A 288,358-nucleotide genomic window follows, 5' to 3' on the forward strand; every position below is an offset into this window, starting at 1 on the left:
GAATGTGTTAGTTGCCTGTTCCGTTCTTCGTGCTCCTCCTCTTCCTTCTCCCTTCTTTTCTCCTCCTCCTCCTCCTCATCTGCTTGCTGTATACCTGGTGGCAAGGCCTGTGCCCTCGTGGTGGTATGGTTGTGAAGGATACAGCAGACCATGATGAATTGTGACACACACTCTGGTGATTACTGCAGGGCTCCTCCAGACTGGTCCAGGCAGCAGAAGTGTTGCTTGAGCACCCAATGGTTTACTTGATGATGCTTTGTGTGGCAGTGTGGCTCTCATTATATGCATGCTGCCCATGTGGTTGGGTTACCAGAATCATAAGCCAGGTGGTCAGTGGATAGCCCTTGTTGCTCAGCAGCCAATGCCTGATTTTACACAATAATAAGGCTGCCTACTAATATTCATTATAAGCCCACCAACTCCCACAGCTACCTCGACTACATGTCCTCATACCCTGCCACCTGTAAGGACTCCATTCCATTCTCCCAGTTTCTTCTTCTCCATCACATCTGTTCTGATGATGCAACCTTCCACAACATCACTTCTGATATATCTTCCTTTCTCCTCAACCAAGGATTCCCCGCACCACCACCACCTCCCCCCACCCCACCCCCCCAGCTCCCACCCACTGCGGTTGACAGGGCCCTTGACCGTGTCTGACCCATTTCCTGCACTTCTGCTCTCACCCCTTCCCCTCTCTCTCAGAACTGTGATAGGGTTCCCCTCATCCTCACTTCCCGCCCTCCCAGCCTTCACATCCAAAAGATCATCCTCCGCCATTTCCTCCAGTATGATGCCACCACCAAACACATCTTCCCCTCCCCTGTCAGCATTCCAAAGGGACCGTTCCTTCCACGACACTCTGGTGTACTCCTCCATTACCCCCGATATCCCATCCCCTTCCCACAGCACCTTCCCATGTAATCGCAGGAGGTGTAATACCTGCCCTTTTACCTCCTCTCTCCTTACCATCTAAGGCCCCAAATACTCCTTCCAGGTGTAGCAATGATTTACTTGTACTTCTTTCAATTTAGTATACTGTATTCCCTGCTCACAATGCAGTCTCTTCTACAAAACCGAACGCAGATCGGGTGACCACTTTGCGGCAAGCATGACGTTGAGATTCCAGTTGCTTGCCATTTTAATTCACCACCTTGCTCCCACACCCACATTTCTATTATCGGCCTGCTGTAGTGTTCCTGTGAAGCTCAACACAAGCTCAGGGTCCAGCACCTCACCTTCTGATTAGGTACTTTACAGACTTCTGGACTCAACATTGAGTTCAACAATTTCAGACCATGACCCCCATTTTGATAGTTTTTTTTAAGCCTGCGCCAGTCTTAAACTTGTTTTTCATGTTTCTGCTTTCGTCCAGAGCTGTTCATTACTCTGCCGTTAACACGCTCTCTGGCAAATGCTTTGTCTTTTACTACAATCATTACCACTCCCTTTGCTTTTTGTTCCATGACATCCTTATCATTTAATCACTCCCACCCTCTGTCGTATCACAGGCCTTTCCTTTTGTTATTCTTCCCTCCCCCTCCCCCCTTCACTTGCTCAAACCTCTTACATTTCTAACCTTTGCCAGCTCTGATGAAAGGTCCTCGACCTGAAACGTTAACTCTGTTTCTCTCTCCACATACGCTGCCAGACCTGCTGAGTATTTCCATCACTCTCTGTTTTTATGTCTGATTTTACATGGTGGGTCAAATACTGAAGGTACAGCAGACTGGCACAGAATAAAGGCATCATTCCAGCTGCCAGGATACAGGGCATTAGCTTGCATGATGTGCTGAACATGGTTGCACGTCAACTACAGATTCAGGGAGTGGAGCCCTTTGCAGTTGCAATACATCTCTGAATTTAAAGGTATGCAAAGCCACATGTGTGCAGTAGTTGACATTCTGCATCATGGGGAAGGCCCCTATCCTGACGAAGCCACATGCACGCTCCGTTTGCTTCTCTCTGCAAGGACTAAACTAAATTAGCAGAAGGATAGGCACCAGCGTATAGAAGTAGAAAAGAGGAATAAGGTGCATAAGGTGAGAGTGTTAGACAGTACTACCAAGGTGCACAGAATACTGGGAGAGATAGATAGCACTAGAGTAGGGATAGTAAGTTATTAGGTGAGAGCTGAGTAGGGGAGGAAGTAATAAAGTCTAAATCAGTGTTAATGTGCATGTATGTGAATGCACGAAGTGTAGTTAATAAGATTGAGTTACAGGCACAGATTGACGTGTAGGAATATGATGTTGTGGCTATAACAGAGACCTGGCTCAAAGAAGCACAGGACTGCAAGTTAAATATTCCTGGGTACAAGGTGTTTAGGAAAGGAAGAAAAGGGGGAGGAGTGGCAATATTGATTAAGAAGCACATTCCAGTGCTTGAGAGAAAGGATTTCCCAGAAGGGTCAAGGACAGAATCTATTTGGCTAGAGCTAAGGAACAAAAAAGGTGCAATTACATTGCTCAGGTGTAGTCTGGAGGCCACCAATTAGTGGAAAGGATGCAGAGGAACAAATGTGCAAGGAAATTACAGAGAAGTGCAAGAATTATAAAATAGTTATAATGGGGGACTCTAATTATCTAAACAAGGAAAAGCTGTTTCCATTAACAAATGGTACAAGGACTAGTGGACACAGATTAAAAGCTTTGGACAAAAAATGCAGGGAGAATATGAGGAAGCACTTTTTTACGCAGCAGTTGGTAATGACCTGAAGCTCACTGCCCACAAGGGTGGTGGAAGCGGAGATGATTAGTAACTTCAAGAGAAAGTTGGATGGCCGCCTGAGAAAAATAAGACTTGAGGACTATGGAGATCAAGCCGGGGAGTGAGACTGACAGCATAGCTCTGTGGGGAGCTGGCATGGATTCCTTCTGTGCCGTAAGTGACTCTATGACTTTGTGAGAGAATATAATGCATTCCCCTGTTCTGGCGTAAAAAACAGTAGACACCTCCCTTATACATCAGTGGGTGGCGAACTGGGAGATGTTAGAGATATTGCCTGCTCCTGCCTGGAGGATCCCAATGCCAAGAAGTTCATGGCCACAGTCACCCTCACAGCTACAAAAGCAAAATACTGTGGATGCTGGGAATCTGAAATAACAACAGAAAATGCTGGAAATACTCAGCAGCTCAGGCAGCCCCATTTCACCTGCTTAAAACCTATCATATTTCTATTTTCTCCCAGTTCCGATATAGTCTGCCATTCACACCTCCTCTGGACACATGATTTGTTTCTTTACTTGACCATTACCAGTCCCTTTGGCTCTGCACCACCAACCCTTTTGTTATTTAATGTCTCCCATCTTCCGTGCAATCACAGACCTTCCCTTTTGTTCTTTTTTCACCCTCCCCCATTTCACCTGCTTAAAACCTATTACATTTCTAAATTTTCCCAGTTCTGATGAAGGGTTGTTGACCTGAAATGTTACCTTTGTTTGTCTCTTCACAGATACTGCCTGACCCGCTGAATACTTCCAGCATTTTCTTGTTTTTATTTCACCTTCACAGCTACAGGAAACACCTTCCTTACCCTGCTCTGAGCCTACAGGTCGACCTGCAAGAGATGGCAGATTTCAGTCAGCGCTTCTTTTTAATGGAGAAGTCACACACTCTATTCCTCAGTGAGATTGAGGTAAGAGAAATGCTTCCTGAAGACCCTGGTGGATAAGACCTTCTGCTGAGAGCCCCTCTCCCCCTCTTCCTTTTCCCTCTACCAGCAACTTGTGCTCCTCTGTGTTGCCTCTGGTCAACCTCCCTGTCGTGTTGCAGGCCAAGGGGGATGGTAGCTGCAGCACCTATGACTGCACATAAGTGTTCTGATCAGAACCCTTGAATTCAGCACCAAGGTGTTTGCCACATGCAACAACACTACCTGTCAGCTTCACCAACTTTACATAGCAGTGGAGAACTCACAGCATTTCTACAAACTCAGACAGAAATCAATCAGCCACTGACCTAAAAGTAGTTGATGATCCCTTTAAATAGTGTTGGCGTGGGAGGGGGGATATCTTCCTGCTGCTGAATGCAAGCTCGGCTGTACGAGGATAAGAGCTGGCGTTATCGGGAGCAGGAAGGTCAAAAACGGCAGTGCTGGCATCAAATCAGCATTGCTCACTGACTGACATCACAGTCTGCCTACTCTGCATACTTCTGGCACACATTCCCAACACCAGCGCAAATGCCATAATCAAAATGGCACCCATCGCAGGCCACGCTGGAAAATATGTGCATGAAGTGCAGACGCCATTTTGCAGCCATAACACAAGTGGTATTGTCGAAAATACAGGCACTACAGAACTGAACTTTGCATCTGGATTTTCTTCCAATGGTTCAAGTTGTTGGCTGCTTCTACTGCAGTACTGTCCTGAAATGAGTAAGGTTGCTGTCTATACCCTTCAAGCTGCTGCAGGATTTAAAATTCTGCAAGAGCAAAGGTTCCTCCCCCACAACCCCAACCTCAATCATTTCAGCAGACAAATCGTGGTCCTAGGTACCATGTTAGGTTGGAAATGGTTGGAGCTCAATAGAGATAAATGTTGGACTGAAGAAGCCCAGCTGAAGTAAGTATAGTATTATTTGTGTGGAGCACACAAGAATAATCTGGGTCAACTTGGCAGAAAGCAGCAAGATAGTTCATTTTTTTCTGTTTCATTGTGGGCTATGAGAAGCAGGAGTTGTTCCTTCAGACACCCACAAGAAAAACTTGGGCCTCCCCCCACTTTCCCTCCTCACCACTTACCTGACTGCTGGTGACCATTCCGTTTCAGGTAAGCACCAGCATCTAGCAGTTGAAAATTGTCATCCCCTCACACACACAAGAATCCATAAGTAAACCAAACATGACATTTTACCCTCCTGATTCTACCAAACATTAGGTTCCACCTGCTGGTGTTGTGATGCCAGACCATAAAAATCCACCATGCTGCCAAATTCCAGCACCCCAACACCAGTTCTATCAAACCAAAGGACCGTTGCCCAAAATACTACCAATATCTGACACTATAGCTCGAGTGCTATCAAAATCTGCCAGGGCAGCTGAGCATCTAGCCACTCCTCTACTGCAAAATACCAAGTACTTATCTCAAACTGGTACATCTTCCATACCATTTTGCCATGTGTGTTCTCATGTTTAAAAAACACAGCAAAAGAGAAACTTAAATGCATTGGTAGAGGAATATATAGAAAATAATGGCACTCATATATGATATCACCTAATAATAGAATTTGATCCCAGAGTACTGGTAAAAATCCCAGATTAGCATGTAATAAAAACAGACTTATTCAATCACTGTGAATCAGTAGCCCTGATACTACATTGTCCATTACATGATATAACAGCCATAATGTTATAAAGGTAACAGATCCACTGACTCACAATGAGCAACACCACAGGAGATCTCATAATATTGTAGAACACTTAGCCATTTTTCTCTGGCTGGTTTCCTGTTCTCACAGAATTCTATCAGAGGCCTAATGCACTTTTAAAGTATAAATGAACCCTGTTGTGCACAGTCCACTGAGCACCTAGATCATTAAAGCAGAAAAAAATAATTGAAAAATCAGTTTTCAAAAAATAAAGTAGCCCTCAAATGGCCTTTTATACTACATTCCAGGCACTGTGCACACTGACAATGCACACATGGACATTCAGGAAATGAGGAACATCAGGCACAGTATGTGCCAATGGAGACTTTAGCTCAGTGGTAGCACTCTTTCCTCTGAGTTAGATAGGCATGGTTTCAAGCTCCACTCCAGAGGCTCAAGCACATTATACAGGCTGACACTTTAGTACAGTACTGAGGGAGTGTTGCCCTGTTAGGGGTGTGTCTTTCAAATGAGACATTAAACCAAGGTCCTGTCTGTATTGTCAGGTGAACGTAAACGATCCCATGGCAATATTTTGAAGGAAAGCACTGGAGTTCTCCTTGGTGTCCTGTCCATTATTTATCCCTCAACCATCATCAATAAAAAATAAACAGATGATCTGATCATTGTTGCATTGCTGTTTGTGGAACCTTGCTGTGCACAAACTGACTGTCACATTTCCTCCAGAACAGCAGCGACTGCAATTCAAAAAGTGCTTCATTGGCTGTGCAGTGGTTTGGGACATTCTGAGGTCGTGAAAGGCGTTACATAAATCCAAATCTTTCTTTCCATTAGGGCTGCGCATAAGTTAATGATGCCAAAATGACATTAAGTGCATGTGCTCATGTGATGCTGCCCAATTACAATAAAAAAATAAAAATTTAGCATAAAGAGGACATCTCCTGCCCATGAATATGTAGCCTGTATATATCTGCAATGAAGTCTGAAGCTTGGTCAAAGTCAAAGTCTGCCTGAATTGTTTCCAGTTTAATATACAATCATATTCTGTCTTTATGAGCATGGAGAATTTACACATGTAGAAACACATTGTCTTTTCCCAATGAGACTTTAACTACATTGAGCTTATGTGTATTATTAAAATTCAGAGGCACATCTGTTGTACAGATAAACACTTTGATATGCTACCAACAGTTCGCATGTATAGATATAGGAAACAAGCTGGATGTCTGACTTATGCTAGCTAATATAATATTGATCATTTAAAATGGAACATTGTAAAAATGCTGATTTGTAGAGAAAATCAAAGTAATGCTGAGGTACTCCGCATATGTACATGTAAAAAAGCACCCATTTATTTTACAACTTAAAATGTAAATAAATGCATAATATTTCATGATATCTTAGCTCCAATTATTTCTATTCTTTCTTCATTTATGTAAATTGGCTAAATCGGCTCTCACAAAAGCTCTTTTGTATCTCTCTCTCCCCCATATTGTGCTTTCACCTCTAGTGAAGAAATCGTGCAGGTTTATTCAGTGGGCTGGGATGCTTGGGACAGAACCTCCATCAAGATATATGAAGGCTCACGCAGGAAATTTGTATGCAAAGCAAAAGCAGCTGGTTCCACCCTCCAGGTAAGAGTGGCCAAGTTTTCACCTTCACATTTACTCGCAGCGCGTCTCCCCAAATGATCAACCTAAGGAGCCGAAGAAAATAGGAGTCAGGAGCGGTGCAGTGGTGCATGCCTGCTCAGCTTATTAAAACAGGGAAAGGAGGTAATATTTCACCCCAAGAAATAAAAAAAAAAGATGGACAAGTAAGGGAAGCTAATCCATCTGATGAAATTAGCAGGCAGAGTATGTAGCTGTTTGAAATGATAAACGAGGTTGAAATAGCTACACAGGGTAACATCCACTGGGATAATTACTCCTAGCTCTCGGGCTAAAATCTGTCTTGAAGAACTTGCAGCTTTGATGACTCAATTTCAATGGGCACGCTTATGAAATACATAGTAAAAGCTATTAAAATTAAAATTGTTCTTGGGTGGTATCTGCTGCTTGCTGCTGACCTTATCAGCACTCTCTTAATAAGGTGCAAACTATTTTGGCTCTCTCACTGGCCCATGGACATGAGTTGCCCACTCAAATAGCTTATAGTTTGGTGGCTTGGGTTACAGCTTTAGGGGATTTTGGACACAGATACTAAGACAAAAAAGCAAATGAGCAAGAACGAGAAATAAAGACAGAGAGAGAACACGCATGCACAAAATATAGTTAACTCCATTCCCGTACAATCAAATGGAAAACTTCATACCCCCACTCTATTTATGACAGCACAAAGTAGCAGTGTTCCCTTGTCAATTATTGCTATAAGACAGCTTTGGTTCTGAGGCACAAACGTCAAGTGAAATGGAAACAACCTGCCTAGATTAATGTCACTAGATCATTAAGGAGCTACACGAATAGCCCAGGATTGCCAGAAAGCATTTTATTTCAGAACTGCAGGTTCTCCTAGTGCTTTGAAATTGATAATTACCCACCACTAAGAATGAATGGGTAATAACTCTTTATCTGCCTGAGTTAGAGAACCACCAGCATCTCCTAGTTTCAAAGACACAAAAATGGCTTTATAGTTTAACCTTTATGATCCTATTTCCATTTTCTCATTATGCTTTGTACAGAAAGTTTAATTTCAGCCAGAGTATTTTAAAACTAACAGCTTTCTACCGTCATTTACTGGTGATAAACAGTCATTTGGTAAATGTCTGAGTAATAGAGCAATTTTGCAGCATTAACCCAAGTCCACATTCACTTTTAATTAATTTTTGTAAAAAAAAACACCAAGGTGTACCCTATGCATAAATAAAGCCATTTGCTTGTGGGCACTTTCCCCCTTAACTATGCTGCATCTTTAATGGCCTAGTTAGAATGTAGATGTTAAGGTTCTAAGGAATGCAATATTTCAAAAAACATTCAGATATCTGCAGTGTTTGAATTAACCCTTAGCGGGACCATAATGGTTATAGTATATTGTGAGAGATTTTTTAAATTTCTGCAGGAGAAAGGCAACAGCAACAATAAAATGAGGGTTAATTTTTAATTCAATTAATGATATTCCAGATGACTCAGGAGAAGCTGAATGAAAATAGTTAAAGGTGGAGGTGCCGTACCCAGGGGGTTAATGAATTATGTACCTTCTGTTGTCTCAAAGGAACATTAGTGATTTCTCCTTGATTTATAACTCCAAGTCTTTTCAAGTTAAACAGGTTTTGGAAAAGACAACCTCTACCATGAACATGGAGATGGAACTTTTGGAGGTACACCACATCTTTGGTTTGGCTAATATGACAAAGTTTGCCAGGTAGACCCAACAGAGGGGTGGTGGCCTTTTTTTTTCCAGCAAAAATTCCCTGAAGGAGATAATTGAATGTACACCTCCAAATTTGGTCCTTCTTTTTACTTTTCCTCGCCATGTAAGAAAGCAGTCTGTTTCAGTTGGCTGAGGGCTAAACAAGCATTGCAGGGTTGGGTGGCTATAATCCTAACCTCTAGTGCAGTACTTCATTGTTGGAGGTGCTGCCCTTTGAATAAGATGTTAAACTGAGGCATTAACTACCTGTTCTGGTGATTCAAATGGATTTTAAAGATTTTATTGCACTATTCAAAGGAAAGCAGAGAACCTTTTGGTGTCTGGCCAACATTCTTAATTAATGCCAGCAATAACAAATTAATTGGATTATTCCCCTTGCTGCCTGTGGGATGTTGCCCTATATTGCTACACATGCTTGTGTAGCAACTACAGTTATGCTCAGTGAGTGCTAACATATTTGACCATGGAAGGCATTATAATGATGGGCATAACAGACAAACCTTGTACTTCCTACAGGACTGGCTGGATAACAATTACAATTGGAAACCCTTCCTAATTCAGGATCCAAAAGTCAATTGTAACTGCTGTGCATCTACTGCTTTGGCTGACCAGGACTGAGACTCTGAGACTCTGAGACTTCCGAAGAAGGGTCACTGACCCGAAACGTTAACTCTGCTTCTCTTTCCACAGATGCTGCCAGACCTGCTGAGTGATTCCAGCATTTCTTGTTTTTATCTCTGATAGTATGTATGGTTCAATATCCACTGGATAAACTCAGTAGACCATCAGACTGGTGTTGGGAAAATGAGATAGTAACCTAAAAAGGGCAGAAAAAAGTTTCAGCTTGGCTTAGTTGGTAGCAGTTGTGCCTCTGACTAACAATGTTTTTGCTTCAAACTACTCCAGAACCTGAGCACATAAACTGGGCAGCAGTATTGAGGGAGTGCTACAGATGAATCCTTCAGATGTAACTTTAAATCGAAGCCCAATCTGCTTGCTCAAGCACACGTAAAAAATCTCATGGAACTATTTGAAGAAGAGCATGGAGTGCTCCTGGTATCCTGGCCAATATTTTTCTCTCAACTTACACCACCCAAAATAAAATGCAAAAATGTTTCTTTCAGAGGAATAAAGATTATTTAAAAATTAATCACGTAATGTCATAGAAATCCAAATGCCTATTTACCTGTATAGCATTTGTCCAAATTATGCCATAACCTTTTTCTGTCAAGCATCTCAAGCAGCCAAAACTAACCAGAATTAAATATGCAAACATATGTAAATCTTTTCTCCCCTGGCTTTGGGATGAATCACCCTCTCATTAGTCCTTTTTAAACTTTAACACATGAATAGCCCTGTCCCTTGAATTAATCCTTTCATTCATTCTTATACCATATTATATTCTTATCAGTTTAGTACCATTACTACAACCCAGCTCAGGCAATTCTACCTCTTTAAAACACAGCTCTCTTTCTTTCCCTATCTCGGATTTCATTATGCAGTAAAGAATATTTGATTTGTGTCCTTATTCCAAAAAGCCTCAGAAAAACATACCATTTAAAAAAAAAAATTACCTTCCTTCATTTTCTCCTAAAAATCTATTTTAAAAATGCACTCATGAATGGCTCACCTCCTAACATTTTACAATCCCAGAGCTACCTAGCATTCCAATTCACCTACCTTGGATGGGTGAATTTTGTCAGTTCTCAGCTGGGCCAGCTAGATGAAACATTAAACAGAAATTGAGGATATGTCACTGAATGAGGTGATTGGGGTGGACCAAGATTGGGGTGGACATAGATCAGCAAGACCTGGTGGAATTGTGCTTCTTGCAGGTTATTGGTAATATAGCAGTGACATTTTGAGGTCTGGAGATCACACCTCCCTGCCCTGCAAGTGCGCTCCCTCTCGAAACTATAGTTAATTGTCTGAGGTGGCTCCATTGGAAGCATAAAAATAACAGCACAAAAAAGTCTTTCTCACTCAACTCAAAAGATTAGTTTTGTTTTTAGTTTTCACACTCGCAAAACTATTTTCTTCCTCAAATATAAAACATACAGAAGTTTAACCTTTGATGTTAGAGTTAGACTGTAGGAACAACAGTTAAGAAATTTAAAACAACTCGTACTTGACTAATATTTGAACCCTGAAACTCTTACCATTTATGCATATTGACATTCTTTCAGCTGTAATCATGTCTCCAGACCAGCAAGCCACTAAACATGATGGCCGTAATTTTTGCTTCCCCACGTCCCTGGCTGATTGGCCCTGGTGAGCCCTGACCCCATTTTCCTTAATCTCCGGCCTGGATCCAGGGCCTGCTGCAGTCCCAGTAGTGGCCACTGCTCTGGTGGCGCTACTGGGATTGAAGAGCTGCTGGCCCTCCGATTGGCTGGTAGCTCTTGGAGACGGGACATCCTGTCTCAGCAGGGTGAAAACGACAAATTCAGGCAATCAATTGCCTGAACCATGCAAGATAGCATCATGGTTTCCAAAGCCAGCAGAGGTGGGCTCGTCCCTGGCTTTCCAGCCAGTGGGCAGAACCACAGCCTCCTCGTTAAATCCCAGCCAATGTCTCCACGTGTATAAGTGTACTGCTCAAAGTAATTATATGACTGTTGTTTTCGGATGTGGACAGTAAGGATTAAATTTTATCCTCAGACCTTCCATTTTATGCAAGGATTTCACCAGTGTTCTAGCACAATAAATTTGGATCTATGACTATAAATACATAATGGGCCAGATTTTGCTGTAAAAATAATGGTGAGACTAACAGCACTCACTGTTATTTGCATGGAAATTGCTGGCAACCACACAAATGCAGTTGAATGTGGAAATCTAGACCTTGCTGTCTGAGATGCCCTGCTCCTCCAAAAACTGTGTGAAAATGACATTTCATCATCTGACTTGTCATATAAATACATTGAACAACATGAAGTTCCTGTATTTACCTAATAGATATGGACTAAGCATGCCAAAAATGTTAGGGCCTGTTCATTCCGATCTAAGTACCTTTTAATTGAATGGTAAGTTTTAATTACTGGCAGACAACCTCTCTGGCATGGAAAAATAACTTTTATAAGTGTGGAGTCGCATATTTTCAGCTTTTAATTATTGTTGGAGATTTTAAAAAAGTAAATTCTTTGTTTTACTTTTTCTTTCTGTTGCTTTTTTCTCTCTCTTAATCTAATCTTTTGTTCCCTCTCTTTATTTTGCTTTCAGTACCTGATTTGACATTGAATTAAATATTCTGAATGACATTTCCTGGTTCAGACTCTGCACTGTTCATTAACAATTCTTCAAACTGATTTGTTCAGCACCTACACAGACACTTGCCCTGTTTTTATAAATCTTGCCCTGTAGATGGTGCCACATTTTTTTGGCTGGTTCACTGATATTAACTTGCCTTGCAAAAGCCCATAGACAGTCTAGGGGCAAGTGCAAGTCTAGTAATCGTCTGGCTCTGTTCGTTCACTCCCTAGAGCAAATATCTGGCCCAATGTGTGAATTAAGAAGGAAAAACAAGACAAAAGAACTTTATGTGTCTTGTAACGAAATCCAAGAAAATAACGCAAAATTGATTCTGTATTACTAAAGCTTAGCTAAAACCATTGCCATCTTGTATGTCTTATATGTATCTACTAATGTTTTAAATATGAAAAACAACCTTTTCCTCACAAAGGGAACAACCCCTTCTTCTGTACAGGAAACTACCATTTTGCAAGTAGCATGTTCTCTTGTGAGTGATGCTATCAAGCAGTGAGATCAAACAAGTATCTCTATTCCCCTAGAGGGACTCACATCTATGAATTGCTACTTCACTAAAACCTCTTCTTTCTCTTTCCCATGCACTAAAATAGCAAATTAATACACTTGCAACATTAACCTGTTTTAAAGCCTGTTTTTACAATTTTATGTGTTAAGTTGTTTTTCACTTCAGAACGGAAAGAATGATTCCCAATCATTCAGATAGATCGTTCAATAAAATTCTTACAATTTCCCTTCAAGAGAGTTTACTCTTATGAGTACAATCCCATAATATCAAATGAGTATTCACTTTGATTTGCAACCAAAATAATTGAATGCAATTGTGTGAATCTTATATGCCCAATATGTTCACATTTCCCTATATTCCCTGATCCACCAGCCACCGATCTAACCTGTTTTTAAATGTTGATACAATTTCTGCTTCAATCATTACCACCAATAGTATATTCCACAGCCTCACAACCCTCTGTCTCAACCATCTGTGAAAAATATCTGCTCTCTGTCCTTTATCTCCTCTATTTATTTTATATTGATGACTCCTCCTTCTAAATCCCTAAACCACTGGAAACATTTTATTCCTATGTACTTTGTACCATCCCTCCATAGTCTTACACATCTGTATGAAGTTTTATCTGCTCGATTGAAAACAGTTGTTTAAGTATTTCTTAGTATTTGTATTTCTTCACACCAGACAGCATTGTCACTTTGAGCTACTGCTTCACCATCCTTCTTGTAGCATTGAGCTTAAAACTGAACCAAGTACTCCAACTGTGGTCTTACTAAGATTTAGTATAGATTCACCATTACATCTTCACTTTCATATTCTATACCTCTTGCCATAAAAACCAGTATTTCATTAGTTTTTTTTTATTATGGTCTTTTCCATTGAGGTGCTACTTTAATGTTTTGTCAATCTGAATCCCTAAATCCCTCCATCAGCCACATCATCCAACTTTCCTTCACTTAAAGTATCATTGTTACTTTTATCTTTTTTGACAAAAATCTACCATCTCACATTTAATGATTTTGAATTCCATCTAACAGGTTTTGCCCATTCCAACATTTTAGCAATATCCCTTAAAGATTTTTTGGGCCACAAAATGATTTACTGTGTCTCCTATTTTAGTAACATCTGCAAATGTGCACACAACTCTCTCTAACACTATTTCCAAATCACTGATGTGCACAGTGAACAAAATTGGTCTCAGAAAACTGATACCCACACCCAACCACTCTGAGAAACTGCCCTTGATTCCCATTCTCTGAACTGGATTTTGTAGGTCCGCCACCAGGAGCATCAGCGGGCACGGAACATTGGAACATGGCTGTCGTCCCCCACAGCGGGCGGCTACATTACATTTTGAGAGTGGCTGCCCCCCACCACCCCCCATCACATGGTGGGCGCGGCCTTGGCGATGCCGTTCACGGCATCGCCTGTTGAAGGAGCAGATGCTGGTGCCAATTTTAAAAGGCTGCCAGCCCTACAAACAGCACATCGTAACACAGAGTTCACCACTTTCCACCCCTCCACCCATCAGAGTGCAGAGTTCACCCCTTCCCCAACTTGTTGGCGCAAGCTTTCCCTGGATGAGAAAGTGAAGGCACGTGAGTGCTGCGCGTGACACTGAAGATTGGGAACTGACGGTAAGATCACTGCGGTTTGCATTTTAATTCATGCAAAGATGTAATTTACATATGCTATCTCAGGACCCATCACAGAGTGGTGGAGAGGCCGCCATGGAGTTTCCCCGCCACCAGGAAGATCCAGCCTGGCAATCCTGATGATTTCCATGGCGGCTGCTGCCACTCTAATTCCCCAGCTCCCTGCCACAGAACCCGACGTCGGGCTGGGAACAAAATCCAGCCCTCTGTTTCCTCCCTTTCTTCTAGCTTTTCATGCACTTAGCTACAATCTCCCTAATTCCATTCTGCTTAATTTGTTCCAACAGTCTCCTGTGTGGTACCTTGTCAGAGGCTTTCTGAAAGTCCATGTACACTGTATCCATTGTACATCCCCACCAACACATCTATGGAACTAGATACACGCGAGTGGTTAGAGGAGGAAAGGGAAGAAAATAGGCAGGAAAGAAAAGTGATGACACACCAGTTTCAACCATATTACAGCCAGGGTAAAGCCCAAAGTGTGCAGCTGCCTTGTTGAAATGATCGCACACCACTACCCAGACTTGAATGTATCATCAGACTGTAACTTCACTCTCCAGATATGCTCAAGTTTTTCATTAATACAATATGAAAACTGCATTTAATTTACACAACGGTTGCAGTACAAAAAGATATGAGTTTTTTCTTTTATTTTCTCGTAAATTTGGATCAAGCATTTGGGTGAAATCAGCTGTGAGCAACGTTGTGCTTTTTCAGGCCAAAGATAAAATCAGAAAACTTCAGGTTCAGTGAGCAGAATGGCTTTGTGAGAAACGAGTATACGATAGTTTTTAGAAAATAATTTTGAAAGGAACGGCCACAATTCTTTAAATAAATACTACATTTTTGCAGTGGATTTCATAAAATACAAAAGCAGTTGAGGTGCATCAGTAACTGCATCCTTAGTGACTCCACCCCATGAAACTTCATTGAGTCGTTTGTGACACAGGCAACTGATGGTACACTCTGCATGCAAGCTGCCCATTTGTACAAAAGAAGATGAAGTGCATCCTGCACCAAACAAGTGGCTGAATGTGTTGTGCCAGAACTGCAGTGCGCTGACATTGATGCTTCCCAGTTTAATTTTAGAGTTCATCTTTGAAGTGATAGTCATCAAGTTTAACCCTAAAATTAGAAGACTTAATTATAGCTGTGACAACTGCTGAATTAGCAACAAGATGTAAAAGAAATTCCCAGCCTTTGTTGTCTGCCACTCACGACCCACCAATACAGTATGGCATAACTGTCCCCAACTGACATAGCATTAACCAAGGATTCAGTTTCAGGCACTGTGTCACTTCTGATTTGCAGCAGGGGGAAAGATTAACAAAATGGCAGTTTTATGAATTATTCATGACTTTGCAGTGCACTACTCTAAGTATATATTTAAAACAAAGTATGTAAATGAAGTGAATAAATATCTTCATTTCTTGTTCTTTCACAAATCAAGACTAGTGAAGAGTACCTATTTGTGTAAATTGTATATACACGTCCAAGGTAGAAAGGAATGTTCCTTTAAATTTGTCATTGATGTATTCTAGGAAAAACATTGTCTTTCCTACATTCTCATCTGTTTTGGAAGTCACACTACAGTTTTGCAGCAATTTGTAAAATAAGTAGTAATTACTCTACAGTAATACATTTTAAACCTATTAAATTTAAGTCATTTTTAGTGGCAATTAAGCGCTCGACAATTCTCACCAACCAGTGTAATTGGAATTTAAAAAGGAGGATTATTAACAAATGTGACAAGTTATGGCTTAAAACATGCAGACGTTGCACTTTCCACGAGCTGCTCACCTACACTGAAGAAAGCAGAACGAAGTAAAACTTCCACACAGTGAAAATATTGCTTTTCAAAGTGTAAAGTCTTAAATGAAAAGGTTGAGAATGTTGTATAATTGTAAATAAGAGGAATAAAATAAATCATGACCAGTTTACCACTGATTTTCTTTTGCCTTTTTTGTTGCTTCCTATCGCAATGTACCAGTTTTTCATCAGTAACAGAGGGGGGTTAATCTAATGAATATTAAAGAGACCCAAGGGGTTAATCTAACACTATTAATCAGTCAGCCTGCTGTCAGCTGTGAAGGCTGCAGATAACAAACAGTCATGGACTATAGCACTATCATTTTCCAACAACACATTTTGAAAAAGCTTTACTCTTGAAATTAAAACCTTGAATTCTAGAATTTTATCAAAAATGACATGAGAGAGTTGCACTTTTATATGGAAGGCATTCTCATTTGACCTTCAGAATGATTGTGTGTGAAACAAATGTAAATGTTTGATTGAAGGCAAATCTCCTGACTGGGGGGTGTCTGAATAAGTGTGTTGACTCCAGAAAAAAAACACAAACAGAAAAAAATTACAATTGTGTTAAAGCTATGCCTCCCAGAGTTCATTGTGAACTGCACACCAAGATCCTATCAAATCTGCAACTGTGCAGTCATTCACACATGGACATCATATTTAGTCTAAAACAGTCATCTTAGCTGGATTGTTTTAAAAATTCTTGTTTCTCCACAGAGAACATGAATACTCGCTTCCAAATCTAATCAGTTCAAACTGAGTCAAAGAGGGGGAAAAATCTGCAATCAAAATTACAAGGGAGATAGGGAAGAGTTGAAATGTGTTAAAATGACAGACAAGGGCACAGTCAATCAAATGGTTTAACTCCCAGTGGGAGGTAATAATAGATGGATGGAGTGAGTTACAAGTAGCCCAACCATTGAAAGAGTCTAGGTGATGTCATAAAAAAGAGAACAGCTTGACATGCTCCTAAACATCATCCAAACCTGTGTGAATCCTGCAAACCTATCTGTTGTATTTTGCAATATACACAATTTTGTTCTCATTTGATTAAATGTACTTTCGCATCAACTAATGCAAGACGTTAAAATCTACAACATACAATATCAGTTATACAATGTATAGAAGGTTATTCTAATCATTTTCATAGTGAAATATCAGGAATTCATTGTGTTCTCTATGTGTTACATAAATTTGGTACATCAGAGATGCCTTAAGCTCATCTGAGTCAAGAGTTCAGACAGAACATGATGTGGATTTGCTGACAAATTTAAAATAATATGAATTAAGACATGTTCTGTGATAGACTGGACAGTACACTTCCCACCTGACACCTGGTTTAAATCAAGCCCACATTAATTGGATGAAATCCTTTTCTCTCTCCATATGCCATAAAAGTCCTATTTGAAATAAGTTTAACTAAAAATTTGTCAAAACCATAGAAATAAAAACAGGTTATGTTCTGTGAATCTATGTCCAATTTTGCAACATGCTACTTAAAGGGGCATTGCCTTCAGTGAAAGCTTTTGACAAAACCTTTATCTTGGAATGTTATGATGTATATCATATCAAAATGAATGAATGTATCATTATATGTGACATCACTATGATGAAAATAACATGAAGCTCCTCTGACTGTTCTCCATCACCAAAAAAAAAGATTTGCCAAATATTTTCTCATACAGACCAGGCTCTTTAATATCAAAAATTAACAGAATGCATTCCTTGCACATTGCTAATATAAATCTATATAGTATATGGGTATATTTTGAAATAAAATGATTTTTCCATAGTCAGTTCATATTCTCTGATTTCCTTCCATTGGTGAAAAAATCTTTTTAAAAATTTATCAAGTAGATTTAGTTGTGAAACCAGACAGAACACCCAAACTCGCATCAACTTAGCCAGTTTGATCAGATTTCTTCTGGTTCAATTCCCTATATGTTATCAGGTAGTTTGCAAGCATTCTATAATCTAAACATCATAAAGCTGGAAACAAACCCTGTGTAGTTTTCCTGTGTAGTATTCACACATCCAACTACAATGGGTTAAATTTTCTTCTTCGCTCCATGGGCAGTAACCCGATGAAGCAAATCATTCAGTTGTTCTAGAATCTGTCCTGTTTTTATTCAATTGCAAGTGTTTCTTTGTATTATGAAATGATAATGTTGATAATTGACACTACTTTTGTGTTTGGGTTTATTTTCGCTGCTCATAGTGAGGAGTTATAGTGTTGTGAGACGCAACATTTTCTTCTAGCCGACACTCACTGTCAGCATGAAGCACTGCCCGATCAGGTGTACTGTAATCCGATGCAGAGTAGAACTGCCACTACTCTGCCCCACTAAATGCCTCAGCCCCAAACTTTGAAGAGCACCTTCATCTGCACCACAGTGGCATTTCCTGTCATTCTTTTGGTTTCTCTAACTAATCCTGCATATTTAGTTGCAAATTATGGGTGTTTTAATGGCTATGGGCTTTTTAATGGCTGTGGGCTCATACTCACTAAGAGGGGTTGAAAGTCCCCAAATTCATTCAGATAGAGCATTTATAAGTAACAGGGATCATTCCATCAGTCTAGGATGGATTCAAACCCAACTCTCAAGAGTTGAAGGAACTCACATTAGTGCACATGGGGCACACGGACTCCAGCATCACAACTCTAAGGTTGAAAAACATGTAAGCAAAAATGTAAAAGAAAAGACAAAGAAACCAAAGGTGTAATTCAAATGGAATCTTTCCTTACCGCTTCTCAAATTTAGACCAGATAAGTGAACCAAATGATATAAAATGTGCCATTCTGAGTTTAAAGCAGCTCACTTTTCAAAAGCAATAGGGCTTATTTTAATTTACTGTAGGCACATGCAACCTGGAAATTATCTGAGTGGTTGTTAATTTTATCTTATGATTTAGATATAGCTTTAGAAAATGCCAGAAGCAAGTTCTCTGACAATGATTATGAGGATGACATTTATATCCCATAATGCCAGAGGCAAAGTATGATACATAGTTTTCCTCTGAAGGTTAAACTCAGATAACCTGCCTGTGGCATTTAATTAGGTACTTATTAAATACTCTTTTAGTAATAAAATGATTAAAAATTTTATTACTCCACAAATGAGGCTATTTTAAATGGATTTAATGACTCGGTTACTTTGCTAGCTGGAATCACAGCTCAGGTTGTATTAAAGTGCGATTGAAACATTACTGACAAAACATAGCCCGAAAATGATGGTTTTGGAAGGTATAAGGGTTTAACTATATATGTGTAATTAATTACCCTTTTTCTGAAAAATGGCAATGTCTGATTTCAATGGGAATTTTAATACCATTTCAATTAATATTACAGTTAACTGAGATAAAATAAAACGTACGGACCTGTCTAAAATGCCTTATTGCTTATTGATCCATATATTAAATTGTAATTATGGCTGTGAGTCTCACCAAATTATGTGATTATGATTTCAAATGAAGACATAGCATTCATCTTCCGGCTGAAGTACTTTCTTTGAACAATTTGTCTTCATGTTGAAAGTCTAAAAAAAGCAGAACAGAGTTAAAATGCAAGCAAGAAGCAGCGTTAACACTCTCCATACCATGAATCATTTCCAGATATTTGTGATCAATAGGTTACATGACCAGAACAATACCATACAAAATAATTATAAAATCACACTAACCATTTGCAAGTCTCTTCCGCAACCCTTTAGGAAAAAGAAAATAACATTGTATTAATCTCAAATCCTGCTACAAGATAATTCTTCCCTCCAGTGTCAACTTAGCTCTGTTAGCAGCACCAGTACTTCTGAGCCATAGGGTTATGCATCTAAGCCTTGAAATTAATATATAATCTAAACTGATATTTTGGTGTGATACTGATAGGTACTACTTTTGGATTGAGATGTAGGTGTAAAAGATTCCATGGCACTACTGGATGATGAACGGGTAATGTTCCTGGTGTCCTGATCAATGTTCTTCCCTCAACCAAAAACAGCTTAACTGGTGTTCATTTCATTTCCTGTTCCTCGGATCATTCTGTGTGTAAATAGGCTATCACATTTGAAAATATAGCAAAGGGGACTGCACTTTCAAAATTAATTCACATGGAGCACTTTGAGACAGATGTGAAAAGTGCTACATAAATGTAAATTCTTTCTTCTCCTGTGTGATTGCCTCCAGCATCCAGTAAGCACTATATACCTTCAACTGTAGCTTATTATTTATTCCTCGCTCTCTTTACTGTACCATTGGTGGCCAATCTTCAAGTAACAATGTAGCTAACCTCTGGAGGTCTCCCCCTAAAGCATGCGACTTCGCCATTTCTCTCACCTCCTTCGAAAACCTCTTAGAGACCTACTTCTTCAATTATGTTTTTAGTTACTCACTATCACCCCCACAAACCCATCTCTCTCATCCCCACTGTTACTTTTTTCTCCTCAGTATTAAGCCCCTGAGAAGGCCACTACAAAATATTTGTAATGGGCAATGAAATCATGAAAAAAAAATTCACCAACCTGTTTTTCTTCACGGATGCATGATCCCCAATTCATGGTAATTATGGATAAGAGATGCCATTCTGCCCATCTCAATTCATCCATGCAGAAGCAGTTCCCTCCATTTAAGCATCTAATTGTCTCCTAAACAATTCCAGCATTTTTGCCTCCATTATGCAAAGAGTTCATTCCATACATTTATCACTCTGTGGTGGCAATTTTAACTTTGACCAATGATGTAAAGTGGCTGAAATTGAATTAGTCATCCACTATACACCCTGTCTGCTTTTTCTTTCCATTCAGGTAGTCAATTCGACACTGCCCATTTTCCATTATTGCCCAAAGTTAAAATCACTCCTTTTGCATGAAAGAGTCTCCTAATATCACCAATAAATTTCCCTTTTTACTGGTTCAAAGTTGTGGCCCCTTAATCTACTTTTGCAATTTACTTTAAAGTAATAATCTGGATTTGCCTTTCCCATGCCCTTAATTATCCTGTATAACTCCACAAGATCTCCTCACAGACACCACTTTTCCAGGCTGAAGAGCTCAAGTCCGTCTTTATACTTCAGACCACTAACATGTAGACCATCCCCCATGGCTCTTCTCTGCTTTCCCTCCAGTGCTTGAATATCTCCTATATTTCTTGGCGACCAGAACTGGTCACAGTAAACAAGATGCAGTCTGAACACAGCACTTTGTAGTTTGATCACAAACTCCTCTGATATGCAGTTCAACATTCCATTTGGCTTTGTTATTTACAGCTCTGCTTTGATTGGACACGTCCTACATTCAGTCCATTAAGACTTTGGCTTTGTTATTTCAACACTGTGTACAGTACCATGTCTGCATTAAATTTCATCGAATACTGATCTACCCTTATACTTATTTTGTCCAACTGACTCTGTAAATTTTGGGACTTGGGATGTTATTTCCTGAAGAATGTTAAGGAGGTTCACCAGGGAGGATCTTCCGCTTTCTGAACCCATGTTAACAATTATTTATACTAAGTACTTCTTACACACATACTTGAGTTTACTCCTAATAATCAATTCTATTATTTTACAGATAATGGATGTAAGACTATAGGTTCTGTAGTTCCCTGTGTCTGTTCTTTCTCCCTTTTTGAACATGGGCTGCACATTGGAAAGTTCCAGTTTACTGATACCTCCCCACAGTCCAGTGACTACCTCATAATGGTTGTCAGTGTCACCCAAATTTCCTTTCTAGGTCTGTCAGCACCCTGGGATGGATGCCATCTTTTCCTGGTGATTTGTTTATTTTGAGCCCATTTAGCTTGTCCAAAACTTCCATCTCATATATATCGAAGTTGCTTTTACTTTGGTGATCACTGTTTGGGAAGGGCAATTTACTCATCTTCCCTTGGAGGGAGTAGTTCTTCAGAATGTTTTGCCAACTATATAATTTGTATTAAAACACAAACTTCTGTCACTTGTATATCACAGTACTACGAAGAAAATAACACAATTCATTCTTGCTTCATTTAGAAAAGCTGTTTAAAGATTTTTTCATGAATTTTGTCTGCATTAACGCTGTCAATGCAAAGCAGTTGCCGGGAAGCTTCACTCTGGAGTCAGGTCAAACCAGTGCCATTGACAATACAGCATAATTCAATATGAATTAAAAAATGCCCGCTGACTGTATATATTCCTTTAAATCAATCTCATCGTACTGATAATAAGCAGGAAAATATAATTTAGATGTTACCTGCTAAAGAGTATGTGTAGTTCAAAAACTGAAAAGGAAATTCAGAATTCAATGATTTAATCCCAATAATTTTGTTTCTTCAGTAATGTCATTTCTATTCTGTTTCATCTTACAAACAGTGCAAATGAAGTCAGACGGGAGACTTACTTATTTGAAGATATTTAACCAATGTAGCCCAATGAGATCACATATCTCATTTACATTGAGCCCTGGGGGTAGCAGTCATTTGAACTCAACTTGGAAGAGTTTTCTTGAGAGAATATTGACCAGAACAAAGTTATAGTCTGTGCTTTGTAATTAGAGCCAGGGGATCTTTATCATTCAACCAGGACAGACAGAACATTGGTTTAAAATCTTCTCTGAAGCAGAGTGCCTACAGCACTGCAGTGTCCCCTTTACATTGCACCAATGAATCAGTATTAGGTGTGAGCCTGAATCCCTTATACAAGTTTGAATCCATAACCCTATAGTCCAGAGACGAGCATTATCTCAGATACTTCTGACTCCTCTGCTTACATTGGTATCTGGTACATCAATTGTTAAAATAATAGACAAAACATATGGAACCAACAACACCATACTTCAACTAAGAAGACAGAAAGTACAATCAGGATCAGTCTCAGCTCAAAGAAACATACATACTGATGACTACACGGTAATGTTAAAACAGTCACGGAGAAGTTAAGGCCTAAGTTATCCACCCTTTCAACAGAAGGTTGGAAATATGGCTATGGAGGGCCAATTAGTGCCTAAATGTGGGAAATATAAATATGACTGGCTAACTAGTCAAACAATACTTGTGCCATGCTGCTTTCTGCTGTCTATCCCTTCTCCTTCATGAGATTTTGGGCTGGGCAGTTACCAAGAACATGATATTTTAGCCATGTCTGTTCGGATTTAGTCATGTCTGGTTGTGCTGTAAGCAGTAAACATTATCTAAGTTGTATGAAAAAAAATTCCTATATAACACAGTTGATTCCAAATAAACTATTATCTTATCTAAAATAATTTTAGTCCAAGCATGGAACTTTAGTATTTACAAACCACATCACTTTAATTTTCCTTGCATGGAGCTTTATATTGCCCCAGTGTGAATTTTCCATTTCCCATGTCAGCCATCCTTATCGCCTCTTTGAGACAGAGTGAAAATTTATTTTAATTAGTGCAAAATTGTGCACAGTTTTGTGATGTAAATTTACACCCATGAGACACTGGATTGAAATAGTCCAAGTTTTCAACTCAAAAGTTAGCTTTTATTTCATATTCTTCCCATATTTTAGTAAATCTTCCCATATTTTAGTAAAAATTAACTGGATTCAATACATAAATTATTGTGGGGTGCGAGAAGTCACAATGGATGAATTTATCAAACTTAATTGTACACATTCTGACAATATAGTGATCATGGGCAGGGGAAGCTATATTAAGAGTATCAGGGGGTTATTTTGGCCAAAGAGTGCAAACAGGTACTAAATGGGAGCAGTGCTAATAAAACAAGTCTGTTTGAAAGTCTGGATTTAACACACAATTTTGGTCCTAATTGCTGATTACCATAATTTGAATTTGCCTGGATGTACTGTTATCGTCCTGTAGTTTTTTTTCAGGCTATGCGATTTGCCTTTAAGGCTTGCAAGGGATCAGGATTGCTTTAAGAGCCAGCAAGCCTTAGGAGTTATAGGACGGTGCATTTCCGTTGCCTTAGAAACAGCCATTTGAAGACTGTGATTCAAAGGGTGCATTCTTGTTACCATAGACATAGCCACTGGGAGTGAGCCTGATGCGATACATTTGTTACAATTCAGTTTTGAACTGCCTTATGAGTTAAAGACAGTTTATCCTAACAGAACACACAGACACAGACAGCTGTGGTGTTCAGAAACCTGAAAAAGAGCTCTCAACCATTTAAATTGAAGGAATAGGATTTTAGTCTGTTTATTATTATCTCTCAAAATTCTAAGAAAAAGTCAAGCCAAAACAGAGATCTCCGGTAATTTAAATTGAAGAAAGGGAAGTTAGACTGTGACCATCTTTTATGCCTCAAAAACTCCAGAGTCAGATTGATTCTGTTGAAAATATTTGCAAGTCGTTAATTGTTGAAATTCGCTTGAGCAACATCTTGTGAGGACTTCGAGCAACATCCTGTGAGGACTTCGCGCAACATTGGACTGTAAATTTGCATGGACTCTAACTTTTTCAATTTTAAATGTTGTTTATACCTTCATAGTGTTTAAGAATTTAGTTCTTCTAATTAAAGAGTTCATTTGTTGATTTAAAGATACCTGGTTTGGTTAGCCTCATTCGGGGATTAATACATGGTACAATTTGGTTGGGTCTCTCTTTAATTTGGAAAGTTTTAAATGCTATGTTAACCAATCTGTGGAACTAACAGATTGAATTATCATGCGTTGGTCCCATCACAATCAGAATCGTATATTTTGATTGGGGGCTTTGACAGGAACGGTTGGTCGTAACAGTACCAAACCAAAAACCTGCAGGTTCAGCAGTTAAGTACTGATTAGACACACGAAGCAGTATGTATGGGCTCCTCACACCCACTTCCACTGAAGTTGAGGAGTGCTCTAGCACACAGCTGCACATTGCAGGATAGCTCAGGGACCAAGGGAGAAGTTCCCATTTTTTAAATTCATTAATAGCATGTGGGCATCACTGGAAGGCCAGCATTTATTGCTCATCCCTAATTGCTCTTGAGAAAGTGGTGGTGAGCTGCCTTCTTGAACCACTGCAATCCTTGTGGTATCGGTACACCCACAGTGCTGTCAGGTAGGGTTTTGACACAGCAACAGTGAAGTAACGGTAATACATTTCCAAGTCAGATTGGTGTGTGATTTGGTGGGGAGCTTGCAGGTGGTGATATTCCCATGCGCCTGCTACCCTTGTCTTTTTGGTTGGTAGAGGTCACGGGTTTAGAACATGCTGTTGAAGGAGGCATGGCAAGTTGTTGCAGTGTATCTTGTAGCCTGTATACACGGCAGCTACAGTGTGTCAGTGGTGGAAGGAGTGAATGTTTAATGCAATGGATGGGGTGCCCATCAAGCAGGTTGCTTTGTCCTGAATGTTGTCGAGCTTCTTGAATGTTGTTGGAGCTGCACTCATCCAAGTAAGTGGATAGTATTCGATCACAATCCTGACTTGTGCCTTGTAGATGGTGGAAAGGCTTTGGAAAGTCAGGAAGCAAGTTACTCGTTGCAGAAAACCCAGCCTGCTCTTTTATAGCTATAGTATTTTAAGGGCTGCTCCAGTTAAGCTTCTGATCAATGATGGTGAGGTAGAGCTAGGTGTCGTCAGAATAGATGTGGACACTGAACACTGTGCAATCGTCAGCGAACATCCCTGCTTCTGACCTTATGCTGGAGAGAAGGTAATTGATGAAGCAGCTGAGGATAGTTGGGCCCAGGACACTACAATGAGGAACTCCTGCAGTGATATCCCGCAGTTGATATAGTTAGCTTCCAACAACCACAAACCTTTATGCTAGGTATGAGTCCAGTCAGTGATGCGTTTCCCCCCCGATTCCCATTGATTTCAGTTTTACTAGGGATACTTAATGCCTTACTTGGTCAAATATACCTTGATGTTAAGAGCAGTCACTCTTATTTCACCTCTGGAATTTAAATCTTTAGTCCATTTTTAGGCCAAGGCAGTAACCAAATGTGACTGGTGGAAACCAAACTGGTATCAGTGAGCAAGTGCCATTTGATAGCACAGTTGAAGATACCTTCCATTACTTTGCTGATGATTGGGAGTAGACTGATGGGGCAGTAACTGGTCGGATTGGATTTTAGTTTAGAGATACAGCACTGAAACAGGCCCTTCGGCCCACCGAGTCTGTGCCGACCATCAACCACCCATTTTATACTAATCCTACACTAATTCCACATTACTACCACATCCCCACCTGTCCCTATATTCCCCTCCCACCTACCTATACTAGGGGCAATTTATAAATGCCAATTAACCTATCAACCAGCAAGTATTTGGCATGTGGGAGGAAACCGGAGCACCCGGAGGAAACCCACGCAGACACAGGGAGAACTTGCAAACTCCACACAGGCAGTCCCCAGAATTGAACCCGGGTCGCTGGAGCTGTGAGGCTGCGGTGCTAACCACTGCACCACTGTGCCACCGTTTTGTGAACAGGACATAACTGTGCAATTTTCCACATTGTCAGGTGGATGCCTGTTGTAGCTGTACTGGATCAGCTTGGCTGGAGGCGCAACTAGCTCTGGACCACAGGTCTTCAGCACTATAGCGGGATGCTATCAGGGCCCATAGCCTTTGCTGTATCGAGAGCATTCAGCCAATTCTTGATATCACATGGAGTGAATTGAATTGGCTGAAGACTGGCTTCTGTGATATTGGTGAACTCAGGAGAAGGCCAAGATGGATCAACCACTCAGCACTTCTGGTTGAAGGTTGTTGCAAACACTTGTCTTTTGCACTCACCTGCTGGGCTCGACCATCATTAGGATGGGAATGTTTGTGGAGCCTCCTCCTCCCATTAGTTGTTTAATTGTCCACCATCACACGCGACTGACTGTGGCAGCACTGCAGAACTTTGAACTGATCCATAGTTTGTGGGATTTTTTAGCTCGATCTATAAGCATGCTTCTTCTGCAGTTTAGCATGTTTGTAGTCTTGAGCAGTAACTTCACCAGGTTGCCACCTCATTGTTAGGTACACCTGGTGCTGCTCCTGGCAAACTCTTCAACACTACTCATTGAACCAGTGTTGATCCCCTGGTTTGATGGTAAATGATAGAGTGAGGGTTATGCCAGGCCATGAGGTTATAGATTGTGGTGAAATACAATTCTACTGCTGCTAATGGCCAACAGCAACTCATAGATGCCCAGTTTTGAGCTGCTGGATCTGTTGGAATCTATCCTATTTAACATGGTGGTAGTGCCACACAAGATAATGGAGGGTATCCTCAGTGTGAAGACGGGACTCCATCACCACAAAGACTGTGCTGTGGTCATTCCTATCAGTACTGTCATGGACAGATGAATGTGCAACAGGTAGATTGGAGATGATGAGGTTGAGTTGGTTTTTACCTCTTGTTGGTTTTCTCACCACCTGCCACAGTCTCAGTCTGTCAGATGTGACCTTCAGGACTTGGCCACCTCACTCATTAGTGGTGCTACCGAACCACTCTTGATGATAGACATTGATATCCTCCATGAAGAGTACATTCTGTACTCTTGCTACCCTCAGTGGTATTCAACAAGAAGGAGTACCGATTCATCAGCTAAGGGAGGGTGGTAGATGTCGTAGATCATAATCAACGGGAAGTTTCCTTGCCCATATTTGAACTGATGCAATGAGACTTCATGGGATCTGGAGTCAAAGTTGAGGACTCCCATGGCCATTCCCTCCCTACTGTATATGACTGTCCTGCCACCTGTGGTGGGTCTGTCCCACTGGTGGGGTAGGACACATGCAGGGATGATGATGGAGGAGTCTGGAATGTTTGTTGAAACATATGATTCTAAGAGTGTGGCAATGTCAGGCTTGATGATCCCAATTTTGGCACAAGTCCCCAAATATTAATGAGGAGGGCCAACTGGTCATGTTCCGTACCTAGACCAATGCTGGGTGGCCCCTTTGGTTTTGTTCATTTTAGACTTTTTTGTAGTGGTTATATCTAGCTGAAAGGCTTTCAGAGGGTTGTTAGAAGTCAACTACATTGCTGTGGGTCTGGAGTCACATTTAGATTAATGAATCATAGCATAGTTACAGCACAGAAGGAGGCCATTCAGTACTTCGAGCCCATGCCAGCTCGCTTCAAAAGCAAGTTAGCTAGTCCCACTCCCCCGCCACTTCCTTCTAGCCCTGCAATTTGTTCCCCCTTCAGGTGCTTATCCAATTCCTTTTTGAAATCAGTGATCAAGTCTGCCTCCACCACACTCTCAGGTGGTGCATTCCAGATTCTAACCACTCGCTGCATATAAAAGTTTTTCCTCATGCTACTTTTGGTTCTTTTGCCAATCACTTTAAATGGGACCTTTTGTTCCTAACCCTTCTGCCAATGGGTATAGTTCCTCTCTATCTACTGTGACCAGACGCCTCATGATTTGGAACACCTTGATCAAATCTCCTCTGAACCTTCCCTTCACTAAGGAGAACAACCGCAGCTTGTCCAATCTATCCACTTAACTGAAGTCCCTCATCCGTGGAACCATTTTTGTAAATCTTTTCTGCACCCTCTCTGAAGCCTTTATATTATTCCAAAAGTGCGGTGCCCAGAATTGGGCATAATACTCCAGATGAGGCTGAACCAGTGTTTTATAAAGCTTCATCATAATTTCCTTCCTTTTGTACTCTATGCCTCTGTTTATAAAGCTCAGGATCCCATATGGCTTTTAAGCCACTTTCTCAACCTGCCCTGCCACCTTCAATGATTTGTGCACATATAACCCCTAGTTCTCTCTGTTCCTCACCCCATTTAGATTTGTACCCTTAAGTTTATACCACCTCCTCTCAGTCTTCTTACCAAAATGTATGTGTTAAATGTCATCTGCCACATGTTTGCCCATTCCACCAGCCTGCTTATGTCATCTTGAAATCTATCATTATTCTTCTCACAGTTCACTATGCTTCTAAGTTTTGTGTTATCTGGAAATTTTGAAATTGTGCACTGTACACCCAAGTCTAGGTCATTAATATATATTAAGAAAAGCAGTAGTCCCAGTACCAACATATAGGCCAGACCAGGTAAGAACAGCAGATTCGCTTCCGTACAGGACATGAATGAACCAGATTGGTTTTTACAACATTCCTGTAGTTTCATGGTAATCATTACTGGTGCTAGCTTATTATTCCAGAATTATTTAATTAACTGAATATAAATTCCCCAGCTATCATGATGGGATTTGAGCTCATATCTATGGATCATTAGTCCAGGTCTCTGGCTTACTAGCCCACTATGCTACCATTCCCATTAATGTGGCATTGAAGGTCCTGGTGGAGGAGGTCCAGAGGAGGCAGGATGTCCTGTACCCTCAGGGGAAGGACGCCACCTCGTCCTCCTGTTCCCTCTCTCCTATAGCAGCTGGCGCTAGTCTGCCTGACCTCAAGTACTCCTCCCATTCCTCACCCAGACCAAGGAGGACACCTAGCAAAATGTCCATGACCAAGCACTTCCTATCTCCTGGTGGCTTCTATAAAGTGTCTGATACTGCAGAGTAGCACAATACTTACTCTTTCTAGGTGAAGTCCTCAGTGAATTTCCAGAACAAATGTTGTTCAAGTCATAGAGTTATACAGCCCAGAAACAGGCCCTTCGGCCCATCATGTCCATGCCAGCCATCAAGCACCCGTCTATTCTAATCCCATTTTCCAACACTTGGCCCACAGCCAGGTGTTGGTGAAGTCTTGATAAAGTTGTCCCAGAAATCTTTCCTGATGTGTTTCAGAGATCCTCTTCACAGTGGCAATAGCAATGAATATGATGGTGAGTATCCCTTTAAGTAGCGCTTAATAGTGACATTAACACTGTGGATACTTTCAAGCAGCTGGTTGCTGTTAGGAGAGGGCTTTAGTTGAAGGGCTAGCCACAAAAATGCCGTGCTGCCTCTTTAATACACGTTAGCAGTCATTTCTGAGTGACAATCAGCTGTTTAGCAAGCCTCTGGGTATCTAGCTTCAACTGTTTTACCAAGATGACATTTTGAGCTAAACATATGCTAAACTAACATTGCAGCTTAAGACACCATTGTGGCTACCTCGATGGCTCTTTAGCACCTAAAGTATTCAGTAAAAATTGCCCCACTATTACCAGGAAAATGAACCTGAAAAGATGCTTGATTGTTGCAGTTGTGTATAATATATGTGTTATGATGGGGTCATCGAAATATAGAACTAAGTAGTACCTTTAAAATAGAGTGGGGGAGTGGTGGAAATAGAAGATGTTACAATCCCATTAGGGACCGTTAAAGTTTAAAAAGAGAAAGTCGAAATCCCAGTTATTATTGAAAGATTTACACCACAAGATTTCATGCTTTAAACAAAAAAACTTTACTGTACAAGAGCTAAACAAAGCAAAACACTACTAGCTTAGCACTACAATTTGGAAACATATTTTAAACTTAAAATCTTAACAGAACATGAAGACATATACTTCAAACTCTAAATATCAACAAAACATTCTTATTTGACTGTTATTTCCACCTCAAGAATTTTCCTATACATTACAGATCTTGGAAGTTTGTTAACTTCTCCTAGAACCAATACAAAGTACCACAGCTCTTAGGAATTCACTTTGATTTCCTTAATTCCTTAGCTATCTTTAGAGGTATCAGATCTTCCCGATCTGGACTTTCCAAGTTGAGCACGGGCCTTACTCAAAACAGAAACACCCCTGGTTCCTGCTGGCCTCTCTGCTTCTGTCCAACTGCCTTCCAAATGGCAACTGCTTGTATGCGGCCAACAACTTTCCAAAAGCCAACTACTTGTCTCAAAGCTAACTAACTGACTGTGGCAGCAAGCACACAGATCAAAAAACCAACAGACACCCTCTGCATCATCTATTTTCACAACAAGTGGTACATATGGGATGTCCCAGATAGCAATTTAAAATAATTATTTCCAACTCCAAATCTTCTCTAAGTCCTGACTCCCACATGAATAATTGACATTGCTAACAATGACAGAACAAACTCTCCTAGACTTTCTGGTTCCAACTGCCCAACTGCAGTTTTATGGTTCTCACCTCTCTAACTCTGTTGCTGTAAACACTCAAGGAGAGAATTTTGAACTTTAAGTCTTGGGTGGTCTGCATCCTTTTGAATTGCTTACAACTACACATTTAATTTCCCAAAACTAAAAGTGACCTCTAAAATATTAATACAAACCATGAACCAGGTGATCGTAACACAGGTAAGTACCTTGAGCTTTTGTTATATATGCTGCCAAACAACTGGAGAATTGCAAAACTTACACCCTTGTTCAGAAAAGGGTATAAGGATAAATGCAGCAACTGTCAGTCAGTCAGTTTAACTTGGTGGTGGGAAAGTTTTTAGAAACGATAATCTGCAATGAAATTAACAGTCAATTGGACAAATGTGGATTAATTAAAGAAAGCCAGCATGGATTTGTTAAGGGCAAATCATGTTTAACTAACTTGATTGAGTTTTTTGATGCAGTAACAGAAAGGGTTTATGAAGATAATACGGTTAATATGGTGTATATGGACTTCCAAAAGGTGTTTGATAAAGTGCCACATAACAGACTTATCAGCAAAGTTAAAGCCCATGGAATAAAGGGACAGTGGCAGCATGGATATGATGTTGGCTGAGTGACAGATAACAGAGAGTAGTGGTGCACAATCGTTTTTTCGACTGGAGGAAGGTATACAGTGGGGTTCCCCAGGTCCTCAGTATTAGGACCACTGCTTTCCTTGATCGATATTAATAACCCAGACTGGTATGCAGGGCGGAGTTTCAAAATTTGCAGATGACACAAAACTTGGAAGTATTGTGAACTATAAGGAGAACAGTGCTAGACTTCAAGATGACATAGGCAGGCTGGTGAAAGGAGCAGACCTGTGGCAGATGAAATTTAATACAAAGAAGTGTGAAGTGATACATTTAGCAAGGAAGAACGAGTAGAAGCAATATAAAATAAAAGATACAATTGTAAATGGGATGCAGGAGCAGAGGGATCTGGGGGTATATGTGCACAAATCAGTGAAGGTGGCAGTGGTGTATTATTATTGAAGCCTCTTATAGGAATGTCCCCATGTGGAAATCATAGCATTTTCCACTTTTGTTGGGCATATGGTTAAGACTGAGAAAAGTTAGTTGTGGCAGAAGCTTATGTCAACATTCAAAATTAGAATGCATAGGTGGATGAAGGAAAAGGTATTGAAGGAAACAGGATGGGTAAATGTGATTAGAATTATTTGGAGGAATGTGGAGGATAAATGCTGAGGGAGACTGGATGGGCCTATTTCCAGGTTGTAGCTTCTATGTATTTCAATGCACACACATTGCAAACATTTATTTTAATATATATATAACAGGATACCCCAGAATAATAGCAAAGCTGTATTGTGAACATTTTAAAGCTTTCATGCAATGCAATTCAATGAGATGGAGCTGTGTTCCAAATTAAAACTATTTAATTATACAACAATGGCATACCTTTAATGAAGAACTTTCCAATGAAGCTGGTGCATCAGTCAGTTTTCTAAGTTGTGGCTTCAGATGATAAGTGATGGCAACATTTCTGCAAAATATGTAAATTAACTGGAAACAAACATTATTGAAAGATAAACAAGCATGTGAGTTGAATCAGAAAAAAGAGCAAGATTTTAGTAAAATACTTATTTATTCAGTTTTCAGTTTTAAAGAGGTATTCGACACAAAAGGTTAACTTGACTCTTCCTTGTACAAATGCTGATTAACTTAAATGTATATTTTCAGTATTTGTGGGCTTTTTTTACTGGTACAAGTAGAAAGGACAAGCAGGCCTCCAAATCTAGTTGACTAACACCAACCTATTAAGCATATAATATAGGTGTCTAGAAGGGACATGTTTTAGAAAATTGCTTTACTTTTAGAAATTGGATATGCGGCTGTGTAAACTTACAACTAATTCAGAAGGTGCTGCAGGGTACTATAAAGTGAAAACATCAATGCATTTCAATAAATCAAACAATCTTTAGAAATTTTACAATGGCACAGATGCCAATGTACTTTTCTCCAGGTACAAGCATGCTGAAGGACTTCAATGATTAGTCTAACATTATGGGTTGATTTTTATCAAAATTGATCCACTCACAGCAAGGGTGTTGGCAGCAGTTTGGGAACCTTCATTCTGTCAAAGGAAGGATATCTACTGAAAGGGACCCCAGCGGGGGCCAGAGTCGCTGAATTCTACATTGCTTCCTAAGGCTTCAGCAACCACAGGAATAGAAAGGAGACATGGGAAGGCTGTCCCGCTGGGACTCTGACTCTTCCCCGCACTTCCCACTGCAGGATCTGAGGAACTGAAGTGAAGTACTATTCCTCGGGACAGGAGGAAGAGAACAGCCTCTCAAACCAAGCAGATGTGGATGGAAGTGGCCAAGGAAGTGAGCAGCAGGAATATGCTACCTCCAAGCTAGAGACAGTGCCCCAAGGGGTTCAAAGATCTAATAAGGACAGGAAAAGTGAGTGACATACCACTTTCAGGTTCCAACCCCCACACTCTGACTTCCCGAGCATTCTCCTGCATAGCACTCCTCAGACCAACACACCTTGCAGCTGCACTCATTCCTGTCTCTCCAGGTACCTGCTCACATCCCCATCTGGACAGTCAACACTCACACTCACCCTCATCTTATTGACATTGGACCCAGGCCTCACAGTCACCCTCCACAAATGCCATTCCATCCTCTCTACACAATCCATTTATCACATTCATACTATTTGCTTTCTCTCCTTGCAGAAGAGAGGGCACAACTCCAAGGAGAGGCAGAGAACCAGGGATTGCCCTCCATTGAGAGCCACCTTGAGGGCAATGTATCCCATTGGGTCCACAGTGAATGCTGCAGATGTCAGCAATGACCTGCTGTGAAAGCCTGAGCCTCATAAAGCATTACAAAAACAAGAAATGCTGGATTCACTCAGCAGGTCTGGCAGCATCTGTGGAAAGAGAAGCAGAGTTAACGTTTCGGGTCAGTGACCCTTCTTCGGAACCTCATAAAGCATTGGTGCTCTGTCATGTCAAGAGAGCTGATCCTCTGCCTGTATACCCAGTGCTGGGCCTATTGCCTCCTTTGAGATGGATTTCTGTGCCACCCCTCTGTCCTGTGGAGTGGCAGGTGACTGAGGAGGATGCAGCTGGTGCTGCTGCTAGTGTTGCTCCTGCTGCTCCTAATGCTGTTGGTATTGGTTTTGCTGGTACTGCTCCTCTTTTTCCTCATGAGAGATACACAAGCTGCTTCAATGCTGCAGTGAAGGCTGACAGCAGGTAAGATCAGATCAAGGTGAGTAAAGTCCAAGGTAGGTGAAATGACTTCCAAAAACTTGGAAATCACCTGAGAAGCAGTAAAATCTGTCTCACTGAACAAGTGTTGTGAGCAGAAACCTTTCACATAGGCATCCCAGCAGCTATTTAATTTCACTGTTTAAAGGTTTTCAAACCGATCAGATTCAATGAACAATGGCACCCCCCTGTGTTCTCACCTTATTGACTCAGGCAAGTTTCACACAGCTTGGAAAACCTGTTCACTGGCTGTTAAAGCCAAAATTCTGGGTTAAATCCACAGGTAATTGACTATTTAAATACTGAAATTACTTAGCCGAGGTTCCCCGCTCGCCTCCAAATGTGCCCCAGTTAAACCCGGACGTGGGTAGGATCATGTCGGGTTCCCGACCAACTGACACTTTTCAGGGCTTTAACCCTCTGTCCGCACCTGAACCCAACTCCCTTGACAGTTAAAACCCAATGTCTTTAGTTTAAGGCAATGCACCAGGCTAGAATTATGATAAAGGAAAAAGAATGCCTCATGACACCTTTGCAACAGCCACAAGCATCATAGCACAGATCCAATGCTCCATCAGGATATTAGCACTCTATAGGCATTTGGAAGTAATGTTCCAAATGCCTTGAACAGATCTTACAATACAGCCACATTAGTATCCAAAATTATTGGCCATTCCAATAACCATGGAGCTGCAGCTAAGATCAAAGCAAAACAACGATGTGGAGCTGGAAGTAATTCCTACTGAATCACCTTCGTAGTCAGCAAGAATCATCCGTCAGATTCTCAATGACAAGACCTTAATCTAAGTGCCTCCTCTGGCCAATCTATAGTCCTCTGAAAACTGAGGCATTCTGCTTTTCTGCAATCATCATTGCTTTTCTGCACAACAAAGATGAAGTATACCTTTAAATAGCAGCCTTTAAGTGCTATTTCCTGCCCTTCACTGATAGCTAATTGCTGCAGGCAGACCCAATCTAGGCCATGAACTTGCTATGAATAGCCAATGACGCTGACTTTGGAAACTCCAATGACATTGGCCCAATTTGGCAAATGCTAAGCTTGCTACTCCATGGTTTCACCAATTTAGTGCCCATACTGAAATTTCACCCTCATATGCCACCCTCAGTTTTGTTTAATTTCTCAGATATTGGACATTCCATGTAATGGAATTCTTTCTATTTATTCTATTATTCTCTCCCTGTTTCTGTTTCTGTGTTCCTCAATTACTCTAGTTTTCTATCTACATGTTCTTTCTTACCTATTTTCAGAATGTGGAAAAGAAAGAATGAAAATAGGTAAGAAAGAACATGTAGATAGAAAACTAGAGTAATTGAGGAACAATGAAACAGAAATAGGGAGAGAATAATAGAATAAATAGAAAGAATTAAAGAAATGGTGGGAATTGAAAGAAAATGAGAATGCTTGTTTGTAACTATCAAAATGGAGAATGAGTAAAACTGTATCAGTGCTGATGCATTGTGAGCTCTGAATTACAATTTCTGCTGTCCCTAGTTAGATTTATGGAGAACCCTGAAGTAAACCCAAGATTTGACCTACCCAATTAAAAACCAGTCTTCCGATACAGTAACTTCGATTATTTTGTCCAAAGCTTTTTCAATATCACTCAGCACTTATCATTCAAATAGCTTTACTTCAGAGTTTAATTGTATCATGTGACAAAAAAAATGATTAACATACCAAGATGTTAACACACCAACAGACCAGATGGTACAAACTCATTATTGACTAACATAATGGAGCTGCTTAGGAGAGAGATGGGAGATGCAATGTTTGGTGAGTAAAAGACTGCTGACCAAAGATGGCAGTGCTTCTTCTGTTGTGATGGGATTAAAAAAAAATATCAGGAGAGATGAAGCAAATCTTTACTAAGGTCATTGCCATGAGTCTACTATCAAGTTCAAGCAAGATTTTCTCCAACATGGCAAGGTTCAACATTTCCTTATATCAAATTGCAGTACTTGAGTCTTACCATCTCCCCTGGCTCATCCACATTGAGCATCTCCTTGCCTATCATTTGATTTCATCCTCCAGACATGCACTCTCTCATTTACTATTTAGGTGTTCTGAGTGATATCTTAACAGGATTAAATCACACATGTTGACAGTTCACCTAGCTAATGAGAGATACATTTCAGTAAACTGTTGACAGAGCTGCCTAAAAGCTTCTTTAATTTACCAACATGTAACAACGCATGAAAAGCATTAGTCAAGCGGATGAAGACGAATAAGCATCAAGGTCTAGGGGCACTTCACATTAACACTTGACAACCTGCAAGTGTTCCTATCACAGAAGCTGATTTGCCCAAGGCAATCACTAAAATGTGGTGGCTGTCAAAGAAAAACACCTTCAATAAAGGCTAGGATTTTCATTGAGTGACTTTCTACTGAAATAATAATCTGTTTATGGATAAATAAAACAAGGTGTTGCTTTTTCAACATAATGCACCTTATACACATTGTTTTTTTACTAATTGGTTAATGTTAATGCGATTGAGTGAAAATGAGTTTTTGCATATGGTTACACAGCCTGAGACTTATGTATTTGATCAAAGTATAGTATAAGACCCGGTCTTGTAGTTTTATTTATCTTCTGACATGTGATGCCAGATGGTGTGCAGTGAGTAAAATTGCAGTTGACAGTGGTTCTCTGTCCATAATGTTGTTTTTTGACTTGAAATTTGATCACTAGCTTCACAAAAAAACTCACATTACTGGGTATGAGTGTGTAGGCATGTCTGAAAAGTAATAGCAACTCCAGAAAAGAATTTTTTGAGATGCACCTCCCACCCAACTAAACAGAAAAACAACAATTATTACAGGGAATGTAAGTCTCATAACACATACTCTGTCATACAGGCCCCAACCTGCCAAGAATGAGGCATATTAATTTTGTCAGATAAACATTGATTTTAAACTTGCTGGGAAGAAGAGAAGGCCTGTTACAGGGGCTGCCAGACACTTAGCTGAAAAACATTTACATACTAACAGACAGTGCTTGTGGAGACAAAAGGACCATACCCTGACACATTCAACACACAAAATCACCAAACATTGAAGGTATAAGGAAGAGCATTCCCGAGACTGCTAAGGTGATACAATCTGCAAAAGCCAGGACTGGTTAACCAGCTGGTCATATGACTAACTGGCTGGTCCAGGGTTTTTTGAACTAGCCACAGAGTTGTTGAATTCAAGAAAGGACTGTTTGCTCCTGGAGTGAGAAGATCTCTCCTGTCTGCTCCCATCCCTTTCTCACAAGCCTCTGGACCCACTGAGGACACATGAACTCCAAGAGAGAAAAGTCTCCTACATCGAACAAGGTTTAAGAAGAATACTGGGCCCCAACGAAAAGCAAGACCTACTTACAATAAAGGACTTTACAGCGAGCTCGAAGAACAGTAACCAAAACCATCTTCAGATATTGCCTCAAACTTTTCCACTTTATTTCTTCTGCTCTTTTCTGTCTCTCTCTGCATGTGTGTATTGCATATGCATGCTAGCGTGGGCACATCGCGTATCTGTAGGCGTTAACCAAATTAGAGTTTAAGTTTAATGAAGTTCAACCTTTTTTCTTTAAACCTAAGAAAACCTGTTGGGCTAGTTTCTTTGCCTTATAATTGGAAGTTAGTGAACAAGGATTCACTAAGGGGGAGCTAAAAAAAACCGGTGTGTTTAAAATTAAACCCGTTACGGTAAGACCAGGTGAAGGCTAAGAGGGAACCCTAGACCCCTTTCTTACCTGGTCGTAACACTCTGTAACAGACAGAAGTGGAAATCTTACACCAGAGTAGTAACGGAACTGTATTGTCTGAGAGGTAATCTGAAGACCGTGGCCTACTCTTCATTGCAGCCTGATAAGGCTTTGGTTCACACCATATACCAACAAAACAAAGGCAAAGAGGAAAACAACTGTGAGATCCCGCAAGTCGAAGACCGGTGAAAGCCAAATTGTAGTTATCAGACGAACATTAGCCTTTAAAGCCGAGCCGTTCCTTTCTTAAAAATTACGAGAAAAATAAACCCAATTCTAGCAATTTTACATAGGAATTATGAAACTTGTTCTTTCTATTTGAGGGAAAGTTATCTACTTTGTGATTTTAGCATTGTAGGCTTTGAAGGACGGAGCCTACTGGCACACCAAGTACCATGAATCAAGGGGTTATAAATCCCAGCAGTTAGTAGGAACAGATGGGCAAAGATCCATGCTTATCCCTCAAAGTAAAGACTCAGACACTCCATTCTGTCATACAGCAATATCATTCTGCCCTTGCTCATGATGAATTTACATATATTATAAAAATAATCATATAGGACTGTGGTGCAGTGCAGTAATGTACATGGGATCATTTTGTGAGTCTGTGCTGCAGGTAAGGAGACTTGCTCATCAATAGTGCATATTGGAAACTCAGGCAACCACTGGCCACAATATTATGATCAAATGCAACTTTTGTTTGAATATTCAAACGAAGGGAATAAAAGTCTCTCTCATCTTCTGCTCAGGCTAACTGCAAGAGTCCTACCAAAAATAACTTGAGACATTCTTAGTCAAGTTCCTAGTGGGTGTAGGTGTATGGCACAAAATTGCCCACAGGAAAGCTAAACTGGGATCTAATTGGCAATCATATTCAGACAGGCCATCGGTATGGCTGGTGTAGAAGTGAGAAAACTCACACTGGTGCTGTGGTGGGTCTGCTCTTAGTTTGGGATTAAATCATATTGTTGATACAGAGTAAAACAAGCTTTATGCTGCATCAGGAACTTGCGATACCCTAACCCAGCAGCACTTCAAAATGTTTATCTCCTCAACGCTCACATTTCTCACATTGATGAGCAGAAGAAAAATCACCAAAAATGTATATAAATGTAAAAGATGAAAAGACATGGAGTACAGTTTGAGAGGTTGGAAACTTTGGACTGAATTTTCCCACAGGCGCATAACCAAATGCAGGTCCCATGCTCGCACATGGCCTCAGCGCACCCACCATAATAACTTGACATGAGGTGGCCTCCACATTCTTTATCCAATTAAGGATGGCAGGTGGGATCACAACACAGAGGAGGGCCAATGAGAGGGCCCACAGCACTGGACAGCTGGCAGCCTTGCTGGCAGAGGTGGAAGCTGCTGAGGGAGGTAGGAGAGTATAAGGGCACCTCACAATGAAGGCACTCTCAGATGTCTGCTGAACATGTTTAGAAAAGGCCCAGAAGTGTTAGGGCCATCATTGTGAAGGGGACCCCTCCATAGGAATGATTGTGGCCATGGCTGTGGCGTTTCACTCTTGAGTCTCTGTCATTGGGTGTTTGAGAGAGGTCTCAGATAGCCCTCCAACCTCCTGCTGGGAGGCTGCCTCCATGGAGTTTAAGGGCTCTGGACTCAGCAGACGGCCCGTCCGATGCAGGAAGGTTCCATTGGCGTGGGATAATTGCTCTTGATTGGGGCCTTAATTGTAACTATTGACTGCCTGCCTCTTCGCAGCAGGCTACTGATTCTCCTGGCAGCTCATCCCTGGGAAAGTCAGCCATAGGCGGGACAGTGCCAGGGAGCCATCCCAACCGGGTTTCCCGTTACGTTCCCGTCTCCCCCATGCCCTCCCCATCTCCAAACCCATCTCCACAGGGCCGGGTAAATTCGGCCCTTTGAATCAGGTGAGTCCTTATTTTCATAATAATGAAAGCAAAATACTGCAGATGCTGGAAATCTGAAATAAAAACAAGAAATGCTGGAAATACTCAGCAGGTCTGGCAGCATCTGTGGAGAGAGAAGCAGAGTTAACGTTTCAGGTCAATGACCCTTCTTCAGAACACAGAGTCCTTATTTTCTACCGCTAATCTGACCTCCTCTGTGATCATAACCCGCCAGGGTAAAAAAAGGATGTGAAATCTCTGATGCAGAGATCTCCTACAGCAAGGTTAATAGGAACTGATGGGCTAATACTGGGACATACAGAAGTACATGGTGCTAGTACTGACTGTAACCAATTGTAAAACTTAAACTGATAATGGCCCCAAAATCTCTTTGGTGTATCTGTGGCAGGCAGAAGTGAAAAGCCAGCAGTCTCATGAGGGGAAATTGCACCCAATCATATTTGGGCATAAGCATGGTAATCATATTTCTGCAGACAAAGGAAATCACAGATATGAATAGAAAATTCTTGAAATACAAAGCAAGTTCATCAGTATCCCAAAACAGAAAGGAAACAAGTTAACATTTTGGGTGGAGATGCTTCATCAGAACTGGAGAAAGGAGAGAAGGAGAACCCTTTCATAAGGTGACCAAAACAAAGAGGGAAAATAATAACAATATTTAAGGGTCAGATATGGTGAATTCTACCACTTCAGGTCAGCTAATGGATTTAATAGTTTGTGAACAGATTGTTTAAAAGTCGGAAAGAGATGAAAAGTGCTGAATAGTACACAAAGGTCACATCAAATCAAGTTGTGGAAGCCAATAGAAAGACAGTAACTTTAAGTCAAGCAGCTCCAAAATGGTAGAGAACATGGTAACATATGATTTGGAGAAACTGGCAGGAAATGTGAGAGACTGGGAAACCAGAAACCCAATGGTAATGAAATTCAATCTTGGTAGGGAATGCAAAATTGCAGTACTAGATCAGCCACGTGTTGCCACCTCATCTGAAAACCATTTAAAGGGAGGGACTAGATCGCCCTATTGAAGGGGCACCAATAAAGGAAACGTAACTAAATTAAACTAAAATGTAATTCCCAGTGGTGATTATGCACTCCAGTCCTTCCAGTCCTCACTGGTCGCGGAAGGCCTCAAGCATACCAGCGGACACCACATGCTCCCTCTCCAGGGACACCCAGGCACAGATGTCGCCACGAAAGAGAGACAGACAGTCTGAGGCACATGTTATAGACCCATCCGATTTGACTTTCATCAGGCAGGTGGTTATCATCTGTTTGGTAACCCCTCCCCCGCTGAAGTTGAATTTCACCGCAGTATTTCAATTCCTGATATCTGAACAGTTGCAAAGAAAAACATATATAAAAATAAAGCACACACAATCTAAGGTGAGGTGGGAAGATTGTTCTCAATGACAATTAAATGCACAGATGACTAAATGGATAAAGTTTTAAAAGGAATCATTTCAAATCTCGCCAAAATATAGTGAAGAAAAGCTTTAGAAATATCTTTGGACGCAAAATTGGATAACCCTGAAAATAGGCGCTGGGATTTTTTTGTTCGTTCATGGGATTTGAGTGTTGCTGGCAAAGCCAGCATTTGTTACCCATCCCTAATTGCCCTTGACATTTAAATGATTGTAGGGTGCAGCCTAGCACTAAACGCGCTGTTGAATGGCTGATATTTGAGCAGAGCACAAAATCGTGAGAGGCTGGCATGAGCTCAAGCTCCCCTGCACTACCTAAAGCCAGACTGCACCTCTTAAAGGGGAGGTGGAATGTGGCTGGAGCAGGTATGAGAAACCATTGTAAAAGTGAGTTTGACCTGGACAGACACAAAAATGGTACATCATGCCAGAAAGTTGGCTCCAATATTTTCCAACGATGCACTGAAGGCCTTGGTGCAGGAGGTGAAGACCAGGAGAGATGACATCTATCCACAGGTTATCAGGAGACCCTCCAGCCAAACTTTGCAAAGGCTGTGGGACTGGATTATCGTGGAGGTCAATCCAGGAGTCTAGCCCCAAGGACCTGCATATGGCACTGCAAGACGTTCAATGACCTCACACGAATGGTTGAAGTCAGTGAATGTATCTCCAAGTGCCATATCCCACCTAATGCACCACAATGCTCAATGTACCACACCCCCAGAACTCACCGACTAACAATCTCTCCCAATCATGATTCATATTTAACATTCATAGCTTCATCTCACTCTCACACACTTAGCAATGTTGCAAGCTTCACACCCACAGTTAACAGCTTGCACACACTGCCAGCTATTCAACCATGATAGCCACATCACCCAAACACATTGCATGACACTTACTGACACACTGCAGAACAAGGTAGCACACAACTGGAGTCGGCAGGAGCTAACCAGCAAGGACAGGCACGGCTGCATGTCCTTACTTCCATAGAGGAAATAGTGCTCGCCATCATTTCAGTGGTCATGACTAATGCTGTGGCCATTGGTGGAACTGAAACCATCATAGGTGGCGGTATGCTCATACTTAATCCTCCTTCTCACCTCCTACTTCCCCCTCTTCCCACAAACTCTTCTGATTTACAAGCTGCAGATGGTGTAAGCATGCACCTCTTGCTTTCACCACCCTTCCCTCAAACAACTCGACCCTTGTGCATTTCTCCTTTCAGATACCCAAGAACTGCAACCTGGCCAGGCAGTGCTAAAAGAGGAAAAGATGGAAGAGCAGGAAGACAGTGATGAAGAAGAAACAGTCAAGCTCTCACACTCGTAGCCACCAGGTCAGATACTGACACTGTGCTTACTTTAGGGGATAGGTTAGAGGCAGGATCTGTACCTGGTGAAACACCAGGCACAAGTGGGTTGCAGCCAGGGCAGGGGGCAAGAGTAGCACAGCTCACTGGAGGGCGAGGTCACACATGAATTCTGCTACAGAGCACTCAGATGGGGGTTGCCTACAGAAGAAGGCACACTGAAACCTTGGTGCATTGGCAGGCCTGCCAGAAGAACTGCAGTCAATATCAAGAAGTAGGGAGGAGTCCGGCACCAATTTGGCACAGGGCTTTGCACAGAGCTTGAAGCCCATCCTCTCCAGCATTGAAGTTGTGGCCAACTCCATGAGAACGCTTGCGGATCCAACCATGACGTGGCATCTGATGGCCAATGCCTCAGCTTCCATTGAAGCCACCCGATGTCTGGGTGCTGTGATGGAAGCTCACACTAAAGTCATGCAAACTTAGCTTGCTGCCACACAGGTTCAGCATGTTGAAACCCTCATTCATGCCTTTGTTACCTCTAGACTTGACTATTCCAATGCACTCCTGTCTGGTCTCCCACATTCTACTCTCCGTAAACTTGAGCTCATCCAAAACTCTGTTGCCCCTGTTTTAACGTGCACAAAGTCCCATTCAATATCACCCCTGTGCTTGGTGACTTACACTGGTTCCCGGTCAAGCAACATCTTGATTTTAAAATTCTCGTCCTTGTTTTCAAATCTCTCCATAGCCTTGCCCCTCCATATGTTTGTAATCTCCTCCAGCCCCACAGCCCTCCAAGTTATATGAGTTCTTCTAATTCTGGCCTCTTGTGCATCCCTGATTTTAATTGCTCCACCATTGGTGGACATGCCTTCAGTTGCCTCGGCCCCAAGCTCTGGAATTCCCTCCCTACACCTCTCCACCTCGCTTTCCTCCTTTAAGACCCTCCTTAAAACCTACCTCTTTGACCAAGCTTTTGGTCATCTGACCTAATATCGCCTTACATGGCTCAGTGCCATGCTTTGTTTTATTTGCTCCTTTGAAGCGCCTTGGGATGTTTTATTACATTAAAGGCACTATATAAAGTTGTTGTTGCCATCATAGCTACTAATCCCAGTGTTCAAAGAAACTTTGCAGGGTGTCACAGCAGTTCCACAATTTGTTCTCCAACACATTGTTAGGATTGCTGACGTGCCACCCTGAGCGAGTAGTAGTGATTTTGTGGAGCACGAACCTGCTGTCCTCTCTCAGATGGCAGCATTCATCCTCCCAACACTGCCATTCCACCAATACCTTGCTGTTGCCTGTCAGCCAGCCAGCACAGACTGCTGCAGCAGGGCCTTCCAGGTTCCAGGCCTTCCAGGGGTCATCCTATAAGGCCACCTGCAGTCTGCCCCACTGAATGTCAGCAGCCTTCCACCAGTCTGCTGCAGCCACTGGGGTAGCACTGCATAGGAGCACTAGGAAGGGAAAGACACTAAGGGAATGCACAAGGATAATTAGTTGTATTTTGTACGCAGTATGGCATGGTTTGATTTATAAATTTTGTTAGGAATGTTTGTTTTGTGGTGGCTTTTATTTTTGCATTATAGCCAAGAGGACACTGATATTCAGTAACAGATGGAAGGTGTGAGATTGTTGTTGAGTGGGGAACTGGGGTTGTGCCTACTGGTACCGCAGTTAGATGAGTCAATCACAGACAGTCTGGCCAAGAAAGGGAGGTGTTGGTTGCGTCCTCCCTTCTTCCTCAACAACCTCTTTCTCCTCCTCCTCCTTAGCTGCTCACTCTATAGCTGGTGGCAAGGGCTGTGCCATCATGATGGTAAGGTTGTTCAGGATTCAGCAAACCATAACGAATCTTGACAAGCAGTCTGCTGCATACTGCAGGGCTTCTCCAGACTGATCCAGATAGTGGAAGTACTTTTAAGCATCCCAATGATCTGCTGGATCACATTTTATGTGGCAGCATGGCTTTTCTTATATGCATGCTGTGCACTTGTGCATGGGTTGTGCACCAGGGTCATGAGCCATGTGGTCAGTGAATAGCCCTTGTCACTAAGTACTACTCTCTAGTTTGTAGTGGTAGCTGAAATGCAGCTGGCAGCAGGCTGCTGTAGAATGAAGGCATCGTGATTGCTTCCAGGATATTGGGCAAGGATCAGGATGATAAGCTGCGTATGGTCTCACACCAGCTCAATTTTGAGGGAGTAGAATTCCTGCTGGTTGTGGTGCATCTCACAGTTGACATGTGCCTGCAAAGTGGCATGCATGCAGTCAATGGCACCCTGCACAATCCTCGCGAAGGCCTCTTCTCACTCTGCCTACATCTCTCTGGCAAGAGAGAATGAAATGTATTCAGCTCTCTTAGAATACAGAGCCTCTATGACCTCCCTTATGCAAACTGGATAGCAATCTGCAGGATAATGCTGTTCTACCTAAAAGGAGCCAGATGCGTAAAAGTTCGTGGCCATGGTCACCTTCACAGCCGCTGACAATGCAATCCTTACCTGCTCTGAGGCTGCAGTTGTGGCTGCAGCAGGTGGCAGATTTCAATGTTCACTCACTGACTCTCTGTTCCTTGCTGAGGTTCAGGTAGAAGAACTGCTCCCTGAACACACTGGGCAGATATGGCCTCCTACTGAGAGCCCTTCTCCCCCTCCTCCAACTTCCTGCAGCTTGTCCTGCTCTGTATCACATCCGCTCATTCCCCTTGTCATGCTGTAAGCCAACAGGGATGCAAACTATTGCACCCCTGCCTGAGCAAATGGTCTGTGTAGAATCCCTGAAGTCAGCATGTCACACAACTCCCTGTAGATTTCAGCAACTTTAAATGACTCTAGAAACCATCAAACACTTCTACAATCAGAGCAAGAGCCAGTAAAAGAGCAACTAACCTGAAACAGGCTGATGACCCTTTAAATAGCACTGGTGGAGGGTCCTTCCTGCTGCTGAATTAGAGTTCAGTTGTGCAAAGTTAAGAGAGAGTGTTAGCTGGAGTGTTGAGCCCCAAAGTGGTAGCACCAGCATCAAATCAGTGTTACACGCTGATTGACGAAATGATCTGCTTATACTGCATACTTCTGGTGGATGCTCCATGCGTGCACACAAATGCCCTCATCAAAATGGCGTCCAACACTGTTAGCACCAGACGCATGCGAACGCATCATGGACACCATTTTGTAGTTAAAATGTAATCCGTAACTCCAACAAACCGGGCGCTACAGATCTGAATTTCGCGACCATAGTCTTTACCACAAAAATAAAATGTTGGTTGTTCCTTTGTTTCAAATGATATAGTCGCCACTCAGAAAATAATTTCTAAATAAAAATTAAGAAAATTACAGGGCTAGTCTTTCTACCACCTCCCCTGGGAGCTTTTCTGTGCATCTATGGGAGGCAGAAGTGAAAGCTGTCCTGAACCCATAAGGGAAATTGGGTCTGCCCAATTTTGGGTGTGTGCGTGTTGTTACGCAAATTAAGGAAACACAGCCTCTGTGTGATTACTGACATTTGGAACCTTGGAACTTTGGAGATGGAGACCACCTGCTCAGCCCTGGTATACATTGGCCATGGACCAGCAGAGGAGCCCCCAGGACATTTCCCACTAAGCCAGGTTACTAAGGCCTGCTGTAGCAACTTACCGCTTTCAAACTGATCCAACTTCCTGGAAGAGTCAATAGAGCCTGCCTCCTGTATTAAATGGTCCAGAGGCTGGAGTCAGCATGGTATCTCCAGGGAAGGCAGGAATGCTGACTGTCAGAGATGTTCCCTATTCAAGGATGGGGTGGTGGGGTTGGATTGGGGGGGGGGGGTGGAGGGGGGGGGGGAGATCGTGGGGAGGGGAGGCAGGAAACCTAGCACATAATGTCTATCCTATCCTATAATTAGAAATACTTTAAGAGCTACTGTACAATACAGAATATTAAAGATGTCATATCCAAGTGATGGGCCCATTCTTAGGACTGTGCAAGTCCTCATATCAAGCCCTTAAAAGAATGTTTTATTACAGATGAACCAGCTCTGATGCAGTTGTCCATAAGATGTTCAAAAGTGCACAAGTACTTCAGTATAATCTACAGAAAAATCCGAGTTACCCAGGGTAATAGGTTGCATCAGGGACTTATCTTTTCTCATCGTGAAAAATCAAATAGTAATTAATTTGCAATAGATACAGGACTGAACTTTGCCAACCCTATAGCAATGGGCTGGGAGGCAGGACGGCTGGTAATATGGGGAGGGGAGGTGTCAGGAGGGGAGCCTGATGTCTCCCTGCCAACATGGCATTTTACCAATGGTGGGAACCTCAGCAGCACGCCTGCCTTATCTTATATTATCTTATATTTTTGAAATATCAGGGAGTTGAGGGCTATGAGGAGCTGGCACGAAAGAGGAGTTGAGGTCTGGGGCAGATCAGCCATGATCTTATTGAATGGCAGGGCAGGTTTGAGGGGCCGAATGGCCTACTCCTGCTCCTATTTCTTATGTTCTTATGTTCTTGCCCACTGGCGGGCCAATTGAGACACTTAAGTGACAATTAAAGGCAACTTCCCACCTATGCCAGCATCTTGCCCACGTTGGGAGGGCCCGCCGCCACATGGAAAGACTGCCAGGTAACTAGCGGCCTTCCAGCAGGTTCCTGGGAAGTGGTGGGAGGTGGGGGTAGGGGGGTGGGTGGCAGTCTTCCTTAATAGCCACTCCATGGCCCACGAGGGGGCTCCGCTGCAGCTTAGGCACTGCCATTGTAATATGACCAACCCCCCGACCACCCTCCCCAATAGCTGGGGCCTGCCTCTCTGGCCCCAGATTGGTGGAAGACACTTACCTTCTCTTCAAGGGCACCTCGGCACTAAGGCACCCTCTCCTTCATGCTGCAGCGTCAGCAGTACTACCTGTGATAGTGGCACTGCCAAGCTGCCAGCCCTCTGATTAGGCTGGCAGCTCTGGGAGGTGGGCCACCATCCTTAATTGGATGGCAGTCCTGGCAGCGGCCTGTTAATTAGCCATTGCTGGCAAAATGCAGCCTTTGGGTCCCAACGCCCACCGGTGCAGGGTTGGCTTCCGCTTTCAATCCCAGTGGCAGGACTTCTCAACCTCCGAGAAAATGCAGCCCACAATTCAATGCTCTGTATCCCTACCATTTGCTGTCAAGAATGGTGGTGATGAATTAGGCAACTAATGGGACGAAGAGCTTCCATGAACATCCCCATTCTCAACTTGGTAGAGCACAACAGGTAATAGAGTATATCAAGAAATGATTGAAGCATCTGCAGCCAAAAATGGTGTATGGATGATCCTACTTCACTTCTTTCTGAGGTTCCCACATCATTGATGCCAGGTCCAGGCAATTTGGCTCATTCCACATGATAGTCAGAAGCAACAGACTACAGCGGACACAGCGAAGGCTTTGGGTCCTGACAATATCTTGTCTATAGGGCTGAAGACCTGCGCACCAGGTTTAGCAACACCACCCCCACCCCCTACCCCACTGTTTCAGTGCAACTATGGCACAGGCATCTACACAACAATGTGGAAAACTGCCCTGGTATGTCATTTCCAAGCAAACAAGAACAATCTAATATTGCCCTATTAGCCTCCTCTCAATCATCAACAAAGTGATGGAAGGAGTCAGTAATTGTGCCATCAAGCAGCATAAATAAACATCTTTCAAACATCCAGTTAGGGTTCTGCCACAACTATGGACTCATCACAGCCTTGATAGAGCAAAGAAATGAATACAAGAGGAACTGCCCTTGACTTCAAGGTTGCATTCAGCCAGTTATGGCATCAAGGAGCCCTAAAAAAACTGAAGTCAATGAGGAGCAACAGGAAAACCTTCCAGTGTTTGGAGGTAAAGATGACATACAGGAACAAAAACAGAAAATGATGGAAATACTCAGCGGGTCAGGCAGCATCTGTGGAGGGAGATAAAGAGTTAATGTTTCAGGACCACCATTTTCTGTTTTTGTTTCAGATTTCCAGCATCAACAGTATTTTGCTTTTGTATGACATGCAGGAAATAAGTTAGTTGTCAGAGGCAAATCATCCCAGTGCCAGGAAATCACTCCAGGTCTGAAACAGATATAAACAATCATATGTTGTTGGAAAACTAAAGCTGAACCTCCAGGATCACTTTAGGGTGCTGGCTGTGCAAATGAGATCAATCCAGCTGCAAATACATCACGGAGTTATTAGATATCAATGCATCCTCCCTTTTAAATGGATCTAAAAAAAAGTTTAAAAAAAATTGATCACAAGGAAAGCTCTGTTATAAATAAAACACTTTGTGGCCATCTATGCAATATGATTTATACTTCCACTTATGAGGCTGACCTGTGAAAATAAATTTTGAAGAGATATAATATTTTAAAGCTGGCCGTGACTTATCCTCAATGAGTTTCATTTCATACAAATGGATTACAAAAGATATTTCACCCAATGTTTCAATCCAGAAATCCAGACATATTTTCCACAGTGGTTATGGGACATCTTATTTTACTGCCCTGCTATTTTGACAACCTGAACAAAAGAAATGCATTATTCTATAAATCAAGACTCTTCCACATCCACGGAACACTTAAGTCCATAAAACAATATTTTATAGGTCAGATCTGCATAGAAGCGGCACACAGTTGCTTAGTCTTGGTAAATTAGTAATGTGTTTTTAAATTATTCATATCTTTGAGTCCTCAGGAATTTAATGATATAGTACATACACTGATAGTAATTTACTTCCTACAAGTACATTTATTTAATTATGCCACTAAACTTAGTGCACCAATTGGTCATCATGAGGGCTTTAGGCAGGGTAGCTAGGCTAATCAGAAATAATGGTATGTGTTATTTTGTCCCTAGCGGCTAGGTTCTGAAATGCTATTTAGATCTCAGAAGGTTAATGTCCTCCTTATGTAAATTGTCCAATTTAACATTCACTGGCAGTATCATAAATCCTAGCTCCAGGATTTCATTAAACCTATGTTCAAACTAGTTGACCTCAGAGGTTAACAATCACAAGTCACACAGGGCAATTATTTAACTCTCTTCTTATCACAAGTCTGAATCGTGCTAAACATTCTGCAATTACTCATACCTCACAGATAGAGTTTACAAAAGTAATTGCTCAATCTATGGGTCATGATTTTCCTAAAGACCACATTTGCTGGGGTGTGCAAATGGGCAAATAGTGCATGTTCTGCAGAGTTAAGGAGTGTCTTTGATGTTGTAATCCAATTACAAACCCTTGTAAGGGTCATTTTACAACATAGTATAAAGGCCATTATGAAAAAAGCCTTTTAATTTGCATACAAGCTGAATTAAGGATTGATCCGGATTAAACTACATTGTGGGAATGACTTGGAATGCCTTAATTCAGAATTGCACCAGATAGCATTTCTGGAGCTGATCCTGCCAAATGAGGGATGATTCTTGTGTTATGAATGTCAATCAGAGCTGACATGAGGCCATAGATTACATTCATATGTAAGATAAAATTATTAATCCAATAATGTTACCACACAATATTTTATTTTTAAGTACTCAAAATGAGAATATCCTTTTTGAAAGCAAGTTTACATTTTTACATTGAAATTTTCATTCAAAACAAGTAATCATGCCCAAAACAGTATGATGTAAGGCCATATTTAATTAAATTTTATGCACCGAACAAGTGAATGAAAAAATATTTTTGCCATTCTTGGGGAATCCTGCAAAACAAATAAGAAGTGAATTGACTCAAGCTAATCTTATTATCTATTTCCAAAAATGGAATTTGGATATGGAATGTGAGGAAGGTTTGGGCTATACAGAGTTACCTTTTGTTGCTTGGTGAAAAGATAAGACAGGATTGAATAAAGAAAATCCATGTGGCCCGTCAGGCATGTTTCCTTCACAAACCACATACAATTTTCCCTAATATGGATTCTACCTAGAGCCCACTCAATTTCCTGAGGGAGACAACTAACCACTGAAACCTCCAAGAAGGCAAAGCCCTGTGAAATTTCTCCATGCCCCACAAAGGAAATGGAGTGAAACTCTGGTATATTAATCTACTTCAGAGTCTACACTATTCTGCCGGCAGCAGTTACATTCCACAGATAATGTTTATTTGGTCCCAGCCCCATTGGTGCCATTCTGGTTTTTTATTCAAATGATATATTAATTCATCTGAAAAAAAAATATCCTCTCATTTCTAGGCTTCATAATTTTGCAATCACGTCCTCCAGTTCTACAGTCACATGCTACTTCCACGTATATTATCTCTGTATCTCTTCATTTTAACAAGCTAGATTGAGTTCTATCTCAATTTTCTTTTCCCCAAAAGAAAATAATTCTCTTTTCAATAATGCATACCAGTAAGGGCATATTTCAGCTGCTGATTTTGAACTAGACGTACATTATTTTATTAGCCTGAAGTTTTTCAAGGAAGAATTACTACCCTTTCAGGGTGTTTTCGAACAGATTGTGCCATTGGAAATGTCAGGAACAAACTGCCCTATAAACTTTATTTTGATATCATTTAGTTGTTTGCTGAGAAAGGCTGCAGTAGAGCAAATACTTTCAAGGTATTTAATTAAAAATGTGATTTGGGAGCTGAATAAGCATTGAAAAGTTGCCCAAAGTTATACTTGGATTTATTTTTTTCCAATCCTTCCATTCTCCCATCCTCCCATCACCATACTAATCATAGGACCACTGAAAACAATTACAATTCAGAACATTCAAAATATTTTGGACAATAATCTTGAATCCTTCAGTGGGGTAATGATCTTTTGTATATCATGATCTTTGAAAGGCATACAAAATGAATCATCTAGTGTGGAATGCAATTTCAAGATGCTTCTTTATGTGAGTTCTCTATTAGAGGGAGAAAATATATACAATGTGATTTGTCTTGGAATGTCATACTTACTGGGGCAGTACTAATTAAACAATGATATATTAGGAATTATAATGAACCTCTTGACAAATCAGGAACACCGTTAGATTACCAACCTCAAATTATACTCTCAACTCACAGAAAAATTCCTGGAATATGTATTGTCAACCTGTTCCATTCCAAAAGCAAATCATTTGTTCCAAATTTTTTAAGCTAATTTGGAAGTCCAAACTATCCATTTTTCACTTTCAACATATTACTAAATATTTTAATTCAGCTTGTACAGTAAGTTCTTTATTAAATTAAACTGGTGGTTTATTTGATGAACAATTGACAGCAAAAACTAAATTATCTTTTTTTCAACAATTTCTTAAAATTCTATAATAATATTTATAGACACTTATGTTTTTACCAAAACTTGCCTTTCAAGTTGTATGGAGTGTAGGAAGAAATCTTAAAAAGCGACTCAACATGGAGTAAGTGCTTCTGAGTGTCTTTGAAAAATTACATTAAACCAGTACTCATTTTTATGTTTGCAAAATTATTGGAGCCTTACGCATAATTTGTGACTCAATATTTTACCATATCAATCTCCAGAAAATTATTTTCTTTGCAGCTTTTAAAGCATCTGTGCTTTATCCAACATCTGCAAATTAATTTCCCATCATTTAATTGAAGGTAAATGTTAAAAAGTTCAATACCTCCCCTTACCTGGTGAATGCTGTCCTCAGCAGTGTAAGCTAGTGCTGAAAATAGAACATTTTTTATTTCTTGCACCAAGTGCAAGGCAACTCCCAGACTGTGGGCAGGGGATGGGTTGTGGTAGCAGAAAACGTGGTGGCTTTTTTCATGGAGCCAAGGCAGAACAAAAGCTTTTAAAGGAGAAAGAGAGGTGATGCTTTTGGGAAGAAGCAAGGGAGGTTGACCCACTAAGCGGCCGGCAGTGATTGGGAAGACTTTTGTGAGGCCACAGGTTGTTTCGTGGAATTTAGGAGTGATCTCCAGTGGTTTGATTAAGGTATCCATTGATACCTGAAATTGCTTTGGGGGCCCCATTACCAGTGTAGAACCTGATTTAAATATTTTATTAAGGCACCTTCTTGGATGGGAGTGCTGGCTGCCCTTTTAAGACCCACTCAAAAATCAGCTCAGGTGGATCTCAGGCAGCCAGTGGGCAACTGTTTTTTTTAAGAAAAACCATGTTATCTTCCCACCTGTCTGATTTTCTAGTGTGCATAGGGTGGGAGACAGATTGAAATCACCTGCAATGGTAAATTTTAATATCATTCGAGGTCTCCATCCAAAGTATTAATTCTCTGAAGTCTAAGATGGCACATTGGAATTTTGAAGGGTGCAGTTACACTTCCATTTTTGCAGCAATGCAAAACAATTTGAAGTCTTTCTCTGGAATGTACTAAAGTTGAGTGGTGTGAATTTCGCAACACTTGGCCTTGATATTGTGTAGAGTGTAACCCCAGTTCACTGGTTTTAAACTGGTTTAAAACGTGTTTAAGTGGCGCATTTAGACACCTTGGGCTGAATTTTATGAGCGCACCGCTAATCACGGTGGCGCATTCTAATCTCGGCGGTCTGCCTGCAAAGATCTGCTGCCGCTGAGCCCCCACGATATTTCGCACAGGGGCTCATTTAAATGAAGGGGGCGGAGCGGCCGCCCCTGAGACATAGAGGAGGCGGCCGCTCCATCCCCGGCAATGGCGTCCGGCACCACCACACAGGTGCTGCCGCCATTTTTAAAGGGCTTCAAGCCCTGACAGCTGATGCTAAATTTTACTGTCACAACCGCATGTAATTTAAGTAAAAACATTAAAGTAGAGATCAAAGCCCCTGTTCCACCCCGCAAAGCATCAACCAATAAACTTATTTCCATCTCCCCCCACGAAAATCCATTTTTGCCAGTCCCCACCTTTCAACCCCAAATTTTGTACTTTGCCCCACCATCCCCTCAGTCAGTTGAATCAATTTTCTCTATTCCCATCCCTTCCCAACCTGAAAATTACACTCCTCCCTCCTCCCCACCAGTGTCTCGCCTCAGATCCCCAAACAGGGATCCGAGGGTGCAGGATTTTTGGCCACCAGCCAGAATATCGGCGTGGGACAGCTGCCCGGTCCTGTTAAGTTCATTAGCATGTATTAGCAGTAAATTTAGAATGCAAATGAAGGTTCCATCGCCGTGCGGTGGGGGGGGCCACACTGAGACGATGCTGCCAAGCCATGGGGGGCCGCGCCAAGGGCGCGCCGCCACCTGTAAAGTTTGGTGGGGTCTTCTCAGCATCAGGGGTCGAGGCAGACCTCTTCCAGAAGAATTTTCCAGGCTCGCCCACCATGATCCCCCTGACATCGGAGGACTGGTAAAATTCAGCCCCTTATGAGTATACTGGAAGTCTTTTTACTATTATCCGAACAATGTTGTTAAAATATTTAAAAACTGTCAGCATATGCAAGGTTCTTCTTTGGTGGCCAAACTGGATTCACAGCCTCAATATAACAAGGGTCTTGCTTGTAACACTTTGCACATTATATTTATCAGTCTTATACTGATTTGTGATTTAATCATGACATAACACCACTCTATAGGAATGGCCATTTGGTAGAACAGAACTTGAGTATTGCTGAAAAAAGAGACAAGCTGTCCAAGTTTTTCATCTTGCACTCATCAGGACAGATGCAAATTTCAAAGTGAGCAACAATTTATGCTGCATGAGAAAAGGGTGCTGATTGGTTGGCAAGTCGACTCTGATTGGTCAAGGCGTTGCCATGGAGAATGCACCAGGGAACTATTGTTCCCACGCTTTTGTTTAATTCAAAAAAGGCACAATGCCTGGACATAATAATAATAATAGCAAAATACTGCAGATACTGGAAATCTGAAATAAAAACAAGAAATGCTGGAAATACTCAGCAGATCTGGCAGCATCTATGGAGAAAGCAGAAGAGTTAACGTTTCAGGTCAGTGACCCTTCATCAGAACTAGCAAATGTTAGAAATGTAATAGGTTTTAAGCAAATAAAGCAGGAGTGGGGCAAGAGATAACAAAAGGCAAGGTGTTGATAGGACAGAGGGTCACAGAGAATAACTGACCAGAAGGTCATGGTGCAAAGGCAAACGGTATGTTAGTGGTGTGCTGAAAGACAAAGCGTTCATGCAGAGAGGGTGTTAATTGACAGAAAAATGAACTGCCATGGCCCAAAGCACAAACATGAAAAAAACAGTGGGTAGGCACATGGTAAAAAAATGAATGATGAAACAAACTAAAACAAAATAAACAAATAAAAATGAAAAAAGAAAAGATAACTAAAATAAAAAGGGGTGGCCCGTCATGCTCTGAAATTTTTGAACTCAATGTTCAGTCGGGCAGGTTGTAGCGTGCCTAATCGGTAAATGAGATACTGTTCCCCGAGCTTGCATTGATGTTCACTGGAACACTGCAGCAAGCCCAGGACAGATATGTGGGCATGAGAGCAGGGGTGTGTGTTGAAATGGCAAGCAATGGCAATGCCTGGACATTTTTTTTTTGCCTGCAGAGGACAGGTCCCTGTTTATGAATATATGTAGCTTCTAGTAAGTGTAAGTGAGTCACAATGTGAACCCACCTGATAATCTTAATTTGGTTCTAAGTGTAGCACACTCGGGATTGTTCAGCAAGTGCTGTCCAATCGCAGAATCACATCTAATGTCATACATTGTGTTCTGAATTTTTCAAGTGAGCTTCTGTTGTGTGATATTGAATGCATGAGTCTTGTATCAGCTATTTTAACGTTGATTAATTTAAAACAAACAGATTAAAAGAGGAAACAAAGGAACTTCACATGAATGTATTAATGCGTACATATTTTGATATTACACAATGCGATTTCACCCCATAAGTGTCATTGAAGTTTCCCCTAATGAATGTTACAGACTTCTCAGTTGACACCATGTGATATATGTTCCAACATTTTCCATGACTAGATTACTAGGCCTTTTTAACATAATGCTCCAAGTGTCTCTGAAGGACATTCCAGGCATCCCTCCCTGCTACAGTTTTCAGAAATTCCCCTATGAATACTCCAGGTGTTATGATTCAAGTTTGTTCCAGACATCTTTTCTTGTTCCGAACATAAAAATTCAAGTCCTTGGATCTCTGTGAACTGAAACATGACCTTACACATGAAATAATCTGAGATAACAGGTCAAAGTATAAATTAACATTTTTAACCATTATGGTATGCATTAGAACTGATGCAGGATTGTATCATCCTCTCCTCAGCTCTGTGAGTGACAGACAGATAACACTCTGACAGACAATATGGGACACATCTAATAAGACCCTGCACCACAGGCACAGTCTTGCACGTACACAACTCATATCAGAACATCATGGTCTGCGTGCGAGGGCCCAGTGGCAATGAGAAATCTCAAACAATGTATTCCCATATCTCAGGCTAATATTACAAATCAAGTGTATTCAGTATGGCTATCAGAAACAATAACAAATAAAGCAGTAGATTGGCTAGTTTACAATGTACACGTTAATATCTTCAAAACAATAAACTCTTTCAAAAACAATATGTCTCAAATTTCGAACAATCCTCAGGAGTAACAATGGTAATAGTTTTCAATAGTAACATAAAGGGGTATATTTTGAATTTATGCAATGGTGGAAAACATGTGATAACAAATTAAGAACCCATTTTACATCTCTCCCAATTCCGAAAAATTGGGAGAGGTGCAAATTGGGCTGCCAATTCGCTATCACCCATTTTAGATTAGATTATGATTAGATTAGATTAGAGATACAGCACTGAAACAGGCCCTTTGGCCCACCGAGTCTGTGCCGAACATCAACCACCCATTTACACTAATCCTACACTAATCCCACATTCCCACCAAACATCCCCACCTGTCCCTATATTTCCCTACCACCTACCTACACTAGTGACAATTTATAATGGCCAATTTACCTATCAACCTGCAAGTCGTTTGGCTTGTGGGAGGAAACCGGAGCACCCGGAGAAAACCCACGCAGACACAGGGAGAACTTGCAAACTCCACACAGGCAGTACCTGGAATCGAACCCGGGTCCCTGGAGCTATGAGGCTGCGGTGCTAACCACTGCACCACTGTGCCGCCCTTAACACTACTTTTACACTATTGCACAAAGTCAAGATCTATCCCAAATAGTTTGGACCAAATGTCTGCATTAAGATGGTTTACATTCTATGAACTCCCATGGGAATGGCACAGTGAGAAGTATACTGAATTAGGAAAAATATGGCATAGTTAGACTTAATTTCAGGCAACTTCTGGCTATAGAACTGTCAATCAAAATAGATTTTATGGTACTTAGGATATCCACCTGTTCTTCTCGCACCCCCCACTCCCACACACTCGCCCACCACTTCACTGAGACCTACCTTCAGCGAGGCGCCTGCTTCCAAGATGAAGCAGGGTTAGCAAACTATTTTTCAATCCATTCTGAGGATGGTTGACATGATCACATTTATTGCCCATCCCTAATTGCCCTGAGAACGTAGCAGTGAAACTCCTTCTTGAACCACAAATTCTTGTAACAATTTAATGAGAGGGCAGTTAAGAGTCAACCAATATTGGTCTGGTACTGGAGTTACATATAGGCCAGATCAAATAAGGACAGCAGGTTTACATAAGGCCCTCCTGTTGAGACAGGCACCATATTTCCAGTCTCTTTGAAGGCGTGATGTAATAGAATATTAATTGTTTTTGTCACCTGGACGAACTGTGGATCTTCTGTCACTTTGTTAAATAATAGGGTGAGAGAATTTCCATTACCCATAGCTGGCTCCCAGTCTTAAATATAATTAAAGTCATTAGAGAACAAAAGAAACCCAAAGTCAAGTGAGTTACATAAATATAATTAGTCCAGATAATATCTGGGGTTTTAATGTAAATGGTGGAACATAATGGTCTGGTGAGTGAAGAAGTAGAAAACCCTAGTTGATATATATATTCCATCTAGATAGGCTGCTTTCAACCAACAGTGACCAATGGGCATATACTGGCACAGATACAAATCTCTTCTACCCAAGCAAAAATATACATTCTTATGATATTAAACAGGACAGATCTGCTGTCGCTCTGTCACACACAACAGCTGATTTATATGCTTCATTACTTTCCATGACGAGCCTTTTTTTTATATCGAGGATCTTAATGTTATATTCCAACTCTGTAAGGGATATTCTACGCTTTCATACTACAGTGTTTAAAGTTTCCTTAATCAATTAAATTCATCATAATTCACCAACAAATACTCCAAGCTTCCTCACCTATAATGCTTCAGGATTCTAATGCAATTTGCAAACATCCCAAAATAATTCAGGAGCCCATACCATCCATTGATCCTAAATGTGTCTGTGTGACTGTGTCTAAATTGTCCTACTGCAATATTCCAGCATTTTTTATGTAGATGGATAAGCTGTTATGACCAGGTGAGATAGGTGTCTAGGGGTCTTTTACTGTCTTCACCTGGTCTTATTATAACAAGGTTTAATTTTAAACACACTATGTTTTGAGCTCCCCCTTTGGTGAATCCTTGTTCACCACTTTCCAATTATAAGGCAAAGAAATGAGCACAAACAGGCTTTCTTAGGTTTAAAGAAGAAAAGTGAAATTCATTAAACCTTAAATTTAAACTCTAATACAGTTAATGCCTACAGATGTTTTCAATTGTTTTTGAAGCTGGTGAGAGCGAGATGAGAGTAGACAGGAGAGATGTGTTCTCAGTCCAGGAGAAAACAGCCTTCAGAGTTCAAAATCCTGGTTGGAAGTTCAAATTCAAAAAACTCCAACAGTCAGCCAGTCATGTGACCAAAGTGGTCTGACCATCAAGCAGTTAACCTAGCCTTTCCACCTTCAATGTCTGGTAATCAAAAGTCCATTGTGGATTAAATTGGAGCAAGGAATAGCTCCTTTGTCCTTTGAAGTACTGTCTGTTGATATGCTAATGTCTCTCTCTATCCAAAGTCTCCAATTGTTTTATAAAGCAAGTTCTTTCTTCACCAACAACAGACCAGAATCAATGTTCATGTGGTGAAATTAATTTTCCTCATTCTTGGCAGGGGCTTGCCTGACACTGTTTACCCAATAAATGCTCTATACTCCAGTCTACACTCTTCAGAAGCAAAGGCAGTGAGAAAGTAAACTTGGAAGAAGATATTGCTATTCATCATTAAATTTTATCTTAAGATGACAAAATTGTAGATATGAGTATTTGGAGATACTTTAAGTTGATGGTATGGCATTGATGGAACAGTTTTCCTTAGAACCTGCTCACCAGTAACCTGTTCACTCATATAAAATAAAAACAAGAAATGCTGGAACTCATGCTCAGTTTAGGTTCCACCAGGACCACTCGCCTCCTGACCTCATTGCAGCCTTGGTCCAAACATGGACAAAAGAGCTGAATTCCAAAGGTCAAGTGAGAGTCATTGCCCTTGACATCCATGCAACATTTGACTGACTGGCACTAAGGAGCCCGAGTAAAATTGAAGTCAATGGGGATGAGCAGAAAAGCTCTCCATTTTCTGGAGTGATATCTAGCACAAAGGAAGATGGTTGTGGTTGTTGGAGGCCAATCAGCTCAGTCCCAGAACATGATTGCAGGAATTCCTCAGGGCAGTATCGTTGGCCAAACCATCCTCAATGGCTTCATCAAAGACCTTGCATCCATCATAAGGTCAGAAGCGTGGAATGGCCCTTGGCAGATTATGTGCATGGATGGGGTAAATGCTTCATGCCTGTAAGAGTGCATTTGGTGGCACTTACACTGAAACACCAATGGGATGTCAGAGCAATGCTATACTGCTCTACTGGTGAAGCAGAGGCCTCGTGAAGCCCAAATGAAGTCCCTCTCCTTCAGATTTTCTGCCCCCAAAGGAACAAATGGGATTATCTTTTTCTAGTAACAGTTTTGGGCTTTTGTACGGACTCCAAAAGGACTCGCACAAAATTTCAGCTGGTACAAGGCACAAGGAGGGCAGAATGGTCAAAAATTCTAGGGAAAGCACAGGAATTCCCCAAGACATGCTCCTTTAATGGAAGGGTTGGGGGTAGGAGTTCCACCTATTGCCCTCGCTACCAGAATCTAAAAAGCAAATCTAAATAGGGCAGATTTGCTGCGTAAATGAATTCAGCTCTTAATTTCTGACTCACCAAGCAGAAATAAGACTTTCCACCTAGTCTGACCTCAGGGATGTTAGGGTCATTAAATTTTGTTTAGAGTTTCTATACAGACTGTATTTGAAAAAACAACAAATTTTCAAATCTTGATACCACAGCTCCCTCATTCAACAATTCAATCTAAGTATAAAACATTTGGTGAAGGGATAGAGGCCTCAACACTTCACCTCCTTCCTATAATTAGACTGTCTGCTACAGAGATCTACTTACCCTGGTCAACTTTCTGGCCTCTGTGCTGCCTGCAAAAAAGCTTTTTCTTTTGACTTTTTTTAATCCCCTCCCCTGTGCATTGCAGCATTCCTATGTAGCAGGAATATGTACCTATTAGGCAAGTTAGTTGAAGGTTTCTTTTTGGCAATGATATAATGGTCTAAAATAATGCCCAGCATTCTTGCATTTTATCTTAGTAATATCAAGCAAGTTGGAATACTCATATTTATTTATTATAACAGCCCTGCGAAATGAAGAATTTGGGAATCAAGCCCTCAATCACTCTGTTCTGATGAAGGGTCACTGACCTGAAACGTTAACTCTGCTTCTCTCTCCACAGATGTTGCCAGACCTGCTGAGTATTTCCAGCATTTCTTGTTTTTATTTCAGATCTCCAGCATCTGCAGTATTTTGCTTTTACCTCAATTTACCTCAATTACGCGGCACAGTGGTGCAGTGGTTAGCACCGCAGCCTCACAGCTCCAGCGACCCGGGTTCAATTCTGGGTACTGCCTGTGTGGAGTTTGCAAGTTCTCCCTGTGTCTGCGTGGGTTTCCTCTGGGTGCTCCGATTTCCTCCCACAGCCAAAAGACTTGCAGGTTGTTAGATAAATTGGCCATTATAAATTGACCCTAGTATAGGTAGGTGGTAGGAATATGGGATTAATGTAAGATTAGTATAAATGGGTGGTTAATGGTCGGCACAGACTCGGTGGGCCGAAGGGCCTGTTTCAGTGCTGTAGTTCTAAATAAATAAATACTCTGTTACTGAGCACCATTATATTAATCAGTTTAACAAAATAACATTTATTGAATTTTTTATTGGACCTGAATCCAATCTATAAATATTATTTAGTGAGTTAAAGAGCACACCTCTCTGCTTATGCGAGAACTGCATAGCTGTGCTCTTCAACTGGATAATCAAATTTGAGTCACTGGATGCATGTCAAAATAGTATTTGGGGTAGTTTTTAAATTCAAATTCAAATTAACTGAACTAGTGAACTTAAAACGAGGTTGTGAGTTTAGTAACAAGTTTATTCTATGTCATAAAGTGCTGCCAGAATTGAAAGCAGACGGGATACGTTCAAACTTAGTTGAATCGTTACACCAAATAGAAAAGTGAAGGTGCCTACAGGAAGCAGTTTCTTTCCTGACAAAAATGCTAATATATATATACTCTCCCTGCTGCTAAAAAAAAATAAATCGGAGTGCAGCAGCCTTCCAAGGAAAAACATTTCGAACATATAATGAGCTAGACGTTACCTAGATCATGGCATCAACTTTGTACACTGCTGCACGCGATCAGCAAGAACTCCCAACATTTCGATTCGTTCACAGCTGCTAGGCGTTTAGTCCCGAGTCCAAAGAAACACTTCTCCATGAGCAAGATCCCAAATGGATCATAGCAACCTCCCATTCTGCATATTCCCCTGTATGTGTCTCATAGTGTTGCACAGTGGATCATTTCCTGTGCTAACCCTTAGCAAAGCACACAAAATCACGAACGGCGAACCATTTCACTTTAATATCCGATTAATGGTTTATATCAGTATACCAGTAAATGAAAAATGAAGCTAGACGGTGCTTACTAAGTAATACATTCTTAACTCACAGGTAAGTGCCTATAAAATAGAAATTCAAAGTACTGTAATGTATATTTTAATGTTCCCAGGAGAAACTGCGCGCTAATATTCCGGTCTTTTTCTAACAGCTAAAATGGACCCTATAAAGTACTGATTATGGAAAATGGAAAGATAAAGTTTGATCAAACCTTTATGTTGCATATCATCATAGTACAGATTTGTACACTTACAAATATATTGCTTAAATTTATAGTTTAAGGGTTAAAACTGTAGTATATTGTTATACTTTCTAATATTCTTTCATCTTCATTTCTAATTGCACAAGAGAATATTTATCATCTGAATCTAAAGCTCCGTCCTAGGTACTGCACAGTGAAGAAAATACTTCTTAGTTATGATTAACTGAACTTTCCGACTGGTTATTGAGGAATTTAGATCTTGCAGGTTCTATTTTCCATTTTTCCTTTGAACACGTCATCCAACCAGAACCTAATGTTGCCAGTAAGGACGGGTTACAGTAGTTCTTGCACAAATTTGAAAGAACTCAATGACTCCTGAGCATCATAGATAAGTTTTTGAAGACTTTGCATGATGTCGCTGCCAGATGCCCTTATATTTGACTATCATGTTTCAGAAAAGGAAATGTCCCTCCCGCTGATAAAAATAAATCAATCACAATAGAGTAGTTTCCAAGGAAACGAATTCTTAACATTTAATGAACTATTTACTGTTGATTTGCCTTATGATATCTGGGGTATAGCATCAGGTTTGTACAATGTTATTGCACAGTCTCTGACTGCAGGAGTTGCCTAGTGATGCCGCAGATGTACCTTCAGGAACTAATTGCTGTACATTTCCCAAACTTATCACTAGTTTACGTCTGTCAGATCAGTACCTGAATCCAGGGAAAGCTGGCGCCACCAAGGTGGGGAAGGGGATCAGAGCATTTTTAGTGTAGTGTGGTGGTGGTGGGGGGGCAGTGGAACGGAGTCAACTCTGCATTTTTCGTGTCGGGGGGGTGGAAGGGGTGACCCACTGCATTTTGTGCAGTTGGGGTGCGGGGGGAAGAGGGGTCAAGTCTACACTTTGTGCAGTTGGGGACTGAAGGGGGCAACTCCGCAATTTCAGTATTTTGGGGAGAATGGGCTAAACATTTATTTTTAGTGAAGTGGGGGTGGGGGGTGGGGGGGGCAACTCTGCATTTGAACAGGGCTGGCAGCCCTTTAAAAACGGCGCCAGCGCCTGAGCAGAGATCACTGACGCCGAGGCCACCCCGGCACGTGACTGGGGGCGTGGCCTCCCTGCATATTTAAATAAGCCACCACGCTCAAGATTGTGACGGCATGCCGGCGTCATTTTTTCTCCTGCCGCGGCGGTGGGAAAATAAAATCCAGCCTAATGAATTACTTTTGAAGGACAGTATGTAAATATCAATAAAGTCGAAAAGGTTCCCTTTATCAATTTACCTCTGACCAACAACAAGGCCAACAAGTTGCTTCCTCCCTGAGCTCAATAATTTTGTTGGCTTTCAGCTCATGCACTGCAATACTAATCTAAATATTAACATTGCTGTAATGCAATTATTAGAAGTATATCTTTGACTAATATTTATATGAACCTGACATTTTATTTGTATTAATCTAATGTACAAAATTTTACTCTGGTCGGTGAGGTATTGTAATTGTTGGTAATCTCAATCACAGGCATACACACACATATAGAAATAGATGGGGAAAGAAATTCAGATTCTCTAATAAGATCATAGGGACACACAAAATAACATTATTGGATTAGAAAAGGGGATGACTATTGGCAGCCTAATGTTGCAATTACATGTGGTGAGCCATGGACTGGGAGACTTGGGTTGATTCTCCAACTTGTGTGGCATTCACATTGAGCTTCTCCCAGATGACAAGCTGTCACTCTTACCTGAGTTGTCGGGTGTAGCAGTTAAGAAAAAGAGCTGTCAGGAGGGAAAATATAAACAGGTGTTTAAATTGAAATGTTTCAGAGAAAATGTAAACTTTTAAACACTATCTATCATACAGTTTCAATCACATTATAGTTTACTCTTACTATTTTTACAAATGAGTAAGCATCTTCTGGCACTATTATATTACAGCTTTCACATTGATATAAAGTGGTTTCAGATGTGTGTTGACGTGAGAGTGGAAATGTAAAGAAAGAAGTAAGAATTTACATTTATATAGTGCCTTTCATGATCTCAAGACATCCTAACGCACTTTACAACCAATGAACTACTTTAGAAGTATAGTCACTGTCATTATGTAAGAAATGCAATAGCCAGTTTTGCACAACAATGTCCCACAAATAGCAATGAGAGAATGACGAGATAATCTGTTTTTTAGTGCTGTTGGTTAAGGGATATGTATTGGCCTGGACACCGAGAGAACTTCTCCACTGTTCTTTGAATAGTGCCATGGGATTTTTTTTTACACCTGTCTAATTGGTTTACTGCCACATCTGAAAGATAACACCTCCAACAGTGCAGTGCTTCCTCAATATTAGCCTAAAGTGTCAGCCTGGATTATAGGCTCAACTGTCTATAGTGGGACTTAAAGCCACAGCCTTCTGACTCAGAGGTGAGAGTGTTACCACTGAAGCAGGGCTGACACATAATTTAGGGGCTAGGAAGTGATCTGATTCCCAAGTGCACTAAAGCCGAGGAGTTATGAAGCTAAAGCCAGTCAAATATTTAAGTTTGGACTTTCAAAAGGCATTTGATAAAATACCACAGAATAGACTTGCTGGTAAAATTGAAGCCCATAGAATTACAGGGATAGTGACAGCCTGGACTTGAAATTGACAAAGAGACAGAAGGCAGAGAATAGTAGTAAATAAAAACAAAAAGTGCTGGAAATACTTAGCAGGTCTGGCAGAAGGTTTAAGTCCCACTGCAGTTCTAATGAAAGGTCACTGACCTAAAACGTTAACTCTGCTTCTCTCTCCACAGATGCTGCCAGACCTGCTGAGTATTTCCAGCCCTTTTTGTTTTTATTTCAGATTTCCAGCATCTGCAGTAGTTTTCTTTTACAATAGTAGTAACTAGTTGTTCTTGAAACTGAAGGGAAGTATTTGGCGGGGTCGATATTAGGACCCTTGCTCTTTTTGATGTATATTAATGACCTGGACTTCGGTTTACAAGGCATAGTTTCAAAGTCTGTAGACTTTGAAAACTGTAAACTCAGAAATATAGTAAACAGTGAGGAGGACAGTAACAGACATTGAGGACACAGACAAAATGGTGAAATGGGCAGAACGCAGCAGATGCAATTCAACACAGAGGCACTGGGGGGACTTTTAATATGGAAGAGCAGTTGGGATTGGGTGTATGGGTAGGGGATCAAATGGGCAAAAAAATGGATGCGTGTCAGGACGCTGACTCCAACTCGCCAACTTCCAGATTATACTGAGGTGGGATCAGCGGCAGGCAGGCGACCCCAGGAGGCAGGATGGCGTTGTAAATTTGTTAATGAAGTTGGAAGGCTCAGATTTAACCTGATTTGCAGATTTAACTATGGTCTGCTGTGTTTCCCAAACCTCAGGAAAGCCAGCAGCTGCTGCAAGGCAAGGACTGCCTCGAGGAGCGCTCCTTGTGGGCTAGGAGGAGCAGGAATGCTTCCTTCCAGCTCCCAAGCTCCTTCATCATTAGACTACTCCCATACAAATCCAGCCCCCACCCATCCCCCCAGGATTGGACCCCTCCAGGATCCGACCCATCTTCCTCCCCAGAACACGGATCAGATCTCCCCCCACCCCACACAACCCTTGGCCAGGGTTGGTGATCGTACCCTCCCCCCACCCCTAATACCCAGGGTGGGGGATTGGTCCTACCAGATCCTGAGCCTCCTCTGGAAACAAAGCCTGCTAACTTCCGGGTGGGGAACCTGTCAATTATGAAAGTCGCACACTGTGGAGTTAAATCCCCACAGTGGTGGGGAACCCAGACTTCCAGATTTCCTGTGCGCTACCGGGCACCCCACTTCCCTCCCCGCAACCCCTCCCCCCAACTCCCAGCACATCAGAATGTTAAAATTTCCCCCCTAGAGAACAAAAGCAAGGAAGTTATGCTAAACGACAACAACTTATCTTTATATAGCACCTTTAACATAATAAAACATCTCAAGGCACTTCATAGGAGCTTTATAAAGCAGAATTTGTTACCACACCACATGAGATGAAATTAGGGCAGATTGCCAAAAGCTTGGTCAGGTTTAATTGTTGTCATAGGCAAATTATCATAGTCTAGGACATACCTACATGACTGAAACAGACATGAACAATCCATACATTGTAGCAAACGAAAGTTGAACATCCCGGGCCACCTTAGGCTACTGGGTGTGCAAATGTAATGGCTGCAGGACTTCAATTATGTGGAGAGACTGGAGAAGCTGGGGTTGTTCTTCTTAGGACAGATAAGGTTAAGGGGGGATTTGATAAAGCTGTTCAAAATCATGAAGGGTTTTGATAGAGTAAATAAGGAGAAACTATTTCTATTGGCTGAGGGTTGGTAACAAGAGGATACAGATTTTATGTCATGGCAAAAGAACCAGAGGAAGGATGAAGTGAATTTTATTTTATATAATGAGCTGTTTTGATCTGGAATGTACTGCTAAAAGGGCAATGGAAGCATATTCAATAATGATTTTCAAAAGAGAATTGGATAAACACTTGAAAGGGATAAAAATTGCGGGGCTTTGGGGAAATTGCAGGGGATTGGGACGAATTGGATAACTCTTTCAAAGAGTCGACGCAGGCACGATGGGCTGAATGGGCTCCTTCTAAGATACCATTTAACAATTGGCATGGGAGATGTGATGGAGTCTTCATGTGTAAACTGAATTCTGTACAGCTTGTGTTTGTGTTTTTGAGACGGTCCCTGATTTGAAATTGAAACTAAAAGATTTCCAGGTTTTTGGGGAGTCAAACCCAGAGTAGACAAACACACAGTCCTGTGACTGAGAACAAACACACATTTTGTTTTACCAATTACATGTGACTGGAGATTTTAGTTTCAGTTTTGTTAAAAAAAAACTCTAGAGTGTTAAGCCAGCTAGAAGCCTGTGTATGTTTTGTAAAATGAAAACTTTTGTGGAGTTGTGAGGGGCCCTGCAGTGGATGGAAAATCAGCCAATTTGTTTTAAAGAGACAGGCTGAGATCTGCAAGTTTCTGGGCTTTTAGGGAATCAGACTACAAAGTAGCTGGTTGATGCAGTTTGACTGCTGGCAAAGAAACCTGGACTGAGGGATAACCATTGGTAAATGACTTCTGGCAGTTGTCTTCGGCGACTGAAAAGTTATCAGCGGAGGCATGCCATCAGGACGGTAGTGGGAAAAAGGGTGAGATTGTACGTGAGGTGACAAAACCAAACCGTTAAAGGGAAGATTGCATCACTCACTATCAACGAAACCTCATTACTTCAATATTTGCATCCTGAAGGACAGAATTTGAAGAACTTCCTGAGGAAGATCCTGATTTTGTTGTACTGTGGGACTGTTCAGCGCCACCTTGCTGTTAAGACTATTCTGAAGACCCATAAGGACAATTTTTGTTGCATCTGCTAATTAATGTGTAACATTTAAGATATACATATCAACCAGTATTTAACTGTTAGTTTGTGTTTAATTTATGTTGGTTTTGGTTTGAGCATTACAGCAAAACTTATAGAAGTGAAATCTTGTCCGTTTAGTTTTTGTTTTCCTAAATTGGGGTCAGTTGGTGGATTCAATTCTTTTTGTTGGTTGGTGGTCTCCACAGGGATCATAACAGTGAATTATAACCCATTGGATAATAGCATAGCTTGAAGCATAGTCTGACATCATTTTAATGTTAAGAGAGTTTGAGCATAGGAGTTTGGACTCTCTTCTAACATGATAAATGAGCTACTGAGGAACTGATGCTTTACTGTTGAGTTCAATGTGTGGCACAACAGGCAGCACAATGCAGTATCTGTACTATAACAGTGCCCTTTCTTATAATTTAAAAATGAAAAATGTATGGGCCGGATTTTAAGAGCCCTTTGGCAAGCTCAAAAAATGGCGGGCCACCAAAAAGCCACCGCAATCTTAAGCAGGTGGATCATTTAAATAGGGCAGCCCACTCCCCAATCATGTGGTGGGGTGGGCTGTCTGTTGCCGGTAATGGCATCAGCTGCTTGTGCGCAGGCGATGACACCATTTTTATAGGGCAGCCAGCCCTGCTGGTATGTTTAACTTTTTAAAGAAAGATCCCCCAAAACTAAATAAATAAATTTCTTATGTCCCTTTACCACCCCCCAATAACAATTACAATAACAATTTGCCTTTCCCTCTCCCCCAAACACTTACCTTTTACATCTGACCTTCCACCCCACCCCCCCCCCCCCACCACCCGCCAACCTGCACAAAGTTTAAGGTTCAACCCCTCCCAACATCCCCGACACTCATTACGTGTATTTGACCCTGTCCTCCCCTCCTGCACTGATAAACCTACCTCCTCCCCCCTCCCCACTAGTGTGGTGCCTCATTTTCCCAGACAGGGATCTGAAGGTGAGAGAGTGCCGACCGCTACACCAAAGATTGCAGCAGGCCCTCAAGATCTCAGGTAAGTGCCTTTAAATTTATTAATTTTATTGATTTGCTTATTCAAATTGTGGTCCCATGACCCAGCGGCGGAGGTCTGCCACGGAGCCTCGCCACCGCCGGGAGGATCATGGCAGTCCTCATCCGGAGCCATCTTCAGGCACCCCCGCCACAGATCACGACATCGAGGGCTTGTTAAAATCCAGCCCATGATGTGTATTTTAGTTATATTCTGTCTCTCTGTTGCAGGGTTTTGCAAAAGAAGTTTTTTTTTTATTCAACCTTGTTGTATCCTGATTGTCTGTGAGTATTCCAACTTATGTCAACATTGCTTAAAAATGGGTCACACTGAAGAATGCCTGCAGAGTCTCATCGACAGGTTTGCGTCTGCCTGCAATGAATTTGGCCTAACCATCAGCCTCAAGAAAACGAACATCATCGGGCAGGATGTCAGAAATGCTCCATCCATCAATATTGGCGACCACGCTCTGGAAGTGGTTCAAGAGTTCACCTACCTAGGCTCAACTATCACCAGTAACCTGTCTCTAGATGCAGAAATCAACAAGCGCATGGGTAAGGCTTCCACTGCTATGTCCAGACTGGCCAAGAGAGTGTGGGAAAATGGCGCACTGACACGGAACACAAAAGTCCGAGTGTATCAGGCCTGTGTCCTCAGTACCTTGCTCTACGGCAGCGAGGCCTGGACAACGTATGCCAGCCAAGAGCGACGTCTCAATTCATTCCATCTTCGCTGCCTTCGGAGAATACTTGGCATCAGGTGGCAGGACTATATCTCCAACACAGAAGTCCTTGAAGCGGCCAACACCCCCAGCTTATACACACTACTGAGTCAGCGGCGCTTGAGATGGCTTGGCCATGTGAGCCGCATGGAAGATGGCAGGATCCCCAAAGACACATTGTACAGCGAGCTCGCCACTGGTATCAGACCCACCGGCCGTCCATGTCTCCGTTATAAAGACGTCTGCAAACGTGACATGAAATCGTGTGACATTGATCACAAGTCGTGGGAGTCAGTTGCCAGCATTCGCCAGAGCTGGCGGGCAGCCATAAAGACAGGGCTAAATTGTGGCGAGTCGAAGAGACTTAGTAGTTGGCAGGAAAAAAGACAGAGGCGCAAGGGGAGAGCCAACTGTGCAACAGCCCCAACAAACAAATTTCTCTGCAGCACCTGTGGAAGAGCCTGTCACTCCAGAATTGGCCTTTATAGCCACTCCAGGCGCTGCTTCACAAACCACTGACCACCTCCAGGCGCGTATCCATTGTCTCTCGAGATAAGGAGGCCCAAAAGAATTCCAACTTATGTCAACATTGCTTAAAAATGGGGAACAAAACGCCTGAACTGCAACTGAACTTATGATTAAATTGTGGTCAGTGCTTTCCCTAATGTTTGAGATGTGAGGACCTAAAGTTACTGTGTACATATTCTGTAAATATACTCTGATACTATAGAATATATCATTACTAGAGTGTATTCAAGAGTATTTGACAATTTGGAAGGGTAGGAGGAAAGGAAAAGGAGGTGGTATAACTCTATTTATAGAGGATGAGGTCAGTACAGTAGTGAGCAATGATCTTGGCTTGGAAGATCAAGATGTAGAATCAGTTTGGATGGCGATATGAAATAGCAAAGGAAAGAAGTCACTGGTGGGAATAGTTTATAGGCCCCTAACAGTAGCTACACTGTAGGACAGTGTATAAATCAAGAAATAATGGGGGCTTATAGATATGGTACTGCAATAATTGTGGGTGATTCTAATTTTAATATAGGTTGGACTAATCAAATTGGCAAAGGTAGCCTGGAAAATGAGTTTATAAAGTGTATTAGGGACAGTTTCTGAGAACAATATGTTCTGGAACCAATCCAGGAGCAGACTATTTTAGATTTGATAATGTGCAATGAGACAGGATTAAATGACCTCATAATAAAGGATCCTCTAGGCAAGAGTGGTCATAACATGATAGAATTTCACATTCAGTTTGAGGGTGCCAAATTTGGGTCTGAAACTAGTGTCTTAAACTTAAATAAAGGCAATTACAAGGGTATGAAGACAGAGCTAGCTAAAGTGGACTGGGAAAATAACTTAAAAGGTAAGACAGTAGAGAAGCAGTGGCAGACCTTTAAGGAGATATTTCATAACTCTCAACAAAGATATATTCCATTGAAAAAGAAAGACTCTATGAGAAGGATGCACCAATTGTGGCTAACTAAGGAAGTTAAAGATGGTATCAAACTGAAAGGATAGGGGTACAATGCTTCAAAGATTAGTGGTAGGCCCTAAGATTGGGAAAACTTTAGAAACCAGCAGAGGATGACTAAAGAAAGTAAAGAGAGAGAAATTAGAGTATGAGAGTACTAGCAAGAGTTATAAAAATGGATAGTAGAAGCTCCTACAAATATATAAAAAGGAAGCGAGTAGCTAAACTAAGTGTCCCTTACAGAATGAGACTGGGGAATTAATAATGGGAAACAAGGAAATGGCAGACACTTTGAACAAGTATTTGTATCTGTCTTCACAGTAGAAGACACAAACACCATTTCAAGAATATTAGAAAATCAAGAGGAAAAAGAGTAAGAGAGGAACTTAAAACAATCACTATCATAAGCCAATGTGTTATTTACCTTTTAATGTTCAATCACTTTTTAACCATGTACCTGTTCCCTTTTTTTGTATTAATGAATGTAGACCGGTTGTGGTGGAGTCTTGTGTGTGCGGACTCTGCCTGATGGTGGCAGCATGGAGCATCAAAGGACCAGACCAAAGACATCTAATGAAATGTATTGTGGGCCTGAAGGTGCAAGGCAGGACGGTCAATTTGGTCACGACTTGCCAGAATTAGCAAGGTCTGCAAAACCAATTGAACTGTAAAAGTGCTTTCTTCCTGGAAAAATACAGGCTTTGCTCATGAAGAGCTAAAAACCAGTGTGTGCGTACTAGCCTGGAGGTTGACAATGGTACTAGAGATAACGAAGCAGAGTTAAACTGAAGCAGTGGGCCTTGAAATTCCTGCATGCAGCCTAAGTTGACAACCATCAGGACATATGAACATACAAACAAGCAGGAATAGGCTATTCAGCCCCTCAAGCCTGCTCTGCCATTCTATAAGAGCACGGCTGATTTGTTTGTAGACTCAACTCCACTTTCCTGCCGACCCCCAATACCCTTTGACTCCCTTGTTTGTCAAGAATCTGTCTACCTCTGCCTTAAAAACATTCAATGACCCTGCCTCCACTGATCTCTGGGAAAGAGAGTTCCACACACTCACGACTCATGACCCTCTGAGAGAAAAAAATTCTCCTTATCTCCGTCTTAAATGGGAGACCCCTTATTTTTAAACTGTGTTCTAGTCTCTCCCACAAGGGGAAACATCCTTTCAACATCCACCTGGTCAAGTCCCCTCAGGATCTTATATGTTTCAATAAGATCAAAGAACAAAGAACAAAGAACAGTACAGCACAGGAACAGGCCATTCGGCCCTCCAAGCTTGCGCCGATCTTGATGCCTGCCTAAACTTACACCTTCTGCACTTCCGGGGCCCATATCCCTCTATTCCCTTCCTATTCATATATTTGTCAAGATGTCTCTTAAACGTCGCTATCGTATCTGCTTCCACCACCTCCCCTGGCAGCAAGTTCCAGGCACTCACCACCCTCTGTGTAAAAAACTTGCCTCGCACATCCCCTCTAAACTTTGCCCCTCACACCTTAAACCTATGTCCCCTAGTAACTGACTCTTCCACCCTGGGAAAAAGCTTCTGACTATCCACTCTGTCCATGCCGCTCATAACTTTGTAAACCTCTATCATGTCGCCCCTCCACCTCCGTCGTTCCAGTGAAAACAATCCGAGTTTTTCCAACCTCTCCTCATAGCTAATGCCCTCCAGACCAGGCAACATCCTGGTAAACCTCCTCTGTACCCTCTCCAAAGCCTCCACGTCCTTCTGTGGCGACCAGAATTGCACGCAATATTCTAAGTGTGGCCTAACTAAGGTTCTGTACAGCTGCAACATGACTTGCCAATTTTTATACTCTATGCCCCGACCGATGAAGGCAAGCATGCCGAATGCCTTCTTGACTACCTTATCCACCTGCGTTGCCACTTTCAGTGACCTGTGGACCTGTACACCCAGATCTCTCTGCCTGTCAATACTCCTAAGGGTTCTGCCATTTACTGTATACCTCCAACCTGCATTAGACCTTCCAAAATGCATTACCTCACATTTGTCCGGATTAAACTCCATCTGCCATTTCTCCGCCCAAGTCTCCAACCGATCTATATCCTGCTGTATCCTCTCACAATCCTCATCATTATCCGCAACTCCACCAACCTTTGTGTCGTCCGCAAACTTACTAATCAGACCAGCTACATTTTCCTCCAAATCATTTATATATACTACAAACAGCAACAGTCGCAGCACTGATCCCTGCGGAACACCACTAGTCACATCCCTCCATTCAGAAAAACACCCATCCACTGTTACCCTCTGTCTTCTGTGACAGAGCCAGTTCTGTATCCATCTTGCCAGCTCACATCTGATCCCGTGTGACTTCACCTTTTGTACCAGCCTGCCATGCGGGACCTTGTCAAAGGCTTTACTAAAGTCCATATAGACAACATCCACCGCCCTTCCCTCATCAATCATCTTCGTCACTTCCTCAAAAAACTCAATCAAATTAGTAAGACACAACCTCCCCTTCACAAAACCATGCTGCCTCTTGCTAATAAGTTCATTTGTTTCCAAATGGGAGTAATCCTGTCCCGAAGAATCCTCTCTAATAGTTTCCCTACCACTGACGTAAGGCTCACCAGCCTATAATTTCCTGGATTATCCTTACCACCCTTCTTAAACAAAGGAACAACATTGGCTATTCTCCAGTCCTCTGGGACCTCACCTGTAGCCAATGAGGATGCAAAGATTTCTGTCAAGAAATTTCAAGCAATTTCTTCCCTTGCCTCCCTCAGTATTCTAGGGTAGATCCCATCAGGGCCTGGGGACTTATCTACCTTAATGCTTTGCAAGACACCCAACACCTCCTCCTCTTTCTAAACCTCTCATCTTTCTAAACTCCAATGAATACTGACGCAACCTATCCAATCTTTCCTCATAAGATAACCCTCTCATCCCAGGAATCAGTCGAATGAACCTTCTCTGAACTGCTTCCAATGCAATTGTATCCTTTCTTAAGTCAGGAAACCAAAACTGTACACAATACTCTAGATTTGGTCTCACCAATGCCCTGTGCAACTGGAGCAAAAGATCTCAACTTTTATATTCCATTCCCCTTGCAATAAATGAAAACATTGCATTTTCCATCTTAATCACTTGCTGTACTTGCATACTAACTTTTTGTGTTTTGTGTACTAGGACACCCAGATCCCTCTGCATCTCAGAGTTCTGCAGTCTCTCTCCATTTCAATAATATGTTGCTTTTCTATTTTTCCAGCCAAAGTGGACGAGTTCACACTTTCCCACATTATACTCCATCTGGAGAAGTAACTGTCTTGTTTTGAAAAGGATAGTGAGGTAATTGCAGACCAATTGAAGGAGTTAAAGACTGGTCTTACCTTATATGGAACAGGGCCATAACAAAAAAGGGTGTAAAGAAAGAGCCCACAGGAACATCTTTGCTGCAGTGGTTAGGGTGGCATGGTCGGCCATCTGGAAGATTAGTCGGCAGCTTGACAACCAAGACGGACTCCAGCTCACAGGGCTGCTAAGCAACCATTATTATCATGAGTTTGTACTATTGCTTAATGGTTTAATAAAGATGTACCACATCTAGTGGAACAATATCCAAGTTGTTGTGTGCCATTGATACCCAGATTAAAGGCTCGAACCTTTAGACCAGGTAGAGGGTCTTACACTATCACTAGAGAAAAAGTACTAGGAAATCTAATCGGACTAAAAGTTGACAAGTCCCCTGGACCTGATGGTCTGCATCCTATGGTCTTAAAAGAAGTGGCTGCAGAGATAATGGATGCATTGATTATAACCTTCCAAAATTCTCTAGATTCGAGAAAGGTCCCAGCAGATTGGAAAACCGCAAATGTAACACCTCTATTCAAGAAAGGAGGGAGAAAGTGACTTTCCCAATATCAAGTTGAGTTGGCAACCATCAGGACATATGAACATATGAACTAGAAGCAGGAAAGGCTATTCAGCCCCTCAAGCCTGCTCTGCCATTCTATAAGATCATGGCTGATTTCTTTGTGGACTTAACTCCACTTTCCTGCCTACCCCCGATACCCTTTGACTCTCTTGTTTGTCAAGAATCTGTCTACCTCTGCCTTAGAAACATTCAATGACCCTGCCTCCATTGATCTCTGGGAAAGAGAGGTCCACAGACGCATGACTCACAACCCTCTGAGAGAATAACTTCTCCTCATCACTGTCTTAAATGGGAGACACTTTATTTTTAAATTGTGTTCTAGTCTCTCCCAAAAGGGGAAACATCCTTTCAACATCCACCTGAAAGCAGCAAACCATAGGCCAATTAGCCGGGCATCTGTCATTGGGAAAATGCCAGAATCCATTATGAACGAAGTAGTAGCAGGACATTTCAAAAATCACAACGCAGTCAGGCAGAGTCAACATGGTTTTATAAAAGGGAAGTTGTGTTTGACAAATATACTAGACTTCTTTGAGGTGTAACAAGCAGGGTGAATAAAGGGGAACCAATAGATGTAGTGTATTTGGATTTCCAAAAGGCATTCAATAAGGTGCCACATAAAAGGTGCCACACAAGATGAGAGCTCATGGTGTTGGGGGTAATATATTAGCATGGGTGGAGGACTGGCTAACAAACAGGAAACAGAGAGTCAGGATAAATGGGGTATTTTCGGGTTGGCAAACTGTAACTAGTGGAGTGCCACAGGGATCAGTGCTGGAGCCTCAACTATTTGTGTTCTATATTAATGACTTGGTTGAAGGAACTGAGTGTTTTGTAGCCAAATTTGCTGACAATAGAAAGATAAGTCAGAAAGCAAGTTGTGAGGAAGACACAAAAGTATCGGCAAAGGGATATAGATAGGTTAAATATTCCGGAATATTCTGACAATATTCCGGCAATAGTACTGAAGACCTGTGCTCCAGAACTTGCCGCGCCCCTAGCCAAGCTGTTCCAGTACAGCTACAACACTGGCATCTACTACCCTACAATATGGAAAATTGCCCAGGTATGTCCTGTACACAAAAAGCAGGACAAATCCAACCCGGCCAATTACCTCCCCATCAGCCTACTCTCAATCATTAGTAAAGTGATGGAAGGTGTCATCAACAGTGCCATCAAGCGGCACTTGCTTAGCAATAACCTGCTCAGTGACACTCAGTTTGGGTTCCGCCAGGGACACTCAGCTCCTGACCTCATTATAGCCTTGCTTCAAACATGGACAAAAGAGCTGAACTCAAGAGGTGAGGTGAGAGTGATTGCCCTTGACATCAAGGCAGCACTTGACCGAGTATGGCATCAAGGAGCCCTAGCAAAACTGAGGTCAATGGGAATCGGGGGAAAACCCTCCGCTGGCTGGAGTCATACCTAGTGCAAAGGAAGATGGTTGTGGTTGTTGGAGGTCAATCATCTGAGCTCCAGGACATCACTGCAGGAGTTCCTCAGGGTAGTGTCCTAGGTCCAACCACCTTCAACTGCTTCATCAATGACCTTCCTTCAATCATAAGGTCAGAAGTGGGGATGTTTGCTGATGATTGCACAATGTTCAGCACCATTTGTGACTCCTCAGATACTGAAGCAGTCCATGTAGAAATGCAGCAAAACCTGGACAATATCCAGGTTTGGGCTGATAAGTGGCAAGTAACATTCACGACAGCACAAGTGCCAGGCAATGACCATCTCCAACAAGAGAGAATTTAACCATCTCCCCTTGACATTCAATGGCATTACCATCGCTGAATCCCCCACTATCAACATTCTCGGGGTTACCATTGACCAGAAACTGAACTGGAGTAGCCATATAAATACCGTGGCTACAAGAGAAGGTCAGAGGCTAGGAATCCTGCGACGAGTAACTCACCTCCTGACTCCCCAAAGCCTGTCCACCATCTACAAGGCACAAGTCAGGAGTGTGATGGAATACTCTCCACGTGCCTGGATGGGTGCAGCTCCAACAACACTCAAGAAGCCCGACACCATCCAGGACAAAGCAGCCCGCTTGATTGGCACCCCATCTACAAACATTCACTCCCTCCAGCACCGACGCACAGTGGCAGCAGTGTGTACCATCTACAAGATGCACAGAAGCAACGCACCAAGGCTCCTTGGACAGCACCTTCCAAACCTGCGACCTCTACCAACTCGAAGGACAAGGGCAACAAATGCATGGGAACATCACCGCCTGCAAGTTCCCCTCCAAGTCACACACCATCCTGACTTGGAACTATATCGCGTTCCTTCACTGTCACTGGGTCAAAATCTTGGAACTCCCTTCCTAACAGTACTGTGGGTCTACCTACCTCACATGGACTGCAGCGGTTCAAGAAGGTAGCTCACCACCACCTTCTCAAGGGCAATTAGGGATGGGCAATAAATGCTGGTCTGGCCAGCGATGCCCACATCCCATGAATGAATTAAAAAAATGAGTGAGCAAAAATTTGACAGATGGAGTATAATGTGGGAAAATGTGAAGTTGTCCATTTTAGTGAGAAGGATAGAAAGGCAGAATATTATTTACATGGAGAGGGACTGCAGAATACTCTGGTACAGAGGGATCTCAATGTCCTTGTACACGAATGACAAAACGTTAGCAAGCAGACACAGAAAGTAATTAGGAACGCAAATGGAATGTTGGCATTTATTGCAAGGGGGGTGGAGTATAAAAGTAGGGAAATGTAGGCACAACTGTACAGGACATTGGTGAGACCGCACCTAGAGCACTGCATACAGTTTTGTTCTCCGTATTTAAGGATGGATATCCCTGCATTGGAGTTCGGAGAAGGTTCACCAGGCTGATTCCTGGGATGAAGGGGTTGTCTTATGAGGAAAGGTTGAGCAGGTTGGTCCTATACTCATTTGAGTTTAGAAGAATGAGAAGTGATCTTATTGAAGCATATAAGATTCAGAGGGGGTTTGACAGGGTAGATGCTGAGAGGATGTTTTCCCTCGTGGGGAATTCTAGAACTAGGGGGCACAGTTTCAAAATAAGGGGTCTCCCTTTTACAACAGAGAGAAAGAGGAATTTCTTCTCTCAGAGGGCTGTTAATTTTTGGCATTCTCTTACCCAGAAAGCAATGGAGCCTGGGTCATTGAATATATTCAAGACTGAGTTAGACAGATTTCTGATCTACAAGGGAGTCAAGGGTTATGGGGGAGGGTGGGGGGTGGTTGGGACAGACAGCAAAGTAGAGTTAAGGCCACAATCAGATCAGCCATGATCTTATTGATTGGCAAGCACACCCGAGGGGCCAAATGGCCTACTCCCACTCCTATTTCTTATGATCTTATGATAAAACTACACAATTGAAGCAAAGAAAATTATGCATAATTTGCAGTGCGATGGGAACAGTTCAAGAACAACTCAACTTCAGATTGGGAAAGTCACTTGTTCAGTTTGGTTTATAAGGAAAAAATACTTCTATTTAAACAGCCTCAGAAACTTTTCAAAACACTTACCAGACAATAAATTACTTAAAAATTCATTGACTATTTATGTAGGCCAAGCAGCAACCACTTTGTTCACAGAAAGATCCCACAAACAGCAATGAGATGAATGATCCATTTTTGATAGCATTTGTTGAGGGTGGAATGTTAAACAGAACACCAGAAGAGCTGCTCTTGAGATAGTGTCATGGATTCTTTAAGAACCATTTGAACAGGCAAAGAGGTCCTTGATTTAATATCTCATCCAAAGGATGGTATTGCTACCTGGGTAATGAGCTGGAGTGCCCCCTATGTTATTCGATTAAGTCTCACAGTGCAGCTAAAATCTTTTAATACAGAGGAGAGGGTGCTGCCGTGTGAACCAACCAAGGTACATCTGAACAGTCCCAATTTTGGATGGTCTGACCAAGAATTTTTAATTTAAACTAAACAACAGGGACCAGAAATTGGATTCCATAATCTAATATGAATAGACTAATATGGCAGGCAATGGTTGTGTGTTTGAATCACGCCGGGTGAGTGCCACATGCCAAATTGAGTAGAGCATCCTGGAGTTGCCCAGGGAACCCACCTAAAACTAGAAGTAGGCCCATTGCCTGTGCAAATGGATGACCTAACACTCATGTCAGGCCTCTTTGTGAAATTGGATCATGACTGACCGATGCATGCGTCCTGCATGCTCTGCTCAGTTTTCTTGGGCCTACAAGAACCAGACCAGCAGTCCTTAAAGTTTTACCATGGACTCAGTACTGGCATCCCCTCTGGCCAACTTTCCTCTTTGTAGCTGGCACACAATGTTTTGGTGTGCTGGTCACATCCTGATGATGCAAGAGGACAAATTTGGCAGGGATCTCTTGCACACCAGTTTCTGTGCAGCAATCATTGCCATTGCTCAGTTCATGCCTGAATTCAGGTGTGAACCAACTTCTGGGCTCTGACATGCAATTTTAAAATATATATTGTAAGTTTGTTTTCTTCATTTACTTCTATGTAAATCCCTTTTGATTTAAAGTACTGCACATGCACACAAGTGTGTATAAAATATATATAATAAATGCTTAAAACCACACCTTAGAAAATAGGGTTTGTTCCCCTACTCTCCCACTGCAATGATGCTAGTTAAGAAAAGGAGCAACTTAATCACAGGAGGTCTTTTAACATCTGAGTATTGAGCAGCATTCAGTGGTTATGTTTTTTTTCAGAATGTTGTTGTTCTTGTTGTGTCAACATCCTTGGTATTTGGCTTATGATCAAAATTTTCTGAGCTAGGAGAATTTCAATCAAGAACCTGACCCTGTGGTGTCAATCTATGGCAAAAATATAAATGTAGTTATAAGCAGGCAGCTGCATCCATCATGTCCGCTACAGGACTAACAGAAGGACATTTGTATATTATTTTCTCCTTAGATAAGTTAGACAAGTAAAAACTGTTCCCATTAATGGTTATAAGGACTAGTGGACACAGCTTGAAAATGTTGGGTAAGAGATGGCGGGGGGAATATGATGCAGCAGCTGGTAATGACCTGGAACTCGCTGCCCACAGGGTGGTGGAAGCGGAGGCAATCAATGACTTCAAAAGGAAATTGGATGGCCACTTGAAGGAGATAGACTTGCAGGGCTACAGGGAGAGGTGGAGTGAGACTGACTGGATTGCTCAACAGAGAGCTGGCATAGACTCGACGGGCTGAATGGTCTCCTTATGTGCCGTAAATGACTCGATGGATCTACTTCTTATCCTTTTTCTTTTCTTTACCAGTGTTTTCTCTTGAAAACAAAAGTCGCTATGGAGAGTACCCCATCCCAGCATTCATTGTGATAGCAAAACCTTCTATTAGAAGCACAACCCCTGCAGTTTACTAGAGGCCTTTCACTACCGCTATGGATACTGGATCGACCCATCCTCCATAGTTTGATTGAAATCTCTGCTTCCCCAAGGGAATTGCCAGCACTGGCTTTGCAAACAAGACTGTGATTTTCAGCTGTCTCATCTGCCAAATGGAGGAGAGTCAATAGACCAGGTTTTCTAATGTCACCGACATTAGACAAATCCCAAATAAAAACAAGAAATGCTGGAACCCTTCCGAAGAAGGGTCACTGACCCGAAACGTTAACTCTGCTTCTCTTTCCACAGATGCTGCCAGACCTGCCGAGTGATTCCAGCATTTCTTGTTTTTATTTCAGATTTCCAGCATCCTCAGTATTTTGCTTTTATTTTAGACAAATCCCAAATGGGAGGTCTCTGTGGCTCAAAACCAGAGACAGTTCCTAAAGGTACTCTTACGATTTTTAAGGCAGACCTGGTGGGCAACTTTGAAAAAAAATTAAGTTTCTTTTATTCATATAAGCACCGGATAGCAACTGGACATTAAACCAGGCTGTGAGGACACACAATGGGGTCACTCAGCTGCACGTTCAGGACCATTTCTGCCAAATAGCGAGTGCGGCCAGTGAGAGCTCATAGGCTCATGGATATTTTCCAGCCACAAGTCAATGGCTTCACTATTTTCAGATGTAAAATGGGCCTGTTTCTTGACGGTGAATGAGAGTTTTGTGCACAAATAGCGGGCAATCCCACAAAGAATGCAGCAGTAGCTAAAGAGCCGCCGGTTCTCATTGTGTACCCCATAAACTCGGGAGAGTTGTTGGTTACAATAGTGTACTCCACTCAACTGGTGTAAAAGTAAATATAGGCAACTGCTGCGCATAAGATTATTCCAGTTAGTCGGGGAGGTTTTCGATTAATGTTCAGCAGGAGCAGGATTAATATCCGATTTCGAACGGCCGTCCCAATGTGACCGCAGCGGGCAGGGCGCCGGCTCCACCCGCTCGGCCGGAACTATTAACCCCGGCTCTTTAGCCGGGGGAAGGTTGACGGTTGCGCTCAGTTCCGCTATTTCCGGCTAAGATGGCGGCGCAGGTGGCGATTGTTTCACGTGGAGACGGCGGTGGAGTTGCAGCGGAATTCAGCGGTAAATGGACATGACCGGGGCCTGGGGAAAGTGATGAAAGCAGCGGGTCTTCCGAAAGTTTAGAGCAAGGCCAGTAGGAGTGATTGCGGCCTCAGGGGTCCCATCGGGCCCGGTGACAGCAGGAGTCCCGCATTAGCTTGATCCTTCAGACCGCGTTTTCTTACAGTTAAACCGAATCCCCGTCCTTCCTGCTGTAAATTATTTGGACGATTTGGCCTAAAAGGTTAATTTCTCCGCTTCTCGCCCCCTTATTTTGTGTCTCTAATCTGCCACTTGTTTGAACGCCTCTGTCTCTTTTTCAACTCCCTGTAGCTTTTAGCATCATTGACAACTCCTTCCTCTGCCGTCTGCAGTAGACTTTCAGGCACTCTCCTCAGTTTGCCTGAATCAAAGCAGGTACTACGTTGCTAATGGCACCTACACCTCTGCTCGCTTTGTTGTCGCTAGTAAATCTTTGACGTCCATCAGCCCCCTTTTCACCTTCTGCTCCTGGTCAACACTATCCAGAAACACAGGATCAGTTTCCACGGATATGCCAGCAAGATGCTGCTAAACCTCACTTTCTCCTCCATTAACTTAAAGGTTGTTGCTACCTTTTCAAATTGTGTAATTATCAAGACCAACAGGGGCCCGAACTTCTCCAGTTGAATATTGGCCAAACTCAGGCCAACCTCTTCTCCCATCAGTGCCTCTTTCCACGGAGTTCCTTGGTCTCTGGTAGCTGAGTCAGAGAGGGTGTAACCTTGGCAGCTATGACTGAACTTCACTTCCATCATCCACTTCCAGTTTTGCAATATTGCACATTTAAGATGAGAGTTAATGTGTGTTGCTTATTCTGTTGCCATTGTTTGAATATCCCAAGTAATCCTTAATGGACGGCACACAAACCTACTCTGAAACTCGCACTTGCAAACGTGTGAAGACTTACTGATAGTATTCTCAGATCTTAACCTCTTACTAGTTTATGTTGAATGGTGAATTCACTTTACGGGTTCCCACCAGAAACATATTCAGCGTATTGCTGACTGTGATTCTGATGCTGTGAAATTTAAGACGCTTGACATTGTTCCTCCTTGATTACATAAACATTGAGCAATTCAATCAGATGCCATGATACTTTCAAGAGGAGTATGCTGTTGTGGCTTTAATCAAATCACTTGTATATGCACATTTGTAAGTGTCAAAATATGTGAGGAGAAAAGGAAGGAATTTAAATGGTACAAAAGCTTTGATTTGTTATGTTAACAAACTGTATGTGCTATACTCCAGGTGCTGCTGCCAAACTGACATGTGCATTTTGTGCAGTTGCCCAGTCTTGGAAACCAGCAAAGGGCCGTGAAAAAGTTAATTTAGAAACCAGCAAAAGGCCACCAAGAAGTTGATGAGGGCAGAAATAAAATGAATAAACTTGTCAGGAATATAAAGAGCTTTTGCAAGTATATAAAAAAAGAGAGTAGCTAAAGTAAATGTTGATCCCTTAGAAGCAGAGACAGGGGAAAATATCATGGGTATTGAGGAAATGGCAGAGACATTGAATAAATGTTTGTGTCTGTCTTCACAGTAGAAGAGACAAGTTAACATACCAGGAATAGAGGGTAACCTAGGGGCTAATAAGAGTGAGGAAACTAAGATAATTAATATCAGCAGAGAAAAAGTACTGGAGAAACTCAAGGGGCTAAAATCTGACATATCTCAGGACCTGATGGCCTACATCCTAGGATTCTAAAAAGAGATAGCTGCAGCAATAGTTGATGCACTGGCTATGATTTTCTAAAATTCCTGAGACTCTGAAAAAGTCCCAGCATATTGGAAGTTAGCAAATGTAACACCCTCTTTTTCTTTTTTCTTCTTCTTTTGGGCCTCCTTATCTCGAGAGACAATGGATACGCGCCTGGAGGTGGTCAGTGGTTTGTGAAGCAGCGCCTGGAGTGGCTATAAAGGCCAATTCTGGAGTAACAGGCTCTTCCACAGGTGCTGCAGAGAAATTTGTTTGTTGGGGCTGTTGCACAGTTGGCTCTCCCCTTGCGCCTCTGTCTTTTTTCCTGCCAACTACTAAGTCTCTTCGACTCGCCACAATTTAGCCCTGTCTTTATGGCTGCCCGCCAGCTCTGGCGAATGCTGGCAACTGACTCCCACGACTTGTGATCAATGTCACACGATTTCATGTCGCGTTTGCAGACGTCTTTATAACGGAGACATGGACGGCCGGTGGGTCTGATACCAGTGGCGAGCTCGCTGTACAATGTGTCTTTGGGGATCCTGCCATCTTCCATGCGGCTCACATGGCCAAGCCATCTCAAGCGCCGCTGACTCAGTAGTGTGTATAAGCTGGGGATGTTGGCCGCTTCAAGGACTTCTGTGTTGGAGATATAGTCCTGCCACCTGATGCCAAGTATTCTCCGAAGGCAGCGAAGATGGAATGAATTGAGACGTCGCTCTTGGCTGGCATACGTTGTCCAGGCCTCGCTGCCGTAGAGCAAGGTACTGAGGACACAGGCCTGATACACTCGGACTTTTGTGTTCCGTGTCAGTGCGCCATTTTCCCACACTCTCTTGGCCAGTCTGAACATAGCAGTGGAAGCCTTACCCATGCGCTTGTTGATTTCTGCATCTAGAGACAGGTTACTGGTGATAGTTGAGCCTAGGTAGGTGAACTCTTGAACCACTTCCAGAGCGTGGTCGCCAATATTGATGGATGGAGCATTTCTGACATCCTGCCCGATGATGTTCGTTTTCTTGAGGCTGATGGTTAGGCCAAATTCATTGCAGGCAGACGCAAACCTGTCTGAGACTCTGCAGGCATTCTTCAGTGTGAGATGTTAAAGCAGCATCGTCAGCAAAGAGGAGTTCTCTGATGAGGACTTTCCGTACTTTGGACTTCGCTCTTAGACGGGCAAGGTTGAACAACCTGCCCCCTGATCTTGTGTGGAGGAAAATTCCTTCTTCAGAGGATTTGAACGCATGTGAAAGCAGCAGGGAGAAGAAAATCCCAAAAAGTGTGGGTGCGAGAACACAGCCCTGTTTCACACCACTCAGGATAGGAAAGGGCTCTGATGAGGAGCCACCATGTTGAATTGTGCCTTTCATATTGTCATGGAATGAGGTGATGATACTTAGTAGCTTTGGTGGACATCCGATCTTTTCTAGTAGTCTGAAGAGACCACGTCTGCTGACGAGGTCAAAGGCTTTGGTGAGATCAATGAAAGCAATGTAGAGGGGCATCTGCTGTTCACGGCATTTCTCCTGTATCTGACGAAGGGAGAACAGCATGTCAATAGTCGATCTCTCTGCACGAAAGCCACACTGTGCCTCAGGGTAGATGCGCTCGGCCAGCTTCTGGAGCCTGTTCAGAGTCTTTGCTCGAGTCGCTCTGAATGTAACACCACTGTTCAAGAAAGGTGGGAGAGAGAAAACGGGAAACTGCAGGCCAATTAGCCTGACATCAGTCATTGGGGAAAGTGCTGGAATTTATTATGAAGGAAGTATTAACAATGAACTTAGGAAAGCAAGCTATGATTAGAACAAGTCAATGTGATTTTATGAAAGGGAAATCCTATTTGACAAAATAGAGCTTTTTGAGCATGTAACTTGGCCATGTGAGCCGCATGGAAGATGGCAGGATCCCCAAAGACACATTGTACAGCGAGCTCGCCACTGGTATCAGACCCACCGGCCGTCCATGTCTCCGTTATAAAGACGTCTGCAAACGCGACATGAAATCGTGTGACATTGATCACAAGTCGTGGGAGTCAGTTGCCAGCATTCGCCAGAGCTGGCGGGCAGCCATAAAGACAGGGCTAAATTGTGGCGAGTCGAAGAGACTTAGTAGTTGGCAGGAAAAAAGACAGAGGTGCAAGGGGAGAGCCAACTGTGCAACAGCCCCAACAAACAAATTTCTCTGCAGCACCTGTGGAAGAGCCTGTCACTCCAGAATTGGCCTGTATAGCCACTCCAGGCGCTGCTTCACAAACCACTGACCACCTCCAGGCGCGTATCCATTGTCTCTCGAGATAAGGAGGCCCAAAAGAAAGAAAGAAAGAAAGAACTAGTAGGGTAGATAAAGGGGAACTGTGGATGTAGTATACTTGGTGTTCCAAAAGAAATATGATAAGGTGCCTCACAAACCGTTAATACACAGGATAAGGCTTCATCGGGATGGGGCTGATATATTAGCATGGATAGAGGATTGGTTAGCGAACAGGAAGCAGAGAGTAGGGATAAATAGGCCATGTTCAAGTTGTCAGGCTGTGACTAGTGGAGGGCTGCAAGGATCAGTGCTGGGGCCTCAGCTATTTACAATCTATATTGACTTAGATGAAGAGAAAGAGAGTAATGTTTCTCAGTTTGCTGACACTACAAAGGTAGGTGGAAATGCAAGCTGTGAGGAGGACAGAAAGAAGTTGCAAAGAGTTATAGACAGGTTTGATCAGTGAGTGGGCAACAAGGCAGATGGAGTATAATGTGGGGAAGTGTGAGGTTATTCACTTTGATCGTAACAATAGAAACGCAGGATATTTTTTAAAAGGCATGAAACTTGTAAATGTTGATCAGAGAGTTAGCTGTACTCATACAAGGAACACAAAGTTAGCATGCAGGTACAGCAAGTAATTAGGAATGCACATAGCATGTTGGCTTTTATGGCAAGGGAATTGGAGTACAAGAATAAATAAGTCTTGCTACAATTATACATGGCTTTGGTGAGACCACACCTGGAATACTGTGTGCAGCTTTGGTCTCCATATTTAAGGAAGAATATACTTGCATTGGAGGCAGTACAGTGAAGGTTCACTAGATTGGTCCCTGGGATGAGAGGGCTGTCCTATGATAAGCTGAGTAAATTGATTTATATTCTCTGGAGTTTAGAAGAATGAGAGGTGATCTCATTGAAACATACCAATTCTGAAAGGGCTTGACAGGGTCGACACTGAGAGATTGCTTCCCTTGGCTGGAGAACAAAGGGGGCACAGTCTCTGGATAAGAGGATGATCATTTAGGACTGAGATGAGGAGAAATTTCTTCACTCAAAGGGCTGTGAATCTTTGGAATTCTGAACCCCAGAGGGTTGTGGATGCTTCATGGTTAAATATATTTAAGGCTGTGATAGACAGATTTTTGGTTTCTCAGGGAATCGAGGGATATGGGAAGCAGGCTGGAAAGTGGGGTTGAAGCCCAAGATCAGCCATGATCATGTTGAATGGCAGAGCAAGCTCAACTGGCCGAATGGTCTACTGCTGCTCCTATTTCTGTTCTTATGTTCTTCAAAATTGCTTGTCATCCAGCTCCCTGACTGTGTTTGATTCCATTTGAGCTAGCTGAATGTAGCCAGTGCATTTCCAGCTGTCAGTTTTCATATGTGTACCAATGACACCTCTACTTTTCCATCACTTCTTAATCCCTTCATTGCCTCTGCTTGCCCGCCATGTAGTTCCAGACAAGTCTCAGCTTCCTGTAGTTCAATCTTAGTAAGACTGAAGCCATTTTCTCTGACCTTTTGAAAACAAATTCTGCCCCTTTGCCACTGATTCCATCCTCCTCCCTGGTCACTCGTTAGGCTGAATGTGGAACCAGGAGGTACAGGCATGCTGAAGACAGGTGTTTGCCTCTGCTTCATTCCTCTCGCCTAGCAGAAACCTGAGGGCTGCTGCCAGTGGTCCAAAGTTCAAATCATCTTTGCCAGCAAGCTGCCTAGGAATGCCCAGCAGGCATCTGCAGCTCACCAGTTTTGCTTTTTTTAAAAAAAAAAAGGTCCAAGGCCCAATATCAAGTGTGCCTTGCGAACACCCGTTCCATTCTAGGGATTGCTCACTGTGCCCAGTTCATGCTAGTCTGTCAACACAAACCAATTTCTAGGTCATTGTATCTAGTAAGTATGGTTTTAATTGATGTATGACAGAACTCTGGCAATTCTGTCTCGTTATTCTGTGCACTTCAACTAAGCCTTGAAACTTGTGCTGCCTTTTTAAAATGGCATGTTGCATGCCTTATCTTGAACATATTAGACGGGAGTAACTGCAGTTTACTCCCAGGCCTGAAACTTTGCTATGAGGTCGGTAGTCTTAAAATACTAGCATAAGCTGACTCTTGTTATCCACCAGCCCTAGCCCCAGTCTACGCTATAATTTGCTGTGCACAAATCTGCATCTTGCTGCTCATGGGTCTGCTCCTGAGCCTGGCGAAGGTGGCCATCACAGGTCCAGGTTGGATGTGGCCCTTGGGGTGGTCACCCTAGCTACCTGCCTCTATTTCGTGACCTGCCCGTGCCCAGGTGAACCAGGAGAAGGAGCACGTGGTGTCTGCTTGTATGCTTGAGGCCTTCTGCAATTGTTGGGCACCACAGGGACTGGAGGGCATATTGGACACCGGTGTCGGTATTTAGTTGATAAGTTTCCTTTTGTTTAATGATTGCATTCTTATTAGTTCTACCTTTCTTTAAAAGGGGGCATTTTTGTTATGTTTTGGTTTGATGACTCTGGGGCAGCCCAGTGTCTTGTAGGTTTTATAAGAAAAGCCATCCTAGTGCTCTGTAGTGGAGAATGTTAATCTGCTAATGTCCTGTGATGCTGAACTGTTCTTCTGTCAGCATGTTTATATTTTGTTGGTCAATTTGGGCAATCCATTCAATTTGTTCACTAATAAGTTGAAAAAGTCTAAAGTGCACTCCTATGTCAACGTGCCTCTGAATTATCAATGTAAAATTCTGAATAAATCAAAAATAGTCTAGGATTGTAGGGATTGTGCTGTGTATTCTTAAGTGCAGCCTTTTATGTTCAATACTGAATTCCTGTTACAAGCAATAAATCAGTGTTGCAGTAATGTTACAGGAATTCATGTTTGAATGTGGGATCTATATGCACAATAGGATGCAAATTTCTAATTTTTTTCCTCAAACATTTCTGTGCCTGAATATTATTCAGGTGAGCACTGGATCTGTTTTTTTTAGATTTTTTTAGCTTTGAGATTGCTGAACCTCTCGTTGACACTAGATGTCAGCATTGCATCAAATGAAATTCATGAAGAGTGCATTCTTTATATATTCAGAGCAATATACCTATCTGTTCCATTTTAGATTCTGATGGCGATCTTACAAGTGACCCCTTCCCTTCAGAGGAAGATGAGAAAAATCATGATCCAGAGTCTGAACCTGAAGAGGAAACTGCAGATCAGGATCCGACAAATCCCAGTGCTGGCTGGGCAGATGCTATGGCCAGAATTCTAAAAAAGAAGATACCTGGGAACAAACCAGCGATTCTTAATAAAAATAAAGAGAAACAGAAAGAAAAAGATAAAAAGAAACAGGCGATGTTAGAAAAGATGAAACAGGTATTGCATTGAGTTTTAAGATTTGAACAATTAAGATTTTCTGCGTGGGCCTGAAGAGGTTAAATATGTCTGCACAAACTGTATAATACATGGGAATAATGTGCTGAACAGCAGGCAAGCATTGTTGAATATGTAAAATAGGGTGGCAGGTCTGAAGCATTAAAATAATAGACTTTCTGTTTATTGTGGAGCGAAAGTTAGTTTGTGTAACATGATTGAGATGAAATAGCAAAGCTACATCTCTTTCGATGAAGTAAGATAATGGATGACTTGCTAGTGACAAATTTCCATTTTTATCAGGGTCGTAGCATGTAGTTTGTAAAATGTGTTTTACTTATTGTCATATCTTTATAGTTGGAGGTACTAAAAGATAAACATACTCAGCTTTTACCTGTGTGCCTGACTGGGGAGGAAAGTTACTAGTTGGCAGTTTACATCTAAACAAGAATTGAAATGCTCTTCAGGTTCTAATTTTAACTGCGGTGGCAAGTGGAGAATCTGTTGACCAGGAGCTGGTAACTATCAGAAGGAAAATCAAATAGTTTTCTTTTACACCTGAAGGTGATACAGTTGTAGAGCAAGTTACTAGGGAAGCCCATTGAAACTGACACTATACATGTGTTTAACACATGATTCAGTATGTTTCTGGAGAGAGGAAAAATGGAGAAGGTAAGGTACATGGAGTTGACCAATAAAAAAGCAGATTTATTAGGGCCTTTGGGTTTCTAATATTTTCTGTAGCATTTGTGAATTATAGTCAGGGTAGAATGAATATAGTGGAAAAAATGATTTTCATAGCCAGGTGATTTGATTTTTTTCAGTGCAAACAACATTGGCAGCATTTGTTACACAGTTCCAGGTTATAACACGTAGGTATGTTTCATGGAGCTTCCCAAACAAATATTGCTGCTTGACTGGTTTCCCATATTTCTGAATTGTCAGGTGTACAAACATCTGAAATCCAAACAGTTGAGTCCACAGGTTTCACTATTTCCAGACACGTGTCCCATTTTACTTGCTTTCCGTTTTTGGCTTGTGGCTGAATAGAAGCAGGGAGTCCAAAATGATAGGCCAAGATGTGAATTGGGTCAGACTGCTAACTCACAAGTCATGTGCAAACTAAATGGTGCTCTAATCTTTTTTTCGTCCTTATTTAATACCTTGGTGATCTAATATAGAAAGGGATTGTGGAATTGTGTGGTGTATATGGGTAAGCTGTGCTAAACTTGCACTTGGAGAGCACTGTGTTTACTGTTGACCAATGTGGAATTGCAAATGTTTGTCTTGGTTACTTATTTCAACAAGGAAGGTTACTTAATGGATGCGGGCAGTGGATGTGGGGCGGCAATGCCATTTGAACCCCTCAATCACATTGTAAGCCACAAAAATGAAGTTTGAAGAGTTTGTCAACAAACTCCCAAGATTGGATTACTGCCAGTAACCCTGTGCCAGACCTCCAGTGTTTATGATGTTTAGTAGTAAATTCTGTGAAATTTACCTATGTTTCTAATATAGCTGAAATTCCTCTTGACATGGCATGTTTTGAAAGAGATGATTGAGGGGCACTGAGTGCAGTGGGTTAGCGTATTATTCTTAGCCTACAAACATATGAACATACGTACGAACATACAAATTAGGAGCAGGGGTCGGCCACTTGGCTCCTTGAGCCTGCTCCGTCATTCAACAAGATCATGGCTGATCTGATTGTAACCTCAACTCCACATTCCCGCCTACCCCCAATAACCTTTCACCCCCTTGCTTATCAAGAATCTATCTACCTCTGCCTTAAAAATATTTAAAGACTGCTTCCGAGGAAGAGCGTTCCGAAGACTCTCGACCCTCTGAGAGAAAAAAATTCTCATCTGTCTTAAATGGGCAACCTCCTTTTTTTTTAAAACAATGACCCCCCTAGATCTAGATTCTCCCACAAGAGGCAACATCCTTTCCACATCCACCCTGTCAAGACCCCTCAGAATCTTATATTTCAACCAAGTCGCCTCTTCCTCTTCTAAACTTCAGTGGATATAGTCCTAACCTGTCCAGCCTTTCTTCATAAGACAACTCGTCCATTCCAGGTATTAGTCTAGTAAACCTTCTCAACTGCTTCCAACGTATTTACATCCTTCCTTAAATAAGGAGACCAAACTGTACACAGTACTCCAGATGTGGTCTCACCAATGCCCTGTTTAACTGAAGCATAACCTCCCTACTTTAGTATTCAATTCCCCTCGCAATAAATGATAACATTCTATTAGCTTTTCTAAATACTTGCTGTAACTGCATACTAACCTTTTATGATTCATGCCCTAGGACACGCAGATCCTCCTGCATCTCAGAGCTCTGTGATCTCTCACCATTTAGATAATATGCTTTTTTATTCTTCCTGCCAAAATGGACAATTTCGCATTTTCCCACATTGTACTCCATTTGCCAGATCTTTGCCCACTCACTTAACCTATCTATATCCCTTTGTAGTCTCCTTATGTCCTCTTCACAAATTACTTTCCTATCTATCTGTGTCATCAGCAAATTTAGCAACCATGCCTTCGGTCCCTGTGGATTGGAATCTGACAGGAGGCAAGTCTTTTCCCTGAATGCAGGAGTCCCATGTGTTACAGGTTTGCCTGGCTCCATTGCAGTTCCTAGTGGATGTGAGTCTACCACACACAACTGCTTCTAATTCAGTTAAATTGAAAGATTGGTGTCAGAAAAGAAAATCTTACACTGGTGCAGTTGGGGGTTAAGGCATGTTCTTGGGATTTACTCTGCATTCAACTTGTGCTGTACCTGATGCCGAAATGCTTGAGACTGACCGGTGTTGAATGTGGAAAGTACTCCACTTCAGACTAATGTCCCTCAATGAGCACAAAATTTCATTTTAAGAAAAAGTTGCTTTGCTGGCACCAGTTGTAGCACGGTGTTTACAGAAATATTACAAACGCCAGTAACACTTTTGTTGAGAATTTAATTCTGCTCATGCTGTAGCCACACCAGTTCCTGACAAATATTGAGATATTTAATAGTCATTTATTCATTAGAAACCTTTTGATTTCTATGAAGTTCAGATTATTCAGCATGCTCTTTCTTTGGCAGCTCGACAAAAAGAAAGAATGGGAGCAAATGTGCAGAGTGAAACCTGATGTAGTTCAAGACCGAGAGATTGAGAGGAACTTCCAGAAAATAGCCACCAGGTAGGTATCGTACAGCTCTCTATAGACCACGCTTTGAAATGTGAATCCAAAGATCAAGATGTGTAAGTACTCTGCCAGCAAATATGTGAGTTGGACCCTATGTTGATAGGGTAAACAAGATGCTAAATACATGCTTGTTTCAAGTCCCAAATCATGTCGGGATTTCAGGGCATATTTATTTGAAATAAAGACTTTTTTTTTGTTTTTTAATTTAGCATTGCTTTTTATCATTGAAGCAAAAGGTAAATTGATTTCTGCAAATTAAATTCCAGCCATCCACAAATATTTTTTTACCCTTTGAGTCTCATTCAACCATGCACCATCCCCAAACTGAGGACAGACTCATGAATTTCAGCTTTCTAGCTCCGTCTCTCTGTTTTTCAGCATATCTAGAGTAAACCAGGTTGGAAAAGTGCTCAGGAATCATATGTGCCTCATTTCCAGTCCTTGGAGGGCGGACCTGGTGACGTAAATTGCACCTGCCTATATGTGGACAAATATACGCAAAACATTGAAATAAAGCGTACTACTGTTTTTCCCCATTAAAAAGGGCTGGCTGAAAGTCCTGGCATCAAACTTTCAAAGCTTGATAGAGGAGGCCTCAGAGGGTCTGCAGATCCCAGAAATGGCAGTAAAAGGTTTTCTTCAGTTTTTCAGGCAGCTTTGAGGCCTACCGTTGTAAGTTTTTGCCACATGGCGGAGACTTAGAAGTCCACCACAACGTGTTAAAGATCCCATTGGCTGGGAGGAGCAGCATCCATAGCTGGCGAATGTCCCACCCTGCTGGAAATGTGCCCCAATCTGAAAGTCTAGGCTGTGATCTGTTCCTAAATCTCAGTCCTTGCTTTTCTTGATCTTCCCACTAGGTGGCGCATAAAGGTCGTCTGCTGTGACTCATATTTCTCTATTGCTTGATTCCCAAAATAAAATGAATAAATATCAGAGCATTGGAATTCTGATATTACTTATTTGCACATGCCATTGCTCATTTCTAACTGGTAGTAACTGTTAACCAAAAAAGGATTCCCTTAGATCATTTAGTTTCAGCAGTGGCAACATCAACAAGAGAGACAGAGATTATCTGTTATGTTCCCTCCCTGGACTCTGGCCATATCTTGAATGGTTTGTTTTACAATGTGAGGTTTGATGAGCTCACTACCAGATTTGAATCAGTCAGTCTTTATCTACAAACTAACCAGTAGAAACTTCAGCTGATTAAGTTTTACTGTTATATTAGTCATTTGATATTGTGTCATTGTACTTCACCTCCCTTGGGTCTCCAACATAGATTTCCTTGTATGCCAGCCAGCTGTCCTACAGGTTAAAATAAAACAGGTGCCCAATGTTGATACTGAGCGCTTGAATGTTAAGTACCAGCTCATTTCATTTGGAATTTTCAACAACCAGTAGAGAGACTTTCATCCCCACCTGTTTGAGCTGGGTTTGAATTCTGATCATAGGATGAAAGGGCAGTACGCTAATCCCATAAATGACCCATTTCACATTTTAAGAATCTCTGTTCCAGTGTATTTATAAATACTATTCTGTGGGTTTAAGGTAGAAATATTATTGACTTGGTAAGGAATCATTTGGCAATTGCTGGTTTTATTTGCCAATGAAATCCACTGATATTAAAAGTCTTTATACATTTTCCTCAATGGTTTTTGCAAAGACCAAAGTTGTTTGTGTTTGTGGTCCAGGCTTTCTGATGTGGGTTTTGAGCACATAAGTGCCTAACAAGTCTGTTAAACAGCCATTTGAAATTTGACTGGGTTTTGGCATTGAGTGGCATTGAAAATAGCTGCACTGTTCAAAATAGTTTGGTCCAGGGGGGATTTGCTTTCATGTTGCACATTTGCTATTGTGTTCATTCAAAACAAAATCCCTTCATAAAAATATTTTCTTCATTTTTTAAATGAAGAAAACGAAAGGTACTTGGGTAAACATGCGGATGCCTATTAAAAATAAACCATGTAGGCAAGCCAGTGACATTGTGGCAAAGGTGTCTGCTAGCTTGGCGAAAATGGGCAAATTGGCCAGAAACTGAGCAAATGTTTTCCATCTCTGAGCTGGGATGACTAACCTATTTATATAATACACAGAGGTGTTGTGCAGCTATTTAATGCTGTGCGAAAGCATCAGACTAGTGTGGATGAAAAAATTAAAGACGTAGGTGGGTCTGAACGAAAGCGTGCCAAGTTGCTGTCGTCTGTCTCAAAGAAAGATTTCATCAACGTACTCCGAGGATCAGGACAGAATGTGCATCAGGATACAACAGAAAGGACAGCTAATGGTGGAAAACAGGTGAGTGGAATTTCATATGTAATTACTGCACACTGGCAATTCTGTTGATCATGTGGAGGTTGCAACATTTTAAAAGGCTTGGTACATCCATGTATTAATGATCACTGTGTGGTTTTGAGCTAATTAAAGTAGTGTTACTGCACTTTGGACTTTAATTGGGGAGTAGCAACACAGTGGAGAGTATTCTATCACACTTCTGACTTGTGCTTTGTAGATGGTGGAAAGTCTTCAGGGAATCAGAAGGTGAGTCGCTTGCTGTAGAATACCCAGCCAGTGGCCTGCTGTTAAGCCACAGTATTTATGTGGCTGGTCCAGTTAAGCTTCTAGTCAATGGTGATGCCCAGGATGTTGATGGGGGATTCAGTGAATGTAATTCCATTGAATGTCAAGGAGATGTAATTGAAACTTCATTCTACTTTGTACCAATTCATAGACCAGCTAGGGTGGCGTATAGGCAAAATGAATGTCTCACAGGGTGCTGTTTTACTACAGTCTAAAGTAGGATGTGCAGGACACACCCAATTACTCTGCCAATTGCATCATGTACTGTGGTCAGTGACTAAGGAACACTCAGCATATGGACTCTATTCTCTGATCAGTTAATTAAAAAAAAAATACTGATGAAAGGATAAAAACCATGTTCTAACACTAAAGTAATTGCAAGGTATGTTTCATAAAATGCTCAGACATACTAATAGATGGTCTGTGCACTGTCCATCTAGTTTCATAGCTGTCTGGGGTTGCATGGCACCTGTGCAAAGCCCAGATGGCATGAGACTACCTCTTGAGGTGGTCCTGTACCTCTTGGCTTCAGTGCACTTGAGTCAGATTGGGGTCCAGCTTCTAACTGGTGCTACAGCTTGTGTGTGAATGCTTGGGTAAACTACTTTGCATCATCACCATAGTGGTGGTCTACAGCATTGACTAATGCAGTAATGAGTGGCTCGGGCACATTTTCCTTGTAATGCACGACAGCAACATTTATCGTGACACAGCATTCCACCAGTGAGTTTTGGAGCACTTCATAATGAGCGGGAAAAGTGGGGGGAGATGTTAAATTTCCCAAGCACATTCATTCCTTACCTAAAGCAAACTCGACTAAAAAAAAAACTACCTTTCGGCATTTGAAAGGAGAGGTAGCCAAACGGTGTGTCGTGTATCTCGACACAGCTTTTGCATCGTAACCTACTGGAACTACGTACTGATGGCGGTGTGACTTGGGCAGCAGAGTACCCATTGAGAAAGAAACAGGAATAATGAAGGTGGGAGAATTCGAGTCAAATCAGGTACAGAAAGAGAAATAGAGGGTGGGAAAGAAAGCTTTGATTGAGAGAGAAAAGACATAAAGGAAAAGTCAAATTTAAAAAAACATAATTTTGCTGTTTTTAAAGTTGCTAGCAATGACTAAATGCAAGCATCATAGCATTGTACAGCACATTTGGAGGCTTATTCAATCCATTGTGCACGTGTTGGCTCTTTGAAATTAGTCTCATTTCCCTTTCCTTCCCCATAGTCCTATAAATCTTTCCCCAATTTATTCAATTCCCTTTTGGAAGTTATTACTGAATCTGTTATCTTTTCAGGCAGGCCATTCTAGATCCTAATAACTGGGATGAGGTGGAACACTCTGAAGTTTGTTTCTTTATTGGGCCAAAGAGGTGGATTGACGTTGCATTAATAATTCACACATTGTTTAAAGGGTGCTTATGCTCTTAATTGCCAGACTTGACTTATTGTCATAAGTTTAATGGACAATTAATGTGCAATTCCAGTGTAAAAATACTGGAAGGGTAAGATGCTGCTTGTGTGAAGTGAACAGTGGAGTGGCAGAAAGTGATCAGCAAATTCTGGAGATTTGAAAATCATGGTGTATCGGTTAATCCTCCGAATTTGTAGGCCAATTTGCACATTAGTAACGACTTGTTAACACACTGTTATTGCAAGAAGGCCTAATTTCTAGCAAACACTACAAATTGCAAAATTAGGAAAAAATGTTTATTTACCAATAGTTTATTTTTGTGTGTCTGAAATGTCAACATTTGAGTTGATAGCCTGCCTATCTCTGAAGACTCAAGTTATTGATGCATCCCAGTGTTAGCTGAATGAAGAGGTGGTAGTAGGATACAACTTTTAGGATGACCACTATGTGAGCTGGATGGTGGTGGGGGGTTGGCGTAAAATTGAGGGGGAGGCTCCGGAAGGCCTTCCCAGCTCACTCCCGCCTCCACCCCACTTTATGTGGGAGCAGGGCGAGAAACGAGCTGCCTGCCCCAAGCCAATCAAAGCCCTTAAGTGGCCATTTAACAGCCACTTAAGGGCTTTCGCCCGCCTTCATGGGTATTTTACCCATGGCAAGCGGGCGTCCGGTAGACATGAAAGGCTGCCCAGTGATACCTGGCAGCCTCTCAGCACACGGTGGGGCGGGCGCCCTGACAATCGGGAACTGGGTGCCAGATTGAAGGCTGCTCCCACTTCCCCAACACCCCCAGGACACGTGACACCCGCCCTTCAAAACGACCACTCTTGCCTCGCCGGCTCGCGACCGATCTGCCCGGTGAGGCAACACAAACTTACCGTCGGTCCTGGCTCTGTGTCCTCAGCTGGCGCTGCTGGGAACGAGAGCTGCTGGCCCGCTGATTGGCTGGCAGTTCAATGAGGCGGGAGTTCCTCCCTCAAGCAGGTGGAAGTCCCACCTCTGAACAATTAAAGCCCAGGGACCCATAAAATGTGGGTCGGATCCCCGGGCTGGGCGGATGCGGGTTCCCCACTGACTTTTACGTCAGTGGCCAGCTCCCATCCACCAGGCGTATAATCCAGCCCCATATCTGCAAGTATTGTGTGCACAAAGCTCTCAGCATGTACTAATGTTCCTCTCCATAATTGCTCTCTGCAATGTTCCTCCCAGAATTCAACTAAAGGATCGCTTCCGTTTTAATTGAAATAAGTAGCACCGCATTTGGACTCTGACTATGTAACAGTCCAAGACTTACTTTTAACATGGACAGCAAGATTGACTGAGGATGTACTGGGGCTTGCTGTTTTTAAGTCTCAGCCATTTTGGGAAAAGGCCTGAGGAATGACAGTAATGAAAGCTGGAAAACCAACTTTAATTGAAGCTGATTTTTTTTTTTGTCCTATAAAGGAACATCAAAACAAGGTTAAACTTGAACTTTATCTGCTTAACTTCGATAGGGAAAAAAACTAAGTAACTATGTTCAGGTCGTTCATGCAGCTAAAATATATCATTAAAGCAATTGTGGTATGTGAAAGGAGCAAATCTATTTAACTGGAGAATGTGAAAAGTGTCCATTTAACTTGTTTCACTGTCTTTGTGCATCAATCTCATTTTTAATTCTTTCCTTGTCGATGTGGATTCTCTCTTCAGTCTCACCCACTGCTGTAACCTCCTGTATAACAGCATGACCTCTGACTTGCCATGAACAATGTAACAGGGGATCACCAATTTGTTAAAATCTAGAGTTAGGGTGGTTACATCAGATCCAATATCTGCCTTTGTACATGTGAAAATGTACAAAGGAGAATGGTGTACTTTGCGCTGGTGCCTTCATGTCAGTCTCCCCATTGCATACATACACAGTGGTGCTCTGCATCACTACACCTCTGTTAGACCAGTTGGCCATTTATTTTAAATGGCCATCTGCACCATTGACTGACTTATCAGTCGATTTTAATGGGTGGTTGTTTATTGCCATTTCAAAAATGTGTATTGCTTATTGTTAAAATGTTTTACTCAGGCTTCATTTTTGGATATATTGAGCCATTTTAAAAAATTTGCCCAGATGATTATCTCTGGTTTTTAAATCGTGCTAATAAATAGCACTCCTAATTGAGAGTAACCATTTCTTACATTACAGTCTGGCTTTGGAGTTTATCGGAGACACTTTAAATCCAGTAAAGCATCTTTTAGAACCATACCTCAAGTTTGCAAACTAGTTACATGATTTGTAGCATTAGATCAATGTTTCATAAGTTGTTTCTGCTGCTGAAGTTTTAAAAAGATTTAAGGGAGAACAGATACATTTTTAATAAACTTATTGCCTGAATGTTCTCCCAAATATTTCCAAGCTTTAATTCAGCGCCACTTGGGCAAGAAGGTTTAGCATTTCATTCAATATTTTCTTAGTTATTTAAAGGAAAATAACATATTCAAAGTACATCCCTGAAATATTATTAGTGTTGGATCCCATTAGTTACACAAAGAGAGACGAAGTCCGACTGTAGCTTTAAGAAACTTTATTGCAGTACTTCTTGGTTACATCATCAGCAAAGCAAACAACAACAACAACACCTGGGCTCTTCTCTCCTCTCCTTCTCTCTCCTGCCCTCTCCTGTCTGAGCAGGGAAATAAAGCCTTTCTTATAGTTCTTCATACAAATCAGTGACACCCCCTTTATGTTCCCAATTGGTTTACAAACTCTGCAGTTTCTTGGTGTCATGGCCTGATTGGGGTACTGCCTTGTCACCTTCCTCTCTAGCAGTTTCTCATCCCCCCTATCTCCTTGGACCGTTAGGCTGATTGCTATACGATGGGCTATTATGAAGCGGCTTACAACTGTCCTGTTAGTTTTCTCTTGTTAGTCTACTCCTACTGATAAGCTGTCTGTGCAGCCCTGAAGCTATGAAGTCAGTTTATTAGTAGTACATGATTGATTAATTATTTCATCTTAAATGTTCCCATATTATTCTGTTCCCACACTAGGTATGAGTTTTTATTTTTAAAATACTTCCTTAGTAATGAGGACACCCTATGGATAAGATCTCCCTCCTTGCTAGGTCACTCCATGGGTATCCGTCACAGGGAATATCCATTTGTATCATTGAGCGAGACTCCATTGCAAGATGAAAGTGGTCTGAGAGCCCACACGTGGAAAACCTGCATTTCTAGCCGACAGCATTCTTTCCTGAGTTTGGCAAGTTCTCTGGCTGGTGTGAAATCATGCCTCCTGTTGTTTTAATGGAACACTGAAGACATCCTGTAATTGGCTCCACTGGATCAGCTTAGCAGGAAGGGGGGAGCCATGTCAGGGGAAAAAGTAGCGTTTCAAAAATAAAATTCAAATATCTAATGAGACCCATTTTTCTTACTCTGAAGTACTCTGAACAAGAAGTGTCCCCTTTTGAAATAGTTTTTGGCATTCTGTTTGCTAAAAAGGAAGGATTTTGGGGTTTATAATTCATAGTTGCACTAAAAATGCAGAGGCATGTACTTTCTCTTTTTTTGGTAGTTGCAGTATTTTAAATTGCAGTAAGATGTTTTCAACAAGGTTTACATTCTTGCTATCTAATTTCCATGATTGAATCTTGATTGCGTTGCCAGGTCTCTATCTTTAAAATTTGTTCACTTTTCTAATGGAAGAATTGATTTGCCATTGACAAATTAGTCCATTAGCTAACAATTTCTGCCTGTAACAGATGTTGAGTTCAAGCCCTGGGTCTGCTTCAGAGTTGAAGGAATCTTTGAATTTGGAAATTGAGGGATAAAAATCAATCTTTTCATATTGCGTTGTCAGAAATTTACCAAATTGCATTACGACCATAATACCAGCTTTGAAGCTTCCAGTTCATTTATTTGTATCTGCATGCATTTTGTGTTTTAGCAGGTAACATGTTTGAAAAGTACTTATATCAATCATCCAGTTAAATTTCAGGAGTATTATGGCATCCCATTGATGTGATCTGTATATAGATTTTTAATGCTTTTTTTTTTGCCTGAAGAGAGAATTTCGTTGTTTCATTTATATGGAGTGGGAATTATTAGTTGAAGTGATGAAACATTTTTTCCTTAATTATCACCTAATTAGGTTGCAGATTCATATGAAATAATAATGCTGGGAATGCTCCCCAGATCAGGCAGTATCTGTGCAGAAAGGAGAAAAGTTAGGTTAATGTTTCAGATCTCTGATCTCTTATTAGAATCCCAGCTTTATATGGAGTTTCCTTCTAATCTGCAATATTTTGTCTTATCCATCGCCAGCCAATAAACACAGATTTATTTTTGCCAGGTGGGTGTTTGCCGCCCTGCTTAAAAGTCTCCAAACCAGATTATTTGCACATTTATGGAAGCAGATTCTGTTTGATGTGGAATCCACACACTCTTCCCACCAAGGATACCCAGCATTACTGAAATGTGAAAACCTAGTGCAGTTTGGCAAGAGCTAAGGTTTGGGATCCTCTAAATGTACAGTGAGGTAATGTTGGCGTTTAGTCAGTTAATCCTGTGTTGCTTAAAAGCATTGAGCCTTAGCATCCAACTAGGAGTAACATTCCCATTAGGGAATTGACTTGAAGGGTCATCAAGTAATTTCTCCAGCTCTCACCATTCTGTTATGGCAAACTCCCAGCTCCAGGTCTGCCATTTTGGAACCAACTTGATCCAAAGATACCTTGCTTATCTTGTTTTGTTCTTGTCCCTACTCCAGAGAGTAGGTACCAGTTGCAACTCCTGAGTGACCTGTTATGTAGCACATTTTGCCTCCTCCCCACAATATAGACACACACATGTTACCACGTGATTGTTTCACCACTTGGAAATGTAGAGCTTCAGCAACTGCTTGTCTCTTTACAATGCAATCAAAAAAAGCTCTGAACTTGAGATTTTTTGCATGTATTCTCATTCCGAATATCTAAAGATGGCAGAGGCACCTTCCTGCAACAGTTTTTCTTTTGCCACAAATCCACCTTACACCTCAGTCCTTGAACACACTCAAGGGCCAAAGGAAACCAATACATACCTAGGTGCTCTGAACCATTGGGGGAGGTATTTGCATGTACTTTTCTTACCACCAGCTTGACCTACATTAGAACTTCACTGTCATGGAATAAAGATGGCAATGGTTAGAAATGTAATAGACTTTGAACAAGTGAAAACGGGGAGGGAGAAGAAGAACAAAAGGAAAGGTCTGTGATAGGGCAGAGGGCAGGAGCGATTAAATGACAAAGATGTTATGGAATAAAAGCCTGACGGAGTAGTAATATCCTTAGTAAAAGACAAAGTGTTTGTCCAGAGAAAGCATTAATAGCAGAATGATGAACAGCTCTGTCCAAAAGCAAAAACATGAAAAACAAGTTTAAGACCTTTTTTCCCTCTTTTTAAAAAAAACAATTTAATTTAGATGTTGGGCAGATCCAGTTTGGACTGCTTTCCTAGTTGAGCAGCAGGAACATATTCTTGTTGCTTGCATAATTTAGTGGCTTTATATCTTTTATATTAAAAACTGATATTCTAAGATATAACTCTTGTTTCTTTAGTTGTTTGAGCAGATGACGCCCTGGACTGCAGTTGATTCATGGCTCTTTATGGTCACTGTCAATTATTATTGAGCAGAAATGTTGAATAATCTGGTTAGATGATGCATCATGACAAATGGGACAACTTTCTTTTATTTGATATTTGCAAAATTATTGGCAGCTTGGGCAGGCAAGTATATTTCTAGCCTTAATTCCTTTTAGGGAGGGGCATTGGTATTTAATTGAAATTATGTCCATTTGTTTTTTCTTTAAATATGTAATTTGTTTTCTAGTAAAATGTGCAACTAAAATATTGGAAAAGCTGAGGGAATACATATCATGCTTGTGTATCTGTTCTAGTTTTTATGGAGAGAAATGCTCTGAATGGTTTGAGGTTTGACTGTTTATTTTGTGAACAGTTGTGATTGAAAGAGCTGTGGGCTGGAGTCAAATATTTGCTTTCATGGCTTGAAACTGTAGTCTTTTTGCAAGTTCTGTATGCCCAGATGGAAGTGATTACCTCTGAGTGTAAGCCGGAATAGTTTTTTTAAACTAACTTAAGGTGTCTTTTTCTCTGTAAATGACTTAGATTTGACATTTTTAGGGGCACTTTGTTTTCCTCCTACTTCTCTAAAGGATCAAAGTAATACTTAAGTAGGTTACTTTCTCATGTGCAACTTGTAACCACTTTTTATGTTGAGTAAGTTTTTTTTTTGAGGCACTGAGTGTCAATACTAAAGCTTCATTAGATTGTGGAAGGTTTTTTCCAAAAGAGGATTGAGTGTTATAATTAAAGACTTCAAACTCATAAAGCTTAGCTTATGTGTACTAATACTGAAATATTTGGAAAGATTTGATGTGTTACCTAGCAACATGAGGCGACTATGTTTTTGCAGAGCTCATTTCTATATTATATAGTTAGCTCTAGGCGAATGCAGAAGGATACTTTGGACAGTAAAAACAGTAAGTAAATCAGCTAGATTACTCTTAATTTTAATGTATAAATGCAATCACTGAACCAAAGTGATCAGTTTATGGATGCAATGTTGAATTTTAAGTTGCACAATCTGTTGAAACAGCACTTATAATTTCAAAGTTTGCTAAGGAAATTCATTTTTAAGTTGGCAGCATTTCAACACCATTAGAAACAAAAGTTTACTCCAGTCCTTCAAGCATGTACCACTGCTTTCTTGCCATTTCTGACATGAATGATTAAAGTTCTTCATGGCAGCAGTTTAAGGTAGTGTTCTGGACAACTTCACAACTTGAAATGTGCTGCAGGAGTGCAGTTTAGACTGAGGGGAAGATTTTTGGTTTGGGCATCGAATGGTGTGATAATTAGCAATGTGCCCAACCAACATGGCAGTCGGGAGGTCTGCACCTCTTTCAGTTTCATTAACACTCTGGTGAGCTGCAGGCACCAAATAGGCTGCAGCTCGTTGGTTTCCCACAGTGACAAATGGTCTGAGGATGGGAGGGGGGATGGGGTGGTGGCGGGTATGGTGTGGACAAAATGTAAGACTGGGCTGGAAGATTTTTGAGAAACCCGTGCTCCTACAGGATTTTTTTTTTAAATGCAAAACATACCCTGTTGGAGCAACTTCCAGTGGCCCCTTTAAAGATAACTGGTTGGATCTTTTGCCATTTGGAAAGATGGAACTTATGTGCACCTGCATGCTGCACCCATTTCTCTTTAAATGTTACAATCAGAGTTCTACAGCAGGCATCTGACCCCAATTTACTTAAACAGTTTCTTGGCTGTTTCAGGCAGGAATGTTGCGTGCCCGTTAAAGGCCTGCCTGAAACTTGATTAAGACAGGCAAATAGGCTCACAAGCCCCTACTAAACTTTCAGTTGCCAGTTGCTCGTCTTTTGATGGAAACAGGTGATCAGCAGTTGAGGTTCTGCCCATATATTTTGGTTTCCAAAAGGAGGAGCTGTGGACATGAACCCAAAAAAAAGTTTGAAAAATTAAAACGCCATGCTGGTTGAAGAACTCGTCTTGCCTTGGTTCCGTCACAGAGTTGTACAGCATAGAAACAGGCCCTTCGGCCCACCGCGTCCATGCCAACCATAATCCCATCTGCCTGCATTAATTCCATATCCCTCTATGCCTTTCTCATTCAAGTACCTGTCCAGATGCCTCTTAAATGTTGCTACTGTTCCTGCCTCCACACCTCCTCAGGCAGCTCATTCCAGATACCCACTATTCTTTGTGTGAAAAATTTACCCCTTTGATCCCCTTTAAACCTCCTCCCTCTCACCTTAAATCTATGCCCTCTAGTTTTAGTCACCCCTACCATGGGAAACAAACTCTGGCTATCTACCCTATCTATGCCCCTCATAATTTTAGATACCTCTATCATGTCCCTTCTCAGCCTCCTTTGCTCCAGGGAAAACAGACCCAGCCTATCCAATCTCTCTTTATAACTCAAGCCCTCCAAACCAGGCGACATACTTGTGAATCTTTTCTGCATCCTCTCGAGCTTAATCACATCTAAACTGTCGTGCGGCGACCAGAACTGCACACAGTACTCCAAATGCGGCCTAACCAACATCATGTACAACTGTAACATGACGTCCCAACTCTTGTACTCAATGCCTCGGCCAATGAAGGCAAGCATGCCATACGCCGCCTTCACCCTGTCTACCTGTGTTGCCACTTTCAGGGAACTATGTACTTTCACCCCAAGGTCTCTCTGCTCAACAACACTCCCCAGGGCCCTGCCATTCACTGTATATGTCCTGCCCTGGTTTAACTTCCCAAAATGCATCACTTCACACTTGTCTGCGTTAAATTCCATTTGCCAATCCCTTTCCCACTTTCCCAGTTGATCTATATCCTGTTGTAACCTTAGACAACCTTCTTCACTGTCCACTATACCACCAATTTTGGTGTCATCTGCAGACTTACTAATCATGCCCCTTACATTCACATCCAAGTCATTAATGTATATGACAAACAACAGAGGACCCAGCACTGATCCCTGCGGCACACCACTGGTCACCGGCCTCCAATCTGAAAAACAACCCTCCACTACCACCCTCTGCCTCCAATCACCAAGCCAATTTTGTATCCAATTTGCTAGCTCACCCTGGATCCCATGTGTTCAAAGTTCAGTTTCCATGAGTTGACGATTTCTTCTAGTAAAGGCATAAAATTAAATAAATATTGGAATACTGTTTTTGTGATTGATGCAGACAGACATTAATTTGGCAGAAAATTGTATGTTACTAATGTCAAATGTTCCATCATGATTGAAGTGATATACAGATATATTATACCACTCTTAAGTTAAAAGTATTGGAGAAACTAGAAAGACTAAAATCTGACAAATCCCCAGGACCTGATGGCCTACGTCCTAGGGTTCTAAAAAGGATAGCTGCAGAGATAGTGGATACGCTGGCTATGTTTTTTAAAAATTCCTTGGATTCTGGAATGGTGCCAGCAGATTGGAAGTTAGCAAATGTAACACCACTATTCAAGAAAGGAGGAAGAGAGCAAACGGGGAACTACAGGCCAGTTAGCCTGACATCAGTTGTCGAGAACTTTTTTAAAAAATTCTTTCGTGGGGTATGGGTGTTGCTGGCAGGGCCAGCATTTGTTGCCCATCCCTAATTGCCATTGAGAAGATGGTGGTGAGCTGCCACCTTGAACTGCTGCAATCCATCTGGTGCAGGTACACGAGCAGTGCTGTTAGGGAGTTCCAGGAGTTTGATTCGGCAACAGTGAAGAACGGCAACATGTTTCCAAGTCGGGATAGTCTGTGACTTGGAAGGGAACTTGCAGGTTGTAGTGTTCCCATGCGTCTACTGTCCTTGTCCTTCTAGGTGGAAGAGGTCGTGGGTTTGGAAGGTGCTGTCGAAGGAAGCATGGTGAGTTGCTGCAGTATCTGGTACACACTGTTGGCAGTGGAGGGAGTGAATGTTTAAGGTGGTGGATGGGGCGCTCAACAAGCGGGCTGCTTTTTACTGGATGGTGTCGAGCTTCTTGAGTGCCAGAGCCGCACTCAACCAGGCAAATGGAGAGTATTCCATCACACTCCTGACTTGTGCCTTGTAGATGGTAGACAGGTTTTAGGGAGTCAGGAGGTGGGTTACTCTCTGCAGAATTCCCAGTTTCTGACCAACTCATGTACCCACAGTATTTATACATTTGACCGAGTATGGCATCAAGGAGCCCTAGCAAAACTGAGGTCAATGGGGAATCGGGGAAAACCCTCTGCTGGTTCGAGTCATACTTGGCGCAAAGGAAGATGGTTGTGGTTGTTGGAGGTCAATCATCTGAGCTCCAGGACATCACTGCAGGAGTTCCTCAGAGTAGTGTCCTAGGCCCAACCATCTTCAGCTGCTTCATCAATGACCTTCCTTCAATCATAAGGTCAGAAGTGGGGATGTTTGCTGATGATTGCACAATGTTCAGCACCATTCGTGACTCCTCAGATACTGAAGCAGTCTGTGTAGAAATGCAGCAAGACCTGGACAATATCCAGACTTGGGCTGATAAGTGGCAAGTAACATTTGCACCACACAAGTGCCAGGCAATGACCATCTCCAACAAGAGAGAATCTAACCATTTTCCTCTGACATTCAATAGCATTACCATCGCTGAATCCCCCACTATCAACATCCTAGGGGCTACCATTGACCAGAAACTGAACTGGAGTAGCCATGTAAATACTGTGGTTACAAGAGCAGATCAGAGGCTAGGAATCCTGAGGCGAGTAACTCGCCTCCTGACTCCCCAAAGCCTGTCCATCTACAAGGCACAAGTCAGGAGTGTGATGGAATACTCTCCACTTGCCTGGATGGGTGCAGCTCCAACAACACTCGTAGTTCGACACCATCCAGGACAAAGCAGCCCGCTTGATTGGCACCCCATCTACAAACGTTCATTCCCTCCACCACCGACGCACAGTGGCAGCAGTGTGTACCATCTACAAGATGCACTGCAGCAACACACCAAGGCTCCTTAGACAGCGCCTTCCAAACCCAAGACCTCTACCAACTAGAAGGACAAGGGCAGCAAATGCATGGGAACACCACCACCTGCAAGTTCCCCTCCAAGTCACACACCATCCTGACTTGGAACTATATCACCATTCCTTCACTGTCGCTGGGTCAAAATCCTGGAACTCCCTTCCTAACAGCACTGTGGATGTACCTACCCCACATGGACTGCAGCGGTTCAAAAAGGTAGCTCCTCACCACCTTCTCGAGGGCAATTAGGGATGGGCAATAAATGCTGGCCTGGCCAGCGATGCCCACATCCAATGAATGAATGAAAAAAAATGTGGCTGCTCCAGTTCAGTTTCTGGTCATTGGAAAGACCCAGGATGATAGGGGATTCAGCAATGGTAATGCCTTTGAATGTCGAAGGAAGATGGTTAGATCCCCTCTTATTGGAGATCGCTATTGCCTGGCACACTTGTGATGAAAATGTTACTTACCACTTAGCAGCCCAAGCCTGAATGTTATTCAGGTATTGCTGCATACAGACACAGACTGTTTCAGTATCTGAACAGCTACGAAAAGTGCTGGAATCTATTATTAAGGAAGTCTTAACAATGTACTTGGAAAATCATAGTATGATCAGGCAAATTCAGCATGGTTTTTACGAAAGGAAATCATGTTTGACAAATTTATTTTTTTTGTAGGGTAGATAAAGGGGAAGCAGTAGATGTAGTATACTTGGATTCTCAAAAGGCATTTGATAAGGTGCCACACAAAAGATTTATAGGCAAGATATGGACTTGTGGAGTTGGGGGTAATATATTAGCATGGATGGAGGATTGGTTAATGGACAGGAAGCAAAGAATAGGTATAAATGGGGCATTTTCAAGTTGGGAGGCTAACTAGTGGAGTGCCACAAGTGCTTGACCCTCAGCTATTTACAATCTATTTCATGACTTGGAGGAAGAGACAGGGTAACCGTTCTAAGTTTGCTGACGATACAAAGGTAGATGGAAATGCAAGCTGTGAGGAGGATACAGAAAGGTTGCAAAGAGATATAGACAGGTTAAACAAGTGGGCAACAAGGTGACAGATGGAGTATATTGTGGGAAAGTGTGAGGTTGTTCACTTTGGTTGTAAAAATAGAAGAGCAGAATATTTTAAAAGGCTTGAAACTTGTAAATGTTGATGTTCAGAGAGACTTGGGTGTACTTGTACAAGGAACACAGAAAATTAGAATGCAGGTACAGCAAGCAATTAGGAAAGCAAATAGCAAGGGGATTGGAGTACAAGAGTGAAAAAGCCTTGCGACAATTGTACAGGGCTTTGGCGAGACCACACCTGGAATACTGTGTGCAGCTTTGGTCTCCACATTTAAGGAAATATATACTTGCATTGGAAACAGTGCAGTGAAGGTTCACTAGATTGGTCCCTGGGATGAGAGGTTTGTCCGATGATAGGCTGAGTAAATTGGGCCTATAGTCTCTGGAATTTAGAAGAATGAGAGGTGATCTCATTGAAACTTACAAGATTCTGAAGGGGCTGGATAGTGTAAACACTGAGAAGTTGTTTCCACTGACTGGGGAATCTAAAACACAGGGACACAGTCTCTGGATAAGAGGATGATCATTTAGGACTGATGAGAAATTTCTTCATTCAAAGGGTTGTGAATCTTTGGAATTCTCTACCCCAGAGGGTTATGGATGCTTCATCGTTGAATATATTTAAGGCTGGGTGTTAGGACCAGGTGAGAAAGGGGTCTAGGGGTTCCCCAGCCTTTTCCTGGTCTGATCATGACTGGGTTTAATTTTTAAAACACCATGTTTTTAGCTCTCCCTTAGTGAATGCTTGTTCATTGCTCTCCAATTGTAAGGCAAAGAAATCAACCAAACAGGTTTTCTTAAACTTATACCTTTCTTGCTTAAATCCATTAACCTTAAAACTCTAATTCTGTTAAAACTACTAATAATACGCAACGCGACCACGCTAGCATGCACACGCGATAAACACACGCAGATAGAGGCAGAAAAGGTGCAAAAATAAAGGGGAAAAGTTTGAAGCAATAGCTGGAGGTCACTTACTGTCCTTTGAGTTCAATGTAGAGTCTTTGATTGCAGTTAAATCTTGCCATTTCATTGGGGCCCAGTGCATGCTTTCAAATTTGTTTTGATGTAGGAGTCTTCTCTCGAGGTTTAAGTGACTTCAGTGGATTTGGAAATTCATGAGAGAGAGAGAGGGGACCAGGGAGAGAGACCTCCCTTCTCTGTTGTCTTCCAAGCAGTTTCTGACTTCAAACTGTTCTGTGATCACAAATCAAAAATCCTGGGCCAGCAGGGTAGTCATGTGACTAGTTGTTTTCTTGCATTTTTGTGGATTAATTTCATCATAGACACCCGCAGTTGGCGGGGTGGGTGGGGGGATGGAGGTGGGGGCAGTGAATGGAATGCTGGCTTGTTCCACATTCAATGTCTGGTGATCAAAATCCATTTGGATTAATTGGATCAGAGAGCAGTTCCATTTTCTTTCGCGAGGCAACTGACTCTTAGAATGCAAATATTTCCAACCACTGCTGATCTCCTTAAATAAGTCATCTCTTCTTTCTAGCAGCAGTTTAAAATTAATGTTGCATATGATGAAATTAGTATGCCTCATTTGTGGCAGGTGGGGTCTTCATGACACTCTGATAGACAGATTTTTGGTCTATCGGAATCGAGGGATATGGGGAGCAGTTGGGAAAGTGAAGTTGCAAGTCCAAGATCAGCCATGATCGTATTGAATGATGGAGCAGGCTCGACAGGTCATATGGTTTACTCCTGCTCCTATTTCTTCTGTTCATGCATTCCTAACCGAGCAGTGTCTTAAATAGTAACATTCTCATACAAAATTAAATCCAGCTGACTTTGAGTAGTTTTTTCAACTAATTCATGGTTAACCAGCTGCTAAACCAAAGACTCAAATTGCATAATTGTGCCTGTTTTGTTGCCTTTCTGTTGAACAAAATCTAAACAACTAAGTAAATATATATGCTGTACTTCAACTGGATAGCTTATTGGTGCCCAAGTGACTGTCAACTACAGCATGGCTACCCGACCCGAACCCGATGGGACCTGACAATGTGTCAGGGTCAGGTCGCTCTTCCGGGTTCGGTTCGAGCCGGGTCGGACACACTTTATCACCACGTGGCTCCAGTGTTAATGTACTTTTTGGACTTGAAAGGTTGTTTAGTTAGTTATTTTAAGCTTGTGCAGATAAGCAACAAAGTGAAAAACGGAAGCTAGGTTAACTGATGGTCGGGTCGGGCACGGGAAAAAAATGAAAGGACTCAGCCAGGTCGGGCTCGGGTCAGATGTGGTTCTATCGGGCTCGTGTCGGGTTTCATTTGCAGACCCGAGCTGGCCTTTACTGTCAACACAACTGAAGAAAACTGACCATTATGAATAATGAGTCATTTTGTTAAATTAGCACTTTTTATTTTAAAAGCTATGAATAGTTGACAATTTCTATTGTCTTTCCTCTACCTCTTTCTCCCTGTTGCAGGGCACTCTGGTCTCTGCCAATATCTAACTGGCTGTTAACATGCTTAACAGTTGGTGCAAATAAATCCTTTGTAATGATCAGTCGCACTGAAGTAGAGCTTGCCAAAATCCATTTTCAATAACTGTGGCTTTTCCACAGGTTGCACTGATTAGCACAAGTCAAGTGTATTAATGAGTATGCTGATAAAATCTGCATTGTTTTCATTTCAATACCATCTATATTATTTCTTAGTGACAATGAACAGCACTAAACAAATGAGTGCTGTTCATCAGTTCTTTACTAATCTGATTAACTGTTTAGCCTCCTTGCAATGTGCTGCTCAGAATAGTAATGCTCTTAAAATTGTAAGAAAACTGTAAAGATATAAATATAAGGGATAAACAAGTACGATTGGCATACTACACAAGTACTCTTCCAGTTACAAAATGTTGCATGACATTTAGGGGATATTTGTTACTTGATGTGATTCATCATTTTAAATACATCAGCCTTCTGACTGGATCACTTTGGATTTTACTGGCAGCCTTTAGTGAACCTGTGAGACTGACTATTCGTATCGCCTGTCCGCTCACTTTGTCGTTATAAAACTGACAAGGCAAATTCTTTGGAAAGGTCCACACACCCATCAGAACAGGCTGTTGAAAATCCCAGCATATCTGATATAAAAAGGATGTGAAAAGGGTAATAAATCCTGTGCTGCAAGATTCTAATATGACTACTGACTTCTAGAAAGTTAGTTGGAACTATCTCTAAAGGAAAGGCAGTTCGGCAGACTCTCTAGAAAATACAGCTGAAGCTGATTAAGCTGTAGCAACAGTTAAAGAATTCTATCAAGTTTGCAGTTACCTTGAGAGATGTCAAACAGAGGAACTAATGGTTTAGAACTACAAGTATACTAGAAAATTAAGTCAAATTTGAATGATCAGATTCATTATTAGAGTTGCAATCCCTATTTATCTTGTAGCGAATTTAGAAGAACAACCTAGAATAAACTTGCCATTATTAGATTATTTTCTTGTTCATTAAGTTCTTTTACAGTTCAAGTAAGTTCAATTGTGAATTGCTCTTCACTTCCAAGCAGCTTTCCTATCCATGTGCCCAATGCAATGTTAAGACTGTCCTTGACACTGATATCTACAAATCAAATAACTTGCAATTGTATTTGATTTTTAAATCAATCCTTCAAAGCCTAATCAAGGCACAACTTCCTAAAACAGACTATTCAGAATAAATATATTAAAAATCTTCTAGGATGACTTGCAAGACTCCACAATTTAGTCTGCTAATTTTGAACAGCAATTTGGAATAAAACCGGTCATTAATAGACTTGTATTTCAACACATTCCTGAGAAATTGTCATTATGGTGGCAAAAGATAGCCTAGTGTTTAATAACCATTACCAAATAGGGGTTGTTATTGTTTAACCTGGAAAAATTACTGAAATTTATTGGGTTCCAGGTAAAGATAGACATTCTCAAAGGCTTCAGGAGCTGGGACTGTGCATTAGTGGTCTAAAGCACGAGAACCAACAAAATCTAAAATGAGAAATTTCAGGAAAATGTGATGCTGATCGAGGTGTTTACACAATGTTCTCAACTGAAATTAAAGCTCAGGCTTTTGCTTTCCTTAGCTATGCGTTTAAATCGCACAGGATGAGTAGAAGTGGGTTGGAAATCAGATTTTAATTTTGATGGCATAGCTGAGAGTAAAGCTTGAATGGTTTAGTGATCTAATTGGATTACTACTTGTAATCATCTGCCTATCAATATATTGATCAGTCTTTTAATGACTGGGCTTCATTCCAAATTGCTGTTCAAAATTAGCAGACTAAATTGCTTAGTCTTGCAAGTCACCCTAGAAGATTTTTAATATATTTATTTTGAATAGTCTGTTTTAGGAAGTTGTGTCTTGATTGGGCTTTGAAGGATTAACTTTAAAATCAAATACAGTTGCAAGTTATTTGATTTGTAGATATTAATGTTGAGGATAGTATGTTGAGCATTAGAGATAAATGTTTCTACTTATTTGCAACACCCTAGCATCTCTGCCACATGATTGAACATACCCAGAAAGGAATTAATATTTTCCTATGACATCACTATCCTGGATATACCAAGAAATGATTGTCAGTAAGTCGAAGAGAAATTTTAATGTTGTACAGACTGGGCAGGGGAATGGCCTCTGCATCTGTAAATCATTCTTTCAGACATTAAGTCTACCTATTCCTTAGTTTAAGTGAAAGCTAAGGATCCCATGGCAATGTTTAAAGAGCAAAACGTTCTTTTTGTCCTAGCCAACATTCCTTCTTCAACCAGCAGCACCACTGAAAACAGATTAACTGATTATTCATCTCATTGGTGTTTGTGAGATCTTGCTGTATCTAAAACAGCTGCTGCACTTATAATACAAAATTTCAAAAATAATTCATTGTGATTTAGATGTTCAGTTGAGACTAGATTCAAGGTACTACTTAAAATCAAGGCATTTTTTTTAAAGTTTCCTGAAAACAGAATGGATCCAAAAATAGGACAAATGGAAACAGCATTTTGAATGAATTGCTCTTGTGAATTTGTTGCATTTTAACATTCTCCTTAGCACTTATCTATGTCCAGGAGGTCCTATGTGGTTAAAAATATGTTGCTAAAAATGAGCCTCTAATCTCACGCAATAACATTTTCTCCTTAACACCACAGGTATGCTTTCTTTCTGTATCAACAGAAAGCATCAGCATGACTTCAGTTGGTAGTATTTTTGCTGCGTCAGAGGTTTTGGGTTCAAGACTCACTCCAGGGCTCGAACACATAATCAAGATTACCACTTCAGTGCAGTACATCCCCTGTTGTTGGATGTATCATTAAAGTGACACCTTACCCCCGGGAATACTAGGGAATTGTGGTATTTGGGCTAACAATCTTCCCTCAACCAAAACTACCTAAACACACAAAAACCCACATCCAGCCTGGTTAATCATCTAATTTACTATTTGTAAGCTCTTGCTGCACATAGATTGGCTACTGTGTTTGCCTACACAGGTGAAGAAGTAATATTGTATCGTACTTCGATATTTTTCAGGTATGTGTTAAGGTGCAAATCTTTTAAGGACGGGACTTTATTCCAAATTGTTGTTCAAAATTAGCAGACATTGCTTCGTCTTGCAAGTCGCCCTAGAAGATTTTTATATTTTATTTTAAATAGTCTGTTTTAGAAAGTTGTCTTGATTAGGCTTTGAAGGATTAACTTAAAAATCAAATACAATTGCAAGTTATTTGGTTTGTAGATATCAATGCCAAGGACAGTCTAACATTGCATTGGGCACATGGATAGGAAAGCTGCTTGCGAGGAAGGTATTGAATGTCTATCCGTCAGCTAATGGGCACTCAACTGGCTCCCAAACAGAGATCCTGGATCTCAGTCTATGATTCTGGATGTGGAGTTGGACACTTCAGTAATCAACATAAGCATCAATCCATTCATAATTTGTTTTTTAAATATTTCTTTTGAAAAAAAAATCACTTTATTTTAATGCAGAACAAAATTTTGAGGATTATTGCCTTTAAGATAAGTTGTTTATGGCTTTCTCTGGCTAGTAAGAAATAAACTTTGCCAGGTAGAAGAGATCCTTCTATTTTGCGGTCTTCGCACATGGTTTTAATGTGAGTAGTAGTGGTCACCCCCTCCGATCAGCAGCAAGAGAAAAGAAGTCTTGTAACTGGCTGCAGATCAGAGCAACTCCAACTGTTGTGCTTTGCATTTGATCTGTTCATGAAGTTTTGGCATGGATCCTGATGGAAAGGAAAGAATGTAAAGTGTAGAGCCACGAACCAAACTAAACTATTGGAAAAAATATGCCGCAGGAGATCAGTAAAGTTGCTATTCTTGTCATTGAAAAATCTAATTAAAAAATGTTGTAGAGCACAAAAATCATTGGCTCAAATAGCTACTAACGTTAACCATGCTGATTGCTTTGCATTTGTCAATGTAATGTTTCAGGTAATCACAAACCAAGTCCATTCGGTTGACAGGCATTTTCCAATTACCAATAGGCATGCAATGCAGAACCACCCAATTAAGTTATTCATTTTTTTTTCCCCCTCTCAAACTAAGCAGTCTGGAACTGGCAACTACTACAGATCGTACCACTCATAGTTTCTTCTTTGTACTCGGTCCTTACTTTCCTTCCACCAGATCAGTGTATATAATTAACATTTGTAAGTTGATGCACAATTCTGTGAAAACACTAAATGTACCCTTAAAATCATTTAATGGTGGAAATTCTTGCAAGAGGTTTTCCTGTATAGGTCTAAGTTTGAAATTTCATTGGTAGGAGAGGCAGAGATCAAAAATAGATTTTCCCCTTTTCAGTGTTTTACATAGTTTAAGCTATTAAATAAAAAAAACTGAACTTGTGATATTCTGGACAAGGGTTACTTGGCACTGTGGAGGAGTGATGTTTGCATCTCAGCAAAAGGGGATTTTTGGTTCGGATTATGCGATCAGTGATGAAAGAATGGCGCTGATGTTTCATTACGCTTAAAGCCGCCCACACGCTTAATGGAGGCATTTACATGACAGTTTGCAGCAATTAGAGATCCATTTCAATCTGGTGCACTCCATAGAGGTTCTGGAACCTGTGCAAACAGTGTGTCACTTCAACCAATCAGATTGAAGAACTTTTATTGAGAGACTCTAAACCAGGAGGTGTAAGTTAGAATATTTAATAGAATGTAAAATCACGTACAGAAAGCAAAATGGAAAGAAAGTAAGATGGGATTGAGAGATAAGACAAAGTTTTGATTTTTTTTTACATCTCCAATAATTAAAATCTGAAGGAATAAATTTCTACAGTTGTAAATTTTCAGTACCAGAGAGGTTGCTTGGTAGTAATTGAGACTTGTGTTAAAAATTCACACACTTGAATGAACAAGCCATAACTTTTCTCTGGCGGCTTTAGTGGATATCCATCATGTGTTTTAGTGCTGAGTCTCTTGGTGAGGTACTGGTGTAATGAAGCTTGTGGAGGAACAGGGCAACTCTGACAACTTCCTGATTTCCACTTTTAACTACACGTGCAGATACTGGAAATAGCTTTCTATAATTGTGAGTGCTGATAGTCATTGATATGCTTAAATGATGAACTACAAATCTATTGTGGAAAGATCTAAGCATTGGGAAAGAAAGTGGTGAAAGATGACTCTCTCAAGCGTACAGATAACTAAGCAAAAGAAGGAAGATTTAAAAGGGAAGAGGTGAACCCGATCCTGTTTGAGCTAAATTCCAGTTTGCTAATTTCTCCCTTTTTATTTTGTGGGCCTGGAGTTTGGGAAATGGCTCTTCTTGGTATTGTTGCCCCATTGGTGGGTACATCCTAAATCATCAACTAATTGTGTAATTAGCAAATTGCAATATATGCACATAGACTATCACTTTGTACATAGCTGCATGGCATGCAAAGACAAAAAGGTTGAGCAACCCTGTTGTAGAGGATATACATGCTGCCCGGTGTACTATCCCCATCCTCAATGATGAGGGAGCCCAGCACATCAGTGCGAAAGATAAGGCTGAAGCATTTGCAAAAATCTTCAGCCAGAAGTGCCAAGTTGACGATCCATCTCGGCCTCCTCCTGAAGTCCCCAGCATCACAGATGCCAGACTTCAGCCAATTCAATTCACTCCGCGTGATATCAAGAAACGACTGAAGACACTGGACACTGCAAAAGCTATGGGCCCTGACAATAGTCCGGCAATAGTACTGAAGACCTGTGCTCCAGAACTTGCCGCGCCCCTAGCCAAGCTGTTCCAGTACAGCTGCAACACTGGCATAGACCCTGCAATGTGGAAAATTGCCCAGGTATGCCCTGTACACAAAAAGCAGGACAAATCCAACCCACCAATTACCGCCCCATCAACCTACTCTCAATCATCAGTATAGTGATGGAAGGTGTCATCAACAGAGCCATCAAGCAGCACTTGCTTAGCAATAACCTACTCAGTTTGGGTTCCGCCAGGGCCACTCAGGTCCTGACCTCATTGCAGCCTTGGTTCAAACATGGACAAAAGGGCTGAACTCGAGGTGAGGTGAGAGTGGCTGCCCTTGACATCAAGGCAGCATTTGACCGTGTATGGCATCAAGGAGCCCTAGCAAAATTGAGGTCAATTGGAATCAGGGGGAAACCCTCCGCTGGCTGGAGTCATACTTAGCGCAAAGGAAGATGGTTGTGGCTGTTGGAGGTCAATCATCTGAGCTCCAGGACATCACTGCAGGAGTTCCTCAGGGTAGTGTCCTAGGTCCAACCATCTTCAGCTGCTTCAGCAATGACCTACCTTCAATCATAAGGTCAGAAGTGGGGATGTTTGCTGATGATTGCACAATGTTCAGCACCATTCATGACTCCTCAGATGCTGAAGCAGCCTGTGTATAAATGCAGCAAGACTTGGACAATATCCAGGCTTGGGCTGATAAGTGGCAAGTAACATTCACGCCACACAAGTGTCAGGCAATGACCATCTCCAACAAGAGAGAATTTAACCATCTCCCCTTGACATTCAACAGCATTACCATCGCTGAATCCCCCACTATCAACATCCTAGGGGTTACCATTGACCAGAAACTGAACTGGAGTAGCCATATAAATACCATGGCTACAAGAGGTCAGAGGCTAGGAATCCTGAGGCGAGTAACTCACCTCCTGACTTCCCAAAGCCTGTCCACCATCTACAAGGCACAAGTCAGGAGTGTGATGGAATACTCTCCACTTGCCTGGATGGGTGCAGCTCCAACAACACTCCAGAAGCTCGACACCATCCAGGACAAAGCAGCCCGCTTGATTGGCACCCCATCTACAAACATTCACTCCCTCCACCACCAACACACAGTGGCAGCAGTGTGTACCATCTACAAGATGCGCTGCAGCAATGCACCAAAGCTCCTTAGACAGCACCTTCCAAACCCACGACCTCTACCAACTAGAAGGACAAGGGCTGCAAATACATGGGAACACCACCACCTGCAAGTTCCCCACCAAGTCACACACCATCCTGACTTGGAACTATATCGCCGTTCCTTCACTGTCGCTGGGTCAAAATCCTGGAACTCCCTTTCTAATAGCACTGTGGGTATACCTACCCCAAATGGACTACAGCGGTTCAAGAAGGCAGCTCACCACCACCTTCTTAAGGGCAATTAGGGATGGGCAATAAATGCTGGTCTGGCCAGCGACTCCCACATCCTATGAATGAATTTTTAAAAACTACTAAACCGCGTGGACAAGTAAGTCCCAGGTTCATTTTCTAGTCTGTGCTGCATTAGCTTATTTCAGAGTCATGGAGTCATTTATGGCACAGAAGGAAGCCATTCAGCCCATTGAGTCTGTGCCAGCTCTCCATGCAGCTATGCAGTCAGTCCCACTCCCCATCTCAATCCCATTAGCCCCACAAGTTTATTTCTCTCAGGTGGACATCCACCTTCCACTTGAAGTTGTTGATCATCTCTGCTTCCACCACCCTTGTGGGCAGCGAGTTCCAGGTCATTATCACCTGCTGCATAAAAAAAAAAGTGCTTCTTATTCCCCCTGCATCTTCTGGCCAAAACTTGCAATCTGTGTCTCCTAGTCCTTGTGCCATTTGTTAATGGAACCAGCTTTTCCTTGTCTAACTTATCTAAGCCTGTCATAATCTTGTACACATCTATTAAATCTCTCCTCAATCACCTCTGTTCTAAGGAGAACAAACTCAGCTTTTCCAACCTAACATTGTAACTAAAATTCTGCATCCCTGGAACCATTCTGGTAAATCTCCTCTGTACCTTCTCTTGGGCACTCACATCCTTCCTCAAGTGTGAGGTAATATTTGGAGTGTAAGAATTAGGATAAAATAGAAAATCCATCAGGGTTGTTGCTCTTGATCACTAGTGATCCCAGCTGGAAAGTGCATGGATGGAGACAGGATTTGATTTGGTTGCGATGCCTTCTATGGTTGAAGAGCCCAATGACGCTCACTATCTAAGCAAGCATGAAAAATTTCACCTTTGCTGAGGTATTAGAGGGTTGCTGGTGCCTGTGTAAGCATACCCTAGCAAGAGGTGATGCCTGTAGGAGAGGAGGGAATTTGCTTGGATTTGTGAACTCCCTTGATGTGTTTGTTCTATTTTTGAAATTTGGTTGTGCCCATGATTCCATCAGAGCTCTGGCCTCTCCTGGAGAACTGATGATTGCAATCTTAAACTCCATTTGAAAACAATTCAATAATTAAAATATCTATTTATAACTCCTACACTGTTCTTGAATCTTTAATTGCAGTAATGATTGTAGAAACATTATTTTTTCCACATGGTATGTACAGTCACTGTGATAATTTTGCATGGTTATAAATATCTCACTCGCATAACAGCTGAAACAGACATGTTGGCTTCATAGTAGTTATAATTCTTACACAGACCCTTTTGATGCTTAAATTGCATTAACCTGACACCTTTTGGTAACTTAGCATTCTCCTTCAGAATCCTAATTAACCTAATCTAAACCATGCCTTGATCACATGGAATATATTGTCATAAGTTGAAGATATTAATACTGACTTCTGTATTGATTTCTCTATTCACCATCCTGCATGGTGAATGAACCAGTGGGATATGGTGATCAGGGACCCAAGGTGTGGGTTTGTAGCTTTGCAAGGTTCAAAGGGGTATCTCAAATGTATTGATTGGAAGATTCAAGGACCATCTGCCTTAACTATTGATTCACATCAGTACCCACTACTCCTAGTGGATGCCAACTTCAAGGTTCCTTCTGAACCATGCTAAGAAAAAGTGACGGTTACTTTGTTATTGAAGATAAATGGGAGACCAAAACAGCAATGCAGATTAAGCTGCAAGAAAGTTCAGGTCTCCCATCTTGCAATGGAAGGGCTTCCTACCGGCAGAGAGAGGGGGGGGGGTGGGGGGGTCAGGCACTTATAAAAAAAATTATGGGGGGAGCTGCGGGCGCAGTGCTCAGGTCCCCCTCCGAAACCAACACTTTCGTGTATTTTAAATATTTAAGATTTTCATGTTGAAATAAACTTAGCGAGGTTAACTGTTTTAATGTTTCTGTGCTGCCGTAAATTCTAACAGCGCATGAAAGGGATTTTACAGCAAACAAGCGGTGGGCGGTGGAATCGGGGTTTAAAAGTGTAATGCTGCAAGATGCCTCGCAGTGGCGCTCCAGCTCTACCTTAATCCTTTCTGTGCCGGGGCAGACTGTTCGCATATCCAGTTGTAAAATTCTGCACAGCCATGAACAGTCTTGTATAAATAGCAACTCTTGAGGAAAGGGAGTTGAGGGGGAACTCGCGGCTGATTTCAACTACTGAGCCGGATGCCTCCAGTTTTAAACACAAATATAGGAAATGTTGTACAAAATTGCTTCCGCTTTAACCAACCAACCGCAAGAGAATGAATTAGTGCCACGATAACAACGTTTGATTCGTTCAAAATAAAGATCTATATTGTCATTAAACTCCCTAAAAGCCAGCTTTGTACCATATGATGTAATGCAGCACATAAAGGGATTTGGTTCAGAGATCAAAAGAAATATTGTATCTCATTTCAAAAGGGTTTATTAAATCCATGTTCTGTATCGGATTCGTGTGCCAGGAAATATTCTAATGAGCCAGCACCTGGGGGTTAAAAAATTACATCAGATGGGTGTTTAGGCTATTGGGGTTGATGAAAAAGTGAGTTTCGTATGTCATTTGTGCTTTTGATTATATTTAGTAATTAACTGGCCTGTTTGTTTTCAGATTGAAGTTAAAGCAGAAGATAGTACAACATGGAGCATATTACGCGATGACTTCATGATGGGAGCTACCATGAAAGATTGGGATAAAGAAAGTGATGGGGAGACAAAGGCTGATGTTGCTGACGAGGAAAGTGATTCAGACCGATGAGCCTTGGGGCCATTCGTACATATGGCCTAAAGAAATGTAAACTATAATAATGCTCATTCTGTGAATGCGTGAAATTGTGTATAATGTGGGGAATTAACTGCCTTGTTTAATAAAGCAAGCTATTTCTTTGCCAGGATGGTTCTAAATCCGTACATTTCGCCGTTTTTTTGTATGTGAAATTCTGGAGTTCGGTGCAAGTATCAATGCTAGTTGAAATAGTAATATCAAGTTAATAAAGACAAGAGTATTAGTCTAGATTTGTGCTTGTATATTATCCCACCCTGTAAGCTCTGATCCTTGCTAAAACTGCATTCATTCTTGGACAAAACAGACCTGTGCATTATACAGCGAAACAAACATCTGAAGTTCATGCACAACAAACTATTTTGAGGTTATGTAGGGAAATGGGGCAAGAATAGCGTAACATCACCAAATCCCAGAGAAATGAAATAATGAATCTGGTTGGTGGAGAAATAGCCACACTACCTGGAAGAACTCGTTAAGTATTCTGCTATTGAATCTGTAGCATCCACCTGAACAGCCAGCCAGGGCTTCCATTGCGGTGGGTACCCATGTAGCTGCATTGAAGTATTGGCGTAAGAGATTATGTGCTGATCCACTAAAAACTATTATTTTGTCCGGTCTTTAAGGGGTTTGCTGTAAAAGATGTGTAAACTATTTCAAAGCATTTATCACTTGCTTATAATCATCTCTGCATATATATACACACACGGCAACAGATATTGATCTTGTGTATTCAGTGTTTGCTAAATCCTCGAGCTAGGTAGTGTTGGTCCTCAGCTGCTGGGGGGAGTTGCTGGAGAAACCGGCATTCACTCTGTGGCCTGTATGTTTTATTTTACTGCACGTTTTTGAAGGGAGAATTCCAATGGTAGTGCCGAGTCTGAATCACTTTATTTTCCTCGACAATGTGGAAATATTTGCCCAACTGTCTGTTGGTTTAGGAACTAAATTACTCGTCCCAACTGTCTACTCTAATTTTCTGAGTCACGTAGGTAGACGATTTCTCAAATGATCGGAATTGCCCGTCACAAAGGTATTCTGAGCCGGAACGCACCATTCTGTGGATAGGCGGCTCCTACCGCGGGAAATGTGGCGCCACCTGGGCCCTAGCGCCCTTCCAATTTCTATTACTTTTCATCGTTATTTCATAAAATTCTATTTTTTTCCGAGGAGAGTTTGTGTGTTTTATTTTTACAGAATTTTTAGATACAAATAGAGTAACTGAAAAGAAAGCAACGGAGCAATTGTGCCCCTCCCCCTTTAATATTGTTGAAGCATTAAAATGTCTACAAACGAGCCGTAAGAATTTGCATAACTCCAAAGTATAATTCCAGTACGTAATAAAGTCCCTGAATGGAAAAGTTACCGATGATGAGAGCAGCGCCAGGTCTTCACAGTGCAGCCAGAGACTTCATCTCTATGACTCACTCGACTTGAAGCAAAAGTTCATCTTCACTGGGTTTCTGTGCAAATCTCTTTGATCCCGTGCCCGTGCTTTGTAAACTTGAACGACTACCCAGTCGCTGGTATTTTACTGAAAAGTGGGACTTTTGTCTATTGGAAAATCAAATAGGAATCGGAACAAACACGGGTTGATTTCATGCACTCTGATGCCACGCTTGTTATAGTTTCAGTACAGTTTCATGTTTAAGACAGCTTGTGATACCATGGACATTTTTTTTTGTAATTTGTGGTGAATGTTAAGGTAGTTACAGAATCCTTTGTTTTCCTAAGTGAAAAGCGTGTTAAAGGGCTGGGAAGGATACAGTGCCGAATCAATGGGGAAGAGGACTGCTGAAAACAAGTATTAATGTTACTAAGGAGCACATTTTAAAACAAAATGTCAGCAGCAGCACTCTAAGTGTAACTCACATTGATGAGTTAAATAAATCTTCATACCACCTCACAAAAAACATTCTGATCTATCAGTTGTTTATTTCCATCGCCAGTGCTGCAAATTGTCCCCACTGTATCTATTCTCCCAGAAGGACACTCATAAATAACTCCAGATATTTGCTGTTAAATATTATCTTGTGCTAGTTCCTACCCGCGACCATCGACAAAGCTACAGTCTTCGCTGTGTTACATTTTCCCCATCCGGCCTTTTAAACCCCAATGCTGAGCCTGCGTGAATTATGACCTGTTAGGAACAGGAGCAGAGCGGTGGTGGGGAGGGGGAGGGGAAGCGGAGTGGGAGAGAGGAGGAGAGACGGCGGGCACTAGGACAGCGCGGAGTGCTGGAGCCGCCTGTCAGTGGGCAGCCTGGTAACGAGTGCTGAGGAATCCTCGGGCGGTCGGACCCCCACGTCACTCCATGGAGGCAACACGTGGTAGAGTGAGACATTATAAATGTCTCCCTGTGCAGCCTGATGTTATCTGCTGGCAACTCGCTCCCTCACACGCACACACAGACTCTCTCTCTCTCTCTCACTCACTCACTCACTCACTCCCAGCCTGGGCTCAGACTAGGATGGAGGAGCGAAAATAACGGTTCGCGAATGACGTGAGGCTCCCTGCTTCAGATTTTATTTTTAAATATAAAAAAAATCGGATCTCTTGCCAGGTTCCCCCCCTTTTTTAATTTGAACTTAACATTTGCCAAATTAATTGTTTTTTGTGTGTGTAAGATTCTCTCCCTTTTTTAACCTCACCCTGGACTCCAGGAGAACTCAGCCTGGTGGAATAAAGCTGCTGTTTTATTGACATTTTTATAACTGGAGAAAGCAAAGGCTTTGGGAGAGAGAGAGAAGTTGGGAGAAGTTAAACGATTTCCTCGGGACTGCGATGAAGTGAAGGTGTGTTTATCTTCGGCAGAAGCAGCGTGAGCGCCTGGACTGCAGCTGCAGCGAGAAGTCAGCACTTGGCAAGTCATTGAACTGCAGAGGACTTGAGAATCAAGGTTAAACTATAGCAAAAACGTGCCTTTCCTCTTTATTTTTGTTTTGTAAATATCTAGCGTGTTGATTTTTTTGCGTGAAGATCACGATCAGCAGTTGATTTTTGTCCTGCTCCCAACCCCCCCTCTCCCTTCAACTATCCAACTGCCCGGCTTTGAAAATGCACTACTCCATTTTCACTGTTTTTCTCACGCTGGATTTCGCGATGATCGCCGCTTGCTTGTCAACCTGCAACACCCTCGACATGGAACAGTTCATGAAGAAGAGGATCGAGGCCATCCGGGGGCAAATCCTCAGCAAACTGAAACTCACCAACCCCCCGGAACATTACCCGGAGCCAGAGGAGGTCTCGACGGAGGTGATCGCGATTTACAACAGCACCAGGGATTTGCTTCTGGAGAAAGCGAACGAGAGGGCTGCCACTTGTGAACGGGAGAGGAGCGAAGAGGAGTATTACGCAAAAGAAGTTTACAAGATTGATATGAATCCATATAACTATCCTGAAAGTAAGCCATAACAGCAACTTAAAGAGAACGTATCCCTTTTTGTCAGCCTATGGAGACTAATGTATTTCTCAATCATTAAGGTCACATAAATCTGCTTATTCCAAGTACGCCCCAGTTTGGCTAAAGATGTATAATTGGCAATGTTTCATTTAAAATAAGAATCAGATAGTTTTAATACCCGACTTGTGTCAGCAAAAAGGGATGTCATTCCTCTTTAAGACTTAAACGTTTTTGCATGTACGATCAATTTTACGAAAAAGTTCAGTTGGCAGATTGTTTTCGCGCTATTTTTATGTAATATATAAACATAAGGCATCTGAGGTATTCGCGTATTTGCACACTGCAGTTTGTGCATAACAAACTGACGTGACTGGAAAAATATAATAATGACATTTTTGGCTTTTGTTTATTTTTGTAGCGGTAAATTGGGTTGTGGGCAATGTGCATGATCGCCTGACCACCAACCGGCTTTGGATAATACCCCGTGGAAATCGTATCTCAAATATTAATCACACAATCTAGAACCTGCTGTCTTCAGTAGAAATGCTGAAATTCCAAGACAGGTGCTGTGTAAACAAACACGACATTCAGGCACAGGGATAAACATTCTGATCTCCAACTACCATTTAACTCATTACGTGCTGAACTATCCTAGTGTAGCTTTCAAAATGCGCTCTTAGATAATTTCATGCGGAATAAATAAAGTTGCCTCGCCCATGCATGTTTTAACGCCGAACATTATAGAATGTAGAAATGAATACATGTTTAAAAACCCAACCTTTTCCAGATTAACTAAAACATTTTTTGGCTCAGAAACGTTGTTGCAGTCCTCATAGGGTTAATTTACCCGATGTTTACATTGCATAAAATGGCTATTTATGTGAAGAAAGTAAAGCCATAAAATATGATCTTTAGGATCAGCTCCACACCCCTAAATAGTTATGGGATTTCTTAGGCAAGCATTCACTAGAAACTAAACTAAATATTTCCTATATCCTTTCTTAGGACTGTACATAGACGGGATTAAGACTTTTGTTGACATGATTTGTGAAGTGTTAAACAACAAATTATTTATCATTAAATCGCATTTTTTTAAAAACTGTCAAAGCTATTACTACAGTTCAGCGCTGCAAATGTACAGTATGTGTTCCATTTTAACAATTGAGTACAAGTCCAATGCAAGTTGTATTCAGCTCAAAGCTCTTCACAACAAAGTTCACCCCCGATGGAGTTCAGTCCGCTATTTCTGGATAGAGCACATGCACGTTCAGTCGCTTTGTACCAGGTTAATGGAGAGACATTTCCAGCCCCGCAATCCTCAGTGTCCAGTTTCACAGACAGTGCTATCCTTGGCCGTTACAAAAATACCGTCAACCTTCAGCTTGGGCTGAGTGCCAAAATCATTACGCACCAGATATGGGTCAGAGGGATAGTTGTGAGATATCAATTAAGAGCAATTTATAATTTTAAAAACGTTTTCTTGATTGCATTTATTGGCCTGAATCGACTTATGCTAGTTTAGGAGAATATCAGTGGAACATAAGTTTTCTATACAGACTTCTAGTTTATTGGAGGTCAAATCTCAAAACTGCACCTTCCTTGTATCAAAAGCTTTACAAACTAACCAGAAACGACCGTAGTTTGACTCGATGAAGTATCTCTGCTTTATTTGCCTTGGAAAATATAAATTGCCTCAGTGGTTGCTGGGTACGAATATGAGTGCAGCCTAGAAAGAGGAAGGCGATTGGAATAGACTTCTGTTCAACTAGAAGTCCAGGCCAAGCAATCACATAAATCCACAGTAATATTCTTGTAATCGCTTGTAATACAAATTTCAATCCAACGCAAATCCGTGTGTTGTGAACTATTTACTCTAAAGCTCACAAATAGAATTTCCTAATTTAAGTTTATGGACATGTTCATGTTCTTATGAATATTTTCAAACGCAGTCAGGGAGATCGGATTGTTAAGAATGAAAATAGCTGTGTATTTTTATGACGTGTACAGAGGGATTATGGTGGATAACTGAAAATCTAATAACCCGGAGAGGGGGCTGGGGTAGGGGAATGAAACCCTTTTGTTGGCTGTAAAGCGTTTAGGGATGGCCTGAGATGCTGAAAAGCGCCATAGAAATGTAAGCCTTTCCTATAATTCTTGTTAATTTGGCACAAATGCTGCTAAACTCTGAATTGCATGCTCGGAGTTCCTGGTGCAGGACTCCAGAATCCAGCTTCTGCCTCTAAGATCTGTGTTCTACTCGTGATCCAAACTCTGTTCCTGGGCATAAACTGGAGGGTCCAATCACCAAATTGCAGCCTCTGTTCTCCAATACTTTCTGTGTCTGGTTATAAACTCCATGCTCGAGCTTTAAGATTCTGGCACTATACTGTAGGCTCCAAATCCGAGCCTCTGTGCTCTCTGCTCCGTATGCCTGGCTCTGAATCCTAGGCTCCATCACGGTCTTGCTGTTTTCTGAGGTGAGTTGCATGTATCTCAATGAACACATTTCAACCAATCGGATGCGTGGAAGTAAGTAACGACACTTTGCTGTCGCGTAGTTTATGAACAGCCAGAACACATCTACATTCGAAACAGGAAAACAGTGATCCAGTACTTTTCCCAGCACTCTCAGGAGCAGCCTTTCACAGAGCCCACGAAATTATGTTGTGCATGTTTAGATATGTTGGACGATCGAGAGGTGAGTGCTGAATTGTACATAGTTACACACCAAGCGAAGAATCAAGGAATGGAGCAATGCCTCCCACAGGTCCGTACTGTGAGAAGCTCAGAAGAAATACACTGGTTTCCCACATTAAGAGCAGTGAGCTCCTGTGTGCTTACTTTCCCCGACTGAAAGGCCAAGCCAGCCAGAGTTTGACCTTCAGCAGCCACAGATTTTAAAAGTTTGTTTGTTTTTAAGTGTTTACTTCTCCCCCCCCATTGGCCATGATCATAAAATGTATTTGGCATCAGCTCCTTGACACTGCCTCTTTGTGTTAATTGTAACTTCACGCATCAGTCAAAGGGACCATAAGTGCCTTTCTGAAAATTCATTTCAACACATTTTTCTTTTAAAAGACAACATGTTTCAAGACCACATTTCAGCGATTCCCAAGCGAGCGATGTGTTACTTTTCGGAGCCTCTTAAAGGGGCCACATTTTATTTGCAACCACGTTATAAGTCAAACGGCACTGCCAAGACTCAGTTTGGGATTGCTCAAGAAACAGAATTTTATTTCTAAATGCGGTATTGGTTTCAAAAACAGTAATTTCATCACTTCCTGTAGAAGTGTTCTATCAACTGGTTTGCTTTCCTGAAAGGCTGGAATTTCCTGGATTGCGTCGACACAAAATTTAAGCCGAAACGTATGCTGGTTTCTGCACCCAATCTTGCTGATAGGAATTTAGATCCAAATTGTGGATCTCACGTGTCTATGCTGGAGCATAACAACCAGCATAAAACAAGTGCAAATGTAACACCACCAACAGGCGAAATAAAGAGCTGTTGTCTTCTGCACCTCATTCTCAGAGCCCTTTGCCTCTACAGCCCCTCTACCCCTGCTACAATTATGCACAACATGGGTACGCCCATTGGGATGACGATTGCAGCTTCTTGGCCCTTATAATTGCATGGGGTATCAAAGCATTTTAGGTGTACTGACACTGACAGCACTTTGGTTAAGTATAGTGCACGTGTCAATAAGATCATTTTTAAAATCATGAAGAAAATCATTATCAGACTCCAGAAATCTCATTTACGCTAATATCAGGTCTAAATATTTGCCCGTCAGTTTATCCCACGGCATTACTTACATAAATCCAGCAAACATGTGTGATCTGATCTTTTGCACGGGGGCGGAGCTATATAAATGAGGGGCAGAGGGATTTAACGGCTGCATCTCGGAAGTGTTGTAAATAATCGAGGCAATTTGCACATAGCGATGTATCAGCGTTAAACTGGCGCTAATCAGCTATGCGCAAATTTTCTTGGACAAAACTGGCGCAACTCCAATCTTACAATATAGCTTAATTGAAACTTTCCAGGAAATTCCAGGCCATCATTCCATCCTGTGAACCTTCTTCCAACTCATTTTCCTCGCACTTTTTTCTCATTATTATTTGGCGCGGGAGGACTTTTTTTTTAACATTTTAGATCAGCAGTTGTGCTCAGCAGCTTCCAGCTGCTGATGTATTTTAGACAAGATAGAGAAAATTCACTGTTCTGCAGGTGCTGCGAAAAAACCTGCTGATTTATCATATGGTGGTACTCAGCAAGCAAATGATGCCAAATCATTTCTCAGACTTTAAAAAATATATATATAAAATGATAATATATTGTGCTGCTTATCTAGGAATTCATATCTGTAACTGTAGTGTAAATTCCTAAAATGCCACTGGATTGTGGTTTTCACACAAGGATTTGTCAAATATCCTAAAACTGGTAAAATTCCCAGAATCTTGTGTAATAAAAACAAAATATGACGTCAGCCTTTGCAAACTAGTCATCCTAATTATAAATGGGCAGAGTGCTGGATTGCAATTTCAAAAAGATAGTTAAAAAGTCTTAGAATCCCATGTAATCAAAACAGAATATGACAAATTCAGTCACTGTAAATAAATGGCACAGCATATAAGTAAAATACAATTGGAAAAATAAATTAAACAAGGGCTGGATTTACAATCAAATGCAATCCTTAAAGCAGGTGCACAAAGTTGTAGATCGCAATGCTGCATGGCCTTTTTGTTAAAAAGAGGGGTGTCACACAGTTGACAGGAGCATTGAAAACATTTGCTGGCTTGTGGATGCAGGCTTGGAACCAATTTATCAATGCCATGTTATTGAATAATTTGATTACATTGCAGTCGTTGTGTTAGGCAGAAAACATCAGCACAGATGATGTTTCTGATTGCTGTTGTCTGTTATCAAAAATACATAACCACTATCTTCAGCTTTATACATTTTATAAATCACCAAAAACAGGTGGAAATCTAAAATTTCACTCCGATGACAAATAAGAAGTAAATGCGTTCAAAACACTTCAAATAAAGTATTTTTCCCCAAGGAATCCCTATAAGGAACAATTGTGGTAATCTAACATAGTCAAATAATTGTCTGGAATATTTCAGCAAACGATCCTCAGATTAAACCTTTTATGTGACTGGAAAGTTGGAGCTGCCCTAACAATCTTTTTTTCTTTGGAATGTAGACATGTTCAGAAGATGCACAATTGTGTCTGGGTTTAAAAAGTGTTCAGGTGGTCCACTGGAACTCCTGAGTACTTTATAACCTCAGCATTGAGGTCTTTCTAATGCTAAGCCCATGCTCCTAACATTAAAAAAACAGGAAGTGGAGCTCTATGCATGTGCGGAAACACACATGCTCAGTGTTCTTTCCTGTTAGGTAGAGTATGATTTCCAGCCACGCGCAGTCCAATATATAAGTCGGGCATTGCTGGCTGTATTTCACAGTCTACAGTTACAGGTCTCAGACAGTAGTACAGTTTAACTGAAGGCTTACTGAATAGCAGTAGCTGCTGGAAGCTAGGTTTTATATATGTTAATATGTACAGTTCCACAAAAGTCATTTCAAAATGTACTTATTTAGCCAAGTTAAATTGGGAAGGCTTGTGGTTGCAAATGAAAAGCTCTCTATTCAGGGAGATTATTAATTGTCCTCTAATATACCACATGCAGTTATTAATGTGCCAGTGTAGTCTATGTAACATCGTCCTGATATTTTCAAGTTAGTGTCAATGAGGAGGTAATCTTGGATAAGATAGTTCCAGCCGGGTCCTAATATCTATCTAAGAGTCTCCTTAATGTACATTAGGATCACTGACAACATCTGTCAGCTTTAGAGGGATTGGTAGACCTATCTAGGGAATCTTGACATTGTATTCAACCTGAGAGTAAGTGGGAAAATATTTGTACAGGTATTAAAAATACAAACGTTCAGCGCACTGTAAAAATTTGAAGAGATTGGTAAGTTAAATGCTGCTAGACACTACCCCAGAATGGCAACTGTGTACTGAAACAATACTAAAAGTGGAGAACAAAATAGGCAAATGAACATTGATGTGCTGATAGCAATATCACCTGGAAGAGTGATCTTGACTCAGTAATAATTTGCATCAGTTTCAGTATAAAACAGTCAGTCTAACAATTTTTTTTCTGAGAGAAAATCTGGTGGCCTGCAGTAAAGTACATTCATTCACATTTAGTGATTGACAGGGACTAAATGCCTCATTTCTTTTCAATCATTAAATCATTACCAGCAGACAGATGCTGTGCGGAGTCCTGCCTGCATGGATTTTGTGGAGTTCGGACTACCTCAACTTCATGGCAGGACAAGTGTGCGCAGCACTCTGTTGCAGTGTTATCAACTCTGCATTCATAGCCTCCTGACTGCCCCTAACCCTACCATCTTCTAACCCTCAGAAAATAGCTTCAACCTGCCCACTTTTGTCTCCTTCATTTCCTGATTGCTTCTCCTCTAGTACAGAGGTTTTGATGCTTCCATTGATCTGCTTCAGAATGGCCTTCCTTCCACCTTCATTGCATTCATCCCCACCAGGTCCTGGCCAGTCTCTCAGACCCACTGTTCGAGTGCTATCTCTGCCAATTTTCAACCTTTGGCCCTCAAACACTTTTGGTCTGAGGGCTAGCTGTACTTTCATACTTTTCTATCTTTGGTAAGTGTTTTTACAAAGGCTTGTCAGAGTGTAAAGAAAAACTAACATGCTTAAAGTATGTATGTAGTTATTGATTAATGGGTTCAGTATGGTAGAGCAGATATGCAATTCTCTGCAGAGCGAGTTATATTTTTAACTGTCAAGAAGGAGAGGTGCAATGCAGCAGTAAGACATCTTTCCCACAGAAAAGAGATGGAACATCCAGGGTGGGTTGCTTCAGGCTAGTGTTGCAAACTTACTGATGACAGGTCAAGTAGCATTTCTAAAGGCTGGGAGCAGGTCACTTGTGCACCCTTTGGTCAGTATGTAACATGAGGAGACTGAAAAAGTGGAAGGTGAGGCAATGCAAACCGAATTAGGCAAAAGTAGTATAGCACTTTGGATCATGTTCTTCATTCACCACTAAACTGATCAGTTTGCTTCAGGTAAAATGATTGGAGTATACATCACAGTTAGACTTGCTGTTTTTTTTATGATTTCTAATGCTTATTTTAGATATTTTCTCTGTGCTTAAAATTTTTCTTTCATTAAGAAAGGTTACATTTTGAGTAAAACAAATAATGTAGAGCATTCCCAAATGACCAGCTTCTGTGTAATCTGACAGATGGAATAAATGGTTTGTCAGTATTAATATTGAGATAAGTAAAATGATATTTTTATTTCCCAGAAAGCATAATTTAATTAACACACAAAACTTGGATGTAGCAGACAAATATATAGCAGAGCTATTTTTAACCTTTTCCCCTTTGTGTCTTTTCAGTGTTATCAAAATTAATACTAACTTGAACTAACTTCCTCAGGGGGAGGAATGGTATCATGTTTTAATGGTTAAAAATCAAAAGCAGTAACCCTAACTTGCAGTGTGTCTAGGCATGGCAGATTTAACTTTAAATGAGTAAAAATAGACAGTGTTATGATATAATGTTGTAAGAATGTGTATTTAATGCTCTCTTTCATAAACTTTTTCCCTGTTTTATTATCATGGATTTTGTGCTCATTAAAGTGATGAATGTTAATATTAAGGAATGGAACACTTCCCATATCTGTCACTCGGTATCAGCACCAAGCATTTGGAGGCCAGTTACAGGAAGTGTTCACTCTACTCTGCCCATGATGCACTTCAGGCCCATCCTGACCAATCTGAATTGAACCAATGTTAATTTTTTTCATTATCCACAGCTGACATCCAGTGGCCTTTCTAAGTAGCATTGCCAATATACCGCTAATTAGTATTGAATAGTTTTCTCCTGAGGATCCTTGTGCGAGGTACTGGATTAGCAGCAGCAAAGTTTTTGACAATCCATCAGTATACATGAGTTAATGGTACAAAATGGTTTCCATAGACCAGGAAATTCCTTGGAGCTGTTCTTGCTCTGCCATAGTTACTTTTCCGGAAGTGTGGTAGAAATCCCGTTGTGCCACACTCCTAATGCTGGCAAAGCAGGAGCAGTTTTGAGGAATTTCCTGGCCGTAGTTTCCTCCACGTAACTGGAAATGTACTACAAGTCTCAGGGAAATGAATTCCTGTGGAGTGAGCTTTCCTGGAAAGCAGCAGAAATCCTTGCGGTAAGGAGATGATTTACCTGTGTGCAGTTTTGGGAAACTGCTTCTATTCACTGTAAAGCTGTATTAGGACTCATAGAAAGCTTTGTGATTGGTAGCAGAAATGATCTCATTACCAACTAAAACTGTATTAAAAACACACTGGGGTGATTTTTCACTTTTACTGCTGGGTGGAAACTGGCGGTAGTAGATCGACTGCTCGTTTTACACCCCGCCCTGAACAGAAATTTGAGTGGTGTTTAAAATAGATGACCAACCTGCTACCTCCTGTTTTTACACCACATTGAAACCAAAACAACACAGACACGCCGGGAGCAGTTTCCCGACTTAAAGAAAATCATCCATGTCGCCACGGACAGTTTAACTGTTTCACACAGCACCAAGAAGAATTTACTTTTACGATTATAACAAAATATTCACTTCCCCGCACAGCAGGAATCACTGCAAATTAATTCCACTCTTTACGAAGTGTATAAAAGAATATTTAAAGCTAGCATGATTTTATGAGAAAAGTGTATGAAAACTGATAGTCAAGTGAAGTTTTCCAAAATAAATGCCATGCAACATAACATTCTACATTCCCCCTCCAGTCTTTTTTATGGCTTCTGAAATATTTTCCAGTCAGTCAAAATGACAGCAGGAAGTAGTTGTCTTCAGTTGAGGGCCTGTAAAATTGCTTTCCATTTGTTCAAACTAAATGTTGATTGAAACAATCCAGAAATTCTTGAAAAGATAAATCGTAACAATAAGGTTCTGTAGCTCTGACATTTGATAGCTTTGATTTACAAAGTCTGTGGTAACAGATAAGGATGTATGGTTGTAACTGTGGATATTTTTGAAGGGTCGTACAACAAAAAGGATACAGGCGCTTTCAATATTTTTAAGTATATCTTCATTGGTGTCTTATTTTTCTCCCTTCACTTATGCTGCACAACCTCTGATGCTGGGATGGGTACATGAGTGATGTGACATGATTTCCCTTTTAAATTTCCTTGTAGTTCAGAACAGGGTTAAATGCCTTGGGTTTATGCTATGTCATACTCTTAGGAGCATGGCTACGTTTGAAACTCAGCACATGGGGTCATGGATAATAGCATAATACAGTGCCAGTGTACTGGACCATGCGATACAGCACATTGGATTGACAATACACCACACCACCATGGCAGCAAACTTCCTTTAACTCTTTAAGGGCTTAATGCACAGTTTTGTGCATCATATCCAAAGTAAACATGAAATAACACCAATTGTTTAAACCTGCATAAAACGCACAGTTCCAAGCTAGGGATTGAGCTTAACGTAGGCAGGTAAACCCAAAATATTAGCATGGCTGGTAAATTTCTACAATTAGAAGCCATGATTAGCTGTCAGATTTTATGCTTTAAAAAGTCACTACAAGGGTGATGAATGTGCTGATCATGTGGGAATGAGTCTGATGTTAGTGGTAAATCAGAACATAAGAATGTAGGAATTGCTAGATGAAAAAGACCAAAGTCCATCTGGTTCACATTGTATCATTCTGATATTTGCATGATGCAACAAAATGGAAATGTCAGCTAATCATGGCAATCAATTTCTATCAATAAGTCTACATCAGACCCAGACGTGAAGTGAGGAAAATCTGTAGTGGTGGAAAGCTTTGGGAGTGATAGATCAAAAGTCACCTGTTCCTCCCAGGCATACTACACTTACTAGATGTCATGTCTAAAATAACTCATACACCATATCCCAAAACATTATATTCTGATAGAAATCTACTTAATTCACATATAAATGAAACCATAAATCTGCACTCCGTTTTAAAAGATGAACTGTAATTTTAGCGTTTTTCCCCTATGTATTATAACTAGTTTCAGATGCACAGTGGCGCAGTGGTTAGCACCGCAGCCTCACAGCTCCAGCGACCCGGGTTCAGTTCTGGGTACTACCTGTATGGAGTTTGCAAGTTCTCGCTGTGACCACGTGGGTTTCCGTCGGGTGATCTGGTTTCCTCCCACAGCCAAAGACTTGCAGGTTGATAGGTAAATTGGCCATTGTAAATTGCCCCTAGTGTAGGAAAGTGGTAGGAGAATGGTGGGAATATGGGATTAATGTAGGGTTAGTATAAATGGGTGGTTGTTGGTCGGCACAGACTCGGGCCGAAGGGCCTGTTTCATTGCTGTATCTCTCTGACTCTATGACACAGCAACATAATCTGAAAACAAGGAAATGAATACAGAGTTGTATCTGGTAATATTTATGTTGTATGGTTGGTTGGCCACCATGTATGTTGATTTAGTGGCTCATCTAACTTGAAGTTGTTGTTTTTGTACCTAGAGAATCATGTAAAATTATGGAAGGATTAGGTAGGCTGGTTAACAGTCATGACCGGCCACGATGTAAAACAGTCTTTCAGTGTCTGTAACTGCCTTTATACCAGCTGATACAGTGGTTAGTCCCATCAGGTGGGAGGGTTTTATGGATCCTACAACCCATATGATGAGAGGAGAGACACCAACATCCTCCACTGGATGCACGCATCCCAGCTGGTGCTAACCTAGAATCCAGAGCCAGAGTTTCAGTCTCTACCCTTTGGGGCTCACTGGAGAGAGATTTGAACACTCTACTTTTTGACTTAGAGACAAGAATGATGCCATTAAGCCAAAGGCGCTCTCCCATCTAGCCATCTACACCTAATCTCCCCATCACTCTAATTACTATCTACTAAATTTCCAATAATATACCATTTTAGACAACAAAGGCTAATTTCTTAGGAAATGTTGAAGTTCTGTCCTGAAAGGGTTAAGTGTGTGTCCCTCTGTAGTGGAAAAAAAATTAGTTTAAATTGCAATTTTGTAAAAACAAGCCAAAATATCTGTCGGCCAAAGGTGTTGTCATGGTGACCTCTATATCCAAAAACATATTTCGTGTAGGTTGGATAAACTTGTTATCCTGGCCACTTACAACTGTTTTTATTGGCCAATTTTTTTGAGGTCACCTGGACTCTGTTGATTATAGAAAATAATCCAGAATGTAGACAATGCCAAGATTTGTGTGGAAACATTTCAAAGCCCACATTTGAAGCATTGCTGCTGATGGTGGCCCCAATGTCTAGCTACCAAATATTGAGAATAACATAGCATGTATAGCAAGAAGCAGGAAATTGTATTCCATCAATGTAAAGGATGATTCATGACAAGGTCTTGTATTCCCGATTATAGACTAAAACTAGAACATAGGACAGGAGTAGGGCATTTAGCCCCTCATGCCTGTTCTGTTATTCAATTAAATCTTGGCTGATCTGTATCTTAACCTGTTTTACCCCAGCACCCCTTTGTTGCTTGTCCCTTATTATCCTTCCCTGACAAGAATCTATCCATCTCAGTTTTGAAAATTTCAATTGACCTAGTCTTAGCAGCTTTTTGGAGGAGAGCGTTCCACACATTACTACTTGCGTGAAGAAGTATTTCCTGATTTCACCCTAGCCAAGGCATTGCGCTAATTTGAAGGTTATGCCCACTTGTTCTGGACTTCCCTACCAGGATTGCAGACTCATGTTATTTTGTATCACTGTGTATTATCCCTTAGGTTTTCTAGGACAATGTGCTGACTGTGCCAACTCATTGAGACTTCACTCAGAGGCTGCAATAAACATAATACAGTGATTTCAAATATTCCCTTAACTCTAACTTAAAATATTCAAGATTCAAAATTCACAAGATCAGTTTCATTCATATGATCCCATTTTTGGAAGGTTGGGTTTTGTGACCATCACTGCTGGGAAAGGACCATTTTTCTGCTTTTCCTACTCAGTGCATCATTTACTTCCAGGTGCAATGCTGATCATATCATTTTTCTATCTGGATACAAGTGATGTGTATTAAAATTGTTGTCTCACTTAAGTGCCCCAGTTTCCTCCAAAAGGTAGAGCAACACTGCACATGCGCATGGATAGAATGCAAATGGATTTACACATAGGGAATAGTACACTGATTTTTGGAGTAAGATTTATTCCAGTGAGTAGCTAGGGTGATGTCATGACATGCATTGGTTTCTGGGGCACTTTGTCAACTCCAGCTGTTATACTGGAGCTGGCACAGCTACTCTAACATTCAGCCACCTACTCAGGAAATGGTTGCTAGAGTTGCAGCAGCCAAATCAGTGTGTAATCGGCAACTCTATACTATGATTTTTAAGTCAAATTTATATATTAAAGTTGGGGTGAAAATTCTAGATACAATGATCACTTCCTCCAAGTATTCACAAAGGAAGACATGAGCAAGATGGCCTCTCCGGAAAAAGAATATCAAAGCAAAATTCAGGACTTCAGTATAAATGAGATGGAAGTTTTGGACAAGCTGAAAGGGCTTAAAACAAATAGATCCCCAGGGATAGTTGATATTTATTCCAAAGTATTGAGAGAGACTAGAGAGGAGATCTGTGAGACACTGGTAATCATTATGAGAGAGTCATTGGACACTGTAAAGATATCAATAGATTGGAAACATACCGATTTTCAAAACAAAAGTGACAAAACAGATGCAGGAAATGATAACCCAATAGTCTTATTTCAATTCTGTGTAAAATAATGGAACCAATTATCAGGAGTAAACTCGAGGATTATCTATACAAAATTAACCTAGTAAACAGCAGGGAACATGGCTTTATATAGACAAGTTCCGAGCTGATCAAACTCCTTGATTTCTTTTAGAAGTGACAAGCCAAGTCAAATGTCTAAAGCTTATGACTTCCAAAAGGTGATTGATAAAGTTCCATATAATTAAACTCCATGATGTGGGGAGTCAGGACAAAATTTGGGTATGGACAAGAAATTGGATGGAGGGTAGAATTGGCTAAGTATTAGTTAAAGAGGTCATATCAGGGTGGTAGGGGCAGGTAATGCGTGAAGTGTCTAGGGACTCAGTATTGAGGACAGTGCTGTTTCTAATGTACACCAATAGCTTGGATTCAGAAACTCTAATATAAGTTGGTCAAATTTCAAGACAATACCAAAATAAGAAGGGGAGTGAAATCAGTGATGCAACCCAGAAACTTATGCCAGTGGATTGAACAATAGCAGATGAAATTTAATTAGACAAATACAAAATATTGCACAGAGGAAGGAAAAATAGATGATTTACATACTTCATGAATACTGTGTAAGCAGCTAAGAATGAAACTGAAAGAAACCTATGAGCATTAGTAGATTCAGTGCTCAATTTGTCCAGGTACAACCAATGCAGAGCAGAAATCAAAAAAGCCATATTGAAAGTTGAACTACATAGCCAAGACAATAGAATACAAATCCGAGGAAGTCATGATCAAACTGTAGTGTTCTGGTCAGATCGCATTTTGAGTGCTATGGCCACTTCTGGTTACTGGCAAATATGGAAGATAGTTAATTGCTAGAAGCAATGTAAGGAAGAGCCATCATGCTGATCCCTAGGGTCAGGGAAGACACTGGGACTTTTCAGCCTAAAAAGGAGGCATCTGAAAGGGGATATTATAGAGGTATATGACATTGGAAAGGTTATTCTGGAATACTATCTTGAATTAAACTGTGGGAATGGGATACAGGTCAAACGAATAAAAGATAACTTTGGGACTGATAATCTTGGAATGGAATTATGGGCAAAGCAGTGGAAGTGGAAACCTTGGAATCATTTAAGAAATAACTAGATGAGGCTGTTGCGAGAGTGTAGAGTTGTTCAGAATGGATGACTTAAAATAGGCCAAATTGTCTTCCTCATCTGTAAGTAACTTGTGATCTTGTAATGGTAAAGTTACCATTACTTTTCTCTAGCATTAACCTCATAACGGCATTTTCTACTGCACCAATGTGAGAAGTCTGCGTTGTATTTATTCTCAGTCAATTTCTTCCTATCTCCATCTCTCGAAAAGGCATTGGCTCCTTACTGGGTACTGTTCAATGAATTCCAATCAACTTTCTGTACTGTGCCCAAATGGTGGTTGTTCATCTTTTGCATTTGACATTGAGTGGCAAGAGGTTATTAAACAACAGAGCTATCGCAACCAAGCCTGATCCTGTTCTCACCTGATATCCACATACACACATTTCCAGCAAGGCCCACTGGATGACTTATAAGCAGGAGCCCTAACCTACCTAGCCCAAGGTGCTGATACTAATTGTACTATCTCTACCACTGCCACAGCTGAGAACAGGTAACTCAGCACACATCAAGTCTTGGACTTTCCTAGCCTATATGACTCAGCTACTCAATATATTTCCTGAACCACTGGGGAACTGGTCAGCCTGAGTTTTGAATTCCAGAGATGGAGGCACAGAATGTTAACTGATTGCACCAGTCAATCCCAATGAGCAGCTGATTTTTAAATTATATTTGCAGACATCTATAACTGAAGTTGTTTAGACTTCTAATACATGTATGTTTTGAAAATTATCAGGAGATTTCAATGTTTAAATGGTTCAAGTACTGCAGCAATCATTACAAATCAGTATCATCCTTTCAACTAATCAGATGGTGGGACACCTTTTCTTCACAGCTAAACCACAGTGAGGCTTTTCCGCACCCACATATTGAAATTCTTAACAGACATTTCCACTTTTCTAAAATGAAAGGGAATTAAATTACAAGACTGGCAGGAAGAAACCATGAAATTAGTGCTATGAATTTCAATTCAAACTATTTCTCAACAGGGAAAAGAGAACATATGTGTATAGGATAATGCATGGTTGAGAAAAAGTAACAAATTAGTTATTTAATTGAAGAATCCAGGTAACATCATAAGTGGCTTGAGCACAGCTCAAACTGTTCAGGGACCTCACTTGAACCCCTGAGATTAAATTACAGTCTTTTACTTCATTTCAACCATAGTATTTGTTACATAATACTTTCTTTACTAGCTCTTGCATTAAAGTCTGATATCGTGTAGAATGCAAGATAAATTTGGTGGAAGTCTGTTGTGGCCGTGCTGCTGAAATGAATTATTAATTTGGCAGTTATATTACAGCAGATGTTTTATTAATATCCTGACTAGCTATTATGACGCATTGCCTGCAAAATACTTGTCTTGTGTGCCACAGGAGGGCAAAATAAGGGAACCATTTAGAAGCTCTAAAACAAAATTGAGGAATAAAGTATTGTAATAACATTTTATCAGACACCTCTGGAGAGCAGGCAAGTAGAATGCTTACCCTACATAGAAACCTGAGGCATTGTTACCCACTGAAAAAGTTGTTATTTAATAATGTCAGGTTTAAGAATGTAGAAAAATCATAATTTAATGATTTACAATTAAACTGATTGTTTATGAAAGCTGGGAGCAGAGGTCATGGACTACACTATATTTATATAGGGACATCTGGGATCACTGACTGAAACTAATACTTTGCATACTGGCTTCAGTTGTTTTTCTAAGTATGCATGCTGATCTTTCTTGCTATATTGACTTGCCATTGTTCTGTACATTTCCATGTAGATGTCATCCCGTCCCAACAATATAACCCATACTTCAGACGGGTGTACTTAGACGTCACTTCAATGGAGAAAAATGTTTCCAACCTGGTGAAGGCAGAGTTCAGAGTGTTTCGTTTACAGAATCCAAAGGCAAAAGTAGAGGAGCAACGAATAGAACTTTATCAGGTAATTTTTCATTTAAAAAATGTTAGTACATTTAATGTCCTTTTTTAATTGTTAATTTAAATGTTCAGTAATTGTTGGATATAGGTATAGTGAATCATTTCATTATATTATCTTTAGGAGCCATATAAGTGTTATAAGTGTGGAGAGTTCTTTAAAGGAGAGGAACTATGTGTTCCATGTACATGAATGCCAAATACTGAAATCATCATGTTTATGGCCTATGGGGCTTTTTGTTAAAAATCACCCCAGAATGCCCTAAATGCACCAGAAATATGCATTCATATGCAGAGTTTGGAAGGACATATGGATCCCAAGATGGTTCAGACCAACACTTGGTGGCTGGCAGGTGAGGGAATTAGCATTCACTTGACATTTATTTTCAATTAGTGAAGCATATTCTGCAAGACTAGAGTTTTTAGCATTTCTAGTATTCGTGTTTGTTCTATTATCATGAGCTGCTGTTATTGTGGGAAAAGCCATTATGGTATTAATGTGAGTCAGCCTTCTGCTGTGCTATACTCAAAAATGAAGAGTCAATTGTAACTTGTAACAATTAGTTTATTCTAATACTTAAAATATTAGTAACCTTTTGAGAATAAGTTAATATTGATTTCAAAGGCTGAGTCACAGTGCACTTCAAAATACTGGAAAGTTTACCAACAAAATGTGAAAAACAGAAACATTTGCGGGGAGAGGGAGACTATGCTCCCAGATCTTATAGTAATAAACTTTAGATCTTTAGTACTCTCATATCTCATCACAAATTTTTGGCTTCACCAATGCGAAAAATACATTTTACATACAAGTGATAAATATATTGGTTAAAACTGCAGCTTTAGTTAAAACAAGCTTATGTCCCACTGTACTCTTAGTATAAGGATAAAGGATCTGAGTTATAATATGTGATCATACAAACCATTGTTGAAAATCCTGAAATCACATCCACTAAACCAAGACTTATCATCTTTAACTAGCGTAAAGCAGTGGCACTGGTAATAGCTTGTATTCAAGGTTTATTATTTGAATTGTCAGCTTACGGGGCTGTGTCAGCTTTATTGAGTTTATGAATTATATTAATATGTATAATTTCAACATTTCTGAGTTTTCTAGATAAATATCTATGTTCACAGGATACAGTCATTTAGCCAGCTTAATATGGTTTCACTACAGTATTAAACAATTTACCAGGCAGAATGAGAGAATAATATATGGAATGTTAAACATGATTTTCCTATTTAGGCTGCAAGCCATACTGAACATATTATCGAGAGTGCAATTTCTCTATTAGAAAGGGAATCATAACTCTGCTATTGGGGGAGGATATTTTGTATGGTTTCTTTGATATTCCTACTACACTTGAACTTTAGCTACATTCATTTTGTTATGACTGTAAATGCTATACCAATATGTGAAAGGATGTCAGTATCATTCTGAACTTTGGAACTTCTAGTGAATATGGTAGTATTATGGTGGATTAGCAATGTGTCAATTTCTATCTAACATAAAGCTGACACATATCAAAAGCTGTGGCATGTTATGATGTCATTGGCTGCATCCATGCAGCTGTCGCACTTGCATATCAACTTTTGTCCAATTAAACATCCATGAAGAGCCTTGTGAAATTTCCCCAAGTTAAATAGTACTATATAAATGCAAGTTCTTGTTGTTCTTTATCAGTATAAGTCCATTTTCTTGGGTCAACTCAGATAGTCAAGGAACGAGGAGGCTACAATGTAAAGCTAAAAAGAGGTTTAAACAAATACTAAGAAAAGTAGAAATCCAGCAGACTGGGACAGCAATAAAAAAAAACAACCAAGGGATACAAACAATATCATCAATAGCTTGCATTTATGTAGCACCTTTAATATAATATATCCAAGGTGCAGCGCTTAGGGCCTAGGCAGCTGAAGGCATAACTGCTAATAATGCAATGAAAATCAGGGATGCGCAAGAGGCCAGATTCCAAGGGACACAGAGATCTGAGAGTTGTAGGGCTGGAGATAGGAAAGTGAGAGGCCATGGAGGGATTTGAAAACCAGGATGAGAATTTTAAAATAGAGGTGTTGCCCTACCAGGAGACAATGTAGGTCAGTGAGCCCAGGGGTGATGGGTGAATGGGATTTGGTGCGAGTTAGAATACAGGCAACAGAGTTTTGGGTGGGCTCAAGTCTCCTTGTTCAGGAGAGCATTGGAATAGTCAAGTGTATAGGAAACAATGGCCACAAACAGCAAAAAGGAATAGAGAAAAGAACATGCAAGGGATATCAAGGCTAACAGTGAAAGCTTTACAAAATATATGAAGAGAAAGAAAGTGGCTTAGGGAAATATGGACCCACTAATGACAGACTCAGGTTGTCAATGATAAGTAATTGGCTGATTTGTTAAATCCATATTTTACATTCTTCATTGTAGAAGAAGAGGACAGAATACCCGTTGTACAAGAGAAACTGAAAATAAATCAAGTGGACAAAATTACTGGATTTAATACAAGTATAAAAATGGTACTGAAGAAAATAATGAGAATTAATATAGACAAATCTTTAGTTTCTACCCAGAATATTAAAAGGTGAGGAAATTGTAGATGTGTTTGTTATAATCTTCCAAAGCTCTCTTGGTTCAGGAATTGTGCCATTGAATTAAAAAATATAGCATTTGATAAGGTTTTATAGCAAAAATAAAAGTGCACAGAATTGGAAGCAATCTTTTGAAATGGGTTGGAAACTAGTTTGAAGATGGGAGACAAGAGAGTGGGGATAAAGGGCATGTACTCTGGTGGGATGTGACAAGTTGTATGGGGCCTTAGCTTTTCACTATATTTTCAATGACTTGGATGAAGGAACAGAGAGGGCTGTATTTAATGGGCCCCCCGGAGACAGGCTAGGTGGTGGCGGGGCCCATAGAATTGCGACAGAAGGTGGGGTAGAGGCCTGCTTTAGGTCGGGAAAAAGAACCCGACCCGGCCTGAGTCCCTCCGATTTTACCCCGAGCCCGACCCGACCTGACCCGACTCGAACCTGCCACTACTCGGCCTGACCCGATCATCCCTTTACTTACCTTCTGACACCGAACCTGCAAGAAGCTGCAGCGCGTGTGCAATGACGTTACTCGCTCACTGCGCAGTCTCAGTTTTATCCTGGACTCCCAGCTCGGGTAAGTTTTTTAATTATTTTATTTTTTTTTATTTTCGATACTTACCAGCAGAGCACTTACCATGTGTGTCTGGACCAACTCGGCCCGACCCGACCTGAACCCGATACATGTCATCGGGTCCGGGTCGGGTGGGGGGGCAGAGGGCCTGTCACCGTCCCATCGCATCATTAAGTTGGGGACGGGAAAGGCTGAAGATGACCTTCTCGCCCACGTGCCAATTGAAATAGCCAATGAGTAGCCATTTAAGATCCTCTTCCCACCACCGCTGGAATTAAACCAGTGGTGGGGTGGGGGGTTGGTGGTGTCCTCCACGATGTGGAGAGATCACCCAGTAAAACAAGGCAACCTCCCTATGGGTTTGGTGGCGGGGGGGCCCTCCTCCATGGGCAATCTGCGGCCTGCGGAGGACCTCCAGCGGCAAAGGCTGCCCAGGTTAACATTCAACCCCTACCCTCATCGCCCACCCTCCCCCACCCATTGCCGGGGCCTGCCAGACTGGCCCCGGCAACCCTGCCTCGCTTACCTATGGTCCCGGGCTCCAGCGCAGGGCCTGCTCCCAAGCCTCCTGTGGCACTGACAGTGGCCATTGTTTCTGGTGGCGCTGCCGATACTATTGAGCTTCCAGCCCTCTGATTGGCCGGCAGTTCTTGGAGGTGGGAACTCCATCTTTAAAGGGATGGGGATCCTGGCAGTGGGCACTTAAGTGCCTGAGCATTGTTGATTCATGTTAGGGGTCTCTGACAGGCTGAGGCAGGATTCCCCTTGCGTTTCAACCCGGCATCGGGAACCCTGCCGTCATGACTTAATCCAGCCCAGAGTTTGCAGATGACACTAAGTTGAGAGCACTAAGTAGCGCAGATAGGAGCTGGACGTTACAAAGGGGCATAGATTAAGTGAATGGGCAAAACTGAGGAAAGTGGAGTTTAATGTAGGGAAGTGTGAGATCATCCACTTTTAAATGATGAGAAACTAAGAACTGTGGAGAAGCAAAGGGATTTGGCCATGTACAGAAATTACAAAATGTTAGTGAAAAAGTACATAAAGCAATCAAAAAACTAATGGAATGTTGACATTTGTCTCAAGGGGGCTTGAATACAAAGAGGAGGAAGTTATACTTCAATTCTATAGAGCCTTAGTCAGCTCAATCTGGAGTACTGCATTCAGATCTGAGCACTGCATTGCATGCAGGATATATTGGCCTTGGAGGAGTGCACACAGATTCACCAGAATGATACTGGAGGTTAGAGAGGGTCAAATTATTCAGACGGGTTGCATAAATTAGAGGCTGAATTTTCCGACAGAGGCAGAAGACAGGAGTTGGGGCTGTATTCGGGTACCGAACTTGCCTCCAATGGGAAACTGGTTAAAGTCAAGATTTTCATGTGGGTGAGCCCTTACTTGGATGGAGATAGGTCCCCTGTCCAACTAAGGGCAGTGGGTGGGCTTTCGAAGCTAGAGGGCTGATCAGAAGCCTTCCAGCTTCAGAGAAGCATCCGGCGTCAGTATAAGGTAAGTAATTTGGAGGGCACTTCAAGATGGTGCCCTATCAGCTACTTTCTAAAAACTTTAATAAAAAAACACAAAAACCAGCTATGCCATCACTGTTGGGGGGTGGGGTATCCGTCTCAGCGTGGCCTTTAGCTGTCCCCCACCCAGGCTGGCAGGGAAACCCTGTAGGGCTGCCAGGAGCACTGACATCCCAGCCTGAAGCTGGTTGCTTGCCTCCAGGCAGTTGATCTGCCCGCATCACATTGGGAAATGGGAGACCAGCTGGAAAATCCCAGTCGGTCTCCTTAATCCCTGCTGAATCAGGCTCTTCTTGAGCCTAATTGCCTGTCCTCCTCATGGAGGAGGGCTCCCTTCCTGGGCCATGAATCCATGTCAGCCAAAAGGGTCAACGCTGGGAATGGGGTTGGAAAGCCAGCATGTTAGCTGACCTCATAATTTTTCAGCCCATTCCGCCTCCATTCCCGATGTTGCCAGGGCCCGAAATTTCAGTCTGCTTTGTATTCCTTGAGTATAGAAGATTGAGGGGTGATTTAATCAAGGTATTTAAAATGATGTAAATAATTTGTTAGGGTAGATAAAGATATTGTTTAAAATGATAAAAGAATTTGATAGGTTAGATAAAGAGGGCTGAATTTTAAACCACCCCAGCGGGTCGGATGGTGGCGTGGGGCCATGCGTAAAATTGAGCAGGAGGGTCCGGAGGCCTACCCGCCCTGCTCCCACCTCCTGTCAGCTTTACAGCAACCGCGTGGGGGGGGAAATGGCCCACCTTACCGAGGCCAATGAAGGCCCTTATGTAGCCACTTAAGGGCCCTCGCCTGCCTCCATGAATATTTTACCCATGGCAAGTGGGCGTGCTGGGGATGTGAAAGGCCAGCGATAGCTGCCAGCCTTTCCGCACCCCGGGGAGAGGGATTTGGCAGTCGGACACAGGGTGCCCGATTGAGGGCTGCCCCCACCTCCCAATCCATCCCCGGGACCCAAGACGCCCCCTCCCTCTAAATGACCACTCCAGCCTCACCAGGGAAGGACCAATTTCCCAGGTGAGGCAAGCCCATCTTACCTCATCTCCAGGCTCCATTGCGTCAGCTGGGCTGCAGTCCCAGCAGTGGCCACCACTCCCGGTGGTGCTGCTAGAACTAAGAGCTCCTGGCCCACTGATTGGCTGGCAGCTCAATGAAGCGGGACCTCCTCCCTCAAGTGGATGGAAGTCCCGCCTCGGGACAATTAAAGTCCGGGGACCCATAAAAGGTGGGACGGATCCCCGGGATCCAGCCCAGAGAATCTATTTGCTCTGGTGGGACAAAGGCTGAGATTTTATCCTGATGACGGGGTCTCAGCACCTGCAAAAAGCGATGCTGAGAACCCCGTGCCACCTCTTCTGTGGGAGGTCCGCCAGATCTAGTGCCAATTAAGCACTTAAGTGGACAGTGGTCGGTTTTCCACGGGATCAAGGACCTTAGCGACAGAGGTGCCGCCCTCGGAGAGCTGCCGGCCAATCAGAGGCTGGCAGCTCTTTCACTGAGCAGCGCCACCACGGAGACGGTGGCTGCTGCCAGTGGAACATGCCGGAGGCCCAGGAGGGGCGCTAGACCCAGTCCGTAGGTAGGTCAGGGCGGGAGGAATCTCGGGTGGGGGTTGTGGGTGAGGGATGTGGGGGGGGTTGGCATCAAGGGAGGGGTGTGCCTCTCAGCGGGTACCCCTTCCTGATGCTGGGTCCATCATTCAGGCACTGTGCCTTTTAACGAGGGACCCCCACCCCGGAGCCAGAAAGCAGCCCGCACAGTTTTTCATGCCGTGCAACCTGTGCGGTGACTGGGCCACCCGCCACATGGTTAATTGCAGTGGCGGAGGGATGATGCCGATGCCCTTAATTAGGCATTAATTGTCCACTTAAGAGCCTCAATTAGCAGCGGGGTGACAAGGCTGCTCACAAACCTTCCAAACCCAGACTTAAATTTGGCAGAGGCAGGAAGGTGGAGGAGTCCCAATTTTAAGCTGTCCCCACCTGCAAGTCCACCATGGGGGGGAGCATAAAATTCCCCTCAAGGGGTCATAATCTTAAGATAAGAGCCAAGCCATTCAGGAAATTAGGAAACACTTCTTCAAAGGATAGTAGAAATCTGGAACTCTTTCCCCCAAAAGGCTGTGGGTGCTGGGTCAATTGAAACTTTCAAGATTTGAGCTTGATAGATTTTTGTTTGGTCAGGGTATCATGGGATATGGATCAAAGGCAGATTGAGTGGCCTACTCCTGTTGCAATGTTCCTATCATGAGCTTGTAAGTAACTATTTCTTACATGAGTCCATTAATGTTCGCTGCATACTCTTGTACCTTCCAACTTTATGTACATACACAACAAATGTGGAGGGTGAGGGTATTTCTCCTCTATGATCCCACCCAAAAAAGCACAGAATGACAGGAAATCAAGCCTCGCTATCCTGACCAGCATTCCCTATCCCCACTGGATGTTCCTAACATGCACGCCACCTGTGAAGTGATCATCAGAGGATGGGGCCCAGGTGCCCAATGCATTCCCTCCTGTCTGTTCCATTTACTGCCTGTTCCAGGGAGGGCATGGGGATGGTGATAGTAGGTCCCAGGAAGCAGCTGTAAAGAAGTCTTGATTGTTTACTCTCCTTCCAGTCAGCACCAACCATTTAGCTACCGAATATCTTGGTATTGGCGAAAGCCTTCAGAGGAAGCCTTAATTCCCAACTTTGTAACATTTCTGTTCCTTTTAGGACCCTTCTCCCCCCTTGTTCCCACTGCAGTTCTCTTAGTTGCATTGGTGGGTTCCAACTTGATGGAAGAAATCCTGCCAGGAGCCCGTTGTGCATGTACAATGAGCCCCAATGAAGAGAATCACTCCCATGGTGCTGCAATGCATAGCATGTACCTGCATACACATGTGCTGTGGTGATGCTCAAAAATCCAAAGGAAAGCATGTGGGTGGCCCGAATAACTTGTGTGGCACAAGTAAACATACTAGATCCATCGCCTGCACCATGGGGATTCACTACAGAAACTGGGAACACCAGGAGCATGAGAGAGGAGCCCTACATTGTTATTAATTGGTGCCTTTGTTAGGCAGGACACCACATATCAGCCCAGAACTTCCTAAAAATGGTTTAACGCCAAAATTTAGGCTGATCTTCGTTTTGGTCAATTATACTGTAATTTGCTGAGAATCTCATTAACATTCGCCAGAGCATAAAAACATATTTAAAACAATTGGAAACAATCAGGAACCAAGGAACCCACCAAACTAATGCCACCTTCCTTCAAGTCCCTCTTTTTACATGACAGTTAAGGTTTGAAGCCATCATCTGTGCACATTTGATAAGCATGGGATTTCTTCATTATTTAATGCAAATCATTTTGATGCCATGAAGATGCATTCAAAGATAAGGAAAATATAGTTAGGCCTCAGTGAAGAGAAATAATTAAAATTAATCACTGAAATTGCCATGAAACACTAGAAATAACACCTCTGGTCCTGTTGTGCATAGGTTTACTGCCCATTCAGAACTAGAGTAAATTCAGGAAATTTGTCAGGGACTATGTTGATGAGAAGCAGAGGCTTTCAGTGAAGCTTTTTCTGAATCGGCATAAACGATCGAGGAAGTCCAGGAGTAAGCCATTTACGGCTTTTTGAGGAAATTCAGGTTTAAGTTATTTATGGCTATTTTTACACCTCACTTGAATTTCCTCGATCCTTTATACTGAAAATTGGCATTGCACTATGATATTATGCTGTTTTCTGGTACAAATTTACAGGACATTCTGGCATGCTTTATATACATTCCCTATTGTACAGGGAGCCCTATGGTGTAGGAGGGAATGTTTAATATGTTTCCTCTATTGTTTATGGAATCTTAACATTGTGCTATAGGAGGGTTGTTATACTTGGATTTCTTGAGCTATATAGTTTTATAGCAAGTGATCTCTTTAAAAGAACAAGCTCACGAAAGAACTTTGAAAATCTAAAATTTTAAAATTAATGTATTTTATTATGTGTTTATTTTTGTAAAAAGAATATCAGCTATGGATAGGGATGATGGCATTTGTTTATTTTCTTAAGGTTGCTGTTTAATAGTCTCCGTTAAGTCCTATCTTATGCTGGTGCAGGAGTACCGCAGCACTAAGATCGGAAAACCTCCTGATGTGGTGCTGAGAATATAATTAAATCATTGTTTGAATGCCAGATGGCTCTGTGCCATTAATTTCATTTTATACTTAAGAAAATCATAGATGACACAATGGCAGAGTGGTGAATGACACAGTGCATTTTGCTGCAGTAGACAGTGCCACAGACGAAAAGGAATATAAGAACAGGAGTAGGCCTTTCAACCACTCTGGCCTGTTCTGCTACTCAATTAGATCAATGACTTCAATTTCTCACTGAGTACGTTCCTGAACTCAATCTGACCATCAAGGGGAAATAAAGAACATAGCCCACCCATTTTGCAACAGGAGGGGAGGGAAATTCCGCAAGAGAACCACATTGAAGGGTTGTAATGTTGTTTGGAGTCAAATCATTTGCAGATGCCTCAGAGCAAGTTCCCTGCCCTTCCTCTCTCCAAGAGAACAGAGATTCCTACAAACAAGCAAACAAAAAAAAGCAAAATACTGCAGATGTTAGAAATCTGAAATAAAAACAGGAAATGTTGTCTCAGCAGGTCTGGAGAGAGAAACATAGGGTTAACAGACTGAACTTTACTGGCACTTGGGTGGTGGGAAAGGAGCTGAGGGGGCTTGTAAAATAGCAGGAAGCCGTGATGGGACAGCTCCCCATTGGACGTTTCCCAGTGGTGGGCAGGAGGTGGGTCGGGTGCGGATTGGCATAATTAAGGGCCCAATTATGAGCCATTTTATGGGGTCACTGGCATTTTGCTGATGGTGGGGTGCTCACCAACCCCCTCCCCCTCACCCAGTGTGTGGGGATGTTACCAGCTTCATGAAGGCTGCTTTCCCTGCAGAAGGCCGGGGGCCTATCAGAGCCAAGGCTCCATGGCCCAAAGAGGGGGCCAGGGCATGATAGGATTTCCCCTCCTTTGCACGGGTCTACCACCCTTGGCCCCCTAAATTTTTATTTTTACATACCTGTCCGAGAGCACTTCCATTTTGAGGCAGCCTGAGGTTTCCTGCCTGCTTCAGCAGTGCTCATGTCTCTCGATGGGACTGCTGAGGCTTCAGAACTGCCGGGCCTGTGATTGGGCCAGCAGCATCAGGAGTCTGCTCGCTGTTCTTAATTGGACGGTGGGCCTACAGGCAGCCAATTAGGAGGCCATCTGATAAAATTGCCAAGCTGGTCCTGCTGCTGGCAAGTGCGGGCTCAGGACCTGCTTTTTGGCCCAATGTTGGGGTCTCAAAGTCTGTCATAAAATTCAGTCCAATGTTTCAGCTCGATTTACCTTTCGTTACAATTCTACCAGCATTTCTAGAATTTCCTTTTTTTTTAATTCAAGAAAAGATGGTGTTTCCCTTTACTCCCTCCTCCCCTCCAATTCCCCACCCCGCAAAAGGAAAACATATGGGATTCTGATCCAGACTACTCAGTTTCTGAATGACTCTTGGGCTATTGCTTCAGTAACTGGGTTGTTCTTGTACAAAAGGGAGCTGGGGATAGGAATAGTCACTTCAACATGTACCATGTTTAATATCTAGCGCTGCAATCAAAATAAAGCAACAAGTAAATCCAACAAAAAGTTGTGAAAATAGTATAATATTTGAGCATTGCAATAACTAGATTTTTATCAACAAAGCATTACTGACTGGCTTTTGTGCAGATGTCGTATGAATAAAATTGCATCAATAACTTATACTTGTACTGAAGAGCTACTCTTAAGTCATCAGTTCAGTCAGCCACTGATCAATGGAGTAAAAACAGAAAGTGCTCGAAATACTCAGCAAGTCTGGCAGCAGCTGTGATGAGAGAAACAGTTAATGTTTCAGGTCTGTGACTTTTCAACAGGTGAAAGGTCATGGATCTGAAACTTTGGGGAGATTTTATGCTCTCCCCTGCAGCAGGTTTGGAGGCAGGGAGAGCATAAAATTGGGTAAGATGGTGGCCACCAATTGAGGCCCTTAACAGAACAATTAACCCCCAATTAAGGGCCACATCCCACTGCAGCCGCAATTAGCTGTATGACGGGCAAGCCCTGTCGCTGCATGGGAAACATGGCATGGAAAACCACGCAGCTCCAGTGGTGGGGGTCCTTTGTTAAAAGGCACAGTGCCTGAACGAGGGACCCGGCATCGGGAAGGAGGTGGGGCCCGCTGAAAGCCATCCCCTGTCCTTGCCACCGACTCCCCCCTTCCCCTGACTCCCACCCTGCTAGACCCTTTCCGCCCTGAGGCCTGGGTCCAGCGACGCTGCTTGGTCTTTAGTAGGTCCTCCTCCAGCAGCAGCAACCGCCTCCGTGGTGGCGTTGCAGCTTCTGGCCTCTGATTGGCTGGCAGCTGTCCAAGGGCTGGACTTCTGACGACATGGTCATTGATCCTGTGGAAGGCCTGCCGCTGTCCACCTGATTGGTATTAGATTCGGGGGGCCTTCCGGAGAAGAAGCGATGCAGTGATCTCGGGCTTTTTCCAGACTTTGAGACTCCCGCTACTAATGTAAAATTTCCCCCCGTTAACTCTGTTTCTCTCTCCACAGATGCTGTCAGACCTGCTGAGTATTTCCAGCACTTTGTTTTTATTTCAGAATTCCAGCATCCACAGGATTTTGCTTTGATTTTACTAATCGGTGGAGGCTAACTTGCTTCCTCCCAGAACATGCTCCTTAACAACCTATAAATATGATGCTGTTAACACTATTTCATCTTAAAATCTTATACATTCAACAATTATATGTTTCCAGGAGCCCATTATTTTCACAAAATAAAAGTTAACCAGTGTCCCTGTCCTTTTCATTGGAAGGCAAGATAGATTTGTTACAAATAGTAGCTCTGCCAAAATTGAATGAGGTCAATAATACCACTGGCAGCTGTAGCAGAATACTCTAAAATTACTTCTTTTAATAAAGCCCTTTTTATGGCGTGAGAAAAACACCTTTGAATAGGGATTTCTATCTGATAGAATAGGACAGATGTGAGAGTGGGCCAAGGCCTCCCAGAAGCAGCAGTATTCTTCACACTTTTCTGTTTGTTTTCACAAAGCAATCTCCTCATAAAATCAAATAAAAAAAAAACATTAATGTATTTTCAGGGAGAAAGTGGTAGTAATTTTGGGTCTGAAAATTCGATCAGGAATAAAATATATTGTCCCAAGAGTCCAGCCTTAAATGGTCGTGTCAAATCTGAACTGTTAGCTCACCCATAGCAGGGAAGTAATTTCTGAGACTGCAGCATTAAACTGTGGGAATTGAAGAAGCTTTTACCTGCTACACTGTATTGTGACTGTTGGATCATATACAGTCTAAACAGGAATATAATCCAGAAGGGCATCTGTTGGACAGTTTAAACTGATATTAGCTTACAGCTACATTCTATAGTTATCTTGAGCTGCTGGCAATAACATTTTACTTAGCCTGGCATTGCTGTCCTTATCTACCCTCAAAGTGATGATTTCCCAAAGCACAAGCAGCAAAGCTGATAGTCTTGCTATTTCTTGAGATATGGAATGTATGAAGCCAGCCAGTATCTCGAGAAGCAAAGCTCTTGACTCCCAACCAAACGGCTGAAATTTTTTGAGTCCCTTTTAACTGATTGTTTTCTTTGGGAGAGCATTGTTCATTGTCAGTGGTTTGTTAAATAAAAGCACCACGCAAAATTGAGCCTATTCAGTTCAGGTGGGGACCTACTAGAAAATACTTTGACAGTTCATATTGTTGAAAACTGTTATGGAACATTCTGCAGCCTAAAGCTTTCCTTGTGTCCGTGGAATGGGCAAGTGGAAGAGGGGGACAGATGGGGAAATATATTCATTGAAAAATATACATTATAAACACATTTGGAAGAAACATATGTACATTTGAAAAGGAAATGTATGGAATGTGCAGATTTGTAGAGTCTTTTTGGCAAAGTGTTTCTGTTAGTCTGTGATGCTAACATTGTGTGGGCTGGACTCTGCTGTGTAATCTTCCCTGAATTGGGGTGGGATAGTGGTAGAGACTGAGGGGAAATGGGACAGTGATGCCTACTGATGCATTCCTGTCCCAACCTGAGTTTTCCTGTCTCTAGCCCCAACAGAGATACTGTTGACCACTCCTTCTCCACTAGTTACATGCAGTGGAGGAGAGGGGGATCCTGGTCCTTGATGGATATAACTGATACCTGGGACTCTTTCTCCTGCTTCCTAGGAAAGATGGCACTAGGCTTGGGTCAGCTCTGGGAAGGATCTAAGATTCTTTGAAAGGAGAGAGAAGGCCTACTAGAGGCGTCCTTTCCCTTCAATTGCTTATCTGTTGAAAGCCTCAATCTCAATTGAGTTAGTCCATTCTTTGGGGTGCTGTATTACCTCCCCCCTCTTTGTGTGCTGCAGCAACTGTTCTACTACAACACCATCTTAATATTCCTGTGGGCTACTGGTGGATCGCAATGGGATCTTGCGATTAAAAACCTAATGACCCCCAATCCAGGAAATTGGACTGGGTCATGGCAGTGTTGGGGAAGTGGGCAGGAGTTCTGCTCCAACCCTGTAGAAATGAATTATAGAAATCCAACCTTCTATGTGTATATGTGATGTGCCTTCTTTATTTACCTCCTCATTTGTGATAATGTAGCAATTTTCTGACATTATTATGTCAAGGGAAGGCAGTGTTAATGTGATGTTCCAGGTAGCATTAATGTAGTTTAATCAGTTTTGCAGTTGGCAAAGCTATGGTGACATTTACTTAATTTTCGTTGTAGGGTAAGTTTTTTTTTCTTACTAACTATTGAAGAGCTGCTATCCTATCACGCTGCTCTTAATCAATCCATTGTGTTTAGTGAAAAGCTACTATCATTATTTATTCTGTAACTGTGCACACACTAATTGAATGAGGAAAAAACAGTCATCGAGCTAATCTAGCCCATTGTAAATTTACTAACAGTGCCACCATACAAATACATTTTAATATAAAATGTCACCATAGTTGCAAGCTCAACCCGCCCTCTGAATACTTCTCACTTTCTGTATGGCTGAATGACTGGCAGACCACCGTTCCCTAATTGGAGCACACATGTTGTCATAATCCATTGGAATCTAATCAGGTCACCTCAGTGCCGATACTGAGCTCCTGGATTCATTCAAATTACTTGTTTAAATGCTATCATGTTGACAAATACTCAACTTGCCGACAAGCACATGCATTCACATAGACATCTGGTTATTGACTAAGATGGCTCACTAATTGTGCTGTAAATAACCCTTTTCATAGGTAGAAATTTTCCATAGCAGATTTTACACAGGTAACAAGCTGCAACATGAGTGAGGGAGGAAATAAGCACCATGATTGTTATGTTCATTCTTTTTGCATCCAATTCAAATACTGAGCATTGGGGAATTGGATTAAATCCTACTGTACTGGAATCATAGAATAGCTACAGCACAGAAGGAGGCCATTTGGCTCATTTTGTCCGTGCAGGCTCTCTGCAAGAACAAATCAACTAGTTCCACTCCCCTGCCTTTTTCCTATAGCCCTATAAATTTTTCCTTTCAGATGATTATCCAATACTCTCTTTTTGAATCTGCCTTCAACACACTGCCAGGAGTGCAGTCCAGATCTAACCACTTGCTGCATAAAAAAGTTTTTTCTCATGTCGCCTTTGGTTCTTTTGCCATTCACCTTGAATCAGTGTCCTCTGGTTCTCGACCTTTCCACCAAGGGAGAAATTGTAACCATGTCTACTCAAAGCTCTGCACAAACATCTCTTCTCTAATTGGGGGATGATAATCATCCAAGTCAATTCCGAATTATTTAGAACTGGTATTGATTCCTCCTAAATGGTCAGATGCAAATAACACTCTATTGAATAATTAAGGATAAAAGTGTTAGTTGGTGGAGGGGATGGGGGTGATAATGGAACTCCTGGCAGTGCTGTTGGATCAGGTGCCCAGCAAACCCACGGGCTGGGAACCGAAGCCATGACCCATCAGTCCCTTTTTAAAAACCTTAATTAAATTCCCACCTATTTCAGATGGAAGTTTTCAACACCCGCTCCATACGTGGTCCCATAATAGAGCAGGGCTAAAGTTAAATTCCAAACTTGCAAAGTTGATTTCCACTGGATTCCTCAGTCCAGGATGCTTCTTCTGCGACCATAAACAGGGCATTTTGGATCCTAAAATTGGCCCCATTTATTCATGAAGGTCTCTATTCAGTTTCTAGCCACGACCACCCTGAAAATACAGAAGTTGCCTTCCAGTCAAAGAGACTGATTGAAGTCGGATTGCCTATTTGTAGTAAACTGACTAGGTGTGTGTTCTGCCAGGGAAACAGGAAGGAGAATTTGTGTCTAATAATTCCAGAAGATAGACCCAAGCCACAGGAATCCTGCGAGGATCGAATACCTTTCACTTTGCCTGCTCTCTTTCTTCCGTACTTGTTCCCTCTGTCTTTTTAGCTTTGATACATCAACCAAATCTCTTTTCCTTTAGCTCCAGATTCACCAGAGCAGCTGTGTCCTTCATTTAAATTATGCTCAAATCCCAAATTTCTGAGAATATTTTTCTATGGATTGTATTTCAAAACAATTCCATCCTTTATGCAGTATTATAGCCAACATGTGCAAAAGGTGCCAATTGTAAGCATTTTAGTTTACTTTATAAAAAAAAAAATCCACTACAAAATGAGAACAATTTTACAGTGTTAATGACTGGGCATTTAGCCCATTTTAGATTTTGATTTAGAGGTTATAAAATTCTGGTATTGCCAAATGTGTCTGAAAATAAATCATATTAGCGCCAACCTATAGGCATCCCCGATACATACATTTTTTTCCCTCTATACCTATACCAGACTGTTTAGCATTAGACACACACACAGTTACAGACAGACCCCGACACATGGACACACACACAAACTCAGACATACGCTGTCTTCGCCCCCCCCCCCGCAGGTTTTCAATTTTCCTACATTACAACACTGACTACATTTCTAAAGTACTTCGTTGGTTGTGAAGCGCTTTGGGATGTCCTGAGACCATGAAAGGTGCTATGGAAATGCGAGTCTTTTTTTCAATTTGTTTCAATGGTTCCAGCCACATAAATGGGAGATTTTAGGTAGATTCATATTGGATTATTGTCCTACCAGCCTTTAAATGTTTTCTAAAACTTGTAGGGAGGTAAACGGAAAGGTGTTTGAAGTGAGTGCAGCAGTTATTTTCATTGAAAGTGTACATATCTGCTTACATTCAGTTTTCTGAGCCCTTCAATCATTTGCCAGCCATTTGTCAAGATTAAAAAAGGCCCAGACAGTCAGTTCTGGCACACACATCCAACCCATAGTGGAAAAGGTATTGCATGTGTGCACCACATTGGCATGAACTGATTCCAAATTTGAAGAAATATAATGGAGGCATGTGTGTCCTGTCTCGCCATACTAACACTTGGCTGAATAATTGCAGGACCAGACTCTTAACTCTTCAGTCTTCCAGTTGTCCCTGAATTGAACAAAAGCCAATAGTACACATCACCCAGCAAATCCATTGCCATTTTCTTAGCAGACCATTTAATTGTTTTTAATTCTGTGAATTCCTCTTTTTATCATGATTTTTTTTTCATAGCCCCAGCTGTCTTCCCTGTGGAATGTACTACAGTATTATAACATTCTTTTCTCAAATGGTCTCAGCTGTTTTTTTTTTGTGGAGCTTCCTAGTTTCTGCTGCTGGTGTTGCTACCCATCCAGTTTTGGATTAGACAGTCCTGCTTTTGAGTGGGCTGTCCGGAAATATCTAAAATGTAAACCAGACATCAAAAGTCTGATTTTTAAAATGTCTATTTTTTCATACATTTGTGTCTCATAATGTAGTACCATTAATTGTTGAGGTTATTAAGCACATTTTCATCACCAACACATTGAATCTCAGAGTTCAAGCCATGATCCCACGCTCCCTCCTGCCCCAATTCCACCCCCTGTCTGGTTTTGAACATGGCAAAAGATGACCTAATCTATAGCATTTGTCTAAAAGGCATCATCAGAGTCTGCTTCCTTATACCATTAACTTCTTGGTAGGAAGGAAGCAAATTCCATTAATCCACTAAATAAACAGAGTAGTTTAGTTGATAGTGTTCAAGGTGCAGGTCTTCCTGTTTCCAATCAGTTTTGCTCCTGTGTATCTGACTTTAAAAAGCCCTGGAGCTGGGAATACAGATTTTTTTACTGTTTAAACCTCACTCCATAACCACATATATATTCTCTATACATATACTTCTAATTTCCTAGCTACTGGTATTCTAGATTTCTGCTTTGGATACCAGCTTCCTGTCCAAAGACTTATCTGTTCCCTGACCAAAGATATGTGAACAATTGAATGAGGCTATGGTAATTTTTCTCTAGATAAGACAAACAGGGAAAGTGTTTTTTTTTTTGAAGAGGTAGAACCAAATATTCAAGCTAAAATCCAGGGACAGGATTTTGGGGTTTTGGGTCAGGACCCCGACGTCAGGGTCAAATCGGGGTCCCAATTCCGCACTGTATAGGGAACAGTTGCCTGGCAGTGATTTTCCTCGAACTGGCCAATTATGAGCCAGAGGGCAGACACTCTGTCCAACAGCAGGTGGACTCTCAAAGCTGGAGGGACAATAGGAGGTCCTCCAGCTAGGAAGAAGCAGCAGCCTGCAGTTCAAGTAAGAGAGAGAAGGTGCCTCTATCTTGAGGTGTGCTCACTCCAACTTTTTAAACTTTTAAATTAAAAAAAATTCCCTTAGCAGCCGGGCCACCATTGTGGAGGGGAGGGCCTCAAAGCCTCTCTGGTGTGCAGGACCCCCAGTCTGCCACTGTGAGACTGTCTCCAGCCAGCTGGCTTAGTCCTCGATGCTTTTGGAGGCCCATGGGCTGGCTGGAAAATTCCAGGCCTCTGACAATAGCTCTTAATAGGCCTTTAAATACCCTTAATTAGCTACCCACCACTTGTGGAAAGGTAACCCTGCTGACTACCATCCCGCAGCTGGGAAAATGGCCTGGGGGCGGGATTTTTATTTATTTTTATTTATTTAGAGATACAGCACTGAAACAGGCCCTTCGGCCCACCGAGTCTGTGCCGGCCATCAACCACCCATTTATACTAATCCTACACTAATCCCACATTCCTACCACATCCCCACCTGTCCCTATATTTCCCTACCACCTACCTACACTAGGGGCAATTTATAATGGCCAATTTACTTACCAACCTGCAAGTCTTTTGGCTGTGGGAGGAAACCGGAGCTCCCGGTGAAAACCCATGCAGACACAGGGAGAACTTGCAAACTCCACACAGGCAGTACCCAGAATTGAACCCGGGTCGCTGGAACTGTGAGGCTGCGGTGCTAACCACTGCCTGCAAGCTGGCAGCATGAATTTATGCGCCCGCCTGCCTCCATACTCGTTCCCCCCCCCCCCCCCCACCCCAGGAGGGCAAAATTCTTGCTCTAGTTTTCAATGAAATAGTGTGATGTAGCCAACACAGAGGCAGCAAAAGAATGAGTTGAATCGAAAGTAGTGGCTTTTTTGTTATGGGGTTTCTCAATTGAGCAATTATAGCCAGCTAATTTCATGTGCAAAAATTATTTAAACATGTTGCTCTCCCTCAATCTCTCCGATACACCACACTGTGGTATCAAACCATAAAGGTTAAGAAGTGCCCTAGGTTCAATCCCTGACCTGTGCTGAGTTAGCTGGCCATGGAAGCATTTTGGGACACTCGATTTGGCCTCACTATCTCAGGTTAGAGCAAAACAAAATCATCCAGGATCCTGCACCCAGATGAGTGATCCTACTGGAAAGTGTGTGTGTGCAGACATTGGAATCAAGCTCTACTCTGATGCTTTTACAGTTGGAAAACCTGCTGATACTTATTGCTTGAGGTTACACTTTAAGAATGACTGCTTTGGTGAGATTCTGGAGGATAGCAGGTGTCTGTGAAATCCCAGCGTGTGTTGACACCTTCAGGAGAGAAATGAGAAGAAAATTGGAGAACATAAACCAGTCTCATTGACAGCAGCCATAAAGTGCAAACTATTAAAAATGGATTCTTGGCTCAGCACAGTAGAACTAAACTGTGATTTTTTTTTTTTTTTTTGGATTTTTAGGGTTGATTATGTTTTTGTTAGAATAACTTCTGCAGAAATGGAAAAAGGCCCTGTCAGCTCTGCACATTTTTACACAAACCATTTTTATGTTTATTTTTAGTTAGGTTGCCAATTTGTGCTGATAGTGATTTTTGACTTAAGTTGGGTTTCAAATGCCCATTTAAAACGAAGCACAGTATAGTGAGAGAATTCACAATTTCTATTGTCCATTTTGCACATGCATAACATCAGTTTATTTTCATTGCACCAGTGTATGTTCATGTGCCTCTGTCTGTTTCACTGAATGTAGTAATGACTACAAGGGAGCAGCAGGTAATCTTTTCAGTTGGCAAAGCCTGCTATTTCTGTTCTTTCCCTAGTGCTTGATGACTGCAAGAATTAGATTTTTAATTAGTCCACTAGACAAAGATTTAACATATTTAACAACAGGGCAGTGAGAATCAATAACACCAACTTCTATTTATATAGCGCCTTTAATGTAATAAAACATCTGAAGATGCTTCACAGAAGCATTATAAAACAAAATGTCACCGAGCCACACAAGTAGATGTTAGGTCAGCTGACCAAAAGCTTTGTCAAAGAGTGGATTTTAAGGATTGCCTTAAAGAAGGAAAACAAGGTAACGAGGTGTAGGGAGGGTATTGCAGAGCTTAGAGCCTAGGCAACTGAAGATGTGGCAACCAATGGTGGAATGATTAAAATCGGGTTGCTCAAGAGGTCCGAATTAGCAGAGCTGAGAGATCTGAGTTGTGGCTCTGGAGGAGATTACAGAAAACAAGGATGAGAATTTTAAAATTAAGAGGTTATTTGACCAGAAGCCAAACACAGGGGTGATGGGGGAATGGGACTTGGTCGAGTTAAGACATGGGCAGCAGAGTTTTGGATGACCTCAAGTTTACAGAGGGTAGAAGGTGGGAGACCAGCCAGGAGTGCATTGGAATAGTCAAGTCTAGATGTAATGAAGGCACGAATGAGAGTTTCAGCAGCAGATGAACTGAGAAAGAGGCAAAGTTGGGCGATGTTATGGAGGTGGAAATAGGCGGTCTTAGTGATGGTGCGAAGATAAGGTCAGAAGCTCACCTCGGGGGTCAAATGTGACACCAAGGTTGTGACCAGACTGTTTTAATCTCAGACTGTTGCCAGGAAGAGGGATGGACTCTGTAGCTAGGGAACGGAGTTTGGGGACCAAATACAATGGCTTCAGTCTTCCCAATATTTTACAGGAGGACATTCCTGCTTATCCAATACTGGATGTTGGATAAGCAGTCTGATAATTAAGCAACAGTGGAGGAGTCGAGAGAGGTGGTGGTGAGGTAGAGCTGGGTGTCCTCAACATACATGTGAAAACTAACACGATGACAAATAGGAGGGGGGGGGCGGGCAGGCAGACAGACAAAGATAGATCCTTGGGGGACTCCAGAGGTAATGGTGCAGGAGCAAGTAGAGAATCCATTGCAAATGATTCTCTGGCTATGATTAGATAGATAAGAATGGAACCAGGTGTGAGCAGTCCCACCCAGCAGGACCACAGTGGAGAGGCATTTGGAGGAGGATCGTGTGATCAACCAAGTTAAAGGCTACAGACTGGTCAAGAAGGACAAGGATAGTTTATCTTTGCCACAGTCACATGGGATTTCATTGTGACTTTGATCAGAGCTGTTTTAGAACTGTGGCAGGGAGAAACCTGATTTGAGGGATTCAAACATGGAGTTCCAGTAAAGATGGGAACAGATTTGGGAGGCGACATGTTCAAGGACCTTGGAGAGGAAAGGGAGATTGGAGATGGGATGGTAGATTGCAAGCATGGTAGGGTCAAGGGCTGTTTTTTTTTTAGGAGAGGGTTGATGACAGCAGTTTTAAAGGAGAGAGGGCGAACACCTGACGAGAGAGAACCTTTAACAATATTAGCTAACATGGGGAGCAGAAGGGGAAGTTAGGTGGTCAGCAGATCAGTGGGAATAGGATCGAGGGAGCAGGAGGTGGGACTCATGGACAAAATGAGCTCAAAAGGTGCATGAGAGGAGATAGGACAGAAACTAGAGAAAGATGTGAATTCGGGGCAAGGGCAGGGGAGCATTAAAGGAAACTTTGCCTGGTGGGCTGGTGGAAGGGAGGGACGCAGCACAGGCAGCTGATCAAAATATAAGTGAATCCTACAAACCTATGTTTAGCTGAACCATGTCCCCACATGTGAGGAACACTTGTGTGTCTAATATCTACAGTAAAAGAGTTGCTATGACACTGGCAGGGGAGTGCTTTGAACCTATGACATTTAATAGCTGCTGGTCCCACTGGCTCGTAGTTTTTGTATATTCTTTTCAAGCCATAATATTGTCAATCAGTAACTTATATTTGCCTCTAATTCCATACACCAGGGGCTGGATTTTCCCTGCGGGCTTTTGAACCCCGTCATCATGCTCAAAAGTAGGTCAGATGCTGGCACTGTTTAGAAAGCAGTCACTCATTGTGATTTTCCCCGTAGTGGCCAATTAACGGCTAGAGGGCGGGATCCTCATCCAATTAAGGATGGTGGGTGGGCTCTTGGAAGAGGCCTTCCAGCTTGAAAGCAGAAGCAGGAAGCCATGGCAGCTAAGTAAGAGAGGGGAGAATTCAAAATGGAGGCGCCCTCTCTCCAGCTTTTTAAAAATTTAAATAAAAAATTGCCTTTGTAGCCTGAGTATCACTGTGGCGGGGGGGGGGGGGAAATCCCCTGTACAGTGCGGTCTGTGGATGCTACTGAACACAGGCAGTCTAGGAGGCCTCTGAGCCTGCCTAGAGTGCTGGCCCCTGGTCTGGCATTGGGAGGCCACCTCCAGCCAGCTAAACTGACCTCGCCGCCTCTGGGAACCTGGAGATCTACTGGAAAATTCCAGTTGGCCTCCTTCAATTGGCCTTAAGTGACTGTTACAAGCTGTAATCGCAGCACGTAGCCCTGCTGTCTCACCATCCTGCCACTGGGAAAATGGGAACTGGCTTGCAGGCCAGCGTCTCTGTTCCAGGCCCCACTGGGGGCTAAATGTCCAGTCCTAGGAATTAATGCCTAAAAAACAATTTTCACTGCTTTCATAAGATGTTCTCACTTTCAATGAGCAGAACGATTTCAAATTCTTCCTATGTAAATGTCACCATGAAGATTCTCAAGTGCACAGTTAAAAAGTTTTGCCGTGCTGCATATATCCAATTTGGAGGCACTGTTTATAGAGCAGACAAGAAAGGAGGTCAGGCAGAAGAGTTCCCTAAGTGTGCACTCTCCTCATGCATTTCTTTCTATGTTAAGGGCAGAAGAAGACTTTGCATGAAAGAAAATTTGGTTCACTCTTGTTGTGACTTTCATTTCAACAGCTCTACATTTGTTTTCTGAGCTGCGTTCCAGGTCCTGTGAGACCATGTCCTTATGCGTTGTAAGAATGAAATGCCAGGAACGCCATTCACATCGGGGGAAAAAATTGGCTCTGTTGTACTCTCGGAAGGCAAACTTTTTGTATGCACAAGCGGCCACAAATATTCATACATGGCTATGGTGTTTAAGTGAATATGCCAAAATGATTTAACTATTGAAGAACTGAATTATTCAATGTTCACTAATGTGTATACATATCAGATCAGGAGAGGGAGTAAAACTTTAATTTCTAATGCTGAATATGATAGAATTAAAGAAGCAGTTCGAGTTCTGGGAAAATTCTTCGTTCATAACATTGTTTGAATAAATAAATACATTTTTTTTGGCACAAAAATAAATTCCAGGTCTAGAACGTGCTGGGTGTTCTACAATCAGGAAGGTTGCAGAGATAAGTCTGAATGAATGTATTTATTGTTACTGTAACAACGGTGAAAGAATTTAGATTCTCACTTCCCAGTATGTGGTTTCATGAAGAAAGGATATCCAGCCACAAAAGTGGGAGATTACAGAGAGGAAGAACAGTTAAAGTGTGAAGCTCATGACTGGCACCACCCCAGTTGAGAAGGCAGATATGTAATCTGCTCTCAGACCCCCACTGGAATCATTCAGTCTTAGAAATAAGAGAAACTTAATTTCTTCTGGATGTCAGATATCAGGAAATGTATATATGTCTTAGGACCCTGCAGTGCATGTGTTGCTTACAAATATTTTTAACACAACCAGTCAAACACTATTGCTACTGTCATGCAGGCCCCCACCTGCCAAGAATGAGGCATATTAATTTTCATATGAACATTGATTTTAAACTTGCTGGGAAGAAGAGAAGGCCTGTTACAAGGGCTGCCAGGCACTTAGCTGAAAAACATTTGCATACTAACAGACAGTGTTTGTGGAGACAAAAGGACCATTCCCAGACACATTCAACCTACAATGGATTTTGATCACCAGACATTGAAGGTGCAAGGAAGAGCATTCCAGAGACTGCTAAGGTGATACAATCCACAAAAGCCAGGACTGGTAAACCAGCTGGTCACATAATTAACTGGCTGGTCCAAGGTTTTTTGAACTAGCCACAGAGTCTTTGAACTAAGAAAGACTGTTTGCTCCTGGAGTGAGAAGACCTCTCCTGTCTGCTTCCATCTCTTTCTCACACACGCCTCTGGACCCACTGAGGACACGTGAACTTTAGGAGAAAAGTCTCCTACCTCGAACAAGGTGTAAGAAGAATACTGGGCCCCAACAAAAAGCAAGACCTACCTACAATCAAGGGCTTTACAGTGAGCTCGAAGAACAGTAACCTAAACCATCTTCAGATATTTCCTCAAACTTTTCCACTTTATTACTTCTGCTCTTTTCTGTCTCTCTCCATGTGTGTATCACGTATGCATGCTAGCGTGGGCGTGTCGCATATCCGTAGGCATTAACCAAATTAGAGTTTAAGTTTAATACCATTCAATCTTTTTTCTTTAAACCTAAGAAAACCTGTCTGGCTAGTTTCTTTGCCTTATAATTGGAAAGCAGTGAACAAGGATTCACTAAGTGGGAGCTAAAAAAAAAAGTGTTTAAAATTAAACCCTGTTCCAGTAAGACCAGGTAAAGGCTGAGAGGGAACCCTAGACCCCTTTCTCACCTGGTCGTAACAGAAATTTGGGGGCTACCGTCCAGGATTTGACCCACAGACAAACGAGAGAAATTGGAGGTTGGGAACAATTTGGCTTCCCATCAAAAAAGAGCAAGATTTCAATACAGGTTTTCTTGTGGTTATGTGTGCTTGAATTCTAACATGTCTGCAACTGAAGCTAGTAGCTCACCAAGCCAGGGTGAAGTAACTTGGGATAAGTTAAAAGCACTGTCTATGGAGGAGATGAGAAAAATGGCTGAGTAGTGTGGTATCACTGTCCATGCCAAGGCTAGAAAGTCTGAACTCCTAAGGCTAGTGGCCAACCATTTTTCCCTTGAATCTGAAGAAGCAGAAACAGGGTTTGAAGCAGTCTCTGACGGGGTATTGTTAGCAAAGATACAATTGGAATAGAGGAAAGTTGAATTTGAAGAAAGGGAAAGAGAGAGAGAGAGGCAGGAGAGGGAGAAAAAAGGGCCTTCCAGAAGGAATGTGAGGACCGAGAGGGAGGAGTGAGAAAGAGAAAGAACGTTCCGTAAGGAATGCAAAGAGAGAGGCCTGAAGCGGATTGAGTTAATTAGGGGGTGGAAGAGTAACCCCAGTGAAAGCATAGCAAATATGGAGAAGCGTAATTCAGGGTTGGGTACAGAATTGTTAAAACTATCTCAACTAATCCCAAAATTCAATGAGGGAGATGTAGAAACATTTTTTGTGTCTTTTGAGAAACTGGCAAGGCAGCTAAAATGGCCAGTTGAGACTTGGCCTCTTTTATTAGAAAGCAAGCTAACTGGAAAAGCCAATGAGGTTTATTCCCTGTTGCCTGATGAGAGTTCATCAAATTATGAACTGACAAAAAATGCTATCCTCGGGGCATATGAATTAGTACCCGAAGCCTATTGCCAAAAGTTTAGAACCCTCAAGAAGCAAGTTGATCAAACTTATCTGGAGTTTGAAAGAAGTAAGCAGCTGACTTTTGACCAGTGACTGAGGGCTGTTAAAGTACAGCTCAGCTATGAGAATCTCAGAGAAGTAATTCTGTTAGAGGAATTTAAAAACACTGTCCCATTCTCCATAAAGACCCATGTAGGGGAGCAGCGGCTTGAGAGAGCTCGGCAAGCAGCCGTTCAGGCTGATGAGTTTGTTTTAATTTATAAGTCGGTTTCCCAGGGGAAAACTTTTCATCGTCACCCCCATAAATCTGAAAAGGACAAAGGGTGGGAAGGTAATTGGAGCCCAAGCAGTCCTGGGAGAGAAAGAAAAGCAGGAGACCCAGGGGCCCTCCTTATTATCCTCTAGCCAAAATGGAAGGTGCTGTGAGCAGGAGTGAGACCTGGAGTCCTGTGTGCTTCCGTTGTAATAAGACAGCTCATCTAAAAGCTGACTGTTGGAAACTACAGGGAAAGCCTGTAGGGTTAATCAGGGCACACCCGCTCAGTGAAGGAGAAAGGACCCTGATGGAAAGCACAGCAGAATAAGCTGCGGCTTTAACTGCAGTAAGAGTGAGATCCAGGTGCAGGAAAAGTTAATAGGATTCCTGAAGGTTATCAGGGTTTTGTGGTTGAAGGGAAAGTAACCCCATGCCCCTCGAGTGGGGCAAGCAAGCCCATAGTAATTCTCAGGGACACAGGAGCCACTAGATCTCTTTTTTACTGGGAAAAGGCCTGACCTTTCCCCCAGAGAGTCCAGTGAACACCAGAATGGTGGTGAATGGTTTTGAGGGCAGTGTATGCCTGTACCTGTACACCAGGGGTGCACCTGGAGGGCGGCCTAGTTTTGGGACCGGTGACCATGGGGATTGTCCCTAGTTTGCCTGTGGATGGGGTTGACCTGCTCCTAGGTAATGACCTGGCAGGGGTCAAGGTGGTAACCCCCACAGTAGTGAAGGAAAGACTGCAGGAGGTCAGAGACAGGGGAGTGGCAGGAGATGGTCCCCTGCAGTTCCCCTGAATGTGTAATGAATCAGTCCATGATCAAACCAGCTCCCCCAGAGGAGACTGAATTGGCACTGCAGGCAGATGACCATGAGGTCTGTCTGTCCAAGACTTTTTCAGGAAGTTCGAAAACCCAGGGAGTGCATTAAATAATTTTTCCCTAGCTGAGGCTCAGTGAGCTGACCAAGTATTGCAAGAGTTAGCACAGGCTGCCCAGTCTGAAATTGAAGCAGAGGGGAGTCCCTGATTGCTACTATTTAAAGGATGAGGTACTGATGAGGAAATGGAGTTCTCCTCACAGACCTGAGAGCAAGGAGCAGACAATAGTTCACCAGTTAGTGGTGCCACAGAGGTACCAGAGAGAAATATTAAGAAGGACCCACGAGATGCCAGTGGCTGTTCATGCCGGTATACGAAAGACCAAAGTCCGCATAAAACAGTTTGACTGGCCAAAACTCCACAAACATGTGGTGGAGTACTGCAGGAGTTGACACATGTGCCAGGTTGAGGGGAAACCCCAACCTACAGTGAAACCTGCACCCCTAGGTCCTGTACTGGTGTTAGGAGGACCCTCCAGCAGAGGGCTGGTGAACTGTAAGGGACCCCTGCCGAGAACAAAAGGGGATAGGTAGGCACAAGGCTGGCAAAAGTTTAGAAAGGGAAGGGGAAAAAGTGACCAAGAGGGTAGGTTAACGGTAGTCTGGGAGGAATCCCGGATGAAAACCCCTACTGTCCGGTCAGCCAACCCCGAAAAATGTGAAATGTTAGACCCCACATCCTCCTATGCAAATGCAGACACTAGAAGCACCCCACCAGAGTTGCTAACAGCATTTACAGGAACCTGCAGAGACAAAGAAAGACCCCTAGGGAAACCATGAGGGTGATGCCTCACCTAGTCAAAGTGCCACAGGGGAGTGCAGTGGAGTCTGCACAAATACCTGCAGGCATGAGTGTCCCAGAGGACAAAGGGGAGATTAGCAAAGAATCCTCCCCCTCAATCAGGAAAAAAAAAGAGAACCACCCATCCCCTGAAGTCAAAAGCCTTTGTATGACTCAGTAAAACACTGAAAGAGGCAGCATTTGACTGAGTTTGGCATCAAGGAGCCCTGGAAAAGTTGAAGTCAATGGGAATCAGGAGAAAACTGTCCACTGGTTGGAATCAGACCTGGTACAAAGGAAGATGGTTCTGGTTGTTGGAGGTCAAACATTTAAGCCCCAGGACATCGCTGCAGGACTTTCTCAGGATAGTGTCTTAGGCCAAACCAACTTCAGCTGCTTCATCAATGACCTTCCCTTGATCATAAGGTCAGAAGTGGGGATCTTTGCTGATGATTGCACAATGTTCAGCACCATTCATGACTCCTCAGCTACTGAAGCAGTCTGTGTCCACATGCAGAAAGACCTGGACAACATTCAGGTTTAGGCTGATAAGTGGCAAGTAACATTTGTGACACACAAGTGCCAGGCAATGACCATCTCCAACAAGGGAAAATCTAACTGTCATGGTTTTTGTTGTGTTATCTTAACCATCAGAACGAGGTACGTGGATTCCAGTTTGTTGAAGATCTCTAGAAGGTTTATTAACAGCTAAACTAGTATATACAAAACAAAGTATATACAGAACCTTTGTCTAGGGTGTTATAGTTTCTCATCACATGACTACATCCTGATACTTAGCTCATTAGCATACTGAGTTCTTAAAGGGATATCACTTTTAAAGCGATTATACAACATCCCCTTTCTTTCCAAAGATGTCTCATATGCTGCAAGTAAAAACATATAAAATTGGATAATATCAAAATTAGTCATACGGGATAGAGATTATAAAATTTACAAGGATAAGGATTGCGACATTTATGAGTGCAGAAACAGAGTCCATATATCGTTTTGGTGGTTTGACTACTCTTCCAGATCTTGTTATGGTATAACATTCTGGGGATGTGGATTTTACGCTTGGCTATTTTTGGTTTGCAGACATGTTGTCAATGTGTTGGTGGTTGTCCTGTTGTTCCATCACACCCTCATCCTTGGATTGTGTTCTTTCGAGTCCGCTGTGTGCAATTGGAGTATTGCGCACTTCTCTTAATTGGCTTTGGTTCCTCCTGAACACTGCTCCATTAGATGTTGTAACCTTGTACAACCTAGGCTTACTGCATACTTTGGAAACCTCTGCAGATAACCATGTTCTCATTGTGGGGTGTATGACCCTGACCTTTTGTCCGACATGTAGTTGAGGTAGTTCTGCCCCTGCATGTCGGTCATGCACAATCTTCATTCTTCCTTGTTTTTCCAACAGTGTCCCCTGTACCTCGGAGAATTTGGACAGATAATGGCTTGGCAGAATCTTTCTCACTTTTCTGCCAAACATGATCTCTGCTGGTGACAGTAAGCCCATATCGATAGGTGGAACTCTGAGGTGTAGCACGGCAACACAAAAATCCTGTTCCATTGTCCTCCACTTCAGAATAAGCAATTTAACTGTACAAACCATTCGCTCGGCAAGACCATTGGATCTAGGGTAATGCTGTGAGAATGTCACATGGTTTACACCCCATTTGGCACACATATCCCTGAAAGGTTTGCCTGTATACTGTGGTCCATTGCCAGAAATAATTTCTTCAGGTGCACCGAATAGACTGAATATGGAACTCAGTGTCTGTGACGAGCGTGCTTGAAGTGTCTTTTACCTGTCTGACAGTTGGAAATTTGGAGAAGTTATCGGTGACTAAGATAAAGTCATTCCATTCATGGAAAGTAGATCAGTGGTGATTTTGGATCAAGGGACTGACGGAATCTCGTGAGGGTGTAGAGGTTCTTTCATTGTTGTGGCTGATGGCTCTGGTATGCCTCGTACATCCTCATCTAACCTTTCGATGTCACTGTTGATCCCTGGCCAATAAACAGTGTCTCATGCCAGTCTCATTCACACTATGCCCATATGGCCTCAGTGAAGTTGTGACATGATGTCCTGTCTGAGAGCTTTGGGCACAATTACTTGTTTTCCTTTGAAGACATCTCTCAAGATATCGAGTTCATCGCCATAAGGCCAAAAGCATCCGAGGGTTTCTGGCACCTCTTTTATCGTATCAGGCCAACCTTCTATAATGACTCTCCGTAGGGCCTTCAGTTGTGGGTCATTGGCTGTTTCTTATTGCAATGGGTCACATTTGTGCTGACCAAAATGCAACAAATCGATTTTGAGCATATCTTCTACCTTGATGTCCATGCTGTCTACTTGTAGATCCAGTGGGACTTCATTCTTGTTCAGATTTGGCAATCTGCTCCGCGTATCTGAGGTGACCATTTTGGTACCTGGTTTGTAGCAGACGTCTAAGTTGTACCCCTGTAATTTCACTAAGAGTCGCTGTAGTCGAGATGGTGCGCTTGTCAATGGTTTGTGCCAGATCATCTCCAGTGGTTTGTGGTCAGTTTCCACAGTGAACTGCTTACAAAACAGATAGGTGTGGAACCTTGTGAATCCAACACCAGAGCAAGTGTTTCACATTGTATGTTTGAGTAATTGGATTGTGCTGAGGATAAACATTTGGATCCGAATGCAATTAGTTTGCCATCCTGTAGGATGTACACTCCTAGCCCTTTCTGTGAGGTGTCAACTTCCAGGATTGTCGTCTTCCTTAGATCATAGTACTGCAGTGTACAGGTTTCTGCTGGCAATGCTTGTTTGAGAGACTCCAACATCTAGTGATGGTCCTCCTGCCATACATATGGTATGTCTTTCTTTAAGAGCTCTCTGTGATGATGCTTTGTCAGAAAAATTTGGAATGTATGGTGCCAAAAAATTGAAAAATCCAAGACATCTCTGTAGATCTTTGTCTTGTGGAGTAGGCATATGCCTTATATCTTTGACTTTACCTGGGTCTTGACGGATTCCGCAACCTGAATAGTTGGAGCCAAAGAAATTGATCTGACTTGCATTCACCTGGCACTTCTTGCTGTTAAACACGAGCCCTATGCAGCAAGCTACTGCCATCAGTGAATGAAGATTTTGATCATGCTCTTTTTGGTTTTGTCCATTACCACAATGTCATCGGCAATGCATATGCAGCCAGGCATGTTTTCTATAGTTTTGTCCATATGCTGCTGAAACGGATCTTGACTGACAGATAAGCCGAAGGGTAGTCTCTGGAAGCAATATCGTCCAAATGATGTTCTGAAGGTGGTGACTTCCTGAGATTCCTTAGTTAGTTGTACTGACAAATATCTCTGTTTAGCATCCAACTTGGAGAAGAATTTGGCTCCTGTGAACTTGGGATTCAATTCCTCTAGAGTTGGAATCTTGTGAGGGCATCTCTTTAGGGAGAGGTTTAGATGCCTCAGATCTAGACATACCCTGATTGCTCCATCCTTCTATAATACACACGTAATTGAGCTGCGCCAGTCTGTGTGATGATGCACGCCATTACGTTCCATGTCATTCAACTTGTGTTTAAGCTTTTCTTGTATGTGCACACTGCACTTTCTGGGGTGGGTTGACTGATAGAATTGCATCCTCTCTGAGGTGCAGTACGGCATCGCCTTAGAAATCTCCTACGGCATCGAACCTGTCCTGGTACATTTGTTGTAGATCATGGACTGACTCAATGCAGGTACCCTTGGTCTCTTCTGCTGTAATGGGTACCTTAGTGACCTTGTGGATAGTCACAATGTTGAGGTCCTTACACGCTGGTAGTCCTGCCACTGCTGGTCCGCTGTTTTTTTTTAGTTCGCACGTTTTTCAGGGTTTTCCCCTTTATTTTTCTCTGGCTCACATGGAGCCTTTAGAAAATGAATTTTTTTACAAAAATCTTCAAGGTTTTTTTTTGACCGAGATTTCTTGATCATCGGCACAATGACTCACCCGATCACTTGCCCTTCAGCCATGCTTCCGTTCTATGGTTCTCAGCCTTCTAAAGCTTTCTTTCACTCTTTTCAGGTCCTTGTTTTAAAGTTTCATCACTTGTTGCTTTGAATTTTCTCTTTTGTTTGCTGTACAACTGTTAAATTTTGTTTGCTGTTTTACCTGTGGTCTTCAAGCTTATATCTTATATTTTCACCACCGCTGCCACCATATCATAGGTTCAGTTGTGTTATCTTAAGCAACACAATGAGGTACGTGGATTCTAGTTCCTTGAAGAGTTCTAGAAGATTTATCAACAGCTTAAACTGGATATACAATATAGAGCAAACTATTTCCAGAACCTTTGTCTAGGGTTTTGCAGTTGCAGAGTGACTATAGATTCTAGTCACATGACCACATCCTGGTACCTAGCTCACTAGCATACTAAGTTCTTAAAGGGACATCACTCTTAAGGCGATCATACAACGCTAACCATCTCCCCTCGACATTTAATGGCATTAGCATCGCTGAATCCCCCACCATCAACATCCTGGGGGTTAGCATTGACCAGAAACTTAACTAGACTAGCCATATAAATACTGTGGTTACAAGAGCAGGTCAGAGGCTGGGATTTCTGTGGCGAGTAACCTACCTCCTGACTCCCCAAAGCCCGTCCATCATCTCGAAGGCACAAGTCACGAGTGTGTTGGAATACTCTTCGCTTGCCTGGATGAGTGCAGCTCCAACAACACTCGAGAAGCTTTAGGTCCTCGAGGTAACAGACACGTGTCTAACCTGTTTCACTATCCACTTCCCTATCAACACTTTTTTTCACTTTAAAACTAATCTCTCAACCTATCACCTAAGTTTCTATTGGCTACACTGTCCATATGGAGGTAAAAGCCAGTTTATAAAATGCAAGTGCTGAAATTCAGTCCCATGACTTTGTTTTTATCTCTTACACTGCTGAAGCTTTGAATAAAATTACTTCTTAATTTCCATCCTTTATTCTCCTAACTGGTTTTAATTCTGCATCAGGGGATTTCTTTAATGGCGATGCTATCTGCCTACAATATACAAGTTGGTGCAGGGGTTGGATTGCAGAATATACAATTGAACATTAAACAGAATTGTATTGTCGCAGGCAATCCATCTTGAATGGAAACGGTTTCTATCCAATCTGTTTATTTACTTGAAAAATATGATTTCACTAACGACCCAAGATATTACCCGTGTCAAACATACGCATGTACTTTACAGACAGCATGGCTTTGACTGAAATATCTAAGGAATTACTTTTATAATATCTACAGTGTATTGTATGTTCTTTCCTTCCAAGGAGAGCCCATGACATTTATTTAAGTCAGCAATGATTTTTAAAATGTATTAAAAATTATAATTTATTACAATATATTATAGAAATATATAATGTACAATTATATTGTACATATATTACAATAATAAATGTTAGTGTTACAGCTTTCTAGTAGCTCAGTACTTCAATGTATTTTCTGGTATGGCACTGAATCATACTGACCAGGAGGGTCCCAAGGCAAGTGGATTATGATGAGGTAGCTGATATCGGCTGAATGTTATCGCCGCAGTTAGTGTCAGCATATTGAGTCAAGGACGGGAAAGTTAATCCCCTTACTGCTCAGTGATCTCTTCTGGGAGTATCTGTGACTGTGAGGATATGATCAGACTTGGCTGTGATTGAGTCTATCGTCAACAGTCACCTGCCAGATTTGTACATGAATGTGTGTTAGTGCCCTAGCATCACTGCTTCTGGAGATTTGGGGTAAGAAGAGAAAACTGGCAGAACAATCTTTAGAGTAAATGATTATTCTCTGTCATGCATTATAAATAACCAATACCAGTTAACAGGTTTAAAGCGACTATTAAATCCTTGGGTTCAGAGGGCCTTTGCACAGGTCCTTTATGATGTCGACTAAACTCCTGGATTAGATTTATGTTTCTTTTGCAAAGCAAGGCCTATAAATGTGGACAGTGCCAAGGCTGAAAAGAGTAGGAGAGAATACAAAATAAGTCAGTGGATAAGTGATACCAAGATCAGATTTAAATAGCTTGTAGATCAAAAGAGGAAGGGAAGATTGTGGGTTGTAATGAGTTCAACAGGTTTGATTCCCTGGGAAAGAATGAGTTAAGGAGAAAGTGTGATGGGTCGTGATTTCAACACAGCACGGTATAGAAAATAGGAGGTGTGTGCAGCCTGGTGAACTTGGAGCTTAGGAGGAACAGGAGCACCTAATAATTCACTTGCAGGTATCCATTATCTTGTAGCGAATGACTTGTACTCAGGCACTGATAGTTTTGTTTATAATGTGTGTGTGTGTGTGTGGTCTGGGCCGCTATGGTGCATGGCTGTAGGATGACTTTGCAACCATACTAGTAAGCATCAAGAGTTTGGCTCCTCCTCCCTATCTCCTTTCCTCCTTCCTACAAACGCCAACTGTCATCACAGTTGGAATCCTTTCACACTTTATTCTGCTCCTGCATGGAAAGCTAAATTACTTTGCTTTTTCATAAGAAAGTACTTTCAGTGAAATTTGAAAAGTGCATGCACTAGGAAGTTGAATAAAAACAGGTTTGGACTTGGGTTGATGCCTCTCTCTTCTCCCCAGGGTGTCACGTAGCCTGCCGACACTATTTAACTTTAACCATGAAAAATATCATCGGCTGGGTGAGGTCCTGGAGCGTCGATGATGCACATGAACTGAGCTGCAATTTAAGTCAGCATCTTGAAGGGGGGAGAAAATTGGGGTGAAAGTCCTTCATGATTTTCTTGCCTTTTAGAGGTATCTTTTGGGATATTTTCTGTACACTATGCTTGACGTGCAATATCCGCTGTGTAACACTCTGCAAAAAATGGAATCTGCTTTCTTATCTTCTAATTATTTTCCTTTAACAATGGTGCAACAGCCTGTGTGTGAGCTGTTTTTTTTTTATTCAAACAATTCCAGAGATTACTTCAGAACCTATTGACATTAATGGAAAGCACGACGCAGGCTCTGTCTTAATACCAACCATCAAGCCTTTCTAATACTGTAATATCGCTTTCCTGTTCCCATAGTCTACTTATTGCCAAAAGTAATAGAGCTGGAGGCCAATAACAACATTTTTGCAGTTAGTAAATGTAAAAACATGTGACCTTTAAATACAAAAATGAATACTGAAAGGAAAAATATTAAACACTGTGGTAATGAATTAAGATAATAGTTTGTGGTGTCTGTCTTCATCTCCAAATACCTGAATTTCTATTTCTGTACATAATGGTTCAGTACATTATTTCTCTTTTGGATCCATTTAAAGTTACAAATTCAAATCTCTCCTTTATTCTCTTTAGCACAAATTTGAAATGAATGAAATCCTGTAAATCTTCTCTAATCTCAGCATATCCACACATTTTCAAAATCTATATTTAGATCATTTCATTTTTTTGATCCTTGGCTTGGACTTCCTTTGCTACATATTATCCTGCAAACTGGGAGTGAGGCATATTAATAAAGCAACATGTAAAGCTGAAAGCTCTGTGTTGTGATTATTTTCTCTACATCTGGGAGGATACTAAGCAGATATTCAGATGTTATTAGAGGTGTAACCTCTGGTTTGTGTGATGATCTAGTTTATTTAAATACTTGTATTTTCCCATTCTGAGCCAGTGATGGAGGCCTCCTTTGCTGCGAAGTGATCTATTGATGATGCCTGCTCTCCAAATCACCTAGTCTTTTGGCAACTGTCTGGAGCCTGAGGACTATTATTCACACTATCTGACTTCTCTGTGGTGGAAGCAAGCTTTTAATATTTGGTGCCAGCCTGTATCCTACTGCCACGAGGGGGCTTCTATTCCCTTTCTCTAACATCTTGCTCTTGAACTACCAGTTAAGGCTGTCACATTATGTTAAATGTATAATCTGTTACCAAACACCTGTGCCTCTGAGATGGATTAAAGATTTATTTTACACATACATTCCACACATCTCGGTGCCAGTCCATTGTTCTGCTGTCTCGCAGGAAACTTGCAGAATATTTTTTTTAGATCAGAGAACAAATTCAATAATGGAAACTATAATAAATGGACTAAAATGCATTTGAAGAAAAAACTCAGTGGGTTCTCTCCTATCACATTGCCAGCACTATCATTTTACTCCTTCCAAGAACATTTTACTTTTCCTTTTCCTCTCTCCATATTCTCCTGCACAAAGCTATTTAAAAAAAAATAAAGAGGAACATTTAAGAAAAAGATGCTATACTTGCCCATATGCATGTGTGTGAACTTGTCCATTTTGCTTAACTGGAACAGACTGTGGGAGAGGAAATGGAAAGTGGAAAAGTGAATGGAAGAAAAACTGGAACCAGAAAAGAATTCTGTACTTCCTTTAAAATTGTTGCTTTAGTCATCAGCTGCATGTACAGATATTCTATTTACCATTCTTGAATAAGAAAATGGATCGTGGTTTGTTGGACTGGTCCTGCAGCAGACACTGTCTGCCTACCAGATGTTTTTCTCAATTTCCAAAAAAATGCCGAATCAGTTGTTAGTTGAATATTTCATTATTTGACTTGTACTTTAAGTGTGCTTCAGTATGTTTCTCCATCTCTTCATGTGAAGAAGGGAAAGTACAGAGCCAGAGTGTGAGATAGAGAGATAAAAATGACCTAAGGCTTAAAATAAAGGGTTTTTTTTCTTCCTGGTCAACTGAAGATAGCACTGGGTGGCGAAACATTTAGAACAGGGTAAGCAAGGCAGGCGTGGGGAGGTACTGGCAACATAAATCTTGCTACGCCAGCACTTAGTGTTGACCGATATATACCAAATGCAATGCTTGCTGAAATAAAGCCAAGCTTACACTGAAGTCACGTTTTTCTTCTATTAACAGATCTCGAGAATCACTGTATTAACTCTTTACATTCATTGGTGTTTTTTCAAGTCCATCCACTTTAAAGGTCCTAAATAGCCTTTCAGGGGTCAAAGTAAACATTTGCATCAGCTTGGAGAAGCCCACAATTTCTAGTGCCAGTGGTTGCACAGTATAATCCATGACATAGGTGGCTCACTGGACACATGCAGAAGCCAGTGGAATGATATTGATGCTCAGTGACAATGTCCTGTCTTCAAAGGGTTTAGCCATTCAATTTGCTCAAGTGTAAGGGAGAAATAAACACAGGAGAATTTAAAGTAGTTTCAAATGTAAGGAAGTTCATGATTGTGGCCAATGCTTGCTTTTTAGCTTATTTCTGAGTTAAGTCTAAAACGAGAACCTTTGTGAAGCACAAGATAAAGGAGACACACAACAGCATATCCTCATCCCTGTCCCCAGAATTATTGTGACCATGCCCAACTGATTCTGTGGCATACTTGGATGACTCAGAACTTTAAATTGTTACCAGTTTTGATGAAGCAAGTGTTTTAAGCGATTATATATTTAGCTATATACCATTACAAATGGTGAGATACTGGAACATTAAGTTGGCATTATGCTTGTTGGTGGCACTCTGAGGGTCAAGTTATGTGACCTGTTAGTACAGCAGGCTACAACTGTGCCAATTTAGTACTCTCCCTTCATAGTATTTGGTAGCCATTGGATTGAACATCCAGATCCATTGACCAACGAATGGATGCTCTTCATTGCCCTTCGTAGCCTTTAAGTTTTTGAGAAGTAAATTAGTTATTCCTTTGCCTTTGTTCCATCCCAGTTGATTTAATTTGAACAAGCATTTTTCCTATCTCCGCTCATAATCAGCACCACTGCCATTATCTGTCCTCTCCATTGTCCATCTTACATCTTCCTTCTCTCTCCTCTTCCCCATCCTCCTCCTCCTCCTTCCCATGTTCTCCACTCACCTCTTCCTCTGTCTTCCTTACTCACCTTCATCCCTCCTCCTCCAGCCCCTGCCTAGGTCCAATTATCTCCCATCCTTTAATATTTCTAAGCCTGAATACTAAACTCAGTCTTGATTCCATGCCACAGGAAATTGACTATTTTAAGACAACCATAATGGTACATTTAGTGTGAATTTCTTGTCCATCACACCTCAATTGCCATGATCTCTGGCACCTCCTGGCATCCAGATTTCAGGGTGGCATTGGCAGATCAATGGAAAAGGGCATATTGTGGGGAAACTGCAAGGGGCAAAAATAGAAATAATAATTTACAAACAATATTGATGAAAAAGGATTCTGACATTTTTGAGAGAGTGAGGGAGTTCAAGATATTTTAAATATGATTGCTGAAATAAAGGGAGGAGAATTTTCATTGTGAACTGCCATTGGTCACAGGATGTGATCCTAGTGATTATGCTGGGATTATGTGATACCAGTGATTATGCTGGGATTATACCCATGAATGTGTTCCTGTGCTGACCCCCATTGGGCCCATTTTATAAATATGCCTATCTAAAAGCCAGTGCGCCTTATTTCACTTGACATAGCAGCCTGCACTGTTAGATAGGATACAGAATGAGCTGGCAAAGTGGAAACTCCTGCTGCAGAGTGCCCCATCTCTTGCTGCAACCCCACCCCTTCCTGACAACTTTTGCTTTGTAAAGGAAGGTGGAAGCTACACTCCTTACAAGGTAGGCTGGAAATTCCCTGAAATAGCAGAAACCCAGTGCAAGCAGTTCTTCGTTGAGTTCTGCCAGTCTCCCATTGAAGTTCTAGCAGTAGACTGGAACCCCTGTGGAATCAGTGCCATTCCATCCAAATATTGTGCACCGCAGTGGCGATCTCTTGAAAAGAAACTATTTTGCCCTTGATGCATGCAAAAGGTTTCAGGACCACAACACAAATAATTGGCAATTAGCTTTGAAATAATTAACTGTAAATTCTCTCAGTCCTGGAAAATTTCTATTCAATGCCAGAAGGAAAACCTCCAGTAGCAACTTTACTAAAAAAAAATTCATGTCACGTTGATAATATTCTAAATAAGTAATTGCTGCTGTACTGTATCCTGAGCAAAAACTCACTAACGTTCAATGTAATTTTGTGCCCTTGATTAGGGAACAAGTAATATTGTTTTTTGCAAGTGAGTCAGTGAGAAGTACTTTGCTCAGGATTAATTTGTTTCCCAGACAGAGTAAAATCCTTGAAATGGCACTTTTTTCCCCCTAACCCAGAGGTTGCACTATTTCTCCTCAGAGGAATTGTCATTCAGTATCTGTGTAAGTTACCATTGCCTGGAAAAAATCAGTGTTTGCATCATGATATTATGAACAGCCGAGAAACATCTTTTTAAAAAAAAAACTGCCTGCAAAGATTAAAAAATAACAAAGAATTTAATCCATAAAGTGGACTGTCAGACGAGGAGGACTGAGTTTTCCCCACTGAGGCAGAAAACAGACGTTGGGACTGTTTTCGGGTCCCAAATCCTCCACCTGTGAGAAACTGATTAAAGTCGAGATTTTCATGTGGATGAGCATTTAATTGGCTTGGAGACAGCTTCCCTATCCAATTAAGGGTGGCGGGTGGGTTCTCAAAGCTGGAGGGCCAATCAAAGACCTTCCAACTTCAGAGAAGCACCCAGCTGCAGTACAAGGTAAGTAACTGGGGGGTATTTCAATAAAAGGTGCCCTCTCAGCCACTTTTTAAAAACTTTCATTAAAAATATAGAAAGCAGCCGGGGGGGGGGGTGGGCGGGGGGGCGGGAATTCCTTCCCTCTACAGGCTGGCCTTTGGCTGTAGTTCCACCCAGGCAGGCAGAGATGGCCTGTAGTCCTGCCAGGAGGGCTGGCATTCTGGCCTGCTGCTGGGCACCCACCTCCAGGCAGTTGATCTGCCCCCGTTGCATCGGGAAATTGGAGGCTGACTGGAAAATCCCAGTCGACCTCCATTACCTACTTTTACTAAGGCTCTAAATGAGTCAAATTGCCTGCCTCCCTCGTGAAGGCAGGTGGCCTTCCCAGCCCCAAACCCGCTGGCTGATGCTGGGAAGGGGGTCGGGAAGCCAGCATGCTAGCAGGCCTCATAATTGTCATGCCAATCTGCCTCGGTTCCCAATGTTGGCGAGGCCTGAAAATTCAGCCCAAGTGTCTGCTTATCCTGGCTTCTCAGTAAAACAGCAGATTCAGATGCAGACTAATAGTTGGCCCTGTCCAAAATGAAAATATCCAATCATGTTGTGGGACCTTAGTGCTCATGTTGGCCTGATGATGCTTTTAATTTGATAGCTGGGTTCTGCCTTATTGCTTGTACGCTCTCCAGGAAAGGAAAGGTTGCAGTAAAGAGATCTGAAAAGAAGTGAGCTATCTGTCCTGCAGTTGTCAGCAACAGTAGCTTTTCCTCCTGTGTAAAGAGTACTTCAACTTTGAATAATGTACAGAGGATGACAGAGGAATATGTTACTGTTTATACTGATTTATAAATGTATTCCTTTTACACATGTTTACAATTTTGCTGCAAATGGTAAACAGTGGAAACCTGTTGAGATTGTTAAAGAATACAGCTGGACTACAGCTAGTAAAATTAGAAAGAGATGGGTCCTATTCATCTTTGATATGTCATCCTTCAATATAACATTATCTGATATACCATGATCTGTGATGTAATGCACATTGCTTACAACTCTTTCTAATAGAGAAGCTATACAAAGCACCCTATTAATATCTGATTTCTTAGTAAAGTACATTTTGTATGTGGTTTCCAAAGATTGTCTCACCAAGTAGACTGGTAGTTGTTGTATCATCTTGAAAGGTCTCCTATGACTATATTCAAGACGGTAGCGATATAAATGTTACCTGTAAACTCCAAACACAGTTGTGTGACCTTTTATAAAGCCAGGATTGCAATCCAAGTGGGAGATGCAAAGTACGAAAATCTTCAATGTACACATGGATTTTTATATTTGACCTTCACTGGTATGCCTTGAGCATTTACTGGACAACTTGAATAAAAAGTTCGGAAATATGTAAGGCCATAGTTCCACTCTGTTCTTGATTCATGGCGGAGGACAGGAGTCCTATCACCAGGAAGGGACTTGATATTGAGGATATGTACCATGATGCAATTCAATCCAAACTGAGCCAAGCATATTAGAGCTTGGGATGTCCTGAGGAAACTGGGTCACCTCAATGGGAAAATAAATAAATCCAACCAATAAATAAATCAAAGTCCGAGCCCTAAGTTCAATCTTTGCTCAGTCATATTCTAGTGGGTGGCGGATAGGTGAACAGGAACATTCAATTAGATCATGGTTTATCTGTACCTCCATCCCATTTCTCGATATCCCTCAGTACCATGACCTAATAATCTATGATCTTAGTCATTAAAATTTAAATTGGCCCAACAGCCATAGTCCTTTGGCAGCATTAATTTCAGTTTTTCACTACCCATTGTGTTAAAACTATTCTTTGGATAGGATTTCAATTATTGGCTCAGAATCTCATTCCTGCCCTGCTTTCCAATCATGTTTTAGGATTTGATATTCAAAGGCACGATGAGGTTAGTTGAGGGCCCTTTCTAGTGTAGGCCTTAGATCTCTTATTCTGAGTGCCTCCAAGATTCGATTTAGTTCTATAAAAAGGTTTCTTTTGGTTTCCTTCCGTGCACAAGCCAGTTTTGTGACCGAGTTCCTCTGCCACATACAGCATCCATTGTCAGAAGAAGTGTTCTACCATCACCTCACTAAGGGATGCTGGCTATCAGTTTTCCAGCATCCATCTATTGCCACTCCATTGATATCTGCATCAAAATTCTGATTAGTAGAAACATTCTGTCCCTTTCTCAGGTAAAAGGAGCAGTATTTGTTTGACATTGATGTAGTCAGAAGGACTTACCATCATTGCATTCTTCTTCTCAGATTCTAAAATCTAAAGAACCTTCATCTCCAACTCAGCGGTATATTGACAGTAAAGTAGTACGAACAAGAACTGAAGGGGAATGGCTGTCCTTTGACGTTACTGAGACAGTTAATGAATGGCTGCTCCATCGAGGTAAAATTTTGTGGTTTTCACTTTCGTTTAAATGGCAATATTGTCCAAAAGAATATTTTTGCCAGTATCAATTTTGGTTTGTAAAATGTGCATTATGCTGTGCATTAAAGTATTCAATGTTTTGTGTTTTGCAGACAGAAACCTTGGATTTAAGATAAGTCTACATTGTCCATGTTGCACATTTGTGCCTTCAAATAATTATATTATACCAAATAAGAGCGAAGAGCTGGAAGCCAGATTTGCAGGTAAATAATATAATAATTCTTACAATATTTCATGCAATCTTTCATGCAATCTATCAAGGACAATGGCACCTCTTTTGGTTCTGCATGTTCTTGGTTTCAGCTTCAGTTGTCTACTTAGGCCCTGTATTGTAGCTCAATGTAAAACTTTCTTTGGTTCTATTTCATCTGTCTCAGATCTTTATCATCTGTCTTGGGCATTGTGAGCTTTGCTAGTTGATTGACAGGAACCAGCACTGTCTTAGTATTGATATCAGTTAAAATGAAATTGGAACAAACCTAATGCCACATGCTGTAATTTTATTACAAATATAATATTGTCTGGACTTGGTAGCAAATTATTCATGATGTGCATTGCATGAGTGTGGCAAAATTGATTACTCATTACCACTCACACTGCAACTGGGAAAGAATTGTGTAGTCTGTGGCTTCTAAGTGAGAAGGTAGCTAATGAAGAAGTTTTAAAAGCAATGGCCGAAGATCCAGATCATGATACTTCACTCATAGTTACCTCTTGTAAAAAGCTAAAGTTCAGCAATCTCCATGCTGGATTGTGAGGCGTTTATAGAAAGCAGCAGCTGTATCCTTTATAGATATTCATTGAAATAGTTTAGATTTCTTAAAGGAAAAGGATCATGTTTAAATAATAGCTCCAAAGCTTTCCCCATCACATACTGATTGTCCGAGTCCATGGAGGGAACTCTTAGCATCAAAAATAGTCATGATATCTACATACATTTTAAAACAGATCATTTGTACAGCCAAAAATTTTTATAAAGTTCTCCAAATATTTTCCTTGTAACTGCTTTGGGATAAAGACATTCATTCTCCAATGTCACTGGCAACTACTTCTCAAAATAAGAAATAGATAATTACTCTAAGAATGTTTTTCAATTTTGTGACACTAGCTTCATAATGTAGATGATTTGTCTGACTGGTTCATTTACTGCTGTTCTAATATGGTTTGTTTCATTGATCAACAATAATTGTCTAACTCTTCATGACATAAATATTCCAACAAAGCCAAAGCAATGAATCCAACATGCTATTTAACAGTAGTGAAAATGGTAACAAAAGTGGATTATTGCCAAAGCAATATCTGTAGAATAGTGCTTTGATATTCTTATATTTGAAAGAACTATATGCCATAATATAAACTCACTAAAATTTTACTTGTTTGATGTCCAAACTGAGGCTGAACCATTTCTAAACTCATGTTGGTTCTTTTTTAAAACTCCATTTTATTGACTTAACCTCTCCCTATCGTTGCTAGGGCCGCCATTGGAATTCAGGACTTTGAGCAGCTGTAACTGCATTTAGTACAGCACTACAGTAACATACATTGCAGTTGCTGGAAAAATGGATCTTGCTACTGGAAACAGTAAGCATTCCAGAGATTCCTTAAGTTAACAGACCTTAGTTAGGTCATATTTATGGAATTTCACAGTAATGTTACATTGAATCTTTAAGTTCCAACAATTAAGTAAAGAATTTTAGTTACTAGGGGTAATACTTAAAGCCAACTGAATATCTAAGAGCCCTGAACTGAAGAATTTCAGTGGTTTTTAATTAATGTAATACATTTTTGAAGTGAGTTCCAATGCAGTGTCCAAATGGGAGTCTTGAGGCAGGACTGAAGGAGAGCTGAAGAAATTTGCGATGACCTTTTCAGCTCAGGTTCAGTGGCATTTTGAGTTTCTTGCTCTGGTGCTGGCTGTGTTGGAGAATTGTGAGCATTGACCATGCTGTTTCAAGAAAATCCCAAACAGTGTAGGTGCGAGAACACACCCCTGTTTCACGCCACTCAGGATAGGAAAGGGGTCTGATGAGGCGCCGCTATGCTGAATTGTGCCTCATTCCATGACGATATGAAAGGCACAATTCAGCATAGCGGCGCCTCATCAGCCCCCTTTCCTAGCTTGAGTGGTGTGAAACAGGGCTGTGTTCTCGCATCTACACTGTTTAGGATTTTCTTCTCCCTGCTGCTCTCTCATGCATTCAAGTCTTCAGAAGAAGGAATTTTCCTCCACGCAAGATCAGGTGGCAGGTTGTTCAACCTTGCCCATCTAAGAGCGAAGACCAAAGTACGTAAAGTCCTCATCAGAGAACTTCTCTTTGCTGACGATACTGCATTAACATCTCACACTGAAGAGTGTCTGCAGAATCTCATCGACAGGTTTGCGGCTGCCTGCAACGAATTTGGCCTAACCATCAGCCTCAAGAAAACGAACATCATGGGACAGGACGTCAGAAATGCTCCATCCATCAATATCGGCGACCACGCTCTGGAAGTGGTTCAAGAGCTCACCTACCTAGGCTCAACTATCACCAGTAACCTGTGTCTCGATGCAGAAATAAAAAAGCGCATGGGAAAGGCTTCCACTGCTATGTCCAGACTGGCCAAGAGAGTGTGGGAAAATGGCGCACTGACACGGAACACAAAAGTCCGCGTGTATCAAGCCGGTGTCCTCAGTACCTTGCTCTACGGCAACGAGGCCTGGACAATGTATGTCAGCCAAGAGCGATGTCTCAATTCATTCCATCTTCGCTGCCTCCTGAGAATCCTTGGCATCAGGTGACAGGACCGTATCTCCAACACCGAAGTCCTCGAGGCGGCCAACATCCCCAGCTTATACACCCGACTGAGTCAGCGGCACTTGAGATGGCTTGGCCATGTGAGCCGCATGGAAGATGGCAGGATCCCCAAGGACACATTGTACAGCGAGCTCGCCACTGGTATCAGACCCACCGGCCATCCATGTCTCCGCTTTAAAGACGTCTGCAAACACAACATGAAGTCCTGTGACATTGATCACAAGTCGTGGGAGTCAGTTGCCAGTGATCGCCAGAGCTGGCGGGCAGCCATAAAGGCGGGGCTAAAGTGTGGCGAGTCGAAGAGACTTGGCAGTTGGCAGGAAAAAAGACAGAAGCGCAAGGGGAGAGCCAACTGTGTAACAGCCCTGACAACCAATTTTATCTGCAGCACCTGTGGAAAAGCCTGTCACTCTAGTATTGGCCTTTATAGCCACGCCAGGCGCTGCTCCACAAACCACTGACCACCTCCAGGTGCTTATCCATTGTCTCCCGAGACAAGGAGGCCAAAGAAGAAGAAGACGACCATGCTGTTTCATTAATGGCAGATTTTACCCATTTGAAGGACTTCTTAAACTTGAGGTGATTTAAAAAAAAAATAAAGTCACATGTTCATAGGGACTCAATGGGACTGATTTCCTTGGCTGCCCTCTGCTTAGGCACATGACAGTCTGTAGTAATTGGTGAGAAGGCCACACCTGTGGTGTAGGCCCAACCTCCTGACAGCATCATGTACCTGGAAACAGGAATATAACTGCAAAATTATCTGCTAGCATTAGGAACAACTATTAGTGAACAACAGCCAAAGGACCTCCAGGCTTGAAAATCTAATTGGTGCTACAATAAAAGGAAGGCTACTTGTCTTTTGTCCTATCTTTTATCTTGCTGCCTGACACCCTCAGATTCTCCAATATAAGGGGTTTTAGGTGTAAGGCCCATCTCATCAACTTCTTGCTGGTGAAATTGGGTGCCCCTGGGATGCAAGCACAGGAAATTGAGAGGGAAGGGGTCCACCTCATTATGATTTAAACACTGGGTCTGCACTTATTGTTGCTGCCTGCACCCTTTGTGTCTGGAGATTTGGTGTTACCTTGAGACAAAGCTCATTTTATTTAATTAAACTTCAAAATAAAGAAAATAATAATGAACAATTGCTGATTGGCAGTCCAGTGGAAAATCTGCAGTTCCCGAAGGAGTATGTGTCTGAGTTTTGTTGGTTTAGTCTGGGAAAAATCTTGCTCTTAAAGGGATATTTCTGGTAATTGCTAAAAAGCTCCCAGGTTCAGTCCTTAGTATGTGCTGAGTTAGCTGAACTCATCTGTGATGTTAACATTGGTCTCAGTAACTCTAAGTTCAGGTGTTGGTGGTGGAAACTCTGTCCCCAGTAATGAACCTCCTCAATTCTGACACATGACAGCAAATATTGCTTTCTTATTGTATATAAAAATTATTTCCCTAGCCAGAGGTTGAAATATCTCCTCTTCTGTATTGAGTTGTACAGACATGACTGAGACCTCATTTTCTCCTCCTTACTGCTCTTTTTATTTGGAGCTGAACTTCAGGCAGAATTTTAATCTTTGGACCTGCTGACAAGGGAGGCCAGTAGTGGGTTGGGAACCAGAAAGTTTGTGGAGCAGGCTTTGCCATGGCTTTTTAACTCTGCCACGGCATTAGCATCCTGCTTCCAGGTTTCCCAATCGATGGAGCAGGCAGGCGGGATCGTGACCCACACCTGACTATTCAAACTTCACTGATTAACTGAACTCTGGCAGGGGTCAGAATTAATCCATTCTACAATTCTCAGGACAGAGACAGCCGCTGTACAGATGGAGTCTCAACATGAGACAGCTGCTCTGGTTTTCAGAGGCATCCCTGGAGATCATATTGCGGGCAGTAAGGGCCTGCAGAGAAATATTCTTCCCAGAAAGATGATGGGCACGGCTAGAACTGGCTGAGGAGGTGAGCAGCAGGAGTGTGTCTCTTGCTCATGGATACAGTATCTGAAGAGGTTCAATGACCTCCTCAGGGCAGGAAAGGTGAGTGACATGCCACATTCAAGTACCAACCCCTTGACTCAGACTTCCCCATCATTCTCCTGCACAGCACTCCTCAGACCAACACACCTTGCAGCTCCACCCATTCTTTTCTCTCAATGTACCTCTACACATCCCCATCTTTAACACTCCTACTCACCCTCATCTTATTGCCATGCCACACCCATCCCTCAGTCAACCTCCACAAATGTTGTTCTTCCATCCTCTCAGAACATTCCATATCTTACATGCATAACTCTCTTCTTTCCCTTCTTTCAGGAGGAGAGCACAGAACACCAGGAAGAAGCAGAGAACCAGAGTGGCCTTCCAGTCACAGTCACGCTGCTGCTGCGGAGGAGGAGGACACACTGGAGATTAGCAGAGTGTCTGAATGCAAGGCTGTAGGAGGTGGAAAAATGGGAGTCTCCCAATTCTGGTGACAGAATTCGATTTCACACAGCCACATGGCACAGACCGCTCACTCATGTTGACTTAGGCTGGAATTTTATGGCCACCCCGCCTCATAGCCCACTCCCAGGAGGAAGCGCCATCACATGACTCATGTGCACCTTTACCAGCTCAGATAGACACACCTTGATGGGACCTTCAAGACAGGTATTTGGGTTGTCACTTGGTGTGCTATACATCACAAGTGAGCAGGCGTTGGAGATAAGGGCAGCAGTCCCTGTCAGACAGGGAAGGACCCTTCAAGATGTGTTCAGCTGGATGTAGATGCTGAGCCTCAGGGGCCATGAACAAAGAGGACTATTCTGGAGCCGCTGTGGAAAAAGTATGAGGTCCTGTCAGCATTTCCAGAGACACTGCGCTGATGTGAGGAAAGACCGGACACTTGCATGGAGCATCAGGCACGCAGGCAACCGATTGCATGCTGGCACTCATCAATGGCCTGCACACTCTGCCAGCTTAAGTAGGACGGAGGAATGCTCCGCTTGGCTGTTCAGCATCTCACTGCAGTGAAGCAAAATGCTCTCTAGCTCATTACTAGTAGCAAAGTGTGGGTCGGCCATGAGAGGGAAGGTGGAGAAAAGGGACATGAAAGTGGGGACTCTGCTCAAGGCACTCTCTCTCTTCCCCATTGTCCTCTTATCCCTGCTGCCCCCAGTCTGTGCCCCTCATGCTGCCTCCTATCCCTATGGTCAAGTTTGACCCTGCATGGATGCAGGTGGGACAGTCTTTGGCAGTGCCCTCATGGGCTCCAAAACCCAGAGGACGTCAGCCACTAGCATCTGAGCAATCAGGGCAGGGGAACGATGAGCCTGCCTCTAGTTCTGCTGAAGTCATAGGCGTAGAACCATGTAGGAGTAACAGGAAAAGGAAGAAAGAGAATTTGTAGTTTCACAAGGGAAATCACTTGGGTGTTTAAAAGCCTGTTAATGTGTCAATTTTATTAATGTTTATGCACCATCAATGTTATTTCAAGTTTCCATTGTAGCCTCGCATCTGCCAAATGGCCTTCATCCTTGAGGTAAATGGTATATCAAGAGTAGAAGACGAGCCGTAGGTGTTAGTGAGATGAAAGGATTATTTATTGACTGTGGGAATGCTTTGTGTTGGAGGAGAGGGCGGGTACCCAGTGGGTTCAGCATTGGTGTGCCATAAGCCTGCACATCCTCAGGTTAACTTAATCGTGCCAATCAACAGCTGGGAAGTGTAGATCCAAAGCAACAGAACAACAAGGTCAAGCAACACCTTGTTTTCAAATTCCTTCATGGCCTCACCCCTCCCTATCTCTGTAAACCCCTCCAGCCCCATAAACCTCACATATCTGCGCTCCTCTGATTCTGGCCTCTTGAGCAACCCCAACTTTAATTGCTCCACCATTGGTGGTCATGCCTTCAGTTGCCTAGGGCCCAAACTCTGGATTTCCCCCTCTGAACCTCTCCTCCTCGCTACTTTTCCTTCATCCTTTAAAACATTCCTTAAAACCTACCTCTTTGACCAAGCTTTTGGTTACCTGCCTTAATATTTCCTTATGTGATTCAGTGCCAAATTTTGTTTGATAACCTCCTGTGAAACACCGTGGGACGTTTCATTACATTACGGGTGTTATATAAATATAAGTTCATCGCGGGCATTTCGGCAGCTAGGTGAGTGGCTGCAGCAACCTTGGCCACATGAGGCTCCTCCTCATCTTCCTCTTCCTCCAAAGATGCATCACCTTCCTCCTGCTGCAGCTCCAGTCCTCTCTGCTGTGTCTTGCACATCATTCTGAACATCCTTACTGGTGCATTTTGACAGGCGGCCTCAAATCTGCCCAGGCACCTGAATCGCATGTTCAGCAACCCAATGGTTTGCTCAATGACCGCTCTTGTGCTCATGTGGCTTCTCTTGTACCCTTCCTGTGTATCAGTTGTAGGACTCCTCACAGTGTCAACAGCTAGAAAGTAGCCATTGTTTCCAAGCAGCCATTATGACCTGGTTATCCTGCACAAACATGCATGAATATCTTTCAGTGATTCCATACCAGCTGAATATTAATGGAGTGGAATCCCTTTCAATTGACTAATCCTGCTGATTGATCTGAGGACACCTTGGTTGCCATATGTGTGCTGTCTATGACTCACTGTAACTGTGGGAATCCAGCCAGGGAAGCAAATGCAAGGCACCTCCCGTCCTGACTGGCTTCATCAACTGGATGTAAGCCAAACTTTGCCAAACATGGCATCAGTCACCTGGAAGATGCACTTGTGCGCAGCAGATTGTGAAATCTTGCAGATGCCGTTGTTGTTGATCTTTATGTCGTCATTGTCGACAGGAGTAGTGCCGGAGGACTGGAGGATAGCAAATGTTGTCCCCTTGTTCAAGAAGGGGAGTAGAGACAGCCCTGGTAATTATAGACCTGTGAGCCTTACTTTGGTTGTGGGTAAAATGTTGGAAAAGGTTATAAGAGATGGGATTTATAATCATCTTGAAAAGAATAAGTTCATTTGCGACAGTCAGCACGGTTTTGTGAAAGGTAGGTCGTGCCTCACAAACCTTATTGAGTTTTTCGAGAAGGTGACCAAACAGGTGGATGAGGGTAAAGCCGTGGATGTGGTGTATATGGATTTCAGTAAGGCGTTTGATAAGGTTCCCCACGGTAGGCTATTGCAGAAAATACGGAAGTATGGGGTTGAAGGTGATTTAGAGCTTTGGATCAGAAATTGGCTAGCTGAAAGAAGACAGAGGGTGGTGGTTGATGGCAAATGTTCATCCTGGAGTTTAGTTACTAGTGGTGTACCGCAAGGTTCTGTTTTGGGGCCACTGCTGTTTGTCATTTTTATAAATGACCTGGATGAGGGTGTAGAAGGGTGGGTTAGTAAATTTGCGGATGACACGAAGGTCGGTGGAGTTGTGGATAGTGTCGAAGGGTGTTGTAGGGTACAGAGGGACATAGATAGGCTGCAGAGCTGGGCTGAGAGATGGCAAATGGAGTTTAATGCGGAGAAGTGTGAGGTGATTCACTTTGGAAGGAGTAACAGCAATGCAGAGTACTGGGCTAATGGGAAGATTCTTGGTAGTGTAGATGAGCAGAGAGATCTTGGTGTCCAGGTACATAAATCCCTGAAAGTTGCTACCCAGGTTAATAGGGCTGTTAAGAAGGCATATGGTGTGTTAGCTTTTATTAGTAGGGGGATCGAGTTTCGGAGCCACGAGGTCATGATGCAGCTGTACAAAACTCTGGTGAGGCCGCAGCTGGAGTATTGCGTGCAGTTCTGGTCACCGCATTATAGGAAGGATGTGGAAGCTTTGGAAAGGGTGCAGAGGAGATTACTAGGATGTTGCCTGGTATGGAGGGAAGGTCTTACGAGGAAAGGCTGAGTGACTTGGGGTTGTTTTCGTTAGAGAGAAGGAGGAGGAGAGGTGACTTAATAGAGACATACAAGATAATCAGAGGGTTAGATAGGGTGGATAGTGAGAGTCTTTTTCCTCGGATGATGATGGCAAACACGAGGGGACATAGCTTTAAGTTGAGGGGTGAAAGGTATAGAACAGATGTCAGAGGTAGTTTCTTTACGCAGAGAGTAGTCGGGGCGTGGAACGCCCTGCCTGCAACAGTAGTAGACTCGCCAACTTTAAGGGCATTTAAGTGGTCATTGGATAGACATATGGATGAAAATGGAATAGTGTAGGTCAGATGGTTGGCGCAACATCGAGGGCCGAAGGGCCTGTACTGCGCTGTAATGTTCTAATTCTAATTCTAAAAAAAAATGTCACCAGAAGATTCCCTGAAGGAGTAGGAGGTGAAGAAATTCAGGGCTGCCGTGTCCTTGACGGCCACTGGTAATGCATGCCCACCTGGTCCACTTGGAAGGAGGTTTTGTTCCTGGAGGCTGCAGATTTCAGCAACAACCTGCCCAGAAACTCTGAGCCTCCTAAGGCACTGGTGCTCAGTCACATGCAGAAAGCTGATCCTCTGTCCTTATCCCCTGTATTGGGATATTGCCTCCTATAAGCTGGGTCTCCGTGCTCATCTCCTCTGTACTGTGGTTCAGGAGAAGACTGCTAATGCTGCACGTACTGCTGCTGGTGGTGTTACTGGTGCTGCTTCTCTTATTTCTCATAATGGTCCAGGGTAGAGCTGCATAAGCTGCTCCCATGCTGCTGAGAAGGCTGACAGCTGGGAAGTGTAGATCCAAAGCAACAACACCAAGGTAGCAGAAATTATTTCAACAGTCTTGGAAATCACCTCTAAAGGAGAGTAAGCAAACTCTCAGGACAAGTGCAGTTAGTAAAAGTCATTCACTTAGGCAAAGAAGCAGCTGTCATATATTTGTATTTAAAGGCTTTCCAGCCTGCCCATTTCACAGCCCCATCAATACTCACTGCCCTTTCACCTTGTTAACCCTAGCAAGCTTCAGACAGCCCAGAAAACCCGTGCGCTGATAGTTAAAGCCAGATTCCAGGATTAAATCTGCAGACAATTGGCTTTTTGCATATCTAAATCACAGGCCCACCTGGCCCATAGGGGTTAACTGCACCAGTTAAATGCGGAGGTTGGTGGGTTCCTGCTGGGTTCCCGGTACGCCAGCATTTTTAACCCATCCCCATCCCCACCCCCAACCCCCACCCCCAACCCCCTGCATTGACACCTACACCACCCCCTTGGAGGTTAAAATGTCCCACATTATCTTAGTTGCTCAATATTAAAAGAAAGACTTGCATTTATATAACAGGATTCTTGGCCACCGGACGTCTCAAAGTGCTTTACAGACAATGAAGTACTTTTTGAAGTGTGGTCACTGTTGTTTTGTAGGAAACACAGCAGTATAATTTGCACACAGCAAACTCCCACAAACAGCAATACGATAATGACCAGGTAATTTTTTTTTTGGTGATGTTGATTGAGGGATAAATATTGGTCAGGACACACAGAATCATAGAATGGTTACAGCACAGAAGGAAGCCATTCAGCCCACCGTGTCTGTCCCGGCTGTCTGCAAGAGCAACTCAACTCGTCCCACTCCCCTGGCTTTTCACAGTACGCCTGCAAATTTTTTCCCGCATATAATTATCCAATTCTTTTTTGAAGGCCTCGACTGAATTTGCCTATGCCATTCTCTCAGGCAGTGCATTCCGGATCCTAACCACTTGCTGTGTAAACAAGATTTTCCTCTTGTCACCATTGCTTTTTTTTTTTTCCAATCACCTTAAATCGGTGTCCTCTGGCTCTGGATCCTTGAGCCAATGGGAACAGTTTCTCCTATCAAATCTGTTCAGACACTTCATGATTTTGAACATCTCTATCAAATCTGTTCTTAATCTTCTCCAAGGAGAACAGCCCCAGCTTCTCCAATCTATCCATGTAACTGAAGCTCCTCATGCCTGGAACCATTCTAGCAAATCTTTTCTGCACGCTCTCGAATGCTTTCACATCCATCGTGAAGTGTGGTGCACAGAACTAGACACAATACTGCAGTTGAGGCTGAACCAATGTTTTATACAGGTTTAGCATAACTTCCTTGCTCTTGTACTCTATGCCCCTCGTTATAATTCCAGGTCCCGTATGCTTTATTAACTGCTTTCTCATCCTCCTGCCACCTTCAGACATTTGTGCACATATAACCCCAGGTCCCTCTGCTCCTGCATCTCCTTTGGAATTGTACCCTTTATTTTATATTGCCTCTCATTCTTCCTAACAAAATGAATCGCCTCACACTTCTCTGCATTAAATTTGCCAGTTCCATCAGTCAATCTATGTCCTCTTGCAGTTTATCACTATCCTCCTCATAGTTCACAATACGTCCAAGTTTTGAGCCATCTGCAAATGTATACCTATGTCTAGGTCATTAACATATATCAAGAAAAGCAGGGGTCCTAACACCAACCCCTCAGGAATTCCACTATATACCTTCCTCCAGTTCAAAAAGCAACCTTTCACCACTACTCTCTCTTTCCTGTCACTCATCCAATTTCAAATCCATTGTGCTACTGTTACTTTTATTCCATGGGGTCTAACTTTGCTGACAAGCCTGTTATGTGGCACTTTATAAAATGTCCCTGCTCTTCTTCAAAATCGTACCATGGGATCTTTTATATCTACCCAAACAGTGAGATGAGGTCTCCATTTAATGTCACATCTGAAAGATGGCATCTCTGACCAGTGCAGTACTCCCTCAGTACTGCACTGGAGTGTCAGCATTGATTTGTGTGCTCAAACCCTGGAGTGGGGCTTGAACCTGGAGACTGAGAGGCAGGAGTGCTACCAACTGAGCCATGGCTGACACGGTTAAATGCTATCCAGTACAACCAAGGCAGTCTGCTTGAGTGGATATGACTTTCACTGTTAGGCTGCATTTTATCAGCATACGGGAGGGACTAATTGTACAGATGACACTAATCCTATTTACTTCTGGAGCTCTTTCTCTCCCTCAGAAACTGCATTATACTTCCTCCACCTACACTAATCAAAAATGGTCAGAATGTACCCAGTGTGCATTGGGAAGTTCAACCTCTGTATAGCACAATTAATAAAATGTTTGTTACAATAACATCAAATCTGTACACCAGACACGGGAAGTATTTCAATTTTTAACATAAAAGAAGTTGGGTATTTGGTCTGGCTTTTCAGATGACCTTTTGACTTATTGAGATAAAGAAATGTGCTGAAGGCAGGAACATGCATTGCAGCCTTTTCTAACTGGAACTGTTATTATTTTTGAAGGAATTTATGACAACTATCCAAAAGATTATTCCAGTGGTGATATGAGAAAACTAAAAAGTAATCATTATAATGGGAAAACGGCACATCTCCTCCTAATGCTACTACCAACCTATAGACTTGAGTCGCAACAATCTAGTCGGCGGAAGAAACGTGCACTGGATGCTGCATTTTGTTTTAGGTAATGTAAACGCACATGTTGCACACTGCTCAGTCCCATGTATCTTTGTGAACTCACCTATGTTTTGAGGTTTGAAGTGTTATATTTAAAAGCACTGAGACATCATTACTCTGTCAATCACCTTAGTTACTAAAATTGCTAAGTATTAATGTTAATGTTTTTTCCATAGATAATTTTTGGAGAGAATTCTGTGGTTCATAAAGATGAGCTAAACATTGGGAAAATCAAAGCCATTGTCTTAACCCTCAATATGAATTCTGTTCTCTCATCACTGACACCAAGGCTACCCACCCCAGCCATTAGATAGAATTTTAACTCACTCAAAACTCATTTATTTACACAGTTAAAGTTGGGCCCAATTATTGGGCTGAAGGCGGCGGGCGATAAAAATGGCGACTCGCCCATACGGGCCGCATGTTGCAGAGCCGCCGAGATTCTAAGCGCAGCCGCTCATTTAAATAGCCAGGGTGGTCCGCTGCCCCAACCCCGATCGCGTGGAGTGGGGCTGTCCATCCACGGCAATGGCGTCTGCTGCCTGTGCGCAGGTGCTGCCACCATTTTTTAAAAGGCTGTTGGCCCTACTGCCTAATTTAAATATTTAAAGGTAAAGTGAATTAAAATAAACACACAAATTTTTTTTTTGCCCCTCTCCCACCCCACCAGTAACAAATTAATGATTTGCCCTTCCAAAAAATACTTACCTTTACCATCTGACCTTCCCCTCCCCAAACTGCACAAATATTCAACTGCAACCCTTCCCACCATCCTCTACACCCATGAAGTTAATTTGACCCCACTCCCCGTTCCTCCCCCCTCCCCATCAGTGTGGCGCCTCGTTTCCCCGGACGGGGCTCCAAAGGCGCAGGAGTGCTGGCCACTGGGCCAAAGATCGCAGCAGGACATCAGGCGGTGACGTGAGCTTCATTAATTCATTTTAAATTGAGTATTGCTGAAAACAGTGACATTTTGTTGAAGCTTTTTGTCTTGTACTCCTCAGGACAATTTGCAAAAATACCAAAGTAAGGGACGCAACAAATTTATACTGTATGAGAAGAGAGTGCTGATTGGTTGGCAAGTGGACTCTGTTTGGTAGAGGCATTGCCATGGCGAATGCACCAGTTTGTGGTGACTGACAGTTAACTGCCAAGCTTTGTTTGGAATTTAAACTAGGCAGCTTGACTCTGGTCAAGGCATTGCCCTGAGGAATGAACCAGCAAATAGCAGTTACTTTTTTTGGTTAGCTGAAACTGGCGCAATGTGTGTGTATGTTCTTTCTGTCTGCGAAGAACAGGGCCCTGTGTAGTAATATATGTAGCTTCCAGTACACGCAAATGCGCCAAACTGCAAGCTTGACTGACCATCTTAAATTGGTTGTCAGCGTAATTCTTAGCACACTGAGGGTTATTTAGCAAATGTTGTCCAATCGCGGAATCACATCCAATGTTGGACATTGTGTTTTGAGTTTTGCAAGCACAGGCGTAGGTTTGCAACAGGCAAGGTACAGACCATACCCAACCAGCCCATGTTTGACCCCAAGCTAAACAAAATAAGTGACAGTCATTCACTGGTTCATTCCTCAGGGCAATGCCTTGACCAATCAGTCAAGCTGCCTGGTTTAAATTTCAAACAAAGCTTGGCAGTTAACTTTGAGTCACCATAAACTGGTGCATTCTCCATGGCAATGTCCCTACCAATCAGAGTCCACTTGCCAACCAATCAGCACTCTCTTCTCATACAGTATAAATTTGTTACGTCCCTTACATTGGCATTCTTGCGGACTGTCCTGATGAACGCAAGACGAAAAGCTTCGACAAAATGTCTCTGTTTTCAGCAATACTCAAGTTCTGTACTACCAAACAACCACTTTAATTTATTTAAATATTCAAATTGGGGTCCCATCGTCGAGCGGCGTTGGGGCTGCCACAAGGCATTGTCGCTGGCGGTAATATTGGGCTGGGCCCTCCTGATGTCGGGGTGCATGGCGGCCCTCTCCTGGAGGCATATTCAGGCCCCCCATCACCGCCCCCCATCACCTCCCCCCCCCCCCCCCCCAACCCCTGTCAATAAACCCAATGCCTGTGGGAGAACAAAATCTAGCCCATTATGTCAGAACCAGACCTTTCCCTACTTTGGTGTCCTGGTTGACCGCAAGCTCAGTTTCCAAACCTATATCCTATATCCTCTCCAGCACAATGATTACCTCAGCTGTTAAGTCATTGTAACTCTGAGATGCCTTTGTCATTTTAGACTCAATTACCTCAATGCTCTTCATACCGGTGTTCCATTCTCCAAAAACTCTACCTTTCCCAAAACTCTACTGCTTATATTCTATTCCACACCAAGTCCTGCCCACTCACTGTTAATTATATATTAATTGTATATAATTGTATGCAGTTAGTGAGCATTAACTGGGGATTCACTTGTACATCATATATAGACACAAACTGAAACTGTGGATGTTGGGTTTGGAGGTGTATGCTTATAATGTGTAACTCTAAATAAAAACTTATAAAAGTGTGGAAAGACTGGCTGCAATTCTATCCTTCACCAACTGGCTTTCTGGAATATTGATACCCATCGTTCCCATCCTCACTGATCTAGCTTGTGGTCACCCAATGCCTCAAATTTAAAATTCTTGTCCTTGTTTTTAAATCTTCGTGTGGTTGCCCCTCCCTTCCTCTGTAAACTCCTTCAGTGCTACAATCAAACTTTTACCCAGACCTCTGTTCCTCTGACTCATACATCCCCCTGCCCACCTTTCCTTTACCCAATCATTGGGAGAGATGTCTTTTGCCTTCTCGGTCCCACTCTCTAGAATTTGCTACTGTTATCAGTCTACCTCTTCAGCTTCTTCCATAAACCCTTTCTGTTTGACCAAGATTTGATTATCCTTCCTACTCTCTCCTTTTACTTGATGTTCACCGTCAATTCATCTTTATGCAATGCTTTTGAGGTTTGTCCAACATTAACAGGTAGTGTATAAATATGAATTATTGTAGTTGCTACGGCTGAGTGAATTTAACACTGGAAAATGGAATACTTTCCTATTTCATGCATTCAGCATTGGCATCAAGTATATCCAGGTCAGTATATGATAGTTAAGTGTCGAGTTCCCTCTCTGCCCCACCAATCGACTTTAATTTTTTTGTATAGGATCATCACATCTTCCCTTTTGCATTAAATTCCCCTCGATATAAATGCCATAATTCCATTTGCCCTTTTTTGTAACCTGGACATCAACTTTTATAGTTTGAGTCATAAAATCATGAGTCATTTATGATATAGAAAGAGGCCATTCAGCCCATCAAGTCCATGCCAGCTCCCCGCTGAGCAATCCAGTCAGTCCCACTCCTCCACCCGATCCCTGTAGCTCTGCAAGTTTATTTCCTTCGAGAGCTCATCCAATTTCCTTTTGAAATCATTGATTGTCTTTGCTTCCACCATCCTCATGGGCAGCAAGTTGTAGGTCATTAGCACTCGCTGCATAAAAAAAAGTTCCTCCTCCCATTCCTCCTGCATCTCTTGCCCAAAACCTTCAATCTATGTCCCCTGGTCCTTGTGCCATCAGTTAATGGGAAAAGTCTTTCCTTGTTTAACTTACCTAAGCCTGTTGTCATGAAGACCCCTACCTGTCAAGAATGAGGCATATTAATTTCACCATATGAACATTAATTTTAACCAGTTGCTGGAGTGAAGAGATGACTTGTTTAAAGAGATCAGCTGTGGCTGGAAAAACATTTGCATTCTAAGAGACAGTCACCTTGGAAAAGGCAACGGCAACTGCTCAATGATTCAATTAACAGAGATTGGTCTGGGCATTGGTGATCCACATCTTGGTGTATGAGACAGCACTACAACCCTCCCTCCCCCCCCCCCCCCAGAGCTTTGGAATCCACAAATGCAGGAGTTTGTTTAAAAAGCGAGTCACATGACTAACCTGCTGGCCCAGGTCTGGTTTTGAACTGCTCACAGGACAATTTGGGTCAGACTGCAGATTGCAACTGAACTTGGAACAAGAGTCTCTCTCCTGTCTGGCTCTCTCTCTTTCACTAACCTCCAGCTCCACTAAAGTCACTTAAACCTCAAGAGAGAAAAGACTCCGACATCGAAACAGGTTTTAATGCATGCACTGGGCCCCAATGAAATGGTAAGACTTACCAGCAACCAAAGGCTCTGCATCGAACTCAAAGGACCATAAATAGAAACCCAGCTATTGCCGAAAACTTTTCCCCTTTATTCTTTATTCTTTCTACTTTTTCTGTCTTATCTGTGTGTGTGTGTGTTTATCGCATATGCATGCTAGCATGGTCGTGTCGTATATTCGTAGTCATTAATCAAATTGGAGTTTAAGATTAATAAACTTCCATCTTTCTTGTTTAAATCTAAGAAAACCTGTCTAATCAATTTCTTTGCCTTGCAATTGGAGAGCAGTGAACAAGGATTCACTGAGGGGGAGCTAAAAACACGGTGTTTTTAAAAATTAAACCCTGTTACGGTTAAACCAGGCAAAGGCTGAGAGGGAACCCCTAGACCCTCTTCTCAGCTGGTTGTCACACTGTCATAATCTTGTACACCTCTATCAAATCTCCCCTTAACCTCCTTTGCTCCAGGGAGCCAACCCCAGCTTTTCCAACCATTGTAACTAAAATTCCCCATTCCTGGAACCATTCTAGTAAATTTCCTCTGTACCCTCTCAAGGATCCTCACATCCTTCCTAAAGTGTGGTGATCAGAACTGGATGCAATACTCTAGCTGGGGCCTAACCAGAGCTTTATAAAGGTTCAGCATGACTTCTCAGCTTTTGTACTCTATGCCTCTATTTATGAAGCCCAAGATCCCGTATGCTTTGCTAACCACTCTCTCAATATGTCCTGCTACCTTCAAAGATCAATGCACATGCACACCCAGGTCCCTCTGTTCCTGCATACTGTTTAGGACTGCACCATTTAAGTCTATGTTGCCTTATCCTGTCCCTTCTGCCAAAATGCATCACTTCACACTGGTCTGTATTAAATTCCATCTGCCACCAGTCTCCCATTTTGCTAGCCTATCTATGTCATGTTGCAGGAGGTTTGTATCATCCTCTGTCGTCACTCCTCCAAGCTGGGTTTCATAGGCAAACTCTGTATTCCAATTTATATATAGCAAAAAAGCAGTGATCCTAGCACTGACCCTTGGAGAACACCACTATCTGCCATCCTGCAGTCTGAAAAACAAACATTTACCATGACTCACTGTTTTTTGTCCTTAAACCAATTTTCTATTTTCCATGGCTGGAGTTTTGGGTCCCTCCCCGCTCCGGGAGTGGGTTGCAGGCAGTGGTGGGTGTAAAATCGAGTGGAAGGTGGGGGGTGCCATTCCCATCGCCTAATCACCCCCACTGCCATTTTACCAGCGGCGAAGGGGGTGGAAAATGGTTCGTCTGCCCCAGGCCATTTGAGGCACTTAAGTGGCTAATTAATTGCCTCTTAAGGGCTTCCTCCCACCAGCGGGAGATGGGTACTTTGCCAGCTGACTGTAATACCAGGCAGCCTCCTGTGGGCTCGGGGTGGGGGGGCCTTTCTGATCGGGTACCCTATACCCCATGGAGGGTCCCCCCAGCAGCACAAGATGCCCCCACTGGACCACCTCTTTTTCCCCCCACCCCCCCACCTTGTTGGGGCCCAGCTGATTGACCTGGCGAGGCCCCACACACCTGCATTCCAGGGCCTGCTCCATCGTGCTGGTCCTGGCTGGATGCAGTCCCAGCAGTGGCCACGGCTCCTGGTGCCACTGCTGGAACTGATCAAGGGTCGGCAGCTCGGAGGTGGGACTTTCTGCCTCGGAGGGGCGGATGTCCCAACAGAGGCCACATAAGGCCCTGGACCTTGCAAAATTGTTGCGCAGCGTCCAGGCCTGACGGAAAGTTTTCAGCCAGTGGACTGAACCTCCACAACATAATGTTCCAGCCCGTGAGCCTCAATTTTGTTAACTAAAATTTTATGTGGTACTTTATCAAACGTTTTCTTAAAATCCATATAGACAACATCCACCACACTCCCTTCATCAACCTTCTCTGTTACTTTATCAAAAAATTCAATTAGTCAAGCATGATTGCCTATTATAAATCCGTGCTGGCTATCCTTAATTAGTTCAAACCTCTCCTAGTGTTGGTTGATTTTTTTCCCCATGATTATTGTTACTAAAACTTTACCCAACACTGATATTAAATTAACTGGCCTGAATCACCAAGTTATTAGAGATTCAATTTTAGGACATTATCCACCCCATCCCTCAAAATGTTATTGGAATGCTGATGGTATATTCAATGATGCATTGGCCTTTGTGCATTGGGAATAGGCATTCCTCGGGAGTGTAGGTCAAGAAAATCAACCTTCTTAAAAATTATAATCCTACTAATTATTAGAGGTAGCAAGTTCATTCTTAGAAAAATATTTCACAGGGAAAAATAGTTACGTAAATAAAATGGCAAAGCTTTATATTTTTATTTGTTTGCTGAATTAGGTGTCCATGGATCCATATATAGAGCCTAACTTCTTCCCTACTAAATATTTTAAGTGCCCATCTCCCCTTTTAACTTCCCAAGTGACATGCTGCCTTTCGGGCCAAAACAGTGGACAAGTGACCTGGTGCTAGGCCTCAATTCACACGACCCCTGAGCCAGACCTCTGCAGGTGACTTAACCATCAATTTTTCCTCCTTTTGATATAGGAACAAGCCTAACCTTTGTACTGTGGTTACTTCTGATGGCCTGGATGAGATTGGAGAGGTCGCTCTGTGGGGTCTCTGCTGTGTACGCCTACATTATATTTTATACTAGTGTAGCCACTTTGAGCAGTAACATATGGCATCACGTTATTAAATTTTTAATAAACTCATAGCCAAGAAATAAACATCAAAGTCTTTTTTTTAAAAAATTGCAACAATATTTTAGGTGTTCTATGATGAAAGCTTAGCTTTTTTTGCCGGAAAGTGGAAACATAGTAATGACTAAAATTTCAAAAAACATTCAGACAAAATTAATTAAAAATCTTCTGTAAACAATCAGCCAAATAGCTCCATTCCAAATAACTACTAGTTAGGCTAGAAAGTATTAGGAGTGGATGTAGGCTTCCCATTCATCTGGCTGTCCTTTTGAATGAGAAATTTTGTGTCATGGGAGGAGTTTGAAATTTGCTTTTTTGCTAATTTTCATGAAAATGTAGGTGTTAATAGGAACAGAAAAAAACTGCATTGTACTCTCATCTCATTTCCCCCCCTCAAATTAATAAAAACAGGCCAAAAATGTAACATGCCTCTTATGTTTTTTCAACTTGCAAAACTTATATGTTATATATTGCAAGGTTTCACCAGCCTTTTTAAAGTTTCATTTTATTGAACTGATAACATGATAAATGCAAATACCTTTCCAGCAGGCACATAGTTTTGGTTTTCCAAAGAGTATTTAGGGACAGCTTCAGGCTAAACCTTTACTCTCATTATTTGTTATCTTTCATCTAAACAGTCCTGATTTGTACAGATTAGTTTCTGTTCCGTCAAAGCTGGGAAATATGAGTAATAAGCAACACCTTTTAGGTAAAGTGGTTATCCACAGGAGAACAGTGAGTGCAAGTGAGATCCTACATTAAAGTCAAAGTATTACATTTAATATTGGATTTAGTAAACCACTGAGCTTCAACTGCATTCGATTGAATGGATGCAAATTAGCTTCTCAGTGCAGTCGCTGTTACAGTGTCGGATACACGGCAGCCAAATTGTATACAGCAAGGTCACAGCAAAATAATCAAGATGGGTACTGACCAAATCTCCTTTGATTTGTATTCTATCTTTTAATGCAAAGCATAACTTTGCCTTTTTTTTATTGTAGCCAAGCACTGGGCTGATGGCCTTATACATTTTTCCACAACTGATGCTTATTAACCAGTCAGCATTTAGCAAAAAAACATCCATTTAAAAAAATATTTTTACTTTGTAATTAATAGATATGTATATGAGACTCCAGTCCCACACCGACATAGTTGGTTTTTAACTGCTCTCTCAAGTGGTCCAGCAAGCCACTCAGTTGTAACCAGTTGTATCAAGGCTCAGAGGAACTAGGGATAGGCAATAAAGAGCTAGAAGGGGACATGAAAAAGTCTTGGCGGATAGGATTAAGGAAAATCCCAAGGCGTTCTACACTTATGTGAGGAACAAGAGGATGGCCAGAGTGAGGGTAGGGCCGATCAGGGATAGTGGAGGGAACTGGTGCCTGGAGTCAGAGGAGGTAGGGGAGGTCCTAAATGAATACTTTGCTTCAGTATTCACTAGTGAGAGGGACCTGGTCGTTTGTGAGGACAGCGTGGAACAGGCTGATATGCTCGAACAGGTTGAGGTTAAGAGGGAGGATGTGCTGGAAATTTTGAATGATATGAGGACAGATAAGTCCCCGGGGCCAGACGGGATATACCCAAGGATATTACGGGAAGCGAGGGAAGAGATTGCTGCGCCTTTGGCGATGATCTTTGCGTCTTCACTGTCCACTGGAGTAGTACCGGATAATTGGAGGGTGGCAAATGTTGTTCCCTTGTTCAAGAAAGGGAATAGGGATAACCCTGGGAATTATTGGAGAGGATTCTGAGAGACAGGATTTATGATTATTTGGAAAAGCATGGTTTGATTAGAGACAGTCAGCATGGCTTTGTGAGGGGCAGGTCATGCCTCACAAGCCTTATTGAATTCTTTGAAGATGTGACAAAACACATTGATGAAGGAAGAGCAGTGGATGTGGTGTATATGGATTTTAGCAAGGCGTTTGATATGGTTCCCCATGGTAGGCTCATTCAGAAAGTAAGGAGGCATGGGATACAGGGAAAGTTGGCTGTCTGGTTACAAAATTGGCTGGCCCATAGAAGTCAGAGGGTGGTAGTAGATAGAAAGTATTCAGCATGGAGCTCAGTGACCAGTGGTGTTCCACAAGGATCTGTTCTGGGACCTCTGCTCTTTGTGATTTTTATAAATGACTTGGATGAGGAAGTGGAAGGCTGGGTTAGCAAACTTGCCGATGACACGAAGATTGCTGGAGTTGTGGATAGTGTGGAAGGCTGTTGTAGGTTGCAACGGGACATTAACAGGATGCAGAGCTGGGTTGAGAAGTGGCAGATGGAGTTCAACCTGGAAAAGTGTGAAGTGATTCATTTTGGAAGGTCGAATTTGAATGCGGAATACAGGCTTAAAGACAGGATTCTTGGTAGTGTGGAGGAACAGGGATCTTGGGGTCCATGTCCATAGATCGCTCAAAGTTGCCACCCAAGTTGATAGGGTTGTTAAGAAGGCGTATGGTGTGTTGGCTTTCATTAACAGGGGGATTGAGTTTAAGAGCCACGAGGTTATGCTGTAGCTCTATAAGGCCCTGGTTCGACCACACTTGGAATATTGTGCTCAGTTCTGGTTGCCTCATTATAGGAAGGATGTGGAAGCTTTAGAGAGGGTGCAGAGGAGATTTACCAGGATGCTGCCTGGACTGGAGGGCATGTCCTACGAAGAAAGATTGAGGGAGCTAGGGCTTTTCTCATTGGAACGAAGAAGGATGAGAGGTGACTTGATAGAGGGGTACAAGATGATAGGCATAGATAGAGTGGATAGTCAGAGACTTTTTCCCAGGGTGGAAAGGGCTCTCACCAGAGGGCATAATTTTAAGGTGACTGGAGGAAGGTTTTGGGGAGATGTCAGAGGTAGGTTCTTTACACAGAGTGGTGGGTGCGTGGAATGCGCTGCCAGCGGTGGTAGTAGAAGCAGATACATTAGGGGCATTTAAGCGACTCTTGGATAGGTACATGGATGATAGTAGAATGAAGGGTAGATAGTTAGTTTGATCTTAGAGTAGGTTAAAGGTTCGGCACAACATCGTGGGCCGAAGGGCCTGTACTGTGCTGTACTGTTCTATGTTCTATGTTCTAATACCAACCTTTCCAGCCACATCTGCATCCTGAGAATTATTTTTTTAAAAATCCTGCCTTGGACATACTCTTGCATAAGTCAGAAACTTCAGGAGATAAGGGAAAAAAGACGTTGAAAAAAGCAAAAGGTTCCTGTCATTTGAATGTGAATCTTTGTCTATTGAACAGAAATGTACAGGACAACTGCTGCTTACGTCCACTATACATTGACTTCCGGAGAGACCTGGGGTGGAAATGGATTCATGAACCCAAGGGCTATCAGGCTAACTTCTGTGCTGGGGCCTGCCCTTACTTGTGGAGCTCAGATACTCAACACAGCAGGGTAAGTACTGTCTGTGACTGTACAGACGTATTCAGTATCAGATTGAACATATTAAACATTTTTGGTCTTTTACAATCCGTTAAATTGCACTTGTGCCATGTAGTATGATTTACTTTTGCACTGTCACAAGGAAAACAGCCATCTGATATCACTTTGTATTTTCTACACTCCATTTTTTTTTATTAAAGATGTGTAAAAACGACAATTACTCTATAGAAATATGCAAATAATAATGAGGCAATGGAAATGCAATTTTACATCTAACATCTGAACATTTGTTTGTGAAACAGAAAAGAATTGGGGTTTGGATACAACAGTATATGTACTCCACACTGTTTCTATACAGCAGAATACCCCCTTGGAATTGTTCCTTTACAGCAATATACTTAATTCACACTGCTCCTATATTGAAGTCAACCCATTCCGTACTTTTCCTGTAGAGGAGAACCTCTATTCCACATTGTTTCTATAGAGCAGTAGCCCTACTTTGTATTTTTCTTATAGTTTTCATCATCTGAACGATTTCTATTAAGAAGAATCTCTGGGCTGAAGTTTACCAGCTCTTTGGGGATGGGCTGGGATGTGAGAAGGCTGGCAAAATGACACAGGAAGGCATCAGGTGGCATGCCCATTGTCTTCTCGCCGCTGTGCCAGTAGCGGGAAAGATGGCAGATGGCTCGCCCCTACCCTGGAGCCCAGTTGAGCCATATGAGTGGCCAATTAAGGGCGTCTTCCCACCTCCACTGGCATTCTAGCAGTGCCACCACCGCCACATGGGGAGATCATCAGGTAAACCTTGGCCTCCCAATGGGCTCCAGAGGAGGGGGGCCTCCTTTTTGGGCCACAGAGGGGCCCCCTGCGATGGCAATGGCTGCCCCTTTGGCAATGGCGCTGCCTGCCCTCTGCGATCATCACCCACCCACCCACTCCACACCCCCCTCGCTGGCCCCACTTACCTTCCTTTGAGGACGCATGGCCATCAATGCGCCCTTATCCTCCAGGTGCAGCCCCAGCAATGACCACCACTAGCAGTGGCGCTGCTGAGCTGTCAGCCCACACTCTGGACTGGCAGCTCTTTGTGGGGGGGGGGGGTGGTACTGCCATCCTTAATAAAGATGGCAGCCCTGGCAGAAGCCACTTAGTCGGCTGCCGCTGGAAAAATGCGGCCCTGAGTTTCACTCAGGCCGGCAATGTGTCCGTACATGGATACCAGCGTCCATGGCAAAAAATATTGAAGTCCATGACTGTTATTTTCAGGGATAGGAAATTTCCCATTGGCTTCTCTTTTCTGACCAGACTGGCTTTAAAAGAAAAATCGCAATTCAGTTTCACAGCTGAATTGGAATTTCTAAGCCCTGATCTTTAGCTAATGCTTATTTACACTCCTTTCCATATTCACAGCTGACAGGTACTGAGAGCAGGAACAGCGGCTTCCAAACTTGGACAGATTCAGGGTTTTCTGGCGGGTTCTGATTTTTTTTTTTAAAAGCCCATCCGAAAACCACAAAGCTGTCCAAAATTCAGAAACTGCTGTTCCCGCTGTCAGCAATGGTCAGAGAGAGAGGGGGACAGAGAGAGAGAGAGAGGAGATGGGGGGCAAAGAGAGAGAGAGGGGGGGACAGAGCAGGGAGACGGATGGGGGGGGGACACAGAGAAAGGGGGGAAGCAGAGAGAGAGAGGGGGACGGGGTGGAGGGAAAGATACAGAGAGGGTGGGATGACACGGAGCGGTGGGGGGAGGGGGTTAATGACATAGAAAGAGGAGAGAACAATATGAGGGGACAACACAGAGAAGGGGTAACAGAGTGAGGAAGCGAGACAGACAGAGGGAGGGAGAGAGCGATCAAGATCACTCCTGACTGATAGACATCTATCCGGAATACTCCACATTGCTACAAGAAGTGTGTGGACAATCATTGACTACTTGTGCAAGCAAAACAAAAATGCCAGGTATCTCACTAAGTCAGTGCCCAACATAGTGATAAGAAAGTAAGTCAATAGATTAGTCTTCTCATTTAAAGCTTCTTCTCAAAAATGCACATTTATTGTTTTGATAGTAAGATAAATTTTTAATGCCTTTATCTTTCTGAAATTGTCTCACTGACCCCCTATGCAAGATTAAATTATAATGTGGCCCCCCACGTGAAAAAGTTGGACACTCCTGCTCCAAGCCTTTAACCTTGCGTTTTAAAATAGCTTAGCAGCTAGGTTATTTTAAAATACAAGTTTAAAGGCTTGTGTTATGTAAACTCATTTTAAAATAGCAAAAGTCACTAGGGGAATGTCTCAATTTCTATGCACATATTACTTTCACTTGTTATACAAGCTCTGTGTCATGTTGAAAGTTGCTGGACCTTTACTTCTATATAAATGTCGCAATTCCCCTGCTTTTCATTTGGAATCACATTATTCCAGAACTTGTATTGAGGGGGAAAAAAGCAAGACAAGGAATCTCCAGAAGTCAGCACTAAGTTCCTCATGAATACAAGAGTATGATGTTATGGAGCTGAGTGATATTGGCAAAAACAGGATGCTACTGTCCCAAATACAATAATTAGTAAATACAATGTAATGGATAGCTTTAATAAACCTTAATCTATGATGAACAGTCTACAATTCCTTAATAAAATCCATCCTGCATTTGCAGTTTTAAAAACTGTCGGGGCAGACATAGTAAAAATTCATTATATTTCAATGACCCTGTCAGAAATAGTAATTAACCGATTTTGTTTGCTGTGAATTGGATTAAAGGACAAGTTTTACAAGTATGTCAAAGATCAGCAACTGCAATGTGCATCATTTACAATCCAGTTTGAGGGCAGATAACCTGAGTGGCTAATGCCGTTTGAAAGTTGTCTGTATCATAGAATTACATTACATTAAAAGTGCACCTTTGCTAACAGATAAGAGATTTGGCTTGGACATAAATTGGTTAGTCGGGAGTACAAGCTTAAAGATAGTGACTAAACATTTTGTAACAACTGCTCAACTTTTTGCAGAAAAGCTTTTTGTTAATAATTATCTTGTTAGAACTGAATAGGAATTGACAGTGATAGATTGAGATATAGACATAAGTGAATTTAAGAGAATTGTTTTATTGGAGGAATTGAAGGGTGCTCTTTATTTGTAATTGTATTTAATTTTGTCACTAGCTTTGTTGAGTAAATGACATTTTGTCCATGAGAGATGTCCCTGAGTCTGTATTTTAGAATCCAGGACCTAGTTTAACAGCCTATCAAGATGAATAAACTAGTCTTGGCTACCTACCATAAATCTCTCTGTCCCTTCCTGTCCCACTTTGCTTTTCTGTTTTATATGACCTTTCTGAAGTACTATCTCCTGCATCCTATAAAAATTCTCCTGATTTGCCATTCCCTGGCCTTTTGTTGGATGCCTTGTCTTCAGACACTTGATAATCAGGTGGAGAAGTTGCACAAACATTGACCATCACAGTTTAAATTGTCTTGTGACAATGGCAGTGTGAGAAATGGTCCGTCTTCCTATTGCTGATTTTTCTACTGCCTCAGCTCAATATTCACAATAACAATCCTCTCCTTGAGTTTCATGGTTTATTGGATAAATTTGCACTCCTGACATAATGTGAATCCAAAAAGGTCATCCGATAAGGTCCATCTACCACCCTGTGACATGGTGTAACTAGCTCTATTCTGTCAGCAAAAGTAATTCACATTGGCGTTGCATACTATTTTGCCTGCTAGCGAACTCATACAGTTGTGCTGCTTTCCACTGATTATCTACTTAGATACTTCATTTATAAGGAGAAATATGTTTTAAATCAGACTGTGTTTTGATGGCATTAGATTGGCTATACGCTACATAGACAGATGAATTGCCTCCATCCATGGCTGTCAATAATTTTGTCAAATGTCCATGGTGCAACATGTTGGTGCCTATCCCTGGTTCCACTGCCCACCGAAACAGGGTCGGCCCTTGCTTTCAGCCCCGGCTGCAAGATCCCTGCCACCTAGGAGAAGCCAGCCCTCTATTTTAGCCTGTTCCTATAATGTTGTACCCCTTGTTTACATCCTTTCCATTAGAAATGATGAGAAATACATCAATGCCTCAGGCAATGTACCATTTCCTGAAATGTTTTGATCAGGTTGTCCGTTAATTGGTTTGTCCTGCAACAATTTTGAAACTAATAAGCAAAAATTCTGAGGTGTTGGGCTTTGTCCTGTGGGTAGCCAACAGCTTGTTGGTGGTTAGAATAGTAGCAGTCAAACCTGTAGCGCCAACCGTGTTTAGGCAGTTACTGTGAATACATTGAAGCCCTGAACATTTTGAGCCCAATCAGCAGAATCACTTTCAGCTTACTTAATGAAGCCCTTGTTTTTTTTAAAAAAAAGAATTAGAGATATAACACAGCCCTGTTTTATCCCTAGGAGACAGTCAAAATATTTACAGATGCCAAAAGGTGACATACTGTAGTAATGGCAAAATTTACTTCAGCATTTCACACATTGCCATGGATTTATATTAAATATTTTCACGGCCATCTGTGTCCATCAATAGGGCTGAGTGTTCTTTAAAAGTCAAAATATGCTTCAAGTGGTATCTTTTTTTCCTGCTAGAATGTTTGTGATACTGTAAACTATATTTCAGAATTGGACATGTTGTGGTGTTAAGAAAACTGCATAACAATTCTCTTTTTTGCTTATTCAATGGGTCAATGGTCAAGCAGCAAAACTGCCTTTGTCCCAGTATGGCAGTATTTATTTAGGACGTTTCTCAAGTGACCATTCACTTTTTGTTTCAGTCATATATAAACTTCCTACCAGAATGACCCCAGGCCAGCTGACTCTGTTTTTCTAAAAGATTATTTGGCAGACTAAACGATGTTTTCTTTATTTCAGATACTTAGTTTGTACAACAATATAAACCCTGAAGCTTCTGCCTCTCCTTGCTGTGTTTCTCAAGACCTGGAGCCACTCACTATCCTCTACTTTGTTGGCAAAGTTCCTAAAATTGAACACCTTTCGAACATGGTAGTTAAGTCTTGCAAATGCAGCTAAGAATGAATACAACTCCCCTGAAAATCCCAGGTTCATCAGTGTTAAACAAAAGAACAATACATGGTACTAGTTTGAACTATTTGGAACATTTTTTTCGTTTAACTACCAACAGAAACAAAAGGAAAAATGTACATTGAAGGCTTTATTCCTATCCTTCACCTACTATTTTAGTGTGATAGATGAGACACAGAACCTTAAATTTTTTTTTTTAAAAACACTGGAAAAATTGTAAGTGTTAATATGTGAAATAAAAAGAGTCCCACTTAGTGGAAATGCTGTACAGGTCCCGTGCCTTACTTGATCTCTTGTGTATTGTTATGCAATTGGCATCCTATATACTCCTTTCTTAGGGCACCAACATAGTCAAATGTATTGCTGATATGTTCATTGAGGGGATGTGTTACTGGGCCAAGTGGCAGAGACAATAGCAAACTTTGTAATCAACACCAAAGTATACACTTGCTATCAGTTAAGTATGGTATTGGTCTAGGGGAATACTAGGGATTACAATTTGGGCCTAAAAATGAGTATGTTCAAAGTAAGAAGGAACATCAGGTGGAACACTTAGAACCCAAAGGTAAAGTGTCCAATGAAGACTTGTGAAGTAGGTGCATTCCTGGAGAGAGAAGGGATTGAGTGATATAATAAGAAGGCTGAAAGTTGGGGTTGATTTTTCAAAAAAAGGACAGACTTGTTAGACTTAATCTCTTTCCCTTAAATCCCCTATATTTTATTCTCTAGATAAGCTTTAACAAATTCATAAGCATATTAGCCTGGAAATTGTAGACTCTGCTTCTGGTACAGTCTTATTCAATAGAAACGCTGATTGGATAATTATCTGTGGAGGTTGGCATGGTTGATTTACAGCGCTCCTAACTTTCCAGCTGTTAAAATCAATGCTGGAAATCAGTGCTGTAAATCTTGCCACATAATGGCAAATCTTTCTTTCTAAAGCACCTTTGCTGATATTTTTCACTGTGCATTTTATTTTATTTGTTATTTTGAGATACAGCACTGAAACAGGCCCTTCGGCCCACCGAGTCTGTGCCGACCATCAACCACCCATTTATACTAATCCTATACTAATTCCATATTCCTACCACATCCCCATCTGTCCCTATATTTCCCTACCACCTACCTATACTAGAGGCAATTTATAATGGCCAATTTACCTATCAACCTGCAAGTCTTTGGCATGTGGGAGGAAACCGGAGCACCCGGAGGAAACCCACGCAGACACAGGGAAAACTTGCAAACTCCACACAGGCAGTACCCAGAATTGAACCTGGGTTCCCGGAGCTGTGAGGCTGCGGTGCTAACCACTTCGCCACTGTGCTGCATTGACTTTAACAAATTTGTATTTTCATTTCCAGATAATAGCCCAAAATTGTGAAGCTCCGTTCCAGCACAGATCAGAGAATTGGGTGCAGAGGTCAGCATGCACAATTTGTGGGACTCATAATAGCCAAGCATTATTTTTAATATCCAAATAATTAGAAATGTAGTAACTTGGGCACACTGACCTTTTCACAATCTGCACTCCTGCTGAGCAAGACTGCAAATCTAGATCAGACTGTTACAACTCCAGGGCTAATACATTTATGAATTTGCAAAAACGAATGCAGAGAACAAAATATGGGGGCTGTGTTCTTTGGGGTTTCTATTTCTGGAGTTCTTTATTTCAACTTCATCTTTAGGAGCAGTTAAGGAAATACCCCTTCCTCCCAAATGCCAGATATAAGATATACTAAATTATATTGGCTTTCTCCTTTTTCTAAATTGAGTACCAGCCCATTTACAAAATTCCAACTCTAACCCTCCTAGTTACTTCTGTTTTTAAATCTACTTGTGTGATGCTTTTTTTGTTATCAGTTACATGAGTGAACAGTCAGCAAACACAAACTGAAATGTGTACAGTACTGTTAAAAATAAAGAAAATAGCACAACGATATGAAAGTGATGCTTCTGTTTACACCAAGGTTGAAATCTTTTATTTGTAAGGGCAGCCCAATAGCTAAAGCACTCAACTGACCAGAATACTTGAGTTCCTTTTTAAGCTAGAAGCAGGCCAATAGTAATAATCCTAAGACAGCGCCCTTTTGGTTTAGGGCAATATTAGGGATGCTGTAACATAATACATCGTGGAATGGGAGAACGTGGGTCTATATCTGCAGTTCCTCACCATGGTGAGCTTCCATTTTAAGTGGGAACCAAGCATTTCCTCACAGGAAAGAAAAGGAAAACTATAGGTTTCATAGTTCCATTGAAACTACGTGACCTTTGGTTTTAATAGAGCTCTTGCATATGCTTTATGAATGCTGATAGTCTTCTTTCCCAAGACAGTTCCCTTTCTTCCTCTCATTGTACGGCAACAGAAGAAGAAAGAACAGTGCTGAATCCTCTGGCAACACTCTGCAGGAGAGTGAGCCATGAAGCATGTCTGCTAAGGGCTACAGATGAAAGGACAGTGGATCACAGATGTTCCCCCTTCCTAAAGCGTTGTTTCTTGATCTGGAGATCCACATTCCAGTCCTGGTCTGTAAACAATAGTACACATTTTGATCAAGATTTCTGAGTTATATTCCCTGTCTTGGGCAGCCCAGCCCTTCTGCTATGATATCAAAATGCTGTCTCCTCAGCAGGACATTCAATTTAAATCCCAGTCTAGAGACAGCATAGTGACTACAAACATAGCTAGATGACCCCTAATTAGAAATGCTGGCTTAGAATGGTTAACCCAAACAAAGTCATGAGGGACCAAAGCGAAGAGAGCAGGACTATAGGGAAATAGCAGGGGACTGGGTCTAAACTGGATAGCTCCTTCAAAGAGCTGACATTGGCACGTTGGGCTGAATGCCTCCTCTATACTGTAACATTTTATGATTAAAAAATACTGGGGGAGAGATGCCTTTACATATTGGTCTAGTGATATTTCTGGTGAGTGACTATGGAGCAGCATTAATGGTGCAGATGGAGAACAGCATGCATTGCCTGTATGGTTGCACCTCCCAACTGAGAAGGACAACAAGAACATGAGGGTGGGAGAACTTACTTACATGGAGAATTAAGAAAAGTCAAGTTTGATCAAACATAGACCCTTTTGTTACTTCCAATACTTTAATTCAGAAGCCATTTTAGTAGTAATTTCAAGAAGTCTTACAATGTTAAGCCATGGGAATATCCCTCTGTTGTGACTATTTCCATTCACTTGGTAAGTGTAAAGTAAACATAACGTCACTAGAAAAATATGCAAGAAACTGTGTGCTAAAATTTCACAAGTTAACTCATGGAAATAAACAGTGACCTTTGACAGCTTCCTTAAGATATACAGTGGAAAATTTGCTGATGTAGTTGTCTAAATAAAATAAATATCCAGATCCCCTTCACTACTTCTCATGACTCACTGATGTGTATAGGACATTCATTTAAAAACATTTGGAAACCCTTACTTCTGTGATGCTCATCGTACTAGATGATAAAACCATGTTGCCTATTTCATAATACTGTCTATTCATTTCAGATCTTTTTGAATTGAACTCATTCCCATATGATTATCATTGTTCATTGGGATATAAAGAGTAAATCATTTTAAAGGGCCATTGCCTTCACAAAAATGTCATTGGCCAACTGTTTTTTTTTATTTGGCAAAGGAGAAGACCCATGTATCATCTTCATTGTAATTTTGCCTGCAAATGACACAATGATACATTTTGGCTGGATTTATATCTGAGGTAATTGTGTCATGCATTTCAGACAAATGAAAAACTGTTTGCCAAATACTGTTTTCATGAAGACAGTGGTCCCAATTTAGCTTTAATCTAACACTTTTAAACATCATTTGAAATTCACAAAATATACATTGTAGATAAATACATAAAAATAGCTTCTGACATCTGGAATGCCAGTCGTAAGCACTTTTGTCAGGGATAGCCTATCTTTAACTCTTATGAGTGTCATTCATTGTGGATGGAATAGGATCCTATATCTGAATGGCATAATAATTTGTCTTTTAGCTCCAATAGAAGGAGATGGGATGCCAGAATGTCGAACTATACTTGATTGCGCTGGACGCAGCCAAATGTTAAATGCTTTTTTTTTTAGGAAAAAAATCGTATCTCTGTATTTTGCTCAATATTTCCTCCTGCTGGTTTTTTTCTGCCCCATTAGGATGAAGTTTCTTTTCCTCAGGATTGCACTGATACTAGTATAAAGCTTCCTCTTGAATGCTGACATCTTTGAAACTATTGTTTTTAAAAATTGTACACTTATTTCTTGATCCTTAGTAAATGTTGGACATTTGATTATCTTACCACTTGGGTGGGAGGGTGGGTGCTTTTTCCTTGTTTTATCTTTCTAACGTACATTTGAGTCAAACATACATATTTGTTGGCTAATTACTATGTATTTTAACACATGGTATGTCTGTGAAGCCTGCAAATTTTGTGGTGCTCTAGTGGTTAAATAAATTATTTCAGTTCTACTTTTTTTGGCAGTCCTTGACTTATTATAGAAAGTACTTTACAGATGTACAGCAGCCTAAGGTCCAAGATGTTCTTACTCCGATTACTAGGGAGATCATAATCCAGGTGTCCATTTGCTGAAAACTGGCTTAAAACACATATATAAATACAGTTTATCTCCGCTCTCAAAGACTTATTATGGAAAATACTGGATTAACAAATGGGCTGTATTTTAATTAATACATGTATTTAATTCAAATATAAATGATCATTTAAGCGAATAATCCTGTGCCTTATCCTAAATGGATTGATTAGCTAATTACCATTGGTAGTGGAAATTTAGAAGAGAATTCAGCAAGGTCGTCTTTGAATCTTTGGAACATTTGAGGAAAGTCCCCAAAATCTATCTCTCTAACTGATAAACAACAGTTAATATAAATTTTACAATGAGGTAATCATACAAGCACTCGGGATATTTTCAACCACTAACGCCTGCTAAGCTGATTCTATTTATCTTGACTAGCCCTTGACTAGTCTGCAAAATTGTTTGAATTTTCACTGCAACACAGTTGACAGATGGATAAGTAGCAGGTGGCATTAACTGAGGCAACAGTGCCAAGTGAAGCTAAATGGATAATTGACAGATGTGTAGATATTGGTGATTACCATTTTAAGCCTGTGATCTCAATTGCATACAATTGAAATCAACAGTTTTATTGTGGTTCAAGTCTTGTGTGCCACAGATGAATGCATCCTTCAGCTATGAGAACCAATCTATATGTTTGATGTGTAGCCCCTTCCTTTTCAGACCTGAGAAACAAGTCAAAGATCAACCTGATCATGTAATTGTGCTAATTTTGAAATCTTTTATCACTTCATTTTCTGACAAAACAGCTGTTCAAATGGGAATTGTTTCAACATTTCTCAAACTTCCAAAATGGATGGTGGGAATCAGGAGACAGAAGATAAAAGGTGAGTAAAAATTGAAAAAAATCAAATTAATAAAATAAACTTTATTAGTTAGAGAGTAAAATGAAAGTTCAAATTAAAAATAGAGCAAAGAAAGAATAGGGAAGTAGAGAGAATAGGTTGAATTCACCGATCCTGTGTTCAGATCAGGGAAATATGCTTAAAATGTGCACAGTTGGAGTTGTAGCAACACCATTGTCGCCAAGATTCTCTAATCCTATAATCCCTTCAAGCGAGACTTGAATGGTATTGTCACTTATCCACCCAAGCCTGGACGTTATCCATATCTTGGGCTGGCATGGGCTGCTTCATTATCAGAGGGAACTGGAATGGTGCTGAACACTATGGAATTGTTAGTGATCGACTGCACTTCTGATATTATGATGGAGGGAAAGTCATTGATAAAGCAACCAATGATGATTGGGCTAAAGATCCTGAGGAACTCCTGCAGTGATGTCCTTGGACTGCAATTATTGGCCTCCAAAAACCATAAACCATTTTCATGAACTAGGATTTTTCCTTTGCCATTCAATGACCTCAGTGTTGTGAGGACTTGATGGTGCCATACTGTGTAAAATGTTGACGGCAGCTACTCTCACTGCTCCCTTGGCAATCAGTTCTTGTGTGCCTACATTTGGATCAAGACTGTAGTGAGGCCTGGAGGCAAGTGCTTTTTGTGGAAACTGAATCGAGCATCAACAAGGAGGTCATTGGTGAGTAGGTGGCATTTGATAGCAATATTGATGATTCCAACTGAAACTTAAAAACATGGAAAATAATTCTATTCCTCCCACACACCTGCCTACATATATGTATGTGGATCAAAACACAGGCAATTCATTAAAATATTATTCTGCTGTTAAGAGTAGGAAGGGAAGTATTGAATCTCTAACTAAAGTTGATCAGTAGATTTTCCATTACTGTGCAACATTTCTACATGCTGCCCCTTGGTAACACCATCCAAAAACGCTGACAAATCACAGCTCTACCTCACCACCTCCACTCCACTGCATCTAATTTGTCACATTGCTTGTCCACCATCCAGAACTGGACAAGCATGAATTTCCTCCAAGGAAATATGTGGAAGACTGAAGCCATTAGACTGAATTTTCCCAGGCTCATACAGGCAGTTTTGGAGGCAGAATACAAGGAAATTTGGAAAGATGTGCGTCAGCTCGGCTCCTTAATGTGTTCCTACCTCAGAGCACCTTATCTGGAGGCAGGCTAGCAGGTTCAACGGCAACCGAACCAGTTAGCTTCAATTTTCCAGGCCGCAAGAAGTCTTCCTGATGACACAGGGGCCTCTTGCTGTGGCAGGAGCCCGAAAATGGATTGGAGGCGGCTTTGCAGCGGGAGGCCCGAGCTACAACTCTGAGGGTTTAAATTTACTCAAGTAATTCACAAAGGGGATCTATCCCCAGGCATCAGACTTCATGGATACTAATGTTTCCACTGCTGGCCATGCTGCAACGGCAGCCGCTTCCCTCCACTGAAGGTGCCTCCGTGGCGCCACTGCTGCTAGTGCTGATGGCCAGGCATCACCCAGGCTGTGAAGAAGGCTGGTGGCCCTACCCATGGCCGCACTGATTGGACCTTCTAACGCTGGAATCTGGCTGCTGTTCCTAATTCGATGGGGGTCCTGGAGGCAGCTTCTTAATTGGCCGCCTGTGGGAAGATGGCGTCCGTTGTCCTGCTATGGCCACTTCTGGGTTCCTGACTCAGAATACATTCCAATGTTGGGATCAAGATCCACCCCGGAAAATTCAGCCCATTGTCTTCGGTCCACACAACAAACTCCATACCCTAGCCACTGTGCTGGATTTTATGGGCCCCCTGAGGTGGGGTTGGAGGTAGGGGACCTATAGAATCATGATGGGAGGTAGGGGGAAGGCGGGGGGGGTGGGGAATGAAGGGTCCATCACCTACCTGTCAAGTGATTTTGCTGGTGGCCTATTAATGGCCACTTTAGGGGTCTTCCCCCTGCCATCTGTTGGTGCCTCCGCCATGTGGGGTGGGGGGGGGGGCATCTTGTATTATTAGGTGCCTTCCTTTTGGTCTTGATGAGGGTCCTTCCTCCCAAGGAGGACCCCTGCTAACCTCTACCCCCATGGACCTCCTCCCCCTGGACTTCATGCCCTCTCTTCCACCCTCCTAATCAGGGCCTCCTGGACTGGCCTGGTGACTCCGCCTCACTTTCCTGAGGTCCGGGTCATCAGCATGGGGCCTGGGTTGAAGGCCTCTGCAGTAGCGGCAGTGGCCACCATTCCGGTGGCACTGCAGATACTGATGAGCTGTTGGCCCTGTGATTGGCTGGCAGCTCTTGGAGGCGGGATCCCTGTCTTTAAAGGGTTGGAGATCCAGTGCTTCACAGTCAAGTGCCCGAACAACAGAAGATAGCACCAGGAAGGCTCGAAAAGGGCGAGGTGGGTCTCCTGCAGCCCTTTTGGCCCGGCACCGGGAGCCCCGCCTTCGCTACAAAATCCAACCCACTGACTCCATCCCCCTCCCTGCAACTGTCTGAGGCTGAATCAGATTGTTTGCAACCTTAGTGCGGTACCTGACCCCAAGATGAGCTTCCAATCACATTTCCGCTCTGTCACCAAGACCGCCCACTTCCATCTCCGTAACATTGTCTGACTCTGCCCTGCCTCAGCTCATCTATCATTTGTTACCTCCAACTTCATTATTCCAATGCACACCTAGCCGCCCTCACATCTTCCACGTTCCAATAACTTAAACTCATCCAAAACTCCTGCGTATCCTAACTCACACCAAGTCGTGTTCATCCAGCATCCCTGTGCTTGCTGACCTACATTAGCTTCCATTTGAACAATGCCTCGATTTTAAAATTTGCATCCTTGTTTTCAAATCCCTCCATGGTCTCGCCCCTCTCCACCTCTGTAATCTCTTCCAACCCTTCAACCCTCTGAGATATCTGTGCTCCTCCAGTTCTGGCCTGACAATCCCCAATTTTAATCACTCCACCATTGGTGGCTGTGCCTTCAGCTCCCCAGGCCCTAATCTCTGGATTTCCCCCCCTAAACCTCTCCACCTTTTATCTCTCCTTTTCTAAAACGCTTCCAAAAACATACCTCTTTGACCAAGCTTTTAGTCACCTGCCTTAATATCTTCTTATGTTGGTCAGCGTCAAACTTCGTTTGATAACACTCTTGTGAAGCTCCTTGGGACATTTTACCTAGTTAAAGGTGCCATATAAATGCAAGTTGTTGTTGTTGTTGTTATTGCTATAAATGCAATGACAGGTCTTTTTGACAGCCTTATTTCTATTCAATTACAAAACGTTGCTGAATATTCTAGAAAGCATCGACATAATTCTTTTGTTTTTTTTTAACAGCATTTACATTTGGCTCCCTTGTCCATACAGCATGTCTCACCAGATGATCTATTCCTCAATCTTTGCCTATGCTGCTCTTTGTTGGCTAAGAGATGCAGAAGAATAGCCCTGGATAACTTCATTCAATTTCTGCTCTGTCTATAGGGCAGTATCTGGCCTTTGTTTGGCATGGCGTGTATTGAGGACAAACTTCAAATTCTGAAAACTCTTTGGCACCCAAATATCAACGTTCTTTTAAATAAAATTCAACATTTTTTTAGACTATGCACTTCTCTGTCCATTTGCACAATTTTGCATACTGTGATTGAATTTAATTTCTTTTTCTCTTCAGAGTCTGCTACATACCTTTAAATTGGCATTAATATTTATTTTCATTGGAGTGTTGAAGCCTGCTAAAATTCATTGTAAAGTTCACTATTTTTGAATGGGATGATTACAAAATGGAAGCGCCTTTGACAAATGTCATCAAATAAGAATTTTAATATAAATGATACGGTCCTTTTGTTCCTTCCAGAATAAAACTCCAGCCTTTTAGATCTCCTTTACTTAGCCAATGGAAATAAAATGTACATATTAGATCACCCAATCAGAAACTTAGAAGGCCCCAAAACTTGTGAGGGCTTGCTCCACCAGCACAAGTGTTAGGCATAATCTTTCTATACCATTGATTGATTACCTTTCTCTTGGAAATTTCTGGGGCTTAGGCTGAGGCCTTTCCAGGGGTGAAAATCCAGGAATTCTCCAGATATGATCTATTGGTGGATGATCTGCTCAAGGCCCTGCTACTAAATCTATCAGGCCAGTGCTAAGGGGGCAGAATCCTGGCTGAAGTGGGTTCTGTCCTAATTTTCTGGCTCTCCACAGGCAAAGCTCCTGCTTCCTGCCCTCCCCAATTCCAGGAATTTTAGATCTGTGTTGTAATTTTTATAAAGTTAAAGAAAATTCACTTGTGACAAACACTTAAACCTCTGTCACCTGCTCTCCAGCTTGCATAGATCTGTGAACTTGAAAAATTTATGTGGTGAACAAACTAAATCAATGGCTACAATCTTTAACTGCTTCTGGGGATCACTAACAGCAGTGTTGCTGTGCAAAACTGTTTACTCTTTGGTCTGAACAGATATCATTTCCTGGCCATTGATGACACTTTAGTTTAAGAATTTTATCAAACCCTTCCTGCACGGATATGAGTATGATGTAAGTTTGGCTTTCATTATCATTTCAATCATTGGGATAAAGGGAGTCGAGCAGCATTTCAAGTCAGAACGTAGTTATGTAAAAGGAGAAAACAGACGTTTAATTCCATTTAACCACTATACTGGCAAAAAGTGCTACTGAATTACACACAAGATCAACTCACAGCAACACAAAGCAGTCTATGGGTTGTATAATCATCTGTAAGCCATAGAAAAACATAATACACATAAGCATTACCACATGTGGTGGAGGAAATTTATTCCAGCCTGTATCTTCCACTTCATTTGTCTGTTCATGTAGAAATGATTTTAACCATTGCCTTTTTTTCCCTGTGTGAAGCAGGTTGTAGATGCCACAGGCCAGCAGGTCAAATGTCATTCAGCCAGGTGCTGGCAATCGTAATAGTTTCATGAAAAAAGTGAAAAGGACAGTTGAATCCACATGTAGGCAAGTTCATTGCTACGCTTCAGCAGTTCTCCTTTCCTACAGAATAAGAGCATAACCAATAGTGATAAACACAAGAAAAACAGCGAATGCTGGAAGATACTCAGTCTATCTGCATCTGTGAAGGAAGAAACAGAGTTAACATTTCAGGTCGACGATCTTTCACCAGAACCGCTGGTGTCATTTGTTGTTGATCAGAATTGCTCTTGTTTTAATGTTGTATACAAGACTGATTATAGAGACATATTTGTTTCAAATACACATTTTTGCATAATCTACTACAGTTCTTAGTGAAATAATATCAGCATAAATCGGTCATTCTGTCTGTCCAAACCTGTTACCTTGAATTGCATATGTCAATGTTTTGGACAGAGCCTCTGGCCCTGAGGTTCTGCAGGGGCTGTTCCATTGGCAGAAGGGTGGTGGAATGGAATCGCTGTTTGTCCATCTGAATGGCTTTACATCCTGTCCCCAAATGGCAAGAATAGGGCTATTTGCATGGTCACAGGAGGCTTTTAGCAACTGCATTTCAGCTCCCAGGTCCTTTTGGACTGAAAAGTTAGGACTCTCTAGTTCCAAAAGGAGCTATTTTGTCTCCAAAAATAAAGCAATTGATCGCTTCCAGATTTGATTATCTTTGAGACCTTTCAAAAATATGTAAAGAGTGAAAATTCCCAGGGTAGCCCAGGAACTATCCCTTATCTATCACCTTGATGTAATAGAACAGACAGAAGACAGACGTTATAGCAGGGCACTTAGAAAAATTGAAGGTAATCAGGCAGAATCAATATAGTGTTATTAAAGGGAAATCATGTTCAACAATTTATTGGAATTCCTTGAGGGAGTTACATGTGCTGTGGATGAAGGGGAACTGGTGGATGTATTATACTTAGATTTCCAGAAGACATTTGATAAAGTGTCACATCAAAGGTTATTGCAAAAAATAAAAGCTCATGGTATTGGGCATAACAGTGGCATAGTTAGAAGATTGGCTAGCTAACAGGAAACAGAGTAGGCATAAATGGGTCATTTTCTGGTTGGCAAGATGTAACGAGTGGTGTGCCACAGGGATCTGTGCTGGGGCCTCAACTTTTTACAATTTATATAAATGACTTAGATGAAGGGACCGAAGGTATGGTCGCTAAATTTGCTGATGACACAAAGATAGGTAGGAAAGTAGGTTGTGAAGAGGACATAAGGAGGCTACAAAGAGATATAGATAGGTTAAGTGAGTGGGCAAAAATCTGGCAGATGGAGTATAATGTGGGAAAATGCGAAGTTCTCCATTTTGGCAGGAAGAATAACAAAGAAACATATTATGAGAGATTGTGGAGCTCTGAGATGCAGAGGGATCTGGGTATCCCAGTGCATGAATCGCATAAGGTTAGTATGAAGGTACAGCACACAGTTAGGAAAGCTAATAGAATGTTATCAATAATCGCGAGGGGAATTGAATACAAAAGTAGAGAGGTTATGCTTCAGCTATACAGGGCATTTGTGAGACCACATCTAGAGTACTGTGTATAGTATTGGTCTCCTTATTTAAGGAAGGATGTAAATGCATTGGAAGCAGTTCAAAGAAGATTTACTAGATTGATACCTGGAATGGGCAGGCTATCTTATGAGGAAAGATTGGGCAGGCTAGGCTTGTATCCGCTGGAATTTAGAAGAGTAAGAGGCGACTTGATTGAAACATGTAAGATTCTGAGGTGTCTTGACAGGGTGGATGTGGAAAGGATGTTTTCCATTGTGGGAGAATCTAGAACCAGGGGTCACTGTTTAAAAATGAGGGGTCATCCATTTAAGTCAGAGATGAGGAGAAATTTTTCTCAGAGGGTCGTGAGTCTTTGGAACTCTCTTCCTCAAAAGGCAGTGGAAGCAGAGTCTTTGAATATGTTTAAGGCAGAGTTATATAGATTCTTGATAAGCAAGGGGGTGAAAGGTTATCGGGGGTAGGTGGTAATGTGGAGAAATCAGTTCAGCCATGAACTTATTGAATGGCGGAGCAGGCTCGAGGAGCCAAGTGGCCAACTCCTGCTCCTAATTCGCATGTTCGTAAGATTTACTCACAGTTCCCTCTCCTGAAAGATAACTGAAATGATAAAGCAGGACAGACTCACTCTCTGACCTATATCTGTTCTGCATTGTAGTTATGTAGATCGAGTGTTGTTTAAAGACATCTTGGGTTCGTGGTAGGCCTGAAGAATAACTTGTTTGTTACATACAGATACAACTATTTACACTCTCCACAAGCCTATCGAGCCAGCACACCTCGTGCTGCTTCTAGCTTCTTCCCAGCCTAATACCCATGTGACTATTACATCATCACTACAGTGGAAGGGGTTTACTCTCACTGTCTCAAACATTAAAGGTAGGATAGCTTTGACAGCTACTGGTAAAGAATGACTTGCTGATCCAGCGAGAAGCAAGTTTTATTGCAGGAAACTATTGGTCAGCAATATTTCAGGCCCTATACTACAATATCCATATTAGAATTTCAGGGCCTGTTGTTTAGTGCTGAAACTATAAGTATTAGTTTACTATTTTAGTTTTCAAAATATGAATATAGGGGGAAAGGATTTGCTGGTGGGTTGGTTTAGTACCCAATTTTTTTCAGTTCTGGGATCTGAGCATGAAAGCCTTCATTTTTTGGTTGTGAGGAGACATTAAACTGAGGCCCCATCTGTCTGCTCAGGTGGATGTAAAGATCCCATGGCACTATTTCAAAGAAGATCAGGAGAGTTATCCCTGGTGTCCTGGCCAATAATTATGCCTCAATTGACATCACAAGAACAGATTATCTGGTCATTATCACATTGCTGTTTATGGGAGTTTGCTGTGTGCAAATTGGCTGCCATGTTTCCTACATTACAACAGTGACTACACTTCAAAAGTACTTCATTTGCTGCAAAGTGCTTTGAGACATCCAGTGGTTGTGAAAGGCGCTATATAAATGCAGGTCTTTTTTTAATCGGCACAAATTTGCAATGTTATTGAAAAGGCCATAGTATGGCAATGGAATACTTGACACTGGTGAGTCACAGATGATTTTCTGAAGGTGGAAATAAGGCACATGCTTGGGCTGAGCAGAGGGGCCTATATTATTCATTTCACCTCGGATTGCTTGATGGTGACACTGATAAACTCCCTAACACTGGCATTCTTCATTTTGATGACCACAAAATGTGACTAAATGGACTGGATTTTCCTCATTTTAATGGAATGGCACAGCCAAACAAAGAGTCTATTCATAATTTCACCAATGAAGCAGTGGAAGGAACCTGGTATAATAAAGAACTGCTAATTAGACTGATGTTTACCAAAATCCAGCACAATATAAAAACAGAAAGTTGATTGTGTCAGTGTTTACGGACTGCTCGCTAGGCCGCTCACTGCCTGGTACAAATTAGTGGCGTGTTATTTGCATATATATAATTTGCATATATAAGCACCCTTCCTGCCTGTTTCAGGCAGGTGTGTTGTTTTCCCATTTACAGACCTACTTGTATCAGGTGAGCCTTGGGCATCCAAGGTGCCAAGTGCCCTGCCCTACCTCCCCCACTCCCACTGCTAAATTTCCACTAGTGGCTGCCTCTATTTCATCCCAAATTTGTCTTGAAATGATGATTAATAAAACATTTTATGCTTGCTAAACTTGAGTTCTATCTTTGGAAACTTTTATTTCATTTTTTTCCAAACATATAACTCTTTGATTTAAATCACATAGGAACACATGAAGTAACATCACAAGGATGAAACTAACACATAGTTCTTCTGGACATTTCTCACTCCAAACCAAAACAAGCATGCCAATCACTTTTTTTGTGAAGACAATGCCCTCTTAAACCACTTTCATTTTGTGGGTGATGAATGCAGAATATTAACAGCATAGGTTTACATTTAACCAGAGCTTTTTTTCTGTTTAAGAGCCACAAACTTGGGCAGGCCTCTCCAGTGGGGAACTTTCAGAACACACAAATGGCATTTGTTGACAACTCATGTTGCTATCACTCATGCATAAAAACAAAGGACTCCAAATGTAATAATAATCTGCATTCTTAAAATGATACTGGTTGTTCATATCAATACAGTTATGTAGACATAGGGAGATAAAAACAAAACAGTTAGGATGATCTGCACCCATATAAATGTACATTGTTGCATATACGAGTGGTTTGTTTTATTTTCTCCCTACCCACCTGAAATTGGATGGTCCAAATGTGAGGTTTTAAAAACCACTTTGATCAGACATGAGGATTCGGCAGGGACTGCCTCTCTAGGCTGCCAGAGAAATTCATCGTACATCTTGGATGGCTAGACCACTACCCCAACCCCAAAGTACCAGTGAAATTCACAGCTCAACTCCTTTGTCTACACTGACAGGAACAACTACGGATGTGGGATGGATATTTCATTGTGTTATTTGAACCTCTTGTCTGTGTTACTGCTTTGTAACACTGTGCCAGCTATTATTACATTTACAGCAGTACAAGTAAAACTCGTTTTTAAATGCAGTATTCACTGACTGTGATACTGAAAACCAGATATAGGCACAGTATTTTTCAAACAATGTGTATTTTTGTTCTAAGCATTGTCGTCTGTGTGAATTAGGACTTGGAGAGATTTGCCTTTGCCAGTGTCAACCAATCCCGCATTTTTCACTTTCAATCAAACTTGCAAAATGCAGACACTGTCAGAAGCAGTAAATAGTGAGCCTGACTGCTTCCAGTGCCAGGATTCATACTGCATGCATTCTGCTCAGCTGATTGACAGCAGGAAGCATGAACACTGCCAATACCAACAAATTCAGGTTATCGAAGCAGGATCCAATCAAATACTGTGGATTATTCCATATGTAAGATTATTACAGCAACAGGAGACCCCTTCATTTTAGTGAGGACCAGTTATTTCTGCCATTTGTAATGCCTGATCTTGTAAATAAAGATGACCTTCATGTGGTTAGGGTTAGGGCATGGACAGTATAAGTAATGCTTTAAGGGTTAAAATTGAAATTTTGGTCTAACATGTTGCAAAATGAAGGTCACTGCTCTATGATATTACTGTTTACAATATACAATTCATGCTGGTTGGAGTAACAATCAGCATGTGTCCTTTTAACCAGAAGGGCGTAATGGGAGTCAGTTTCCTGCAGGACAGAGATGTACTTGTGGCCTGAACATACTGGATCTGATTTTAACAGATAGGCAGTTAAAATCACGAAAATCAATTAACCACCGGAAACTCAATGACTATTATTTGACTCAGTGCCGAAGGTCACCAATACAGGAGCCTTGTGAAGAAATTCAAATCAGGTTCAATTATGTCATTTGGACTCTGATGCAGTTTGAACTGGGTGGGTCTGAGGTCTCACCCAACGGCCAATGCGCTGAATAAAACATATTGACAAACTGACTGATATGACTGGGAGCTGAATTTAAAGGAGCACTCACCTGCAGGCTCTCAGGTGTACTATTGTGAATTGTGCAAGTCCAAGACAGCTATGAATTTCCAGTTTGCTTTTTCCTGTTCCCTGCCCCAACTTTATATATCCTCATTAAGTATTACTGCTTTGGATGGTTGAACAGTTGCAGGAAGAGTAGCAGCAGCAGCCTGAACAATCAGAACAAGTAACAGATGGGTCTATTAGAAGACAGCAAGTGAAGAGGCATGTTTATAGAAAGAATTACCTAGTCGAAAGGGTCTATAGGTCAAGACTCGGGTTTTTAGTTTTAGAGATACAGCACTGAAACAGGCCCTTCGGCCCACCGAGTCTCTGCCGACCATCAACCACCCATTTATACTAATCCTACACTAATCCCATATTCCTACCACATCCCCACCTATATATTTCCCTACCACCTACCTATACTAGGGGCAATTTATAATGGCCAATTAACCTATCAACCTGCAAGTCTTTGGCATGTGGGAGGAAACCGGAGCACCCGGAGGAAACCCACGCAGACACAGGGAGAACTTGCAAACTCCGCACAGGCAGTACCCAGAATTGAACCCGGGTCCCTGGAGCTGTGAGGCTGCGGTGCTAACCACTGCGCCACTGTGCCGCCCCAAATATCTTGGATATTTTTGAGGAGCAGTGCATAAGAACCAGGCAAGCTATTGCTGACCAATAGTTTCCTGCAATAAAACCTGCTTCTCGTTGGATCAGCAAGTCATCCTTTACCAGTAGCTGTCAAAGCTATCCTACCTTTAATTACTTTGCCATAGGCTACTTCCAGGCTGTTACAGCAGACATCACACACATCTATCAGTCTGCAGTACACAACTGCATCAAACAAGTCATCAATGCCCTCCTTGCCAGAGCAAACTAATACATTATCTTAAAAGCAAAATACTGCGGATGCTGGAAATCTGAAACAAAAACAAGAAATGCTGGATTCACTCAGCAGGTCTGGCAGCATCTGTGGAAAGAGAAGCAGAGTTAACGTTTCGGGTCAGTGATCCGAAGAAGGGTCACTGACCCGAAACGTTAACTCTGCTTCTCTTTCCACAGATGCTGCCAGACCTGCTGAGTGAATCCAGCATTTCTTGTTTTTGTAATACATTATCTTCATGATCGATGCCGACAGCTAGAATGAGAGAGCAATGAGATTTGCAGCAGTAGCACCTTTCCTCATGTCCAAGGTATCATAGATTGCATTCATATAGCTATCAGAGTGCTAGGAGGTGAGTCAGCATGAACACAAAAGGTTTCCACTCCATCAATGTACAACTGGTGTGCAATCATCACAGAAGGATAATGCAAGCTTGCGTCAGTTTTTCTGGGTGCTGGCATGACGCCTTCATTCTGCAGCATTCATCCATCCCCCCACCTTTCCACCCATCCAGGAACATCAAAGGCTGGCTGCCAGGGGACAAGGAAACCCCCTACATACATGGCTGTTAACACCCCTCTGCAACTCCACCTTAAACTCAGGTGCATGAGAGAAATGGGACCACCAGGAACATCATACCACTGCCCTATTGAATCAAAGGTTTTAGTGCCTTAATTGCTCTGGGGCTCTCTACAATATAGCATTATGCATAAACAGGCAATGCAAACACAATTGGAGTTGGAAGAGGCACAACAATGTGAGGTGGCATGATTAGATAAGGAAGAATTGGATGAGGGTGAAGGAGACATGCAAGAAACAGTGTCAACACAACTCTGCAGCTAGAGAAGACAGGAATCAAGTTATAGATCAGCATTTCAATGATGTCCTCAATCCCCCTACCAACAAGTGACAAGTATTTATAGTCCTTCTCACTACATTCATCACTCCTTTGATTCTATATTAAAGAATATTGAACCTATTCAGTCGACTTGTCTATCAATTAAATTCTGACAATACAGACTAACAAGCTTTGATTAAAAGAAACTACAGATCAAAGTCCCAAATGTGATAAAGTTAATGATTTTAATTCTAAACATGATATTGGAGTGAATTTTTTGGTCACCCAATCATCAACCTGCTCGTGCTTTTCATAAAAGGAGGTTTACTAACTCTACTACTCCTACGAGGGGCTTCCTCCAGTGGCTTCAGCAGAATTGCACATATGAGGACACCCTTGAGTTGCATGTAGTTGGTGTGTTTCAGTGCTCGAGCCTCTGAGGACTTGGCTACCTGACAACCTGAGGGAGGATAATTCATGCTACTTTTGCTGGGCCACTCTCAGTCCCATTGGACTGGGGCTCAGTATTTTCACTGATCTGTAAAAGAGCAGACTAAAGAAGGTAAATGATGCCTTTAAGATCAATATCCACTTGCTTCATCAATCTGTCCAAGGTGGACACGTGCTTGTCTAAAGTGGAGCACAGATTTGAACCCACAGCCAGCTTCGCAGCCATTAGAGCTTTCATCCAAGCTGGAAAGGCTGTGTTAGTTGGGCTGGATTTTGTCCTGCCCTTAGAGATGGGGTACGAGTTGTGGGGCTGGGACCCATTCCATTCTGTCCGCGGCGGGCACCATGGCGGACAGGAAGTCCACTGGGAGATCAATAAAGCAACATAAGTGGCCATTAAGGACCTCTTAAGGGCTGCCTCCAGCCTCCGCAGCCATTTAGCCAACATTAGATTGGCTCACCATCATGTGGAGACACTACCAGGTGAAACCTGATGGCCTCCTAGCAAACTCAGATGGGGGGTGGTCCCTCCTCCGCAGAAAATCCATGCCCCACCCCCCCAACCTAGGGGCGATGACTGTCTGAGCAGCAAGACCTCCCCACTGCCCACACCAACATATCCCCCTCCCACATCCTTGTCTGTCTGACTGGCTCCAATGACCCCGATCCCAGTTACCTTGGTCCCGGGGTCTCCTCCATCGCGGCTGCTCCATGCCGCCACATTACCGGCAATGGCCACCGCTCCTGGTGTCACTGCTGGTACTGCTGAGCTGCCAGCCCTCTGATTGGCCAACAGCTCTTGAAGATGGAATTTTGCCCCTTAAAGGGAAGTTTCCCTGATGGCAGGAAGTTAATTGCCTGCCTGCCATTGAAATCAGCTGGGGGTCCAATAGAGGGCCAAGGTGGGGTTGCCTCCCACCCCCCCCATCTTCCAGCCCATCACCGGGACCCCCCTCGCCAATATAAAATCCTGCCCAATTGAATCCTGTTATGAGGGCCTGGCTGCAGAGATCCTGGAGGTTATCACACTCTCCAAAATAGACTGCAGCCTGTTAATGCTTTGGGAGATGTCACCACACAGGCTGGAAATGCACTCCTCTACACTTTCAGCCATGGTGGTGAAACTCCTTGGCAGGCCTCCAATACCTGATACAACTGCTTGTGTGAAGTAAGCAGTTTTCTTCTCATTGCCGGGTCCTCTGTACCCCAGCCAGAGTGTCAATCCCTATGCTAGTGCTTGGGAGTGATGGAATGCATGACAGTGCCTCCTCAGAAAAATTCTCCTTTTCTGGGCTGTCTTCTTTGATGGGCTTTGGCTATTGCAAAATGACAGAAAGAAAGGATTCACATTTACATACCACCTTTCATAACGTCCCAAAACACCTTACAGCCAATGAAATACTTTTGAACTATAATCACTGTTATACTAAAAGGGAAATGCGGCAGCCAATTCATGCACAGTAAGGTCCCAGAAAAAGAAATTGGATAATGAGCTGATAACCTATTTTTTTTAGTGATCTTGGTTGAGGGATAAATATTGACCAGGACACCAGGGAGAACTCCCCTGCTCTTTTTCAAATAGTGCCAGAGGATCTTTTATACCTACCTGAGAGGCAGGATGGGAGCTCAATTTAACATCTCCTGGAAAAGACAGCACCTCTGACAGGGCAACACTCTCTCAGTACTGCACTGAACTGTCAGCTGAAATCTCTGGAGTGGGACTTGACCCAACAATGTTCTGACTCAGAGGTCAAAGTGCTATCACTGAGAGAAGGCTTACACCTAAAGGAAGGACCTAGAGGAAAGAGAAAAGGATCAAGAGTTAGGATGGCACTGAGAGGCTGACAGTGCAGATCCCAGGTACAATAATACAGCTGGATGTAGTCAAGCTGTGTGACTGCATTTTCCAGAATTTCACAAAGGGGTGCAAGTATTAGCCGTAAATGCTGTTCAGAGAAAACCTGGCCTCCAAATGTCCTATCCTGACAGCTCAGGAGAGGCCACTGATTTCCACTCTTGCTGCTCCGGTTTGAAGAGGTTCATGAAGTTGTCTGGTCCTCACCCTGTTTTGCCCTTTTCCTTGTGTTGTCCTGCAGAGAGAGAGGGTGAGAGTTAGTGTCTCTTACAAAGCAGGTGTGTAGGGATTCTGCTTGTTGTGCAGATGCTGAGAGGACAAAGAAGCAAGGAACAATCAGGATGGAGAGGTGTTGAATGAAAAGTGCATAGCTGGAGTGTGAAGTGAGGAAGGAGCCATGAGACAAGTTGGTGATTCTGCAAAGACTACCAAGTGAGGAGAGAATAGTATTCGTGGCTGCTGTGAAGGCAGCAAGGAAGAGGTGAGTGTGTGGATGTAATGAGATTGAGAGGTAGTATAACCTTGTACTGAGGGAATTGTTGGGAGTGATGAGGGAGGGGTGAAGGCTTGCAACGTGCTGCTGAGAGATAGAGAAATGAAGAGCTGTACTGATCTTACTATTCCTGAGAGATCATTGACATGCTTCTTGCATGGGATGCCAGTACTGGGGACAATCTCATCAATATCTCTCCATGGTAGGTTTGGTTTGTCGGGATCGTCCTGCTACTGCCACTGGGTGGAAAAAGAACTTCACACCTTAGTCTGACCTCTTCCAACAGAACGTCCAGAGAGGCTTCAGAGAACATGAGGGTTATTTTCTCGACATCTATGGCATTCCCCTCCTTTGTATAGCAACATTATCCAGGAACCAGAAGGCAATGCAAGCTCACTGCAAGAAAAGCTGACCCATCGGAAATTGCACTATGAAAACTGGGTGGGTTTTCTGGAGGGTCAGTGATTCCGGCGGGAAACCCGCCCAGGAGATTCTAACGAGCCCTGGGAGTTAAAATACCCCTGACATATTTTCTGGGGCAATGGATGAGTTGCAAACTCAACCCATCTAAAACCTGGCCATAGGTTAAGTTGGTGCCCTTAGTTTGGTGAGTTTTGTCCCTTCTCAGCTAGACCACTAGATGGAAGTGCAGTGTGAAAGCAAGATATTCTATTTCACAAATGAATAGCACCTGATACCAGCCTAATCGGCTAGCAAATTATTGAATGTCACTTGGGGAGATTGTGAGAAGTCTGCAGTTTAGTCCATCTTTCCCTCTTGGTGAGAAAAGGATGATTTTTTTTTTGAACTTCTGACTTGAGAAGATAAGTAAATCTTTAAACAGTATAACCCAACACACAAGCCATTGCAGACAAAGGCAGATCTTGCCCCACAATCTGGAAGATTTTCTAACTCATCCAATTGATCAATGAAACTGACTACTATTGCAAGCAAAGAAACAGGTTAACATTATCCTTTTTTCATTAGCCAGTCATCAAGGCAATGATTTTGAGATGGACAGTGATCTTACCATCCATTATTACCAGATGGCAGCAACTCTTAACCAGGTGCAACTTCTCACCAGGTCCCCTCAAATGTTTAACTCCTCTTTGAGTGTTTAACCTAAGTTTGGGATGATTCAATGATATTTGTCACTCACTTGAGATTTCTTTAATTGGTTCTCAACAATTGGCCAGAGAATAGTGCAAAGCCAACTGAAAATAGGTTTTAATATCACCTCAAGCGTAAACCTACTTTTTGATTTAAAGCTAGTAGCTGAAGACTAGTAGGACAGGAGGCCAACTATTCATTTGCTCAGCAATGGGTGGCAATTTATTTGATTTTGTTTTCAGAAGTGTACCCTACCAAATGCTGGATTGGATGTGTGCGTATGTCAAGATTTCAAATATAAAGCTCCTGATTCCTACCAGAAATCAATGAATAGAGCAGACCACCCAGCAGGAAATAACTCCACTGGAGACCTGGATTTGATAGTAAAGCCATGTGCCTATTAGTTGGTATAAAGGACTAAAATAATCTATAAGTTTCTATTCTTTCTATCCTTAAAAGCTCTACCACTACTTTTATTCGCACCATAGATAGCAAAGCAGTATAACGACAACCACCCTAGCTCATAGTTTATAGTGTTCATGAGATACAGATCGTACCAGCTTCTGTTATGTAACAGTGTTACCCATCAGCATTGTGTTGCTGTCCTACATTTTGTTTTTGGCAAATGAACTACTGTGAAAAGTGATGGCAGTTTTGTGATATGGGCTTATATCTACTGTGAACTGAATTCAGACTATTTTGTATAAACGCCATATCAGGCTGCTGTTCTGTAGTAGAACAGATTTATTCTGAACTCCAGAAGCACATGTCTCACAGACATTCAGTCTCCACCCCCTATCCAAATATTTCCACTTCCTGAGTTCATAGTGAGGTCATACTTGTTTTGAAAGTGGCAACTCTACATCCAGTCTATGGGTTTACTAAAAAAAATATTTTTTAACCTAAAAGTCCATTCTAGACAGTCGTTTTGAAAGTCATCCAGATTTTGCCCAAGATCCTGTTTCTCTTTGGTTACCAGGACAAGTGTCTAATGCTTCTCCAGTGTATGATTCAGTTACAGATGTTTATTGGCAGTACCTGATTCTTTCATTTGGTTGTTAGCAGATTTATTCTCTTCAGCATAGTACTGTGTTGAAATAAGTATGACGCATCTTATTTTTGGAGAAGAATTCCACCGACAAGGTGCAATCCTGCGGCTGAATTTGAATTTGTAGGAACACATGGGGTTGGAAGCAGGTGGAGGGAAATTGACAGCAGATTGGGAAACTGGATCCAACCTGTTGACTTCCACTTTTCACTTGAGCCCATTAGGCTATGTCCTCACAACCACCTCAGGAGAGGTGGGCTGCCAATTAACATACATGAATCACTCAATTACGGTGATATTTTAAAACATTTTTCAGTTCAACGTTAGGGCCATGGGTTTCTTGGGCTTTGTCAGTGAAAGCAAGCCAAGTACACAGCGGCAATTGAAGGCGCTAAATCAATCTCAGGAAAATATGGTTATACATGCTTAGGAGTTACAGCCGTTTTCTTACCTGCTGGTGGGAAAGAATTTGTTCACAATACTTTTGTGGGATGTTACTATCTACACTTTGGAGGTTACTTGCTGCACTTTGGAAGTTTGCTTTATCACATCAAGATGCATGTCACTTATGCTGCCTGAGTTTGGACCTGAAATGAGGACCAAGATGGCCAGCAATAGGACCAGCAACAGCACTCGCAGCCTTCTAGTCGGACCTGTAGCCGCATAGGAGAGAGGGCGAAGCAGAGACGAGAGCAGCAGAGAGGCAACTAGCAGACAGGGCACCAGCAGAGAGGTGCAGCTCGCAGGACAGAGTGCCCACAAAACAGGGTCTACAGGCAGAGGCCCAATTTCCTTGACATGTCTAAGCAACAGTGACTCAGGATGTCACGACAGGTGATGGCCAACATCTGCAGCTTCCTAGAGGAAGACCAGCTACTTGCTGGACCTGGTGGTCATGCATTGTCATGTCAAAGTCACCACCGCCCTCAAACTTTTTTGCCTCTGGGTCCTTCCAGGGCTCTGCCACAGGATCTCCCTCAAATGCATTCGACTGATGGATTGCTTGCCAGGGCTGGCAATTATGTCAACTTTGCCAGCAATGATGCCAATCACAATGAGCGGCGCGCAGCTTTGCAGCTCTGGTTGGCTTCCCACGGGTGCACGGCACAATTGCCTGCACACATGTGACAATCTGGGCATGGTTGAACAACCAGGAGCATTTGTCAACTGCAACAGCTTTCACTCCTTCAACGTGCAGCTGGTGTGTGACCACAAAAACAGCTTTATGCAGGTATGTGCAAGATTCTCAGGCAGCTGGCATGATGCTCTCATCCTGCGGCAGACCAAGGTCCCGGGTCTCTTCAGACCTGAAAGCAGACTTAAGGGGTGGCTGATAGGCAGCAACACTGCAATCTCGGCTCATGACATCCAGCAGAGACCCCAACATGCATGCCCAGCAACACTACAACGAGTGCTTTGTGACCACAAGATATGTGATTGAACAGGCCTTGAACATGCTGAAGATGCAATTCAGGTGCCTTGGACAGATCTGGAGGTGCGCTTCAGTACAAACCAGCCAGGGTGTCCAAAATGGTTGTGGCTTGTTGTGATCTGCACAATATTGTGCAACAACGAAGCTTGTACCTGCAGGAGGAAGAAGGCAAAGAGCTAATGTCCTTCTTGGATGATTCAGAGAGAGGAGGACAAAGAAAAGGTGGAGGAGGGTGATGAGAACAATGCAGCCCCAGCTGTTCACACTGATTTCCTTTGATGGTAGGAATGTCTTTATACATGCAAGGTTCACTTAGGTTGCAGCAGAGGACCCATGGGACCAGAAAATGCAACAGCCACTCTTCTGACTCCTACCCCACCCCCACTGCCCCCCAATTCATGCCACTGACACAAAGAAGTCCTATAACCAACCAACCAACCACCCTTTGAACATTCCTCCTGTTGGTCCAATCAATTCATGTCTTCACATTCATCATCAAACAAGATAGAAGGCCACTTACCACCCAGCACCCCAGAACGGACAAGATGGGAAAGTGGCAAAAAAGAATAACATTTATGTGAACTAAAACAGAACAAAAACTTATCAAAATAACATTTTCTCAGTAGCCCATATGTATACTATGTATACCCTTGTGCAACTATAAAGTCTAACTCTTCCTCTTTTGGTTACTCCTGCATGGTGCAACATGGTGCACATTGCCTGCTGCTGCTCAATTCTTCGCCAATTCATCGATGACCCCCAGGGTACAGAATCTGTGTCCAGCTGAGAAGAGCTTGGAGAGGGCTGAGAGGAGATTGAAGATGGTTGCATCCTCTGACACAAATCTCCACCGCTGTCCCTGATTCTACCAACTGCTCTTGTTCACTAGTGAAGTGGGAATCGCCAAGTGAAAGCTCAACTATCTACCTTACTGGTCCCACTGAAGTGCTGGTACATTAGTCCTGTGATGATGCACCCTCAGATGGTCTCAGCTCCATTAAGGATTCATCACCGTCATGTCCACAGACTCCTGTTGCACACATGAAAGCCCTGTAGGAAATAAAAGACATGAATTAGTCCTGGTAAGGTAAGAATATTGCAAGCTATCATTATCAATATAGTCATTGCTCACTCGCTGTTGAAATCAAGTCATCATGACTGAGTGATATATAACATGTGGGTGTCTTTTATTTAATTGTCTCACCAGTTAATGGGAGCTCCAGCAGCCAGGAATATCATAATTCCATTTACTTTCACAGCACCACCTCCTCTGCAGTTGTGAGCTACATGACCTGAGGAGGGGTCCCTCCAATTCTCTGCCTCTCGCTGGTGTTCTGTGCTCTCTTCTCCCGTGAGGAAGGAAAGAACAGACCTATGAGTATGGCATGTGCTCATCCGATGGATGGAGTGAATTTGATGAGGGCGACTATGAGGGAGAGGCATGACATTGCATAAGGATGAGGGTGAGTGGGAGTGGTGGATGGATAGATGGGGGATGTGCCTAAGTGCCTAGACAGAGAGGGGTAGGGAATGATGTGATGAAGTAGGCTTGAGAAGGTAGAGTGGGGGGTGTGGTATGTGCCACTTAAGTAGTGCCTTTCCTGCTCTGCTTAGGTCATTAAAGTGCTTTCTGCGTTGAATCCAGGACTGTGGCACCATGCTTCTGCTGCTGATCTCCTCTGCTACCTCCAACCATGCCTTCTTGGTGTCAGCTATGTCTTCTTCCCCCATTGCTAGGGAAGAATATCTTTCTCCTGATCCTCACTGCCAACTGGCAGCACAGCCAGGAAGGTGTCAGTGAAACAGAGTGCAGCCTTTGCCTGTCTGGACTCCATTTTGACACTTGCTTCTTTCTTCTTCCCAACTCCAAATTCCTACAACTTGCAGCTTCGTGCTGCCTCTTTAAATACTGGAGTTGCGATCCATCTTGCGGATCCACATCGCGCCCACACCCGCTAATTGGATGGGAGACCTGGATGTAAAATGATAATGAGTTGGCTGAGTTATAAAGTCACTGACGGATGCGTTGAACTTACTATGGGGCTAGAATTTTACCAGGCCTTTGGGATGGGTGGGAGGTAGGAAGGCTGGTAAAATGGCACAGGAAGGTGGTGGGGGGTGCCCGATGTCTTGCCGCTGCCATGCTATTTTGCCAGCAGCAGGAAAGCTAGCTGATCCGCTGCCCACCTGGATCACAATTGTGCCACTGAGGTAGCCAAATAAGGGCCACTTGCCACCTCCCCAGGCATTTTGCCTGCATCAGGTTGTGGGGGGGAGGTCTGTCGTCATGTGGGCAGACTGTCTAGTAAAACTTGACTGCCTCCCATTGGGCTCCAGGGGTGGGGCAGCCCTCCTTTTTGGGCACGACATGGCCCATGGAGGGGCCACCTGGCAGCAACAGCCACCCCTGGACAATGGCAGCACCTGGCCTCAGAGACCCACCACACAATCGCTAGGGCCTGTCTGCCTGGCCCTGGTGTCCCATGACCTCACTTACCTCTCTTTGAGTGTGCCGCGGCCTTTTAATTGGCTACCACCAGGAAGATGCCTCCGCTGGTCCCGCCATTGGCCAAAGTGGGGTAGCCTCCCACTTTTGACCCTGTTGGCAGTTTTAGTTTTAGTTTTAGAGATACAGCACTGAAACAGGCCCTTCGGCCCACCGAGTCTGTGCCGACCATCAACCACCCATTTATACTAATCCTACACTAATCCCATATTCCTACCACATCCCCACCTGTCCCTATATTTCCCTACCACCTACCTATACTAGGGGCAATTTATCATGGCCAATTTACCTATCAACCTGCAAGTCTTTGGCATGTGGGAGGAAACCGGAGCACCCGGAGGAAACCCACGCAGACACAGGGAGAACTTGCAAACTCCACACAGGCAGTACCCAGAATTGAACCCGGGTTGCTGGAGCTGTGAGGCTGCGGTGCTAACCACTGCGCCACTGTGCCGCAGTGGAAAAATTCAGTCCTGGGTTTCCCGTGCACTGTAGGACACCCCCCACTATGCCCAACGTTGCAAACTTAAAACTGGGGCTGTGGTTTCTTTGCCTTTTTAACTATCATGCTTGTGCATTGTGAACCTTTGATCTAGGCCCTTTCAGATTTAGTATGTAGTTTTGAGAGTTGTAATGAATTAGTTGTTCTATTTTTGATATTTTTGTCTTCCTCTCTCATCACATTGACTTAGAGTTAGTGGACTCAGGAAAGAATCCCACCTGAACCACTGATGAGGTGGAATTGTAATGTATCATGTTGTTCTGTACTTTCTACCCTTCAAGGGCTCTGTTGGGCTCTACCTTAATTTGTAGTGGTGCAGGCTTTTCACTGTATGTACTGATCACTCTATTTCCCATTTCTTTGTGGGCATCTCGATCTGCTTCCAACTTGATTACATTCACATCACCTCACTTAGAAAATCAGGTTGCTAAAAATTACTGTTCATTATTTGATATAACAGCGCAAAAGAGGGCCAGGGCAAACACTTAAATATGTAAATTAGGATCCTAACACCTGTTGAAGTATCCCATCAAGACATTTGTTGCTAATTAGTGAGGCGGGCATTGGGTCTCTCCTGCTCGGGATCCTTCAGTGGCCTCTGCAGCCATCAATGAATGATGATTTCTTTGAAAAAAGTTTCCATGGAGCCAGCAAGAGTGCTTCTTGACTCCACAAGGGTCATAGTTGGGCCCCTCCAATCCCCATTACAGCCTGTTCCAATCTCCCCTTACCCGAGGATCACTGCTGGCAAGGCAGGCAACTCGACATTGATATTTTCACTCAGGCAAGCTGCCTTGTGGAAGTTCAACCAACTTACGCCAAATATGCTGACGAGACTGAAAGACAAATTTCCATTGATCCTCGGACCCAATCTAAAACTTAACCAAATCAGTTGAAAGGAAAATCAAATAGCTGAAAGCAGTACATAGACCTCACAAGGTACATACATCAGATGCAACATAGTGATTTGTCACACACAAAGCTTTTTGTGAATCATAGTCTTATTTTTTTTTTAAATTGATTTTATTAACTGTGTCTGAATTTCTAATGCCTCCTCCTCAGCAACTGCACCTCCTTTAGTACCCAATTTCTGGTCAGACAACAATGTGACCCAGGATTGAAATAATAAAGCTCTATGATAAATGAACTGGATGTTGTGATCTTATGCATGCTCCAACATTTGCTTCTCCTGTCTTCTAAAAGTCAGCCTAACTAACACATTAGTGGGACGAGGCCAGGGAAAAATTAAGAAGCTGATTTATTTTACAAATTGCATTTAATTGAAGAGCTATAAGCCTTGAATTTTACCACATGCTATAATGCTTCCTGTAATGCAAACAACAAAGTATGTCACACTATCCCTGTTAGTGAGCTATTATATAGCTCTTTTTGATTTTTCCATGGGATGTGAGCATTGCTGGCACGGCAAGCATTTCTTGCCCATCCCTAATTGTCCTTGAGAAGGTGGTGGTGAGCTGCTTTCTCGAAATGTTGCAGTCCATGTGGTGTAGGTACACCCATAGCACTGTTAGGGAGGGACTTCTAGGTTGATGACCCAGCGACAGTGAAGGAACGGTGATATAGTTCCAAGTCAGGATGATGTATAACTTGGAGTGAAACTTGCAGGTGGTGGTGTTCCCATATGTCTGCTGCTCTTATCCTTCTAGGTGGTAGAGGTCGTGGGTTTGGAAGGTGCTGTTGAAGGAGACTTGGTGAGTTGCTGCAGTGCATCCTGTACATGGTACACACTGCTGCCACTGTGCTCCAGTGGTGGAGGGATTGAATTTTTAAGGTGGTGGATGGGGTGCCAGTCAAGCAGGCTGCTTTGTTCTGGATGCCAAAATCTCCCAAGAATCTCATTAGCGTATGTCTGAGTGTAACAACTGGTGTAACATCAGTGCAATCAATCAGGGCTCAACGAAAGCAAGGAAAATGCACCATCTTCCTGAGTTAAGTCCGTCTATCTTATTGGTGTTTTGAAAATGAAAATTTGGAGCCATCAAACCATCATATATGTACATTAAGCACAACATGTTGAAGAAAATGCAATTTTTAAAGCTTTTCTCTGTTTAATGTAACAGAACCTGATGCTATTATAAAAAATTCAAAGGTATGGAAAATGCAGCGTAGCGCTCAGTGAGGAGAAATAAAACAATGGCTAAAAGAAATGTTATTAAACACCAGAAATAGTGACCAGGCCTGTTGTGCCCAACATTTTCAGCATGAATTTACATCCATTCAGAACCAGCCTAAATGCAGGAAACTCACATTTGCTGGTCTTCTGCACAAGGCAGAACTATGTTAATGAGCTAAATTTCTGTGTTTGTAACTGGGGACTAGTACAAATTATTAAAGAAATTCTTACATAGCAATGCTTTGGCATAAAACTGACAGTCAGTTACACACAAATTTCCTTGGGAAAATTAATGTCACAATTCTATCCTTAGAGCGTAGTTATGCCAAAACTTTCCAGGAGATTCCAGGTTAATACATGAGCGATTTAATCAGTGGTTGGCAGAGAGAGCAGGGGGGTTAGCTTTCAGGAACCATTGAGCATGTGACTGTGAACAGCTAGATTAACATTAAGGGCAAAGTTTTAAGGGGCCTGTGGCGATGGGCAGGGAAGCATGGGGCAAGACAAAATGATATGGAGTAGTGTTGGGGGTGGTATTCAACATTGTGCTGCTCCCATACCATTTGATCCACAGCAGTCACCGTAGCGGATGGGAAGTCTGCTGGGAGGCCAATTAAGCCACTTAAATGACGCCTTCTGCCTCGTCTGGCATTTAGCCAACTTCAGAGGGGCCCACTACCGTGAGCAGAGACTGCCAGGTAAAACCTGGTGGCTTCCTAGTGGTGTTGAAGCTGGGGGGCACTCCTAGCCGGCCACTCTGTGGCCAACAGAGAGCTCCCCCCGGGCCACAATGACTGCCCCCGCAGCGCAACCCCCCTGCCCTCACCAACATCCCCTCCCCCCCCATGGATCGGCCTGTCTGCCCAGTTGGCCCGGCGAGCCCCAATCCCACTTGCCATGTGTGGTGGTTGACATCCAGCTTTGTCATCTGCAGTCCCAGCAGTAGCCACTGCTCCCAGTGGCGCTGCTGGGACTGAGGAGCTGCCAGCCCTCTAATTGATCGGCAGCTACTGTAGAAGGGCTCCCCGCCATTGATGCGGCCGGGGGTCCGACAAATGGCCAAGGCGGGTTGGCTTCTGCTTTCCAGCCCGTTGCTGGGAATCCAGCCCTAAGAGATGCCCAGTTGTTATGGAGTACTCTTAATGGATTTTCACTGTTCATATACTGAAATGCTCAGTGATTCTGTCCAGTTTTAGTAACAATGCCACAAGCAAGTAATGTTTATGTTACATGAAAAAAAAGGTTTTGTAATATTTTTCTTGATTTTGTTGACAAACACACAGAACCCAAAACATAATCATATTGTTACACAGCTCTGTACCATTTCCCTGTGAAGTTATTGTGATTGAAATGGTGCTTCAATCTTCTGTCTCTGCTCACTCCCCAGACAAAAAAAAATTGTCAAATGCATTTTTGTGAATGCAGTTCCTTAAACAAAAGTGAACAATAATAGACAGTAAAAAGTAAAAGTTAATCATCTCTTTATTCATTGTAAACAATCGATTCCTGTGAGGAACAATAAGGCAGTAATATTATTAATGACATCATAAACTACCAGCGTGAAACTTAAGTAGTTTAGAATTATTTTCTAAACCTTACAACCTTGAAATCTCTGTGTAGTGTCAATTTTTTTAAATCAATACTGATGTGCAAGTACATACTGTGGTCATGAGGTGGGGAGAAATTCACAGTGGACAATAGCCCTGTTAGACCCCTGAAATTACAATAGGATAACCTGCATGGTGAAAGATTAACAATTGTGACATAGTCACAGGAGGTTAAATTAATGACAATCAGCAAACATAACCTGTAACTGAACAATTGCTAACTGCATGGTTTCCTACTAGCTTCCATTCTCTTTCTGAAAGATATAGATAGTAAAGTGGGCTGTTTAACCTTCAATAAACTATCATTTTGTTGAAGACTTCTTTAATTTATACTGATTAAAACACTTGCCTCAGAGAGTTGGCAGTTTTTTTTGAACAGGTATATTAGAAAGCGATCTTTTTCATATAGCTGTCATGCTGTGAGCTGAGCTATTCATTACTTCTGTATAATAGGATTTCAGACCTTTTAAACCAGACTAGTCCACATTAATCAGTACTTTGGTTCGTTGGCTTTTAACTGATATAAACATCTAAGAAACCCATGATTATTGAGTTTCCAACAATGTTTTGCTAAAGTATTTCCCACCATGGATGAAAAGGTACCTTTGTGTTGGTACTTTGCTGTCTGATTTTTAATTTTAATTTTTTAAAATAAAATCTTTAAAATATCATATAAAGTTCTTCTGTGATCTAAGGGGAAATAACATTTACCTCATAATTTCCTTCTTTATGTCTGTGTAAATCACATTATCCTTCTTGTGAAGGTAGTTTCCCAGTTGGGAAAACTGCTAAGTTTTTCCCTCGCACTTGAAATTTACTTACCCGGGGTAACAGGAAATGTGGAGATCTGAGCCTTCGATTATTATACCAGATGCTAGACTTAACACATACATGTAGAACTTCAGTGGCACTGAGTCATCAGCAGAAAAATCCTTCATCTGTTGTTAAAACTTCACAAAAAGACAATTTAAAAGCCTTTTCTGTTAAACTACAGCTGTTTATGACATGTACTTGATATTAGAATTATACGTATTTCTGTGTTTGTGTTTTTGTAGTAGAAGAACTACTTTATGTGGCAGATATTCTTCATGTAGCACAGTTAATTTCATTCTACAGTCTGTCTTATTACAAACCTCTTGTCATAATAAACAGCTTTACCTGGTCCTGAATGAAACTCCATTTAGGCTCACATGAGCTCACACCTCAATAGGATGAAACAGTCTGATAAGAGGACCTATAGTCAAATGTCATCATTGCAGACATGTGAGGGTAAAGGAAGTAGTTTTCCCTTATCAGGTGTTCATCTTATTGAGGTTTGAGCTCCCCTTCCAACACTGGCCGGTCTTTCAATCAGGCCAGCTGGAAAGTACTTTGGGGAACAGGAGGTGTGCAGATGCTATCATTTTAATTTAATTCTGTGGATTTAAATGTTAACAGTATTGCTTTTCAGGATTTTAATATGATTGCCTCAAGCTGATAGTTGTATAAATAATGTATTCCATTTAGTTTCACTTCAATTTAATTTTTTAGATTTACAGTGTTAGCTAAATTGAAGTTACACAAGGCAACAGCTTTTACAGCAAAGCAGGGTTTATAATAAAGCTGGATTGTAATTTGCCAGTCTCCACCAATGCGTTTTGATGAGGCTTGACTGTGGGCTGGAAGATATTTTTGCAAAATACAGCATTCATTGAAAATAATCTTTATAGGTTTAAGCTACAAAAATATGGATTCCCTCCTTTACACACATACACAAAGCCTCAGATAGTAATAAGCAGATGGTTCGATCTGAAATTACAGGAAAATATTTGTACTCCCATGATGTCAGCAAGAAACAATGTACTTAATTACTAAAAATGATCATGGGCTTCCTCGTTGTCTAATTCTCAAGTTATAAGGGCTGTAGATTATTTTCCATTAAGTCTGTTATGGTGACTCAAAGGATTGCTGTGAAAATTGGAATGTCAGTGTACCACAGCTGAGTTATTACATAACAGTATGACCATCTCTTTAAACTATGGAAAAACACACTAATAATGATTGAAGATAGAACCATTAATGCTCAAGCCAAACTTCAAGTGAGACAAAATAGATTCTTTATTAAAAAATGAAAATTACTGCAACACAAAACATGGATTTTGTTTAATTCCTTTTTGAAGAATCCTTATATTATTAAATGTATTTCAGTGAGTATTTTTCAGTTCTCCTACATTTAATCTTGTGATTTCTTTTGTTGAAATATGGACAGATTTCATTCCAATGAGCTCAATTGTAACATACTCCTTCTCTGGTCTTCATTGAAACATTATTAAATGTAAAAAAAAAATCACACAATGGTTTCCTTCCAAATAACTAACAAAAATCTCTCTGAGTTTGAAAAGACTGAACAATAAATGAGATGGTACTTGATTCCCTCCTTAACATAAGTAGCTTTTTGAAAAATTGTCAGAATTATCTGATATATTTATAAGGAAAAATTTGTAGGACTATAGGGAAAGAGCAGGGCAATGGGAACAATTGGATATCTCTTTCAAATAGCCAGCATATGTTGGGCCAAATAGACTCCTGTTCTGTAAAAGTCTATGATTAACTAACAATTAAAAAAGAGCAAAACTTGAAATCACAATAAATGTAAAATAATGACCCAAAATTGCTGTAAAAATAAAAGGGATGTTAACAGTGCTCACTGTTAATTGTGTGCAAATGCTACATCAACTTCAGGCGAGGGCAAATACAGAAATGCAAAAATCCAAGATGCGCTGCCCCCCCCCCCCCCCCATTGGCTGTACTTAAATTACATTTCATCAGAATGAAGTTCTTGTACTTGCACAGTAGATACAAATTAAACTCACCACAAATAGATAGAGCTTGTCCATTTTAGTCTAAGTACCCTTTTAATGGCATGATAAGTATTAATTACTGCCAGTCAACCTCTCTAGCACTGAAAATTAACTATTACAAATGCAGGGTCTCCTTTCTTCAGATTTTAGTTGTTGTGGTGATTATTTTTTTTGAAAAGGTTAACCCAATCTTTCTTTCCCTCTCTTTATTTCTCCTTCTGTACCTGATTTGAGTGTGTATACATCATTCTAACTTACACTTCGTTGTTCAAACCTTGCACTGTTAATTTCACAATCCTGCAGTATGGTTGGTTAAGCAGCTACACAGTTGCTTTCCTGTTCACTCAGATTCCAGATGCCTTTTAGAGGACACCGCACCATTTCCATCTTGCACTTCCAGCAACTTGCAGAACAATATAGATTCTCTGTGGTTGAGTATATCAAGACAAAGATTAATAGATTTTTGGGTAGTAAGGGAATTAAGGGATATGGGATGGTGCAGGAAGGTAGACTTGAGGCTGAGGACCAGCCATGATCTTATTGAATGGCAGCAGGCTTGAAGGGTCTACTCCTGCTCTTATTTCTTATTTTATTATGTTCTTATTATATCATGGAGGTTAAACAAGCTAAGTAACAGTGCGTGCCATTCGTTAGTCTCCTACCACAATTTTTGGTCCAGTATTTCTTCTACAACAGTCAAAATATAAAGATAGTCAAAGTAACACTCATCCAATTAGAGAGGAATGAATCCAAACCATACTATTCAGTGGGCTTGATGATCACTTCAAAAGACAAGTAGCATAAGTAATGACTACAGTAATAGTAAAGATAAAATTCTCTGAATTCCTTAAGTGGGCTATTTCAAGAACAGTTTTGGTACTGTTCTATCCAACCTTTCAATCAGGGAGGGGTGTATGGCAACTGGTTAATTTCAATCCAAGAAGTTATAAGGATGGTTGGTGTGAGAAGTGGGAAATTCAAACTCCTATAGTATTCGGTAATCTTTCGAGGGTATTGTTGATACATATTGGAGTGACAAAAGAAAGGAAGCTTTAGTGTTATAGATAGTGGACAGTGGCAAGGAGTGGGTCATCTTCATTCAGTTTACTGTCCTGTATAATTTTAGACTGTGCTGAGTGTAAGATCAAGAGACAGGTTATCTCTTAAAACTGCCAAAATAGGGTTACATATTGACATATGAAACAGGAAATGGGTACAAATGACAGATGTCAGGTTATTACAAATGAGAATCAGGCTGAATAGGGGAAGTGAAAAGGAAATAAGAGAGGTGAAGATGGAGTATGAGAAGATACTGGCAACTAATGTAAAAGGAAATCCAAAAGTCTTCTATAGGCATATAAATACTAAAAGGGTAGTAAGAGAAGCAGTGGGGGCAAAAAAGGGATCTATGTGTGGAGGAGAGGGCATGGCTGAAATACTAAGTGAGTACTTTGTATCTGTGTTTCCAAAAGAAGAAAATGCTTCCAAAGTTATAGTGAAAAAGGAGGTAGTTGATACACTGGATGGACTAAAATTTGATGAAGAGGAGGTATTAGAAAGTCTGGCTGTACTTGAAGTTGATACGTTACCAGGGATGCATCTGGGATACTGAGAGAAGTAAGGGAGGAAATTGTGGAGGCACTGGCTATAATCTACCAATCTTCCTTAGATACAGGAACAGTGCCAGAGGGAGATACAGGAACAGTGCCAGAGGAAGATACAGGAACAGTGCCAGAGGAAGACACAAGAACAGTGCCAGAGGACTGCAGGATTGCAAATGTTACACCCTTGCTCAAAAAAGTGTGTAAAGATAAACTCAGCAACTACAGGCCAGTCAATTTAACCCGGTGGTGGGAAAGCTTTTACAGATGATAATCTGGGACAAAATTAACAGTCACGTGGACAGGTGTGGATTAATTAAGGAAAGCGAGCACGGACTTGTTAAAGGCAAATTGTGTTTAACTAACTTGATTGAGTTTTTGATGAGGTAACAGACAGGTTGATGAGGGTAATGCAATTGATGTAGTGTATATGGATCTTTAAAAGGTGTTTGATAAAGTGACCCTTTATCATAGGTTTGTCAGCAAAGTTTTTTTTAATTTATTCATGTGATGTGGGCGTCGCTGGTCAGGCCAGCATTTATTGCCCATCCTTAATTGCCCTAACTGAGTGGCTTGTTAGGCCATTTCAGAGGGCATGTAAGAGTCAACCACATTGCTGTGGATCTGGAGTCATATGTAGGCCAGACCAGGTAAGCACAGCAGATTTCCTTCCCTAAAGGACATGAATCCCAAAGTTGAATCCCAGAGAACAAATTGGCCAGTGGCTGACAAGAAACAGTGAGTAGTGGTGAACAGTTGTTTTTCGGACTGTAAGGTATTTTATTTATTTATTTTTACAGCACTGAAACAGGCCCTTCGGCCCACCGAGTCTGTGCTGACCAACAGCCACCCATTTATACTAACCCTACAGTAATCCCATATTCCCTATCACCTACCTGCACTAGGGGCAATTTACAATGGCCAATTTACCTATCACCTGCAAGTCTTTGGCTGTGGGAGGAAACCGGAGCACCCGGCAAAAACCCACGCGGTCACAGGGAGAACTTGCAAACTCTGCACAGGCAGTACCCAGAATTGAACCCGGGTCCCTGGAGCTGTGAGGCTGCAGTGCTAACCACTGCGCCACTGTGCTGGGGTTCCCCAGGGGTCGGTACTAAGACCATTGCTTTTCTTGTAATATATATATAAATGACCAGGACTTGAGTGTACAGGACAGAATTTCAAAATTTGCAGATGACACAAAACTTGGAAGTATTGTGAATTGTGAGGAGGATAGTGATGGACTTCAAGAGGACATAGAGGGCTGGATTTTATCAGCATGCTGCACTCCACGGCGGTGCGTCTTGAGTTGGCAACATGGAAGTGCTGCCTCAGAGCCCCTGTGATGTTACGCGCAGGGGCTCATTTAAATGGAGAGGGCAGAGCAGTCGCCCCCGATGACATAGAGGGGGTGGCTTCTGCGTTCCCAGCAACAGCGTCAGGCGCCAATGCACAGGCGCAGGCGCCATTTTTAAAATGGCTTCAAGCCCGTCATGTAAATTTAAAGTTTTAAAGCGATGTCAATACACATTTCATGCAAATAAAACAATAATACATGGAGGCCCTTTCCCAACCTGCACAATGGTTTTTTATTGTCAGGTGTGATTGAAAGGTGTTTTGGTCCCAGCATGAACTTGGTCCCCAACCACACCACATTTGCCCTTCAACCCCTTCCCACCATCCCCACAGCCAATGATTGTTGTTTTGCCCGTGCACCTCCCCCCACCTCTGATAATTTCAATTCTTCCCCCTCCCCACCAGTGTCTCGCCTCAGAACTCTGCACAGAGATCCGAAGGTGCACTAGTTGCGGCCGGTGGCCATAAAATGGTGTGGGACGGCCACTGGGAGCAGGTAAGACAATTTGCATTAATTTAACTTAATTTTAATATTTAAATGATGGCCCCGGTCGGTACTTGGCAATGGTGGAGCTGCACTGAGGCTTTGCCGCCGCCGGTAATATGCGGCAGGGCCTTCTCCGCATCGTAGGTTGTAGTGGGCTGCGCCCACAAGCATTTTACAGCCCTCCCCGCCACGATTCACGCTGTCGAGGGGCTGGTAAAATGCAGCCCATAGAGTATAAAAGCAAGGAAGTTATGATGAACTTTTATAAAACACTGGTTTGGCCTCGACTGGAGAATTGTGTCCAATTCGGGGTACTGCACTTTCGGAATGATGTGAAGGCTGTAGAGGGGGTGCAGAAAAGATTTATGAGAATGGTTTTAGCAATGAGGGACTTCAGTTCTGTGGATAGTTTGGAGAAGCTGGGGTTATTCTCCTTAGAGAAGAGAATGTTGAGTGATGATTTGGTAGAGGTATTCAGTAATGAGGGGTGCAGAGAGAGAAGCTAGAGGGAAACTGTTCCCATTGGCAGAAGGGTCGAGAACTAAACGGCACTGATTTAAGGTGATTGGCAAAAGAATCAGCGGCGACATGAGGAGAAACAATTTTACACGTCAAGTGGTTAGAATCCAGACTCTACTGCCTGAGGGTTTGGTGGAGGCAGATTCAATCATGGCTTTCAAAAGGGGATTGGATAAGTACCTGAACAGAACAAAATTCAGAGCTATAGGGAAAGGGCAGAGAACGGGACTAGATGAGTTGCTCTCCCAGAGAGCCAGCACAGACATGATGGGCCAAATGGCCTCCTTCAGTGCTGTAACCATTCTATGGTTCTATGATTCTACAGTATTGCATCAGTGACCAGATATAGGTTCTGTAAAATATTGAAGTTCTTGATGATGAGATTAGATTTCTTTCTATTTAACTTCACCATTTTATTCCTTCCAGCATAGGTCAGACATTTTGACCAAGCCAAAGAATTGAATGTTTGGAATTGTTAAAGAGCAGAGGCAGGTGGCCAGCATCATGGTCAATCCTCCGCAACAGTTATTGACATGACCTGAGTCCTAAAGATAACATATCATTTGTCTGCCTACTCTCGAATTCTGTTTATATCTGCCTACAGTGTTTTGGTTGCTGAATATCTTTCAGAATGGGGCATTAATCATGCTGTAAAGAGTGGTGTCATCAGCAAAAAAAACAATGTCAGTTTGGATGATATCCACCAGATCATTGATGAAAGCAAGAAATGGGAAGGAACAGGGAGCGCACACTTTGCTGAGGGCCTCTTGCAAATGTGTGCGTGGGTGTGATGTATTTGTATCAGTTTTCACTCTATTCTGGTGAAGTTTTTGTTGATAGTCATATTGCTAGTGCAGAAAGATTTTATTCCAGAAATTCCACCCAGCAAAGGTGTTTTTGTTCCCTGGTTTTCACTTGCACCATTCCCATCAGCAAAAACCTCTTCATTGGCAGCAATTTCAAGGCAAATGGTTTTGTAACTCTAATCCAGATAGTAACAAAAACAGAATATGAACAGAGCAAATCATTTACAATGTATATGCATGCAGGAATTCCTCAACAAAAGTGCACTGTCATCGCATACTCTCCCCATTTCTTGTCTGCATCGTTGACAGAATGTACACGAGTGTCAGAGAAGCACTCCTTCCATTGGTGGGTGTGTGTGTGTCGGGTTTGGACAGGGGGATTGGGGTGCCGCTGAAGAATCCTGGGAATTCCAGGCTCAATGCTGACCCTGCTCTTTGGAAACTGAATTTTAAAAGGAGTCCTATGACAGTCATTCACAAACTCAAGCAGCCTAATGTCTTTTTTAGGTGTCTCACTGTGTCGTTTAGAAAACAGCCCCCATGACTTTCACTGTGGGACTAACGTTGGTGATGATTGATTGCAGGCCTCATCCCACTGTTAAATTGTTAGGCTTTGCACCCATTTTAAGAAACACATACATTTATACCCAGTTATCTTTAATCACCTAAGCTTTTCACTCAGCTTTGAATACAGTGCTTTAAATGACACCGACTGCCTTTTACATAACTGCAACAATGTGTATAAATTCCTGTCAGCTGTGCATGTCTCCTCACACAAGCAGTGTACAATTGGGCATTTATGCTCACATGATAATGAATTTTAGGCAGGATAATCTGTGTTAGAAAAATCATCACACTATCTGACATCACATATTTCTGTGCAGAATACACCCCTACAAAAAATGTATCCTTTAAATATATGCCTAATAACCACATATATATATAGTTAAAGCAAAAGGGGAGAGTAGAACCAACTTTCATAGCAGGAAATATGGTTGAAGTTCTTACTTGAGATGCAGACCAGGATTATAGTTTCCACTGAGTATAGTACTTCTTGTTATCACCAATGTAATAATAATGGCAAATTGGTCCATTAAAAAATAACTGGAAATATATCCATTGCATAAGAACATCAGAAATAGGAGCAGGAGTAGGCCATTCGGCCCCCTGAGCCTGCTCCACCATTCAATAAGATCATGGCTGATCTGATTGTGACCTTAATCCCACTTTCTTGCCTGCCCCCCATAACCCTTGACTCCCTTGTAGATCAAAAGTCTGTCTAACTCAGCCTTGAATATATTCAATGACCCAGGCTCCACTGCTCTCTGGGGAAGAGAATTCCAAAGATTAATGATCTTGTGAGAGAAGAAATTCCTCCTCATCTCCGTCTTAAAAGGGAGACCCCTTATTTTGAAACTGTGCCTCCCTAGTTCTAGACTCCCCCACTCAGCATCTACCCTGTCAAACACCAACAGAATATTTTTTGTTTCAATAAGATAGTCTCTCATTCTTCTAAGCTCCAATGAGCATAGGCCCAACCTGCTTAACCTTTCCTCATACTTAAAACCCCTTCATCCCAGGAATTAGCTCAGTGAACCTTCTCTGAACTGCTTCCAATGCAAGTATATCCCTCCTTCAGTAAGGAGACCAAAACTGTACACAGTACTCTAGGTGCAGTCTCACCAATGCCCTGTCCAGTTGTAGCAAGACTTCCCTACTTTTATACTCTATCTCCCTTGCAATAAATGCCAACATTTCATTTGCCTTCCTAATTACTTGCTATACCTGAATGCTAACAAGTACACCCAGATCCCTCTGTACCGCAGCTTTCTGCAGTCTCTCTCCAAGTAAATAATATTCTGTTTTTTTATTCTTCCTGCCAAAGTGGACAACCTCACATTTTCCCACAATATACTCCATCTGCCAAATTTTTTCCCACTCACTTAACCTATCTATATCTCTTTGGAGCCACTTTAGGCTGAATTTTACCAGCTTGCCGCTGATCTTGGTGGCAATCTTCAAAGGTGGTGGGCACATGCGTGGGATTTGCTCCGTGGAGCTGCCGTGATATTAAATGCGACAGCTCATTTACATGGTCGGGGAGGACCACCCCCACCCCCGGATGACATGGAGGGGGAAGGTGCCCCGGCAACAGCATCTGCCGCCACTGCACAGGCGCTGGCGCCATTTTTAATGGGCTTCAAGCCCTTATATTACATTTAAAGTTTTAAAGGCACATTGCTTTAAAGTTTATTACAAATTATTAAATTAATATTCCCAGCCCCTCTCCCACCTCGCCAATAAACTTACAGTTCATCCCTTGCCCTCTCCCCCCACAAAATACTCACCTTGTGTACCTGACCTTCCCCCCCACACCCCCCACACCCAAGGTCAGAAACGTTTAACTTTACCCCTTCCCATCACCCCCTAGACCAATCAGTTAAGTTTGATCCCACTCCCCACCCCCGCACTGATATACTTACCTCCTCCCCCCTCCCCACCAGTGTTCCACCATCCATCACTGGTTGGAGATCAGACGGCGCGGGAGTGCTGGCTGCCAACCGCAATATCAAAGCAGGATGGCCAGCGGCACCAGGTAATTCATTAATTCATTAACTTACATTGATTACCATATTTAAATGTATCTCCCGTCGCCAAGTGGCAGGGGGGTGCCGCCACGAGGCCTCGCCACCACTGCTAATATGGGGTGGGGCCTTCCCGGTGTCGGGGTCCATGGTGGGCCTCTCCCGAGGCATTTTCCAGGTCCCCCGCTATGACCCCCAATGTCAGGGGAGTCCGAAAAATTCAGCCCTTTGTGTCCACCTCATAACTTGCTTTCCCACCTACCTTTGTATCACCTGGACATATAGGACATTGTCAGGCAAACCCCCCACCTGCCAAGACAGAGGCACACATGATTTCGTCACATGAACATTAAAACTTAAAATTGCAAGCCCCTGGCTGGAAGGACATTTGCATAGTACCAGACGGTGTTGAAACAAAGGAACCAGTCCCCGCCCCAATACACAGAAGAGACCTGGTCAAACCAGTCAGTCACATGACCACCTGCTGGCCAACTAGGGGAATTTTAAACTGGAAAAACAGAATTTGAACTCAGAACGCCGTGTGCTCCTGGAACTGAAGCAAAAATTACCTCCTCTCCTGTCTGTCTACTCATCTCTCAGGGAACTGAATCTTGTGAAGACACGTGAACCTCAAAGAGAGAAACGTTTCCTACGTGATTGACAAAATAGACATAGAGTGGATGTTTCCTCTTGTGGGGCAATCTAGAACGAGAGGTCATAGTTTTAGGATAAGGGGTAACAGATTTAAAACAGAGATGAGGAGAAATTACTTCTCTCACAAGGTCATGAATCTGTGGAATTCACTACCCCAGAGTATGGTGGATGCCAGGATATTGGGTAAATTTAAGGAGGAAATAGACAGATTTTTAATTAGAAATGTGTTGAAAGGTTATGGAGAATGGGCAGGAAAGTGGAGTTGAGGCCAAGATGAGATTAGCCATGATTGTATTGAATGGCAGAGCAGGCTCGAGGGGCTGAATTGCCTCCTCCTAATTCTAGCTCTTATGTTCTTATGTGCACAAGGTTTAAGCAGAATACTGGGCCCTAACGAAACTCAAGAATTACCTACAAAAGGACTATACCGTAAGCGAAGCATAGTAACAAGATATTGCCTCAAACTGTTCCACTTTATCTTTTCTTCTCTTTTCTGTCCCTATCTGCATGTGTATATTGCGTGTGCATGCTAGCATGGGTGCATTTTATATCTGCAGGCATGAACCGTATTAGAGTTTAAGTAAGTTTAATAAATGTCACTTTTCTTCCTTAAACCAAAGAAAGCCTGTTCAAAGATCAGGTGATGATAGTAACAGACCCCTAGACACCTTTCTCACCTGGTCATAACAACATATAGTCAAAAGAAATTCCAATAGCTTTGTGCCAGCAAATATACATAAAACAACTTTGATATGTCCCATAACCCTAATATCAGAAAAGGACCTCACCTACACCAATGTGATTTTTTTCCACTTCTCACACCAGCAATCCTTTGATGGAAGATAGCTATTTGAGTGCCAAATTGTGATGAATTATGGACATTTTGTGCTGTGGGATCACAACCACAAGAAACTGAGTTGAGACTACCAGATCCCTTACAAGGTATCAGAGGAGGAGAATTTCGCATCTGGGTTGGATTTGAATTTAATGTAAAAGGGCAGTATGCTAATCCTTTGTATTACACAGCCCCAAACAATGGAGAATTAAAAAAAAATATTTTTCACCATTTTTTCTCCTGCAAATTCCCTGTCTCTCAAAGTTTTTGATTCTTTGCAGAAACATGGTTCAATGGGATCCAGTTGGTGACTGATACCCCACCCAAGTGGTTATTCCGTGTGACCCTTGAGAGCGAAAGTCATCCGGCCAATTGATTAATGAGGGAAACCATTCCTAAACCTGTACATATCATTTATCGTCTTGCTGTTTGTACCACCATACCTTGCAAAAATTGCCTGCCATAGTTTTAAATGTACTTAATTGGCTGTAAAGTGTTTTTTTTGATATCCTGAGGTCATGAAAAGCACTATATAAATACAAATTCTTTCTATTAGCTGTCCACCAAGTTGTGCTAATACACTACCATAAATTGCTATTTTCCTAATAACAACTTTGGCGATTGCTATGTTAAATCAAAATGACTTGCCTGAGCATAGAATAATGAACATTTGCAAGGCTTTTAGATTCCTTCCTGCTGGCTGCCTTTAAGCATTGCCCAAGAGTTGTAGCTGTTCGTCATTGTTTCTTGGATTTTGGACCTCAAAGCAATCATATCAGTGTGAAAGAATACATGGGATATTATTTAATACCTAAGCACACTTTTGGACTTGTATTTCAGTTCCATACTGAGACATGGTGATAATTTTTCCTTATTTATGCATCCTTTTAAAGTCCTGGAACTCCTTCTAGACCTCCTCCCAGGTCATTCTTGTGGATGATCCTGAGCTGACCTGGCTGGTTAACTCTGGACAATCTCTTCAGATTTGGTTCAGATTTATGGGTGATTCCACTACCTTGAGAAGTTCAGTAATCTTCTCCAAAATTATTTGAATCAGTACTTTGATGACCAGTACCCTGTCAGTGAAACAGCCTCTTTGACTTTTCATTGTTATATTTTTAAAACTCTTTGCACATTCAAAGCTACATGGATGAAATATTTAGCATTTATACCAGCAAAATATCTATTTAGATTGAAAACTGTGAAAGCAGCCTTATTAAGGCACATTATGATTAGCTTGCTGTTTTCTGTCTATTGAACTTGCAGCACATATCCACCATTTTGATTTGTGTTCACGATTTTCCATAACATTAGGGCAATTAAACATTTATTCAGAAAAAAAGTGTATGCCACCAAATAGCTTCCTTCTTGGTAGCTTGAGAAAATTCTGAGACACGGGCTGAAATTTATGAGTGCGTTGCAAATCGCGGCAGCGCGTTGTGCTGTCGGCGGTCTTCAGGCGCGGATGCGCCGTTGCTGATCCCCCGCAATATTTTGCACGGGGGCTCATTTAAATGGAGGGGGCGGAGCGGCCACCCCCGAAAATGTAGTGGGGCGGCCACACTGTCACCGTAACAGTGTCCAGTGCTACTGCACAGGCGCTGGTGGCATTTTTAAAGGGCTTCAAGCCCTTAGAAGAAATTTTAAATTTAAACTAACATGATGCTTAATTGTGTTGAAAACATTAAATGAAAGTTGGAGGCCCTCTCCCCCCCACAATAGTTGCTTATGTGTCTACATCACCCAAAAAACGTAACTTAATTCCCAACCTGGACTTTGCCCCCCAACCTTGTAACATTTGCCCTTCAACTCCTTACCACCATCCCCACAGCCAATAGAATCTGTTTTCCCCGCTTCCTCCCCTCCCACCCTGATAATTTCATTCCTACCCCTCCCCACCAGAGTCACACCTTGGAACTCCGAATAGAGTTCCAAAGGTGCGGGAGTTGTGGCCGGTGGCCGTAATATCGGCAGGGACAGCCGCCGGAACAGGATACGTCAATTTGAATGATTTTTCCTTAATTATAATATTAAAATGAAGGCCTCACCGTGGACCGCACCGAGGCCTCACCGCCACCGGTAAAATGTGGCGGGGCTTTCTTGGCATCGGGGGTCATGGCAGGCCTCTCCCAGAAGACCTTTCCGGGCCCCCCCCGCCATGACCCCCCCCCGATGCCAGAGGCCTCATAAAATCCCGGCCATCATGTCAAATGACTATTCCAAACAAGATCAAGAAAAAAAAATCATAAAACGAAGCAACATTACCATGTGACAAAAGATAGAGATAGCAGAAGGCATATTGTAAATGAAGAATAGCAAATGTCCAAAAACAGGAATGTACTTTGGTTTGTAATGGAAAGAATGTGTATATAGTGTCAACTAGCAAAGTGTTTAGGAAGAAATCTGGCAGAAAACCATATGGAAACAAGTAGTGATTAAGATCTTGGTGAGTGCAATACTATCTAGAAGGGAAGTCTGTAAAAGTTGAACTGAAGAGTACAGTGGCCCAATACACCCAAGTTAGCAGAGGTGGACAGATGATAATAGGATTTTCCTTGTTCAGACCTATTGCATATTAGGCCATCAATAGTTCAGTGGTAATAATGCTGTGTTCACTTCTAATATATAAAGCATTTTCAAGTTTAACTTGCAAAGAACCTTCATGAAGAAGTGCTGTTTTAACAAGAATGAGTTGGACAATGCTATTTTTTCTTGGGAAGGAAGAAGAGCCAGAAGAACTCCCTGCCGTTTCATTATAATAGCTTCATGAGTAAATAATGTATTTCAACATGATTTACATCATTATGCTGTGCGTTTGTAAAAATGAGAAAGGGTTTGCCAAACCTTCTCCCATGAACATTATGCCCTTTCAGCACTGAATGCTCTTTGGCAACAATAAAAAAGAACATTTTCTTTGGACACTTTATTTGTGTCAATTCTAGTTTGTTTTTGTGAATGTTGCACATCAAAGGACTTTATTGTCGTGGCTGCCATGGGGCAAACTATTTATCCAAAATTTATCTGCTGGTAATGAATAGTGGAATAAAAGAAGGCTCTAAATGGCAGAAACTGGATGGAAAGAAAATGTCTCTTTTGTCTAATTGTTTCTAGTAAGCTAAGAACATAAAAATTAATTTTACATTTAATCAGAGACATAATATGTCCTGTATTATTTAACTTTTTAGTTACAATTTTGCTATTCTTAAAATGGTATTTTCAAGATACAATCTTGATGTAGGATATCTACCTGACCACTTGGAGAGTAGTTTACATGTGGTTTGGTCTCTCTGAAGAACAAAAAGGAGGGAAGAATAAAAACAAATATGGGTAAAGACTTTTGTATGTAAGGCAATGAATCCAGTTTAAACTGTTTGATAAACCAACAAGTTTTCTATCATAATATAAGGAACTAATGAGTGTAAGGCTACCATTCACTACAAGCGAATATTCCTGTTAACCAGTTGTCCATTAACTGATATTTATTGCAATATAAATACAATGAATTAATTGGGATGTCATTCATGAGAAGATTCTATTACTAGTGATAATTGTTCAAGCCTAATTCCCTCTCTGTGTTCAGCAACCATTTATCTTAAGATCCTTTGATATACAATATTATGACCACTGATGTAATTCCTATTGTTTATTATTCCCTTATGAATATAAGAATAACAGGCGCCTCGGTCTAGAAATTTGGGCGCACCCATTTTTGGGTGCATGGGGGAAGCAGGGCATGAATGGTGAGACCTGAGGATCTTGGATCTCATTTCCATGAAGTGGGCAAGCTGCAGAGTATGCGAGGCAATTTGTCCATTGAGGTATCATTGAAAATTGGGCAGCTGTGATGCTTCCAATGGTCTTCAGCCAAGTCAGAAAGGTGGGGGGGGGGGGGGGGGGACAACGACCGAGGGGCTGGGAGGGAATGATTGATAGCCCGACAAACTAGCACACCACAGCCAAATTTATGGGCCCAACTCTTAAGGCACTGCCCACTATAGAACTTTTATTGACTCCTAAGAGGAGAGTTCGAGAGAGGTACTGTATTTTAAAGCATCAGGATTAGGTTTTGTTTTAATGGAGTGATCTGATAGATGGGATTGCTTAATTTCCTCTGGGAGTTTCAATTAACAGGATTCAACAGCAATGATAAATCAAATAGAGCACATGAATGAATGGCAATAAAACACACGGTTTATGATCACTTCATATCTCAATCACCTTACACTCTGGATTTGGAACAACTGCTGCCTATCACAGAAGTAGAAACTGGGATATTTCTGGGTTGAGCTCAACAGTTACAAATACTGAAAGGTTATTCAACAAATCTCTAACACACACAACGGTATCCTTTGTCCCTGTTCCCTAGTTACTTTATAATTCCTTTGGGAGTATTTTGAAAAAATCAACTGCTCAACAGTAACTAAGTGTATCTCACACAAGCAAAGCTTATAACCCTGTAAGTTGGATGTGAACTAATTTGTATAATTAATTGATTATGGCAAAAGTTAATGGCGATAATAAAGCAAACATCAATTATCTGTTCTAAGAGTTTACTGCAGAACTGTATCTCATGTAAGTCACATCTATTCTCTACTAAATTAATATTAATTTTATTTGGGAGTGGGATGGGGTGATGGGGCAGTAGTTATAACATTGTTAACTCGACAGGAAATGAAGAATCCAGTGAAATTCAAACCAAGTTCTGAGGTTGAATTCACTGGATAATATTTTCATGACATATTGAATGTATACTTCATCTGGAATTGGCTATAACTGAAAGACTACAGGAAGCTGTCAAGATTATTGATGGTTTGTAGTTCTCCTTGGAGAAAGAAAAAACAAAGGTACTGGTCCTGAGTGAATAATATGATGTGTGCACCATTGCATGGAATATGATTTCTTCAGGAAGGGAATATCCATTGATAATAACTTGTGCCAAATTCTGTTCAAACGTGAGTACCATAGACACAGATACTTTATAGATTCATTTCTGGACGTGTTTAACTGCAAAAAGAAGACTGTTTAAACTGCACGTTGAAAGTAACATGTCATTGCACACTTATCCAACAGATGGAGTCCACTCATGGAGGCAGTGCCACCATTCATTTGGTAAGCTTCTGGCTGAGAAATAGAGAACCAACAAGTTACATTTGTTACTGAAATTAGAATTTGGAAAGGAATAAAGTCAGATACAATGATCTTTTCAAAAACAGTGATTTCTGTCCAATTTTGCCTGCACACAATGGCATGGGTTAAGCTGGACCTGCTATATGTCAACTGAACATTGAATCATATAGCAGAGTAGGAGGCCATTTGGCCCATGTGCCTATGCTGGCTCTTTTAAAGTGCTATTCAATTAGTCCCATTCCCCTGTTCTTTCCCCATAGCCCTGCATTTTTTTCTTTTCAAATATATATCCAATTCGCTTTTGAACATCAGTTTATGAAGAAGACCAATTTTATTACAGATATAAATGGATCTTTAATGATTCAATAGTCATAACATGGTTAAGAGAGGATATGTGAGATTTATGGACGTTATATATAGGATGAACTGTTACATATCTTGGATTAAGTAATCAAAGGCAGTTATGTGAGTTGTGACCCTTACCATAAGTGATATATTTACAAAAGGCAGTTTAACAATGCAGTTACAACTATTTAGAGTGGTGGCGGTTAATTTTTAAAATAAAGCCTTTCAAAGATTTAGTAACTTGGTGTTGCATTGTTGGGTTTGTATTTGTAACGTTGTAGGTTGTCCTAGAGAAAGTCTTAGACTCCGGTAAAGGTTAACTAACAGCTCATTATTTACAGTTATTATACACACTCTCCACAAACCACCTAAGCTAGGATCCTTCGTGCTGCTATACCTTCTTCTTCTCAAGCCTATCTCATGTGACTGTTACATCATCACTTGTACAGTGGGAAGGATTTCTCTCACTGTCTTCGGTATTAACCCTTTACATCCTTATACTACATCTCTCCCCAGTGTTTATCCAACATTTTTCCAAACATATACATTTATGACTTCTCTACTAGTCTCATTGGAGGTTTGACAACTGTCCCAAACTGCTTGTAATCTGTCTGGGATGATCAGTAGTCTTTGTAGGAAGTTTGGGTTGCTGACTTCGTTTTTTGTTTCTATGGGTTCAGTATGCTATTTGGTTTGGGTTTGTTCATCTGCATCTGGATCTTGCAGATGGATTATTGGCTGTTGCTTTTGTGGAATAGGAATGATATTCCTCTGATTCCTTTGAAAGTTCCCTTCATTTGTTTGTATAACATACAATCGCTGATAGTCCTGATGTTTATGGATTACAGTATCTTCTCGTTCCAGGTCATGTTTCCAAACTTTTTGACCATTGTTCAATTTGGGTAAGCTTCTCGCTCGAAATCTCCTATTGTAATTCCGGGTTTGCTTCCTTCTGTACAAGTTTTCTCTTTCTCGAACTTTCTCGTAGTCTTGAGTCTTGAGTCTTCGATCCTGGCATTAATTGTTGAGGCAAAACTGGAAGTTGTGTTCTTAACTTTCTTCCCATTAGTAATTCTGCTGGTGATAATAAGGAATTGTTTACCTTTGTTTGCTTAACTTTAGCTACTTTTTTAAGTATGCATGCATTCTTCCAAGTTCCAAGCATGCATTCCTGCTCAGTAAAGAAAATTTGTGAAACCAAGGAAAAAGTGCTGGAAATACTCAGCAGGTCTGGCAGTGTCTGTGGAGAGAGAAGCAAAGGTAATGTTTCAGGTCTGTGACCTTTCATCAGAACTGGCAAAGGTTAGAAAAGAATTAGGTTTTAAGCAAGTGAAGGGGAGGGGAGTAGGGGAGAAAACAAAGGGGAAAGTGTTTGATAGGGCAGAGGGAGATTAAATAACAAAGCTGTCCTGGGACAAAGGCAAAGTGTGGGTTAATGCTTGTGGTGAAAGACAAAGCATTAGTCCAGAGAGCGTGTTAATAGTGGAATAATGAGCAGCTCTGACAACATGAAAAGCAGGCACATGGTTAATAAATAAAATTTAAAAAAAAGGCCAGTCATGCTCTGAAGTTATTGAACTCAACTATTGAGTTCAATAACTTCAGAGCATGACTGGCCTTTTAAAAAAATATTTTATTGAATGCAAATTTTTATCTGTCAGTTGCAGGTAATATCTCTTCACCTAATGCTTTTGGTCAGAAAATACTGTGACGCTAGCCCCTGTGTCAAGCTTAAAATTTGTGAGGTGTCCATTCACGTGGATGTCTGCTGTCCAGAAATCTTGGTCTGGTTACTGATTTCTCCCGAGAACGCTCCTGTTCTCTCTCTTGTGGATATTGCTGTACTTGATTCATTGCTTTTTGTTTGAAGGTCTTCTGCTTTGTATCGTCAAGAGAACAAATTTTGCTGTGGAACATCTTCCCATAACGTCCAGTTTTTCCACTCAGCTTTACTTGCTGGACACTGCTCTCATCTGTGGGTCTTCTTGGCTCCACAAAGTTGGCAAAGTTTTCCTATATCATGTGCCTTCTCACATGAGTGTTTTTTCTGTTCCTCAAAGTGTTTCCCTGGCTTTGCATTAACCAGTGGATGGGCATTGGACTCCTTCTCATCCATGGCTTGTCTTCCGCTCGTAGGATGTCCCTATTCTGTTTGTGAACTTTAGCCTGTCTTACATTTTGAATGGTCTTTTCCAATGTAAGGCCTTTCTTGGATTGCAACAGGTCTAAAAAGGATTCATCCGCTGTGCCGATGGCTATCCTGTCTCTCATTAGTTCTGCCTTAATTTACCTTATTCGCAACCTTCTGCCAACCTATAAAGGTCATTAATATAGGAGTCTACAGATTCGTCAACCATCTGCACCTGGTTATTAAATTTGGTTCTTTCCAAGACTTTATTGACATGGAGATTAAAATATTTGTCAAAGGCTTGGAGTACCTCTTTGAATTTATCAGTAGCCTCATTGATCCTTTGTCGGACAATTATGTTGTCCGCTATTCCTCCTACTGAATACAGGAGGGTGTTCACTTGCTCCATTTCAGATTTGATCTGGAGTTGAGAAGCAATTTTGAACCTTAAGAACCGTTTTCTCCAAACTAGCCAATTTTGGACCTGATCGGGACCTTCTTAATTCTGGAAACTCTCAGGCAGTCTCAATTTTGGATCCATATTGCTTCCTTTTGTTTGTTAGGCTTTGCTCGAGTGTTCCCCTTTAATTTTAAATGTTTCAGACTTGACTTGAGGTGTTCATATCCTGTTTGAGATTTTCCCATGCTCCCTGACCTTTCCAGCGCTTTCCGACGATTACTGCGCTTTTTCTCCTCGGCGAGGCTGGGCAATGGCTACCAACTGTATTCACCTCCCTAGTCGCTGATTTGACCGAGATTGTATTTTGTACCTGATTTTTTTTTCCAGTGCGCTGTTTAAATAAATGGCCAGTTTCACTGTCTCACCGATCCTGGATTGTTGCCCGGCATGAAGACTTCGACCTGACCACTGGGTGTGCTGGAAGTACTGACGCAGAACCCCGTGCTGCTGTGGTGTGGTCTGAGAGGCTGCAGAGCTTTTCACAGCCTCTTCTGCTGGTAAATAGTTTTCTTACAGTACTGGGCCAGTGTTTATCTTTAAATTTCTCTGTTGTTCCCTAGCTGGTGTTTCTTCCAAAAGGAGATCTTCAAATTCTCCTGGCCGCTTTCACTTCTGCCAGCATGTTGCATTACAGAGTTTATATTAGTAGCATTGTAGGGTGATCTAGGGAAAGTCTTAGACTTAACTAACAACTCTTTATTATCTACAGTTACTATATACACTCTCCGCAAGCCACCTAAGCTAGCAACATTTGTGCTACTATACCTTCTTCTTCTCAAGCCTATCTCATGTGACTGTTACATCCTTGCTCGTACAGTGGGAGGGATCTGTCTCACTGTCTTTGGTATTAACCCTTTTACTACATTTAGTTGAAGTTTACACACTTATAATGGAGCACCAACTAGATAGAACCACTAGATTTATTGGTGCTGTAAGAAATGGGGTAAGCACAGTTGACTTGTTTGGCACTTCAGGGAATCCTTCTTACAGGAGAGCGACACAAAGTGCTTAGCAAATAGTGGTGGAAGCTTTGGAACTAATAAAATATCGGCCAAGGTAAAGTTGCCTGCAGTACTTTACATCAAGTAGATGTTTCCATGCACCTTGTTATATAATGACTGCAAACTCATATAAAGCAATTTGGCTACAATGATATGAATGTTTACCACTCATATCCATGTTCAGTAGGGCACCAATTATAGCTGCAACTTATCACTGAAACTCTTGAAACATGGACATTTTAAAAGGGCTTCACAAAACCAGTCTTTATAACAAAATATATCTAAATGATTCATGCTCATGGACTCATACACATGATGGGCTGTGGCATGGACACATGTGTGTCATTTTATGTGCACATGATACTCATAATATCTAAAAACTACTTTTTTCTGCTTGCAGGGCAAAGTGGCATAAATAGCTGGGACAGAATAGAACTGGAAGGCGCTCCCAAAATTAGTTGCTCTTTAGTGCTTTGAGAGGATGCTTTATAAATCTTGTGGTGAGAGAAGGTGCAACTGGAGTCATCTCTCAACTAGTACTGCTATTATCTTCCTTATATTCTTTTTTCTTCACTCTATCACTTATTTTCTCATTCATTCTTACAAGCATACACTGAAGCACAACACACTGTCACAAAGTATAGTTCTATGCAGCCAGCATTTTAACATATGCTCCTGTTCTTTTTATATTGGTGTCTCCCTCCTGCAAGAAAAACAAATCCAACGTGCCCAAAGAGTCAGCTCTTCTCAACACCTTCTCTGCATCATTTACAAGCACTAGACAGCCACATACATTACGGAGGATGATCTTGAAGAGGTAGCACTGAATAAATTACATTGCAAAGGCGAGGTGGAGAAAGTATCTTCTGCATAGATGGTCATGAGGATGCTATCAAATGTCCATTGGACATTTGGAAATGCAGCATATGAAATTGGAAAGCCATGTCATGCTCCTGTTGCTGGTCAGTAGAAAAGGGGATCCAAATTCTGGTTTTGTTAATGGATGCATCACTCACGAGCCTGAGACATTTGTGTCCTGCATAATTGGTTGATAATTCAGATGATCATCTTGCTAGCCCAAAAGGAGCTGGAGACTGAAAAAATGGCTATGGTGGTGCCACTGGCAGTACTGTCCCTTTACAATGGTTAGCTTCAGGTATTCCAGATGATGGCAAGCTGTGCAATTGGCATGGCACTGACCTGAAGTCAGCTTTCCTTGGTAATTAGCAAGGAGTCGTGCCAGATTCTACACATATAGTTGGTGGTATAACAGTGGGTGCAGCAAGTCTGGCTGTGGTGCCAACTGATCACTTTGGCATACCTTCTTTCATTTTGCACCACTTCAATGATAACATATCTCAATTGGGATGGTTTGAAAGCAACTCACAACATTTTATTTTTATTGATTCATGGGATGTGAGCATCTCTGGCAAGACCTCTATTTATTTCCCATCTCCAATTGACCTTGAAAAGGCGGTGGTGAGCCACCTTTTTGAACCACCACAGTTTGTGTAGTGAAGGTACACCCACAGTGCTGTTAGGAGGGGAGTTCCAGGATTTTGACCCAGCAGTGATGAAGGAGTGAAGGAGCCTGTTCCAGCAATGCCTCCTTTTTAGTTGGGCTGAGAACATACTGATCAAAGAAGCTTTCCTGAACACATTTCAGAAATTCCTCCCCCTCCCTACCCTTTACTCTAGAATTATACCAGTCAATACTCACCAATAGCCTGTTCACCATTGCACAGATTGAGTTACATCAGTACTGCTCAGCTCCAGAATACATTACAGGCTTAGTCTAAACATGAACAGAAGAGCTGAATTCCAGAGATGAGGTGAGAGTGACTGCCCTTGATATCAAGACAGCATTTGACTGAGTTTAGCATCAAGAAGCCTTCCATCACTTCGCTGATGATTGAGAGTAGGCTGATTGGTCGAAATAGGCTGGGCTGAATTTTTTTTCAATCTTCGTTTCATGGGATGTGGGTACGCTGGCCAGGCCAGCATTTATTGCCCATCACTAATTGCCCTTGAGAAGGTGGTGGTGAGCTGCCTTCTTGAACCGCTGCAGTCCATGTGGGGTAGGTACACCCACAGTGCTATTAGGAAGGGAGTTTCAGGATTTTGATGCAGCGACAGTGAAGGAATGGTGATATAGTTCCAAGTTAGGATGTTGTGTGGCTTGGAGGAGAACTTGCAGGTGGTGGTGTCCCCATGCATCTGCTGCCCTTGTCCTTCTAGGTGGTAGAGGTCGTGGGTTTGGAAGGTGCTGCCTGGGTTGCCGTGGTGCATTGCTGTAGTGCATCTTGTAGATTGTACACGCTGCTGCCACTGTGCGTCAGTGGTGGAGGGAGAGAATGTTTGTGGACGGGGTGCCAATTAAGCAGGCTGTTTTGTCCTGGATGGTGTCGAGCTTCTTGAGTGTTGTTGGAGATGCGCCCATCCAGGCAAGTGGAGAGTATTCCATCACATTCCTGACTTGCGCCTTGTAGATGGTGGACAGCATTGGGGAGTCAGGAGGTGAGTTACTCACATAGGATTCCTAGCCTCTGACCTGCTGTTGTAGCCATGCTACTTATATGGCTACTCCAATTCAGTTTCTGGTCAATGGTAGCCCCCAGGATGTTGATAGTGGAGGATTCAGTGATTGTAATGCCATTGAATGTCAATAGGAGATGGTTAGGTGCCTGGCACTTGTGTGGCGCAAATGTTATTTGCCACTTATCAGCCCAAGCCTGGATATTGTCCAGGTCTTGCTGCATTTCTACACAGACTGCTTCACCATCTGAGGAGTCGCAAATGGTGCTGAACATTGTGCAATCATCAGCGAACATCCCTACTTCTGATCTTATGATTGAAGGAAGGTCATTGATGAAGCAGCTGAAGATGGTTGGGCCTAGGACACTACCCTGAGGAACTCTTGCTGTGATGTCCTAGAGCTGAGATGATTGACCTCCAACAACCATAACCATCTTCCTTTGCGCTAGATACAATTCCAACCAGCGGAGAAGTTTCCCCCTGATTCCCTTTGATTCCAGTTTTGCTAGGGCTCCTTGATGCCATACTTGGTCAAATGCTGCCTTGATGTCAAGACCAGTCACTCTCACCTCACCTCTTGAGTTCAGCTCTCTTGTTCATGTTTGGACAAAGGCTGTAATGAGTTCAGGAGCTGAGTGGCCCTGGCAGAACCCAAACTGAGTGTCAGTAAGCAGATTATTGCTAAGCAAGTGCCGCTTGATAGCACAGTCAATGACACCTTCCATCACTTACTGATGATTGAGAGTAGACTGATAGGGCGGTATTTGGCCGGGTTGAATTTGTCCTGCTTTTTATGCTGCTTTTTGCAGGCAGGACTTATCTGGGCAATTTTCTACTTTTGTCAGGTAGATGCCAGTGTTGTAGTTGAACTGCCAGAGCTTGACCAGAGGCACGGCTAGTTCTGGGTCACAAGTCTTCAGTACTACAGCCGGGATGTTGTCAGGACCCATAGCCTTTTCCATATCTAGCACGCTCAGCCGTTTCTTGATATCACATGGAGTGAAACTACCTGGTTTCTACCATGGCAGGAACCTCAGGTGGATGCCAAGGCAGATCATCTACTCAGCATTTCTGGCTGAAGATGGTTACAAATGCTTCAGTCTTGTCTTTTGCACTCAGGTGCTGGGCTCTGCCATCATTGAGGTTGGGGATATTCATGTAACCCCCTCTTTCGTTTGGTTGACTGATTCCTGGGATGGCAGGACTGACGTATGAAGAGAGATTGGGTTGATTAGGCTTGTATTTGCTAGAGATTAGAAGAATGAGAGCGGATCTCATTGAAACAGACAAAATTCTAACAGGACTGGACAGACTAGATGAAGGAAGGATATTCCTGATGGCGTGGGAATCCAGGACCAGGGGTCACAGTCTAAGGATAAGGGGTAAGCCATTTAGGACTGAGATGATGAGGGATTTCTTCACCCAGAGAGTAGTGAACCTGTGGAATTCTCTACCAAAAAAAGCAGTTGCGGCCAAATCATCAAATATATTCAAGAAAGAGTTAGATATAGTTCTTAGGGCTAAAGGGATCAAGAGATACGGGGAGAAAGCGGGAACAGGGTATTGAGTTTGGATGAGCAGCCATGATCGTATTGAATGGCGGTGCAGGCTCGAAGGGCCGAATGGCCTACTCCTGCTCCTATTTTTCTATGTTCTATGTTCTATGTTGTTTAATTGTTTACCACTGTGCAGGGGTGCAGAGCTTTGATCTGATCTGTTAGCTCTGTCTATTTCATGTTGCTTCTGCTATTTAGCATGCATGTAGTCCTATGTTGCACCTTCACCAGGTTGGCACCTCATTTTTAGGTATGCCTGTTGCTGCTCCTGATATTCTCTTCTTCACTCCTCATTGAACAAGGGTTGGTTGTCTGGCTTGATTGTAATGGTAGAGTGAGGGATATGCCCGGATATGCTGTTGACAGCCCCACAATACATGATGGATGCCAAATTTTGAGCTGCTAGATCTGTTCTGGATCTCTCATTTAGAATGATGGTAGTGCCACACAACATGATTGAAGATGTTCTTAGTGTGAAGACTGGATTTCAGCTCCTCAAGGACTATGCAGTAATGATTCCTACCAATGATCTTATGGACAGATGCATCTGCAACAGGTAGATTTGAGAGGACAAGGTGTTTCCCTCGTGTTAGTTCTCTCACCACCTGCAGCAAGCCCAGTCAGACAGATATGGCCTTGAGGACTCACCCAGCTCAGTCAGTAGTTGTGTAACCCAGCCACTCTTGGTGACGAGCATTGAAGTCCGCCACCCACAGTACATTCGGTGCCCTTGCTAACATTGGTAAATGCTCCAATTGCAGTTGTTACAAATTTTTCTCTTTCCTTTGATATTTTTATTATATTTATTTATCTTAAGATTTAATTTATAACCCTGATTAATTCACTAACATTGTAATCATTGTTTCAGAAAGATATCTGTCACAGTGACTGCTTGGTTTGCACAGCTAATAAGCCTTCATAATGCACTTTGTTGGATAGCTATTTCCATTATAAAGAAAGGAAAATGTACAATATAAATCAACAGGCGTCTCACTGCTACATTATTGAAAAGTCAGTCAAATATTCTGCAATCACTTAATATGGATTGATATATGTATTATAAAATGCCATTTGCATGGTTTTATTAATAGCTGGAACCAACTTAAAATATGATTAATGTGTAAGTGTTGCAAACTTACAACAGCACTAAACATTTGAAAGGAAAATCTGACATGTTTGAGCAAAGTGTTAAATGTAAAAAGCCAAGTATAAAACTGGATTTGAGGGCCCAGAAATTCAGTAACAGCAATGCTGGGCCTCAGGCATCATTTTCATTGAGCCAGCAAGCTGAGCAGAGTGAGAGGCATCTCAAGAGTGAAGCATAATTGAAGACCACTAGCAGCAGTTTTCAGCTAAGTGATGGGGGGAGGGGTGGTGGGTGACTGGGCCAGAAAGGCTGGGTGATCAATTCTCAAGGGTGAAGACTGGGTTTGATAAGTAGGAGATTGTTGGTAAAGGTGGGCAATCGGGTTGGGAGGTATGGCAGGCATGGGTGATTGCTGGCTAATAGGGGAAAGAGTGGCTGGAGTTGGGTGGATGATCAATGCCTGGGAGAAAGCAGTGGCAAGGTGAAGTGGTGGCTAGGGGGTGGGAGGGAATAGCTGCTGAGTGGTTGGGTGATTGGTGGCTGAGGTGGAAGTGGTAGCTAGGGGACAGAGGTGAGTGCTAGCTGGGTAGGTGGCTGATTGGTGGCTGAGGAGAGAGCCATGGCTGTGGGTCGGGTGAATGGTGGCTGTGGTTGGGCAATTGGGGCCTAGGGTGGAAGTGGTGACTTGGGGGTGAGGGGAGTGGTGGCTAGGGGAACAGGGCATGGTGACTGAATGGATGGGGAGCCGTGGCTGGGGGATGGGCAGCTATGGACAAGTGGTGGGGGGATGATTGGTCACTGGGGAGAGGGTGGGGAGCAACCGCCCAGGTTCTTTCAATGTGGATTTGGGAGGTGGACTCCTGCTAATCTGCATACGTGCCTAATTTTCCTGAGGGCAAACCAATCTTGCAGTGAGGGCCTCAAATAAGATTTAGAACCATTATTTGCATATGCAAAGGTTCTAAACCTGATTCAGGTTTTGGCACAGCATGCTGACTTTTTCCCTTCACAAATATGTTGGGCAGTGCGTTTCAGCTCATAATGAGCATGTGCTTCCTGCATGCCACACTGGGAGCTTAGAATGTCATTCAACACTCGAAAAACAGGTGCTTTGCGGCCTTTGAGAGGCGGCAGGAATAAAAGCCAAGGTTCTTCCTATTGAAGTTAATAGAAAGGAAAATTGAGAATGGCCTATTTTATACCCCTCCAAAGCTGAATTTCATTCCCTAGATCATCACTAATATTACTGTGTCACTAACTCCTTGAAGGCACTCAAGGGATACCAAGGTGACTCCCTCTTTGATGTCTGTCCCTCTCTTTAGAGGAAGTGCCTGGCTATCACATATTTTATGCATCACAGCCACTTCCTCCACCTCTACAGTATTACTTCCTTCGGCCTTTACCTCACCCCCACTGCTGCTGAAACTATTATACATGCTTTTGTTGCCTCCAGATGTAATGAGTTCTTTATGTTGTCTGATGCAACATAAATGAGATGTGTGGAGTTCAGTTGGTTGAAGATCTCAAACAGGTTTATTACAGCTGAATATTATATACAGTACAGAGCTAACTATTTACAGAACCTCACTGTGTGTTACAGTTGCAGCGTGACTCTGGCTCTGAGTCACATGACTACCTCTTGGTACTTAGCTCATTAACATACTAAGATCTTAAGGGGAAGTCACTCTTAAAGGCAATGATACAACATCCCCTTTCTTTCCAAAGATAAGTCTCACATGCTAAAAGTAAAAATACATAAAATTAGATATCAAAATTATTTATATGGGATATAGATTATCGAATTTACAGGTACAAGGATACAGATTGTGAAACTTACAAATGCAGAGGCTTTAAAGTCCATAGATCATTTTGGTGATTTGACAGCTGTTGCTTGGGAGTTTCTTTCTCACGGTTGCTGTTTTTTCTGAAGTTTCTCCCTCTCTGCATTCAGTTTCTATTGCTCTGCCTTCAGCCTGCTAACATGCTCTGTTGCTTTTCTTAAGATGACCACTTTTGAGGCCTTGTCATTCTTGGAAAGTTCCAGCACCTCATCTCAAAAAGTCAACAGAAAATGCGTCAATTCATTCCTCCTCTGCCTCTTCAGGACATTGCATGTCCTTTGCCTCTCCTCATCCTCCGTGTCTGATGGCCTGGGGCTCAAGGTTGAGGACTTGCTGGGTGAGGAGTACTTGGTCTCATGGAGGTACCTGTCCATTCTGGCTCATTGTGGTGCTGGTGGTTATCTATAAAGCAGAAGTGAAGGCAGGGCACAGTTGTGCTGTTGCTGGATTTCCAGACGGCACCGTTTGATGCTGGCCAGAGTCTGCGAGCGGGTTCCAGTCCTTGGAAATTTCTCCTTGACAGTGCTCCCCACTGCCAGCCTTTGCTTCTCAGTAGTGACAATGTTGATCTCTTCTTCTGGGTCGCTGGAGTGTGAGGAAACACTGCCTGTTGACAAAGAACTTTCACCATCTGAGTTTGGAACTACATTCTCTTAGTGAGACGTCTTTGAGAAGAGGCTCACCAAACCAGAACTACTGAGATCCTGGAGGAACTGTGACTCAATGCAGGTACCGTTGGCCTCTTCTGCTGTAATGGGTACCTTGGTGACCTCATGGATAGTTATGATGTTGAGGTCCTTACACGCCGGTTGTCCTGCCACTGCTGTTCTGCTTGACTACCAGATAGAATATTTGTGGTTTCCATGTCGATTTGCCATAGCTGCATTGCATTATCAGTGTGCCACTGCAAGGGATGGGTGACTTGTTGTATGCAGATAACTTGGCAGTTGTCGGTTGTATCATTGATTTCCAACGACTCCAGTACATACCCTTCAGGATTCGAATCGATAGGATATTTGCATGAGCGCCAGTGTCAACCTTAACCCTGGGCGTATGTTTGCCAGCTTTCTTTGGACAGGTGATGTTAATGGTAGCAAAAGCTTCCAATTGTTTGACTTCATCAACATGATGTGTCAGGTTCACAATATGGAATGCCTGTTCAACTTCTGACTGAGAATTGCTTCTCTCTGAGTCTTGTCTCAGGTCTGTTTTGCTGTGGACTTTGTGTATTGGCTTGCATTTACACAGGTCTCTGGAGCTCTCCTTGCTGCTGTTGCCCTGTTGCTGTGCCTGTCTCCTGTTTGCTTGTGTCCTACCGTGACTTCTAGCTGCCTCTTTGGGGCCAGATTTCTTGTATAAGTGGGCCCCGTGTCCTTTTGCACAGCACGCCTTGCACAGGACTTGAAATGCAGGACAACGTCACAGTGAGTGTGACCAAACACATTTAGCACACAGCTTGCTTGCTCTTTTCGACCTAGTTATGGTGCTGATACTGTTGGCTGCACTAGTGCTTGCAGGTGCTGTTATCCAGCTACGATGGCTTCACATTTCCTACCATCTTCTAGCAGTGCATCAATGCCTTTAATTTTCCCCAAGAGGCCTTTCTGAAATGCTTCAATAGGTGTCAAAACAATCACCAGCTCCATTAGTCAGTCTGACATCTCAGTTTCTAAGAGCTCACATTCTTTGCCCTTCTTACAGCATCTATCGATGAACTAGTCTATTGATTCCTGTGGCTGTTGCCTGTAGGACATCAATTGCAGGCGATGAATTTGAAAATTCACTCTTAAGTGGAACTGGTCATCTAGCACTTTCCATCTTTGTGGGATATTTCTGGTCCTCTGCAGATAAGCCAGGGGAATTGATTCTGAGTAATTTCCAACTGCTATTAGTATTTTTACAGCCTGTTTTTTCTGGTTCTGCATTCACTTGCTCTGTGAAGCATAACTGCATTCTTTGTTTGAAAAGTTGGAACTTGGATAGGATCTCCATGGCCGTCCAATTCATGCTGGGAAATTTGGTATCCATCTTTCTGCTGTTCTTTTGCTTAAAACTTGCTTCAAGATTTGTTCTATTACTCTGCGCTGTTTCCCTTTTAAGAAACACGTTGTAATTTAAACCAGCAGCTTGGATTGAGAGAAGCAGGTGTTTGACAGTGCTGTGTGTTTATCTTGCTTGTAGCATTTACGCTGGTCTGTTTACACAGCTGTTCACTAGGCAGTTCAATTGCTTTATTTTTGCTAGAGCTTTTTTAGCACTTAAGCGTGTCTATTTACACAATTGTTCACTAGGCAGTTCAATTGCTTTTTGTTTGCTAGGGTTTGTTTTTGTTGTTCATGCTTGAGTAGTTTAATGCTATTTTTATAGCCGTGGCTGCGTGAATGAAAGCTCTTCTTCATGCTCAAGTGATTAAATGAGTTTTTTTAACTTTAGCCACGTGGATGAGGCTCTGCAGTGATTATGGTTTTCCCATGCTTTTTGCAATCAGATGCCTTTTGTAATGGCGCCAACCTCGATCAGTCTGGGGGAGGAGTCAGGTCTTCCCCGTTTTTTTATGGAGCCTTTGCAAAAAAATTTTACTAAGCACTTCAAAGTTTGATTTGCTTTTAACCAGTATCCCCCGACTGTCAGCACAATGACTCATCCGATTTACTTACAGCTTGTTGTTCTGAGCTCTGTCTTCTACAGCTTGAGGTAAGTTTTTTTTTAACTGTTTAGGTCAGTATTTCTGTAGAACTTTTTCTCTTTCGACTGTAGGAAAGGTAATTTTCAAAGCTGGTTGACCTTTGTTCTTCAAACTTAGACTTTGTCTTCTCACCATAGCTGCCACCATGTAATGAGTTCTTTACGTTGTCTGATCCAAGTCCAGTTGGTTTAATATCTCAAACAGCTTTATTACAGCTAAATATATACAGTACAGAGCTAACTATTTACAGAATCTTCCTCTGGGTGTTACAGTTGCAGAGTGACTCTGGCTTCGAGTCACATGACCACATCCTGGTACGTAGCTCATGAGCATACTAAGATCTTAAAGAGACATCACTCTTAAAGGCAATCATACAACACCAGATTCAACTTCTACAAAGCTCTTCTCACTGGTTTCCTCAGCTGCATCCAACATAAATTTCAACTATCCAAAACTTGTCGTTTGCATCCTGTCCTGCATTAAGTTTTATTTTCCCAGTTTCCATGTTCCTGGTACTCTCCATTAGCTCCCTTCCTTACAACACATTGAAATTAAAATCTTCATCTTAATTTACAAAATCCTCCAATGTTATCACCTCACCCTGCATCTACAAGCTCCTCCAGCTTTATGTCCCAGGCTGTGTCTTTATTTCTCCCACTCTGTCATCCTATGCAATTCCACTCACCCTGCTCCACCACTGGTGACTCAGCCATTTCTGCTCACTTCTTGGACGCCCAGCTTTTCCAGCATGTTTGCAGTCATCTCTCCTAAATCTTTTGTTGCTGCTTGGTGTCCATTTCACCTCCGTGAAATGTTTACTAAGTTAATGACACTACATAAATGTAATATTGTTCTAGTTGTTAACCTCCTTGATTAAAAGGAGAGAAAAAAGAATGCAATAAGCTGGGTGGAACTAAGTGAGTTGAAACTTTACCAGAATTAAATGACACAGGTCACAGATTATGGAGTTACTGGTATGAGCATTCACCAAACGCCAGCTCCCTAATAACTGTTTCAAAAAGTTTCCATTTGTATGTAATACATATAATTTATAACATAATAGCTAATTAAAACATTGCATTAAGGCAGGGCATTTTAACCTTTGTTATCCTCTGTATTAGTTACTATAAATCTTCAAGGTTGTCTGGGACAACACAAAAGAAATTATACTATTCCATAAACCCACATAGAAGTATGGAAGTAAAAGTCAGTTTGTTAAATTAATCATTAATTTATTTAGTTGCAATCAGCGGAAGTTTTGCCTTGGTGAAAAGATATAAATGCTCTTGGTGCCAGTGCAGCAGTCAATGTCCCCATGGAAATTTAATAAAAAAGGACTGCACGGACTCCTATTCTAGAGCGGCAGGAGTCCAGGAGGACTTTGTTTTCTTGTTCAACAAATATTAAGGACACTCAAGCACTTATCTTTCATGCTGCACCCAATGTTGGAATTTCCACTGGAGCAGGCAGTAACATGGCTACCAAAGCAGACAGCAGTAAAATCTCTCACTTGCCAACATAAAATGTGGTGGGAGCTTTAAAAAGTACAATTTTTGCCACCCACAGTAAACACAGATCATTTTAATGGAAAATCCCCCTGTGATTAAGCTATGTACCAAAGGGGTGTCAACTTTGACACTCCTCACCCAGTGAGAAGGTACGTGGGAGGGGTTATAATTAGGCTGCATTGACTCACCAGCCTGCAATAGCTCCATTCCTGCTTGGCGCCATCGTATCTTTGTTGACTTTCAATCAGCTCAGGTTGCTGCTATAGGCAGGTGGGAGCCTACTTTACATTCCAAAGCCATGGCCCGATGATGTCATCGGTGCTGTGACATAATCTTAACTAAAAGACAGGGGACTCCCTCAGTGTCTGGAGTCTGACAGTAAAACCATGGTGAGAGGTGGTGACTGGCAAGACAAGATGTAAAAAATGACTTCTGTCAATTTTCCTGTGGGCCAGGAGGAGCAGGAGTGCTGCCCCAGGCCCCACAAGGAGTTCTTTGGCCTTGAACTCCATGCCTCCCCCACCCCCGCCATCGCAGTGAAATATGTTCCCACTGATCCCGGATCACTTCCAGACCCCTCTTCCCACTGACTGCCTTTTAAAATTAGGATCAGTGGATAGCCTCACACTTCCCCAATTGAATGCCATCTACTATAGTTTTGTTCATTTAGTTAGTCTACCCTTTGTAACATTCTACTACCATCTACGTAACTTACATCACTCCCAACCTTGTGATATCTGCAACCTTGGAAATATAATTCTCTATTCCTTCATCCACCATTAATATACATAGTGAAAAGCAGAGGCTCCAGTACAGATCCCTGTGGATTGCTACTTGTCACATCCCACCAATCAGAGAATGTTTATTTTATCATTACTACTTGTCTCCTACTTTCCAAATCAGAAAGTGACCTGAATTCCAGGCATTTTAATTCTTGATAGCTATCCTTTGTGTGGAATCTTATCAAATACCTTCTGAAAGTCCATGCAGAGATACATGCATCAACTGTCCCCCAAAATTCATTGTGACCTCAACTGGATCAGTCACTTTGTCCTTGTTGCTGGTTTCCTGTAAACTTCCCACAACTGATGTTAAATTAGCAAGTCTGTAGTTCCATGGAATGCCCATCACTCCCGTCTTAAATAATGGAGTGATATTTGCAACTTTCCAATCAATAGACACAATTCCTGATTCTAAAGAGCTCTAGAAAATTATGACTAATATATCTACATCACCCTCTATAAAAACAAAGGTGACCGCGGTGACTGCAACAACTACCGTGGAATCTCCCTGCTCAGCATAGTGGGGAAAGTCTTTGCTCGAGTCGCTCTGAACAGGCTCCAGAAGCTGGCCGAGCGCGTCTACCCTGAGGCACAGTGTGGCTTTCGTGCAGAGAGATCGACTATTGACATGCTGTTCTCCCTTCGTCAGATACAGGAGAAATGCCGTGAACAACAGATGCCCCTCTACATTGCTTTCATTGATCTCACCAAAGCCTTTGACCTCGTCAGCAGACGTGGTCTCTTCAGACTACTAGAAAAGATCGGATGTCCACCAAAGCTACTAAGTATCATCACCTCATTCCATGACAATATGAAAGGCACAATTCAACATGGTGGCTCCTCATCAGAGCCCTTTCCTATCCTGAGTGGTGTGAAACAGGGCTGTGTTCTCGCACCCACACTTTTTGGGATTTTCTTCTCCCTGCTGCTTTCACATGCGTTCAAATCCTCTGAAGAAGGAATTTTCCTCCACACAAGATCAGGGGGCAGGTTGTTCAACCTTGCCCGTCTAAGAGCGAAGTCCAAAGTACGGAAAGTCCTCATCAGAGAACTCCTCTTTGCTGACGATGCTGCTTTAACATCTCACACTGAAGAATGCCTGCAGAGTCTCATCGACAGGTTTGCGTCTGCCTGCAATGAATTTGGCCTAACCATCAGCCTCAAGAAAACGAACATCATGGGGCAGGATGTCAGAAATGCTCCATCCATCAATATTGGCGACCACGCTCTGGAAGTGGTTCAAGAGTTCACCTACCTAGGCTCAACTATCACCAGTAACCTGTCTCTAGATGCAGAAATCAACAAGCGCATGGGTAAGGCTTCCACTGCTATGTTCAGACTGGCCAAGAGAGTGTGGGAAAATGGCGCACTGACACGGAACACAAAAGTCCGAGTGTATCAGGCCTGTGTCCTCAGTACCTTGCTCTACGGCAGCGAGGCCTGGACAACGTATGCCAGCCAAGAGCGACGTCTCAATTCATTCCATCTTCGCTGCCTTCGGAGAATACTTGGCATCAGGTGGCAGGACTATATCTCCAACACAGAAGTCCTTGAAGCGGCCAACATCCCCAGCTTATACACACTACTGAGTCAGCGGCGCTTGAGATGGCTTGGCCATGTGAGCCGCATGGAAGATGGCAGGATCCCCAAAGACACATTGTACAGCGAGCTCGCCACTGGTATCAGACCCACCGGCCGTCCATGTCTCCGTTATAAAGACGTCTGCAAACGCGACATGAAATCGTGTGACATTGATCACAAGTCGTGGGAGTCAGTTGCCAGCATTCGCCAGAGCTGGCGGGCAGCCATAAAGACAGGGCTAAATTGTGGCGAGTCGAAGAGACTTAGTAGTTGGCAGGAAAAAAGACAGAGGCGCAAGGGGAGAGCCAACTGTGCAACAGCCCCAACAAACAAATTTCTCTGCAGCACCTGTGGAAGAGCCTGTCACTCCAGAATTGGCCTTTATAGCCACTCCAGGCGCTGCTTCACAAACCACTGACCACCTCCAGGCGCGTATCCATTGTCTCTCGAGATAAGGAGGCCAAAAGAATATCTACAATTTCCTCACCTATTTATTTTAATACCCTGAGCGAAAACCAATATGTGCTGGTCATTTGTTTATCTTAAGTCCACTTATTTTCTCCATTACCTTTTCAAATATACATTAAATCCACGAAGTTCCTCCCCTTGTTTAATTTTTAGATTCCTACTGGCTTTTTGTCTTCTTTCTGCAGTGAAAATGGATACAAAGTATTCAATTAACAGGTCAGCTATTTCTTAACTGATTGTTATAATCTTGCTTGCATCTGTCCTTAATGAGCCCATATTCCGCTTTACCACTCTCTCTTTACGTATTTGCATAAAACTTTTGCTACTAACTTTTATATTGTTTACAAGTTTGTTCATATTCTGTTTCTGCAGTTCTTAGGAATTTATGTATCTTCCTTTGCAGCTCTGCGTGTTCACTGGATTTCTACTTTTTCTTGCATTTATGTAAACCTTTTCTTTTAGCTTGATACCATCTCCTTTGTTCACCATAGTTGCCTAATTACACAATGGAACCTTTTAAGGGATATGTGCTGGTTTGATATTGTACCAAATATTCACTTAAATACGTCCCAATGTTTGTTTATAGGTTTACCCATTAACAGCTCAGTCCAGTTTACTGTGGGCAATGTATGGCTCATCCCTTCAAAGTTTGCATAACATAAATTTAAAACTCTGGTATGTTACTTCCCCTTCTCCCTCTCAAGCCTAATATCAAAGTAATTCAATTATATTATGGTCACCATTCTCAAGATGTTCACTTGCTGTTAGAGTCTCTTACCAGCAGTTTATTTGGCAATTCTGCTTCACCAGAGGTAGTTACCGCATTGTGTCTCCTGTTGCAGCACCAACAGCAGCCCAGCCCCAGGTCATGTACTGCTTGTGGTTGTTAAGGTCACTGTGGCACTAAATTTCTCTGCCTCCATGGAATCCCAGGCTGCAACAGGTAATTTGCTGTGAATTGTTGCATCTGGCAGGTCGCAGAGATGCCCACTTTGAAAAGTGCAGCCAATATATCACCTTTCCAATGGATGCAGCTGAACAAGAGGAAAAGGCTTTGGCTTCGCCAGCATTGCAAGCTTCCCACAGCTCCAGAGCATTGTTCTTTGTGTATATGTTGTCCTGCATGCTCCATGTTAAGATGCTGATCTATTTTTGTACAGGAAGGACTCCTATTGCTTGAAAGTGTTACCACAGGCAGCAGATCATGTAAGAGGTTTCCTGGAAGTTGTCATGATGTCTTCCTCCTCAGCCAGTCCTCAGTCCCACGCCCTCCCTTTTTCCCATGGGTAACCACTTGCTCCTCAGTGCCTGGTAGTTGCCCATGGTCACCCTCCTCTGCATCACCCTTTTTGTTCATATCACTGGCATCTAATAGACAAATCCAACGACACAGGTGATCCCCTTTCCATCACCTCCTGCCCAGAAGCCAATGGTCACTCAGTCCCTCTTCCAGCTTCTCTACTCCTAGCAACCTGTGGGGTAACTACCCTCTGAAATATCTGCTCCAGAAAATTTTCTCCCTTCAGAACATTATGGAATGTGTCCTGTTGACTCTCGAGCGGTACAACTTCCTGCTTAAGAAGTGCATATTTAGGACAGTTCATAGATGTGTATTCACATACAGGTGAGTCTAGGCATGTTCATGTCATACATGCCACACCCTTCACTCCATATCTATCCTGCTATACCTATTTATATACTTTAAATCCTTTTCATGTTATTGTTTATCTACTCGGTGGGCCGAAGGGCCTGTTTCAGTGCTGTATCTCTCTATGACTCTATAACTCTACTCACTCGTCACTTTGCCGACCATGTACGTTTTGCTCTATTGTGTACTATTACTAATCCTCTCAATCTCTTGAGTGAGATGAGGTGACAAGATCAGAGGCATTACTCGTGTGGAAGTAAAACTCTGTGAAACTTGTCCTTAACCCTCAAAAGTGATCAAATGAAACCCAAAACATTAAGTTTACAACACGTACATATGATTCTGACCAGTGGCAGTGACAGGGATTTGGAAACTAGAGAGCTTGGCCACCCTTGTGGTCAAGGAATGGTATGTGACATAAAGGAAACTTATAGCGTGGGGAGAAAAATTATTAGGAAAGCAACAATATTTGAAGAGATGTGACTTTTTCAAGGTCTCCTATTCCACACATCACCTCCGCTACTTACATGGCATTCATTCCACTAGACCCACACAAGGGGCTGGATTTTACCGACACCCAGATGTCGGATTTCATGGAGGGGGAGGCTGGAAAATGCCTCCAGGAGAGGGTCGCGATGCAGCCCGATGCCGGGAGGGCCTGGCTCGATATTACCGGTAGTGGGATCCCAATTTGAATATTTAAATAAATTAAAATGATTGGATTAATGATGCTCACATCACCCCCTGATGTCCCGCTGCAATCTTCGGCCCGGTGGCCGACACTCCTGTGCCTTCGGATCCCCGTCTGGGGAAATGAGGTGCAACACTGGTGGGGAGGGGAAAGGAGGTATGTTTATCAGTGTGGGGGTGGGGGGGGGTGGAACAGGGTCAAATTTACGTCATGGGTTTAGGGATGGTGGGAAGGGTTGTAGTTGAAAGTTTGTGCAGTTTTGGGGGGAGAAGGTCAGATGGTAAAGGTGTTTTGGGGGAAAGGGCAAATAATTAATTTAATTGTTATGGGGGTGGGAGAGGGGCAAAAGAGATGTATTCATTTATTTTAATTCAATTTACCTTTAAATTAGCCAGTAGGGCTAACAGCTCTTTAAAAATGGCGTCAGCGCCTGCACACAGGCAGCTGATGCCATTGCTGGGGACGGACAGCCTGCCCCTCCACATGATCGGGGGCGGGGGGGGTGGGGTGGTGCCGCCCGGCCAGGCTATTTAAATGAGCCACTACACAGAAGATTGCAGCGGCTCTATGGTGTGCAGGCTGCAGTTTTTCCACTTCACCGCTGATTACAAAATCCAGGTGTGACAGAAATCATACCTGCCAAATGGAAATATATTAATTTTGTCGAATGGGACACTTCTTGAAATTTTTTTACTGGACATTACAAAGAACTTGTTTTAAAAAAAGGGAACTGAGCAGCTGAAAACATGGTTGCACATTTGCATTCTGAGAGACATGAATGGAGATACAATGGGGGTGCTCCTTGATTCAATTAACAAGATTGGTCTGGACAATAGTGATGATCAAAAGGTACCGACAGCTTTTGACTTTATAAGAGACAAAACACCACCCCCCACCGAGTATGTCTGAGAGGCTCAGAAATCCAACAACCCTCCCAGAAGTTGCTGATCCAAAAAAAGAGATGGTCACATGACCTACCTGCTGGCCAGACTGGGGCTTTTTGAATTGTGCCTCACAGAGAGGAAACAGACTGCAATTTTGAACATCAAAGAGATCTCTCTCTCTCTCTGGCAAGGTCCCAGCAAAACCATGGTGGTAGCTTCTATGCTTCAAGACTACAGACAAAGCCTCTCTTCGGCCTTCTGGTACCAGAGAAACAAGCTTGTAATTGTACACTGAGTCCCACTGAGGATTCCAAGACCTTAACTTCAATTGAGGACATTGTATCAAGGACATTACCACCCAGTAACTGAATTCCATTTATTACAAACTCTACTTTAACCACCCCACCCACCCACCACAACTCTTTCTTCCCCTCTGTATCCATTTGTGTGTGTTTCTCTCATATGAATGCGAGCGTGGTTATGTCGCACATTTTAGTAATTTTAACCGGGTTAGAGTGATAAGGCTAATAAACTTACATCTTACTTGGTTAAACTTAAAAAAACCTGTCTGATTGGTTCATTTGCAATTACAATTAGAGTGCAATGAGATAGGGCTCACTGAGGGGGTAAGCTAAAATCAGTGAGTTTTAAAAGATAAACCCTGTTACGGCCAAAACAGGAAAGGAGCAAAAGAGGAGCCTGAGACCCCTTCCTCACCCGTCATAGCACAGGCCAAGAATTCCTCTCTCTATTGCTTACATATTTTCCTCTGGAGCTCTCTTACTTGCCATGGTCACCCTCATAAGTGGCCTGCTTATAGAGATATTAAATGCAATGTTTTTTGCTCTTTCAGTGAGGAGAAAAATTAATGTAAAGGTAAAACCCCATTTATTATACTTTAATTTATAACAATTAGATATGATCTGTATGATCCATGACTTAAAGAAAGAATGGAATGGGCCAGAAGCCAATTGGTTACAGCGACTTAGATTATTGGCTCAAGAAAATATTTAAATATATCTGCCACTCCGGGTGATGAATTTAACCTGTTTTAATTGAGGTCACATTTTTATTATTACTACATTATTTTAACATTCCTTCTATTCAACAATAGAATATTTACTTTCACTAACTCCTGCCTGGAGGTAGAATATAGACAGAGATTAGTGGCTATGAATTTAAAATATTTCGAAGTTATCCTGGAATAAAGCCTAGGGTGATATTGACCTGGAAAGATAATTTGTAATGTTTACTTTATTTTCTCTTATCTTAAACTATTTCAGTGCTGTGCCTTGGTATTCTGGTATATTGATCCATCAGAAATATAACCTGCAGTCAAATATGATTTTGTTTATTGGGGAAAAGTGTTCATGAGAAGAAAAAATGCATTAGGAGGGAACTAGCAATATGGTGTGTCTATTTCTGTTTGAGGTTCAAAGGTTACAAAAGTCGTGTTTATCCCAACTCTAATAGAGTACACCATGAATTTTATTATAACTGATGAATGGAGCTGACCTGTCTGATGAATTTCAAAAGGAGATTATAATCAAACTGAAAAAATAAATCAAAGCACTGAGGGGGTTTGGGAGCAGGACCAAGTGTCAAATCCCTGCCCCCCACGCCTTGTAGTTCGAAAACAGTAACAGCATGCTTGTGGAGATGACTCAACTTCCTCTGATTAAAAAAGAACACTTTCCAAGCACATAAAATAATGAGATAATATTCTTTAAAATCCCACACTGGAACATCTGCCCATGTCAGATCCCAAATTTTGGTACAGAGCTCAGTCACAGATAGTAAAATGGCTTTCATTCTGTAAGTTGACTTTGACTTGTGGAAGCACAGGTGTCGACACAGAAATATGATTCACTGCAGCTTGCTGGGGTTCCGCAGCCACAGGAACTCTGCATAAAGCTTTCGTTCAAGGACTTTGAATATGTTTCAGCAGCTTCCTTGACAATCAATAGCATCCAGCTTGAAAAGGCAGATGAATAGCACTTGAGGATCTCTATTTCCATGGGGTATTTTCTTTCTGAGTAACTGCTAGTGAAAAAATAAACTATGTCTTGTCTCTTTCTGGTGGTCTGTGGTTGGATTCACCATGATGAATCAGCTGCTGTAAATAAATAAAAAATAGCTCCTATGGCACTACTATTGAATAATAATAAGACTGACAATGAGCGTAAATGAGTCAGATTCTGTATTTCTTTAGCTGTAATTTTAACCCTTAGGCTACTGGCAAGATCCAGAATATACCAGGCTCCCCAGAGTCAACCAGTTTTTAAGTTTGCAAATCACTGCTACTTGGTTGAAACAAACTTGAATGATACCCGTTATAATGTGACTTAAGAGTTAGTATTGACTCTGAGGCTGAAATTCCTGCCTTCATTTAAATCAGTGCAGACATGAATTTACATATTTTTGACAGGAATATTTAAGCCTACATTTGTTGGAGTAAAAGTTATTTCTTCTAAAAATGTTATTTCCAGTTCACCCCATGGGGAAGAATTGTTGTGATTGCTAGGACACTATAAAAATGTTCTCTTCAAGTACATTTACAATGGTGTTTCAGATGATAAGCAAATCACTTCTTCCTCCGTCTTTTCTTTTCACTTTATTCCTTCTTTTTCATTCTCGATCCCTTGTACTTTTATTATTTTAACTTTACCTTTACTTTATCTCTAAATAGTATAACTTTGCTTATTGTGTAACATTTTTCCATAAAACATAAAAGTTTAAAATACTTTCTTTGTTGTCTTCCTCTGCCTCCTGGTACCTAACATACATTTTTGAAATTGGCTGCAACAATGAGAAAATTGACCTCTGACTGGCTAGAAATTGGCTCCGACAGACCAGTTTTTCCAGTTAATCATACTATAAAGCTCTGATCATTAATATAGTCACAGGAGGCTGGCCAAGTAAATCTTTGACGTGAATTTGAAGCTTCAAAGGCAGATCCATTACTGCTGGACAGTTTAAAAAAATTTATTCATTGTTCATGGGGGGGTGGGGCATCATTAGCAAGCCTGCATTTATTACCCATCCCTAATTGCCCAGGAGAATGTGGTGCTGAGCCTCCTTCTTGAACTGCTGCAGTCTCTGTGGTGTAGGTACACTCGCAGTACTGCTCGGTAGGACGTTCCAGGATTTTGACATAGTGACGCTGAAGAAACGGCGATATATTTCCAAGTCAGGATGATGTGTGACTTGGTAGAGAACCTGCAGGTGGAGGTGTTCTTACACGTCTACTGCCCTAGGTAGTAGAGGTCTTGGGTTTGGAAGGTGCGGTCGAGGAAGCCTTGGCAAGTTGCTGCAGTGCATCTTGTAGATGGAATATACTGATGCCACTGTGAGATGTGGTGGAGGGAGTGAATGTTTAACATGGTAGATGAAGTGCTGATCAAGCGGACTGCTTTATCCTGGATGGAGTTGAGCTTCTTGAGTGTTGTTGGAGCTGCACCCATCCAGGCAAGTGGAGAGAATTCTTGACTTGTACCTTGTAGATGGTGGACAGGCTTTGGGGAGTCAGGAAGTGAGTTACTTGCCACAGAATACTCAGGATCCAAGATGGTCTTGTAGCCTCAGTATTAATGTGGTTGGTTCACTTAAGTTTCTGGTCAATGGTAACCCTTAGGATGTTGATGGTGGGGGATTCAGCAATGGTAATGCCATGGATGTCAAAGGGAGAGGGTTAGATTCTCTCTTGTTGGAAATGGTCATTGTCTGGAACTTGTGTGTTGTGAATGTTACTTGCCATTTACCAGCCCAAGCCTAAATGTTGTTCAGGTCTTGCTGCATATAGGTACAGATTGCTTCATTGTCTGATGAGTTGTGAATGGTACTGAACACTGTACGATCTTCAAAGAACATCTCCACTTCTAACCTTAAGATAGAAGGAAGGTCATTGATGAAGCAATTGCAGATGGTTGAGCCTAGGATACAACGCTGAGGAACTGCTGCAGCAATGTCCTGGGGCTGAGATGATTGGCCTCCAACATCCACAACCATCGCCTTTGTGCTCGGAATGACTCCAGCCAGTGGGAAGTTTTGCTCCTGATTTCCATTAAACACAGTTTTACTCGGTCTCTTTAATGCCATACTCAGTCAAATGCTGCCTTCAAGGGCAGTCACTCTCACCTCACCTCTGGAATTCAGCTCTTTTGCCCATGTTTGGACCAAGGCTGCAATGAGCTCTGGAGCCGCGTGGTCCTGGCAGAACCCAAACTGAGCATCAGTGAACAGGTTGTTGCTGAGAAAGTGCTACTTGATAGCACTGTCAATGACACCTTCCACTACTTTGCTGATGATTGGGAGTAGACTGATGGGGCAGTAATTAGCTAGATTGTATTTGTCCTGCTTTTTGTGGACAGGACATACTTGAGCAATTTTCCACTTTGATGAGTAGCTGTGGCAGCTTGGCTAGAGCTATGGTTCGTTCTGAAGCACAAATCTTCAGCACTGCAGTTGGGATGTAGCCTTTGCTGTGTCCAGTGCTAAGCCTTTCCTTGATATCATGTGGAGTGAATCGAATTGGATGAAGACTGTGATGGTGGGGATATCAGGAGGAGGCCAAGATGGGTCATCCACTTGGCACTTCTGGCTGAAGATGGTTGCAAATGCTTCAGCCTTGTCTTTTGCACTGACCTATTGGGCACCACCATTATTGAGGATAGGAATGTTCATGGAGCCTCCTCCTCTCATTAGTTGTTTCATTGTCCATCACCATTCACGCCTGGATGTGGCAGCACTGCAGTGCTTTGAAATGATCTGTTGGTTGTGAGATGCTTATCTCTCCCTATAGCACACTGCTTCTGCTGTTTAGCATGCATGTAATCTTATCCTTCACCAGACTGGCACCTCATTTTTTGGTACACCTACTGCTGCTCCTGGCATGCCCTACTACACTCCTCATTGAGCCAGGGTTGATCCCCTGGCTTGATGGTAATGTTAGGGAGAGGGATATGCCTAGTGATGAGGTTACAGATTGTGGTGGAATACAACTCTGGTGCTGATGGCCCACAACGCCTCATGGATACACAATTTTGAGCTACCAGATCTGTTCTGGATCTATCCATTTAGCAGAGCAGTAGTGCTACACAATACAATGAAAGGTGGCCTCAGTGCAAAGACAGGACTTCATCTCCACAAGGACTTTGTATTGGTTAGTCCTATCAATACTGTCAAAGACAGATGCATTTGCGAAAAGTGAGTACAAGGTCAAGGTTTTTCCCTCGTATTAGCTTTCTTAACACCTGTCACAAGCCCAGTGAGGTAGGTATATCCTTCAGGACATGGCCAGCTCGGTCAGGAGTGATGCTACTGAGTCATTCTTGGTAATGGACATTGAAGTCCCCCCACCAAGAGTACATTCTGTGCCTTTGTTAACCTCAATGCTTCTTTGAAGTGGTGTCCGACATGGAGGAGCACTGATTCATCAGCTGAAGGAGATGGTAATCAGCAGGAGGTTTCCTTGCCCATGTTTGACCTGATGCCACGCGTCTTCATGAAATCAGAAGTTAATGTTGAGGACTCCCGCAGACACTCCCTCCTAACTGATTACCGCTGTGCTGCCACATCTGGTGGGTCCGTCCTGCCAGAGGGACAAGACACACCCAGGGATTGTTATTGAGGTGTTTGGGACGTTGGCTGAAAGTTATGACTCTGTGAGTATGATTATGTCAGGCTGCTGTTTGACTAGTCTGTGGGACAGCTCTCCCAATTTTGGCCCAATTCCCCAGAGGAGAAATGAGCTGGGTGTGCTGTTGTCAAGTCCTGTGCCTAGGGCAATGCCAGCTGGTGCACCTGGTTTCATTCTTAGACTTTGTTGTCGTGGGTTGATACAACTGTTTGGCTTGCTGGGCCATTTCAGAGGGACGTTAAGAGTCAACCACATTGCTGTGGGTCTGGAGTCATATATAGACCAGATTGGGTAAGGCTGGCAGTTTTCCTTCCCTAAAGGGCATTAGTGAAATTAAGTGGATTTTTACAACAATCTGGTAGTTTGATGGTCACCAGTATTGATATCAGCATTTTTTCCAGATTTATTTAATGAACTGAATTTTAATTCCCCAGCTGTTGTGGTGGGGTTTGAACTGGATCATTAGTCCAGGCCTCTGTATTACTAGTCCAGTAACATAACCACTATGCTACTGTACCCCTGTTACATATGCTACCATATGTCCATTGGCAGCATTGGCAACCCAAGTGCATCAGATTATGGTAACTCATTTGCAGTGAAGGAAAGATTATTTTACTCTCATTTCATATAATATTTGGATTAAACTGCCTTGTATGAATATTTGTGATCAAGGAGAGGAATGTCAGTACTGGGAACAGAATACTTTTCCACTTTTGGCACTCACTGTCAGCATCACGTCCTGCCAGGTCAGGTATAATATGACCAGATGCAGAATAAAGCTCCCTCTGCAGTATTCTTGTCCAAACTGTTCCTTTAAGTATAACCTCAGAACAGCAAACCCTACTGCATCAGTGTGAATTTTTCCACTTCCCACGCCAGTCATTTTTATGCTTTCTCTAAGTGAGACAGCCAATTTGAATGGTGATTAATCCTGAATTATGGATAGTTTAGCACTGTGGAATTGCATTCGCTATGAATTGGTCTTGCTCAAACTTCTTTTACCGAGGATCTTTACAGAAACCAAAGAACTTTCATCACATCAGTCTGAGCTGGAATCAAATCAGACGACAGGCAAAAGGACAGTGTTCTGAACTAATGTCCCACACAGTTCCCTTTACAAATATATACACTTTTTATTTTAGTAGGCTGTTGGTGGTAGAATTGTACAATTACCAATTCACTAACTCATTATTTTTTGCGGGGGGATCTACAACCACAGGGTTTTTCTGAAAGTGGAAAACCTATGAGTCTTTCTTTGCTACTCATGAATTTTCTGCTACACTTCATCAAGGAGTGACTTGATGTAGGTCTGTGACTACAATTCTCCACTGTTCTCAATGAGCAACAACATTAGATATCATTTATAAAGAATGTACTTACTGTTTTGCTAGAAGTAGTACACAGAGGAAACTTCCCCCTTTATAGGCCTCTGATCTCAACATTACTGATGTGGGGTATTGCCAAGTGGAAACCAATCACTCCTCATAGACTGGGCTGGAGGTTGGGGGGGTGTTTGCAGGGACAATATTAGGTAGGAAATTACCCATGGTCCCTTGCTCATATGTTATGCCTGTACCTTATCTCTGATGTGTATTTTTTCATCTGAGTGGATGGTTTGCAGACATACCATTGATGCGAATGTAAATAAGATTCAAGCAAGGGGGCATGGGTAATTTCCTATCTAATCATTCCCACCAGCCCTGCCACAAAATTTATAATGGCCCATAATTTGTAATTAAATTAATGGTGAGGGTAATAGCAATCACCATTATGTATTGGTGCACAAATGCTACAGCAACGTCAGGCAAGGGCAGCTTTATGGTTAATTGTGTAATTCCAGAAGTAGCTGTCCAAGTTGACCTGTTCCGCCTTTAGCTTCACGAAAACAGCAGCGCGTTGTCTGCCTTATCATTGAAATGCATTGAAAGACGTCAAGTTGATGTACTTGCGCAGTAAATACAAACTAAATGTGCCACAAAAAGGTATGTCTTCCCCATTTCAGTCTAAGTACCCTTTTAATGAAATAATCAGTGTTACTTACTGCAGTCATCTATTTGGCACTGACATTAACTATTACCAGTGTGAAGTCTCATTCCTTCAGGATTTAGTTGTCAGTGTCAGCCATGCCAGTTAGTAACACTCTTGCCTCTGAGTCAGAAGAGTGGGTTCAAGTTCCATTTCAAGACTTGACACAAAAACCAAGAATGACACGCCAGTGCAGTGCTGAGGAAGAGCTACACTATCAGAAGTGCTGTCTTTTGGATGAGATGTTAACCAGAGGCCCTGGCTGCCCTTTCAGGTGGACCTAAAAGATGCCATGGCACTATTTCAAAGAGTTGGGGAGCTATCCTCGGTGTTCTGGCCAATATTTATCCCTCAATCAACATCACACTGGTTTTTATCATATTGCTGTTAGTGGGAGTTTACTGTATGCAAATTGACTGTTATGTTTCCTACATTGCAACAGTAACTACACTTTAAAAGTACTTCATTGGCTGTAAAATGCTTTGTGATGTCTGGTGGTCATGAAAGGTGCTATATAAATGCAAGTCTTTCTTTTTCTATTAATTGTTGGTGGAAATTTTATAAATATATTTGATTTTTGATTTGATTTAGAGATACAGCACTGAAACAGGCCCTTCGGCCCACCGAGTCTGTGCCGACCATGAACCACCCATTTATACTAATCCCATATTCCTACCACATCCTCACCTGTCCCTATATTCCCCTACCACCTACCTATACTAGGGACAATTTATAATGGCCAATTTACCGATCAACCTGCAAGTCTTTTGGCTGTGGGAGGAAACCAGAGCACCTGGAGGAAACCCATGCAGACACAGGGAGAACTTGCAAACTCCACACAGGCAGTACCCAGAATTGAACCCTGGTTGCTGGAGCTGTGAGGCTGCGGTGCTAACCATTGCGCCACTGTGCCGCTGTTTACTTTCTACTTCTTTTTCTCTCTTTTAATCCAATCTTTCTTCCTATCTCTTTATTTCTCTTTCTGTACCTAATTTGGCATTGGATTCACCCACTCTAATTTACGCTTCCTTCTCATTCCTTGTGCTATTCATTTCACAATCTCTCAATCTGATTGGTTAAAAAGATACATAGTTCCCTGCCCTGGTCACTTAGGTCCCAGATGCCCTTTTTCCCTTTCAGCAACATTATCAGATCGCACTTTCAATATCTTGTCATGCAAAAAATGCAAAAATCTAAATGTGTAAGGGTACATTTCACTCCTACAGCAAATTATGGCTCAATGTTACTACTCAATGAGCACAGTGGAGAATTGTGGTCACAGACTTACATCGAGTCACTCCTTGATAAAGTGTACCAGGAAATTCATGAGTAGCAAAGGAAGACTCATAAGTTTTTCAGTTTTAGAAAAACATTGTGGTTGTAGATCCTCCCAAAATTGTGAATTGGTAATTGTACAATTCTACCACCAGAAGTCTGCTAAAATTAAAAGTACATGTTTTTAGAAATGGAACTGGGTGCGACAGCAAGTCACAACACCGTCCTTTCGCCTACAGTCTGGTTTGAATTCAGCTCTGACTGATATGATAAAAGTTATTTGGTACCTATAAAGGTCCTCAGTATAAGAAGTTTGAGCAAGTCCAATTCCCCACCATCTTAACACCCTCTGCCCGCACCATTCCCACCAGGCTGGGGGTTAAAATCAGGCTTTTATTTTCTGACATTTGTTCCTCTCTCACTTCCTTTCCGTTTTGTTTCCAAGAGAAGTAGTATAGTTTATAAGAACACTTCCTAAAAGTATGGCCACATTACATTTGGGCTAAAATATACTTTTGATTAATCAACTATAATTACATTTGTAGTCAATGTACATAGCACCATTTATTAGTTGGGAGTAAGTTGCAAGGTTGAAATGTAATAAAACTGATATAAGGGTATGGACCACAAGAGTAAAGCTTGTATGATTAATAAAGAGCTGTGGGGTTTTAATAGCAATGTTTTAAAATTAAGTAAACACATCGCTAGATTACAGCTGATGTATTTCTCAATATGCACAGGTGCACATTCAGCATTGTACAGCACCTTCAGACATAGGGGTTCTTTTGTAGTATCAATTCTATTGGAATGAGCATGTAATGGAAGTTAGCAGAGCCCTGGGAATGCTAATGGTAATAGTGGGACAAGCTTGGATATAAGAGAATGCGAACATTGTATAGTACAGACTGATTAAGATCAGCTGTTATATTTTTCTTTCATGTATATATTTTAAATTACTATTTAATCATTTTGTCGAGACGCCATTTTCTTTTTACAATTTTGCCTGGAGTGCTGCTGTCATATCTGTCCTGCTTTTGTCTGCCTGCCAGGAGTATTAGATTTATAATTACGTAACAAATTATTAAACCACATTTGTGGGAAGCGATGACAGACAAATTGTAACATGCATAATACCAAACAGTCATCAGCTTGGACTTCAGAGCACATACTTATCTAATTCCTGCTATTGGATCTGACTGGAGTCACTGCGCATACTTACACCAAAGATTGCTTCTCAGTTATAAGCCATACTCAGTAAACTGTGCTGCAGGTTGAATCAGTGTTTAAAAAAAGTAAAGACTTGAATACCACTCCCATATTTAGAGAAGTCCTTTTAGTATCATAAGAACATAGGAACAGGAGTAGGGCATTTAGCTTCTTGAGCCAGTTCCACCATTCATGGCTGATTTGCGACCTAACTCCATATACCTGCCTTTGCTCCAGATCCCTTAATACGTTTGGTTAACAGAAAACTATTAATCTCAGATTTAAAATTAACAGTTGATCGAGCATCAATTGCCATTTATGGAAGACAGTTCCAAACTTCTACTTCCCTCTGCACGTAGAAATGTTTTCTAATTTCACTGCTGGCTCTATTTTTTAGACACTGCCCACTAGTCTTAGACTTGCCAACTAGCGGAAATAGTTTCTCTCTATTTATCCTATCTGTTCCTCTTAATATCTTGAAAACTTTGATCAAATTATCCCTTTGTAGTATAAGGATCTGAAAGGGTCAGTGATTCAGACAGCATAAGGAATACCTCCCCCCATGATGATGTAATGATGTAAGAGATATGACAGAAACCACACCTGCCTGATGCAAATATATTAATTTTGTCATATGCAACATTATTTGAATGCTTACTGGACATTGAACATAACTTGTATTAAAAAGATCACAGAACAGTGGCTGAAAACATGGCTGCATATTTGCATTCTAAAAGACAGTTGCATGGAGAGACAATGGGAGTACTCCCTGATTCAATTAGCCAGATGGGTTTTGTCAATAGTGATGATCAAGGGACATTGAGAGTAATTGAATGTGTAAGAGCCAGCATTCCACCCCTCTCCAGTCCACCACTACCCCTCCCCCCCCCCTCCCCCCCCACTGAGAGTGTCTGATAAGCTTGGAGGAATCCACAAACCTCGCAGGTGAGGCTGTTCCATACAAGGAGCTAGTCACATGACTAACCTGCTAGCCAACCTGGAGTTAATTGACTTGTGCTCACAGAACGGGTTTTGGAAGAGACTGCAATTGAACTGTCTTTCTCTGTCTCTGTCTCTCTCTCATGCAAGGTTCCAGTGACCCACGGAAGTAACTTAAGCCTCAAGACAGAAGACCAGCAAAACAAGTTTGAAAGAGTGCACTGGGCCCCCAAAAGAACTGCAAGCCTTAACTTCAATCAAAGACTTTACATCCAACCCAAAACCAGTGACTGAACTCCATCTATTACTTCAAACCTTTCCCCTTAAATTCTTTCTCCTCCTCTGTCTCTATTTGCGTGTGTGTTTATCACGTATGCAAGCTTGCGTAGTTGCGTCGCGTATTTTAAGTAGTTCTAACTGAGTTAGAGTTTTAAGGTTAATAAACTTACCCCTTTCTTATTTAAATCTGAGAAAACCTGTCTGGTTGATTTCTTTGCAATTACAATTAGAGAGCAGTGAGCAAGGACTCACTGAGGGGAAGCTAAAAACACTGAGTTTTAAAAGTTAAATCCTGTTATGGCCAAACCAAGAAAAGGCTGAGAAGGGAGCCCTAGACCCCTTCCTCACTTGGTCATAACAGAGATCACATATGAGAGAGACTGGAGGGAGAAGCAGCGTGGCTTTGGAGAAGTCACACAGACTGGTGTGAAGCTGCACATAGTTATAATGTAATAAAAAGTTAATTTTCAAAGTACAGAAGACTCAGTAATCTCTCTAAGCTAGACTAACTAAGTATATTAAGGTGGCAGAGGACAAACCAAACATACAACATGGAGAACAGCGGTGGGTTGTTGACCAATGGTGATTCTTACCATGCAACACCCAGAAGAAGAATTTGAAGAAATACTATGAAGAAGGCTGACCTGAAAAAAGCACCAAAACTGCAGAACTTGAGAAGAGACTGTGAAAAAGCTCCAGAACTGCTCTGTGGATGAAGCAGGCATGGAGAGTCAGGGAATTGGCTTGTAGAGGCATTCAGGCTGCACCACAGAGACAGGAGTTCTGTGAAAAAAATCTGGTCCAGTGATTGCAGGCTTCTAGTCGCAGAAACAAGCAATGATTGGGGATCTGCTGCTGCCACTGAGCACCAGTTGGCAGAGGGTGTGAATGTTTTAGGTTGTGGATGGAGTGTCAATCAAGCAAGCCTACTAAAAATTCAAATTCACCACATCCATTGGTTCTCCTTTATCTATGCTACAAGCAACATCCTCAAAAAACTCCAACAGATTTGTCAAACATGATTTCCCTTTCATAAATCCATGTTGACTTTGTCCAATCCTATCATTATTTTCCAAGTGTCTAGTTATCACATCCTTTATAATAGATTCTAACATTTTACCTACTACTGATGCCAAACTAACAGGTCTGAAGTTCTCCATTTTCTCTCTCGCTCCCTTCTTAAATAGTGGGGTTACAACTGCTACTTTCCAGTCTGCAGGAACCCTTCCAGTATCTATACCATTTTGAAAGATGACCACCAATTCATCCACTATCTCTACAGCCACTTCCTTCAATACTCTGGGATGTAGCTCATCTGGTCCAGGGGATTTATCAACTTTCAATCCAGTTAATTTTTCAAGTACGACCTCTTTATTGATATCCTACATTATAGAATATTATCTAGGTTTCTCAAATGAAAAAAAAAATGCATCTAGATTCCTCTGATAGCTGGTCAGTAAATGTTCCACCTGATGTGGCACTTAATCACATAGGCCTGGAAGTTCCCAAAATCAAAGTTGATCTTTGCTGAGTTAGCTCATCAGCAGTGGTGGTGATACTGCTCTAGTGCCAGGGAAGGAGGTAAAAATTCAACCAAGTTCCAGCTCCTGATCGCCTAGGCTAGGTACTTCAAATTTGGTCTGTGGTCAGGAGTAGGAGGGTGTGACTGCAAGAGAGGTAGGTATGGGGATCCAGAAGGGAGCACTGGAGGAGCCTCAGCCCTTGCAATTGTCCAACAGGCTCAATGTTCTTGCAGCTTGTGTGGAT

The 288,358-nt window shown here is 42.1% G+C and overlaps 2 protein-coding genes across 2 annotated transcripts; both read left to right on the forward strand.

The window, feature by feature from the left end:
• Window positions 1–80,519: 80,519 nt before the first annotated feature.
• Window positions 80,520–119,240, forward strand: rrp15 (ribosomal RNA processing 15 homolog). Its single transcript, XM_068044134.1, has 5 exons — window positions 80,520–80,620; window positions 87,687–87,940; window positions 91,034–91,131; window positions 93,234–93,435; window positions 118,948–119,240. Exons 1-5 carry the CDS (start codon window positions 80,557–80,559, stop codon window positions 119,092–119,094), a joined length of 765 nt encoding a protein of 254 aa, XP_067900235.1. The 5' UTR covers window positions 80,520–80,556; the 3' UTR covers window positions 119,095–119,240.
• A 2,241-nt stretch (window positions 119,241–121,481) lies between these two features.
• Window positions 121,482–210,789, forward strand: tgfb2 (transforming growth factor, beta 2). Its single transcript, XM_068045064.1, has 7 exons — window positions 121,482–122,521; window positions 138,217–138,380; window positions 178,855–178,987; window positions 179,122–179,232; window positions 191,020–191,197; window positions 201,301–201,454; window positions 206,328–210,789. Exons 1-7 carry the CDS (start codon window positions 122,176–122,178, stop codon window positions 206,484–206,486), a joined length of 1,245 nt encoding a protein of 414 aa, XP_067901165.1. The 5' UTR covers window positions 121,482–122,175; the 3' UTR covers window positions 206,487–210,789.
• The last annotated feature ends 77,569 nt before the right edge of the window (window positions 210,790–288,358 follow it).

Source organism: Heterodontus francisci, chromosome 13 (genome assembly GCF_036365525.1).
Source record: "Heterodontus francisci isolate sHetFra1 chromosome 13, sHetFra1.hap1, whole genome shotgun sequence".
Taxonomy (NCBI): Eukaryota; Metazoa; Chordata; class Chondrichthyes; order Heterodontiformes; family Heterodontidae; genus Heterodontus; species Heterodontus francisci.

Bases quoted from the DNA above. Each gene is read 5' to 3' on its own strand.
- rrp15 (XM_068044134.1), top strand. From the start codon at position 80,557: ATGGCGGCGCAGGTGGCGATTGTTTCACGTGGAGACGGCGGTGGAGTT. The intron at 91,132-93,233 runs GTAGGTATCGTA...TATAATACACAG, and splicing joins TTCCAGAAAATAGCCACCAG to AGGTGTTGTGCAGCTATTTA. The intron at 93,436-118,947 runs GTGAGTGGAATT...GTTTGTTTTCAG, and splicing joins CAGCTAATGGTGGAAAACAG to ATTGAAGTTAAAGCAGAAGA.
- tgfb2 (XM_068045064.1), top strand. From the start codon at position 122,176: ATGCACTACTCCATTTTCACTGTTTTTCTCACGCTGGATTTCGCGATG. The intron at 138,381-178,854 runs GTAATTTTTCAT...TCTTCTTCTCAG, and splicing joins AACGAATAGAACTTTATCAG to ATTCTAAAATCTAAAGAACC. The intron at 179,233-191,019 runs GTAAATAATATA...TTATTTTTGAAG, and splicing joins GCTGGAAGCCAGATTTGCAG to GAATTTATGACAACTATCCA.